The sequence below is a fragment of the Barbus barbus genome (genome assembly GCF_936440315.1).
Source record: "Barbus barbus genome assembly, chromosome: 10".
NCBI lineage: Eukaryota > Metazoa > Chordata > Actinopteri > Cypriniformes > Cyprinidae > Barbus > Barbus barbus.
In genome coordinates, this window is record NC_136738.1 from 19,542,649 (window position 1) to 19,831,006 (window position 288,358).

Genomic DNA, 288,358 nt, shown 5'->3' on the forward strand with positions numbered 1-288,358 from the left:
TTAGTATCATGAGGCTTAGTATCATTGATCTCTAATTGTTCAAACTGTTATTTAAATTTAGTGGTCAAACTATCCACAAGTGTATTGAGCATTAGTACATTTAAGAATTTTCATTATGTTTAAGTACAATAAATAACAATAAATAGCAACAACATATAATGAGAGAAGGTCTACCGTTTAAAACTACTGAAATATAATTGCCATCAGTAAGGTTCCTAAGGAATTTAAGATTTATTCTCATAAAACAGTTACAAATCCTGAGAAACATTCACTATGCCAAAGAGGCATGGTGATGTTCAAGGCAAGAAGTAGTATGAGTCCAAGTGCTGGATGTAATGTGCTTTGAATTTAAAACCCAGGACTAGAAAGCAAATAAACTATGTCAGATGTGAATAAACGGGTAATCACAAAAACAAAAACATAAACACCATTATTAATCGTGATTGATGTCATTTTAATTTACTGTTTTTTAATTATTTCATTTTCACATATGCACAAATCAAGAGAACATCATGATTTGCTTCCAGATTTAGTCACAGCAAACAGAGCAAATGTGTGAATGAAAAGAGACTGGCTGTTTTACACTTTCACGTATTACATGTTTGCTAGTGTTATGCATCAGCTCTTGCCTGTAATGTAGAGCAAGTGTGCATGGTTGCCAGGTTGGGCAGAAAATGTATCAATTTAAGACAAAAACTTGTTAGAGGATAAATAACCAGCAAATAATTATCACAGACAGCTATGTGGATTACAAACAAGAACTAACTATTACTAAACAACTACTACTCCTAAAAAAAAAAAAACATCTATGAATGATTAAAGGGCACCTATTATGCCCCTTCTTACAAGATGCAGTATTGGTCTTGGGTGTCCCCAAAATGTGTCTATGAAGCCCAAAATACCCAACAGATCATTTATTATAACAGCTGGAAAATTTCATTTTTGGGGTGTGTCTAAAAAAGAGCTGTTCTAGAGCATATTCCCTGCTCGTCTCCAGAAGAGGGCGTTGCATAAACGCCTCTCTGCATTTTATATCTACAGCAATAAATAGCCGGTAGATGCAACATAACCGAGAGCAAAAGAGCAGGTGTTTAGCCGTACATATGGGAAGCTAAATGCACTGAAAGTTGGACGAAACAGCACGATGTTACAGAGCTCGTGCCGCACTGACCTGTCATCGGCGCGGATCAATGGACCAAGGCCACGCAACTGCCCTACCGAACAAATATTGCGCTACAAACGGTGCCAACTAATCTTACAACTAATTTTGTACGCACACAAATATGGTTTAAATATGGCTAAACACTACAACAACATGACATTCATTAAAGGAGTCTGGAGTGATACGCGTATTTAGGTAGATTTTGAGGCGCATTACCTTGAAAAAATGAAAGTAATCCACAGCATCCTGAACAGCCCAGATGTTGGGAGAAAATGAAGACTCTTATGTTCAGTCTTACATCCAAACACATAGCATCGGGATTGCTTGCAAGACATTGTTGCTCGACCGTGGAGAAAATGGAGGACAGAGTACAACCGCTCAGGGCGGAAATTATAGCAATGCAGGGCTGTCAATCAACCCCAGTGGCCTGGTCCTATGCAATGTGATGTCTCACTGCATGAGAATCAAAATGGCAGGCCTACTGAGACTGACTTGGTTTAAAGGGGATTAAAAAATGAGGAGTGGGTGGATTTTTATCATTTTAGGGTGATTGTGTTCACACACTGCCAACACACATTTATGTTCAAACACCATATAAAAGTGGATTTTGCATAATAGGTGCCCTTTAATATGTAATTTGCAAAAGACACAAGAATATATAACAAGAACTTAAAATGTATACAATGACTACAAGAGCAAATCCAAAAGGCAAATAAAAAGGTTTCCAATGAAATAACAGTTGGATTGAAATGGCTCAATCATGGTCCAAGTCTTGTGTAGTACTACATCAACTGAAGGTGGGCAATCAGAAGATAGATGCCCATAAGCATCATTCTGAAAATAGTACCGTTAAATACAAACAAACAAACAAAACAAAAAAAAATGAAAGAAAAATCTAAAACAAGTAAATAAATGGACATTCTTTCCTAATGTTCCACATTCAAGTTCTTTCATTTAGCAAATAGAAACTTAAGAAATTCTAGATTTCTGAAAGCGTGATGACGGAAATCTACATACTAGGCTTTAAATATAATGGCCTCTGTTCTAACTTGCACAGTCAGGAATTGACTAACAATAGAGGCTGTGTAGTCTTTAGTCTTGGACTAGTATAAAGGTAGGGGTGACAGCAGTCAGTCAACAAGCAGAATCAGCTTCAGCTTCTCCCTTGTTGAACCACTGAGGATCAGCCAGCGCAACCATGAAGGTAAACCTCATTCCAGTACCCATTCCATACAGCTTGACTTAACTTACTTTAATGTGGTATTTCTTTACTTAAAACAACTGAGAAATTTACTTTGAATTTTCAGGTCACCTTTTATGAGGACAGGAACTTCCAGGGTCGCTCTTATGACTGTATGAGCGACTGTGCCGATTTCTCCTCCCACATGAGCCGCTGTCACTCTTGCAGAGTGGAGAGTGGATGCTGGATGATGTATGATCATCCCAACTACATGGGAAATCAGTATTTCTTCAGGAGGGGAGAGTATGCTGATTACATGTCTATGTTTGGAATGAACAACTGCATCAGGTCCTGCCGTATGATCCCTATGGTAAGCTCCATGAACCTGCTGACATATTTACTAACTAACGATAGACAAAGGTCATGCATTTATTTTAACCATTTACTTAGAAATTCTTCAGCTTGAAAAGAAACACAGATACTTTCAGAATGATGATCTGTGAGAGACAGACCTAGATTGCTGCTGAATGGTTACATGTGATAATTATTCTTTCCTAATTAATTTATACATAATTGATTCTTCCACTACAGCACAGGGGATCCTACAGAATGAGGATCTACGAGAGGGAGAACTTCATGGGTCAGATGCACGAGATGATGGATGATTGTGACAACATCATGGACCGTTACCGCATGTCTCACTGCCAGTCCTGCCATGTGATGGACGGCCACTGGCTCTTCTATGAGCAGCCCAACTACAGAGGCAGGATGTGGTACTCTAGGCCTGGAGAGTACAGGAGCTTCAGCAATATGGGTGGCATGAGATTCATGAGCATGAGGCGCATCATGGACTCCTGGTACTAGTGGTCAAATCTTCCAATAAAATAATTCCTCTAACATAAAACTGTGTCTAAATTATCATTATTGCTAATATTTTAACAGTATTGTAGAAGTGCGGTACTAATTATTCAAAACACTGGTAATACCACTGTATTTAATAAACTGTAGTATCATCAATATGATATAACCAGGGGCGTGTCTACGTGGTGGCCAGGGGTGGCACCGGCCCCCCCTGAAATTTGTCTGGCCACCCCAGGTGCCCCCCCTACCAGATGTCTTGCGATAGGCTTGTTTTAGTTAATTTCTAACTGCATCTGGCGTATCTTGGCATGTGTAGGCAGCTGCCTAGTGCCGCTTTCTTCTCTTCTTTATTAATTTTAGGCATTTTAGCGTGATCAAAATGACAGATGTCGAGAGCGCATAATGTTACGCGATCATGTAATGCGCGAGCACGAATCTCTCCACTCGCAAGCGGATTTCCTTCACTCGCACAAAACTGGACGTGTGCTTTTAAATCTACATTGTTCTTTTATGAATTGGCTCGGGTCTCACTCAGATATTGTGTGTATGCTCAAACGTTATCCTCGCATCACTGAAGACCAGAAAAGCTTTTTTTTCTAATTCAAGTGAAGAGTAGGCTTTTCTCACTAAATGGAAGCAAGCTGAATATAGTTAGCCTTCTCTAGTTATTAATTTTATTAATACTTATTTTAGTTAATTGCTTAAATTGTAAATATGCATTTATTCAATTATTTTATGTAGTATATTTGTATTTTGTTGTTTTTGTATATAGTTATAGAAGCATATCAACCAGGTTCCAGAAATAATCACTAAGGCTGCTTCTGAAATAAGTGGGGGTGCTCTCTTAATGCACATTTTCACATATTTAGTCCCTTCTATTCTATTGAAAACGTTTACCGATATAGCTGATGGAAATGTGATTTATAAGTAAAATTTATTAAAAAGTATGTCAACACCATCTTTTTCCATTTAACTTTAATGCAAATATTCTATATCAATACTTCCAATGTCACTAATTTTATTTGTCAAAAAAAGGGGTTTTAATGCGCTTTTATAAATGTGGTGTCACTTGACAGAAATAGACTATGGGCAGAGTCTTTGTGTGAGAGTGTTTGTGGTGCTGCTCACGATAAAGCATAGTTTCGCTGTAATTCAGTTAGTGTTGGAAATGAATAATTAGTAAATAGTACAGAGTGATGAACTAGTTATAAGTTATTATGATTGTTTCAATGTTTGTAATTTTTTTGTTGTTAACCTTCACAATATGTTCGAGCATCTACGCTTCCCATGAGCAGCGGATTTACTGGAAGGTTGTATCTGGGAAGATCCAGAGATTAACTGATTCCCTTCTGGACAGCGACTTTGGCTGGGCCATATGAGGTATTGTTTCAAACTCAAGTGAAAAGGAAACCACATGAATGCCCATTAGTGTAGCAGAAGACAATCAGATCACAAAGCAGTTACACGCGTTTTAGGAAATTCAATCTCTCTGCATTGTCCATGAGAAAACACCTAGTGTAGAAGAAGCTGAAGCACTAGAGATCTTTGAACAGACAGTGAGCTTTTGGCGCTTTTCCACTGCATGGTACAGCACGGTACGGTTCAGTACAGCTCACTTTTGGGGGGTTTTCCACTGGGTACAGTACCTGGTACCTTGTACTTTTTTTAGTACCACATCAGCCGAGGTTCCAAGTGAGCCGTAACTTTACCAAAACATGAGTGTAAACTCTGCTGATCACTGATTGGCCAGAGAAAATCATCACTGCCTGCGTCACTGAACTTACGGCACGAGACACAACAGACCCGCTAGATTTAAATCGGCACAGCCAGCGTAGGATCGAACACAACTGTTTTGGGGTCATTCCTGGGATTTGGTAACATTTCAACTTGGAATATACATGTTTTTCAACTACACGTGATTCAAATTCTAAATACCCCACATTATTAGGCACATATCAAACCTCCAAAAAATCATATTTTCCCACCTCAGGCATTAAAGACTTTTTATTATTTTCAGTTTTTTCAGTTCAGACACCTTTTTTCTCAACCCCGTAACAGACAAAATGGGATTGGTTTAAAAAGGATTTTACACAGAAATTGTTATAAAACAAACATGTACATACTACTCATGTGTCCCTGATAACAATTTAATGATAAAAAATGTCAAATCTAATATAATTTTCACATTTTTATAGGACTGAAGCTAAAAATACACAAATTGTGTGTCTACGGTCTCTTTATTTTTCTAAAAAATATTTTTAATTTAGAATTTTAACTAAAACCGCAGTTTTATTATTTTAGCCCTTATCATGTAAGATAGTAATCAGCAAGAAATACTTTTGTTCTTAATTGTCTTCCCTATATTTGTATAAAAATATTAATGTGACAAATTCTGACGGGGTTGAAGACATTTGAAGACATCTGTAACACATTTGAAGAGATACATTGCCTTAAATTTAAATTTTTGGTTTTGTTTCTCTCTCATATTGTCCCCTTGTTTCTGAGTCAACATATCTGCATGCCCAACATTGTTTTTCTGCTGAAACTCTGGGTGCAATTTCTGATGTATGATGCTTGTCAACATTTAAGTGAACATATTACATCAAAAATTATATTTAAAACATAAATATTGTTGTTGTTGTCAAGTTGTCGATTTGTCATGATTTGGAGTATACATATATTTACTGAAATCATGACTATTTTATCTTACTAAATTTTATTTACTAAATTTAACTTTATTTTATTTTACTAATTTTCCTTAAAATTATTAACAAATGAAGCAAATAACTCAACCCTGTCACAAGTTTACAACCCCGTAACAAAGAGAAATACATATATTTGTGACGGTTGAGTGTGACGGGGTTGTGATTTTTCACTCAAAATGGCCACTGCTGCTCATGTAGTTTAGGAGAGTAGAGCATATATGGCAGCAATAAAATAAGTACATTGTATATACTTATGGATTCAAATAAAATGTTGAAAAAGTAATCATTTTTCATCTTAATTTTATGTGACGGGGTTGAGTTGTTAAGCTTGACAGTACCCTCCTTGACTATAACATACCTCAAAAAATATGAATAAAAAGTATTAAAGAGACCTGAATGATGTCATTTCTGGTAAATGATGTCACATATGGGTGGAGTCTAAATTATTATGGGCGTAGAATGGTTAGTGTGACGGGGTTGAGTTCAGACTGATGGACATAACTTTAAAGTCTATTTTTATCAAATATTTTGAATTTTTTGGAAAAAAAAATTTAGAAGAAAGGAACACAAATAAATGCTTACATTGTTGCCAAAAATCACAGACACTATGCACATTTTGTTAATAATTTTCTAAGTATAAACTCAGTGAAGTGCCTCAGGGACATGACAAAATGCTTGGTTTAAGATAGATATAACACATTATTTTATGCTAAAAATATATATATTTTTATTCATTATAATGGGCACAAAGTTTTGTGAAAAGCTTCTAACAATTCATTTCGGTGAACCACCACTTTAGAAACTTTCAGGGACTGAAATATTACCGAATCCCAGGAATGACCCTTTGAATGAGGGCACCATTTTTAAACAACCAAAATATGGCTGTTTCGTTGTCTGTTGAGGAAGTACAGACAATCCTCTCATTGATAGCCGAGGAGCGGATCCAGTGAGAGCTTGATGGAGCGATGTGGAATTAAAAAGTTTTTCAGGAGTCACTGCAGTAGAGGCGGCGCAACTATAACAACACGTGAATAATAAAGCCGAGTCGTACCGCGCAGTGGAAAAGCGCCGTAATTAATTAATCTAGGGCCGTCGCCGATCTTTGACAGCTAAGGGGTTTAGTGACTGTAACCCTAACCCTAACCCTGTTTGTATGCTCACAAAAATGCCTCATGAGATAAACACAACCATAAAACAAAATAAATAACATTTTACTAAACACTAAAGACTTCACAGGCAAGATGTGATTTACTTCAGGGGCTCGTTCTTCGTACGTTGCTTAAAACATCCGAGATCAAATGAGACATCCGAGATGATTTCATCGTGCTAATCATGATCCGGCTAATTGGGTTCTTCGAACACACCTGTTGTTGATGATTAGTATCGCTGGATTGAGTTATCTGAGATAACTGCGCGTTCATGCGCTGGTTTAAAAGGGGATATGTATCGATAGTAGAAACACTGATCAGCAACGCTGTTATTGGTTGCCCACAATGGCCAAAGAGCGCGCCCACTTTTTCTCTGCGGCAGAACAAGAACTCTTGATGGAGGGCTATGGGGAGTTCCAAAATTTAATAAAAACGACAGGGAACACCTCAAAGGCTGCAAAAGCCAGGAGAGAGGGCTGGCAAAAAGTTGCAGACAAATTAAATGCGTAAGTAGTGATTGTGTTAGAGGTTTTCAATCAGTTATGACAGTGTACATTAAACAATTTCATCTTTAATCTTTCATATTAGAGCCTCCACAGGACCCACTATAAATTGGAAACAAGTAAAGGTGAAATACAAGAATATTCTACAAAATGGTAATAATTAACTACATATGTTGTTCTTAGTCTTTTTTGTTTTTGTTTTAAACGACTGTGAAATGATGTGCTTGTTTATATCAGCAACTAGGAAAAAGGCAGAGCAAAAAAAAACAGGCGGTGGTCCTGCACCCCCACGTCACACTCAAGAGCTGGCCCTTGAGTTAAATGTGAACCGACCCAATGTTCAGGGCATCCCTGGGAGCAGCTCTTCCTTAGACCCACAGCCAGGAAGCAGTAGCAGCAGCACCTTCATTACTGGTAAAGAGGTTTTTAATTCACTTTGTATAGGCTACTGTAAAATAATTGGTAGCTACCTTGCATTTGGTGTAATCCAAATGTCAGCTACACCCTTCAACTGGTAAATCTTGAGTAGTGTTGAATTGCATTGGCATGAAAGGAAGGCAGTTAAACCTACTTTGAGTAAATGGGGGGGGGGGGGACTAAAAAGTTTCTATGTTTCTTTTCCTGTGTACCTCATTGTAATGAATTTTTATTTCTTTCTCTATTTCTGTGCAGTTTTACATAACACACCCACACTTTTACCTGTTCCCATGCAAGTGGTGGCTGAAGCATGTGCAGTAAGTGGACTTGTCGTTTTTTTTTTTGTTTGTTTTTCTCAATAGTGAAATCAATATCAATAGTGGAGACACCGTATCACTTTGTCATACCATTTATTTTCATTGCACAGGACAGTGAAGAGACCCTCTCGGATGAGTGTCCTTTGGAGGAAGTACCTGTAAGTGCATGACTACACATAAAAATGCACTATATAATATACCCTATAAACTTATCAACTAATGTCCTTTATATTTTTGACCGCAATATGAGTTGCAGGAGTCTGCACAGAGGCAGACTGTGCAGACTTTTTTTACTTTCAGTTTTTTTTTTTTTTTTTTGTATGGGTTGAGTCTAATTTATTTTCTCTGCAAATGGCACAGGGTGACATCCGTTCCCTCTATAAACGTAGCCTACAGCAAAAGGTTGAATATTTGCATTTAAAAAAACAAAAACTGAGGGGAGAAATGGAGTTCCAAGAGCTAATGAAGAAGAAAATTGCTCTAGAAATAGAGTTGCTGCAAAAGGAACTTCAGAGTAAGTACTAAAACATTTCACATTTCAGAGCACTACTGTTGACCTTGCATAACAATATCTCTTTGCAGGCAAAAGATGACCCTAATTTGTTTTGTTTTTTTTTCTCAAAGAACAACTAATAAAAACCATTGAATCCATATTTGCCTTGTCTTTTTTTTTATTTGTCTAAATTTTTATTAAATTATTCTCAAAAATGGTGTTCCACAATCCTGTCCCGTGCAGCTCTGCCACTAGGTTGATCCAAGTGCACTGGCTGGAGGTCATCAGGCTGCACTTCCACCACAGGGGTCCTCTCCTTTCTAATGGTGGCAATGTTGTGTAATACAGCACATGCGACAATGTTGCATGCCCTGTCAGGTGCAACCCTCAGACTTTTCAGACACTGAAATCTTCCCTTTAGTTGCCCAAAGGTCATTTCAATGGGTGCCCTTGTCCTGGCTAGAGCTGCATTGTAACTGGTTTGTGGTCCAGGGTTGGGGTCAGGGAATGGAGTCATAAAATACTGCCTACAGGCATAGCCCCTGTCTCCAACCAGGATCCCATCGTAATCACCTGTACAATGGTAAAATGCAGTTCTGTTAGGCCCACAATAAGTGTGTGTGTAATACAGTGAGCATGACATTAATATCCTTACCACGTTCAAATAATGTGCATAACTGTGACTCTCTGAAAATTCTTGAGTCATGCACAGATCCTGGCCATTTGGCTTCCACATTTGTGATATGACACAGAGTCACACACCATCTAAGACATTGTAGTCAATCAACTGTATACTTATGGAATACATTGTATATATTACCAATATAAAATATTAAGAATTGTGATACTTAACTCACCTGCACATTTATACTGTGAACCCCCTTTCGGTTCACAAAATCCCCTTCATTGGGGCCTGGTGGGGCCTTGATATGAATGTGTGTGCAGTCTATGGCACCAATCACATTAGGGAAGCCTGGGGGACAATCGATTTATATTTACTAGTGTGGTCATATTCATACGATCTTCATTAACAAGTAGAATGTACCTGCAATTGCGAAATAGCTCTGTTTTACAACTTGGGGTCTTAAGTGGCTTGGAAAGACTACAAAAACACATAAAAACTGCTTTAGCGCCAGGTAAACTTTACGAATGACACGACAGACAGCACTTTTGGCCAAGTTCTCCGCATCCCCAATAGTGTAACTTACAGGAAAGTGCCACTCGCAAAGAATCTCAACGCGATGCACACAGTTTGTGTTGTGGTTAAAGCCCGACTCCGACGAGTAGCTGCTAGAACTTTTAATATGAGGTTCTAACAAGTTTATGATGTAAATGACACCCTCACGTGAAAAACGATATCTTTCAAAAAGTACACTATCGCCCTGTGCTAATGGATCCTGTATGTGTCGCAAAATGCGATTAATTCTAAAAGCTCTGCGAATTATCCTCGCACCTTCCGCAACAGGTTGCTCTCGTAAAAACGGGCAAGACATGGTTGCGACAGACTTCCCTATCTCCTCCGCTTATAAAGCCGCGATCTAATCCTGTTTACATGAAATAAGCCTGCTCCCGAGCAGGTTTAAGCTTGCGCACCTGTTGCTATGACAGCAAGTCCAGGATGAGCGTCGAAGAACCAAACGATCCAAGATCATGCCAAATCGTCAACAATCAAATCCAGCTAACTGAGTTAGCGACGTACGAAGAACGAGCCCCAGATCTGGAAACTGCAGCATTTTCAGTGATACGAGAATGAGTGTCATGAGACTTGAGGTATGTCATGACTTGAAGCATGAGGCATGTCATAAATACCTGTTTGTAAATGGATCTGAATAAATCTGATAAATCAAGAACAAATAAAATTTGAACTCAACAGCTTACAATATAAATTCAGCAGTTGCATCTTTTTCACTAACAGCCAAAAATAATTTACCAAAATTACACTGACACTTGTACTAAGCTCGCAAGTACAGTTGGGTCCATATATACAGTGGGGGAAAAAAATATTTGATCCCCTGCTGATTTTGTACAGTTGCCCACTGACAAAGAAATGATCAGTCTATAATTTTAATTGTAGGTTTATTTGAACAGTGAGAGACAGACTAACAACAAACAAATAAAAAAATAAAAAAAAAGTTATAATTTGATTAATGCCATTTGCATTTGGAAGCTCTTGTTGTGAACCCACATCATGCGGTCAACGGATCTCTACATACAAGTGAAGCAGACAATTGTTAGGCTTCAAAAACAAAAGAAATCCATCAGAGAGATAGCAGGAACATTCGGAGTAGCCAAATCAACAATTTGGTACATTCTGAGAAAAAAGAACGCACTAGTGAGCTCAGCAACATAAAAAGGCCTGGACGTCCCCGGAGGACAAGAGTGGTGGATGATCGGAGAATCCTCTTCATGGTAAAGAAAAACCCTTTCACAACATCCAACAAAGTGAAGAACACTCTCCAGGGGGTAGACATGTCACCGACAAAGTCTACAATCAAGAGATGACTTCACAAGTGCAAATACAGAGGCTTCACCACAAGGTGCAAACAAGGCCAGATTAGGCTTTGCCAAAAAACTTCTAAACAAGCCAGACCACTTCTGGAGAAGCATTCTTTGGACAGCTGAAATTAAGATCAACCTGTACCAGAATGATGGGAAGGAAAAAGTATGGAGAAGCCTTGGAACAGCTCATGATCCAAAGCATGGCTTCCAGTGGCACTGGGTTACTGGTGTTTATTGATGACGTGACAGAAGACAGAAGCAGCTGGAAGAATTCTGAAGTGTATGACCCAAAACGCACAGCAAAAGCAACCCAGGAGTTTTTGAAGGTAAAAAAGTGGAATATTCTGCAATGGCCAAGTAAATCTTCTGATCTCAACCCGATTGAGCATGCATTTCACTTGCTGAAGTCAAAACTAAAGGCAGAAAGATCCACAAACAAACAACAACTCAAATCAGCAGCAGTAAAGGTCTGGCAAAGCATCACAAAAGAGGAAACCCAGTCTTTAGTGATGCCCATTAGTTCCAGACTTAAGGCAGTCATTGCCTGCAAAGGATTCTCAACAAAATATCAAAAATAAGCATTTCAATTTCATCTTAATTGTTTCATTTTAATTTTATTCTAGTGGCATACAGAGCTAAAATTATGAAAATTGTGTCAGTGTCAAAATATATATGGACCTTACTGTAGGTACTTGTATATTATCTGTCAATCACCTGTCAAATGCAGAAATGTAAATGTAGCACAAACTATAGGACAGAAATGTGAGAACAGATGAGAATGAGCTATAATGCCCTGATTTCTAATCTGGTTCAAAGCCAGTATCCCATCCTCTGAGCAGTCTCACTCTAAAACCCTTAAGGCAAAAAACCCTTTAGGTCAAAGCAGGCATGTGGATTAAGAAGTGCAATTATAGTACATAATTGCACTTCTTATAGGCTTGTTATAGTACAATTTAAAGACTTTGCAGAGAACAAAACTTTTTTTTTTTTTTTTTTTTGAAAACAGAGTTCAGTTCTTGGTGTATTTCCCTAGTGGACTGTTGATAACAGGGAAATTAGTATTTGTTCATTGTATCACATAAACTGATTAAAGGTGCAATCAGTAAGTTATGTTTGACTTTATACTGACACCTACAGGCCAAACATGGCAGAAAATAGAAATGTCAGACAATATTTTTATCTGTTAGTCCATCCATTCTTAAATATTAAGTGTGACTGACACAAAAGGGTGAGACATTTGCACAAAATGTCACACCTACCAACATTACTGAAAAAAAAGACAGTGATCTTAATCTTAAAGTAAAAATATTTGTCTAGTGGCTATATTTCTGAAACATTATCAAATGTGTTCATCAAATAATCAAATTATTATTATTTTTGGTTTAGTTTGCTCCTTCATAGTGATATCAACCAAATTTATTTACTTTATTTTGTGGTTTTCAAAAATCAATATCAACTTTAAAGTAAACCATCTTAAAAAAAATAATAGACCCTATTTCTCTCATCCACATGGCACAGTCCCAAAACCTGAATTAATACATTAAATACCAGTAGTCTAAACTTGTATAAACTCATACAGTGCTGAAGTCTTATGGGGTTATGAAGCAATAATAAAAAAAAAAAACTCTGGTTAAATGCTGCAAAATCCCTTGGATTTTCTACTGATGCATGAAGTTTATTAACTGCTTCCAATTCACACTAGAAGTTTATCTTCTTTTTCTTCACATTTTTCCCTTCGTTTCATGCCTCACACAAAATGATCAATAGTAGGCCTATTTGCTTCAATCTCAACAATTTTCTTGCATTTGCAATGAGCTCTTTCCCTAATTTTTTTTTACATTGTCTCCTAGTTACATGAACTCAACAAGGAAGCCCCCATCAGGTCCATTAACAAAAAAGCCTTTTGGTTTTGTTAAAAAAAACTACAGAGCGCATCTTAAATTTAGGGACTGGTTGAACTGTACTTTATTTTAGTACCACCTTTTTCTAAAAAAAAAAACCATGTGCAATCTACATTTTAAAAGTAAGAATCATTGATACGCCTCATGCTCATGAATCTCATGCCACCCATATTGCTGAAGCTCCTGTACTCTCCAGGCCTGAAGTACCACATCCTGCCTCTGTACTGGGGCTGCTCATAGAAGAGCCAGTGGCCGTCCATCACATGACAGGACTGGCAGTGAGACATGCGGTAACGATCCATGATGTTGTCACAATCATCCATCATCTCATACATCTGGCCCATGAAGTTCTCCCTCTCGTAGATCCTCATTCTGAAGGGTCCCCTGTGCTACAAAGGTATAATTAGACATTTACAGTTCATGCTAAATTGTTATAATAGCATTTAGTGAGCGGCTATATGGGAAGAAAAGCTGTTTATTCTCTTACCATAGGGATCATTCGGCAAGATCTGATACAGTCATTCATGCCAAACATAGACATGTAGTCAGCATAGTCACCCTCCTAAAGAAATACTGATTTCCCATGTAGTTTGGACGGTCATACATCATCCAGCATCCACTCTCTATTCTGCAAGAGTGACAACGGCTCATGTAGGAGGAGAAATCAGCACTGTCGCCCATGCACTCATAAGAGCGACCCTGGAAGTTCCTGTCCTCGTAAAAGATTATCTATTTTGGAACACAAAAGACGTAATAAGACACTTGTGTGCTTTTAAAAGGAGTCAATCAGCATCTTAAAGATGTACTATTGTTTTTATTTTTAAGTATCAGTGGTACTTACTCTGCCCATGATGGTAGTGACTGTCCTTTTGGAGAACTTTCGTACTGATATGATGACACTCTGTTCATGTTAACCCTTACATTTATACCTGGCCAAACCTAAAGAATATGTGCCTCCCATTGTGAAAACTCCTGACAAAGCAGCATGGTATAGAGACCCATGGAAAGCTGAAGAGCTTTTGTAATATGTCAATATTATTGAGTCTCTAGTTTCCAGGTTTATCAGTATTCCACGTCTTAAATAGACAATAGAGTGGTTTGCATCTTGGTGTTTCTTTTGTGTTTATAAAACAAATGACCAATTGACTAATTATCAGTCCAAAATTATGTAAGGAGTTCCTCCTCTTCCAATCCATATATCCATTTGGCATTTTTATTAACTAAAAAATAACTGTTTTCATCTCACCAGAGCAGCTAGATCAAATTGACAAGATTACTGGCATATTCAGGTTATGGAAAAAAAGAGGCTGTCATTTCCCCTGACATATGAGTCTGAGAAAGGAAGTTTGTTAGTATGCCTAAAAGTATGTATTTTCCTTAATCTTTGTTTTTGAGGTGTATCGCCATCTCAAACATGTGCATACAGGTTTTGGAATATATAAAATATACAAGGATCTCATCCGGATACAAGGAATTTACTGCCAGTATGAGGCGTCCCACACACACACAAAAAATAAAATAAAAATTAATGAACAAGCATTTTTAAAAATATAATGTACTGTAGCCACTTGTGATCTCCTTACTATATACCTTAGCAGTTTTTTCACTTAAAATTACACATATTGGGAAAAGGGAAATCAGTGATTTTTAATGAGAGCTGTGTTCATGATATGTTCAGAGTCCAGATATATCAAATGTCTGTGCTGTGTCATTGTTTTTGAAATGTTGAGGTATTAGAACAATCTCCAAACAGAAGAATTTTGATAATTCATATAATTATTAATACATTTTTTCTAGTATTAATAGTTTATTTTATCACTTAAAGCATTATTTAGGGATAAAAAAGCTAACCACACAACAGGTTTAAGCAATCAATAGTAATGCAGTACCTATTATCATATTATCTGTTTTAACAGATAAATTTTGAACAACATTGTGTTTTACAAAAAGAAAGACTTTTAAAAAGGCATATTTCAAAATGTCTGAAAACATTATTGTGGAAAGCCTAAACGACCTGTAGGATATGTCAAAATGGACCACAATGAATGCACTGTGAATGCTTCCATACTAATCTGCTGAGTCAGGAGGTTGTTCTCAATCTCAATAGCAAGCAGACAGTTTTATTCAATTCGCCCGGGTATAAAAGTAAGGGTGAGACCTGGCAGGAGGATAGAGCAGTGAAAACGGAAGAGTGTCGAATAATTCAAAAAATGACTTCAGCAGGCATGAGCATGTGCAAGGTAAGTAATGGCATAAAATAATGACAAAACATCCCTTTCTCTCACTCTAGTAGAATGCAACATTTATTGAAGTGCATACCAAATATTGCTAGTAACCTCATGTTAAACCTCCTCAGGCCGTCTTCTACGAGGACAGGAACTTCCAGGGTCGCTCTTATGAGTGCACGAGTGACTGTGCTGACATGTCTCCCTACTTGAGTCGCTGCCACTCTTGCAGAGTGGAAAGTGGCTGCTTCATGATGTACGACCGTCCCAACTACATGGGAAATCAGTATTTCTTTAGGAGGGGAGAATATGCTGATTACATGTCTATGTTTGGCATGAGTGACTGCATCAGATCTTGCCGTATGATCCCTATGGTAAGAGAATAATACACTGTGTTGACTTGCCACAGAGTTGGTTGCTAAATGCTCTTACAACAATTTAGCACAATTTTTTAATTTCTGTTTACATATTTGCAGCACAGAGGATCCTTCAGAATGAGGATCTATGAAAGGGAGAACTTCATGGGTCAGATGTACGAGATGATGGATGACTGTGACAACATCATGGATCGTTACCACATGTCTCACTGCCAGTCCTGTCATGTGATGGACGGCCACTGGCTCATGTATGAGCAGCCCCACTACAGAGGCAGGATGTGGTACTTCAGGCCTGGAGAGTACAGGAGCTTCAGAGATATGGGTGGCATGAGATTCATGAGCACAAGGCGTATCAATGATTCCTTCTATTAAAAAGTAAATTGTATTAATGTGAGAAAATTTGTGTTACTTCACAATAAAATACTTCTGAACAACTCTCTTAAAACACCTTTGTCTGTTTTTTTTTAATCATACTTGAGTGAAATACGAATCATGGTCTATGTGTATTTGACTAAGTTGGAGACTGCATCACTTTGTGGTAAAAAAAATAAAAATAAAACAATTATAAGATTGCTAAAAACTTTAGAAATCTTACAACTTCATTCAATCTAGTTTCAATCTAATCTAATCTTCACTCATGTGAATATACTCATATATAATTGTCACAGATCAACCAGGCTCTCACTCCAGCCAATCACAGCGAGCACCATCACCAGAGTTCTAATGAGCACACCTGCACTCCATCATCACCTTATCAAGTCACCCCATATAACCACACACCTCACAACAGTCAAACGTTCGGTCTCGTTCATGCGAAGTGGACTCCTGAATGTTATCTCAAAGACCTACCTGTTACTTACCTGCCTGTGAACTTACCTCTTGTGTTTCCTTCGAGTGTTGTGTCCATCCATCCATGTCCTGGATCCCCGTCTGTCTTCTCTGGAGCTTCATGACGCATCGAGGTGTGTGGTTCCCGAACATCCACGAGCTCCTGTCAACAAACAACCCGGTTCAGTAAGATTCCAATCTCATCGTCCATCTACTCGGCATTAGATACTCACCGTCACGTTCTCCTGCCTTTGCTCTCCAGCCAAATAAACTTTACCTGTTTTGTATATCTCACGTGTGAGTCTGCTTCTGTAACAGAAGACCGGACCAACACCGTAGGCTGAGATGAGCAACCCGGATCCGTTTCAGGAGCTCGTGGATCACCTCCGACGAGTTCTTGTCCCAGCATCACCGTCAGCACCTCCGTTCACCCCAGTCACCGGAACCACGGCTTCTTCTCCGCCAATGATCCACAGTCCCATGGCCAGACCAGCGCCCTTCTGTGGTGTGGTGGGGGAGTGCAACGGGTTCCTTCTACAATACTCACTCAATATCGACATGCAACCGCATCTGTACCCGACTGAGAAATCTAAAATCGCCTTTATAGTATCACTTCTCACAGGCAAAGCTTTGCAGGGGGCGGAATCGATTTTCTCCCAATCAGGACCTGTAACGCAATCCTATCAGAGTTTCATCGCCCACTTTCGAGAAGTGTTCGGGCGTGTAATTGGGGATCCATCCATTGGCAAGCAACTCTATTATCTCCGCCAGGGTACCAACTCAATACATGAATATACCCTGCAGTTTAGGACCCTGGCGGCAGCTAGTGGTTGGAACGAGAGAGCCCTTCTCACCACTTTTCGTCAAGGTCTAGAGCCCAGATTGCGGTTGCATCTTGCTAACCTGGATGACTCCTGTGGATTAGAGAAATTAATTCAACAATCCATCCATGTTTCCACCCGCATGCAATCCCTCCAGAACCCTACCAAGAACCCATGCAAACTGATCGTACTCACCTTACTTATCGTGGGCGGCAGAGGCGACTGCAAGCAGGGCTTTGCCTACACTGTGGAAAGGAGGGGCATGTTAGATCAACTTGCCCCGTTCGTCCACCGCAGCTCTTGGTGAGTGCCATTCAACCTATCTCTCAGAATATGAAGCCACTCACTGCTGAAGTAATGCTTACTGCCTCTGATGTGTCTATTCCAGTACAAGCCCTACTCGACTCCGGCTCCACCGGTAACTGTATCTCCGGAAACCTCTGCCGCCAACTCAAACTCCAAACCATCGCTAACCAAACTACCTCCTCATCGGCCATGGGACTGTGCGATCGATATTTTGCCAGGTGAGCCAGTGCCCAAGGGTAAGATTTACCCGCTCTCACTTCCCGAGCAGAAGGCCATGGAGGAGTATATCGACGAGGCTTTAAAGCAAGGTTACATCTGTCCATCTACCTCCCCTGCTTCAAGTTTTTTCTTCGTGGCCAAGAAGGACAGAGGCTTGCGGCCTTGCATAGACTAACAGGCTTTAAACAAGATCACTGTGAAATTCCGATATCCCCTTCCTCTCGTCCCAGCAGCTCTGGAACATCTTCGTGGTGCCACCATCTTCACGAAGCTAGACCTCCACAGCGCGTACAACCTCATCCGGATACACGAGGGGGATGAGTGGAAGACAGCCTTCGTTACACTAACCGGCCACTACGAATATCTGGTAATGCCGTATGGCCTTGTCAATGCCCCCTATGCACGAGGTGCTCCGGGAGTATCTCCACAGGTTTGTCCTTGTCTACATAGATGATATCCTCATCTACTCCCGGAGCCTGGCTGAACATCGCCACCACGTTGCGGAGGTCTTACAGCAACTCAGGAAGTTCCATTTATTCCTCGAGGCTGAGAAATGCTCATTCACCAACCTTCCGTGCACTTCCTGGGTTACATAATCGACAGTGGTGGCATCCGAATGGACGAGGGGAAGGTGGAGGCCATCCGAACCTGGCCGGAACCCTCCACTATTAAAGAGCTTCAGAGATTTCTAGGCTTTGCCAATTTTTATAGAAGATTCATCCAGGATTACAGCACCATTACCAGTCCCCTCACCAACCTGCTCAGGAAAAGGCCCAAGTCTCTGTCTTGGACTCCAGCTGCCACGGAGGCCTTCGAGAGGCTAAAGGAAACCTTTACCCACGCTCCTATCCTCATGCACCCAGATCACCAGAAGCCCTTCATTGTGGAGGTGGACGCCTCTACTTCTGGTGTAGGAGCCGTACTATCGCAGCAGCAGGGGACCCCGACCAAGCTCCATCCATGTGCCTTCTTCTCCAAGAAGTTCAGCCCGGCGGAGAAGAATTATGACATCGGCAATCGGGAGCTCCTGGCAATCAAGCTCGCCCTTGAGGAATGGAGGCATTGGCTAGAAGGTGCTCAACACCCATTCACAGTACTAACAGACCACAAGGATCTGCAATACCTGAAAGAGGCCAAACGACTCAACCCTCGCCAAGCACGTTGGGCCCTTTTCTTTACCCGTTTCAATTTCACAATTTCCTACTGTCCTGGATCCCGTAATGTCAAAGCTGACGCCCTGTCCCGCATTCACGCTTCTGACGAAATCAACGAAATACCTGACACGATCTTCCCAGAAAAGATCTTCACCTGCCCCATCCAGTGGAACCCTGAACCAACCACACCAGCCAATGTCTCCACCGCCACTCCGCCGGGCTGCCCTCCTGGTAAACAGCATGTTCCCAGACTCCAACGCACTTCCATAATCCGTTCAATTCATGATTCTCTGGGCACTGGCCACCCAGGGACCAGCAGTACCCTCTCGCTATTGAAAGATCGATACTGGTGGCCCAGCATGGCCAGGGACGTGAGAAGGTTCGTCCAGGGATGCGCGGAGTGTGCCATGTCCAAAAGCCCACGCCATCTACCAGCAGGCATACTCCTCCCGCTGCCCGTTCCCAATCGTCCATGGTCACATCTGGGAGTGGATTTCGTCACCGACCTACCAGCATCAGACGGAAATACCTGCATCCTTGTAGTTGTGGATCGATTCTCCAAGTCTTGTCGACTGATTCCCCTGAAGGGTCTACCCACCGCCATGGTAACTGCGGAACTCCTCTTCAATCATGTATTCAGACATTTTGGTATTCCCGAAGACATTGTGTCAGATAGCGGTCCACAGTTTATCTCTAGAGTCTGGAAAGGATTTTTTAAACTCCTAGATGTGACCGTGAGTCTGTCGTCCGGCTATCATCCCAAGACCAACGGGCAGACGGAGAGGAAGATCCAGGAGATCGGCCGCTTCCTGCGAACCTTCTGCCACAGTCATCAGGACTCCTGGAACCAGTTTATTGGCTGGGCTGAGTACGCCCAGAACTCGCTGCGACAAGCTGCTACTGGACTCACTCCCTTCCAGTGCGTGCTCGGTTACCAGCCACCACTATTCCCTTGGTCAGGGGAACCCTCGGAAGTGCTGGCGGTGGACTACTGGTTCCGGGAGAGCGAGAGGGTCTGGGACGATGCTCACCATCAGCTCCAGCGAGCAGTACGCAGGCGCAAGATGACAGCAGACCTTCGTAGGTCCGAAGTCCCGCGATACCAACCGGGACAGAAGGTCTGGCTGTCAACGAGGGACATCAAGCTGCGCCTGCCCTGCAAGAAGCTGAGTCCCAGATATGTTGGTCCCTTCACCATAGTCAAGCAAATCAACCCAGTCACCTTTCAGTTGCAGCTTCCCCCACATTATCGAATAAATTCTACCTTTCACGTATCACTCCTGAAGCTTTACCATTCTCCTGTTTCTCCCTCTCCCGTTAATCCTGGAAGATGGAGCGATTTACAAGGTGAAGGAGATCTTGGACTCCCGGCGCCGTTGTGGCCGCTTGGAGTACCTGGTAGACTGGGAAGATTATGGGCCAGAGGAGAGATCATGGGTCCCCAAAGATGACATCTTGGACCCAGCTTTACTGGAGGAGTTCCATACCACCCATCCTGACCGTCCAGCTCCCAGAGGAAGGGGTAGGCCACCACGACGTCGGGGCTTTCGGCCCTCTGGAGCGGGCCATGGAGAGGGGGGAATGTCACAGATCGACCAGGCTCTCACTCCAGCCAATCACAGCGAGCACCATCACCAGAGTTCTAATGAGCACACCTGCACTCCATCATCACCTCATCAAGTCACCACATATAACCACACACCTCACAACAGTCAAACGTCCGGTCTCGTTCATGCGAAGTGGACTCCTGAATGTTATCTCAAAGACCTACCTGTTACTTACCTGCCTGTGAACTTACCTCTTGTGTTTCCTTCAAGTGTTGTGTCCATCCGTGTCCTGGATCCCCGTCTGTCTTCTCTGGAGCTTCACGACGAAGCATCGAGGTGTGTGGTTCCCGAACATCCACGAGCTCCTGTCAACAAACAACCCAGTTCAGTAAGATTCCAATCTCATCGTCCATCTACTCGGCATCAGATACTCACAGTCACGTTCACCTGCCTTTGCTCTCCAGCCAAATAAACATTACCTGTTTTATACATCTCACGTGTGAGTCTGCTTCTGTAACAATATACTGTATATATATATATAAACATTATCCACCCCACACTCACACATACATACATACATACATGCATATATATATATATATATATATATGTGTGGGGTGAATAATATATATTTTTTTTTTTACAGAACAATTAAAAGGAAAATTTTATGTTTTATCCCGCCAAGATCTATCAAACAGTATCTGCTGAATGCTGTTGATTACCACAGAAAAACATTGATTTGTGCCAGATTTCATGTCGTACACATGCAGACCTGGGCTTTGTTTCTGTGGAACAAGCTGTGACGTATCCAACGTGTCTTGCACTGCAACAGGGCTAGTAGGGTCATGAACTTGGGCATGGTAAATGGCACAAAAAATTACAATGCAGACCCATGGCCTGCAACTGTAAGATCCAGACTATGGGCTTATAGGCCCATACAAGATAATCAGTAATTGTAGCTGGAGCAGCAATCTCAGCAGTGTAGTAGAAGGTTCTGAAGATGGAGCAGAAAATGTAACAGTAGTGGTTGTGACTATAACAAGTCGTAAGGCATGGGCTGTCGAAACAAGAAAGGTACAATAGGGACGATATAAAAAAATCAAACACTAGATAGACAAAGACGTGCACACAAGCTGGAACAGTTGCAAATCCAGGAGTATGAACCGAAACAGCCAACAGGAACAACCAAGTACTCAAAACGAGTCCTTTATTTTCATCATTGTATAGGCAAATAAAAACAAGTCCAAAAAAAAAACTGAGGAAATTAATATGAGGTACATATTGAAGAAAAAAAAATCAATAAAATAATAATATGACTCGTGACATCACCAGTAATTTTTTTCAGTCAGATCCATTTATGCTGGATCTGACTGAAATATGAATTCAGCCAGAAGACAAGAATACCCTATGCTCTCTTCACTTTCTCCCAAATCTCTCAAAAGGTTGGGAAAACTAGTTCATTTCATTTCAGAGTATCTCTGACATAGCATGGCTTGTGGGTTTCTCCTGGTTAGCTGCAGTGAGAATTTACCAACATTAGTCCAAGGAGGGACAAACCACAAACCAACAGCAGGGTGTTGGGCACCTAATCAACGCATGAGAGCAACGAAGACTATCTCGTCTGGTCCAAACCAATAGAAGGTCTACTGCGGCACAAGTCACACTAAATTTGAATGGAAATTTTTGGGAGAATTGTGTCACAAACACACAGTACATCAGATTTTGCTTATGGTGCTGCATAGCCGCAGACCAGAGTCCTCATGATAACCCCTGTCCACCGTTGAAAGCACCTACAATTGGCACACAATCATCAAAACTGTACATGCTGATCTGTTACAGCAATGGCACAAAGGTGTGTTACTGTTCAAGTCTCAGTTCAAGTTTAGATCAGTGTGCTCAATAACGTATTTTTTACCTTCACTGTGTATATTTTAATTATACTGCACTGTAAATAAAATACAAATAATAAAACCCCCCATTATTTTACTCTCCTCACATTCTTTCTTTCCTGCCTCAGAGTCACATTATACATTCACTGATGGCGTATAAGGGGAGGCCCTTTGTCTCTCAGGTGTGAATCACTAAATATCTGTGGCCACTGTCACTCCCTCACATACAGCGTTCCGAACACAAATCATGTATTACAAAAATTGTTTTCTGTAAATGAGTGAACAGGATGATTTTCACATCATTTTGTAGCAAAAACTTTAGTCTACCACATCCAGTTCTCAAGTCTTGTGAACAAATGTTCTTTATGTGTTTTATGGCCTTATTTCAAAGACAAGGTCAAAGTTTATTTATAAAGCACTTTTAAAAACAACAAGTGCTTACCAAAGTGCTGTACAAGCACACTCAATTTAAAACAATAGACACCTAAAAACAAACATAAGACCAACACAATCATAAAAACCTTCTCCCATTTGTGTTAAAAGCCAAAGAGTATAGATGAGTTTTGAGATTTGATTTAAAACAAAAAGTGTTTGGGCCTGCCTAACATATAGAGGCAAATTATTCCAGAGTTTTGGGGCCGCCACTGCAAAAGCATGGTCCCCCCCGGTTTTCAACCTTGTTCGATGACAAACCAAAAGTAAATGCTCAGCACACCTAAGTACCCTTGGTGGAGTATGTAACTGTATTAAATCAGAAAGATATCTTGGTGCTAGTCATTTAGCGATTTAAACACTAAGATCAAAATCTTAAAATCAATTCTAAAATGAACAGGAAGCCAGTGAAGAGATGCCAGAATTGGTGAAATATGTTCTTGCTTGCGTGTTCCTGTTAACAAACGAGCAGAAGAATTCTGTACCATCTGCAAACGTAAAGGGCATTACAGTAATCCAGGCGAGTCGAGATAAAAATATGTATAACCCTTTCAAAGTCATTAAAAGACAGAAAAGATTTGACTTTGGATAACTGCCTCAACTGGAAAAAAAACTATTACTGAATTAATCTGCTTATCCAGTTTAAAGTCACTGTCCATAATAACAGACAGATTTTTTTTTACATTGGGCAATCTTATTTCCTTATTTCCGTGACTTAAATATTTTAGTTTTTGATCACTGGTTTGACATGTTCACCGACAGCCGATTAATGGTAGTTGCGATCAAATTTTACCTCCAACGAAATTCTGGCAGTGTCAGAAGATTTGGCACACAGTCCTGCAGTGTGATGTTTCCTGAGACGAATGTCAAACTGTCTTTTTCAGGACAAGCCATGATCAGAATTAATGCTACAGATTTATTCTAACCTTTTTTTTTATTCTAGGCCCTTGATACGCCTTTGGATGCAGCTAGCTTAGCGAAGCATGCAGAAAGCAATGATCATGTAAAAGCCCATGCAGCAGGGCGACTGGGTGACAGTGAGGCAGCATAGTCAGGGGACAAAACACAATTTTTCCGTTCCGATTAAACCATTAAACAGGTTCTCTCCACTCAGTGACGCACCCACTGAGAAACCTGATGAAAGTGAGTGAAAGTGAAGTTACATGTGGCCAAGTATGGTGTTCCATACTCTGAATTTGTGATCTGCATTTAACCCATCCAAGTGCACATGCAGTAGTGAACACACACCCAGAGCAGTGGGCAGCCAATGCTGCGGTGCCCGGGGAGCAGTTGCGGGTTCGGTACCTTGCTCAAGGGTCTCACCTCTCACCTGACTGCCCATAGTTATTGGTGCTCTAGTTATTGTGCTCTAGTTATTGGCGATTATATTGTACGGAACGTGAAAATACAGACACCAGCCACCATAGTTCCATGTTTACTGGGAGCCAGAGTGCCTGATATCTTGGCAAATTTAAAAGTGCTGGTTAATGCTAAATGAAAATTCAGTAAGATTGTTATTCACATCGGCACTAATGATGCTCGATGTCCAGTCAGAAATCACTAAAAATAACAAAGAGGTGTGTGAACTTGCAAGTACGATGTCAGACACTGTAATATGCTGTGGTGCCCACAGAATAACATAGGTTTCATAGACAATTGGACAAGTTTTTGGGGCAGACCTGACCCGTTGAAAAGAGATGTTCTTCATCCCTCTGGGGGTGGTGCCACTCTTCTCTCTAGAAATATGGCACATAGTCTTAGAGTTTGTACTTGAGTAATGGGGCCCAGGTCAGAAAGTAGACAGACTGGCTAAACCATCTACTAGCCGCCTAGTGTCACAGAATTTAGTAAATTCTCAGCACATAGAGACTCTTTCACCTAGATATCACACTCTAGAGACTGTGCCTGTTCCCTGAAACAGAAGTGTAAAGTATTTGAGTAAATGTAATTAATTACGGTACTTGAGAATATTTTCAGATACTTTGTAATTTTACTGAGTATCAAAGATATCAGCAACTTTTACTTTCTGTTTCACTACATTTTTTAATGAGTAACTGTACTCTTTACTCCACTACATTTGTAATGAGTGTTGCAATTACACATTATATTTTGCATGGCACCTAGCTTTTTCTGCAGCAGTTTATTTCTTCTACAAAAGACGTGATATCACCAACTACATGGCACTGAAAGTACTGTATCTTGTGCGTTATGCCCTTACTCACCCAAACTTGATAACAAGGCTACTTTACGTATACAAGCTCCTTAGCAAGTACTTTTGAATTACAGGTGTTTTATATATGAGATGAGGACATAACCCCATAGATGAGGGCATGTGTCCATGGTCATAGTGGCTGGGCCGAAGGCCAAGGCCAAGGCCACGGAGTCAGAGCCGTCATGGCTCCCCGAGTCTCCTGATCCACCAGGGCTCCCTGAGAAGAGACGTTTTTGTTTGATGGATATTGTTTTTGTGTGTGTGTGTGTGTGTGGTTCTTTTTTATTTATTTATTTTGCAATTTTGAGGTGATCAGATTTATTTTGGTTTTAGAAAACAAACTTGATTGCTCTCCACACAAATCAAGTATTTCTTGTTTTTTTTACAAGCTTTCTGTGCCTTCTATTGGACTTTTGTTTTACTTCCTGTCTACCTTGGTGTTTGTATTCAGTTTGTAGTAAATTTGTTCATTGATTCCCCTTGATTGGTCTCCCCATGTGAGTCTTGTTATCTTGTTAAGCTTGTTAGCCCCCTGTGTATATACAGTCCTAGTGTTTCTTTAGTTCCTTGTGAGTTGGTGAATGTAATGGTTGTCTGGTTGCCAATCATTCTGTTCATTGTTCCCTTTGGTTTTTTTGGGTTATTGCATGGTCTAGTTTTTCCATTAAATACCTGCACACAGATCCTTTCCAATGCCTGTTTTCTAGTAATGGTGAAGTGAAGCATTCTGAACCAGTGAAGCTTTCAACACAATTGTATCAGGAAAAAGATTCATTACTCGAAGCTTTTCAACACGGTTTATATTGTGGCCATCTAGTGGTCATAAAAATGAATAGACCGTGTTACAGCTGCTGGTTTCACATCACATTTTATTTTATTGCATATAAATAATGGTCATTGTCAACGTCACTCATTTGTGTCAGTGTACTGGTACTAAAATAAGTAAAATAAATGAAAGAAATTCATAAATGAAATCTGCTAATGCATTATAATGTAACATAATGTAAAGGAAATGGTGCTAAGGTTCGCTTCGTTTGAATCGAATAATGCAGCAAAATGACTCAAGCTCCAATACAGTGCTTTAATGTGATGTTTTTTCGATACAAGCTTTGGAGCTTCTGTGTTAAACAAAATATCACTACTACTGTTTTCCCCGACTTCTCCACAATGTACAGTTTTTCACAGGCATGTCTCTTTGACTATTGCTTCTTTTAGCCTATATTTAGCGTAAGTAAAGTACTCAAGTTGTTTTGGAATTGGTGACTTGTAACATGTAGTGGAGTAATTTTCACTGTAATGTGTCTCTACTTTTACTCAAGTATGGTTTTCAGGTACTCTTTACACCTCTGCCCCAAACTAGCAAATACAAAAAATATCCATGTTGATAATGAAAAAGATGCATTGGGATCTGCATTTATAGACATTCTGAATTCTACTGAGGTTAGACAACACGTGTCATGACCTACTCATTGTCGAAATAATCCTCTAGATTTAATACTGTCACATGGAATTGATGCTAATGGCGTTGAAAATCTGCAGCAGAGCAATAATATATCAGATCATTATCTAGTCTTGTGTATGCTCCACATAGCTAAAGCTGCAAATTCAGATCCTTGTTACAAATATGGTAAAACCATCACTTCTAACACAAAATACTGCTTTGTATTTCGTATTGCATAGAGGGAAATAGTGTTGTCACGGTACCAAAATTTCAGTATTCGGTAACAATACCAGTGAAAATCCATGGTCCTCTGTACCAATTTCGGTACCAAAGCAAAACTGTTACGGGGTCAACGAGACGTGAGAAGTGCGGATCCATTTGCAAGGCTTTATTAGCAAACATGGTCGTAATACAGGCAGGGTCAATGGGAGCAAACCGGTATGGCATAGGTAAGACACAAGAGCAATCCTAGAGCAAGAGTGGGTCGACGATCGGCAAACAGTATCCAAACAGGGCAAGGCAGAGAGAATAATCCAGGAACACGGGCAGGAGTCAAAACACAGGAAATCAAACAAGATATACAGGAACGCTTTGTAAGGTAGCTAGGCTAGACAATACTCGGCAGTGACACAGAGAAAGTGCAAGGCTTATAAAGTGTGTGTGATTGGGTGATAGTTCTCAGCTGTGAGTGTGATAGTGTAATCAGCTGTGTGTGTGTGTCGTCAGTGCAAAGGATGGTGGGAAATGGAGTCCCATGTGCTGTGTAGTGTGAAAGTCCATGTGGTGAGCGGGTGACCTCTGGTGGTGAACAAATGGAATTGCACGGACCAGATTCGTGACAAAAACACAAAAACATGTTAATTGAACATCATTATTTTCAGGTTTTTCTACAAGTAATAAAAGGTTGTGGAGCGCGTGAAGGAGAGATGTGAGGGCACTGTTTAAGGTCTCCATAATTCATGCGTATAGTAATTTAATGTGTATATATATTTTAAAGCACTGAATCGCTAGAAATCTCGATTAATTTGATTCTTATCATTTTAAATCAATTACTGGCCAAAATCAACGACTCAAAAATCCATGTTTCAAGCTCGATGCATATGCATTGCCAGTGTTTTTTAAAAGATGCATCAAGAAAACGAGTGCATCGTTACACCCTTAGCCCCAAAGCATAATGTTTCCACCTCTGCGCTTGACTGTAGGGTTGGTGTTCTTTAAGTTATAGTCAGCATTTCTCTCCGTCCAAACACGGTGAGATGGGTTGATACCAAAAAGCTCAATTCTGGTCTCATCTGACCACATAATATTCTTCCAAGCCCTCTCTGAATTATACAGATGGTCACTGGCAAACTTCAGACAGGCCTGTACATGTGCCTTCTTGGGTTTCTCCATATATTACATCCAGAGGGTTATACTACAAAAAGTTCAACAGTGCTTGCAAAAAGGCATTCTCTGCTCTGCCATGTTATGTCTCCCTCAACTCTTCCACTAACTGCTGTCAGCCTTTTTTTTAAAAACAAGATAATCATCAACAATCAATTCCCAGAACCACAAATTATCAATTGTTCTACTTTAAAAAAGCTAAAAATTCTATTGACAGAGTTTAAACATTTAATTGAGAGCTCTTAACAGCAATGTCAGAATATGGTAACACTTTAGAATACTGATCCTTTGTTAATGAATAACTACACAGGAACAAGTCACTAATGCACTATTAACATTGTAGTAACTACTATTACCTAACAAGAAACTCTGATTATTGGTTTAGTAAGTAATAGCGTTGAAACTGGTTGTTCACTATTAGCTAATCAATAACTATTATTTTTTTTTATATATCCTGGAGAACTACTAAGAACTACTGTATACAGGTTCATAATTAATGTGAATTATGCATAATGTATAATTAATTCTAAAATGAACATCATGGTAACCCACTAGTAATGACTCAAGAATTAACAAATTCTTCTAAAGGAACTACTAACTACTTGGATCAGTATTCTAAAGTGAAAAGCATCATAACTCCCTAATATTGACTTTTAAGCTTTTGAGATATATGTAAGGTTTTGGATAGTAGTAGTGATTCAAGTGTTACTACATACTTCTGAAGAAACTACTAATTATTTGGATCAGTATTCTAAAGTGAAGCTCATTGTAACCCACTAGTAATGATTTAAGTGTTACCAAATATAGCAAAATTAATTACTAACCAGGGCCTTACAAAAACCTTAAAAGACAAGCAAATAAAATAAAAAATCCTATTAAAGTTGACGTTAAAAAGAAACATAATAAAATTCTAGGTTTGTTAAATTCCTATACAGGCACAGGTTACAAAAGCGTATTTAGTTTAACCTGTATTTTGGCTGTTTAGTGTGGTCTTGCCACTGGAATTGCTTTACAAGCAGAAATTTCTAATATTCTCCACCACAAGGCTTGAAATAATAACCCTTTCAGGTCTGTAGTAGCAAACTGTACAACTCACTACACCATGCAGCTGACTAAGGCCTTTTTAAACAATAGGAATACAAATTCTTTCAGAGTCCATATAGTATAAATAAGGCAGCAGGCTGTCATTACAGTAGCAAATTTAGAATAACCACAACCGCAACCATGCACGGAAAGGTAAGTCAAGATCAAAGAAAACAAATTCTCAACATCTTAAGTTCATTTCAAATCATTTTTGCTTTTCTGATAATTGATTGCTTTTCTTCTCTAACTGACATAGAACAAAACCCTGCAATCTCAATACAACAAATTGTTTTTGAAGTGTTGATACAATAAATTTATTCAATGCTGAACATTTTATGTTTGTCCCAGGTCATCTTTTACGAGGACAAGAACTTCCAGGGTCGCTCTTATGAGTGCATGAGCGACTGTGGTGACTTCTCCTCCTACATGAGCCGTTGTCACTCTTGCAGAGTGGAGAGTGGATGCTGGATGATGTATGATCGTCCCAACTACATGGGAAATCAGTATTTCTTTAGGAAGGGTGACTATGCCGATTACATGTCAATGTTTGGAATGAATGACTGCATCAGGTCCTGCCGTATGATCCCCATGGTAAGTTCCACTAACATTTTATTAACATAAATTAACTTCATTTTATTTATTTTTAATCCAAATTCAGAATAGATACTATAAACTACCAAAACCAAATCACCCAATGACAACTTCTACACTACAGCACAGGGGATCCTACAAAATGAGGATCTATGAGAGGGAGAACTTCATGGGCCAGATGTATGAGCTGACTGATGATTGTGACAACGTCATGGACCGTTACCGCATGTCTCACTGCCAGTCCTGCCATGTGATGGATGGCCACTGGCTCATGTATGAGCAGCCCCAGTACAGAGGCAGGATGTGGTACTTTAGGCCTGGAGAGTACAGGAGCTTCAGCAATATGGGTGGCATGAGATTTATGAGCATGAGGCGTATCATGGACTCCTGGTACTAGAGTTCTAAAGGGTCAATAAAACCATTTCTCTACTACAACACTAAACAATTGTTTTGAACATTCTTTAATGCAAGTATTTGATTCATATGAATGAATAATCCACATAAAAATATCCTATGAAATAAACTCGCAAATACTGTAAAATACGAAAAGATATATAAAAGAACAAAATGTTATTCAAGTTACAGTATGAGTACAACAAAGCTATGCATAATAGTAAAGTTCAGTTGAATGATATTATTGTAACATTTGTGTGAGTAAATTAGATCAGTTCTGACACGACTTGTGAAATATAAAATCTATGTTCTTGTGGAATTCCAAAAATGCTTGCGTGATACGCAAGAACAAACCTCATTTACCATGTTAAAGGCTCGAAATGAACTTTTTTACTTTATAGCACTCGTGTTTCTAACTTCAAAAACTTAGGAGTGCCAGCAAAAATTTAGGAGCACCCTCTGAAAATTAAGGAGCATCACAACTGCCAACTGAGCAGAATGGCCAACAACATCCTGACGATTAAAAGCTTCAGCAATTGAACCTGATCCTGAATTCTTTGTCACACACATGTCCTGGCATTTCTTATTAGTGATGCACCGTTCTTGATTTTTCATGGCCGATTCCAATTGACTTATCGGTAAGCCCCGTCCCTCTTACTGTTGTTCCCTTGGACAAACAAAGTTGCTCACTGTCTTACAATGACAGCTGTCAGTGTGATGTTTTTACACAATTTTGAACATAGAAGGGCCACCATTCAAGTGGGAATTAAATATGTAATCGAGGGATGTATAAAAGATTTTAACATAAATACAGTGGGTGACTTGAAGTGAGGGTTTACAGATCACAATGTAAGCAGGAGAAGTCTAATATTATGGTCAGTCGTCACAATCGCGGATGACAAAATGCAGGATCAACACTGTTCATGTATCGCAGGGTATGATTAAATTGACATTTAACCAGTTTAATATGGAGAGACACTAAAATGTAGACCTTCGTTTATGTGTTTTTGACCTACACTGTACAACAGTTCGCTACTTTGGTTTGTAATAGCATGGACTCACTAACTTTACCGTTAGTTAGTTTTAGCCAGAGATACCTTGCTGAAGCACAAGATGACATTAATGTTCTGCTTGAGCAGGTGAAAATGGTAACTTAATGAATTCTGACAACCAGAAAATTAACGTTTTTGTCTTTATTGGGATTGGGGTTGAATGCTTAGGGACATTTTGCTCTGTTTTGTTTGGGTTCAGGAAATGTAATGAAATAAATTCTATAGCCCATCCTCTCTGGATACCTGGAATCAGGGTTACAAGTACCACAGGAACATTGTTTTTCCTTGGTTTCTCACCAAGACATGGTCACCTGGCTTAAGAGCAGAACTCCATGTCTGTCGATTGTAATTTTTCTGCCCTCTCCTTGCACTTTTCTTTAGATTTTGCATTGCAATAGCATAAGCTTCTTGCATGACATTCCTCCACTTTTCTGCATATCCAGTTGGTGACTGGTTCCCTTTGTCACCTCTCTGCGGAAACATCAGATCCGCAGGTAGTGTTGGCTCACAACCAAAGAGAAGGAAAAACTGAGAAAATCCTGTAGCTTCGTGCACAGTGGAGTTATATGCATGTACCACCTTATTCAAGTGCTCCTTCTATCGTGACTTCTGAGACTCCCCCAGAGTGCGCAACATACCCAGCAGCATTCTGTTGAAGCTCCCTGCAGGGTTAGCTTGCGGGTGGTATGGGGAGGTGCGTGAATGGTGAATACCACAGTAGTCTTGGAGCTTGTGGAAGAGAGTATTTTCAAACTCCTTCCCTTGGTCATGATGGACCTTAGATAGGAAAAGCACGTAATAAAGTCATCGAAGAGCTTTCTGCCTGCAGTTTTTCCAGATTTGTCTTTTGTCGCATACGCCTGTGCATATTTTGTAAAATCATCCACGACTACCAGTATGTACTCCTCACCTCTCTTACACTTGTCCACGTGTAAGTAGTCAATTGAGATCGTTTCGAATGGTGCAGAGGTCTCAATGCTCTGTAAAGGTGTCCGGGTTATCCTGTTAGGCTTTTTCCTCTTTATACAGTGACACACCTGAGTAACGTAGTGTTCCATTTATTGTCTCATCTTAGGCCAGAAGAAGCGTTCCCTAGTAAGAGCCACCATTCTTTCTGTGCCTAAGTGTCCCATTTCCTCATGTAAGTACTTGTAGACAAGGTGCTTCAGGGATTCAGGAACAACTAACTGGTTTCTTGTAATCGTCTCTCTTCTGAGGACGCCTTCTCTATCGATGTGCAGACAGGGCCACTCCCTGAGAAGCTGTCTGACGGCTCCACCCTCTGTAAATTTGTCCTTATGTTTCAAGTGTACATGAGATCTTTTCAGCGCCAGGACTCTACTAATGGCTAAGTCTGCACTTTTAGCAACTCTGATGTCTTCTGATGCAAGTGGCTGAATTGGTTCTGAGATGTTACACTCCTCTGGCAAGGCATCTACATCACAGGTGACGGCAGAGATCCGGTTAACCTCTCCTTCTTGATTTCTCTCCAGAGCTTTCCCAATACATTCCATAGCCTCCTGTTGGCATTCCTATGTGCATTCTCACATGATCTCGTCAATGGGCTTCAATCTTCGTAACAACAAATCCGCATCTCTGTTTGCTGTTCCCGGTCTGTATTTAAGTGTGAATCTATAATCAAATCTGACACTCAGTGATGTACGGTTGCATTAAGCTTCACTGACTTGGTGACATATGTCAGAGGATTATTATCACTATAAACAGTAAAGTGAGGAGCGTGGAACAGATAATTGCGAAAGCGCTCTGTTACGGCCCATTTTAATGAAAGGAATTCCAATTTACCTGAGTATAGCTTATAGTTGCGTTCCGCTGTGGTCAATGTCCGTGAACCATATGCTATCACTCTCAGAACACCTTTCTGACACTGGTACAGAGCTGCACCAAGGCCCTCTTCTGACGTATCTACATGGAGAATAAATGGTTTCTCCAGGTCTGGGTACGCCATCACTGGTGGGTTTGTCAGCTGATCCACAATTCTGTGTAATATCTCTTGATGGGTCACTGTCCACTGGATGGGGTGGGACGGTGGAAGCTGAACAGACTTTTGGCCAATCCACTTTTTCTTCTGGTATATAAGCTCTGTATTAGCTGAGGAACCCCATCAGCTTTTTAACCCCTCGCACAGTGGTTGGTACCTCATGCTTCAGCTGTTGGACTGCTTCCACCTCTTTGGGATTCATTTTGTATCCCTCTGCGGAGATTACCCGACCGACATAGCAGACTTCACCTTTAACCTGTTAACCCGCTCCAGGACGCCAGTGTACCGAACGCTCTTTGTTTGCACGAGTCATTGTTTACAATAGATTAAATGAAACAGGACAAAATTAATCTTGACAAACTACATATATCATTCTGAAGGTCTAAGCCTCAAGCATCGACGACAGATTGCTGTTTTTCGATGGAAAGCTTATAAGGAATGTATTTGCTACATTTGTGTAAGCAGTACACATCAAAACATGCAGAATAAAAAAGCAGTACGTACCATTATCATTGTAATAACGAGTCACAAACGCGTCCACTGCTGAAATCCCGGTTTAGTTAGAGAGGTAAGGGTCCCCAGAACAACATCCCATAGAGCACTTCTAGTCCAACGAAACAATATTGTTGTAATATGGATGGATATTCCTTTGTTTACATTTAATTTCTTCGGGAGAGTTATTGTTTGTGTCCGTTATCGAATAAATTACGCTCAAAAATAGCATCTTGGTGTTAAAATAGCAACACGGTGTTGTAGCATACAGTGTTACAAACAGAATGAGACCATCCATGTGAAAAAAAAAGTCACAGATATGCAGAATATTGTTTATTTGCATTTGGCGCTCTCTCGTGACAGCGCGTGAAGCACCTGTCATCTGACGGGGGCGGAACTTAGCGATCGCCTTTTTGCACAAATAACTCTTTTTCTTTTTTTTTCTTCAACATTTTTCATATATGTGTATGTGTTTTGTGGGGAATGTGGCTGTATCTGCATGATTATCATCTGTACGGACACACATCAGCGTGTGATTACTGACTATATGACAGCTATCAGTGTGCTGTCAATGAGCAGCTATTATTGATTATATGGCCCATCTGTTTGATTATCATCTGTATGAACGCACATCAGCGTGTGATTACTGACTGCAATCAGTGTGAATGTCTGGCAATATCAATTTATGCCTGGCAATCAGAGCATATACTTGAGTATGTACTAAGCTACATACAAAGCAATTTTTTTCTTTTTTATTACTCAAATAATTATTTTTGTATTTTTTAGTGCTCAAATAAATCACTTATATGGTGTCTAAAATTCTGTCTATTATTTTATAATTGAAAAACTATGCAGGAGTATTTATAATGACTAGAGTTTATAAAGTAGTTTGTAGAATTCTGCAATACATATGGTGGTTGTTTTTCCTCAAACAGGGGGGGTGGGGGACTAGAAATATTCTCATAAAAATGATTGCAGGAATCTAATTTGTCATGATATCTTCTTCAAATTTGAAATATAAACTCATGAGACACGTGACTTTCAGCCCATTACTTTTCTGGATTGCTCCAGGACTTATTTAATGTATTTGTATATGAAATTTAAAAAAACATTCAGTGTGGAAAAACATTTTTCAACGCACATCAGTGTCTATAACTTTTTATCTTTTTGAGTGTTATCAACTCTGGATGATGGATACCAAAGATACCTAAATTGTGTGTGTAGCACACTGTTGTCAGGAACTGTTACCATTTTAATTTAGGTAGGTCATTTTCACCTGTGAGGCCCAAAATGGGGGGTGCTGGCAAACAGGTTAAAGAAATCACATTTATTTGGCCTTAGTTTTATACCACACTCCCGTTGCCTTTGAAGGACTTGCCTCACATTCTGGACATGCTGCTCAAAACTGGGACTAAACACTAAGACATCATCCAAATATGGGACACAGATTTCATCTCATAGGTCTCCCAGGAATCCCTCCATGTAACATTGAAAAGATGCTGGGGCATTGGTGAGCCCAAATGGGATCCTCACCCATTCATACAGTCCACAGGGTGTGAATGCGGTGCAGGGTCTGCTTTTCTTGCTCATGAAGCCCTGGTGATAAGCCTTCCCCTGATCCAGTCTACGCACAGATGAAGGCTCCCATCTCTCTTCTTGACGCATACAACAGGTGAGGAATATGAAGAACAGGACTTCTGGATCCAACCAAAGTTGAGTAGGTCCTGAATGTGTGTCTTCACTTCTTTGTAAAGATGCCTAGGGATTGCATTGTATGTTCTCTGTACAGGTACATTGTCCTTTAACTGTATGCCCATCTCCAAATCTCTAATGCATCCTGCATCCTAATCATCCTTTGCAAATACATCACATTCCTCTATGAGCATTTGCTGTACCTGTTCTCACTGGCCATCTGGCAAATGGCTCAGTGACAGTGACCTCTACTTTACCCTCATCTTCTGCAGGTATATAGATTGACTGTTCTCTGAACACTAGGCCTGTTGGCCAGGGTGCTTCATGGTTTGGTTCCATCACTACCTGTGATGCACCTAGCATCCTCTTATTCATCCAACTGTACTGCACTGCCATCACTATATTCTTGGGAATGGTCACTGGCTGCCTGCCTACCCTGACTGGGTGGGGTTGGTCCTCAGGCTTTTGTTTCTTTAAGAGAGATAGAACAGCCCTTGCAGTTTTGCGCCCTACCTCCATTGCTGAACACAGACTCTTTACCATGTAATCCGAGAGTGTGCAGTCTCCCGAGGATTCATTTGTCAGCGCTAATTCTTCAACCACATTGAAGCCGATTATAGGCCGATCAATGTCACTGCTTGAAACCAGGATCGGAACCAGCACGGGTTTGTCACTCATTCCAGCTACCGCATTCTTGGACAAGGTGAATTCAATCTCCATCCACCCTTCATATGACATATCGGTTCCATTTGCAGCTGAAAGTTCCAACGCTCCTTTCTCAAGCAACTCCTTCACTGGTCACACTTTAATGTCTGGCAGGTACTTCTCCTTCCAGTTCGTTCCCACTATTGATACCTGCAAACCAGTGTCCCACAGTATTGTAGTGTCTACTCCTCCCAAAGAGGCTCTAACTAGACACAGTTTTCCTACCAGCTTGGCTGTCTGTTGCTGCTTGCCAGTGAGTGGAGTATTTAAGCTGAACAGATGCTCTTTGTCTATGTCTTCTCTGTGCTGGAACTGGATATCAATTTTATTTATGCAGACGAAGACATTTTCCTTCCGACAACCCGAGGCCCAATGTTCGGTGCTACCGCAATTATAACAGTGATCACACCATCCCTCAGCATTAGATAACTGACCCGTCTGACACCGTTTGCTGTTTGGGGTCTTTGGCTGTGGCTTATACTTCCTGTTTGGCTGTTCACTCATTCTCACTGGTTGAAGCCTGGGCGTTTGTTGAAGGCTTGCTATTTGGGTGGTGAGATTCTGAATGGCCTCCTATATAGTGTTATTGCCCTGGTCGACCTTTTCCATCAGTGTGTTTCGTTTATTCTGTTCACTGTGTTTGTTCTTCCCATCTGGTTTGTGCGCTTGGAGCTCTTTATCTACATCTTCCTTTTCTTCACTAATCGCAGCAACTCTAATCATTTTTGCTTTTGATGTAGATAACAATTTATTCTTTCTTTCTGTCTCTAGGTTGTATGCCATCGTCACTTTCTCCAAAAGGATCTCATCCTTTACTTCAGGATCTTGTAAGTATGGCTTCTCATCCGCATGGATAGTGTCATCATGGAGACCAGTGTGTACTGTTTGGAGAAACTGATTTTGAATTAGCTCTGCACTGTACTTCAATCCAGACTTAACTCTTTCTGACGCAAAGGCAATTTCTTGTCTCAGGTCCATAACTCGCACCACAAACTGAATGGGTGTTTCTTTCGGCTCTTGGACAAGGAGTGGTACAACTCAGTAGCATTTTTCTCAATGTAATGAGTCCGTATAATCTGTCTGAGGGCTGGTAGTGTTAGATCAACCCTGCATGTTACTGGGGCTATGGCTTGAATTACAGCGTCCACTACTTCTCCTTCATCATATCCTCTTTTCAACGCCCTCTGAATTTGTCTTTCCAAACTAGTGTATGCCAATTTATCTCTTTGATTTGGTTCTCCAATTTGTCCTATTATTTTAAAATCTCTTCTGTACAGTGGATGGACAAAGTTTGCACTCTGATTCGCAACAGATGCAGCTTCCATTGCATTTGCGACAGATACATTCTCCCTTTGTTCATTTAAGTTACTGGGTGTCATACCGATTTCATCCACATGGCCCTATTTGTGGAAGCGGGGGTTCAACATCATCATTTTTCTTTTTTAGTTCATCAATGTTATCATTTATTTGCAGTAACAAAGACAGGCCTTCATCCTCTTGTGAAGTGACATCTTCTCCTTCTAAAAACGGAAGAATACGCCTCCTCAGCTTACATGGTAAGTCTCTCTCATTCTTATCCACAGTTATGGCTCGTTTCCACTGAGCAGTACGGGTCAGTACAGTACGGTACGGTACGATTCGGGATGGAACACCCCGATCCTGCTTGCGTTTACACTGCCAACAGGACCCTTACTTGATAGGCGTTGTGTATGCCGGAAAGTAGCGATCGACAATAAAATAAACACAACTCTGCCGCTTTTTTGTTAAATGTCAGTTTTAATGAACAATAATAGCCATTATGAAAGTATATCTACAAAGTACAAGAGGCTTATATAAGAGGAAATAAAGACAAAAGCAAACAATTCAGTCAAACGTATGCTACAAAGTCAGCGCTGTACTACGGTAAAGTTCTAAATAAATATATAAAATTAAACATAACTTTTGTACTAAGCCAAAACGATATGACCAGGAACAAATAATAGATTCATGAGACCAGAAATGCCTGCTAAATATACCCAAAACGAATTGTAACTCATGTTTAATCACTAGAAACATCAGAGCCAGCGGCAAATGTCGGAGGGACTAGCCGTGCATAAGGCTGCTCTATGCGGATTCATGAGCACTGAGCACCAGGTGATCGCGCGGAGCTCCGAAATCGGCATAGTAAATTTTCCAAATAGGCGCTATCTTTATAAATAAACCGCAGATTTGATTTTGGTACCAAACACTTAAAACTACATTTCATGACACGATAACAGTAATATTTTGAAAATTACGCAGGTTTTGGGGCAATGACCTTTCACAAGTCCACAAGAACAGACAAGAACGTATATTGAGAAATATGTCCTGCTTCCTCACGATAAAAACGCAAAACCGGGTGGAAACACCAAGTTTATGTTGCACTCCTGGACAGACAAGGCTCCGTCTTCTGTTTTTTTCACAACTTTATTCGTCCCAGTTCGTAGGTGGAGTTTATTTTTACACGCGAGTATTTCACTACACACAAGCAACCGTTTACGTTCGCTCTTCTTCTTTTACTCTAGGTCGTTCGCTGATGACATCACTCCTCTGCTCACCCCTGACCTCTCGGCAGCACAATCAGTCAACATAATAGTATAGAATAAAATCAGAATGTAATTTTAATATATTCCCCTTATAGAACTCAAATCCACATCTGGTTCAAAAATGTTAATCATAACATATCTCTATAGCGTGCAACAGATGCATTCATATAAACCCCCACACCCAAATCAATATTTAAGATTTTCTTCTAATATTTCGCTCATCGTGAGCAGTGATCTTGCTCAGCCTGCTGCAACGTTTCCTCCGTCCATTTTGGACGTTAACAGTCTCTGGCCTCTGTAGAGATTGGAAAAAAAATAAAAAAAAAACTAAAAAACATTTGGAGCAAAAACCGGCCGGTTCCGAAGTAGCTCCCTGTCACATGACAACAGAGTGCAGTGTTAGTGAAAGGGAGTGACTGACATTTCATATTAACCAAAACAATCTAAAATCTGCATGAAAGTTAAGAATGTAAAGATAAAGTTTAATTGGTTATGTAATGTTGGATAGAATGCTCTTGTATCAGCTCACAGCAAGTACATACTGTGCAGTAATGAGCAAATGTTTTGTACAGAACTTAAAATAGGTCGCAACACAACAATTATTTGCACTTGCATAAATGCTCCCAAATATATTTTTGAGGTCACACAGGTTAAATTTCAGGAGTATATGTGACCAAAATGGTCACAATTTTGAGTCCTGCATTTTTTATATGGCCTATATGCGCTGATCAGCGTTTATGTGTAAATAAAAGTCTGCATCAAATCTGTTCATCATATAGGCCTAAAGCAATTGTGTCTCTTCAGAAGAAGAGACTGCCCAATTTACATGGATTTCTTTTATGAACGCTTTATGAACTTCTGAAGTGTAAATGTTTTGGTGAAATTGACTTTCAATGAAGAAACAGCAATTTTAGGTTTTGCTAAAAAATATCTTTATTTGTGTTTCAAAGATAACCTAGAGTCTTATGTGTTTGTAATGACATTTTTGGGTGAACTAACTCTTTAAGTTCTGTTTGTCCAGAGTTTCAGGCCCTATTTTTCTCCTTATTCATAGCACCTCATTCCATGCCACAATCATAAAGTTACTGTTGAAAGTAATGGCATCAAGGCCACCTTTTAATTTTTCCATACAGCACCACAAATGCTATGTTTTAAAATAAAGACAATTCTCACATTTCAGTCATCTACAAAAAAGAATGATCTTCCTTAACACAAATGGCACAATTATCAGACACCTCAGTACAATGCATGTAGTCTCACGTAGCCATAACTTCAGATTCATGGCAGAAGGTCTGGAATATATGTCCGCTTTCATTGGCCAAGGCCCGCCCATGAGGCCGTTTGACAGACATGTCATACAACCAATCATAGTTCGTTTCGTTTAGCGTCAACTCTCGGGGCTCGCCACAATAACAAACCGGTGTGTGAAACTCTCGGATGTAGTTTAAAGATTCTATGGCGCGAACTTTAAATATTTGACATACTTTTGAAAATCCAGCAAATTTATTTGACCCTGATAAGCATTCATCGTCACAGTTGTAAACATGACGGCTTTCTTCTTTCGTGAGGCGGTTTGGTGCCACGGCATCTTTGTTTCCCGGCGGACCGAAAATAAACGCAACACTCGCGTCCCCCAGAAATCCGGTTTAATTCAACCAGTCAGATTACGATTTAGGCTGTATCCGAAATCGCCCCCTATACCCTCATTCACTATTCCTAGTCCACTCATATAGTTCACTTGAAGGAGTGAATGAAAACGAGTGAGTGAATTCGGACACTATGTGCACCGGAAGGACTGCCGCTTTTGCATAGTTTGCTTCCTGTTAAATAATAATTTGGTACAGGCAGCTCCAATAGTAAGATTGAAGGATTTATCTAGAACTCTGTCACGGAAATTATGTATAAACCCTAATAATGTTTTGTACCTGTGTTGTATTACGCCGTGGACGAGCGCTTCTAAAATTAATGGATGGATGGTTCAGCTGTGGGCGCCATCTTCTGGTGAGACGTGGGAATTCACTAGGCGCGCGACTCTCTCAGTGCATTCTGGGGATTCTCTAGCCGTTGAGTGTACATCGCTTGTACACTCGTTTTTGCGGTGCATTGTGGGATTGAATGAGTGCACTCGACAACATCCACTATGGTTTCGAACACCACTTAAAATGCCTGTCCCCTCAAATAGTGCACTATTTGAGGGTATAGGGGGCGATTTCGGATACAGCCTAAGACATTCCTGAAGTGTTTCCAGAAAAGTGTGCCATATGCATCAGACGTTTAGCCAACGTTCCGTGGGCGTGACATCTGAGGCTGAGACTACAATGCATGTAGCCACATGACCTACATAGACCTACTGTCAACAAAGAAATCTAATGCATAGTGTTTTATGGCATAATACGAATAAAACGTATCCAAAACAACGTGACTATCTTTTCTCTTTTAATTTAAATCTAGATTTATTCACATTGGCCCTTGAAAACCTCTACTTTAACACACTGACTGAGAAAATGTGCAGGAGAAGAGTTTAGGTTTTAGGATTTGACAATAAGGGGTGGGATGTGAAGGCCAGCCTGTCTGGTCTGATCAGACAGAAGAGCTACTGTAGCTCGAACTGCTGAAAAATTTGATAGATCCAGGCCATGAGAGAAAGGTGCCAGAACAATCTTGTGTAGCAGCAGACTGGTCACATTGCCCATGATAAACCCTGTCCACTGTCGAAAGCACCTACAATGGGAATGTGCGCACCAAAATTAGACCATGGAGCAATGGAAGAAGTTTGTCTGGTCTGATAAATCATGTATTCTTTTACATGAGGTGGGTAACCAGGTGAGTTGTTTACCTTGCAGGACAGATCTGCTGCTAATGTCTTGGTGGCAGGATACATCCAGGAGTTCTAGTTTAGTCTATGCCTCAACACATCAGAGGAATGGGTGGCATGACATTTATGAGCACGAGGCATATTACAGATATTTGGTACTAGTGTTGTACTGTATTTGATATTTCAATTAAAGAAATCATAACTCCATTTAGTTTCAGTATCAATATGTCTGTTACATCATCTAAAATCGCCTAAAACATGCACAAATCTGGAGATATCAATGCCATAACAATGCAAGTAGTCTGCCCTTGAAGAGCATATAAAATTTCATATTAACACTTCAGAATCATTTGATATTTTCCTGCACAACATTAAAAACACAATTCAAACATTCATGAACACAGGCGGTTAATAAGCAGCACTGTTATCATTCACAAGACAGCAAAAAAAATTATTTGGTCAGCTGCCAAATGATACAAATTCCTATTGTTGTTCAGCAGCTGACCACTCTTTCAATAAAGCAAAAAGCTGACATCTGAAGTTAATTGATGTCACTGACAATGTCTCTTTTCCAAAAGTATATAAAAGGATTGCAGTAGTCCTCTCTCAGTGTAGGACAACACTGATAAAACACAATGGGAAAGGTGAGGCTTTTGTCTAATCTTTGTCTGATTTAATATTTTAACATTTAACAAACAATGTCATCTGCACAACTTCTGGAAGGGGAGGGGGTTATTTGTGTGTGAATGCATAACGCAAAGAAATTAAACAACAAAAAACTCTCTTACAGATCATCTTCTATGAAGACAAGAATTTTCTGGGCCACTCCTATGAGTGCACTAGTGACTGTGCTGACCTGCACTCTCATTCCAGTCGCTGTAACTCTATTCAGGTTGAAAGTGGAAACTGGATGGTATACGAGCGGCCACACTTTATGGGTTACCAGTACTTTCTGCACCAAGGCGAATATGCTGACTACCAACGGTGGATGGGTTTCAATGATTGTGTCAGGTCCTGTCGAATGATACCCCAAGTGAGCCTTCCCCTTTTACTTAAAATTCCAAATCATACAGTATGCATGGTCTACACGTCTTATAGCATTACAGCTTCCTGCAATGTTTAATTAAATGTGTTTTCAACCCATAGCACCAGGGATCCTACAAAATGATGATCTATGAACATCCAGACTTTGGTGGTCAGATAATGGAGTTCACTGATGACTGTCCATCACTGTATGAACGATTCCATTTTAATGATATCCATTCTTGCAATGTTCAAGATGGATACTGGATCTTCTACGAGCACCCTAATTACAGAGGCAGACAATACCTCCTAAGACCTGGTGAATACAGGAGGTACAGCGACTGGGTTGCCATGAGCTCAAGAGTTGGTTCTATCAGACGTATTACCTTCTAAAACTGAAAGGCAAGAAATAGATCTGGAATGAAAGAAAGTATGCAATGAACCATATTCTGACACTACTTTTGGAAAATAAATGGAAATATTTATTTGTCTAATTAACTCCTGCTGCATTTCAGTCAGCAGTCAGTTTTTGCACTTTCTTTTTCAGCTGAAGCGCACACACTAAAAAACACCACCTGGTTATTGGACGAAGTTATCTTTCATGTCTAATACTGCCAAAAACCATAAAATTATGTTTTGTAATTTGCTTTTGTAAAAGTAATGAAGCAAATTACAAACCATAAGACAAATACAATAGATACAGGTTAAATATTAAATAAACTAGTTTTTCTAATTCAGTAGGTTTAACATGTATATATGTATTTAACATCTTTTGTTGTTCGATTAACATTAATGACACAGACAGGTATTTAATTAGGCTGCTGTCACTTTAAGACCGAATGAATGTAATATACTTATGTGGTGAGTGGGACGGAAGGCTCGCTGCCGTGCTCCTGGGTCGAGGAGGGGGGCTGCCGTCCGAGAGGGAGCGGAGGAGTCGGCGCCATTCGCCGAGTGGCCGTAGCCTGCTGCCATCCGCCATGATGGGGAGGAGCAGGGAATGGGGGACTCGCTGCCGGCTGCCCTCGACCGGAGGAGCCATCGCCGTCCGCCAGGAGGCGGAGCGTCGAGCCGTCCACCAAAGAGGTCCAGTACCATCGCATGGCACCGCGAGTGAGAGCCTCTCAGCTGGTGTGTTATTAAATCGTTAAATGTAACAAAGTTCGTAGATTCGGGAAGAAGGAGGCGGGAACCGGCAAACATTTAAAGATTTAATAATCAAAATAAACAAACGTAAAAGTACAGCGGCAGCCCCTCACGGACGACTGCCGCACACAAAACACAAAATAATATCCAGGCCTGGTCCTCTCTCGTCTTCCACTGTCGTCACTCCTCCTTTTATCCTTCCGGAGCTCCTCCGTGGGACTCGAGACCGGTGAGTGTCGCAGGTGTCGCTCATTATCATTAACTCCACCGGCCTCGCTCCGTTCCCACGGCTCTCGGCCCCGCCCCACTCACCACAACTTACATATCTGTTTTACATGTAGGTCTTAAAGGGACAGGGCACTAAACATGCTGTTGCTTGTCATTAAAGGGATAGTTCACCCAAAATTAAATGTGTTATTATTTACTCACTCACATGTTGTCCCAAACCTGTATTAATTTCTTTCTGCTGAATACAAAAGAGGATATTTTAAAGAATGTGGGTAGCCAAAAAGTAGCTGGTCCACATTGACTTTGATAGTAGAAAGAAAATTCCTAGGGACCAGCAACTGTTTGGTTACCCACATTCTTCAAATTAACATGTATGTTCAACAGAAAAAAATAAACTCATTCAGGTTTAAAAAACAACTTCAGAGTGAGTAAATGAATTAATTTTGGGGTGAACTATCACTTTAATGGTAATAAAAGAAGAACTGAAAAACCAACTCGCAAAATACCAACAAAAACCCACAACCAAAAAACAATCATGATAAAATCATCAATCGTGATATTCCTGAAAAAAATAAAATAATATGATATTTTGCCATATCGTCCACCCCAAGTCAGAATGTACTTTCACTCTGCCTAAAGTTTGTCATGAAACGGCGTATAATTTTTGTTTACACAAAATAATAAATGTGAACTTTACATCGGGGTATCTGGGTGTGTTGACTAGTTAAAACAGCCTGTTCTCATTTCTCATTCATGATCAAATAAATTTTACAAACCAAATTGCTGTGTTATTAACAGCGATCTCTACAGCAACACATCCAAAGCAACTAGAAAGCTGAATGGGCTAAGGTGTCTTTCAGCAACGTGCGGTCATGGGGGCTTTTCAAGAAGGCTCCTTGATCGCACGCGTTTCGATGAGATCCGCAATCCTAACCACTTAAACTGACTTTCATAACATTGTTGCGTAGAAAATTTTGAAAGTTAACTCAATTTGATATTACAGTGATTCGCCAAAAACAACAATGGGTGGCTCAGAAACGAGGAAAACTGGAAAGACCGAACAGACTGTACATTCTAACATGGCTAGTAAAACTAGCAGCATTTCGCAGGCGACCGAAATTTCTTCGAAATCTCTTCTAGCAACTTAATTACAGAATTTACAAGACCCTTTCAAACTAGATAAGGATCCAGAAGAATTTATGCTGGCGGAGGAAGAATTTCCGTGTCTCCCTGAAACCTGGTGGTGATGGCGCAGTGGATAAGACACATGCCTTTGGTGTGAGAGACCCAGGTTCGAATCCACTGTGAGACACCAATGTGTCCCTGAGCAAGACACTTAACCCCCTAGTTGCTCCAGAGGCGTGCGACCTCTGACATATATATAGCAATTGTAAGTCGCTTTGGATAAAAGCGTCAGCTAAATGAATAAATGTAAATGTAAACCCCCTGTAAATCGCCAGCCCCCAAGCAGAATGCAGAATTGTGGATAAAGATACGATGATCATACTCTCGCAGATCTCGGAACTTTCTTGGCTGGTGCAGAGCAGATCGGACGCGCTGGAGAAGTTGGTGGAAAGAAACTCACAGGTAATGAATGAAATGAAAGAAGTAGTCAGTGTTAACTCAAAACGAATCAACGCTTTAAAAGAAACGATTGAGTTTATCTGTGCCATTCCCACAGATGGAATTTAAGAATTCAGGGGCTTCAAAAGAAAAATGGAGAAGATGTTCGTCACTAGGTAATCAAAACATGCCAGTGCCTCTTTGCTGCAACAAAGATAAATTGCCTGACGTTGTGGGTGTTGCACACTGACTTGGTCGTAACAAACCTGGAAGCAGCACTCTTAGAGGAATTATATTTCAGTTCACATCACGATTTTTCAGGGATGCTGTCTGGCATGCTGCCAAAGATGCAGACTTTCTGAAGAGCAACCACCTGAGGATCACTGAGGATTAGTCTCCTGCCGACAGTGGAAAAAGGCTGAAATTATACCGCTTTCGAAAAACCAGGCAAGGAAAACAAGAAAGCGTTCTTCGTCGGTGGCCGTGCTTTTGTAGATGGCGTTGAGATTTCTCCACCCACTTAAAATCAGAGGGAGGCCCTGTAGTTAAGGTGATTGGTACTGGAAGAAAATAAATGCTTACAGCCTCTTTTAGAGCAAAGACTCTCCTCATTTTTTTAAAGACTTGAATGAGACTGAGTCTCCAGTTCTAATGTTAATGATTTGTAATTTTATAAAAGAGGCAATACAAAAAAAAATCTATATTTTTCTATAATTTGCTATAACTTTTTATAGAAATCGTCTCAGGTTAAGTATGTAACCATGGTTCCCTGAAGGGAACGAGACGCTGCGTCGAAAACGCATATGGGAACGCCTTCAGCGTGACCAGGCTCTGAATATGATGTGTAATCAGTCAAACAAGGGCGAGGCGTCACGGGCGGGGTGACGTCACGACCAGGAAGCATATAAGCACGTGCGGCGGAGCCGGCTTCAGCTTCAAGTCATGAAGCAAGCGCTGGCAGGGATGCCGGAAGTGTGGCAACGCGACGCAGCGTCTCGTTCCCTTCAGGGAACCATGGTTACATACGTAACCTGAGACGTTCCCTTCCAGGAACTTCGAGCTGCGTCGAAAACGCATATGGGAACGAGATACCAACGCCGCCAGACTGACAAGTCCCTGCCTGGTGTCAGGACGAAAGGACAGAGGAGCCGGGAGTGGATGTCGAGGTCATAGAACCTAACGAAAGTCAGGGGCGTGGACCACCCAGCTGCGTTGCAGATGTCCTGCATGGAACACCTGCCCAGAAGGCCTTGGAGGCCGCCACACCTCGGGTTGAGTGCGCTCTGACTCCCACCGGCGGGGGGAGCTCAGAGGCCTCGTATGCCAAAGCCATGGCACCCACAATCCACCTACTAAGAGGAGGGCTTCGTAGCAGGAAGACCCCTCTTAGGCGGACCATAGCACACGGGCAGCTGGTCCGCTTTCTCCACAGGGAGGACCTGTGGATGTATGCGTCTAGTGCTCGCACTGGACACATACGGTTGTGCTTCTCCTGGTCTGGCTCCCCGAAGGGAGGAGGACAGAAGGCCTGCAGTACGACCGGCTGTGGAACGACCGATGGGACCTTCGGAACATACCCCACGCGGGGGTAGAGGAATACTTTCGCCGAACCGGGCGCAAAGTGAATAGAGGCCGTAGTCAGGGCCTGAAGGTCACTCACCCTCCTCAGAGAGGTGATAGCCAATAAGAAAACGGTCTTGATAGTGAGGAGTCTCTCAGTTATCTCCTGAATGGGCTCGAAAGGTGCATTGCACAGAGCCTCCAGAACCACAGCCAGATCCCACGTAGGGACGAGATCGTACCGGAGGCCTCAGCCTCAGCGCACCGCGGAGGAAACGTGTAACCAGGGGGTGTCTACCCACTGACTGGCCACCGGTAAGGGCGTGGTATGACGAAATAGCTGCCACGTAGACCTTAACAGTGTAATGGGTTACCCCTGCGGAGAAACGGGCCTGCAGGAACTCCAGTACTGCACCAACGGGGCAGTTGACTGGGTCGAGCTGGCGGTCCCCGCACCAAGAAGTGAAGAGCCTCCACTTCAAGGCGTACAGTTTCCTCGTAGAGGGAGCTCTGGATTGGAGGATGGTCTCGACAACCTCGGTTGACAGACCGGAAGCTATGATCTGTGCCCCCTCAGGGGTCACACCAACAGCTTCCATCACTCCGGGCGAGGGTGCACCTCGGTGCCCCCGGCCTGTGAGAGGAGGTCCCTCCTGACGGGCACTTCCCACGGAGTGCCGTCGAGGAGAGATATCAGGTCCGAGAACCATACTCGGCCCGGCCAGAACGGTGCTACTAACAGTAGACTGACCTCGTCCCGGCGCACTCTCGCCAGAACTCCAGGGAGCAGAGCGATCGGGGGGAAGGCGTACAGACGGAGCCTCGGCCACGTCTGTACCATAGCGTCCAGTCCCAGAGGAGCTGGAGGGGTCAGCGAGAACCAGAGAGGTCATTGTGCTGACTCTTGAGTCGCAAAGAGGTCCACCTGGGCCTGGCCGAAAATACCCCAAATCTGCTTCACCACCTCGGGGTGAAGCCTCCATTCCCCAGGCCTCAGCCCCTGCCTTGACAGGATGTCTGCTCCCACATTGAGATGCCCAGGTATGTGCATAGCTCTCAGAGATAAGAGCTTGCCCTGGGACCACACAAGGATCTGGTGTGCCAGCTTGTACAAGGGGCGCGACCGCAGACCTCCTTGGTGGTTGATGTAAGAGACCACTGCCGTGCTGTCGGTGCGCACCAGCACGTGGTGATCTCTCAGGTCTGGGAGGAAGTGCTTGAGTGCACGGAACACCGCTAACATCTCTAGCCGATTGATATGCCACGTCAGGTGGCAACCTCTCCACAGACCGCGGGCAGGGTGGCCACTCATGACCGCACCCCAACCGGTGAGGGAAGCGTCCATCGCTAGCGAGACGCGGCGACAAGGAGCTCCCAACACCGGGCCCTGGGACAAGAACCAAGGATTCCTCCACATGTCGAAGGCACGGACACAACGGCATGACACTTTGACAGCGCGGAGTGAGTTTCCCCTCAGGGAGACCCCCTTGGTCTTGAGCCACCACTGTAGGGGTCTCATGTACAGCAGGCCAGAAGGTATCACGCTGGACGCAGCTGCCATGAGCCCCAGCAGTCTCTGAAACTGCTTGACAGTGAGTGACTGGCCTTCTCGCACTCTCCTGACTGTAGTAAGGATCGACTCAATCCGAGCAGGGGACAATCGTGCCTGCATCGTGGTCGAATCCCACACCACGCCTAGATAAGTGATTCTCAGAACAGGAGAAAGCACACTTTTCTTGGCGTTCAGTCTCAACCCCAGTTCTTTCATGTGGGCGAGAACGACATCTCGATGCCGAACCGCCAACCGCTCTGATTGAGCGAGGATCAACCAATCGTCGATATAATTGAGTATGCGGATGCCCTGAAGCCGCAACGGGGCCAGTGCCGCATCCACACACTTGGTGAAAGTGCGGGGTGAAAGTGCTAGGCCGAAGGGAAGAACCCGATATTGGTACGCTTTGCCCCCAAAGGCGAACCTCAGGAACTTCCTGTGAGAAGGAAGGATGGAAACATGGAAATATGCGTCTTCGAGATCTATCGTGACAAACCAGTCCTCGGACCTGATTTGAGTCACGACCTGCTTGATAGTAGGCATCCTGAACTTCAGCTTTCTGACTGAGCGGTTCAGTAGACGCAGATCCAGTATGGGCCTCAGCCCTCCATCCTTCTTCGGAACAATGAAGTACCGGCTGTAGAAACCGGACTGGGTCTCGTGAGGAGGAACCAACTCGATGGCTTCCTTCCTCAGCAGAGTACCAACTTCCTGTTCTAAAACCAGAGCCTGCCCGGGGCGGACCGCAGTCATAACAACCCCGCAGAACGGCGGGGGTGGCCCGCCGAACTGAATACGATAGCCTCTCGCTACGGTCTGCAGGACCCAAGGAGACACATTCGGCAGCCGCTGCCAGGCTGTCAAATGCTCTACTAAGGGAATCAGTCTCTCGAGACTGACCTCTGGTGCAGCCAGACCGCTGTCTCGAAGCGGCGCACCGGAAGGAGGCACGTGGCCTAGCTGCTGGGGCGAGTTTCTCGGCTCCGCGCTGCCGGGCGGACAAACCTGAGAAATATACTCGCTGGGACCGGCTGTGCCCTGGAACAGCGGCAGGGTCAGCAGACAAGTCCCTGGAGGGCACCGAGGGGAGACGGTCACCGTGTGCCCCGGTGTAAGACGCTCCACCCCAGTAGGGGTCGTCCTCCGTAGTCCTGGGGCTCACGCGTCAGGACCTCTGAACGAACCAGACCCTGCAAGGCAGGACCCAAAGAGACACATTCGGCAGCTCGCTGCCCAATGATCTTCTAAGGGAATCAGTCTCTCGAGACTGACCTCTGGGTTCAGAGAAGCGGCCAGACTGCTGTCTCGATGCGGCGCACTGGAATGAGACGCGTAATCTGGCGGCTGAGGCGAGTTTCTCGGCTCCGCACTGCCGGGCGGACAAACCTGAGAAATATGCTCTCTGGGACCGGCTGTGCCCTGGAACAGCGGCAGGGTCAGCAGACAAGTCCCTGGAGGGCACCGAGGGGAGACGGTCACCGTGTGCCCCGGTGTAAGACGCTCCACCCCAGTAGGGGTCGTCCTCCGTAGTCCTGGGGCTCACGCGTCAGGACCTCTGAACGAACCAGACCCTGCAAGGCAGGACCCAAAGAGACACATTCGGCAGCTCGCTGCCCAATGATCTTCTAAGGGAATCAGTCTCTCGAGACTGACCTCTGGGTTCAGAGAAGCGGCCAGACTGCTGTCTCGATGCGGCGCACTGGAATGAGACGCGTAATCTGGCGGCTGAGGCGAGTTTCTCGGCTCCGCACTGCCGGGCGGACAAACCTGAGAAATATGCTCGCTGGGACCGGCTGTGCCCTGGAACAGCGGCAGGGTCAGCAGACAAGTCCCTGGAGGGCACCGAGGTGAAGTGGTCACCGAGTGCCACGGTGCAAGCCACTCCACCCCAGTAGGGGTCGCCCTCCGCGGTCCTGTGTAGAAGTAGCTCTCTGGGGCGAGAGAGGCGGCGAAACCTCGTCAACGCTCGTCACATCAACCTCCTCGGAGGACGCAGCGTCAAGCCCTCGTCTCGGGGGAAGAGACCGCTTCCGAACCGAGAGACGGGGCGCCAGATCAGGCGCGGGAGGAGATAGGGACATGCCCGTCTGACTCTCGCCAGCCAGATCAGCCTTTTTCTCTTTTTTTTTCTCTCTGCAAGCCCCGCGAGCGCAGCCGCCGCTCTGCCTTTTTTTCTCTCTGATTTAAAGGCAGAAGCGGGACCGGCTTTATTCATTTTATGCTTGTGCAAACACTGCAGCTTACAAAGCTCATAGTTATATCATATTGGGGTGACAGAGGCGGCGAAACCTCGTGAACGCTCGGGCACCGCGTGGGGAGCTCGCGAAGGCTCCCTTCTCGAAGAGAGCCCTCCGGGTGCGGAGACCGATTTTGCGTGCTCCGCACCCAGGCAGACCACACAAAAATCGTGTGTGTCCTCGCTCGTGATATAGCGAGGGCAAGGATGCACACACGACTCAAAACGTGGTCTGAAAGCTTCACCCCTGAGCTTGCCCTTGGCTTTGGCATGATACTGAATGCTTTCCACTTAAAACTAGGACAAACAACAGTAAATAAGACTGACACACACAGAGAGCTTCGCTGAATGACAAAAAGCTGAAGCCGGCTCCGCCGCACATGCTTATATGCTTCCTGGTCGTGACGTCACCCCGCCCGTGACGCCTCGCCCTTGTTTGACTGATTACACATCATATTCAGAGCCTGGTCACGCTGAAGGCGTTCCCATATGCGTTTTCGACGCAGCTCGAAGTTCCTGGAAGGGAACTTCTGGTTTTATAGAACTCTTTGTGTTTTCTATAGGTTTTTGTTTTATGTCTTTGTCTATTGTTTCTCTTAATTGTAGAGGGTTACGTAACGTTAAAAGGAAAGCCATTTTTTGGACTTGAAGCATTTTAATATTGATTTTTGTTTCTTACAAGACTGCCATTCTGATTTTCAAGATGTAAATTTGTGGAGGTCGCGATGGGGCCTAGATTTATGTTATTTCACAGCACTACTCATTCTGGTGGGGTTTGTTTCTTGAAAAATCAATTTAAAGGTAAAATTTTAAGGTCTGGACATTTCATTGTACTTGCCCTTGAAATTTTAAATTCCACCTGCATTATTGTTAATGTTTATGGTTTCAACTTACAAAGAGAAAATAAGGCCTTTTTTGACCGATTAGGTGATTAGGTGACTGGTATGTTAGCCATATTTCCTAACTCTTATCTGATCCTTGGAGGGGATTTCAATGTCATCCTGGACAATAGGTTAGATGGCCTCCTCAGGCTGGAAGTCCTAATTATGTAATTATGTTTTTGGATAAATTTTTTCGATGCATGGAGAAAATCTAATTGATTATTGGCTTACATCTATGGATTTAGGTAATGCAGTTACTGATATAATACCATCACCATTCTTGGTCCACAAGGCTACTGTATTTCTGCAATGAGTCCGGGCCCTGCATTTCTTCCTCTCACCACCAGAGCTCGCCATCGCCCATCCTCCCAGACTCCTTTACCTTAACTCCACACACCTGTGCACCTACTCACACACACACAGAGCTGTTGCCTATCCTGATGGCTATTTATACTGCTTCCCCATACCTCTCTGGGCTGTATTATTAGTTGTTTTTTTTTTTGGATTGATGCAGGCAAGTTTCCTTAATTGTGTCATATCCCACAATTTTTATTTCAAATTTCCACTTTATTATCTAAAAGAGTAGAAGAATTTGAATAAGCAGAACTCACTGAACAGAAACTTAAACTAGAGGAAATTTACAAACAAAAGGCTGAAGGAGATTTTATAAGGTCTCGAAGAAAATGGCTTGAAGAGGGTGAAAACTGCTCTGCTAATTTTTTAGACTTGAGAGGCAACAAGCTAAAAATAATCAGATTGATAAACTGAGGATTAATGGTAATATTGTGGAAAACCCTAAAATTATTGCAGATTTTTGTTCTGATTTTATAGTAATTTGTATGCTTCTAATCAACAATCTATCTCTGAGGTTTTTGAGTCCTTACATAATATGAAGCAGATTAGTAATGGAGAGTTCAATATATGTGAAACCCCTCTTAGTTTACAAGAAATTACTGATGCCATTAACTCTTTGAAAAATAATAAGTCTCTAGGAACGGACGGATTAACTAAAGCATTTAACAAAATTTTAGCTCCGTTTTTGTTTGAAGTTTTTACAGAGAGTAGACAGAGCCTTACTTCCTCCAACTTTGTGTCAAGGCCTTATAACCTTAATTTCAAAACCTAATAAATACCCCTTGTTAATTACAGTTGGCGGCCAGTTACATTGTTAAATAACTATTATAAAATTATTGCTTTGGTTTTATCAAAAAGATTAAAATGTGGGTGACACTTTACAATAAGGTTCATTAGTAAACAACATTAGTAAACATGAATAAAAAATACTTCTACAGCATTTATTAATCTTAGTTAATGTTAATTTCAGCATTTACTAAAGCATTATTAAAATCACAAGTTGATTAACATGACTAAACAATGAACAATTGTATTTTCATTAACTAACATTAACAAAGATTAATTAATAGTGTGATAAATGCATTGTATAATGCATATCTAATGTTAACAAATGACACCTTATTGTAAAATGTTACCAAAATGCGTTTTTAATCATTTAATTTCTGAATGCCAATCTGGCTTTCTACAAAAAATACACATTTTTAATAGTATGTATCTGGTTTTAGATATTGTAGATTATTCTGACTTTCTCCCTAATGATAATTTTATTCTCTTCTTAGACTATTATAAAGCCTTTGGTTCTCTAAAACATAAATTTTTGGTACATACTCTTTGCAAGGTGCAAACTTGCAAACTTCTAAATTTGCATATCAGAGAAAGCTCTTTAAAAGGAATAACTGTTAATTAAACTGAAATGGTAATAAGTCAGTTGGCTGACAACACCGTTTTGTTTTTGAAGGATGCCTCTTAGGTTGCTGTAGCATTAGAGACTCTTAAACCCTTTTCTAAAGCCTCAGGTCTTAGCCTTCATATTAATAAATATGAGCTACTTCCAGTTGGTAATTGTTCAGAATCCTTAATTTGAAATATTCCTGTAAGAGAGAGTGTTATCTATTTGGGAGTAAAAAATAATCAAAGATGATAAAATTAGAAGCCCCTCCAATTTTTTTAAGATTATTAAAAAGAATCATAAGGTGTTGAATCACTGTTACAAAGAGATTTATCACTCAAAGGCAGAGTTCTGCTAACTAAAGCAGAAGGCATTTCACATCATATGCTGCTCAATAGATCTCTGTTAACAAACACACATGTAAACTAATTGACGGCATGTTGACAACATTTCTGTGGAAAAACAAAATTCATTATATTAAGAAATCAGTAATACTGAATTTGTATGATCTTCCATTCATTCATTCGTTTTTTAATTTAATATTAAAAATAGAAAAATAAGAAAACGGTGCCTTTTTTCGTTTTTCAATTTAAAAAACAAAAAAAAACAAGAATTATGCTTGATTTTCCGTTTTTATATTCAGGGCTATAAAATGAATAAACAGCTTGAATTTCTTATCTCTGCATGTGGGCGGAAATAAAACGCCCCTTTCCGATGATTGGTCAACCAAACATTAAACCGTGCCGTCATTAATTCCTGCTGCTACAGTTGTATGCATTCTTAATGCTAGTTATGTATGTAACTGTGGTTCTGTGAATTCCGGATGACCGCCAGAGGCGATGCTTAAGCATTAGTGGATTATCGCAGCGCCAGCTCGATAGGTCGAGATAATATACCAAAAAAGTTACGTGGTGACGTAGGTTGAGCCTCGAGTATAATAGACACACTAGCTCAGCCTTCGCTCTCGATATGCCTTTCTCGCATATTCCGAGTGACAAATAACTCGGCGGTCATCCGGAATTCACAGAACCACAGTTACATACGTAACTAGCATTTTGTTTCATTCCTCCTGACTGCCAGAGGTGGTGCTTAAGCACTAGTGGACTAGACTCCTGCCAACATAGTCATGAGGAATGACACTCACTTGACAAAAGTTCAAGGTCACATATCCCTTCAGGGCTCGCACCGGACACAGAGGGTGATCCTCTACATGGTCTGACTGTGGAGCTGACTGAAAAGCCGCTACACTGATTGACTGATTTATAAACTGCGGAAGCAGAACCTTAGGTAGAAAAGAAGGATTTGGTCTGAGCACAACACCAGAATCATCCGGTAGCCAACGCATACATAAATCACTGACGGCCAATGTATGTAACTCACTTACACGCTTAGCAGATGCAATTGACATCAAAAAAGCAGTCTTTAAAGATATCCATTTTAGGTCAGCTGTCTACAAAGGCTCAAATGGTGGCAGACAAACAAAATCAAGAACAAGTTTCAAATCCCATCCAGGAAAATGGGGAGATTATGAGAACCAAGAGAAGAACCCTTAACCTGAATATGATGCGCAGAAATGGCCTCAACATATACTTTCAGTGTGGAGGCTGCTTTGCCTGAATCCAAAAGGTGCTGTAAAAGACTAAGAACTCCAGGAACTTCACAGCGTACAGGATCTAACCCACGCTCCTTGCACCACGACAAAAAAATCCTCCAACGAGCTGCATAGAGCTGACGTGTGGATGCAGCTCTAGCACTAATTATGGTATGAACAACAGCGGGCTCACAATCTGCTAAGAGACAGTCGGCCTCAGAGGCCAAACCCAAAGCTGCAAACGGGCCAGATCCGGATGCCATACCACGCCGTTCATCTGTGACAACAGATCCTTCCGAAACGGAAGCTGTCATGGCCTGCCCATCAACAGAGACTAAAGCATGGGGAACCAAAGCCTGGCTGGCCATCGAGGTGCTACCAGCAATACTCTGTGGTTGCACAGAGATATCCTGTGTAATGTGTCCCACAGAAGCGGAAGAGGAGGAAAGGCATAAAGCAGGCTGTTTGGCCACTCGTGAGACAGAGCATCCTGCCCCAACGGGCTGGATGTCTCTGTTCTTGCAAACCACAAGCGACAGTGAGTGTTTGCCTCTGTCGCAAAAAGATCCACTTCTGCTTTGCCAAACTGTTCCCATATCCTCTGCACCACAACCTGGTGAAGCCTCCATTCCCCTGGGTGCGGAAGATCCCTCGATAGAGCATCTGCTATCTAATTTCTCGATCCCAGGAGGTGAACTGCCCTCAACGATGCTAGTCGAGGAAGAGACCATGTGAGTATCTTGTGGGTAAAATGCAGAGACTTGAGGGAGTTTGTTCATTTTGATGGTTCAGGTGAAAAACTGTCGAGGTGTTGTCGGACCAGATGAGGACATGACGGCCTGACAGAACTGGCAAGAAATGCTGCAGGGCTAGGAAAACCGCACGCAATTCCAGTAGATTGATGTGGTCCCTGGACCGAGCTGGAGACCACTGGCCACAAACGCCCCTGTGATTCTATGATGCCCCCCACCTGAAGAGGGAAGCATCGGTCATGACAACCTCTCGCCGAGAAGGAATGAACACCTGACATCAAAAACTCCTGCCGGTTCCACGGTATCAATGCCTGGATACAACTCCGCAAGACAACGATCAGCCGTTGAAGATGTCTTACAGGGCTCAACCATAAACTGTTGTTTCCACTGCTGCAGAGGCCTGTGGTGAAGTAAGCCACACTCAAGCATGTGAGAGGGTGGCTGACATTACACGGGAGTCCATTCTCATTCCAATGCAAGTTATTGTTTGCCCTGGATTCAGACAACTCTTTGCCTCGTTGAGTGCAAGACCAAACTTCTGCACATGCTCCAAAAGCATCCTGGTGTCGCGGGCAGCTTGTTGTTTTGTGGTTGAACACAGCAGCCAGTCGTCTAGGTAAGGCAGGATTTGCATCCCTCTGGACAACAGCGGATGTAGAGCTGCATTCATGCACCTTGTGAAAACTCGGCAGGACCCTGAATTGGTAGTTCTGGTTCTTGAAGCTGAATCGAAGAAACTTCCTGTGGTGAGGAGCAATCATAACATGAAAGTAAGCATCTTTCAAATCGATGCTTGTGAACTAGTCTTCCCTGTTTACTGACCGAAGAACGTCGGCTGCACTTAACATCCGAGAGGGAAGAGTTTTCATGAAAATGTTTAGATGCCTCAAGTCTAGAACTGGACAAAAACCGCCATCCTTCTTTGAAACGTGGAAGTAAGTTGAATAAAAACCGTTCCTTTGAAAGTGGGGATGAACTCTTTCTATGGCTCCCTTCTCTAGCAGCGAACAAATTTCTTGAGAGAGAGCTTCTGAATGAACTGGATCCCTTATAATTGCAGGGACAATCCTTAAAATTTTTGGGGGCCGGTGTGGACTTGGGGTCCAACTCGGCAAGACGGAGCCGTTTCTCTGACATGGGTAAAAGGCTACAGTGCAGACATGGGTCCGTGAGAGCCTCTCTCAAATGCTGTATTCCCAAGCAGGATGGACAAACATCGTGGCCATCATCAGGTAGAAGAGTATTAGGGCACAGCTTACACGTTATTGGGAATCCGGTTGCAATAGAACCCTGAGCCATGGCCACTGCAATAACAGGGCAAAACACTTGACAACTGGCCGTCGGATTGCACCGAGGAGCTCAACGTATTGGAAAACTGCTTGGAAAATAGCAGGGAATAATCGATCTATCAGCATTGAAAAAACACTAGCCACCGGATAGACCCGAGAAGCCCTTGGTGTTTGACAAAATCCTTATTAGAGATAAGGTTAGCGGGGAACCGCCAACGAATAAGGGTGGCGAAACATAGCCTCCGGATAGCACTGAGAAGCACAAGGCGTTTCACAGAATCCGTCTATAAAGTGAGAAAAGCGGGGGACCATCACTGTACCAAAAAGGAAAAAAACACTAGCCACCGGATAGCACCAAGCGGCACAAAGTGTTTCAATATTTTATGTAAGAGAACAGAAAAATTCTAAAAACTCAGCGGGGAACTGTCAGTAATTGATCGGTAACACTAGCCACAGGATAGAACCGAGAAGCACCAAGTGTTATCGATACATCAACAATATATCCAATAAGCAATAAAAACTCACCAATTCAGTCGACAATCCGATCCAAAAAACTCCTAAAAGTGCGATCCTAAAATATAACAATGAATAAAAAAAAAAAAAACTACAAATAGAATAATAGACCATATACCCCTGCTAAAAAAAACAACAAAAAAACAAACAATAGAAGCCCAGTAGAAACCATCACAGAAATTCCAGTGGTTTCCATTAAAATACCATTATAAACCATTAGCTTTTTCCAGTTAAAGCATTACAAAATTCCTTTTTGTAGTATGTTTTGGGAAGTCGTGGCCTAATGGTTAGAGAGTCGGACTCGTAATCGAAAGGTTGCGGGTTCGAGTCCCCGGCCGGCAGGAATTGTAGGTGGGGGGAGTGAATGTCCAGCGCTCTCTCCACCCTCAATACCACGACTGAGGTGCCCTTGAGCAAGGCACCGAACCCCCAATTGCTCCCCGGGCGCTGCAGCATGGCTGCCCACTGCTCCGGGTGTGTGTTCACGGTGTGTGTGTGTGTGTGTGTGTGTGCATTTGTTCACTACTCACTGCTGTGTGTGTGCACTTGGATGGGTTAAACGCAGAGCACCAATTTCGAGTATGGGTCACCATACTTGACAATACGTCACGACTTTTGGGCATTTTTCCAATAGGATTTAACATCCCACCAATAGAATCCATCACATACCAGTAGACACCATTATAGTTTCCATTAAAAGCAATACAATTCCCATTATAACCATTAAATCCATTACATTTTCTATTGTGCTTCTATTGTTTTGTTTTTTTTCAGCAGGGACTACACTGATATACAATAATGTCATATCTTTACAGATCTATCATTTCAACTTCATCCCTTGTCCAAAACTCAGCTCAATAAAACAGGCAATATGCCAAAGATGTAGGCTAGGGGGTAGCTGTAAGTGCAGATGTGAATAAATTAATATTAAGCTATGATAAAATAATAACATAACTTTTTTAATAAATTATTTCTCGCGCAGTTCATGTTCATCTGAAACAAATTCTCATTTGTTTTGGTCCTGTCAATATACCCAGCATTTTTGGAATAATGTGGAGATTTTCATTGCTGATAATATTTAAAAAATATTTTCATTATCTTTTAAACATGTGATTTTGAGTTATTATATTAAGGATCGCTCTTTAATGGATGTTGGTTTTATTATAAATTTTATTTTATTTTTATGTAAATTTCACATTCATAAATGCAAGTTTACAAAGGGCATACCTCTTTTTATAGTGCTTGAAAAAGAGATTAAAATGTATATAGATGTGATGTCAAAATCTAAAAATAGTAAAGTAATTAAAATAATTAATATATGCTCCTCCTCTAACATTTTCACATAAAAATTTATTAGAGCATCTGCTATCTAAATTTATATTTAATGGTGTTTACCTGAAAAGTCCAGTAGTGGCAGAATTGTGAACTGTGTTAATTTAATGGAGCAGTACATTAACACTGAACAGACAAGTCCATCACAAAAAAAATAAAATAAAGATAGATTTGATTTTCTTTCTGTACATTAAAAACTCCATTCATTCTATATGTTAACAACATAATCATTCACAAATCCTGAACATGCGCACTACAAACTATTTCTAAATTTAATGTGATTTTATAAGAGATTACACATAAAATCACACACCAATTATGGTGTTTAACTATTCACCAATTATGAATAGTCATGTTCCTCTTCACCTATCCTTTGACTGTTTTTTTGCTGGATTTTTGCTGATTGATTCCTTCAAAAATCACAAGAAAATGTTTTTCAAATTGACCCTTTTGTCTCATTATTTTTATTTACTGAAATATAAAGTGTTGAAAATACAGAGCTGTAACAATACATAGTACCACAATATATCATAGTTTAAAAAAAAATGATAATTAGTATTGTGGATATGCAAAAATGGATCTTGAACGATCATGCTTTTTCCTGTCTTTGAGCAACAAAATGTTTGAACATCAGAGCGAGTAGCCTAGTCAACATAGGCCTAATGCATCATAGGTTCAGAGTTGATTTCTGCTGTGAAACCTTATTTTGCAATTTTAATGAACGATTTTTGTTCAGTTATACTATATATATATATATACTTTTACAATTATACTTTTCTCTGCGTTCTCCTCTTCCAGTTTGCTACCTAAAGTAGTTGTCTAAACCTGGCATTGTATCTTACGAATGTTGTTGACTTTGACTAACTGCTTTTGTAAGTCACTTTGGATATAATCGACTGCTATATGCATAAATAATAGATTATCTTACCTAGCATTGAGAAAACCCCCTTTTCTGCAAATAGTTTCCTTTTAATGCATGATCAGTATCATCAAATTCAAGCAGGAATCAGTTTCATCTCTGAAGGAAAAAGCACACAGACCCAAATTGAATTATTTAAAAAAAAATAGCCAATAAAGCAATCGACACCACAGTTAGTTCTCAAAATAAAGTTTTATTTCCTCCTACATTCTAGCAGTTTAACACATATCAGTGATACGCCTCATGCTCATGAATCTCATGTTACTGTATCCCATATCTCTGAAGCTCCTGTACTCTCCAGGTCTGAAGTAGGCCATCCTGCCTCTGTATTGGGGCTGCTCATAGAAGAGCCAGTGGCCGTCCATCACATGGCAGGACTGGCAGTCAGACATACGGAAACGGTCCATGATGTTTTCACAGTCATCCATCAACTCATACATCTGTCCTCCGAAGTTGTCCCTCTCGTAGATCCTCATTCTGTAGGCTCCCCTGTACTGTAAAACAAGGAAAGATTCAATAGAATGTTTTCATTATTTAGAGGATTCTCATCAATGCATGCATGATATAGTATTGTTTTTTTTTTGGGGGGGGGGGGGGGGGGGGGGGGGTGAAGTGCATTACTAAATCTACACAACACTATAAAGAAAGTGAGAGCCATACTGAAGGAATCATGCGGCAGGATCTGATAGTGTCGAACATCATGCCCATGCTCATCATGCGCTGTATGTCATGGTACTCGCCCCTCCTCAGGAAGAACTGATTTCCCATGAAGCCGTTGCGCTCATAGACCATGAAACAACCACTCTCCACCCTGATTGAACCAACGCGGCTCAGGTAAGAGGAGATATCAGAGCAGTCGCTCATGCAGTCATAGCTGCGCCCCTGGAAGTTCCTGTCCTCGTAGAAGATGATCTGTTGATGGGATGAAAAATTCAGCTGATTTTAAATAATGTAATTGCCTTTTGGATCAGAACTGCATCATGTTCATCTTTAGTCATTAAAACAGTTAAGCAAATAAAAACTGGATGCAATATAAACCTAAAACGTTCAATGAATTATGAAGCATACTTATTTCAAACATTATTACCTTGCCCATTATTTATCTCAGAGCTTCAGCTCACTGTACTGGCTGTAGTTTGATGGCCTTTGGTGGTGGTTTTTATACAAAAACTAGGGGCCCGCATTTTGTTGTTATTCAAATGCCAAAAGCTGATGATCAAGCAGTATGACTTCTGCTGAAGTGGTCCAGTAAACTGAAACAATTGTTTTTATCCATACATCTCTGGCAGCTGTTTGTGCATTGTCTTTTACAGTATAGGCCAAACTATAGTCAAATACAGAGCGAATGTTCTTTCAATTTCACAAGTGACATAAATGTTCTTCATGCAAAGTATGTCTCATATGAACGGATAACATTCAGTGCATGTGACTCTAACTAGAGACATAACAGGTATGTTACCAAATCACAAATTAATTTTCAGACATTTAACTGACAACATTTTAGTGTCTTTGCATTTGCAGCTTTTTGTAATTATACGTGCTATTTATCATTAAATGTGCTAAACATTTTATTTATTGTCACATATTTAAATGTTGCGCTGGAAAATTCTGTTTTCCATTTCCTCCACACTTACATGGACATTACAAGTCGGATTGCTACTGGAGGGAGTAATTCAATTTACCTGGTACTTAAGTATTAAATTAAGCAAGCAAAATTGTGTTTTTGTCCTATTAAATTAATCAAAATAATAAATATTATTGAACATCTGAAAAACAGTATTTAGCATTTAAGGTTTGATATGTTTGAAATGGTATTATCCATTATTTACCTCTAATATTCAGCATTGTGTTTCTTTTACCTAAGCAAGGCTGCAAGCATTTGAGATATCATTTAAAATATAATCTCATCTTGTCATTTTCATGCTTCATCTGTTTAATCTCACCAACCTGTTATCTATTTCTGCTCTTCCTTTATGAATTATTTAAGCAGTGGCTTTAGATCAGGTGAGATTTAATAAGTAGTTAATGGAAAAATCCAGGTTTTCCTGTTTAATTTCTGTGTTGCTATACACTATATATTGACATAAATGTGTTGTTATTATTGCTTTTTGTCAAGATTTGTGTAAAAATGTCTAAAATGTAAAATAAATAGAGAAGGTGAAAAAAAGCCAATTCACTCTATTATAAGAGACTGATTTAGTGCTGAGAATTCAGTAAAACCGGAGTGCTTTATTATTACAAATATCATTTTATTTTTATGTTTGTTTTTTATGTCCAGGCACAAGAAGTGAAAAATCAAAATGTTTATAAACAGTTATGCTTATAAACAGGAAATGAACAGTTCATATAAATAAGTGCAAGCAGAATGGCTAATAATCAGTGACTCGTCTGAAGGAGCCCACAATGGCACATGTAGCACACCAGTCTCGGTATCTCCTGTATTCCCCAGGTTTCAGGAAGTACTGCCTCCCTCTGTAGTTGGGATATTCATAGAAGATCCAGTAGCCATTCATCACATTACAGGAGTACACATGTCGATGGTGGAAACGATCAGACACACAGGGGCAGTCGTCTGTGAATTCCATCATGTGACCTCCGTAGTCAGCCTTCTCATAGATCCTCAGTCTGTATGGTCCCCTGTACTGTTGACGTCAAGACGCAAATGAATGATTCAGTACACTGGTGTCAAAGAAACTGTAATATAAGTATCTCCACAAAAGCAGCACATTCAGTGAAACTCACCATTGGAATCTGGTGACAGGACCGAATAGAGCTACTGAAGCCCATCCATCTCTGGTAGTCAGAATACTCGCCACGTTTCATGAAATACTGGTGGCCCATAAAATTTGGACGTTCATAGATCATGAAACAGCCACTCTCTACTCTGATGGAATTGCAGCGACTGAAGTAAGTGTGCAGGTCTGTGCAGTCGTTACTGCACTCATAACTACGGCCTTGAAAATGTTTGTCCTCGTAAAAAACAATCTAAAAGAGCCAACAAAATCAACACTTTGCTTAATGCATAGATTAGGAGAATAATCCATCTGCGTCAAAGCTTAGCATACACAGGGGAGGTGCAATTCAATGTAAATGTCATGAAATTGGTGCCAAAAATCCTACCTTGCCCATGGTCTCCGTTGGAGAGATTCCATATGCTTCCCAAGCTTTTTATACTGCCTCTTGACAAGCAAAGTATTGTTATTCAAATGAATACAGGAATATGTCAGGGTACTGGCACATGTTTACCTTTTTGTTAGAGCACAATATTGAGTTGAAAAATATGGATTTTACTTGAAAAAGGATATATAATTACATGTTTGGTGTTTTCTCTTGCATGGTCCAGGGAAAGGACTGGTAGGACACCCACACATTCACAGCACAATGCACACTGAACAATATGGAACATCCCTTTTGCATTAAAGAAGTGGTTCAACAGAGGGAGCAGTTACTGAGATTCAATTCTCAACAGCATTGTCAACTGCACTGACATACTGAATTTTCCAATAAATTCTTACATATGAAAAAAAATGGTGCAGGAGAAATTACAAAGAAACCTTTAAAGATTCAGTTAACTCAGCTGTGTTTTAGGGATGTTACGTGAACATTGTCTCTGATATTCAATTGTCAAATGTTTATGTACTTCATGCTCTAGAAAAAACATAGATATTTGTTTGTAAAACTTCTAGTTTGTTTCAGTCCTTAGTCAGGCTTGTGCAGTATTAGCCACAAGCTAAAGGCCCAGATACAATTTTTTATATTTTGTGGCATGTAAAAGGTGCAAAAAAATGTTTCTGTAACATTATGGACATTCATTATTTATATGCTTTTTGTAAATGTTGTGCGCATGTAGATATAAATAGCCTTATTTAAAATGGCAAAAATGCTACAGTAAAATTATTTAAATGGAAAATGATGAAGGTAAATACAACCATCTTTTATAAGCCTCTTACTGTAGATACACCTTAAAAAGCAAGCAAGCAATATATCATTTAATGTTTTTGTGATATCATAAAGCACAATTTGACTATGTGTGCAAACAGTGTTCATCAGTTACACAAAATGGCGTGCATTTTTTTTTAAATCATAAAAAATATAGTATATCAGGAAAAAAAAGCCATACATGAATAGCCATCTATCAAGTTACATTAGCAAAAACCTGTATTAAAAACAACAGCCATGACAAATGATCAGAAATAAACCTGTATCCATCCAATTTATACCACAACTTATTACTTACTTTAACTAAAAATCCAAATGACCTAATTAGGATCGGTTTTGTCTTCTTATTCAGTCGTCTTCTCATTATAAAGCTGCACGTCCATCACTGACCATGTGTTTGGGAGCTACAACTTAGCATTTTCACTTTTTCTTGTAATTTGGTATTTGATTGCCACTTTGTCCCACTAAACCATGCATCTGGATAAAAACTTCCTCTAATTTCTCTGAGGTCAATGCGCCTTTAAATAGCAGGGCTGCTTTTGTTTTTTTGACAGTCATGGTAGTGATAGATTTAACTCCAATGAGGACAGTTAATCCAGATTGAGCCCTGCATTGTTCAGCCAAAAGCATAAACAGTGTGAGAGACAGTTTGCTCTCAGTTTTACTTTACCAAATTTTCAATGAATTTTTTCCAGTCTGGTAACCAGATTTGTGATAGAAAATGTCACTAATAGGTAAATTTAATGTGGAATAAATAGTTATAGATTAACCACTTGACTTTTTCAGTTACTAATTTCACATGGAAACACTAGAACAGAAATAATAAGCAGACAAGCAAAAGTTTCAATCAAGAGATTTTATTTAGTGCATATGTTGTCGCACAATTCATGTAGTCTAGTTGAAAGAGGTTATTCTCCTGAGGGACCCGATTCTTGGGGCCGTTCCTCCCCAGTCGCTGTACTTCCTGTATTCACCTGGTCCAAGGTAGTACGTTCGCCCTCTGTAGTTGGGCTGCTCATATAGAAGCCAGTGACCGTCCATCACATGACAGGAGTGGATGTCAGATGTATGGAAGCGGTCCATGATGTTAGGACAGTCTTCCGTGAGTTCTATCATCTGACCTCCCATATCAGCCCGATCATATAGCCTCATTCGGTAGTTACCAGTATACTACAAGAAAACATGGATTTGGGATATATTTAATCAACACATTTATTATTTCAAAGAATATCAAAAGTGTGTTTCTGCAGTCTAAAGCATCCTATTTCTTTGATCTGCTGAACTAGTGCATGTCTGTTTTTAACAATGTTTATTTGCTAATTCCCATAAATCACTTACCATGGGGATCATCCGACATGATCTGATACAGTTACTGAAGCCAATCATATGCTGACAGTCAGAATACTCGCCCTTCCGCAGGAAGTACTGCTGCCCCATATAATTTGGGTGCTCATACACCATGAAGCACCCACTCTCTACCCTGATGGAGTTGCATTGGGTAAAATAGGGGTGCAGGTCTGCACAGTCACTGCTACACTCATGATGGCAGCCCTGAAAGTTCCTGTCCTCGTAGAAGATGATCTGTTAAAGATCAAAGGTATGATAAATCTATTATACAATATATGAAATAATGTTAACTTGCAGCTGTAAAGTGGCTTCATGATATAGAGTTGAAAACCATTGTAAGTCTATTAGTCTAAGACAGTGAGAGATGCCATCTTACCTTTCCGATAGTCATGTTGGCATCTGGCAGGGCTACTGCTCGACACTGGCATCCAGTTTATCACTGTCTTTTATAAAACCTAGAAGCTGCTCTGTGATTGCACAGCATAAAGTATTGTCATTCAAATAAATCTAGCCTAGGGAGAAAGTAGGGCTTGAATTGTGGGGGTGGGGGGGGGGGGGGGGGGTGCAATGAAACAATCTGATTATGTTTGGCTTGGCCCTGGTGCAGTTTTTCCATATTCATCAAAATGCCCCATCCCGCTCTGCTTGCAGAAGCTTCAGTCTGACTGCAATCAGCACAATGAATCAATGCAAAAGCAACAGGTCTTATACTGAATCAGTTGAGTAATGGATGGTTTGTTTAAATCTGGATAAAGCTGCAATGTATGATTCATCTTATATAATGACCAAACTGAAAAACCAATAAACTAACATGAAATAAAAAAAAGAAAACATTGCACTCATTTATAAGCAGTAGTATTTAATTAGTCTGCTATAAGTAGAAACACAGTTATGAATAACACACTGTCAAATATTATGTAAAACATTATATGAGTCAAAAATAAGCAAATTTATAGATTTCAAATGTATAAACATTTATTTCTGAGGTAACATATAAGAGCGTTTGAAGCATAAAGGCTGCATACTGTAAGTTCTTATTCAACATGATTCCCTGTGTTGCTTAACATGGCAGACCTATGTTAAGTAATAGAAGCAAATCATTTTAAGTTTGGTGTGTGTGTGTTTACAACAGTGTATATTACATTAAAAATAAACAAATATTAAAAAACTGCTGAGCAGCCTGCATGAATGTTAATTCTAATTATCGATGATTCGTTTGATGGAACCCACACAGGCACTCAAGCCTCCCCATTCAGTGAATCTTGTGTATTCTCCAGGTCTTATAAGGTACATCCTGCCTTTGTAGTTGGACTGTTCAAAGAAGAGCCAGTTTCCACCAATCACCTTGCAGGAGAATATGTGGTTCGTCTGGAACATGTCCATGACATTTGGACAGTCCTCCACTAGAGCCATCATTTGACCTCCATACTCCATTCTCTCAAACAGTTTCACCTCATGAGAAGATCCATGTGTCTGGTAGAGGGAAGAACAAAACATGTGTAAAGCAACTATTATTTTAATCAAATTTTTCACTCATTCCTGACATATAAAAGAATGATTAGAACGTTAGCATTACTTCCAATGTAGCTCACTCAAGCATATAGCATAATCACCATGGGAATTTCACGGCAGGAGCAGACGCAGTCATTTTTGCCCAACCAGCTTTGAAAGTCTGGGTACTCTCCTTTACGGATCAAAAATTGCTGGCCTTTGTAATGTGGCTGTTCATAGATCATGAAGTATCCACTCTCCACCATGATGGAGTTACAGCAGCCAAGATAGCAGAGCATATCTGCACAATCACCACTGCATTCATACTGATGACCCTTAAAATTCTTGTTTTCATAGAAAATGATCTGTTAAAAAAAAGAGAGAGAAGACAGTCCATATGCACAGTTTACAGGAAAACCAGTGTAAATATCTTGAATATAAGGTAAACAATATTTTTGTATGACTTTTCTCACTTTCCTTACAGTATTTCTTTACCTTCCCCATTTTGACTGGAGTTGTGCCATGTGAGTGTGACGCTCTATGGTATATATACACACGAAGTGCTGACACTGTATGTGTCATTCATATTATAATTACATACACAGAAAATGCTTTTTTGCCATTTGGTTTTAAAAAGTTTTGTTATAATTCTTTTGTTAAAAATATGGTCAGTACTGCCATTTTGTGAATGAATGCAGAAAAAAGGCTATGATCACATAATGAACAGATGAAACAGAAAATAATTCATATCAATACCCAATATCAATAATAAATTGTTTGTAAGTTTCATGTAAAACTTGTCATGTGATATTAACTTAAATAAATAAATGTACAGTAGCCAGTTGTGTGGAAATTATTACAAAATATGAATATGAAATTATTAATACAAAATATTTATATAAATTATGAATATGTTAAATAGTGTATGCATCTAAATGTATGCATGTATTTATTAATTATGTTCATGTTATTGATTATTTAATTGAATTCATTTTTATGGTACTATTTCTTTTGGATACATTATATTACATTTTTTACTTTATGCTCATTATGTGCTTATATAGTGGTTGGTCAGTAAAAATGTGATAAATTCTGGTATTATTGATAAATATATATATATTCTGTATATACTTTACACTCTTAAATATGTTTGATTACTCTTTTTTTCTCTTCAGGGTTTACCTGAAGCAAACTTTGTCTAAGTCACACCCCATATTTACATGGTTATAACAGTCCTACTTTTTAATGTTTATCTATATAAACATTGTATTAAACATAAGCCATATTTTTATTATTAAGCAAGTTTTCGACACTTCATCTGTTTGTCATTTGTTATTTACCATGAGTGAGCATTAATATACAGCACAAGCAGATAGATAGAACACTCGAAACCTGTCTCATGGAGGAAAACATCTCTATAGTTTTATTCAGTTCTCCAAACAGTGTCGAGCAGTCTGGCAGCCTATAGTAAGAGTCGTCATCAGGCAGTGACTCCTCCAGGTAGAGGGTGCAAGAACAAAACTCAAGATACTTTAGCACAGACACCATTTTATTTAGTGTGCGAAAAAGGGCATACAGCAGACATTTCACAAGGACTCCATTCATTAGAGATCCATGATTCGCCTGATGGAGCCCATCCTCGAACTCATGCCGCCCCAGTCACTGTACTTCCTGTACTCGCCGGGCCTCAGGTAGAAATGCCTACCTGTGTAGATGGGCTGCTCATAAACAAGCCAATGACCATCCATCACATGGCAGGAATGGAAGTCGGACATGTTGAAACGGTCCATGATGTTGGGACAATCGTCCTCAAGCTCCATCATTTTGCCACCCATGTCCTGGCGCTCATAGAGCCTCATTCTGAAGGACCCACGATGCTAATGGGTAAAGAACAGGAATTAAGGCTAAGTGCTTAATTTTAAATAGATTAAAACAAGAAGATTTATACTTTAGATAACAAATAGCTTCAGCCTTTACCATTGGGATCATACGACAGGATCTAACGCAATCGTTCATTCCTATCGTATGCATATAATCAGGGTACTCGCCCCTTCTCAGAAAGTACTGGCGTCCCATGAAATTGGTTCGGTCGTAGACCATGAAGCAACCGCTTTCCACTCTGATGGAGTGACAGCGATTGAAGTAGGAATGCAGGTCAGCGCAGTCACTCATGCACTCATGAGAACGGCCCCCAAAGTTCCTATCCTCGTAAAAGACAATCTAGAGGAAACATTTTACATAAGCAGCACAATAATAATTCATATATGGCTAATACATTATTATAATTTGTACAGACCTTTCCCATGTTTGTGTAGGCTTTGAACTTTTTCCTGTGTAGGTGCCAAATGCTGCTGGAACTATAAATATATATCCATGAAAATAATGGTACTACTGTTCATGTTGTCATTTAAATCACAGTGTACTCATGTCAGCAGAAACTGTACAGGAATATTGCAAACATGGACAGTTTTACCCCAAACAATCACTTTGATTGCCTCTGTAACATTAGTTTTTCCAGCAAATGCTGCTGTGTTGAAAGCTGCTGGAAAGGTCTGGGGAAACAATATAACAATAGTGTTATGTGTCTGCATTTATTTTAACATTACAAATCACAAGTCTGTTTGTATATGTTTAAATAAGGGCATTTAATTTAAACTGAAAGGTTTTGTTTTTGAAATTGTGAAATGCCTTTAGTAGAGCCGATATGGATGTTTATGAATAAATCTATTCAAGAAATATTTGTATGTACAGTTTTGTCAAAGAGTCCCATTGCCATTATCTATCTCACTCACAAGTGTATTGTAGCAATTATTTGAACTCTTTATCCAGTGTAAGATGGCTACCTATTCAAAATAAGGCCTATAAAACACATCAATGCTTTGCCAGTGACTGAACATGTTACCAGAATGAAAAGTTCTACATGACTGCCATTAGAAAAGTTGAGTTTGTAGGGATCAAAACCTTTGTTACAATCTACCACAATCAGTGGTGGCTTCCTACTGTCCATATAATTTCTTTGACTTCTAAAACATGCTATAAATTGATATTGATATGATATGCAATAGCTACAGTGTATTTTTAAATCATTTACACTGGCAAATATAAGGGAATACTAATCCTTTAGGATTTAAAGCTTCTTCCCGCAGATGCCATATACAGCCCGAAATCTATAGGCCTATATGTTTGATCATGGACAGCTATAGCAATCAACACATCTCCAGCATCAATACATACACTGCCAAGCATTTGGCTTTGTGATATTTTATTGATAAGTCAATGCCAGAAAAGACACAATCATTTTCATAATGTGAACTCTAAAAATCAGTGATTCTGCGGAAGGAGCCAATGGTGGCACACATGGCACCCCAGTCACTGAACTTGCGATACTCGCCAGGAGGCATGAAATACTGACGGCCTCGGTAACTGGGGTGCTCGTAGAAGGTCCAGTAGCCCTCCATGACATTGCAAGAGTGAACGCTGCGGCACTGGAAACTTTTATGAATGGACTCGCAATCGTCACTGAATTCCATCATCTGACCTTGGAAATCTGGCCGATCGTAGATCCGGATGCGGTAGGATCCATCACTTTTCTGCAAAACATTTCAAAATATTTTTTTAAATAAAGGTTTAAATGGCTTAGAGTTTGAATGTCTGCAATGAAAATGTGTACAACAACACAAAATGCAACAGATTTACACATCATGGATACTAAGAACTAGAGTTTTCTATGGCAAAATAGTGAACAACAAAGAAGGAATAATAAAATAAATAAAAAATGTAGATGTGGAAATAGAAGTCACAACAAATATTATGGAATAATTAACATGCATTTTACTCACATAGGAAAATGTACGGCATGAGCGAATGGTGTCATTGTAGCCCATCCAGCGCTGGTATTCAGGATATTCACCTCTGGTTAGCACATACTGGAAACCAGAGTAATTGGGTCTTTCATACAGGACCCAGCAGCCACTCGCCACTCTGACAGAGTTGCATCGACTGAAATGAGGGTGCATGTCTGGGCAGTCTGTGTCGCACTCATAGGAGCGACCTTGGAAGTTTCTCTCCTCATAAAAGATAATCTGAAATCAAGAGATGTGACAGATTACAGCAAATTAAACAGACAACTGTAACAGGTCTATTGTTCTGTTTCTCGTCACAGTAGCATTAAGTCTAATTAGCATTTCAGCAATAGCAACTGTTCAATCAAATGCTTATCTAACTTTCCTTAAGAAATGCAAAAATAAAGAGGTTATCATTTTTGACAGTCGCATTTACCTTACTCATTTTGATGTCAGCCTCTGGAAACAGTCCTAAACATGAGAAACAGTCAAACAAACTAGGGCACAAGGTCTGCTTTATAAACCACCATCAACATGGTGGATCAAACTTCATTTGTCCCTTCAATGACTGGGATTTGGCACTCTGATTGTGGTGCCAACCTCTTAATCCTATCCATAGATTTAAAAGCCCTGATTCATCGAATCAAAATTACTAGCTGGCAAATTACTGACCTCAGCTGCCCTCCTCTGTTTTGATCCAGACACTAATGAGACGCTTTATGTGATGGAATTATTGCTTATGACATGGAATGCATCAGCACATCCAAAAATGTCTGTAACACACCACAAGTTGCAGAGTTCAGAAAGTAATAGTTCAAAGTAAAGTAACCAATTTTATTGATTACTGTAAAGTTAACTTCGAATCTTCATTCACATGTAAAATGAATATGCATGGGCAAACTTGTTCACACCGTCTATTCCTAAAATAACACTACGTATGGACACTTTGGACAAATAAAAAGAAAGTGGATAAAAGTATTATTGGTATTTCTACAATAACCTTGTCAACTGATTTAGTCGTGACGTATTGTCAAGTATGGTGACCCATACTCGAAATTGGTGCTCTGCGTTTAACCCATCCAAGTGCACACACACACAGCAGTGAGTAGTGAACAAATGCACACACACACACACACCGTGAACACACACCCGGAGCAGTGGGCAGCCATGCTGCAGCGCCCGGGGAGCAATTGGGGGTTCGGTGCCTTGCTCAAGGGCACCTCAGTCGTGGTATTGAGGGTGGAGAGAGCGCTGGACATTCACTCCCCCCACCTACAATCCCTGCCGGCCGGGGACTTGAACAACCTTTCGATTACGAGTCCGACTCTCTAACCATTAGGCCACGACTTCCCAATTAAATTCAGGGGAGAGCGTGAACGCAGTCCCCCACTACCATAAATTATGCAGTCGAGATTCCCACATTTGGGGAATTCGCAGGGGTCAGCACAACCGGAGTGCTGACCCCTGCCAAGCCTCGCCCTGGGTGAACCGCCTTCTTGATCATGGTGTCTCCCCTGCCAGGTAAGTATGATCTGCTGTCTTTGTTATTAGCCTACCTGGTTGTGAACAAAGTCTCAAGAAATAACTAATATTTTAATAAGGACAAATGAGGAAACACCTGAAATAATGTTACATGTGTTTAATAAAATGAATATTTGCTTGTTGTACAGCTGCTGTTTTCAGTCCTGCAGAGATTCTTGCGAGCCTTCATAGTGAGCAGTTTCATCTTTTAAGGAGTCCTCACTATCCTGTATTCGACACAAAATATAGGTGCAACAATTCCAGTACACAATCTGAGCACATGATGCCATTAATGTTTTTTTTTTTTTTTCAGTACATTATATTACTGTGTGTATGGGGTAAAATGTGAGGAACAGCTGACCGACACTCACACTAAATGAGGAGCTAGAAGAGGACTCCAGTTTCTCCATTACTGGAGAGACCTCCTGTTTATTGTGTTCCTTGATCCAGCGTTTCAGTACCTGGGCTGGTGAAGAGAGTAAAATAATACTTTAATAAGATTAAAAAAAACTTTTTAATGCTGTATTAAATAATACTGTATTATATTAATGGATTTGATTGTTATGATGGCACATACTGTGTTTTCTTGAGTGGTCTACTGCTTTGAATGAACTGAGCATAGCAAATGGATGATAAGAGAGGGAGAATGGGTGAACAATGTTGCCCTGTTGAGAAATTTCAGAAATCACAAAACATATACTTTTTTTTTCTTTTTACCATTTTACTAAAGTTAGATTGCTTCAATTCAATTATTAAAAAAAAAAAAAAATATATATATATATATATATATATATATATATATATATATAAAGTAATTTTCAGAAATTTGCTGAGGCTCCCAAATGGGTCCTTCTTGGTTGAGAACCATTGCATAATGTAAAGTGCCAGAGTAAACAACAATTTAAAGGCTTCCTATTTTCAGACCGGGTGTATATTATTCCCATTCACATCCATTGTGACATTTGTTCACTCGGGTGACATACATAATATATACTGTAATATACCTTAGCATGATTATGAGGGTAAGATGCCGCTGGTTTGCAATTGTACAGAGACAGAATGTCTTCTATAGGTAAGTTGTTCTGAAAATGAGAGAACGATGATACGGCTTGTGGACAAAAACACAAATGTTGTTGAAACTGGTTACTTATCCTTACCAGAAGCATTCCAGCAAAGGAAGAAAGGATCATTGCTTCTCTTTCCAGGTGATTAGGGTACTGGCTAATGTATCTTAAACTGCCAATTCCTCTACAAACAATATATCATTGCCAAATGTGAGGCAAAACATAAAAATTAATCTTTTGAACAAATACAAATACCAGTTATATAAATTACTCACATGTAGTCAGTCTCAGCTGCATTCTTCCCATTATTTTTATTGAGCCACCACAAAGCCACACTTATAGCCAAGTCATAATGGGCCTATAATATGCAAATGTGTTTAGAACAAGTCCTAAGCTTGTTGAATCTTGTTTTTCCATTTTTTTATTATAATGAAAGAAACAAGAACAATAGAAATTAATATCTACTCTCTCAATAAGACAAACCTATCCTTTGAAATTAAACTTTCTCTTTAATATCGATCACTTACCAAATCATCAATCATTGTAGAAGTGCTTTTTCCCTTTGGATCAAAACCAGTTTCTCTGAGTCGCTGTCCAATGTATTCATCACTAAAAAAGTTTTTTAAAAGCTTTGTTCTGAAAGTGTGTTCTTACAAATGAACAATTTATGATAACTTTATCCTGATACAGTACAGTTAATTTATTTTATGTTACTTACAGTAAAGTTTTAACATCTCTCTTCACTCGCTTGACCTCCATTTTTCAGACACTTGAAATACTTAATCCTAAACGTCTTTATTTCAATATTTAGTCAGGAACGATAGCAGAAATCCCATTAAAATTAAAACAGCAACATTACAAGTTAAAAGAAAAAAGAAAGGCACCACGAGTATAACTTTACCTAGTAGTTAATCCTCTGCCAGGGGCAACACTAAACACAGGAAGCAAACTTCAAACTATCTTTTGGCTTCCTACAAACAGGAAAAGTGAGATGAACATTTGACATTGAAGTGTTAGGTTACTAAAGGCATCTGATGAGATTAACATTTGGAAGAAATAACAAGCTGGGATGCTCTAAAAAAAATTGATTAAATAAAAAACAGTTTGTGACTATAAGCCCATAACATTTGAATTCAATGCATTTTCTTAAAACAAATTGATCTTCTCAACAAATTGAAAGTAATAATTTTCTTGAAAACACACCGAAAGAAAGAAAAAGAAAAAAAGATAATTGAAACTTACCTAAAACTCAGATACCAACACTTCCTGACAGCACAATAAGATAACTATATATCAGAAGTTTTAGTCTGCTCTCATACAATATAAACTGGTTAAACAGACACTCCTACTCTGTCTCAGAATTGTAGTCGTCTCAGGTGAACAGTCCTCTGAATTATTCATTCAGTCCTTCAATCACTTTAACACTGTTGGCCAGTGCCTGGTTACATAACACACAGACTCAACTTTCCTTCATATATCTTGATAGGAAACAGCTGACTTCCATATATCCAGTATGAATGTCACAGAGGGATGGAAAGCAGAATCAAGTTAACAATAAAAGAGAATAGAGCAGCCTAATAGAGCAGGTTCTCTTTATTAACCAATAAAATAAAATCTAAAATTTAAACAATATTCCCTATATATATACACACAAGAATGAAACTGAGCTGAGATCTGAAGGCAGGGTAACAGCTGTGATTAAAAACAATTACTTTAAAATCTAAAAATATTTGCATTACATTAAAAGACAAAATAAAATGCAAAACCAAAGGAAAGTCTGAAATCAATAAATGGGAAAATCACTCCTAAACTCGTTTCTTCTTCTTTTTGTCTTTGAACACTGGAGAGTTTAAGAATTTTGTATCAGAGTATTTGTCGCCACGCCTCATCTTGCTGTTGGAAAAACAACAAAAACAAATCAATCAATTCAAAATTATGCAAAAAAATTTTTTATCTCTATTAAGACAGAAATACATTATATTTTATTGCATTACATTAGATTGTGATAGATCACTCAAGTGTAACTCACCAGTTGAGGGCTGGTTCTTTGTAGGAGACTGGTGCTGCTCTTCTTCGAGTTCTCCCGCAATCAGAATTATGCCCTGTATTTGTTAGACTCTTCATAACCCTGTCGCCTTCTGTTCGCAGAATGAAAATAAATATATAAGATACAAACAAATACAAGACATATGTGAAATGCAAAAAAGGGACAAATAAAAATTAAATAGTCTCAAAGTCATTTGTATTAAAAGCGTACTAATATGTATTATTGTTTCTCCTTAAAAACACACACATTGGCAAAGCATTTAGACTTATTCATAAGGTTTACCTGGAGCTTGGTGCCTGAAGTCTGAGTCCTGGTCCTGGTAAATGTTCATAGTTTGACAGTGGGTCTCTGGTTGAGGGCTGTGGGCAGAGCTTTCATCTAAGAGTGCTTCAGTGTAAACATCAAGGATCTCCCAGGGAGGCCTCTCTTCTGTGAATTGAAGGTCTTTTGTGTGTCCACTAAAACCATCTGAAGTCACATTGTATTTTTCCATGACAAACATACTTCTGTTCATAACAGGTGAAACATTATCCGTTTCATTAGTAAAAGGATCATGTTCAGAAATGTCGCTGGAAGCCCCACTGTCAGTCTTTTCCTTAAGGGGTGATTCATGGCAAGATGAAACAACATATGTTTTCCTGCTTCTGCCCTCAAGAGCTTGGTTGGTTTGATCCAGATTTATGCTAAGAGAGTCCACGTTGATATGGTCAGTCTGATCTAGCTCGTCAACAGAGGAAGGGGAACTTATTTTAAGGGTTTCAGCATTATGTCCATCCCTGAGATCCTCCTTTGAGGCAGAGCAATGAGATATTACTGGTAGCTGTAAAGTATTAGACAAAGACCTGCATCCTGATGCATTGTCAAGACCAGTCTCATCTTGCCTTTTACTCAACACAGTTTCATCCACACTCACAGCACAACTGTTTTGTTTCTTTGTTAATGCTTTGCGTTTTTCTCTTGGTGCAGCATTCTTCTTTTTTATTTTATCTGCCCCCTCTTTTCTGTGTTTTTTGGCTTTGCCAGCCATTGATGACATAAATTCATAGGGTTCCTGTACAAGGCTGGCATTCACATCTTGTGAACATTCTGAATGATAGGTGTTTTCTGTCAATATCTCATGAAAATCATGTTCTGGCTCCTTGTGCTGTTGTGCAACATTATCTGAATCAATACTGAGAGGTGTCGTTTGGGCTTCTGATATTACGTCCTGTAAACCTTCCGATCTGTTGGGATCTTCTAATATATTGGTTTCATTCAAAAATGAATTCCTACTGATGAATGATTGACTTGCCTGTATCACAAATGTTCCTCTGTTTTTCTGTGTCTTGCACTTTTCAGACTGAGGAAGTGGGTTTGCTGGAGTTTTGTTTTTATGTTTTAGAACTGCGGTCTCACCAACATGGACATCCGTACAAGCAGCCTCTGGGCATAAAGTACTAGCAGACTGAACATTTTCATGCAAGACTTTGGTCTTCCTGCTCTTCTGAGGTCTTAGCTCATCTTGATCTACAATTGTTCTTCTGGTTTCCTGGGTAGCATGGGACTCTTTAGCTTTGCTTTTAGCAGCTTTATTTGAAATATTTCCATGTGAAGGAATTGCCTTGCTTCTTTCAGAATTCTGAAGCTCAGGATCACTAAAACAATCAATAAAAATGTCATTAGGAGGATCTTGGGAGATCAGGTATGTTTTTCTTGGATCTTTCAGTTTACATGTGCGTCTGCTACTTTTATTACGAGAGGTGACGTGAGTCTTCCTGCGTGCAGTTATTGGCTCCATTTGCTGCCCATTCTCCACCTCACTCTGAACAGTGGGAGGGCACTGCTGTGTGGCAGCGGTCACCTCTTTTGGCACAGCTGATGTATATTCTAATCTACTAAATTCAATTGGTGGGTCTTCCTTTGCAGGTATAACCTCACTACGTTTTTCTGATAGACACAAATCCTTTTTCTGGTGTTCTTCTGTAACTCTAGAGGTTCTTTTGGCATTTGTTTCAACTGTTACTATTTCAGAAGCACTGTCACTAACGGTCATCTCCATTTCAGAGTCATATATGGTATTTTGCTGTGCTGGACCATCTCTCTCTTGGCTGGGATCATCACCGGCTGAATTCACTGGTTCAGACTGAACATTGTCCTGCTGTGGACAAAAAGGTCTGTCTTGCAAACTCTCAACCTCTCCCATTTCAATGATCTGGTCTGGAAAATAAATCACAAATTTAAATAACATCAAAACATTTTGTTAGCAGTAATGTACAAAGAACTTAATATTAGCTTAATTTGTATGAGTTGACATAACAGTGCCAATCATTCTAACTTAACTAAATCTGACTGACATTCTTAAAGGGATAGTTCAACCAAAAATAAAAATTGTCATTAATTACTCACCCTTATTTCGTTCAAAACCCATAAGAACTTTGTTCATCTTTCTAACCCTAAAGACAGCAACGCACGTTCAAGGCACAGAAAGTAGTAAGGACATCGTTAAAATAGTCCATGTGACATCAGTGGTTCAACCATAATGTTATGAAGCTACGAGAGGGCTGTGCAAATAATTAAATGCGATTATCATGCGCATCTCGTCAGTAAAATTGGTTCTGTGATTAGTGTAAATCTCCATCACGAACTTTCAGATGGAGCAGCATTTACTACACAGAGCCACAGTTCACTGACAAGCTACGCAATATCGCGATCATTATTGCAGACGATTCATCGCTGATAATGAACGTGATATTGCGTAGCTTGTCAGTGAGCTACGGCTCTGTGTAGTAAATGCTGCTCCATCTGAAAGTTTGTGATGGAGATTTACTACTAATCACAGAACCAGCTTTACTGACGAGATGCGCATTATCATCGCGTTCGATTATTTGCACAGCTCTACTTCGAGATTACTTTTTGGGCGCCAAGAAAACAAAAATAATGACTTTATTCAACAATTTCAAAGTCAGAAAGCTTGGTTCTGAACATGAACGAAGGTTATGGGTTTAGAACAACAAGGGAGAGTAATTAATGACAGAATTTTCCCTTTTTGGGTGAACTATCCCTTGTGTACAATGAGCAGCCTACAAATTGTTTTCATACCTTCACTGGTGTTGTGTTCCAAGTCCATACTGTCTGGATCCTTTAAAATAACAATTAGTTTTAATATGAATTCTAATAAAAATAGTTATTAATAATATTGTGTCCATCAAACAAATAGCAATATGTGGGCAGTTGTGACCTAATGGTTGGAGAGTTGGACTCGTAACCCAAAGGTTGCGAATTCGAGTCTCAGGTCCAGCAGGAATTGTAGGTGGGGGGAGTGAATGTACAGCGCTCTCTTCCACCTTCAATACCATGACTGAGGTGCCCTTGAGCAAGGCACCGAACCCCCAACTGCTACCCGGGCATAGCAGCATAAATGGCTGCCCACTGCTCCGGGTGTGTGTTCACGGTGTGTGTGTGTTCACTGCTGTGTGTGTGCATTTAGGATGGGTTAAATGAAGAGCACAAATTCTGAGTATGGGTAACCATACTTGGCCACATGTCACGTCACTTTCACTGTCACTTTTGTGAACAATCACCAAAGCTTGGCTGAAGTCCTGATAATTATTATTATGAATATTCTAACTACTACCAACAACAACAATACAAATAGCCATATAATTTAATTATTAGACAAACACATTGACCACTTACCTCATCATTACTAAAAATGTCAACTGCCTTTGTCATCCAGTTTAGGGAAGAGTCATAAAACTCTCGTATAACTCCAAACTAGATGGCAAAAAAAAAAAAAAAAACTGTTAGCTACATATACTGGTATGAAATATAATGTATGTTAGTACAGCACAAGCTCAACGTGTTCAATAAATCTAGAGTGACTCTTGACTTATGTCTGTACAAGTGTACAGTATATATATATATATATATATATATATATATATATATATATATATATATATATATATATATATATATATATATATATATATATATATATATATATAAGGGTCAGGAATCCAAGACTGAAATTCACATGACGAGCCTAACTTCACAAGTTTTTAAATAAAAAATTCGTGAGTGAATATTCAAATGCCATATTACTGGATTTCACGCCCACAGACTCACCAGTTGTTTGCTTTTATGTCGCTGATGAGCAAGATCAAAATGAGTTTTCTGCGCATCTTTCCTCAGTCGCACCACCTCTGCCTCCAGCTCTCTGCTCTTCTGCTTCTGAGCAACAAGAGCCAGAGCCAAAGCCTTGTTGTTGCTTTTCAAAGAAATCTTGAAGAATGATGAGGTATCTAAGAGATAATAAAGTCCAGTTATTGTCATTGATCAACTCCTAACAATCACAAGCTGCTACATCAGTAACGTTAATGCAGACAACTGAATCCGTTTAGCATTTCTTACTGTGTATTTTGGTCTTTATCTTTGCTGCGTACACTGTTGCCGTCTGTTTGCCCATTCTTATGTTTTCCTTCTTCTCTTTAGACGCCATTATCAGCGTATTATCACTGGGAGCTGTAATAAAGACATGATTGATAATACCACGGCGGAATAAAACCGTTAACAATAATGACTCTATATTCCGACTACTCACCATTAATAAACGAAGACGACAAATTCGACTCTTGGTGATGTTTATCTTTATACTTGTTAAAATGCATTTCTACTCAAATGACAAATAATGAGCGTACAAATGAAATCGGTTTACACTTATTTAAAACTAAACATTTCCGCGGAATCTTGAAATTCTTCTTCTCTTGCTGTTAATATCGTTTGTAGAATGAACCGTTTAAGTATCGCCACCTACTGGACTACATCTGTAACGTGACGAGCTTTAGCATGAGAGCCTCGACAGACCTGGAAAATGTCTTGAAATTAATTACATAACATAAGCAAGTAACGTTATCAAGAGTAATAAGAAACAAATAAAGGATAACATAATTACATAACACAAATAGGGAAGATTATGTGTATTTCAGAATAAAAGCTTAAACACAAAATCGACCTTAATAGAAACATGATGTGTATTTAAACGTGGTAAGAGCATCAAAGACCTTCATGATACAAAACAACACCACATCGTGCCTAATTCAAGATAACGCTTCCCTGACAATATAAATTAAGAGGTGACTTTTATTTTGGAATTTGAGCCTGTAATTCCGGTGTGACATGAGTTCACACACCCGCGCGCACATATTCCACTGAACTTCCTCCTCAGCTCAGCTGTCAAAGCGTCTGCACACCATTGCTCGAGGTAGCAATATCATCTTTTTTATTTAGGATATCAGACAGGGCTTAATCTGAGATGGAGGGCCAGCGCTGGTTACCACTGGAAGCCAACCCAGAGGTATGAATTTATCACTATCATGATTTTTTTGGTCGTTAATTAAATTTTATATCGTTCATTGGTTCACTTTTTTCATAGGCAGCTTTTAGCTGGAACGGTAAGCTGCAACTCATGTCTTTGACATCATATTTTATATGATACTGTTTTGTGTTCTGTGTCTGCTTTTCAGGTTATGAACCAAGTGAGTAGAGGTCTCGACTATCTGGGTGTGTCTAGGATTCAAAACTTGTGCCAAATGAATGAATCAGGTTTATTAAAGCACGTCTGTGTTTAAGCTAATTGCATCAGCTTTGATTTATTATGTTTATCAGCAATACTGCGCTTGATATCTTGTTTTTAATTTTATAGTATTGGAAGTAACGCAAGATGTATTTATGTTTCACATTAGTTTATTAATGATAGATTTAAATAGAAACGCTTCTGGAATGCATAGGCCCTTGTGTGTCTCTCACCATACACTTCTAACCTCTTTACTCGTCTTATTATATAATTTGTTTTTAATATGTATGTGTTGTGTTATACCTTTTGTTAAGTTTTTACGCCAGCTTGGCTTGGTACCCACCTGGCAGTTTGGGGATGTGTACGGTTTGGAAGCTGAAGTTCTCAGTTTGGTGCCAAGGCCTGCGTGTGCTGTACTTTTGCTCTTCCCTATAACAGAGAAGGTATGACTGCAGTTTGCACCCATAATGACTCCATGCTAGCAAATAAGCTCTGTATTTGTGACCCTGGACCACAAAACCAGTCATAAGGGTCAATGTTTTTATTAAATTGAGATTTAAACATCACCTGCTGCAACTGGATACAGTTGTTGCTGGCATCAACTAAGCTTGCAAATTATACTAAATCATAGTTGTATAGATTACAACTTTCTCTATTTGACGTGATCTGGTAATTGCCCTTTAATATGTATTTTAAAGGGGTGTATTATTTTACTATTTGGTCTAAATAACATGGAGCAGGAAAGACTAATAAAATGGAACAGAATCATGAGTTGCTCTCTTCACCAAGACCCAAAATAAAATGAAATGACTGAATTTGCAGCACCAACATTTCTAATAATATTTATGATTATTTGAGCATTTTGTTCAGTTGGTTTGAAGTGATTATCTACCAATAATCTTTGTTTATATCGTTATTGGTGTTAGTGACAATTGGAGTTCAAAAACTTGTGAATGTTTTTTTGTTTTTTAATGACGGAGGTTAGGTTTCAGCATGACACAGGATGTGACAAATTGTATTAGTTATTAATGCAAACCTGTGGCCAGTTGCATAAACTTAGCCTCTATGTTAAGACTAGGGGTACTTAGTTGTGTTTTATTTTATAATTAAATTAGACTAATTCTTTGTTTTATGTAACCAACTTAAAAAAAAAAAAAAAAAGTATTAATTCTTAATTCCATTAAGTCAGATAAATAAAGCATATTTGTCATTCTTGCAAATTATTATTATTATTATTATTATTTTACAATTCATGATCTGTGCTGTAGATTGCATTTTAGTAATATTCTTTTCTTCAATGTAGTATGAAACCTTTAGACAGGAGGAGGAGGCAAAAATTAAGGCACAAGGACAAGAGGTGTCCTCAGATGTGTACTTCATGAAACAAACCATCGGCAATGCTTGTGGTACAATAGGGCTGATTCATGCTGTGGCAAACAATCAAAGGCATCTGGAGTTTGGTAAGTATCAGTGTTGATCTTTTATTATTATTATTTTTTTTTTTGGAGTGATTTCCCGTTTTGAAAAATATTAGTTATTTCATTTGTATACAGTTCACAGTGTACTTGTTTGTGGTATGTTCATGACATTCTTCTTTACAGAGCCCAATTCACCGCTTAAGGCATTTTTACTGCAGTCTGCAAAGATGAGCCCGGAAGAAAAGGCAGCTTTCCTTGAAAAAGATGAGGTGATAAAATGTTTTTGTAGCAATTGAATGGCCTCTGAAAGAATTAACAGAACTAAACTTTTATTCATGGTGCTGATATTTTTATGATTTCAGAGTATCCGAGTAACACATGAGTCAAGTGCTCAGGAAGGACAAACAGAGGTTGGTATTTGCTAAATACAGAGTAGTTGCTAACACAGCATTCAAAACAGTACCAAGTATTTATATTTATATTTGCACACATTTTGAAGTTTCATCCCACTGATGAACTTTCCATGTAGTGTTGTTTTGTTGAAGTAGCAGAATTTTGAGTATTGGACCATGTTGAAAATATTGGACTGTTAGTTCTTTATTCAAAGTTTCTTAAAAAACAAAACAAAAACAAATAGATTCAAAGAGGCCCAGGTAATTTTTTTTTTTTTTAAATAATTAATTCTGGAACTATAAATTAACAACAGATTTCCCCTATCTGGTTTGTCTGATGCAGATTTAGAATGACTTTAAACATAAATGCATTATTTATCCATGCACATTATTTAAATACATGTTCTCTTGTAGTCTTTAATCAAAAGCAAAACCTTCTCGCCTTCGCAATGACATCTCTGATGATGTGTGAATGGACAATGTTACTTACATGAGGTTGCAGAAAAATACAATGGTCCAATTAAAATCATCAATTAAAACAAAAAGTCTTGCCCTACTTTTTCCCTCAATCAACTGTGTAATCTGCAACTGCAGATTTAGAATTAAATTAGCTTTGGAGTTAACTTTAGAATTAAAATAAGAATTATTGCTGCAATCACATCTACACAGTAAAACCTTTAAGACCTTTCCAATCTGGTTTCACTTCTTTCCACAGGACTGAGATGCTCTTAATTCTTAATGACCTTCTTTTCTCTTGGCTCTGAGAACTTTAATATTCTCATTGTGTTGGATCTCAGTTCTGCTTTTTTTATTGCTGTTCCAGTGACATAGAAAAATTCTAACATGCTAACTTTACTTTGGTCACCCTTATAGGCTCCAAGTTTAGATGAAAAGGTGGATTTGCATTTTATTGCCTTTGTAAATGTTGAAGGACATTTATATGAACTGGGTAGGTCAATTTAATCTTACATGAATTTTGTCATTGTTTTAGTTGCTTGTTAGTTCTACACACAAAATTTGATGTACAGTATCAACACCTATACATAATTATGTGCCACATTGTGAAGGGAGATATTACTGGTGTTCATATTTTGTTCATGTGTTTCAGATGGACGCAAACCTTTTCCAATTGTTCATGGGAAAACCACAGACGACACATTTCTTGAGGTGGGATTTTTCACAGTCTTGGGCTATAGATGTACTGTATAGATTATCTCTCGCAAAGGATGTATATTTAAAATTTTTGTTTGTAGATATTAGCTACGTTTACATAGACACCTTTTACATGGACGTCACTTCTTTACTTTGTTTTAAAGAGCAGAGTTTGAATTTATCTGTGTCCTAATAAGGAGACAAGGAGCACATGAAGCCTTTTGCCGTGCTGCATATATTTATCAAGCAGATTTATCAAACAAATTCCCATTGCCAAACTAGCCATCTGTGGATGAGAGTATGAAGTGAGGACTGATGGGACATTGTTCTGCTCCACTTCACAGACAATAAGTGGAAGGAGAATTTTAGAATAACATGACAGTCATTTATGACACTTCATTCTACAAAAACGACTCTTTCCATGCATCATACGGGATTACACCATTTTTCTGTCATTGCACATGTACTTTCTAGTTTCGGTTTTATATCCAATCAAGTGTTCACATGTCTATACTGCCCCTTTCAGTCCTATCGAAATATCATTGTGATTGAGGTGTTTACATGAAAGCATTTCAGTCAGATTGAGCCATAAATCTGATTATTTAATTGCATATAAACGTAGCTATTGTTGTGGATTGGGGGTCGGGTTTTATACATTTTGCTCTATTTTTGCCTGATCTACAGGATTCTGCAGAGGTCTGTAAGAAGTTCATGGCACGTGATCCCCAGGAGCTCCGTTTCACTGTGGTGGCTCTTTCCAAAGCATAAATGTTCTTGTTGTTTTACCTAAGAGAAGAACTGCCAATCATTCAGAAGTGCTGAATACTTTAAACCTTTATAGGTTCAATTTTGACTTTGAATAAAAAAAGTTTGTTAAAGGTTTTGACCATAACTGACAAAGCAAATGATAAGCAAATTAGCTAATAATAAAAAGTGTATGTGCATACCACTTTATAAGGCTCGTTTATTGGTCCAATGGAGGTTTCCAATAAAACGAGGAAGGTCTCTCTGCGTATTGCTTGTCTTTCCTTTTCGCAACACAACAAGATTAAATGCAATATATTTCTTTCACATATAATAACTCGTTGTTTCATCTGACTCCATAAATGAAAGGTTTTAATGATATCTGTGCATCATTAAAGTGAACGAATGTTTGATTGTTCTGTTAAGCTCTGATTATACTTTACCCGCTTAGATCAGGAAACTATATCGCTTCGAGTTCCTCACCAGGTCTCCGGCACAATTTTGTCAGTTCCAATGAATTAGTATTCCCACGTGCAGAATCAAAGATATGTAATACTTAGCCTCCTTGGCTGCCCCTCAGGAACTTAATTCAATCGTTTACTTTAGTAGAGTCTTCCTTTTTGACCACCATTTAAGAACATTAGTCGATCAACTTTACCTTTCTTCAAAATGGCTTTGTCTGGCCAAGCTCGTGGCTTTTCCCACGTAAACTTATCTAAAGTAACATTAAATTAGAACAGAGGTCATCGACGCATTCAGATCTAGGCTGATCAAACAGCATCTGCTGATTCTAGGCAGAAACTTACTCGTCTCCTCATCCAAGCACACGTGAATTTAGGTATTGGGTATTAGTCGTCACTAATCCCTGACGCAAACTTGTGGAAATATACGAATCCGACAATCTACTTGGGAAAACAAATCTCAGAGTCGGTCAGAATACAATCAAACGTTTACAATTTATTGATCAGGTAATGAAGCAATAATTCAAAATCCAATTCATAAGGATAAAATCATCAGTTGAACATGTCATAACAACAATTCAGAAATAGAGGAATTTGTAGAAATTATTACCTGTCAACAAAAACTACACACAGCATTTGTGTGGGAAGTCAGCTTACAGACTCCGCGAACGTTTTTGCACCTTTTCCTTATATACCCAGCTAATTCAATATTCTTACCAAAAGGTGGCGTTTGTCATTATAATTACAATTTGGTTCCCTGTTGAGGGATTCACGCTGTGAGATCAGAATTTGTACTTGAATGGGTTCTTGTTTTACATGCAGGAGGTATCTGAATGGGGGATCTGGGGAGGGAAACACCTTTTCAAGAGACACATCACTTTTCTCATATTTTATAACTTCTTTTAGCTTTTCATTATGGTTGGGAGAATGAGACCATTTTACCAGGCGCACAGAGACACTTTAAATGATATCAAACACGTATAGTTACTTCTTGTGCATACATAGCATTGCATAGGTTTTCAGTGTATTTTAGGTGAGGAGGAGGAGGGGGTGAAGGGGAGATAGTGTGTGAAGTGTGAGTTGCACTGTGGGCTGCATCTCCGAAGTTCCTTTTACATATGCAGGAGATAGTTCAAGTGTTAATTTTCAGGAGAGCCTTTTGTTTCATCGATGGGTTGATCAGACATATTGGCACCAGCCTTACAGTGCACATAAAAAATGTATCTGAATGTTTACAACTCTGATTGAAATAATGTTTGTTCATTTCTCCAAAATTATAAAAACTGTTTTCTTGATGTTGAAATTAATTCATCTAATGGTGGCGCTTTTTCTGCCAGGAAAGATCCATTTAAAATAAAAGTTCTGATGAATACTGTATGTAGACTTTTTGATTTTGAAACAAAAATGCTCTTTTAACAGGAGTGTGTCAGTGTGCCAATGTGTCATTGCGTATGGTGTCCTACTTCTAAATAGTTTTCTCAAGAATACAGCAAAAATTCAGATGAAACTAAAACTATAAAGAACAAATGTTTTCATCATTATGAGTGACAAGAGTTCATTCCATGAATACTCAAGCTATGATTAATGTGCATCTTTTGTTTACATTACTATTTTTTTCCTTCAAAACAGCAATGTTCTCTAAAAATAAATTAAATTTGTAAACCAAAATAATTCAGATTTATATGATTTTAAGATATTGAGTGTAGTATGTATGTGTGTGTCTACACACACACACACACACACACAGACAGAGAGAGAGAGTCATGGCCAAAAATATCGGAACCCTTGGTAAATATAACCAAAGAAGGCTGTGAAAATTAACCTGCATTGTTAATCCTTTTGCTCTTTTATTTAAAAAATTCACAAAAATCTAACCTTTCATTGGATAATAAGAATTTAAAATGGGGGTAAATATCATTATGAAATAAATATTTTTCTCTAATACACATTGGCTACAATTAACGGCACCCTTTTATTCAATACTTTTTGCAACCTCCATTGCAGTTTAACAGCTCTAAATTTTCTCCTATAATGCCTGATGAGGTTAGAGAACACCTGACAAGAGATCAGAGACCATTTCTTCATCCAGAATCACTCCAGACCCTTTAGATTCACAGCTCCGTGAAGGTGCTTCTTCTCTTCAGTTCACTTCACTCATTTTCTACAGGGTTCAGGTCAGAGGACTGTGATGGCCATAGCAGAAGCTTGGTTTTGTGCCCAGTGACCCATTTTTTTGTGTTGTTTTTGAGGTTTGTGTTTGGATTATTGTACAGTTGGAAGATCCAAACATGGCCCATTATAAGATTTCTAACAGAGTCAGTCACTTGTTGATTTTTTATCTGTTGGTATTTAATAGAATCAGTGATGCCATGTGTCTAAACAAGATGTCCAGGACCTCCAATAAAAATGTAGGTCCACAACATCAAAAATACAGCAGTATATTTTATTGTACACATGGTGTACTTTTTATCCCTGTGTTCACCAAACCTGTCTTGAGTGTTTGCTGCTAAAAAGCTAATTTCTTTAGTTTCATCTAACCATAGAAGCCAGTCCCATTTGAAGTTCCAGTCGTGTCTGATAACTGAATAACCTGGATTTTGTTTTTGGGTGAGATAGGAGAATTTTTCTTGAAACCCTCCCAAACAGCATGTGGTGATGTAGGTGCTGTTTGACTATTTTTTTTTAAGGTTTTCTGACCCCAAGACTCAACTATTTTCTGCAATTCTCCAGCTGTGGTCCTTGGAGAGTCTTTAGCCACTCAAACTCTCCTCCTCACCATGCATTATTTAGGACGATATAGACACACGTCCTCTTCCAGGCAGTTTCGTAACATTTTATGTTGATTGGAAATTCTTAATTATTGCCCTGATGGTGGAAATGGGAATTTTTCACTGCCCTAGGTCTTTTCTTCAAGCCACTTCGCTAATTTGTGAAGCTCAATTATCTTTTGCTGCACATCAGAAATATATTTTTTGGTTTTTCTCATTGTGATGGAAGATTAAGGGAATTTGGACTTTGTTTTCCCTCCTATTTATATTTTTGTGAAACAGGAAGCCATGGCTGGATATTTTCATGTTCATGATCACCCTGGAGTGCTCAAAATTGTAAATATGAATGGGAAAATACTTCAGAGATATTTTACTCATAAGAATTTCTAGGGGTGCCAATAATTGTGTCCAACGTGTATTTGAGAAAAAACATTTCTTCTATAATGATATTTGCCCCAATTTTAAATTCTTATTATCCAATGATATATATATATATATATGATAAATATATATATATTTTTTGTACACTGTATTACTTGGAGTATGCCTCTTGAATACTTGATTCTGATTGGTCAGTTGCTGCATTCAGTGGAATGAATAATGACTGTTGTCCAGGGAAAATCAGAAAAGTGTTGCTATACGATTATCTTTCTTTCTTTCCTTCTTTATTTCTTTTTTTAGTGAATTTGATAAATAACCTTATCATAAGTAGATAATGTACGGTCAGCTGGCTATTATTGCAAAATAAATGCTGATAGTTTGATTGGGTCAGTGAGGGTTTCAATTAAGTGTTCCTGGACACTGCAGTCTCACTGTATTCTCACATAAATAATTTAGTTAAAATAATTTTGTCCTATAGATTTACAACAGTAGTTGCTTGCACACTCGAAAAAAATAAATAATAAATGAAGGGAAGTATTTAAATTGGATAGTGATTAAAAACATTAAATCAAAACCCGTCTTGTATTTAGTTTTAAATTTAAAAGTCGTGAATCTATGCTTAAAAGCAACTTTACCATTTGACCAGCATCAATACTTGTAAACACGTAACGTTATTCAAGCTAACTAAATCTACAGACGCGTTTTTTCCCCAAACGCGATTTTGTGCCCTCGGCACCTAATGTAATCTGACAGTAGTTTTAGGTGTGTATCTTGACGCACTAGGGGGCGTATAAAGTACACTTCACAACTCTAAAGTTTCTCAGGAGTGAGCTAAAGAACGAGGAGATTTCAGTTTTACCCTGCGTCGTTTACGGCTTTTATAAGACCGTTGTTCATTGACGTTGTGACACGGTGAACGGTTGTGATGCTGGTAATCTAATACGAGAAGCGTTTACCTGGTGACTTCACTTTTTAAGAAAACAGGTAGGCTATAGTCTTAAAAATATTGAAGCGACGCAGCAGAACAGAACGCTTGCGCGTCTTGCTCCTGTTTGTGCAGCTAGACGCCTGTTTACTTACAGACTCAACAAGAAGCCACTCGAGGCCGGTGATGGAGTGGCGACCGCAGTCTTCAGTGAGTTATGAGGCTGCTTACTCAGAAGCACAGAGATGGATTGAGGTAAGAACTTTCACACCTGCTCTCATTTAGATAAAGATAGTTCAGGGAAATGACACTTGATACTGACAAATTATGAGGTAACCAAAATGAAAAAGTACTGATTATATTCATTAACTCGTGCTGAATAGGCTATACCCCCAGACCTGTTGAATTCGTGTTTATAAAACCGGGCAAAAAAAAAATAAAAAAAATAGAACATTTCGTGTTGCATGTTAGCCTACAAAATTGTAAAAAGTATTATTAAAAGTATGTTTTGACAATTATCATTAGTGCTCATATTTTTAATGCAGCCTCGCTTTTGCTTTTCAGCTTTGTCATTTACTTTTGCTAAACGCTGGTAGTTTTTTGTGTGTTTGCAGTAAAGATCATTAAATGTGTATTTATGTGGATATTTATTTGACCTAAATAAAGTTTGCATTTAGTGTAACATTTCTAGTACCCTGTCACACTTTATCATTATCAAAACGGGATGCTCTTTTTTTTTTTTTCTTTCTTTTTTTTTTGGTTATTTCTTCGAACACTGTTAATAATAATTATCTTTATTATTTATTTATTTATTTATTTTTAGTTAGATTAATATTTATTATTACCTTCTTGTCCACAATCAACAAACACATTTTTGTCATGGTTACAGTAAAATAACATGGCAAAGCTTGCAAAACATTGGGATAGTTCACCCAAAAATGTAAATAATGATTTTATACTCCCTTCGTGTCACTTCAAACCTAAATAACTTGCACTCTACTGCGGGACACAAACAAGATATACTGTAAAATGTTGGTAACCAAACAGTTTTGGTTCCCATTGACTTTTGTTGCATTATTTCGTCCATACAGTTGAAGTCAGTGGGACCCAAAACTGTTTAGTTACCAACATTCTGTCAAAATATCTTCTTTTTTGTTCCACAGAAGAAAGAAAGTCTGGAATGATGGAAAGTAAATGATGGCAGAATTTAATTTTTGAGTGGACCATCCCTTTAAAGCACTGATCTATTTTCTTTTTCCATCAAGCTCACTGTGGCAAAACGAGTAGTCCTGCAAATATTTTCACACGCTTTAGTCAGTTTTATCCACTAAACCCTCTGGAACGCACTTAGTCTAAGGGAGAAATGATTAGGACTTTCCTATCCCTGTGAATTCCCTTCTCTGCGGGTGACGGCAGGGCCAAAGCACTGGCTGTAACTGAACAAATATTGTTCTTAATTCATGAGGGGTGAATCTGAATGCTTTCAGTGTGACATCAGTCTCTCACACATGCACACTGGTGCATTGTCACAGGCGGCGGACCTTGGCAGGGCAGTTTGACCCCAAGCCGACTGCTCCCCTGCAAAGGAAGGTGATGTACCACTTAGCGTCCGATCTGAATGACTAACAGGTTGTCAGGGTGCACTGAGCAGTGCTGGAGTCTGAATGTTAGAGTGTGTGGGGTGTTATAGTCAGCTGAATGATCTGGAGTTTGTCACATGTGCTCATTCTTGCACCAGGCACCCAGTCTGTGGGCAGAGACATTCCTGTTTTTCCTCCTGGCTAGTTCTCAGCTTGTTAAAGTCAAACCCAAAATTAGCCACCCTTTTGAAGTTGCTTGGTATATCTAAGAGTAGTAAATTGTCAACTGGGGCTAAGTCATTCTTGCTGTGAAATAATATTAAATACTTAAAAAGCAGTACATTTGTGACCCTGGACCACAAAACCAGTCTTGTGTTTTTTTTTCAAAATTGAGATTTATATATTATCTGGAATCTGAGGGTGAAAGAAAATCTAAATATTGAGAAAATATTGAAAAAAAAGTCCTAAGCAATGCATATTACTAATCAAAAATTAAGTTTCGATATATTTACAGTAGAAAATTTACAAAATATCTTCATGGAACATGATCTTAACTTAATGTCCTAATGATTAAAAAATCATAAAGAAAAATCAATAATTTTGACCCACACAATGTATTTTTGGCTATTGCTACAAATATACCCCAGCGACTTAAGACTGGTTTTGTGGTCCAGGGTCACATTTATTAAACATTTGTAAGTGAAATATTTAATCTCATTGATCATTGAATGGTTATTAATGTTGAGGTAATTGTGTGTCATCTAATTTTAAGTTGTACAGATTTTTGAGAAGTTTTTGAAAAAAGATTTGAATAAAGACATCTATCAGTTATCCTGGTTGTTCTTTTTTGCCTAAAATGACCCAAGAGCATTTTCAATATTTCTTCATGTTCAACAAACCCTACTTGGTCAAAGGGATTAAAGCACTTTGGCACAATTAACGATGTGCAGCATTCCGTGTGTCCAAACAGCTTGGAATGCCTCACTGCTCCTTCATGAATGAACAATAGCTGTGTGCAAAAGTGCAGCTAAATAACAATGTCTTACATCATCGAAACCTGCTATTTAAATCAGTCTGATCACAATGTGAGGTTAGAGAACGAGGGTTTTTGTTTGGGGGGGAGAGTTGGTGGTAGAATGAGGATATGTGGATGTGAAATGGTGTCATTTCTAGCTGTTTAGAATCTTAAATGTGTGGGGTTTTTTTCAAAAAAGGCTGCCTTTTTGTGATCAAAATACAGTAAGAACAATAATATAATGAAACATTGTTAAAAAAATTATAATATATTCTAATTCAAATATATTTAATGATGGTAAAGCTACATTTTCAGTGTCAAATGATCTGTCATAAACCATTGCAATTTACTGAATTAGTGCTCAGGAAACATTTCTTATTATTATCAATGTTTAAAACGGTTGTACTGGTTTTTGCATGATTATTTATGTGTAACCATGATATTTAATGCATTATTGCTAAATAAATAATACTTATTTTAAATAAATACATTTTTTGTTTTACAATTATATATTCTTTTATATTTATTAGTACTAAAAATGTATCTCCCACCCCGTAAATTATTGTGGATTGCAGCAATTCTATTTATTTATTTGTTTGTTTATGTGTTTGTTTGTTTGTTATTTGTTTATTGGTTTTCTAAGTGATTTGTTCAAGCTCTCAAATTGTTCAATCTTCACCTGCTACAGAGATCTGTTTAAAAACAAAAAGCCGTCATGGACATTACAATGACAGGAACAGCAGGGGTCAGGATTTCATCTGTCACTGAACTCTGATGTTTACTACGCCATGCTGTGTGAATGTGCTCCATGTCTCTTCATACTCCATATCTGTGAGGGTTTGTAATGGTTACATAAATCTACATGAAGGGTACAGGATCTTTAATATTATTTGATATTATGTATTTTAATACATAATGGACATTTTTTGGCTGTATTAGAAGAACTTATTAGTTCTCTCGATTTTGAAAGATTTAGGTCAGTGTTTACAGGGGATACAAAATTCCCGTTGAGATAATCTACCTTAATTTGCAGTGTAACTCGATCTAGTACGAGGATCATAGTATTTGTCTACACATTATTTTTATCCTTGTTTTGTTCAGCAGACATAGAAAGTGTCCTTTGAATTTCTGCTTCTAAAAGAGAACAATTGCGGTTCAAATCTCTCAGTCAATACTGATCTCAACATAACCAGTGTCCTTTTACATGTAATGCTCTCCACACCCTCTGAAAACATGCCATGTTCCTGAGCGACAGCCAAGTAAAAGCAGCTTAAGAGTGTGCTATTCAAAACAACAGACTTCATGTTATTAATAAGTGGTTACGCTTTATTGACCTCTCATGGTTTCTCTATGGCCTGATTTTTTTTTAGCTGAGGTTTTCTTAAATGTGATGTTTTCTAGACCAGTAGCAAATTATAAAACATACTTGCTAGCTAAATGAGCAACTCTGTTTTTACTGGCGTTCAGACATGGAAATTGAAAACATTTGTATTCGGAAAAAGGGCTTTACTCGTAGATTATGTTATATGAGGTGTGGAGCAACAGGGCTCACATTGTAACGGTATAGTCTGAGGGTATAAACACAACATAAATGCTTCCCTGTGTGTGAGCAAAAACAATGGTCTGCCTGCCCTCTGTGTCCTCCAGGAGTAGCTTAAGATCATTGGAAAGGCATGAAACTGTGTGTAGAACTGTGACATTCCTCCAGATGCTCTCGTTCTCTGTGGTTTGGCCGCTGGGCTCCAGCCCTGATTACTGAATAACCCACGATTCTCCAAAAGAGGCTGTGTTGTTGTACTGGTGTGCTAGTCTCTTGGACTTGGAGCTTGGAAGAACAACTTTCCTCTCCTTTTCCTGGACATAACCTTCCCACTTACTGGTTCTTAGTGCTTCCTGTGTTTGTCCTCGTCTCGCAGGCAGTCACTAAGAAGAAGTTTGTGAGCAGTAATTTCCGGAGTTCTCTGGAGAATGGACTTCTGTTGTGTGAGTAAGTAAAGCTGTTTTTACTTATCTCATTTTTACTATGGTTTTCTTGCTTAATGCATGAAAAGATTTCTGCTACACCTTTTATAAATGCTTTTAATAATAACTATTGCATAACTCTTTCATGCACACTAAAATAATATAGTGTAATCAGTCTTAAATGGACAGTTAACCCAAAAATGCAAATTCTGTTATCATTTTCTCATCCTCATGTTCTTCCAAACCTGTATAATTTCCTTCTTCTGTGGAACAAAAAAAAGGGTATTTTGAGGAATGTTTCGAAATGTTTTTGTCCATGCAAGTCAATGGGGTTCAAAAGTTTTGAGCTCCAAAAATTGCATAAATGTAACAAAAGTAATCTATGCAACCCTAGTGTCATTGATCAAAAAGATACCTTTGTATGATGTACAGAGCAAAAATTAAGTGGTTTTTCAATATCGAATCAAATCAAAACATTGATCAACTCATGGATATGCATGACTAAGTGCATATCCATAGTGACTAAGTCTAATATGGCGATACATCAATAATGTTCTGGTAATTTTTTCGACCCCATTGACTATCATTGTATAAACAAAAACAGTTAAAACATTCTTCAAAATATCTTCTTTTGTGTTTTGTAGAAGAAAACAATCAGGGATTTGTACATTAATTTATGAATTTGGGCTTTTAAACTATTCAACCCAGGCAGGTGAAGGTGAAATCTGGCAACATTTTATTTTGTTGGTTGTTGTAGATTTCAGAAATTCAGAAATGAAATGTTTGCAGAGCCACTAAAAGTTTAACGCTGTATTGCTTTTGAAAATAATGAACACCAAACCCAATCCGAGTTATCGAGCAAGTTTACTATGTCAGAAAAGCTATGATGTAAATGTCAAAGTGAATTTGTTTGCAAATTATGCACTATGTTTGAAGCCATAATATAGTGTTGTACAAGGAACTGAATTAAAATGGATAATCTGCCCCCTGTAATCATAATTTGTGTGAAAAGGTTTTTTTTTTTTTTTTTTGATTTACAAAAGTATAGGTAGAGCCACATTTTTCCATTGAGATTATTGTATGTTGGACCTTTCCTTTAAACTACTTTTTCATTTGCAATTAGCATCTAAGCTGTGTGTCATTTAATGTGCATTATGCCATACAGCTATTTTTAAAACACATAATTTGTACCCGGCTGCCACAGTCACACTCAGTTCCATCCCAGGAAGCATTAGTAAGCCCAGCAGAGGAAAACAACACGGATGGCAGAGCATTTAAAAGGACAGCTGGGAAGAGGTGATCCATAGTGCCAGCTACTCTAGCAGGGTTCAGAAACCTGAGCAGGGCAGAGTGCAGACACAGGGATTGGCGGCACTCAGGCCTCTTCTACAGCAGCTCTGTTGTGCTGTTTATGAAGAGAGAGCGTTGGGTCGGTGGACTGGGTGTGACATGCTGCAAGCTCAGGGATTTCAGTGCATTTCTGAACCTGACTGGATGGTTCTGGGGCAGTGCGTGGGCCGGTCTGACATGCTGGTGACATGTCAAGTGACTCAGCAGACTAATTACCACAGCCCAATGCAGAATCTCACCGTCCTGCTGCTGCACTCTCAGGCTGCTTTCTTTCAGTCTCTACTAAGCTATTAGCTTTGCCATTTCCACATGAGTGGACAAAGGCACACATTACCTGAGGATACCGTCACTCTGGATCTCACGTCTAAACAAAGACTCCTGTGAAACTACCGCTGGGGTCGGCATCGCAAAGTCTCGACTTGAACTTAAAGAGTTCATAGATGTGTGAACAAGTTTTTCAGTGATTGAGCAGGATACACATTTTTACACTTTTTAAGATCACAAACAGGGAAGATAATTCCAGCACTACATATTGTTTATAAAAAATAGCAGCTCTGTCATTTCTTTAAAGAGTTCACCTAAAAATATAAATTCTGTCATTTACTCACCATCATGTAATTCCAAACCTGTATGACTTACTTCTGTGGTTAAAGAAAAAAGGTCAATTATTTTACATCACTAAATGAGAGAAGATACACTCTTTGAGACAATTCATTAAAATGATATGTCTCTCCCGTTATTACACATAACCAAACCAACCCGAAATCAAGTTTCTCACATATTATGTTTCATGCTCATCACTCATTGTTTGCTATCAGCTACACACCTTTTTCAGTGTTTAATGTTTATTTCTCCAAGTTTTTAACACAAAACTAGACTTAGCCTACTTAGAGGCTATTGACTGATGTCTGTTTCCACAGAGAGTTGTTTGTATTTTCTTCAGGGCATTAGATGACTTTGTAAACTGAAGCCAGATGGTCAGAATTAAAGGAAGCCGTAAACTGGCAACCGACACACGATATAATTGTTTTCAATTTTGCTCTGTTTTTCTAGTCTGATCAACAAGATCAGACCTGGCGTCGTCAAGAAGCTAAACAGATTATCCACACCTATTGCTGGCCTGGTAAGTTGTTTTGTTTTTTAATCATTAATATTATTATTTGTATGCATATATTATTTGAGCTGTTGTATTTCACCTTGGCTAGGAACTTTAACTCTTACAAAGAAATTTGAATGATTTGCCAAACAGTTTACATGTACAGGACATGGGTGTTAAGTGTGAATTGCACAGGGTCGATCATTTACTTATACTTGGTATTTAATAGGAATAATTTGCCTCCAAACAATAAGCATTGTATTTTTTTTCCATCAAGAACAATCCATATGTAGAAAAGAGTAGATCATCCAACTCTCATGACAACTTGTAAAAAAAAAACCCTAAAAAACACATAAATCTTTTTGTAGGACTTTTTCATTCAAGAGCATAGACAAGTTGGATATGGGCCTGAATTAAGCTGTTTTGGTCTAATGCAAAACATGCTCATTTATTTTCCATTGCCCATTAAAACTCTTCAGCCAGGTAAGCTTAGATAAGCATCTGCATGTCCAACAGCATCACAGCGGTATTTCTATAAAATGCTTCCAACCCCAAAACCTACCAAGCACAGCCTAAACTCACAATTGAGGGCTTACATGGCAAGGGCTAAGCAAAGGCATGCAAAGAAAAACACATAGTTTGGAGTATATTTTAGTTTTGCTAAATACTGCTGAGCCTTTAAAGTTTGTCCGTAAGAGAGCTGTTTCTGACCTCCCAGCAAACCGTAAGATGCAAAAGAACACAATGCTCTTATCCAGCTATGTTTATGACTGATGAAAGATATTTTTCCACAGAATGAAAGGCTCATTCAAGGCTCTGAAATCTTACCAGCACCATTATCGTTCCTTCTGGCTGCTTTGCTTTTTGTTCGACACAGTTTCATTCTAATACAGAGGATTTATATTTGATTTGTATTTTGTTAAATCAAGGCTCATTAGTGCAAGAGAGGAAATCTCTGGTTTTGTGGACTGTGTAGCGACTCTGGCTTTGGATTGCTACTCAGGGTTTGGCTTCGGCTGATCTCTGGATCACTTTCCCATAGTTCCATCAAACCCGGAGCCGTGGTTTACCCTTGTGTTTCCCTGGATAGCTGATCCTCCTTTTAACAATTTGAAGAGCGGAAGCCTACACTTGTGTGGCACGCTGGTCAGCCACATTAGAAAAGTCATTCTGGCAGGGCTTTGGCCTGAGGTTTAGCAGAGAGATGTCTCCTTAGAGCGTAGCCCTTCATAAACCCCCCATAACTGATCTGGATGGATATATTTGCAACGAGTCTCACCACTGTGAAAGGAGAATTGGCAGAACTGATTATTTGAATAGAATTTTCCACAGTCCACCAGGCTTGTTAGCTCTTAAAAGTGGGCTTTTAAGCATTTATATTTTATTATTTACTTTTATTAAACCCATAATGTGAAAGTGTTCAATTTTTAATGAACTGGCACATTATTCCCTGTTCACTATAATAGTTTACTGAAAACAACATGTTTCATATGAGAACTTAAAGGGGTCATATGATGTTGCTAAAAAGAACATTATTTTATGTATTTGGTGTAATGCAATGTGTTTACACGGTTCGAGGTTCAAAAAACACATTATTTTCCTCATACTGTACATTATTGTTGCTCCTCTATGCCCCGCCTTTCTGAAATGCGTCGATTTTTACAAAGCTCATCGTTCTGAGAAGCGAGGTTTGCTCTGATTGGCCAGCTATCCAGTGCATTGTGATTGGCCGAATACCTCAAGTGTGTGACGGAAATGTTACGCCCCTTACCATGTTGTGATCCCGTGTCCCGGCGCGACAAGACTAAAACAATAAAACCCACTATAAACAAGGCATTTGTTGCATTCAGTGAGGACATAATTACTGATTATAATGACTCATACAGTCTTTTGCACCGCGCCGTGCCGTGTAAACATAACACCATGTCTGCATTTGTGATCGTAGAAACTCCAAACAAGCAATACTCTACACTGCTCAAAACTCGCGTTTGAATAGTCAGTAGCAAATTCTTTAAATATCGAAATCTACTTCCAGGTTGTGAGTCAGAAGCACCAGACTGTCCTTGCGACGTTGGAATTTCGCCACTTTATAGTGTTCACAGCCATTCAAAGTGTTCACATAGTCTACTCTCTCCCAGGATCTGGAAACAGTCCTCCGTAAAATGCGCTGCACATACTCGAATATTTGTCTTGTACTGTTCTGGAACAGTGTTGTAAATATAACTTAACCACTGATTTCTAGTTGTTTACTCATTTGGAAGGCCAAGCAAAGTACTCTCGCTTTCACAACGAAACACACAGCATCTCCACGACATTGTGCCGGCGGCAGCAACAATACTACAGCGAGAATAAAAGTTACACCTACTTTCACTACGTATATGTTTGGATGGTGTTATGCAAATCGTCCCACACTGTGATGTAGACATGTGGGGGCGTGTTTGAATGAGCCGTTTTAGGAAGGCGTGGTAGAGTCTAAACTTTTATAAAGAATGTCTCTTTGGTTTTGAGACTTTAATCTTTGCAACTTTACAGATCTTATGCACAAACAGCTTGTAACACTCCAAAGACAAAGGAAAACATGAAATCCCATCATATGACCCCTTTAATCTACCTGTATGCTGACACACTCTTCACACAAATGTACTTTAACCTTAGATTGCAAACATATCACCAGTGATGCCTGTGCAATACATTGCTGCATAAAATATGAATGTATGGTATACAACAGCTCCAAATTCCTAAATCATAATCAATCAACCAACCAGCAGTCGCTAATCAGTGTTTGACAGGCGGCTTGATAGTTTGGTCAGAGGACTGTAATCACTAAATGAGAGTTTCTGACAGGTTTATGTGCACTGACTGTAAAGATAAAGATTTTTTCTGCATCATTATGTCTGCATGATTTCGTTCTTGAGATGAATTCTGATATGCTAACTAATGAATGTTAAAACTTGCTTAAGTGAATTAAAGGAATTTTTACTATGCAGTTGGTTTGACCCAAAGCTATGCAGTTTTCAGATGCTATTTCTTTGCTAACTTATTTGTCCCATTCATTTTTAATTTTTGCTCATTTATCTACAGTAGTTAGTAATCTGTTTTTGCCAAATTCCTTTTTACTAAAACATTTACATAAGCATTTACATATTCTATTTATTATAATTAGTAATGCTCTATATATTGTACAGTATGCCAACTGTAATGCTATGTACAGTATGCTAATTGTAGTAACCTTGGTTCGGCGCCTTTTTCAAGGACACAAAAGTTATAGATCCTGTGTCACAAATAGCTGGGACTGAACATGTAACTTTTGTGTTGTGTGAAACCTAAAACTAAACTTAATACATCTGAAGTATTCTGCTGTGGCAAGGTGATATTGTTATAGGTAGAGGTTTCTGACAAACTCCAGCCAGTGATTGTGTCATTGTCCTGAAGCTATCTGTGCAAAATTATTAACGCCTATGGTTGGTCTTTACATGACCTGTTAAAGAATTGTAGGTCATTTTAAATTCCATGTAAAGGTCTGTTTGTTCCACCTGCTCCAAGACAGCATTTAGCATTCAGGTAAACAGGTGACTAGCGGAATTTTTTCATATCTTAGCTATTTTGCATAAGTCTATAGGTTAAAGGTTAAGGACACTGATCAAGCTATTGGAGTGTGAGAATTGTTCTAGGAACAGAACGCTAAGAGACATCTTGTTGATGTCAATTTTCTATGAACTGCATTTCAGACACGCATTTGTCACTTTTAAACACAGATGAAACATACTTCAACAGATACTTTGACCCTCACACAGGGTCAGGGTGAGACCTTTGACTCTGGATTTAACAGTTTAAGCAAGGAGGTGATTCAGAAGTGCAGCTCCTCATTGCCATCTGCTAATAAGCATGTTTGCGGTTTAAATATAGACCAGAGCACCATGTGATTATTTTAGAGCAAGCTGGAAAGCAGGAAAGGGTGGGCTGCACGCTCTGAACAGCTCATCCAGATGGTTGTTCGAATCTAATTGAAATGATGTCAAAACACAACATCAGTGCCGTGATAGTCTGCATTCATCAACATACCGGATGTGTATGTGAATCCACACACACAATCTCTAGTTTCCTTTATATTTAAGCATTTCCCTTCCCACCCACCAAGCGATTTTAACACTTGCTCGGGGGAAATAGTTTGTCGTTTCAGTCACCTGTGTTTCATGGCAACCCGGTCTCCAAAATAATCCACCGCCCTGAAGATTCCTCAGATATTCTGCTGAGAGATTTGAGTGGCGGTTTCTGGGTGTGAAAAGGGAGAGTATGCTTGAGTTTATATGTTTGTGCACATGTAGGTATGTGTCTGGGTTAGTCTAGAGCGAGTGAAACGGGAGAGCGTGTGTGTGTGTGTGTGTTTGTGTGACTGCCATGCATGTGCGGGGGAGGGGACTAGTGGTGTTGACACTCTCTGTCATGTTTTTGCACCGCCCCGAGGCCAAACTCCTGTTCTCACAGGTACTGTCACAGGTCAATCAGTGACGTCCCTGCCTTCATTCTTTGCTCTTGTGGTGTCACTTTTTATTTGCCACCTGCCCTCTTTCGTCTCCTCCCACTGCTTCAGCTCACTGGACTGAACTTTGGATGCAATGATTTCTGAACTGCGTGTGCCAAAGAGTTCGCATATGACTTCTGTCTAACCCACAAGGTGGACACACATTCTCTGTCGACAGGACAACATCAGCCTCTTCTTAAAAGCCTGTGCAAAGCTTGGACTAAAAGAGGCCCAGCTTTTCCACCCAGGAGACCTTCAAGACTTATCCACACGTGTGACTGTCAAGTAAGTTTTGTTTTTTTCAACTTACAATGTTCGGTAATATGCTCGACCCTTCTCCAGTGTGAAAATAGCAGTGGTTTAGCTGCGACAGAATGTGTCCAACCACTGTTTATGGCTCACTGGATGGTGATTTTGGAAGATCTTATTGTCCTCTGGACTCATATCCACATATTTTTGTAAAACAGGCTTGAATTACCAAGCCAGTTATTTAAATTCATTATATGAGACTCAATGCGAATGGCTATTTTTAATACATTTATGGGACGTGTTGTGGTTGTTGACATAATAGCTTTGTAACATGTATCATACAATCGTTCCCAGCTTGTTTTGTTTGTGAAAATGAATTGAATATTAAATGAAAGTCATGAATTAGATATGCCCTTTTGTCAAGTGAAAAATGAAAGTTTTTGAAAGAAGAGCCAATAAATGAAGCAGAGCAGAGGTGAGTTGCATTGAAACTATAATCTGATCTTAAAACAGCAGAATCACCCTCATCAGTGAAGCATAAACTCTCACTATCGTTGAATCAGAAGCTGACAGTTGGCTTGCGTTTGTGTAAAACCGAGATGAAGAGAGATTAAGGACTTTTTGCATGTGTGCTGTGGGTGAATTTGCCACTCGCAGGTGTTTATGTCATGTGTAAGCTGTAATCATGCTATATTGTTGTAGATTCAGTGTTTTGAGTCAGCCTATACCTGTGACCAGGGTGGAAAAACATGGCATGCTGATCAACCTGTTCATATTCTCACAGTTGTGTCTTCTATGGTTACATCGTGAGATCTGTCAGTCCAGCTCTGACATGTTCATCACCGCAATAGCACTCTGATATTTGCAAACAAAACCACTAAGTAGTAGGTTATTATATTTTACAAGTCACTTAAATGAACTAGAACATTTGTGATTCAGGTTCAAAACAAGGGTTCGCAAATGTAATAATTCTGTCATCATTTATATACACTCATGTTATTCCAATCCTGACTTTGTCTTCCATTGAAGAAAAAAGGAGACATTTTGAATAATGTGCCGGTTGCAGTTCAAATTAATGGGAACTTTCAAGCTTTAAAAAAAAGGAAGTAAAGGACCAAAAAATGATATTAAAAGTAGTTTGCTTGACTTGTGCGCTATTTTCATGATTCATTCCAATATTTTAAATTATTTATATTAATTATGCAAATTACACCAGTGTGTTTTATAAGAATTTTAAAAAATGCCAACATCCCTTTTTTTTAGTACCAATGTGATTTGAAAAAAAAACTTTATATACATTTCCTATTTTAATTTAAATTTTGTTGTTTTTTGTGATTTTCATTAGTTTTGTGTGTGTGTGTGTGTGCGTGTGTGTGTGTGTGTGTGTGTGTGTGTGTCTTATACTGCATGCAGTTACAATGAATGCGATATTTTCCAAGCCTTCCAAATAGCTGTGACTAACAGATCAGTCATTCACTGATAATCTTCTTCATCAGTGGTTTGTTAACCAGATCATTGAATCAATGAGTTGAACTTGAAAACTGGATAAATTCAGTTTGTAAATGAATCATCGAGATGCTTTTATGACCTGATTGATCCGTTTCACCAAAAAGATTAATTCTTGAATTGGGAAACACTACTGCTCCTGTAAGCTCTTACGAATTCTCATGAACCTGGCAAGGAACATGTCAAATGTCAAGTTTTTCAGTGAATAACGACATAAGTTTGGTCCGTTCCTCACATAAACGCTTCATATGACCTCAGAAGATTTCGAAAGAATTACACCACACAAGTCACAGTCAGAACCGTATTAATCATAACTTTATAGTGCTTTTTTGTCATTTTGGAGTTTAGCAGCTTCAGTTCTCCTTCACTTAAATTAGCGTAAAAAAGAGTTCTAACAATAATCTTCAAAAATTCAAGTTATGTTTTTCAAGGAAGAAAAACAACATGAAAATGATCATTTTTGGTGAACTAATCAGTGGATTGTCTGCAATTGATTTTCATATTGGTCCTGTGTTTTCTCATAGTTGATCCTTTTGTGAACCGGTTCATTTGCCTAAGGTGTGTTCAGCTCTGGCTTCAACTAGTCCAGCACAAATTATTGGTGCGTTTGGACAATTGTGACCTATCAAAACTGTATCACATCACATCCAAATTAGTAATGGTTCAAATATGTAAAGTCAGCCTGCCCGTATTGATAAGACTGCTTTGAATATGGCGAGGGAGGGTTGGAAGTTTCTGCCTGTCGTGTCATTGTTGCCTCAGCTGAAGTGACAGTGCCATCAGATGCTAAGATTAAACAAAGCGAGCCTCGCTGCATGACGGTTACCATGCCACACCCTCACTGCCATGCCAACCGTACAGAGGCTCTGATTAAACAGGACTCATCCAATCCCTATAGGCTATAATTATAATCACTTACTCCACTTGTATATGTCTGAGGATGTGTGCTTGTTGGTGTGTATGAGGGTTTATCTGCGTCCACTGACAGGCATTTGTCGGAAGGGTTCCAGGGGTCCTAATTTTAGAATTGAAAGGTCACTTTTTGACACTAGACGAAGTGCAGCAGTGATATGATTCTTGACTGTCTGTTACTTTTTATAGTTTGTTTTCTCCTTCATTCTACTGGTGTAACTACATCTTCAGGAACATGTTTGTGTTTACTTAATAAACCGTTTTGGCTTGTGTTCTCTGTTGTGGGTTTGTGTAGGCCGTGCAATTTGCATATACTAACTGTAAGCTGGTCAAGAATTAGACTCGACCCGCTCTGCACTGCAGTCCAGCAGTGATATTTAAACTTTTTTTTTTTCCCCGACCCTTGCCAAATCATTCGAGCAAATGCCATGCATTTTTTGTGTTCTGAAGCGATACATTGTTTGTGCCACTTTCTGCTTCAATGCTCTTTCACCAACTGCTAATAGCAGTATAATTTGTACGCTACATTAAAGTTCTCTGATCTCTCACACTGATCTGAGGTTTATAGCCCTTGTGGTGTTTGACGTCGAATGTTCACAGTCACACAGAAGGCAACGTGAGGAGATATTGCAGCTTATTGCCAACAGGCTTGAGATAAGCAGGTCCTGCATTCATCATTACTCATCGGCCCATGAAAAGCAAGTGTCTCAGAGAGGGAAACAACTCTGGGTCATCTGTCCCTCAGGCAGCCTCCTCCAGCACGACAGCTGCTCATTTCATGGCGTGTTTATATCTGCTAATAAACACGATCAATATTTACTGACATACTACCTAATACAACTTATTTACTTATATATACTACCAATCAAATGTTCGGGGTTAGTTTTATGTATATAAAAGTATTTATTAATAATATGATTTATTTTAATGTTTGTTTTTTAATGCTGTGGTTATGTTAACAAAAAGTTCATTATTCATTTGAATATTCTAGATTATTTATATTAATTCTGCAAATTACGCCAGTAACCAGAGTGTTTTATAAGTAGGCTATTAGGTGTTGTTTTAAATGCCGACATCCCAAATTCAATTTAGTACCAATGTAATTTGAATGGAGTTTTTTATATTTATATGTTTTCAAGTCCAACATAAGACAGATTTGTAAAATTCATTTTTTATTAGTGCTGTGTAAATGTAGGATGTATTGAACATACAGGCATGAAGCTTCTTTGAAAATAGGTATTCTAGTGGTGGTTCAGAAGGTTTCATTACTTGTCACTGTAGTTGTGTGAACTTTGTCTCTGCGTTTTATTATTGTCTCATCCAGTGACTGTATTGCTGTGTTACTAGTGATTGCATAAAGTTAATGATAAAGAATTATATCTCTTCCTGCTTTCCAGTAGCTTATAGAGTTGTGCATTTTAGTGATTTAGAGTGTTGATAAAACCTCACTTTTTGCCTTCAAACGGTGCTAATAATTATGGACAATCATCAGTTATCGATTTCAAGAGGAGTCGTATTGTACATAGCTTCAAACAAGACAGCCAAATTAACCATAAAAGAAATGTGATCACAAATGCTCTGGCTTCATGTCATGCTGTATCTGTTTCAGAGGTTTTAAAGCAGTAATGTAGTGTGGCATTAACAATAGTGTTTTTATTATCTGCCGATATCATCATCTCATGCCCCAGCGCCGAACTGATTCCCAGATAAACCTGACTTCTCTTCTCTTTTTTTTTTTTTTGCTCCTGTATTTGCATTCATATGTCTGTGAGCATACGTGTGTGTGTGTGTGCGTGTGCGTGTGTCTGTCATTGTGTCTAGGGGTGGGGAAGGACGCATACAACTGAAATACCATCATAATAGATTGATAACAGATATAAGTAGTGTAAAAAATAAATAAAATAAAAATAAAAATAAATAAAGACAAATGATAATAATAATAGTAACAATAAAGACAACAAATGTTATTATACGGCATCTGGTAGCAGGTTTATGAGGTTCACTTCTATTCCATTTCAATGTTACTGGAGCATGGTCGCTAATGACAATTGGATGAATCTTTGATTCGGAAATGTTTGATATGATAAAATTACTGGTGAGAAAGAAATCAATGCGGGAATATGAGTGATGGACTGGTGAGAAAAACGAGTATTCTTTAGCGTTTGGGTGTTGTAATTGCCAGCCATCGCCAAGACCAAAATCACTCATGAACTGTTTTATGGTTTCTGCAGATTGCCAAATGTGTTTATTTCTTAAACTAGATCTATCTAGTGCTGGGTTGAGAACTGTATTAAAATCACCTGATATTATGACTGGACAATTAGAAAGATTTGAAATAGAGGAAAAGAAGTTTTGAAAAAAGATGGGTCGTCTGTGTTTGGGCCGTATAGATTACCAATTGTAACTGGGCTATTATCGATTGAAATATTTATAATAATAAAACGTCCCTCGGGGTCTATAACAGTGGTATTATGAATAAATGAGATTTTTTTACTTATTAAAATGCAAACTCCTCTTTGTTTTGAATTATATTGAGCTGAGAATAAATGACTGTACTTTGATTTAATTTTATCTTGATCTGCGTCTGATAGATGTGTTTCTTGCAAAAGGCATATGTCCGCTTGTAGTTTATTTCAATGGTTCAAGACTTTGACCTTCTTTGCATGAGAACCAATTACACAAACATTCCAGGTTAGAAAATTGATAGAAGACATGTTATGGAAAGGAAATTAATATTACTGTATGAATGTATGAGTGCCGTGCATGTATAGGTGTGAGTGTATATATTTATGGAGTTATGACTGTATGTACATGTGTGTGCATAACATGTTAATGTTGTTGGCAGACGAACAAAACTGAAGAAACACAAATGACAGTGTGTATGAAGCAAAACAACAGCAGCAACAACAGCAATACAAGGAACATTAAATACTGACATAGTGTGAAACAATGATATTATGTTGGGAGGGGGGGCGCAAGACCAAGGTGCAACATGAAAGCTAATTTCATGACTTAAAATGTGGTAAAGAGAGAGGGGGGGGGGGGGGGGGGCAAGGTAAGGGTGATCTATTTTTAAATTCATGAACAACAGTTACTTATATCGGAATTGAGAGTGAAGAGTTCAGAAGAGCCAGGGGGTAATGTCTTTATCACGGTATAAATGTCCATTTACTCTTCTCTTAGTACATGCAGATGTTTTGTTTGAGGTTGGTTGCTGGTTATTTTTAGCTATGTTTAAGTGAAAAAATACTATAAAATGGAAATGTTGAATGTTATATTCCTTTTTACTAGATCTAAATAGGGTCAGCATATTTTTTTAAGTAAAAAAATAATATTTATATTCAGCTAGACTGAAAATGCTCTTCTTTTTCAACTTCAATTCATCAAAACAAACCTGGAAAAAATATTTCCAAAATGTTAAGCAGCACAACTGTTGTCAACATTGATAATAAGAAATTAGAAAAAAAATACTTTTTTATCAGATAAATGCAGCCTTGGTGGGCATAGAGGACTTTAAAACATTCAAAAAGTCTTACTAACCCCAAAGTTTTGAATGATGGTTTAACTCCAATTAGACCAGTAAATAAGTACTGTTGGTGCACTGTTGCATGTTGAAAGAACCACTCTGGGTTCACAGTGTTGTCAACTGCAATATAAGATTTTCATTATAAGAGTTGTGGGAGAATGAATAGGTTATTTTATCAATGGTGTGTGGCACTGGATGGCATCGGTGGTGTCTGTGACATAAACACTGGTACATTGTGAATTACTCAATTGTCCACACTGACAAACAAGAGATGCGTTTGTTCGACACGCTCATCAGGCTAGTGAAAATTATATCTTTACAATGTTTACTTTTGGGTTATAGCTGGTGATTCGGATAAGGATATATCAAGTCTTTTGGGAGGCATTAAATCAATCACAGCTGATGCCTCCATTGAAATGTTTATGTTGTATCATAGGGCTGTGAGTGAAGACTTTATAAAAAGTAAAGACAACGAAAGAGTGATACAATGATACATGACTCATTATTAGCATTTGTTCATAAAACCAGGAACATTCTTTACCCGCTGAATGTTACTGAACTGGGCTGTGAGCTCTTAATATCCCAGCTATGCACACACACCCTCTAGTATTAGGCTTTGTAAATAAGGGGTGTTGATGTGTCATGAACCTGCCCGACCATTGTCACTGCGTCATTTTATTGCATTACCTAAAAGGGACTGGCAGGTCTTTACTGCATTTTTATGGCCATGAATCATTTCGATATTGAAGACTTGAAAATTCCAGAAATATGTCTTGGATATTGTGTAACTGAGAGCTGGACTTTGTCCCTGTGTAAGTATTTTAGATTATGCGTAGGCAATATTCTATCTCTATTGTAGACTAGCCTGCTTTTTCACTGCACGATATCTGCATGAGCCTCTGTGGTTTGGATATTGTTTAAAGTGAAACAGCATAGTATCATTTAGAAACTTCTATTGTGTTCTACTTTGACATGACACAATAATCACACAGACAGAAATGGTTTGGCTTCTAGAGAGAAACACCTCCTAAATGTCAATGTGACTTTCCCACGGGCTACAGCACTTGTTTATGACACTGACTGTATCTTCAGGCCCTAAAACTACCAGAAAAGAAAAAAAAAACAGCTTTTGGGAATGTAGCTTTGATTCTGAATTCATTACACAAATATTACAGAATGCAGCAGGTTGATGTTTTCTTTTGTGAGAATGTAACAGTGCAAACATTATATTCTCACAAACAGTCATTGTTGCAAACAACATTTTTTTTTTTCTTTTGTCTTGGGAACGATTAAGCAATTTGACGCAGTCTTGTACTTGTTTAGATGCATTAGTTCAAAGCATTTAAAGTCTGTTGTGTGAATAGAGACCCCATTGAAAAGCATTTGTCCCTGATTATGTCTGACAGTATTTTGAGTAGAAGAATGAGCTGTTGCAATTGGAATGTTCCAGCCACAGTTCTCTTACTAAAGGATGCCAGTGCCACTACTTTTATTTTTTAACATAACAAACTTAAAGGGGTCGTTCACCCCAAAAAGTCCATATTTGAAAGTGACTTTTTAATAACTATACTGGCCACTCTTTTCAAAACAATGAATTAGAACAGATGCTGTCAAGCTCTATAATAATAAAAAAGTTTTAGGAAAAGTGGTCCATGTGCTATCTTGCAATGCCAAAGCCACATATTATTGATTTTTTGTGAAGAAGAAGCCAAAATGTAAGTGTTGCTGACTACTTTTATGATGCATTTTATGGGTTTATGGTGTGTTTGCATTCTTTTTAATGTTTGAAAAGTTCAGTCATTGTAATTGCAAGGAAAAGAGGACCAGTAGAACATTTTTCCAAAAAATCTTCATCAGAATAAAGTCTTATGGGTTCATGACAGCTTAAGAGTGAATAGATGATGACAGAATTTTCTTTTTTTTCTTTCTCCGTTATCAGATTGGATCAGAAATGCTGATTTAGCTTTCCCTTTCAAGATCAGTGCCTTCTCCGTTAGATAATATCTTTTGATCTTTTTTTTCCCCACATAGGATTTGCTGATAAATAAATACCTCATATTCATATGAGTGAACAGCTGATCACATGAAACCAAAATACACCCTTGAGGTTCTATCTTTTCTCACCCAACAAAGAGTCTGTTGGCTTTTTCAGGGCTCATAAATGATCATTAGGTAACAAGCGTTTAAGGCAGAATATTCTTGACTTTTTTTTTTCCAGCAGCTTTGTAAATGTGGACTTTGTTCCAATGTCAAGTTTCCTCTTACGTCTTTTATTGGAGCAATAAATTGTTGCTATCGGGAGCAGTGAACGCCTTCATTCAGCAAGTTGAACATGTCATACAGGTTCACCAGCTTGAAAAACACACAGGTCGCTGACTAGCATAATCGCTCTCCAACCTCTCATCTGTTGAACACTGTAGCTTGTGTCATAAATCTTGCATCATGGCTGTCACAGCTAAAATGTATTGTATTGACTTTGAGAGCGTATTGTTACTGTAAGTATGTGCTCTGTTGTGTCAGGATGGTATGCACCTACAGTGCAGGTCCTCCCAGTGTCACTGTATTGTATTTTTTATATCTCTAGGGAAATGGGTGTAATTTTATGTTATTTCATGTTAATGCATAGGCTAAAAGTTGCAGGGAAAACCAAGTCAAAGTTTAACTAGTAAGACTGGGACCTCCAATTCAGAGAGCAAATGGCTGAAGTATTATATAATCTCCTTGGTCAAAACAATAGGGAAGAAAATACCTCAGTTACACACACAGCAACAGGATGTCAAGGATCTTAGTTTCAAAATTCCATTGATGTTTTACATAGAGGAATTTGGTATTTTTTTATTGTGATCCTATTTGGTCTTTATGGGACAGTGCTCATAAATAACCTGTGAAGGACAAGAAGGTGACATAAAAGTAGAACATACACAGTACATGTACTGTGTCTTATCGTTGTTTATGTACTTGTCGCATTTCTGACATAAGATATATACTGTCAATTTAGAATGGAGCTAGTTTTAGTAGGGTTATTTAGCTGTTGTTCATCGGGTTGTTTGAGTGCGTATCCTTTTGTATAGAGCTACCAGGAGCTGGCCTGATGGGATTGTGCTTTCACCTTCTAGCTCATTCACCAGGGCACACAGAGACCCAAAACATGCCCACTGTTTTTTATTGTCTTTTTCCCAGGCTGTGAGTGATTAACCAAACACCTCTTCTCCTCTACAGGCACCAGGAGAGCAGCAGGAGGCTCAAAAATGTAAGTGAGTTATTTGGATTGCTCATGTTTATCTCCTAATTGGTTCATTTGGAATATGCTGTGAGTTTTAGGAGTCTGGCTTCATTCGTGCAGTGTCAAATAAAATGCTCACTTTGCAGCTTCCATATTGCGGTTTGTGGTTGTCTATTTATCTCTTAAAGTAGCTCAGTGGCAGTATATAATGGTAACATTTCAAGAGGCTTTATCTAAAACTCAAGTACTCTGCTCAAGACACCTCTCTTGCGAACAAATGCAGTGGCCCAAAGGGGGTTTAAACCACCTTAAATGAAGTGGGAATGTCTGAACAAAATACGCAGGCCATAATATACAGTCATGGCCAAAAATCTCGGCACCCTTGGTAAATATGATCAAAGAAGGCTGTGAAAATTAATCTGCATTGTTAATCCTTTTGATCTTTTATTTAAAAAATCACAAAAATCTAACCTTTCATTGGATAATAAGAATTTAAAATGGAGGAAATATCATTATGAAATAAATGTTTTTCTCAAATACACATTGGCCACAATTAACGGCACTTAAAAAGTGTCCTAAAATCAGTGGCTTTTAATCTTGCAATGTGATTTAACATGTTGACATCTCAGCATGTAGCCAGGGATGAAGTAGCTTTGGATTTTATCACTGAATCATGTCTTTGTTGCGATGTGTTCTAATACAGTTGTGTTGATTTGTTTCCAAGGTTCTGATCACCATATACTGGTTGGGCAGAAAGGCACATGCTGATCCTTTTTATAATGGACCTTACCTAAAACTAAAGTCTTTCGAGGGATTACTTGGCAAAGCACTATATAAGGTAAGATATGTATTGACATTATGTAGTATTTGACTGTAGTATTTACTTTTAGATGTTAAATTGTAGGGCTTGAATACCGTGGATTCTTCTAGACTAGCTGACCATGTAAATCTCAATTTATATCCATTCTGGTATTTAAAATGTCTTGCTAAGAATGCAGCAGACTGGTCTCATGGTTTAACTAAATATTAAGGAACAGTGAGCCAATAGCAATTAATTGCTTTTATATTGACTTTTGCATATGGGAAAAAAAAATTGAATTTGAATTGCTATTTGAATTTAAATTGAATTTTACCATGCTTATTATATTATTATAGATTTGCCATCAAAATCATTTTGTCATTAAACCTGCCATTTAAATTTAAAACGCTGCATATTTCATTTATTGTAGTCAGAAATAGCCATTCGAATCTTTTTGTTAATACACATCAATATCAGAATAGAGTTTAAACACTTCTATGTACATGATCAGTTTCAATGGCATGACTTGCAATGGAAAAGACAACAGATTCTCATGAGCAAAACTGTTTTTATGCACTGATCGAGGCTGTATGCTGTGTTTGTGTTTTTCCCTTGTGCATGCTGTGTGTTAGTCCCTCATACTCACACCCTTGTGCTCGACAGACACTAGAGGATTGCACATCACTGCAGGGCAGCGTGCGAAACAGCTCTTGTAGAGATAGCTGGCACTCAGAGAAAGAAGAGCTCTTCCCACTACGAGCCGGACACAGGAGAGAAGATTCTCTAGACAGCCTCAACTCACTGGGCTCCAGAACTTACAGCACATCCTCAGACGCTACACTCAAAGGAAGCAGCGAGGGTAAGACTCTTCAGTCTCTTAAGTCTCTCTTGTGTTCTAACTTGACTTTGAGGCAGTCAGAGATGAGTAGTTGTATGAAAGTGAAGTTTGGTCTCTCATTTTGACTTTTTGGACCACAAAAAAAACAAAAAAACACTCAAGCAGAGCAAGTGAAATAAGCTGTGAAGTGCCACACAAAATAAAAACTTTACTTGAGCTGCAGTGTAGTTTATTTATTAACTCAAAACAAATGCTTGGTGCCCTCTAGTGGTATATGAGTGATACCATTTAAGGCTTTTGTCATGAGCTATATTTTGCTGACTGTGACAGTCAGGAGATACTGTTTTGAAGGAAAGTGCAAACTTCCATCCTCTCATACTCTTCTGCATGGTTGCGTTTCAGTGGTATTAGCAGCTTTCTACTCCATCACGGTCTCAGGGGCTCAATTGCAGCTCATGAGGAAGGTGCTGATGTAATTGATGTAATTAGCAGCTGATATAATTAGTGTTCTGGGCTTTCTACACGTTCACTACAGTGAGACATTTTTTTCTTTTTCCCCAGTGACCTGTCAATGAGTCAGTTGCTTCCCACTGCCATGTTTACTACATTGAAGTATGTGCACGAGTGCGCTACAAAAAAAAGAAAAGAAAAAAAAGGTTGTCTTGTTGTCTATATTTGGACAATGAAGAAATTTTCGGAGAATTCTACCATTTAAAAGTTAGAGATTTTTTTAAAGAAGTCTCTAAGACTTAGCAAGGCTGTGTTTATTTAATCAAAAATACAGTATTTTTTAAATGTAACTTCTTTCTGTAATGGCAAAGATATATTTTCAGCAGCCATTGCTCCAGTCTTCTCCAGTCATTGCTCAAGGACCTTTAGAAACCATTCTAATATTATCACGGTTGAAAATGATTAAGCCCACACTTTTGAATGGTAGTGTTTTATAATTATATGAATTACTGTAAAGCTTTTTTTTTAAATCCTATTGGCAAATAGTTTTTTTTAGTTTAGTTTAGTTCTTGCTTTAAGATAAATATAATCAAATTTGGTGAGACTTCTGTGTAAAATAGATGCTTATGAATAACATTAATTTTTACACTGTGTTTTGTCTGAATCAAATTTTGTCTACACAAGGATAGTAAAAAGTGAATTCATCTACATTGTGTGGACTATCCAACAGTCCCCAGAAAAACAACTTCATAAATACACTAAATGAAAATCTGAAAATTCAAAAACGTTATTCCATTACATTCTGTAACTGTTAGGGTTTATGGTTATGGGTTATAAAACATCATTAACTCAGTATAAAAACAATAAATGTCGATGGAATGTCCCCACCGGGATAGAAAAACAATCATGGGTGCATGTGTGTGTGTTTATAGCTCACACTCCTGGCTCTCTGTGATGTTTCTCCAGGTTGTGGCAGTGACCCTGAAGCAGATCTGAGCTTCATGATGTCAGAAACTAAAGAATACCGCCGTTCACTGGTCATAGAACCTAAGACCACCACTCATTACAATCAGTTTCTGCCATCAAAGGACAAGCAGTCAGGCTATGTTCCAGCACCATTACGCAAGAAACGTGCAGAGCGAAATGATGAAGACAGAAGAAGCTGGGCTAGCCCTATGTACACAGAATCTGATGGCACTTTTACAAGGTAATGCAAGTCTACATTATACAGATCATCGGGGGGTTTCAATGGACGGCATATATTCACCTACTTTGGTGAAAGGTGACCAATGATATATGATGTTATCCAGATCATGCTTGCAGAACATGTTTTCTGTAAGTTTGTTCTTTCTCTAAGGAGGCAACATAGAAAATCCACAAGTTTCTATCTTAGACAGCAATGAAATTAAAATGATTGCAAAAACTTTCTTTAGTCTCCAGCTTCTCAGATTTTTGTGCAGAGAAAAAAATATTAATTTTAAATCCTCTTGAATTTTAAAAGAACTCAACAATGTGTCACAGTGTGCTCTGAAATCTGCAATCAAAAGATTTGAATGTGAACTATTGGTCATTCACTTTTTCTAGATTCATTATCATTACATTCCTCCATTGTTGGTTTGTCTTTGCCGGTGCTTATTTTTCCCACTATATCTTGGCATTGTGCTTTTGTGACCATCACTGGCGGTCCGTCCCAGTCATGAGAGGGCAGGTTCAGACCCTTCATCTATCGCCGGGTTGAAATCCCAGACCGCTGTTCACCCGTCTTTGGCCTATCCGTATGAGAGCAGTGATTCGGATGCAGACCGACCGGATCCCGACATGGTTCTAGATGACCTCGCTAGTCGTAGATTTCACAGCCCCTCCCCTGTCGCTCCGGCCAACTTTGCCTTACCCATGAGCCACCTGGAGGCAACTGCTGTCCCGTGTACTACCAGGTCACAGGTGGCTGTCAGTAATGTGTCCCGACAGACACTGACCCATCTCAGGTTAGAACTGGCATCATGACATGCATCTGTTTGCCATTTTAACAGTGCTAACTGTGGGATTTATTCATTGCTGTGATGTCTTTATTTCGCTTGATTTTCAGCCTATAGTGTGGACTTTTTGAAACATTTTGTTTTCAGTGTTTGCTTTTTATTTGGTTTGCTGTGCTTGTTAATCGTGGATAGTTTGATGTGCATTGATCATTGGCAGTATGTAACAAAAATGGCTGTCTTTTGAGCAGCAGTCAGTCACAGCCTCTTCAGAGGACTTACAGGAGACCTGTATCGGCTGGTGTCTGCGTTTATGATGACTCTGAAGAAGAGGATGACGAGTTTGGCTATGCCGATCCTCTTCAAGATGATCTTTATGCCCGTAAAGTAGGCCTGACGCCTCAACCGTCTGTAACAGTGCCTTTTGATAAATTTCTGCCCAAGTTCTGGACACCTGAGGAGGATGCACACGTGAAGAAGATCAAACTGGGCTCCCAGCGCCGGCCTTGGTACAGGAAGATCCAAGGTTTCAGGTCTGTCCAGTACAGGCAAAAAAAAGAGAGAGAAAAAAAACTGTAAATAACTAAAATGAATAAAAATTTTAAAACTCCAGGAATACTTAATTTTTTGACATATGCATGATATGTCAAATGAGAAGAGAAGGGAATCATTAATGATTCTGTTTCTTAACAGAGATTCAGATTCTCTGGTCCATAATGTTTTGTTGACAATATTTCATAATTTTGAGGAAGAGAGAACTGAAAATATTCCATTCTTACTGCATTCATTCCAATAAGAGGCTGTTGTAGATTTCAACAGAACAATAAAATCAAAATAAATCACCTCTCCATATTTATTAAAATTGGCAACTGTTCATCAAAATCTTTCAAAAATTAAAATGAAATTTAAAAAATATATATTTTTTATGAAATCTAAATAAGAACCTGCTCTCAATTCCTAGCCCTCTCGATCAGTCCATTAAGTGTTCAGATATTAATTTCTAATACACTGTAAAGACATGTCTGGCAATACACTGACTCTAAAAAAGTACAGTATTTGGCCACTTAGGTCACACTTAAATTTGTAGATTGCATAGATAAAAACAATACATTACAAAATTATGTGGAATCTGCAAACAAATGGTGCTAGACCTGTTATAAAATCAACCAACGATTAAGTGTCCAAATTTTGTATCAGTTTTTGTCTTGATTTTGAGCAGTACATCAGTTTTGCTTATACTTTCATATATTTTTAAGTGTGGCTTAAATGTCCAAATACTTTTGGTGCACTGTAAACCCTGAGGTTTCTTTTTGGCTTATTTACTTTATCACTAAGGCTTCTGTTACCTCTCTGTCTTCTCTGTGGTGATGGTTGCTAACCTTTCTCCCGTCTTTCTCTGTGCTCTTTTACCTCACATTTTCCAGCCACAAGAAGTCAGGTTCATCCCCTGAAGAATCAGACGGTGACGTCAACCCCTGGCTCTCTGTACCTACTTTCTCTCGCACTCAGTCTGAACCCCCTCCCTCTCACTCCCATGCACCTGAAGGCCTCGCTCAGTCCAGCCTCACTTCCACACTCAGGTCCTTATCACAGCCCTTTATGCATTAGGACTGGACATCTACTCACTTCCCCCAATCAGCTTCTCCTCATGTTCTAATAAATGTATGAACTAGTGCTTACTAGCATGTAGTGTTTTTTATTCAAAATCATCATCATGAATGTTAGTGATCTCAGCAAACAGATCTGGTCACCCAAAAAGATGAATCTTTATGCTGCTCTTTTCCAACAACATTGTTCATAGCAATGAAAGTGCTTCATGCAACTCATTACAAGTGAAGCCCTTGATTTGTGTGAGAAGAGGACAAAGCTATCCAATAAGGCCCTCCATTAAGCTATTCCTTCAAAAACAATTGAGACTATATAATATAATGAGTCAGTGAGTTGAATTTGAGAACCAGATCAGTGAATGTGTCAATTTTCTTTGAGTCTTTTCAGTGTATACAGCTGATTCAGTTTAGAAATCTGACTGATCAATTGCTTTACATGCACAATGATGATATGGTTACAGCAGCTCTTGAATGATTTGCCACAGCTGACTTGAAGGGGAAGATTATCAGTGAATAATGACTTAAATTGATGTCTTTTCCTTACAAAAAGCTATAATATGGTTTCAGAAGATGTGAAATATTATGAATGCATTGTATGGACCACATTTATAGCTCTATTTTGGTGCATTTATAGAGCATCAAAGCCTGTTCGTACCCAAAACGATAACTATGTATAATAAATATATTAGCACTGACACCAACACATAACAAGATTCTGTTTATTATAAGTGTAGTTGCACTGTAGTTATGTCATCTGCCACTTTAAATGCTCAAACACTCAGATTTAGATTTTGATTGGCACTCAATGTTTTTATCATTCATCAACTGGAAAAAAAAAATTGTTCTGAATGTGATTCCAGTAATATTGTTCCTCTTTGTTGTTATCATTATAGTTGTGGTGTGGACTACTTCGCTATTCTCAAGAAATTAGAGCAGTTATCATTTAAACTTAACTTATTAAAGTTATCAATTGTAGTGATTATGCTTTGTGTGAGCAGAGCCTTAACAGTCATGGTCGCTGTTGAACTGTTGTGTGGCCTGCGTCAAGATTTTTAAAAATACTTACTGTTCTTGTATTTAACTTTTAGTAAATATAACTTCTTAGTATTTTGTGGCAGAGTGCTCACACTGCTGCTTTTCCAAAAATCCAGAGCAAATAGAGATCGCATAATCCTCCTGCATGCACTGCTCTTGCTTACTGATTCTTACACTTGCATTCTCCTACTGTCCCCTTGCATGTTCTGAATCCTTTCTTTGCTCTTTCTCCTTTTATTCACCACAGTTCTCAAACACAACCTCTCACGGTTGCTCAGCAGACTGCTGTGCTGCATAATTTAAAGCCCCCTGATTTTTGGCCCAGACCGGATCCCGCCTCTGGCCCCAGACTCATAAAATGTGAAAAGCGTCCCCTCCTTGGGCGTGAACACCCTAACGACCCATACAACGTTTCTGCCGACATCCTGCCTGATTTGGAAAATGACGATATGTTCACACGTCGTACAAATACCTTCCACTCGAGTGATGACCTGGCTAAGTTGAAGTATGGTAATTTACTGGTGCCTCGCCGCAGATCGGAGGCCGACATCATGGTGGTAATTCAGCCCCGCCGTGAGGGTGAACCAGTTTACCCTGACATTGAAAAAGATGATGTGGTTTTTCGAAGGGCTCAACAGCAAATCATTCATCGCCCTCTGTCTGGGGCCCCTGATAACTACCACCCTGTTCCTATTCCAGAGGCTTGGGCTTTGCCACCAAAACTGCAGGCCAAGCTGATGTGTGACCCAGTTGAACCCAGACAGTACAAACCCAATCCAGAGATTAAACAGGGAGCAGAACAGCACCTGAAGGCAGATGATATGCTACTTAGGAAGCTAAGAGCTTTAAATACCCAAGGAAAGATGGAAAGAGAAGCTCCTGGTGTTTCTTTCTCTTGCAGTGAGGAAGATATGCAGAAATGGCAAGCCATCAGAGAGGCCAGCCGTGTGCGATACCGGAAGAGGCTGATGGTGGAGAGGTTAGGGTTCTGAGCCTGCAGAATTGCCTGTGTGCGCTTGTCATCATGATCTCAGCTGCAGTGTTACGTACTTTTCCCATTTTGGTGTTAACTATGATCTGATACTGGCAATAACAGATGTTTGTGAGTTTAATATGGGTGTGACTTTGATTGCATGAGACCTACCACTTGATGAATAATTGTAACAGGTAGATATTTGGATTTTCTCTTGAATTATGTTGGGACTGGCTTCAATATTTGAACTTCTTTTTGGTTTGTGCAATTTGTGCATGAAGTCTTGATGTCAAAATGGTTCTCGGCATTCAAATATGATCCATGCTGTGTTTTACCCACCCTATTTTTAACATAAGAGCGGGTACAGTCATTTTTAATTTGAATGTGCAATGGTGTCAGTCCATTCCAGTAATTTTAACTGAACAAAAACAATACTTTATACTCCTTGATGTTGCAAACTGGTTTTTGTTATCATTATAATTTTAATTTATTGGTGTAATCATAAATACACTGGTTTGTAGTACAAATAATTTTGTAGTTTTATGCAGTTTATTATTATTCTAGTTATTTACCTATAGCAACTAAATCTGGAAGGTGGATTAATGGTTTATTTATTTGGGTTTAAACTTTGTTTACTGGAACACCAAAGAAAGTGTTTTTTGCCATACAGACAGACCTTTTTTGTCTTTGCAGAGACTGATCAATTGCCTGTAAATTGCATTTTGTTTGTGTTTAATAAAAAGACTGATTCTGGTGATGATTGCATCTAAGAAAGTGATACATCATGTACAGAATCCATTGCTGTGGCTTTCATTTAAGTAAAAGGCTCCAAACAGGCTTTATAAGGTGCTAGTGTATCCAGCTATGCTGTGGTGGAATTTTAAAACCTGAGCAATGTCTATAAATAATCTAGTCAGACACATTCACTCTTTACGAGGTAGCTTACAATGCACTTTAGCTCCAAATTCCCCACACCCTTGTGATCCTGGGAAAGCTGGAACTTACACTTATGTGACCATGGAAACACACCTACCACTTGAACCCTATGTACAACATTTCATTTGATCAGAGTCCATGTAATGTTAGGGTATTATAAAGAGCAACTGCACTGGGATTGGCGGGGAATTCTACAAGTTTCCAATGATGTCATTCCACCTTAAACTGTACCTAAACCAAGATACAACTGACACTTAATATTGTTTGCACATTTTAAATGTCAGGCAGCTGGGTCTGTAATCAGAGAATTAAACTAATGTTGAAGCATGACTGTGTGTTATGTTAAAAAAAACACTTATTATGCACTTGATTATAGCTGGAGTGGTGTGACTAAGCTCTTGGCTACCGTTTAAAAGTTTGAGATCAGTGAAAATGTTTTTGAAGAAATTAATACTTTTATTCAGCAAGGTTGCATTAAATTGATCAAAAGTGACAGTGAAGACATTTAAAATGTTATCATTGTGAAAATTCAGCTTTCTCATCAGTCAATATATTAATATTGAATCAGTTTTATTTTAAATTGCATAAAATTTTACACTTTTGCTCTTTTTATTGTATTTTGATCAAATAAATGCAGACTTGGTGAGCATACAACACATTATTGGTCTTTATTGGTCAGTCAATAAAAACCGTCAGTCATCACACCAATATATGACTATGTTGTTGTTGTGGTTCTCTTTGGTTCCCTAGACTGCTCCAGAAAAGCTCTGGTAGTGAAGGGTGAGTTGTGGCCTTGTGCAGGCACAGCACGTGTGTGTGTGTGTGTGTGTGTATGTGGTCACGGATGCTGTGTAGGCCTTTGTTTCCTCTGTTCTCCCCTACATTAAGCACTAACGCTCACAATGTACTCACAATGCTTTGATCCCAATGGGCTGTTGCCTAAAAATTTTCAGCAGTGTAGACTACAGACACACACACTGCTGGATAATTTAATTCAAATCTGTGTCAAACATATTGTTCTGGGAATATCCAAAAGTACAAGGTATTTCTGTAATGCAGAAGTATTGTGCTCTCACAGGTAAGACACACGAGTGAAAGTGATTGAATAGGTCACTCATGAAATACTAACACACAACATTTTTGACAACTCATTAGTTTGTCTATTAAGACAACTAATTGTGGCTTGAAGAATATTTGGAATGTGCCTGCTGTTTTACTAACCCTTCAGTATTTTATCTTGTAAATTTCTGTTATGTATAATTGTTTGATGAGAGCATGTAACACTTTTACTCATATCAAAAAGCCGAATGACTACAATCCACTAAATTGTTTTTCCATCCTAATGCATGGCTTTTTTTCCTGACTGCTAATGTTTTTGGAAAAACATGTTTTCAGGAGCAAATCAGTGAGCGACATCACCGACACTGAGATGAACCTCAGCAACATATCGATGGAGTTGCGAATTGAAGAGATGCAGAAGATGCGTGCTCGGTTGAAGGAGAATGAGGATAAGTGGCAAGATGTGAGTATCGGATCACAAGGTTTTGTTACTGATCATGTTTATAGCTGCAGCTGTTTAGCCTGTGGTTCAATGAAAGTTGAGAAAAGTAAGATTTCCTCACCTCAACTTCAAGCCACACAATCACATCAATAATAAGTAACTGTAGTCTGTAACTGTTCAGTGGTACTTTGAAGTGTGGATGTGGTTGGACTGAGCTTCAATACAGCAATTAGGTCATATACAGCCCCTAATTCACACGGGAAAAGAGTCGGGTGGAGCCAAACAGGCAAAATAGGGCACCGGCAAAATCTAGTCCTCCCTCACTTCACAATCTGTCCTCGTGTCTCTCCACCCTTCCCCTGAACTGTCCCTCCTACTGCTTATGAATAAGCACCTGTGCTCCAGTTATGGAGGCTGAGCGTCTTTCTCCTCGTCCCTGCAGGATCTTACAAGGTGGAAGAATAAGCGCAAGAGTGTGAATTCTGACATTGTGAAGAAGAAAGAGGAGAGAGAGCAGATTGAGCAGATCACTTTAGGCGGCATCAGGAAATCAAAGACCTTAAAGGAAATGCAGGATGAGAGGTGAACATACATTAAATCAAGTACTTGTGTGAAGCTTAAACCGTACAAAACTGTATATTTTGTTTTTAATTTAATGTTTTATTTTTTAATATTTCATGAATTGAATTTAATATTTTATTTTACTAATGATGAAATGTTGCGGTCTATGTTTTGTGGTCATTGTGTTGTCTGCTGCTGGTGCGGAGAGTGCAGACTGTTCTACTTTCTCTGATCCATCGTCTGCTCAGTGTAAAAGTGTAATCTAATCGCGGTTCTTGTCCTGCCTCTCTCACTCCCGCCCCTTTTCAGAGAGAGCCGACAGCAAAGCAACTACAGGGACAGCTTTAACTCCGTCTCTGATGATGTCTTCGAAGAATCTGCACCACGAAGCAGAACTCTGCCAGCACGTAGCTACACCATTGACACCCCTTACGCTCCCAAGGACAAACCTTCAATACCCTCCATACCATCTCTGAGAGAAAAGGAACCTGTCTCTGGCACTCTGGCATCAGATCAGACAGATTTTCATACCAGACGTGATCGCTCCAGCCCATATATCCCACTGAAAATGTATAACAACATTGAGGAGAGCCAGACAACAACCCGAAGCCTTCTAGACGATCCAGTTCCTGAGTGGTCCAGCAGCAACACCAGCCTGATCAAGCCCACCAGCGTCAGTAAAAGCAGCAGCGTTCTCAACAGCTCGGAGTTGATTAGCAACACTAAGCCAGTCGAGAACTCCAGCGGTCCCATTAGCTCTTTGTATAAACCCAATTCAATGGATACAAAGCAGTCTGGACTGGCTCAAGTTTCTGCCTCCCTCCCCAGGAGCTACCAGAGATCAGATAGCGCAAGACTCACCTCTGTAGTCACGCCCAGGCCATTCGGCACACAGTCCAATCGAATCGCCTCCCTTCCCAGACCGTTCACGGTGAGTGGTCATCAAGACATCAAGATCTGTTTGAATTGGCTTTTATTTAGTGAATAAACTTCTGTGAGAACTTTATGCTACTTGCCATAGTTGTGACCAATTTACAATGAAATAATGATGCAATTACATCTCATAAGATTTAAAAAATTATGCAAGTAGAGTAAAACCATTAAGTGGAAGTCAGATTTGTGCAACAATCTGGTTCTGGAAGTAAAAATTCATTCATTTTCTCCATAGATTTTTAGCGATAACTTTTAAAAACAGACCAACTGTGAGTAACAAGGTTGTTTTTTAATGGTATATGCTTTTGTTGTTGGCTAGCATTATTGTAAGTTTTAAATAACTGTGCTTAACAGCGGAATTCCTGGTGACAAACTACATTACCCATTTATCTGCAAAAAAATGTTGCACCTAAAGTACTCTTTAGTGTCCACTTGCTCCTATAAAGCACCGAGAATGACTTAATCGAGTCAATTTCTGAATGCTATCAAACTACTAAAGCTGTTAAGTTGCAGTTTTATACCTTTGCCTGTTTGTCTGATTTTCGAAAGCTTTTTTGCTTCAAATCAAAGTTTTTTTTTATTCACATCATATAATAAATTAAAACCACATCAGGCAAAACCACATCAGGGCCTAGATTGGCACTGTAGCACTCCATTCCTCTGTTTGAGACATTTAAACCAAACTAGTCTCATGTTTAAAATGATGATTCATGATCTATTCTACATTATTAACTATAACAGCAAGGAATGAATACACCTCAAATAGAGTTCAGATTGATTGTGAAAATACTTATATGGTATTAAAAACCTTTTAGGTGGACGACTCTCTTAAGCGCACAAATGGAGAGACAGATAGCCTCAAGAAAACTACAGTTTCTAACCGATATGCTCAGTATGTGAAAGAGGATGAAGATATTTCCCAGGAAAGTCCTGTGCAAAGCAGTGATGAAGAGGAGAAAACCCCATCTCCTATCCCTCCAGTTAAGAGGGTGTCCCCCCTGCCCAAATCTCCATCCCCGCTCATCCCTTCTAATGAGGTACAGCAAGACTCAACTCACAAATCTCACCTACACACTTGCAACTATATTCAGTTTTCTAAAGCTGAAGTAAATTCTATTCACAGTGACAGATACACAAACACTTTATATTCCTTAAATCTTGACTTAATCCAGATCTTTTAAGCATTTTAAAGCTACACTTTGGGGTCTTGGTTGCCCTTTGTGACCATTTGGATGTAAATGTTGTCCCATCCAAATTTTATGGTAATAAATCTCAATGGCACACTCCGGAAAACCAAATCACTTTATTTTCTGTGTAGAACTGACCTATCTGTGTCTTCCAGGTGGACTACAGTGAGATGAGGATCAGCCTGAACCAGAAACCCAACAGCAGCCGGGACTTTGGCTTCCAGAGCAACTGGGACTCCACGGGGGTCCGTGTCAAATATGTAGTTCCAGGTAAAAGAAACATATAAAATCCTTAGATCTCATGTGCTGCACAGTGAATTAATGAAGCATAAAGTACAGGCTCTACTTGCAGCTTCAGAGAGCATCTGCTACAGTATATAGGGCAGATTTTTTTTTTGTAGGTTGATTCTGATGAGCCTCTACTTGCCCAACACAGCAATGAAACAAAATCAACAAACTTTACATGAATGTATTGTTTGAGATGCTAAATTTGATCTAAATCACAGTTAGAGGTTCATTTGGCATTTGGCACTGTTATTATTTTTAGTTAAGAAAATTGTATGTTTGATTATGTGTGTGGGATGTGTGTGAGAAGGCAGCCCAGCGGAGCTCGGTCAAGTGAAGGTTGGAGATGAGATCCTTACAGTGAACGGCCACAGAGTGGCAGACATGAGCTATACTGAGTGGAAGAACAGTATGGAGGAGGCCTTGCAGCAGGGTAGTCTGCTTGCAGACATCCGCAGACATGGCAAGAATAGTAAGTCTACACCACCTCTTTGCAGCACTCTCAGACTTCACCTGAGTAAATGACCACAAGAGGCCTGGAAAAAGCTTCCGAAGTTAACCAAAAACAGCAGAAATAACATTACCAGACACTTTGCTACTCATATAGCACACTAAGTTCCTCTGTTCTAGGTTGACCCTGTAGTTAAAGATAGAATATACAGTAGTAGTAATGTGCACATATTGTATCAAATTATGTTTGTCAGTTGTGTGTTTGGTTGCTGGTTTTCTTTGTTCACTTTATTCTTTTAAAGGAAAAGTTCACTCAAAAGATAAAACAAAATTAAACACTGTCATTATTATATATTTTTTACATTATATACATTATTATATATTATGTCACACATATTTCCACCTGTTTTTTTTTCAGTGCAGAAAAAATGCGTATATATTATATTTTACACTGATATAGTGGACTGTCAAGCTGCAAAAAAAGGGCAAAACATTGTGTGCACAAAAATCAGATTTTATTTTATTTGTGGAGCACATCTTTTATTTATGTGCTCCACTGAACGAACTAACACCTATTAACTATAATAGTTTTTGGGTGATCTATTCCTTTATTGTCTACTTTTCCCTGGCCTGGTGTCTACAGTATGTGTGGTATGCCTTTAGTTCTTCCTAAGCAGTGTGCATTATTTCTCATTATCTTGGTTTCTAAAATTTGTGGTTCTTGATAACATCAGAGATTTACTAGCAGGCTTATGGTTTGTGACTGAAGCCAGATCAGAGGGCATCTGTAAGCTTGTTTGTAAACCTGTTGTGTGTGGAGCTCATTCTGACTGCATGGCAGGGGAAGGTGGTCTGTCTTTCATCCCCACTATTTAGAATATAGTATTATGTCTATAGTAGTACATCTGTTTTCATTCTGTGTTTTTGAAATAAATGATTTTGTTGACATGCCACAATCAGACTGGGGCAGAGACCTACCTTCCCTTCCATTTAAAAGCCATAAGACTGTCAATCTGACCAGTCTGGATCCTCTAGGTCCCTCTGAGCCATACCTCAGCACCAACCTGGATTTCACATCCCAACAAACCAAGGATATGGTCGTGAAAACTGTGAATGTCAGCTCACAATCTGGAAATGTAAGCAGACTATTATTAATCTAATAATATAATACTTAATACTAAGTAATAATATAATACTTAATTTGGATTTAGTTTAATGCTTCTTTATTATACTAAACAGATGACCTCTTATTTTTTTCACAGAATTATGGTTTGAATGGGACAAATGGTGGTTTCCATGAGGATTCAGAGACTTTGAATAATAAAGGTAAATTACTTTTTTCAGTTAATTGCTTGGGAAAATTCTGTGAAGCTTTTTTGTAGTTTGTTTCTATGCTTGTTTTATTAAATGCATGTTGTGCAGAAAAGTTGTGAAATAAATGATTCTTGTTCAGAGATTGTTTCATAGCTTGACAAGAATGCTTGTTTTTGATTAACTTAAACTAGCCAAAAGTAAAAAGTAGATAGCCAAGCACTGTGCACATACTATGTTTATACATTTCTTGAATAAAATAATAAATGGCTAAATCTAGTTCCCCAGGGCACCTAGAACTTTTTCCTTTGCACAGATTCAACTTCTTCTAACATTTTTATCTCCCATGTAGAATCCATTACTTTGAAAAACTTAAAAAGGAGATCAGAGTTTTTTGAACAAGGTAACAGAACAGCATCAGTCAAGTGCTGGTGCATTCAGGCTTTGTGTTTCGGGGGCTGTTGGTAAACCGCTAAGTCTTCATCCTGCCATCCTCCTCCTCCTCCCTCTAGTAGAAGCCCCTCATAACCTCTGTGCTCTTCCCTCTGCAGGGCTCACAGTCAGTTCTCTGGTCTACCTCTGTGGTAAAGAGGGGTTGAGTGTGCAGTGTCCAATTCCATTTCGAGCTCTGACATGCTGTCTACAGGAGTCTGAGTACTTTAAAAAGTAGAGGAAAATTCATGAGCAAATAGTGCAAAATAGTGCAGTAGTTCACCTAAAAATCACAATTCTGTTATTATTTACTCACTATCATATTCTTCCAAAGCCACCTATGACAAAAGGAGAACATCTAAAGACTGATTTCAATGTAATTACAATTAATGTGACCTGAAGTTATCAGGCTTCAAAATTGACACAAAAAGCTCCATAAAACAGTATAAAAATGGTCCAATTTCAAGCCTTCTGAAGTGTAGTTTCCTGAAGTGAGTACTATAATACTAAAATAGTACTGGTTCTGTTTGAAATGACATAAGAATGAGTAAATTATGAAACAAATTCAAATTTGTTACATTGCCAATGATTGTTGTTGCTTACATCGCCTCAGATCATGAAACCTTACTGAAAAATTATGACCTTTGGTTGCCTTTTCACGATCAGTGCAAACAAACCATTTTCTCTCATGTTTTCATGCTCTTGAAGACCTCTTAAAGACAGCATGTCAGGAACCATACCAACATACAAAGCACTCCAAATAAAAAATAGGAAACTGCATCAGAGGGATAGACAGTCCATATCTTGCTGATACCTGCCGCATTAATATAATATCAGAGAATTTCCCCATAGGCATAAATGAAAGAATTCAGGATGAGACAGATATGAATATGAGGCTGTACTACCTTCTCACACTCAAGTCAGCCTTGCTGTATATCCCTGATTATAGGAGCAGCTCAGGGAAAGAAATCAGTAATCAGTGTGGAGTGTGTTGGTATTGTGTTGTGAATGTAAATAGTGCATGCTGTGCTGGACATGGATGTGGGGTTTGGTTTTTACTAATAACCAGTGCTTCTGCATGTGACATTGCATTTGAAGACTGGCCAAATGTGTTTATGCATTATTCATTTGGTTTGGTTATTGAAGACTTTGCATGTATTTGTTTATTCAAGCCATTGCATGTGGTTCTAATTTAACATTTATTTATGGAGCTGTTGGGTTATGGGTTTCTTATTTGAACAGATATTCTATGAGATATTTGGGATGGAATGCTGTCCATGTGTTCCCTTCATGCTATCAAGAAAGGTTTCATTAAAAATATAGGCTACAATGTATTTATTGAGAAGTATCTAATTGTCGCTGGTTTTTACAGGTGGATCGAATACAGCAATATCAAATGTAAGTTGTTTCATATGTTTTATTTGAACCAAACCACTGTTGTTGGCATGCATATGATCTGATTAATTAAGTGAATTATGTAGTTTAAGCCATAATACTGCTTGGTGTTTTGAGGCTTGGTTTTTTTTTTATCTTTGACAAGACAATGTGATCATGCAAGGTCTTGGAAATGATCTGTGTGATATTTTATTTGGCCAGTGGTTGGCTCCAATAATTAAAAGCATTTTCTGCATCTGTAGCTGCCCGTTCCCTCCATCACTACATCCAGTACACGCTGGTCCTGGGACCCCGAAGAAGAGCGCAAACGACAGGAGAAATGGCAGAAAGAGCAAGAGCGTTTGCTGCAGGTAAATATTACAGTATGCATTTGGCATTTGCATTTGGCTCATGCATTTGGCTTTGAAAACTTGTCAACTAAATATAATTTTGTTATGGATTAAACATAATTATGCTGAGTAAAATAGATTTATACTATTTAAATGAAATGTTGTGAGTTTATTTTTTTCTTGAGATTGTAGAAATTAGTTCAACTCGGATACATTTTGTTCTGCTAATTAAGGTATACAAACAAGTTTATTGTTGTTTCTTGAATACAAAACTAGACATGCGCCATATAAACCTTTTAATTTTACAAAAACACAATGTTATTCTGTTTGTGTGTGTATGTTTATTGCATATCCAGAGCATTTGTATTTGGATCGTGAAGATTGGTGACGAACCAATTCATTGTTTGTTAATAAATGCCAAAAGCACAGTGCAATTATGCATTTTGTCATTTGAAGCATTGTTTAGCTACAATCAATGGTCTTTTCTTTTTGTTTTCATTCCCTCTCTCCTGTTTTCCCCTTGCTTGGCTTGCTGAAGGAAAAGTACAAAAAGGACCAAGAAAAACTCGATGAGGAGTGGAGAAAGGCACAGCAAGATCTTGAGAAGGAGAACTTCAAAAAACATGAGGAGGTATATGTAATATTTTATTTATTTATCATAACCATTGTCAATACCAAGTCAGTATTTTACGAATGCCTCAGCAATAATTATATCATATGAGAATTCAGCAAAATAACCGATTTAACACAATTTACTCTTTTCAAAAGTTCATATAAGCCATTTTTCTGATGATTTTGCCGCAGACTATTATTTTATATGGTATACATCTGGAAGTTAGTGCAAGGGGTATGTCAAACACCAAATAAATCCTTTGATTGCTGTTGAACAGGCGATGCAGCGTTTAGAGGAAGAAAGGAGAAGAAGAGAGGAACAAGAGCACCTTGAGGAAAAGAAGAAAAAGAGAGAAGAAGATGAGAGGAAAAGAAGAGAAGAGGAGTGGCTGCGTTTAGAGGAAGAGAGGAGAAAACGAGAAGAACAAGAGCGCCTTGTGGAAGAGAAGAAGAAGAAGAGAGAAGAAGAGGAGAAGAAAAAAAGAGAACAGGAGAGGCTGCGTTTAGAGGAAGAGAGGAGGAAGAGGGAGGAACAAGAGCGCCTTGAGGAACTGAGGAGGAAGAGAGAAGAAGAAGATCGCCTCCTTCAGGAAAAAGAGAGGAATAGAAGAGAGGAGGAGAGGAGGCGACTGGAAGAGCAGAAGAGATATCAGGAGCAAGAGTGAGTAGTCATTACCTGGGTTCTCTTACTTTAATTTATGTCCCATCGCTCATCATCTGTGTCATACTGATATGAATGTATAATTTTCTCAAGCATGCATGTCAGTTTTGTTTACTTCCAGAACAATAACACGAAGGAATGGCACTGAATATCATGCTTGACAAATACTGCTTAAAATACCAAAGTAACCTGACTAAACTAACATTGTCTGTATTAGGGCTGGGCAGCATGACAGTATACATTTGCAATACCTTCTATGCGTCGGCTGATATGTATGTATCAGTGAGCAGAGCTGCTTTGCATTGTTAAATGAATGGAAACAATGGATGTCATGCTAAAGAAAATGAATTTGCAGTTATTTGTAGCTGAAGTAAGGTCAGAGGTGTATGTATATTGTCTATTTTACAGCGCCTTCAAATGTGGCTCATTCAGTCAGAATTTAGAGTTGGTTATATAACCAAATAAGATAAAATACCTGTCATTTATAGAATATTTAATGGTTCAGTGACTTACCAAAAAGCAATACCACATGGTTATTTAATAGTATCATCGAAAAGTGCACTTAGTAATAATTTTTTATTAAGTCTCTTTAGCTCACCAAGGCTGCATTTATTTGTTAAAAAATACAGTAAATAAGTAATTTTGTGAAATATTATTACAATTTAAAATAACAGTTTTCTAATGCTAATATATTTTAAAATGTAATTTATTCTTGTCATGTCAAAGCTGAAGTCCAGTCTTCAGTGTCACATTATTGTTCAGAAATCATTCTAATATACTGATTTGGTGCTCAAGATACATTTTGTATTATTATCAATGTTGAAAACATTTTTTCGGGATTATCAGATGAATAGAAAGTTCAAAAGAACAGCATTTTTAAATATAATTAATAAGATTATATTAGTGTGTCAATGTAGAATTAGTTTAGTAATTTATTATATTAACATATCATTAATTGTTAGTGTAAAATAAATTGTTCATAATTTTTACAGCAAAAATAAATATATGTTGTTACATGACGATACTGCGATACAAAATACTCAATGTCATGATTTAAGATTATGGTCATACTTCCCAGCTCTAGTCTGTTTTGTTTTTTACACATACATTATTAACCAGACTAATTTGTCTTCTATTAATGTTGTTCAATCATGACTATGTGAACATCTGCTTGTCTGTGCTGATTCTGCTGTTTGGCCACAGTAAGGTGGACTCCTTTGGCTATACCAATGTTTACCCTCAATTATCCTACTCACACAGGTAATAGGACTCTGCTGTTTGCACTCCCATTTGTATTTAATAAAGTTGTAGATGAATGCAGTGCTTTTAGGCTATGCATCCATATAGGATTTATACATTGATAAGAACTTTCATCTGTATGTTTATCAGACTGAGTAATCTTTTTTCTTCCAATTTGGTTTGCAGATCCATTTCCAAATCAACTCCAGTACTTGATGAGGTTGCAAAACCAGATATTAAAGGTCAGTGCAGCTTATAGCTTTTCTCTAAACCTTTATGTGTATGTATTGTTCTTTTGACCAATAAGGAGCCGCTGAGACAGCACTATGTAAAGGATCGTGTCAGATTCCTCAAAAGCGTGTTGTCAGTGGGCCACACATGGTAAGGGCTGGAGTTAGATGGGTGCTGTAGAGTCTGCGGCTCTCTGCAGGTGTTTATGGCAGACACAGGGGTTTGGCAGGATGGCTGCTGGAAGAGGAACTGAAGCGAAAGAAAAACTCTCAGATCCAGAGAGAGCAGGCAGCGAGTGAGCTAGAGCTTGAGAGGAGGAGCATCCTCAATTCCATGAAATACAGAGATCCAGAGAGAGGTGTGCGCGGCTTGACCCACGCCAATCAATCAGCCCGACCAATCATCTCGGCCTGATTTATGCAAATTTGACAGGATGCAATGTCAGCAAAATCAGTTGTAATCGAGCCTGTGTCCACGTGATCAGTGTGCATTTGATTTAAAAACTGTAATAGAAAAACAGTGGGGTCCAAAAGTCTGAGACCACTAGTGAAAATGCTTCTATTTTCAAATTTTTTAAGTTAATATTTTTTACTTACAATCATCTAATAAGCATTACACTACCGTTAAAAACGGTAAAACATTTTTTTAATTAATTATTTTATGCATCAAGGATGAATGAAATTGATCTAGACTGACCATAAAGACGTTTACATTGTTACAGAAATATTCTGTGATGCTGTTCTTTTGAACTTTTTGTTCATTAAAGAATCCTGAAAAAAATGGGTTCATGGGTTCCACAAAAATATTAAGCAGGACAGTTGTTTTCAACATCGATAATAATGATGAAAAATGTTTGTTTGTTTATTTATTTATTTTGAGCACCAAATTTCCATATTACGTTCAAGAACATCTGATCATTTGTGCTTGTTTATTTCCCGGTTTACATTATATTTTGAATCCCAGATATCCACTGTGGTCTCAAACATTCAGCCCCCACTATATATAATCGGATGAAGAATATCTTAAATCAGTTGCTTTTGCTCTTAATGTCTACCAAGTCTATTTACAACTTGTCACTTTGTTATTAATGGTGATTTGTTTCTGTTGTTGGCTCGAGCAGCGAACAGTGGTCTGGGTGAGTTCAGTAGAGACTATAAGAAAGAGCCCCATTCTCAGTCTGAGGTGGAGAGGCAGCAGATCCTTCATGAAATGAGAAAGAAGACTTCCTTGAACACAGACAACAGCTGGATTCGCCAGCAGAGCGCTGCCAGTGTTACCGCCAAAGAACCGATGGATCTGACCATCAGGAGGTCAGTACTGGACAGCAGTATTTTTCTTTGTAACAAAATTATCAAATAAAATAAGCAATGAGGAAACTGCGACTGATGTGAGCTTCAAGCATAAAGACTGACATGGCCACTTTGCTTGCAGAGGCGAGTCTCTTGACAACCTTGATATGCCTCGTTCCTCTTGGAGATCATCTTGGAGCACATCTAACAGCACCTCGTCCATACCAGACTACAGCCGGCCTCATTCGTCGCTCTCTGGCTCCTCGTACCAGAGTGGACGTCCAGGGTCTGCAACTCTGCAGTCATCTCAGTCCATGAGCTCCCTCAGGCAGTCCTGGTCCCCATCCGCAGCTACACCAGAGATAGAGCCTCAAGCTCCACCACGGAATAGGTATTCCTCACTAAAAGGAAATTTTCATTGTTCTCCAAACACAGTGGTTCTCAACTGGCAGATTGATAATAGCAGCATAATAAAATGAGACAAATTCTGGATAGCAAAACAAAAAGCTTCACCTTCCATATTCCAGTACTGCTTCTCTTGTTTTAAGGATATGTAGATGTTTTAATGGAAAACAAGTAAAAAAAAAAAGAAGAAAAAAGAAGTCAGTTTTGGAGGGAATTGGCCTAGTGCTTGTTCTATGTAATTGGCTAATAAATAAATACACTAAAGTTGCTGTCACATATACAATTGTTTTGTGTATTTTCATGGTCAAAATGAAGTAATTTCAATAGGAATCTGTGCAACCTGGAATTTAGCTTGAGGTTGAAAGTTTTTCAAATACAGATTTTGCATCAGATTCAAGATTCAAGTTGGTCACACAAATTGCATTATCCAACAGAAAGCTGCTTGTTTCAAAATGACGTGTGAGCTGTGCTACCCTATTGTCAATGAAGAGTGGACCTTTTTTGCTTGTAAGAATTTCACAGAAATTTTGCTGATGTGACTGCACCATAATACATTTTTGTTGAAAACCATTCGAGAACCGCTGATCTAAACCATACCACTCAACCATTTCCATGTCTCTCCCATATTGTTGTTGTCTTCAAAATGTGTTTTCACCCCACATGAGCCATGGGCTGTGTGCAAGTCTGTGTTGCTGGGCTTCAGATGATGTTTTCTGTAATCTAGGTCAGTGAGTGGCAGGAAAATATGTTCGTTCTGTAATACACCACTGGGCAAAGGAGCAGCCATGATCATCGAGTCCCTGGGGCTCTGTTATCATTTGAGTTGTTTCAAGGTGAGCGTTCAGCTACTCGGAGGTCAGGTCCAGCCTGGCTTCATCAGTGACTAACCTGACTAATGTGCTCTGCCTGCTTTTATGATTATTCTAATCAGTTGTTCTGTGCACGTAGAAACTCGATCAAAATGTCAACCCAGAGAATCAAAATGCCAATTCTAGCTGCTTTATAGATAACGGCACTGACAGCACTACCCTGTGACTTATATTTCTTTCCTAAAAGACTGTAATTTATTTCTCTCAAATGAGCGTAAACCATCAAGAACAAACCATGTGCATTCTAAAGGCTGGACTACAAAAATCTGTTTCTGCCAAAACTGAAATATTTGTTATCTTGCTTCTATAACATTGTTGTACTATGAAGATTTTGATTACATCTGTGCCAAAAATCCCATCACATAACAGAAACACGTCTTATTCACCAATCGCACATAGTCTAATTTTACTAGTTATATGTTGGTTTAGCACTGTGCCGTTTTTAGCATAAACACACATCATGTATATAGATATAGAATTATAGACTGAACATTATTCATTAGTTGCTTGGTCCAGACTCCAGTAAACATTGCAATATTATAGAGTTGTAATTAAGACATGCTTGTGTACATTTTGCAAGTATAATTCATCAAATGTGACCCTGGACCACAAAACCAGTCATAAGGATCATTTTTTTGCAATTGATATTTATACATTAATGGAATGTATGGTTTGTTAGGATAGGACAATATATGGCCGAGATACAACTATTCGAAAATCTGGAATCTGAGGGTGCAAAAAAAATAGAAATATTGAGAAAATACACAATTATCAAGTTTTTAGATATTTACAGTAGGAAATTTACTAAATCTCTTCATGGAACATGATCTTTACTAAATATCCTAATGATTTTTGGCATAAAAGAGAAATTCATAATTTTGACCCATACAATGCATTTTTGGCTATTGCTACAAATATTTCCATGCTACTTTATGACTGATTTTGTGGTCCAGGGTCACAAATGATGATTAAATAATGGAGAATAGTGTTAAAATGGGACATATATCTAAAAATGTTCTGTAATCAAGCACACTTTATATATTTTAACATGCAGTTTATGTGTCTGGATCACAGTGATGGAGTCCCAGTTAAGTGCTCCAAATTCTTCCATAGCACTCAAAACTGGGAGTGTGAACCATGCATAATGCGTGTAGCACATTTGTATAGTGAATCGAGTGCTAAAATAGCACAAGTATTTGTAAATAAATGATGCTATCAGTAGCCGTAATTCAGTCTTATTGAATTTCCTCCTGAATTTATTCCAATGCCTTTACCTTCAGCGCAGCTGTATGTGACTCATCTAGAGCTTAATCATTCCTCGCACATCCTCGTCATTCTCCAAATGCCAATCATTTGTATTTCTCATCCTCTCATTCACATTGCATTGTCCTCCTGCTTATTGTGTTGCCGGGATATTTCTGGTCCTTTCAGCTGGTGTTATACTTAAATTTCATATCCTCTTATTAACCTCAAGCTAGGATTCTCTCTCTCTCACTCTTATATGGAGGTGTGTGTGCGATACGGCATTACATGGAGGATTCCGTCTTTCTAACAATGTGTTCTTTCATCTTTTGTTTGCAGTGCTTTAACTGCAGGTCTGATATGGGAGGCTCAGAAGCAGGAGCAGAAGTCAGAATACGAAACCAACAGCTCTATTGTAACTCCTGCTATGTGCGACTCAAAAGTAGGCCACACTTCTCTGAAATATATGCGGCTCAGTTTCATAGTTCACCAAGTGATTTCTGATGTTCTTTATGATGATTTTTCTCTCGTTTCAGCTGGGCAACCCACAGCCATGTGATCTTGCAGTACTGCAGCAGATAGAGGAGGAACCAATCACAGACAAGGAACTGTAAACACTAAGAGCGTGTTGGAGATGTGATGAACATTGGGTGATTTAGCCAGCCTTGATTATTCAATGAACTTCTATTCTTCTTTTTCACTTATGAGAGGGTGAGATTCCTAAGGTTATGTTTATTTGAAAGTATTAGTAGTTGTTTGTACAAAAGGGATGTGCATGTACCTGAATATGAACTATGCATTTGAAAAGATTATTCATACACTGTCTTTTTCATCATCACTGATTGAATCTTCTGATGACTTCTGGCTAGTTAACTGATATCTGTATGTTCATGAAAGTGTTTATAGTAATTAATAGAAATATGCTATTTTATTGTCATTGCTTATTTAGGTTTCTCCTGCAGTCTTTTCTATATAAGGGTTTGCTGAGTAAACTATCCCGTTATTCCACTTCATCTGTATGCCTTTTTTGTGTTGATGGGAAAAGATGATTAAGGATAAATCCATTAAGACTTTATTTAAAAGTGGCATGGTTAGTAAGCAGCACTCATGAGTTATATACTGTTTAATTGGTAGCATCTATTTTATGCATCTGAGCAATTTCATTGCATGGGAAAAAGATGAATCTAGATCAAAAGTAGCGTACTCGGTAATAATTGTAAATAAAATTTCCAAACTATAATTCCTGAGTGTGATTTATTTGACTAAGCTCTCATTAATTGGATTTTATTTGTCCAATTGAAACTAGTCTGAATCCACCATTACGTTCTCCAAGTGGCATTGGTTCGACAGTCACAGGGGATTTTCATCCAATACCTTTTTCAATGGTTCATGTGTTTTTTATCATATTCTAGTAGCCTACTACAATGCATTTCCCAAGATACTTATCAATGAGTGTGTATTTTTGTTGCAGTTGCCTAATGACATTACATCTGAACACTGCAAACACCTGTTGGGAATTCACTGCTAGTCTTGTAAAAGTGAATCTGATGTATCAGGGCCTCAGGAGCATTACAATAATATTATTGTTCATAATATAAGAGGACAGAAAAAGAGGAGCCCAGCAATTCCTGCAGTTTGTTCTAATGGAGGGCACCAGCTGATTCTCATGTAGTACTGCCCTTATGAATATTAACCATGGTTTTACTATAAATAAAACCAAAAACCATGGTAACCACAAATTAACCATGGTCTTGCTACAGTAATGGTATTATGGTATTTGTGTGGTAAAACTTATACAAATGGTAATCAATGCGCTTAAAAAAAAAAAAAACCTTTTACTTGCCTATAAAACCATGGTTAATGCCAGATAACTAGCAAGTAAATCAATATAACATTGTATTTTAAAAGCTGCAAGCCCTAAGTTTCTCTCTGTCTCCCCATGTGTATTTTGCTGTCTTTTCCTACCATGTAGAGAACTTCTGGCTACAATGGCACTTATCATTTTGACAGTTTGATCACCTGGAGGTAAACGGTGAGTGGAAATTTTTCCAGGTATGGAATATCTAGGTAGAGTTTCGCTCCAGCAGATTCCCACTCAGATTTGTATTTTTAAGCTTTATCCACAATTGATAACCTAATGTATCATCCACAAAGTGTGCACATCTTGTTGTTTATGTGTTAGCTTACTTGGCTGCTTATGTAATAACCTACTTATTATTTTTATTAAATTGTTTGTTTCTAATTGAAGCGCAGTCGGCTCAAGGGGGCGCTGTTGGCCTAGGTGAACAGTTAATTGACCTGTGGAACATGCAAAAAGAGATCTTTGAAATTCTGTTAAAGAGGTGCTACAGATGTCCAATCTCATTGTCTGAGTGTCTTTAGTTTGGTGGGTAGAGGGACAGAGGATTTCCTCCTCCACCTGCTCTCTGGACTGATGCTAATTTTAGTCCGCATTATTGATGTCAGCCACATCTAGTTGCCATGGTTTTAGTTTCTCACTGAACATCACCTGCAAGGCACTGCACTTCTCTAATCTGACAGATAACACTACAAATTGACACATAAAATTTCATTCATACCACTCGAAAGACATTCTTATCTAAAAATTCAAATACTATTTTGGAAGGGTATTTTATTTTATTGTAAATTTGCTTTTTATTTGTATTTATAAAGTAATTTCCCCTGTAGTGTTATTTTAATATTGTTTAGTATTCAGTTAACAATACCAACACTGGTTTGATTCCAGGATAGTCACTGAAGTTGTTTGCCTGCAGATCTACAGTTTTTAGTCACATTACAGTTCAGGTAAAAGAACAGAAGCAAAAGGGCATATTTGTACTATGGATATGCTTACATTATACCATTAAAAGTACTGGTCTGGTATAGCATTTAAGACGAATGGTACAGTGCCATGAGAAGGTTTTTTCCCCTTTCCTGTTTTTTTTTTTTAAATTTAATATTTGTCACTTAAAAGATTCAGATCATCAAACAAATATTACACAAAGATAATGCAAGTAAATACAAAATGCAGTTTTTAAATTATGATTTAATTTATTAAGGGAAAAAAGCTGTCTAAACCTACCTGGCCCTACGTGAAAAATTAATTGCCCCCTCCTGTTAAATCATGAAAGAACTGTGATTAACCACATTATTTTAGAAAGCTAAGGTAAATTTCACTAGCCAAACCTAAGCTTGATTACAACCAGACCTTTTGAATTAAAAAATCACTTAAATAGAACCTGTCTGACAAAGTAAAGCATGCCTAAAGCAGCAACACATCATGCCGCGATCTAAAGAAATTCAAGAACAGATGAGAAACAAAATAGTTGTATCAGTCTGGAAAAGGTTATAAAGCCATTTCTAAGGCTTTGGGACTCCAGCAAACCACAGTCAGAGCTATTATCCACAAATGGAGAAAACTTGGAACAGTGGTGAACCTTCCCAGGAGTGGCTGGCCTACCAAAATTACTCCAAGAGCACAATGACAACTCATCCAGGAGGTCATAAAAGAACCCAGAACAACATCTAAAGAACTGCAGGCCTCACTTGCCTCAATTAAGGTCAGTGTTCATGATTCAACAAGACTGGGCAAAAACGGCATCCATGGGAGAGTTCCATGGCAAAAGCCACTGCTGACCAAAAAGAACACTCCTCTCACATTTGCCAAAAAATATCTCGATTATCCCCAAGATTTTTGGGCAAATATTCTGTGGACTGATGAGACAAAAGTTGAACTTTTTGGAAGGTGTGTGTCCCGTTACATCTGGCGTAAAACCAACACAACTTTTAATTCAAAGAACATCATACCATCAGTCAAACATGGTGGTGGTAGTGTGATGGTCTGGGGCTGCTTTGCAGCTTCAGGACTTGGATGACTTGTCATAATTGATGGAACCAGGAATTCTGCACTCTATCAGAAAATCCTGAAGGAGAATGTCTGGCCAGCTCAAGCACACTTGGCTTATGCAGCAGGACAATGATCCCAAACACACCAGCAAGTCCACCTCTGAATGGCTCAAAAATAACAAAATTAAAGTTTTAGAGTGGCCAAGTCAAAGTCTGGACTTAAATCTGATTGAGATGCCGTTGCATGACCTTAAACAGTTCATTTATGCTTGAAAATCCTCCAATTTGGCTGAATTAAAACAATCTTCTGCAAAGAAGAGTGGGCCAAAATTCCTCCACCGCGATGTGAAAGACTCATTGCCAGTTATCGCAAAAGTTTGATTGCAGTTGTTGCTGCCAAGGGTGGCACAAACAGTTATTAGATTTAGGGGCAATTACTTTTTCACGTAGGGCCAGGCAGGTTTGGACAGCTTTTTTCCCTTAATAAATAAAATAATTACTTCAAAACCTCATTTTGTATTTACTCTGGTTATCTTTGTGTAATATTTAAATTTGTTTGATGATCTGACAAATATGTGTGAAGTGTGACAAATATGCAAAACAATTTAAATAAAAATAAAAAACACACCACTGTACACTAGCCCAGCAAACTAGTATATAATTAAGTTATAAAGAGGTGTCAGGGAAGTCGTGGCCTAATGGTTAGAGAGTCGGACTCGTAATCCAAAGGTTGCGGGTTCTAGTCTCCGGCCAGCAGGAATTGTAGGTGGGGGGAGTGAATATCCAGCGCTCTCTCCACCCTCAATACCACGACTGAGGTGCCCTTGAGCAAGGCACCGAACCCCCAACTGCTCCCCGGGCGCTGCAGCATAAAATGGCTGCCCACTGCTCCGGGTGTGTGTTCACGGTGTGTGTGTGTGTTCACTGCTGTGTGTGTGCACGTTGGATGGGTTAAATGCAGAGCACGAATTCCGAGTATGGGTCACCATACTTGGCTGAATTTCACTTCACTTTGGAGATCTTAACATCTTCTAGAACATGGTGTCAAACGTGTATGCTATCTCATCATTGCTCTTTTCAAGTTTAATGTGTTTTTGGATTACTACTTTTACTACTCTTCTTATCAGTGCCGTTTTCTTAACAAGCTGTTCTTGTGCCATGATAAGCAGAATTTTCTTCTGGCGCTTTGAAAGAGGATTATTCTAGGACCTTTTGATGAAGTGAAAGAAAATCGAGTTAGATCCTGATGTGTCCCGGACCGTAGCTCTAGGCAATACTTTGGATCGATTAAAGAAAAAGAATGTTCCCGCTTTGTCCCGGTGCTGTGGAAACAAATGTGCACTTGCTTTTTATGCAGCTCACATTTAATTTCACAACACCCTGAATTTCCTGAAGCACTTCAGTTAATGCAGAGATCCGTTTGGATGTTATAGTGATCCTTTTTTGGTAAATTGCACAGCCAGTTAAGTTTTCTCCCCCTTTTCTAGTGTTTTCTAGTGGCTTTGTTATTATCAGCCTTTCTGTACAGGAGGCTCCTGTTGTTTCGTGGAGGTGGGTAATATGGTTATTGACTAAAGTGGCCATTAAAACAGCACTTAGTAACCTGGCAGTGACATGCTGTGCAGCCCTCAATCACAGTTTTCAGATGCCGTATCATTTCTCCGCACTTTAGAGCCAAACACACACATGAGAAGTGAGTGGATACCTGACTGAAGTGGATGAGGGAAGGATTCTTTCAGGTGTGAGAATCAAAGGGATTTTTTTTAAGAGGGGCAGAGCACCCACTTCTCGCAGTCAAATGGAGATTTGGTGTGGGGGTAGAAAGTGATTCATTTTTTATGTCAAGACTTAAGCCGAGTGCGATCACTGCAGGCACTGATTTCTAATTTCCCTTGATGGCATACTTCAAAGATCCAATCTATACTTGTCTTCTATCTTACTGTACCGCTCTGTCTAATGCTTGGCCTCCAATGAAATGTGCTGGCCCTTCATTTTCAGTGACATGGAAAATGTTTCACTGCTCATGAATGCTAAGGCGGCCACAGCTGGAGGATGCAGATATGCTTGAAGTTATTATGCCAAGAGGATGTTTTCTCGCCTGCTGTGAATTCAGCTGCCATTTGTGCTGAGCTGGGCATGGAGGTGAATATTAAGTCACAAGTTAATCTTCTGTTTTCATGCTAAATTATTTTGATGATCTCAGGAGATTAAGTATGGTGTGAAGTTTTAATGTGAGTTGCAAAATTAGTGCCACTAGCAGTTTTTGGTTTAGATATCATCACACTTTTCAAATCCTAAAAGGGCACATTAGCACTTGATTAATCCAATTATGTTGTTAGTCATAGATTTATACTTTAAGTATCAATTCTTTTTTGGTGCAGTAGCCGTATATCTGTGATTGGTGATTTCTGGACTCCACACATCACAGCTGAATTTATGAAAAAGCACATCCACATATTTCAGTGTCACCACATGCAATTTTCATCCATCATTACTTGGAATTAATGAGAGCTCTTCAAAGGCTGAGCACATTTTAAATTGTTTTTCTACATGCACTGGACCAGACTGCTGTTTGAAATGCATATAACACTGACGTTGAGTGACCTTCTTTTAAAATATAGTAATACTTGGAAAGCCTTTAGTCACACAATATTTTAACAAAAATGACTTGCAGCAATTTTGTGGATTAAGTAATACTATAAAAAAGTTAGTTTGGATTTGATTGGGGAAGTGGTGATCCAGAAGATGTGAGTGGTGCAGAGTTGTGACTAAAGTGGGTAGTGTGTGTTTATGTTTTGTATTTTTTAATAAATGGGAGCATTGGTGTGTTCTCCCACTCTTAGAATGGAATTTCTCTTCAGAATTATTAACATTGTAACATTATTAACACTGGCCATTAAAAATGTTTTCTTTAATGAAGTTGAAACTGAGTTTACTAGCATATAATGTTGATTAATGACTTAAAAGCTTGCAGACATATATTGAAAGACATTTATGAAATCTGAAAAAAATATGGGAAGAGCAAAATCTGTAGATTTTTACTTCAGGAACTCAAATGTTCTCTTTTGGTATGTATCATTTTGACTTCCGTTTGTAAAAAAAAACAAAAAAAAACAATTGCAGTCACTTACAATGAAATCACCACTGTTCCATGTTTAGGTATGTTTTGAAGCATGGCAGATGGTTTGAGCTGGTTTAAGTTGGTACTTAGTTGGTCATAAGCTGGTTTAAACTGGTTCTGAGCTGGTCCTAAGCAGGAGATAGTTGCTCAGCACCAACTAAAGACCAGCTTAAACCAGCTCAAACCAGCTACCATGCTTCAAAACATACCTAACCAGCATATGCTGTTTTTGTTGTTGTTGTTGTTGTTGTTGTTGTTTTTTTCAGCAGGGTTCCAGAGTGTTTATAAAAGAAAACAATGTACATCTTGTGTTTTTATATTAGGCCCATGTGAATTTCTTCTTAAAAAAAAAAAAGTTTCTCTGTAGATTTCTGAATCATCCTTTTGTAGGTGAATGCATTTAAGCTATGCATCATGACATAATTCATGTGGGTGGCATTTGCTCTATGTACACAGTACTTGGTAGATAGTTCCATCATGTTCCTTTCTCATATGGTTGTGTGTGTCATGGGAGAGTTACCAGGTGCAAACGGTTATGACGTTAGTTGAAGGTTTACTCAGATAAGGTTTCTAAGTGATTCTATCACATTAGTGCTAATGCTAACATGTGCTGTATAATGTACACATTATAATGCTGTATAATGTCAGATGTTGACAACCATAATTTTAACCAGGCAAATCAAACAAAGAATATGCTCTGATTATTTCTTAATCATTTAGAATTAAACTAATCAAAATGCAGTTTAGCACCATAGAGGAGCAGTAGTCTGTGACTTTAGCTAGACAGATGTTAACAGCTTTGTGAGAAGGGCAATGAAGTGGTGCATGACCTCGAGTCAGATGTTTTTGGCATTGTGCCTGAATGACATCTAGTAGGGAGCAGGGAAGAGCAAGGACAAATGTAAGCCTTATCCATAAATTAACAAACTGGAGCAGTACTACAACATGGGCCGAGTGACAAAGGCATACATTTACAGATGGGTTGAGTAACACAAGGCCAAACCTGCATTTTTATTACTAGAATGAACTATTAGAGCCTCTGACCTTCATAAAATGGCAAACATAAAGTTGAGAGTTTTTGGTTTTCAGTTTAGAAGATTGTGTAGATCAAGTGAGATCAAGACTGTAGATCAAGTCTTATGTGTGGGAGATTATTCAGTTATGTCAGTACAGCTCCACATCTATTATCAAATTCGCTGATGATACTGTGGTTCTGGGCCTCATCTCCAACAACGATGAGACCGCATACTTGGATGAGGTAGAGAGACTCACATCATGGTGCCAGGACAACTGTCTCTCTGAATGTGAGCAAAACTAAAGAGCTGATCATGGGCTTTAGGAAGAGACAGCAGCAGCCCTACACTCCTCTTATGATCAGTGGGACCCCTGTGGAGAGGGTGAGTAGCTTCAAGTACCTCTGTGTAAACATCTCCGAGAACCTGACTTGGACTACACACATCCAAACACAGGTTAAGAAAGCCAGGCAAAGACTGTACCATCTGCGACAGCTGAGGAAATTCAGGGTCTCACCAGCAGTCCTGAAAACTTTCTATTCAGGGACCATAGAAAGTGTACTGATTCAGTGCATCTCAGTGTGGTATGGAAACAGCTCCAATCAGGACTGCAAAGCACTACAGAGAGTTGTGCGCTTAGCTGAGCGCATCTCAGGGTCTGCTCTCCCCTTTCTGCAGGACATCTACCTCAAACGCTGCAAAAGTAGAGCTGTCAAAATCATCAAGGACTCTAATCACCCTGGTAACCGACTATTCACTTTGCTTCCATCTGATAAGCGCTTCCGTAGCATGATGGCAAAAACTGAGAGACTTAGGAGGAGCTTCTTCCCCCAGGCCATCAGGCTCCTAAACTCTAACGCTGTGTCATAACATCACTTGACTCCATGTAAATATCACCATATCGATAAGCTTCAGAATTTTTTCTACCTCATATTGCTGCTATTTACATACCCTGGACAACTTTTTGCACATTCCTCTTATTATTATCTAAGTCAACAACATACTGACCTGCACATTTATATTTATATTTATATTTTTTATCTTTATTTTATTTTATTTTATTCTACTTTTCTTTTTCTTAATATTTGTATACTTTAAAATTGCACTGTCCTTGGAGCGGACCTGACCTACATTTCACTGCTGGTTATACTCTGTATAATTGTGTATGTGACAAATTAAAATCTTGAATCTTGAATCTTGAATATTAAAGCAATACATAACATCGCCATAATATTAGTTTAGTGTTTGAACAACGTCCCAAAACTGCTGCTTTGTGTTTATGTGATGGATTGGGCAACTTCTCTCACACAGACACAGACCTACTGGTGTAACTGAATTACTTTGTGTTTGAGAAACTCAGTACATATATTGTTAAGTTTATTTTTATCCAAGCTTTAAGTAGTGACCTCAGATCTTCTAAAGATGGCAGTACATTGATAAAGTGTTCTCTGGGGTTGTGACGCAGCTGTTGTCATAGAAACAAATGCCTGGGCTTAGAATGGAGGTGAGCCAAGGTATTATTTGTAACTGGATTAAAAGACAGAGGCTTCCCTTGGTCCGTAAACATTGTGAATTACAGAAACAATTAAAGCCTGTGATCATAACTTAAAGTGTGGTTTGAGGCTGTATTATTCTTCTTTGCAGTGTTTTACATGTTTTTTTTTTCAACTTTTGAGAACAAACTCATGTTCTTATATACCTCTGATTTGAACAGGGAATCCATGAATAGTGATTTGCTGAATGGATTGAATTGTATGAATTTTACATAGCTTCCTTGTATTTGAACATTGCGGCAGCTGCAAGCTGGCAAGACAGGCAACAGAGCGGCACAAATCCTCCTCCTCAGGTGGTTCATCCTTATTCACTGCTGTGAATATGTCAAGCTACTTTTAATCACCTGAATGCTGCATACCATTTGTGCTACAAGAACCATGTCTGAAATAGTGCTTATAATAATGTTCCCTTCCTTAAGATGTTAACTGTGATGTGGTTTCGGGTTCCTTTATGAGATAAAACTGCTTTTATTTCTTTGCAAGCACTTGAAAAGTTGAAGAAACGCAAATTAGTTTTTCAGTGTTAGTCAGAACTGCCCATGTGTTTTACTTTACATTTATATAGGCCCACTGTACTATATGCTTAACATTTATCAGGCTAATATCTACTGACGTTCCCTATGAAACGCCCTCAGCCAGGTGGGGTAAAACGTTATTCTGTTCTGAACATCAAAAACTTTGTTTTTCCATCAAATGTATTCAAGTTGGTTGAATCAAAATATTTGGACTTTATATATAAAATTACCTCAAATTAGCATCAGGTAGCTAGTTAGCTAGCCAGTTAGCATGAGCTAACAATTTTTTTCAAATAGACTTATAATTTTGTAATCCATAATTATTGATTATATTATTATTATTTTTTTTTTTTAAGCTTAAACTGCATGAATTTGCTGTAAATGTTTAAAACAATTTGCTTTGTTTTGACAAATTTAATTTTTGTTAAAAATCTAATAACATGAAAACTCTGGACATTTTTCATTCTTGACTTATAATTTATGTCAGTGTCACTAAAACTATGATAACATTTCTGAACCCATTTAAACTTTGTTTTACATACATTTTTTTTTTACACAGTCCTTAAAGGGAGCATTTTCCTCCACTCTACCCCCACTTGTTTTCCCCCACTCTACCCCACTCTAAACTTTAATAACACCATTTTAATGTAGCATTACTTATATTCGGAGTCTTCGGACTTTAGAAATTCAGTGAATCTGAAGTTAAGTAAGTTCATTTCAAAATTACTATTATTTTGACATATACATTTACGTGACCTAAAACATAAGTCGAGCTCAATGGGCAAAAGGTTAAATGTCAGCAATTACCTGTGTCCCTTCACCTTATTTGTTTCTTATTGAATGATCTGGTTTCTTCTCACAGCAGTACTGATTCCTGTCTGATCACTGTCCAGTCCAGCTTTTTCATATCCCTTTTCCTCCGCCATGTTACTCATGCCATACAGAAAATGCACTTGTAATTGTTCTGCTTTTTAAAAAGAATTGTTATCCAGTCAATGTGTTCATGAATGTGTCATTTTGTCTTGGCGGAGCTTCTGTTCTAATCTGTGGACAGTCTTTGTCTGAAGCCTACCCAATATCATATCATTATATGAAGCATTTTGAGCAATTATGACAAATAACCCTGTAATCCAAGAGTTTTTTCACCATTTGCAGATCTATGATGGTGATAAATTGCCAGCAGCAGAAGTTTTGTACAACATTTTTAAAACCAGACAGTTGTGCCTTCTAGAAAACAGAAATACAGCAACTGTGTGAAAGTTACACACATGGTCAGAATTGTTGGTACCCTTAGTAAATATGATCAAAGAAGGCTGTGGAAATAAATCTGCATTGTTAATCCTTTTGATCTATTATTTAAAAAATTCAACAATTTCAAAAATTAAAAAATCTAACCTTTCAATGGAGAAAAATAATTTAAAATGGGGGAAATATCATTATGAAATAAATGTTTTTCTCTAATACACATTAACGGAACCCTTTTATTCAATACTTTTTGAAACCTTTATTTGCCAAAATAGTATAGCAGTTTTCTCCTATAATGCCTGATAATGCGTGTATCCTATAATGTGTGTATATAGTAATAAGATGTGCAACCTTAGTATAATGACAATGCATCTTGGAGTTTGCAATCTTTTATGGAGATGTACTGAGATATATTGACAACATTTCTGAGTGGCTTGCTGGCAGAGGTGGGTAGTAACGAGTTACATTTACTTCGTTACATTTACTTGAGTAAATTTTTTGAGTAACTAATACTTTTAGAGTATATTTAAAATTGGGTACTTTTACTCTTACTCAAGTACATTTTTAGTGAAAAAACGGTACTTTTACTTAGTTACTGTGGGTGACGCTCCTCTCGTTACTTTATCTTAATGCAATACGTAATAATAAAGACAAAAATGCTTCAATTTATTCCAAACGCCGCGCCGTCTACCTTTCTCTGGGCAACGAGCGATGTCCGTTCGCGAATGATTCATTCTTTTGAGTCAATTCTGTTCGAAGGCTCGATCAAACCAGTTGGCAAACTGAATCGGTTTGCGAATCAGTTTGAATGATTCGTTCAGTTCCCTGCCGCACGCGCTGAGTCTCTGAAGCGGTTCTCACTCAGATAACAGAGAGTTTAAGAACATCAAGAGCGTTGAAGACGTGGCTTTGGATCTACAGTCAGTTGAAAGCAAATCTGCAAAGGCTATGGTTTGCTAGCTATGAAGATCTTCATTAGATGAACACCGCGTGTGCTGTCGGTTCCACAGGTAGGTATAGCTTCGTTTACAGTACACGAACCACTATGACATTACCAGTTTGTTGTAAATGTACCTTACATTAAATACAATCTAGAATTAATTCATTAAATAAGTTACTAAGCTTTGCTTATAAAAACTTTTTATAAGTTGTTTTTTTTTTTTTTTTGCTTATACACAATTAATATTGATATTTTCACAATATTTACGCTTGCAGAAATAAAAGCTACATTTGTTTACATTTTGCGGAACCGACGGAAGAAGATCCGTCATATGCATTTATTTCGTTATGTTCAGATGTTCTGTAGCGGTCATTTGAGGAGATTTCTCTCTTCTCCACTTCAGAGGTTATATACATACAAAATACATAATTAATAATTAATGAATATACTTAATTAATAACAGAATTAATATACTTTAAAATATAATTTAATTCAGTGATACAAATCTGAATTTTTATCAGCTGTTACTCCAGTTTTCAGAGTCATATGATCTTTCAGAAATCATTCTAATATATTGATTTATTATCAGTGTTGTTGAAAAAAAACAGCATATGCTAGTTTGGTATGTTTTGAAGCTGTGATGCTGGTTTATGCTGGTCTTTTGCTGGTTTATGCTGGTCCTTAGCTGGTCATGTGCTGGTCTTAAGCTGGTCAGTCAGACCATTTTAGGACCAGCTTAAACCAGCATCCCATGCTTCAAAACATACCTATACCAGCATATGCTGTTTTTTTCAACTGGGTTTTGCTGCTTTTTTTGGAACCTGTGACATTTTGTTCACAATTCTTTTATGAATAGAAAGCTGAAAAGAACAGCATTGATAATAAATCAAGATATTGGAATGATTTCTGAAGGATTATGTCACACTGAAGACTGGCTTAAAGGCTGATAAAAATTCATTTGCATCACTGAAATAAATTACATTAAAAAAACATCTTTTGAACGGCAGTTGTGTGTGTGTGTGTATATATATATATATAAATTTTATCTAAATATCTATACATCTAAATAAAAATAGACTATATTCAGTATATGATCCAAAGTAACTAGTAACTAACTACTTGAGTAGTTTTTTTATCCGATACTTTTTTACTCTTACTCAAGTAACTATTCAGACTATTACTTTTACTTTTACTTGAGTAAATATTTCTACAATAATCTGCAATGCACAATTCTCCTTGTGTCAGTCAGCGCACGCACTGACCAAAACCCCAGCGTTTCAGCATGACTCATCTGAACGCTTGCATGACTGGCCATTGAGTTCATAAAATCAAGAGAATCTTGTGTGATTAGTTATAATGCAAAATGCTGTAAAAACTCATAAAAATAAATATGATGCACTATTTGCAGATCTAAATTTAATGCCACACTTTTAATTTCATACGCCCCGCATATTTTTAAGTCATAGGTTTACATAGTATTAAGTATTAAGAATCAGTTTAAAGAATTAAGAATCAAGAATCAAGTAAGTACTCTATTTTTGGTGTAATTTCAGTTAGGCTATTATTTAGTTTTGTGGTCTGTATGTAAAAATCTATTAGCCTATATAAAAATAGCTTATTTTAAAATAGCTGTAGGCCTACTAAAAATAACAAAATACATTAAATAAAAAAATTAAAATAATTAACATTTTGCAGATCTTGTAATGGTGACTTCAACTATACATACATTTAATGTTCCTTTGAAATTACATTTGGTGCAATAAACAATCCTGAAGAATTTTCTTGCAAGACACATTAGAGAAAGCATTGAAATATTATTTAAATGTTGCCTATTTTACTTAAAACTAATACAATTTAATTAATAATCAAAGTGAATCATTATGAATTTGTCAAAAATTGCTTTTGAATTAAACCAAACAGGTATAATTCATGAAGTGAATAAAGTCTGACCAACCAGGCCCGTAGCCAGCTATGAGGCCACCGAGGTCCGGACCTCGGTAAATGTCTCGTGTTCAAAAATAAAATTTGTTCTCTGAATGACTCATTTGCTGTCAAACTCCTCATATAAAAAAGGATTGTTTTTGAGAGAGTTGTGAGTGAGGACGCAGGCACAGCCTCCGTGTTGCCAGATCCAGCTATCATAAGGGATTTTAGACTTGCCCTTTCCACTTAATTTGACACTTTAGAAAGTTAATAAAGTAGAAAGTTTAGGGTGAGAAATATCTTTTTGATTTGAAATAATTTCAGTTTATTTTTATTTATTTTTTACAAGTATATTAAATAATTAAATGAAATATGCAAACATTAACACCATGAAGAAGTCTATGAAAGGTCATTCAGTATAGTAGTTAAATGTTCACAAATCATGCTATAAACATTCATAAGAGCACTAGACAAAGTTATCAGCTACATAGCAATGGTTATTAATAAAAGCTATAACAGTTAAACATTGATGCATGAATAATATACAACTGATAAAATTATCCAACTCCAAACTATAGTACAGTAGGCCTATTAACAAATTTTGATGCATATAGGGTATTATTTAAAAACGATCATCCCTCCAAAGCAGAGAAAACATCTTCCACAAACATCTACATGTCTGTCTCTTTTAAAGTGTTTATAGTGTAGTTGTCACGGGCTGATGAGGCACAACTGCAGGCAGACGACGGTGATACAAACAAAAGGTATTTTAATCAGAATATCAAAAGGTAGACAATAAATCAAGCTTACATAGACGAGAACGGACTAATACACAGGGAGAACTGAAGACTTATAAAGGATGGACCAAACATAGGAGACTAATGAGATAATTGCAAACACAGGTGAACTGAATGACTAATTAAACTGAATGGGGAAAACTAGGTCACAGGGGAAAACAGAAAACCAGACATGTTACAGTTCGCCCCCTCCCGGCAAGGCGTGACCCCACGCCGTCATATAATAACTGAGGAGGGAGGGTGGGGGCTCTGGAGGAGGATGTGGAGCAGGAGGGTGGCAGAAAAAAAACAAAAAAAACAAGAGAGAGTCCAAAAAAGAAGTCCATGGGGGAGTGGAGGGTGGGAGGAGCCAAGGGGAAGCCAGGAGCAGGAGAAGTCCAATGAAGATCCAGAGACCAGCCAGGAAGAGGCCCCAGGGCGGAGTCGAGGGAGGGAGGAGCCAGGGTGGAGAAGGCCTTGACGACACCCTGGGGACGACTGACGGAGATGGAGCCGATGGAAGGGGAGCCCAGGATGGAACCGAGCAGATGGAGAGCCAGGGTGACATTAAGGATCCGGAGGGCCAAGGCGGAGTCCGAGGCTCAGGCGACTGAGGTGGAGGCGGGGAACCGGAATGCCGCGTCGGAGCCGGAGTGACGGAGGATGAAGGTGACGCTGACGGGAAGGAGGAGCCTGACAGCGCCGAAGGGGAGGAGTGACTAGGTGTAGCCGCAGGAATGGAGCCCCAAGGCGGCGGATGGTCGACGACTGACCAAGGCGGAGCCGGAGGGACGAGGGAGCCCGGTGGAGCAGGTGGGAGGACGGGCCCCGGTGGAGGTGATGGAGCTATGAGCCAAGGTGGAGCCGATGGTTCGGAGGGCCGAGATGGAGTCCGGGGTTCGGAGGCTGGAGGTGGAGACAGGGAATCCTCACACCTTGGCAGAGCTGGCAGGTGAAAGTCCCGAGGCGATGGCTCAGGGCGCCCAGCTGGCGCAGACTGAGGGTGAGCTGAGGGGCTGACAGGCACCAGCGGGACTAGGGTAAAGGAACTGACTGGCTTGAGAGGAGGCGGGAGAGGGAGGCTGGGAGGGAACACAAGAGGATTCGAGCTGGACGGAACCAGCGGAGGCACAGGAGATTCAGGGCTGGACGGAACCAGCGGAGGCACAGGAGATTCAGGGCTGGACGGAACCAGCGGAGGCACAGGAGATTCAGGGCTGGACGGAACCAGCGGAGACACAGGAGATACAGGGCTGGGTAATGCCTCCCCAAACCAGTCAATAAGATCCCACATGAAGATGTCCTTAAGTTCTTCGGAATAATTGCCAGTGGCCAGTTGCAGCTCACCCTCATCTTGGGCGGGGCTTCCCTCCAAGCCCTCGATCTCCACTAGGATTCCCTCGGGGACGGACGATGTTGCCGGCTCACGCACTTGGTCAGACCACTCCTGGGGCTCAGGCTCCGGGGTGACGATAGGCTCGATCACGGGTCTCGGATCTGGCTCACGTGTCACGGCAGGCACAGGCTCTCCATCTGGAGTGGGCGCCGGCGAAATCTCCGTGCAGTAGGAGAAAGGCTGGCTGGTCACTGGTTTGGGAGTGAGGCTGGAGAAGTCCTCATCAGCGGGGCAGACGGAGAAGAATAGTTCATTGTTCTCCAGCACCCACTCCACACATGCGGCAAAGTTGTTCCGAGGACCGCTCCCGGGGAGGCGTGCCTTAGACCGCTCGCTAAGGCTGGCGATGTAAAATACACAAAGCGAGCGGTCAGGATAGTGCGTTAGGCACGCCAATTCCACAAAATCCCTGGTGTAATCTTCTAGGGAGCGGTCCCTCTGCTCCAGGCATAGCAGGGCAATGTTGGGATTATCCATGGGAAAGGGGGAGGAAAAAATAGGGGAACAAAAAATGCCGCAAAAAAAACTGTATTGGTCCGTTCTTCTGTCACGGGCTGATGAGGCACAACTGCAGGCAGACGACGGTGATACAAACAAAAGGTATTTTAATCAGAATATCAAAAGGTAGACAATAAATCAAGCTTACACAGACGAGAACGGACTAATACACAGGGAGAACTGAAGACTTATAAAGGATGGACCAAACATAGGAGACTAATGAGATAATTGCAAACACAGGTGAACTGAATGACTAATTAAACTGAATGGGGAAAACTAGGTCACAGGGGAAAACAGAAAACCAGACATGTTACAGTAGTATATAATGAGTTGTATTTGTATTTGTTTGTTATTAGGCCTATAGCACAATTCTTTAACACAACCCCCCCCCCCCCCCCCCCCACCCCCACACACACACACACACCACCAGCACCACTGTAAAATAATGCTGCCCCACCAAGTTTTCGAAATGCCCCCCCAGTCACACAATCCTACAACCGGGCCTGCTTTGTACAGCTTAGCTTGTTTGTTTTGGAAGATTACTCATTACTTCTCCATCTCCAAAATGTCAGTGTATAGTCAGACTGCCAAGCTATTAAGCTTTTCTTTTGTCTCTTAAGTGATATTACATTGTGCTCATACACACTGTTTAGATTGACATCTTTTTAACTGCTGTGTGGACTGGAGGTACAAATGAAGTAAGGATTGTTTAAATCTTGTAAAAAAAAAAAATATTTGAGAGTTTATTTGTAATGAACTTGTCAGACACAGCAGGTTAGTGAAAGAACAAAGGTGTTTAATAGTGAATCGGGAATCGGAAGAACTGAGGGGTTGGTATTCTTGAGATGAGTAGAAGTCAATGGAGTTACAGGAGACCCGTGAGCCGGGATAAACTCAGTCACTGTGTCTTTGACAGGGATGATGACAGCGGGAACCTCCAGCGTGCAGGGGAGTGCTCTGTGTGCCGTGATACGTGTCCAGTGAGTGGTAACCACAACAGTGTCCGTCGTCGAGCGTCTGGATCTGCGGATGGGGAAGATGAAGAGGAGCAGAACAAGAGGTAAGTTTCAACAGGTAAGTATCGTCAGGTAGTATACTCAGCTATGAGTCTTGAGAGCGTCGGTCCTTGTATGTTACAACAAGATCGGACACTGTTGTGATTGAGGAGAGTGCTTTTAAGTGTGTGGTGATTGTTCGCTGATGAGGTGCAGGTGCGGGTGATTAGAACTCTGGTGACGTGGATCGTGGCAATTGGTTGAGAGGAAAGCCTGGTCGTTCTCTGACAGTACCCCCCTCTCCACGGCCCGCTCCTGAGGGCCGACCCCGGCGTCGTGGTGGTCTACCTCGTCCTCGAGGAGCAGGGCGATCAGGATGGTTGGAATGAAATTCACTTAATAGATCCGGGTCAAGTATATCATCCCTGGGAACCCAAGCGCGTTCCTCTGGGCCGTACCCCTCCCAGTCGACTAGATATTCGAGTTGACCACCCCGACGCCGGGAATCCAAAATCTCCTGGACTTTATAGATAGCACCGTCGTCAATGATGAGAGGGAGAGGGGGTTCCTCGACCGGACCAGGCTCTGGGGAGACAGAAGGAAAATACGGCTTGAGGAGTGAGACGTGGAATGTGGGGTGGATCTTGTAGTGTGCAGGTAGTTGTAGTTTGAAGGTTACCGGATTGACCTGTTCCAGAATGGTAAAGGGGCCAACGAATCTGGGACTAAGCTTGCGGCAAGGCAGGCGCAGCCTGACGTCCCGTGTGGAGAGCCAAACCTTTTGTCCTGGATGATAATCAGGTGGGGTCGAGCGACGAGCATCGGCGGAGATCTTTTGCCTGCGCACTGCCTGCTGAAGATGGTGATGAGCCGAGTCCCAGACTCCCTCGCTCTCCCGGAACCAGTGATCTACCGAGGGTACGTCAGATGGTTCTCCTGACCATGGGAATAGGGGAGGCTGGTAACCGAGTACGCACTGGAAGGGAGTGAGACCAGTGGTGCCTTGCCGAAGGGAGTTTTGAGCGTACTCGGCCCAGCCTAGGAACTGGCTCCAGGAGTTCTGGCGGCCGTGACAGAAGGTTCTCAGGAATCTCCCTATTTCCTGGATTTTGCGTTCAGTCTGCCCGTTGGATTGAGGATGGTATCCAGAGGTCAAACTGACGGTCACACCTAGGAGAGAGAAGAATGCTTTCCATACCCGTGATATGAACTGTGGTCCTCTGTCGGAGACGATGTCCTCCGGGATTCCAAAGTAGCGGAAGACGTGGTTGAAGAGTAACTCGGCAGTTTGTATAGCGGTGGGTAGTCCAGGGAGAGGAAGGAGTCTACAGAATTTGGAGAAGCGATCAATGATGACGAAAATGCAGGTATTCTTATCTGAGAGTGGTAAATCAGTAATGAAGTCTACTCCTAGGTGTGACCATGGACGATTGGGAATGGGTAGTGGTACCAGTTTGCCAGCAGGGAGATGACGTGAGCTCTTGGATATCGCGCAGTCGGGACAGCCCTGAACGAACCTCCTCACATCCCTTGCCATGTTTGGCCACCAGAAGCGATCGCTTAGCAGCGAGAGAGTAGCGTTGGCCCCTGGGTGGCCTGTACCAATGGATGTATGCGAGGAGTGGATGAGAGGCGTGCGTTGAGTCCGGGGTACATACTGGCGATTCGGGGGACAGCCCGGCGGATTGGCCGGAGGAGGATCGGAGACAACTGGAGGAGAGGTCCATACAATGGGGCTGGCAATAATGTTGGTAGGGAGGATCCCCTCGGGCTCATCGGAGACCTCTTCTTGAGAGTGAACCCGGGACAGGGCATCAGCCTTGATGTTACGAGGACCTGGACGGTATGAAATTTTGAAATCAAATCTAGTGAAGAACAGCGCCCACCGCGCTTGACGAGGATTGAGCCTCTTGGCGTCTCGTAAGTACTCTAGATTTTTGTGATCTGTTAAGACTAGGAAGGGGTGGTTGGCTCCCTCCAACCAGTGTCTCCATTCTTCTAACGCTAGCTTGATAGCTAGCAACTCACGGTTTCCGATGTCGTAGTTCCTCTCCGCCGGGCTGAGTTTTTTAGAAAAGAAGGCACATGGATGGAGTTTCGGAGGGGTCCCCTGCTGCTGTGAGAGAACCGCACCCACTCCGGTAGTAGAGGCATCCACCTCTACGGTGAAGGGTAAATTGGGTTCGGGATGGACTAGGAGTGGTGCGGTCGTAAAGGCTTCCTTAAGGCGGTTGAAGGCGTCGGTCGCATCTTGGCCCCAATGGAGAGATTTCTTTCCTCCCTTCAGGAGGTCAGTGAGGGGACTGGTTATGGTGCTGTAGTTACTAATAAAGCGACGATAAAAGTTAGAAAATCCTAAAAATCTCTGTAGTTCCTTGATGGTAGTGGGTTGGGGCCAAGAGGTGATGGCTTCCACCTTCCCCTTGTCCATGCGAATGCCACCATGACTGATGATGTACCCCAGGAAATGAACGGTTGTTTGATGGAATTGACATTTTTCGGCTTTCAGATATAACTGGAACTTTCGTAATTGCTGGAGGACCTCCGCAACGTGTTGGCGATGTTCGGCCAGGCTCCGGGAGTAGATTAAGATGTCATCAATGTAGACCAACACAAACCGGGGAAGGAACTCCCGGAGCACCTCATGCATGAACCCCTGGAAAACGGAAGGGGCGTTGACGAGGCCATAGGGCATGACCCGATATTCGTAGTGGCCAGTAGGGGTCACAAAAGCGGTTTTCCATTCATCCCCTTCCCTGATGCGAATGAGGTTATACGCGCTGCGGAGGTCCAGTTTGGTGAAGATGGTGGCACCGCGGAGTTGTTCCAAGGCTGCTGGGACAAGAGGAAGGGGATAGCGAAATTTGACAGTTATCTGGTTGAGCTTACGGTAATCGATACACGGACGTAGACCTCCATCCTTCTTTGCCACAAAGAAAAAGCTGGAAGCAGCAGGGGACGTGGACGGTACAATATAGCCTTGATGGAGGGCTTCCTCGATGTACTCCTCCATGGCCTTCTGTTCAGGTAGTGAGAGGGGATAGATCTTTCCTCGTGGTACAGGCTCACCCGGAACCAGGTCAATTGCACAGTCCCATGGCCGATGCGGTGGAAGTCTGGCAGCTCGCTGGGGGCAGAAAACGTCACTGTAAGAAGAATACTCAGAAGGGATATCCACGGATCTTTGATCCACAGGACTCTCGATAGTGGTGGCATGTAGGGGAAGTGAAACGGTTGCCCAATGAGTAGGTCGAGGTAAGTACGGGAAACATTGAGGGAAACAGGACGAACCCCACTTTAGCACCTCGCCAGACTTCCAGGATAATATTGGATTGTGTTTCACCAGCCAGGGCAGACCCAAGATGACATCAACAGTTGCCTCTTCCAGTACCAACAGGTGAATGAATTCTTGATGGAGTTGCCCTACGCGAAGCTGCAACGGTCCAACACAATTCTCAACAAGATTGGGAGTGAGTGGCATACCGGTTATGGACTGGATCTGGTAAGTGGTCTTTGTCGCGGCGATCGGGAGGTCGAGCCTTCGACAGAGATCGCCGGAGATGAAGTTCCCGGCCGAGCCGGAGTCGAGGAGGATGGTAACTGGGAGTGGAGTAGAGTCTATTATCAGATGTGCATTGGAAGTTAAAGGGTTCATCTTGGGAAAGGTAGGTTGGATGCCACTCACCGCAAGTCGAGTAGGACGTTGTGGGCATGATGAGATTCGGTGGATTGGGTCACCACAGTACAGACACAGGTTGTTAGCGATTCTTCTTTGTCGTTCTGAGGGGGACAAGCGAAACATGTCTGTCTGCATGGGTTCCGGTGAGGGTCTGGCCTCTGGCTGGGAAGTTGGAGGAGTAGCAATGGCAGATGGTGAGGGAGTATCAGAAAGACATGCCTTCATACGGTTCGAGCAGCGGATGGCGAGCTGTATAAACTTCTCGAGCCCATAAGTATCATCATAAGCAGCGAGATGTAACTTCAACCGGGGGTTTAAGCCTTGTCGGAAGGCAGTAAGTAGTGCAGGCTCATTCCAACCGCTCGTGGCTGCCAGGGTGCGGAACTTCAGAGCGTGTTGATGGATAGTCGATGAGCCTTGACGTAACTTAAATAATTGTTCGCCTACCGATGAGTCCCCCGGTGAGCTGCTAAATACTTCTTTGAAGTGGGCGAGAAATTGGACATAGGAATGTGTTGCGGGACCGGCTTGGCTCAGGATCGACTCGGCCCAACTGAGGGCTGGTCCCCGGAGCGAGGTGACCACAAAGGCAATTTTTGCTTGATCGGAGGTGAACATCTGAGGATGCAGATCAATAGTTAGTGAGCATTGTAACAAAAAGCCATTGCACTCCTCGGGATCACCTGAGAACGGCGCTGGTCGGGCCATGGGACTGGCGAACATGATCGGTGAAGAAGAGCTGAATGCGGAAGTGGCTGGAGAAGGTACTGGAGCTGGTGCGGGAGGAGAGGTGGAATGAGTGAGGATCCTCTTGAGTGTGTCGACAAGTTCCTGGAAGGGATCAGCTGTACTCATGATGTTGCTGTCCGGGTCCGATCTTCTGTAATGAACTTGTCAGACACAGCAGGTTAGTGAAAGAACAAAGGTGTTTAATAGTGAATCGGGAATCGGAAGAACTGAGGGGTTGGTATTCTTGAGATGAGTAGAAGTCAATGGAGTTACAGGAGACCCGTGAGCCGGGATAAACTCAGTCACTGTGTCTTTGACAGGGATGATGACAGCGGGAACCTCCAGCGTGCAGGGGAGTGCTCTGTGTGCCGTGATACGTGTCCAGTGAGTGGTAACCACAACAGTGTCCGTCGTCGAGCGTCTGGATCTGCGGATGGGGAAGATGAAGAGGAGCAGAACAAGAGGTAAGTTTCAACAGGTAAGTATCGTCAGGTAGTATACTCAGCTATGAGTCTTGAGAGCGTCGGTCCTTGTATGTTACAACAAGATCGGACACTGTTGTGATTGAGGAGAGTGCTTTTAAGTGTGTGGTGATTGTTCGCTGATGAGGTGCAGGTGCGGGTGATTAGAACTCTGGTGACGTGGATCGTGGCAATTGGTTGAGAGGAAAGCCTGGTCGTTCTCTGACATTATTGCAGTTGTTCTTTTTTTCTTTTTTTTAAGTTAGCCTCATTACTAACTGTAGCTCAATAGACACAATGTTCAAAGGTTTGGGGTCACTGAGATTTATTTATTTGTTTGTTTATTCATTTATTTGTTTATTTATATATCTACTTTTTGAAAGATGCATTAAATGGGTATGACTTTTGCATTGTTACATTGCTATTTTTATTATAATAATGAGTTTATTATAATGATTTTTGAAAGATCATGTGGCACTGCAGACTGCAGTAATGGCTGCTGAAAATTCAGCTTTGCCATCTCAGGAATAAATGGCATTTAAATGTAAACAGAATAGAAATATTTTACAATATCGCTGTTTTTTCTGTATGTTTTGAATTGATCAAATATTGCAAATGCAGCCTTGGTGAGACTTCTTTAAAAAACATTAAAAATCTTACCAGCCCCAAACTTTATAACGGTAGTTTAAAATATACATGTATAATTCATACTGTATAATTCTGCTTCTCTAATTTTAAACTCAAGTCAAACAGCATTTTGAATTTGAAATATTAAGGCTGGGTATTGAATAAGGTGCATGTCACTGAGGCAGGCCTGTTCAGCCTCCCTGAAACCTCTTCACCTTTAATAAAATCAACGGCTTACATTAATCAATATTAAAAGACTTAATATTCCTTAGAACGCAATCTACATGCACCCATTCATCTTTATAGGATCTGTATGTGAGACCGGTATGCATGAGCCTCTCTTAGTGACTGAAAGGCCCACACCAATAATAGCATTTATTTAGTTGCATCCTTTTCTGATGATGAAAGTAGAGGCAGGTAAACATTTGAGGGATGAATCAGACAGCTGCAGTGGAAGAGTATTTTGATTACACAGTGCTTGATGAATTTCATGGATATTGTTTGTTGTCATAAAAATCAACTTGCATTTGCTTTACTCTGAATACAGTTCCATACTGATTTATGAGGGTGTTTTCTCTAAATCCTAAATCACACCACTGCAGATGCCAGGTTAATTACTTTTTGTATCTTGTATTGTTGTATAGAATCCATTAAAATTACACCTGAGTACCTGTTATAGAATATCAAACAAGGAAAGGAAAGACATAAAAAAGCCATGCCAAATCTGAAACAATTCCAACATTAAATTGAGCAAATATCCACAGTTGTGAAAGCTTAATTGACTTGTATTATATATATTTTGTCATATTTGCTGGTCTCAAAATTTTGGATGGCAGATTTCAAATTATGCACCTCTGAGGGGTCCATCACCAGCCAAGCAACTGCCATTGGGATAAATGGGAGTACTGACGGATGGCTTTAGAATTATAGACCTCCTTGGCTATCACTGGTGTGAGTGACAGATGTTGCTGTTTGTTATCAATATCAATCTCCCATGATGCATTTCCAATGAGGAGGATAGGTCATCAGCATGTAATCCTCAATTAAATGGCTGCCAACTGATTCCACAGCTGTACAGGTTGCACCTTATTGACAATACCACCCCCTGCCAAGTCCGGTGGCCAAACCAGATCAATAGACTTGCCTGAGCTGGTCCAGGAAAACTGCACTTGTGCTGCCATTTACAGACCCCAGCATGGCGAGACCCCTGCTGCTAAAGTGAGATAAGCAGATGAGATGGAGGATGATGGGGCACTTGTCAGGCCTATCCTGTGGAAGTGTGTCTTGTGAGTGTGTTCAATGATTAAAGCAGACCTCCTTATGTGAAACTTACAGAAGAAATTATTTCTGTCCTCACCTTCTCAAAGATGTTAAACTGAGCTTCTCTTTGAGTTCAAGTGGACAATTAACACTCTGACACACATCTGTTATCTTGTTTTAAATTCTCTTTCTCATAGAGTAAGATCACAAACAAAGGATAAATAACACATGATGTGGAATATATTGTTACGTTTTACAAATATATTAAGAGAAATCATTACTGTTAAAAGAGAAAACTTCAAAACTGTAATTTAAAATATTTTTTTTAAATGTTACTTCCCGTTCTTGAATCAGACTTGAATCAAACTGCGTTCTTAGAGTTTCTATATAAGAGTCTAATGCTGTTTATGTCACTCCACTTGTCCATGTTCAGTCATTTCAGACATAGTCTGTGCATGATTAGTGACGGATTAAGTGATTCTTTCTGCAGGTTACATTGTTATGCAAGAAGGCAATGACAAATGACTTGGCGGACTTTATGAGTCATTGAATTGTTTACTCAATCAGTTAGTTTAAAAACACATTTCTATCATGACAACTCTCTGAAGATTTTAGCATGGTAATGCTAACAATGTTAATGTATTTGTCTTGGTGGAAGTGCTGCTGAAGTGTTGTTGCTGTTAGTTATTGCTGTTGTTGTAGATTATGGCTGCTGCTGCTGCAAAGCAAGTACAAGAACTTGCTACTGCAAATACATATGCGATACAATGTTGTGAGTATTTAAGACATACTGCTGCTGTCGGCTCCAATAGCCTCATGGTTAGTGCTTGGTTAGCGGCATACTACAATAGCATATATAATAACCTGTAGCAGATCTATGCAGGTGGAGCTGGGGAACGTGGAGGGTTTCAAAAAAAATTAAAGCGCGCTGCGAAATGCTCTAGTGAATGCTAACCAGCCATTTAAATGTAAAGCAGTAAGCTCACTGGCTGCTTATGTATCATGAATCAGTCATCTTGTGCCAAGTAGTTTAACGCTGTGAATATCATCAGTTTGCATTAACAACCACTCAGTCATCATCCTGGACCATTTTACATAAAATGTCTGAAATCATTTGTGACCCGTGCTGGCAAAATGAGTCTGAATGTTCATGGGCTAATTTTGAGCTACAGACAAAAAAGTGAAAAATTTTGATTTTGGTTGAATTTCAGGTTTTCACAAAAATTAGTCCATTAAGCCATCGTCTAGAGATCTCAATGCTCCAAATAGTAATTAAACATCTAAAATGATCTTTATTTGTACATTTTCTGAGAGGAGTACCTTTTTCTCTGCTCGCTTCTTGCACTGCCGCTGTCATATCGCACACATAATGGTGCTTCCGCCAGTGCGTGATCCCTAAACACATACTGCATACAGTGTTCACGCAAACATAATCTATTATGTCTTAAGTGAACGTTTGGGGAACTATTGCTCACTGTGACTCATTTTGCCAGCACAGGTCACATTTATTGATTTGAAAGGCTTGTTTTCTGTGTACAGTGTCTAAAATGTAAGTTACTATATATTATCTATTGATACAGGATTCTACACACTAAAAAATGGTGCTATATAGCACCATATCTTTAACAACTAATACTGTAATATTAAGTTGTATTAACTTGCTAAAGCAATTCACATGAAGATGAATAGCATTTTTGCAAGAAATTATAAGATAAATCAATGTTATCATAATGTTAATTAATTTGGATAATTCACTGGCTGTTACAGAATCATAACACCACATTTTCTTGCTTGAGCACATTTTATTTGACCACGAGATCACTGTGTTCTTTTCTGTCAAATAGAATCACCAAGAGTAATACTACTTAAAGAAGGAAGGATTATACTCCTCAACACAACAGGAACCGGTAATTGTCTTTATTCCAAATTCAATTGACTCTTACACTCAGACAAATGAGCATTCGTTTAAAACCACAGGAGAAGCAAACATCAATGAACATGCTAAAGAAAATGACATCTTGTCTGTATATAAATAAACAATAGCTTTATCTCTAAGTGAGCTGCTGAAATGGGAGACACTGAGGTGATGGATAACAGCAATACTTGACACTCTCACAGCCCTGCTAAAACCAGCACACACACACATGTAAATCCACATGCACATCTACAAACAAACACACATATGTATGAAACGAAGGATGAAATCGTTTAATTAATTACTCAAATTTGAAGAGTTCGTTCTAAAGAGACAGTTTACACATTGGTTGAGCTTTTTCTGTTGTTGAGTCAGAAATGGCTTGTCTTTGTTCCTGAAGATCTTCCAAAAATCCAGTTATTTCCTGATCAACACCATTTGAAATGCACTGGACTGTAGAACAATGAAGGTTTGCAGCATGAAAGGGATGTGCAAAGTGTGAAAGGTGGTTCAAAGCATATCCAAGGATATAGTTTTGAAGAACATTAGAATGGAAATACATATTGGAAATGCATTCTCGTGTTGTAATCTGCGAATTAAGAAACTATCTGCTATATTAATATTTATGCTGCATTTTAGCTAAGATGAAAGAAATAAGTAATGCAGAAATATGCACTGCATTTCATCAAACACGAAAATGCAGGGAGGATTCACAGAGGGTGAACTTGTCCATGTTTCCTATAAATAAAATGCAATGTTTAATTGCCTTTATTCAGTTTCGATCACCTGACATTAAAGCTGCACTTTTACTCTTTCCATTGCCTTTCTGAAAACCACAGAGAGCTGTTACTATGATTAATAACAGAAAATGCAATCCTTCTCATTTGGTAGACACAATTCGGCTATATAAAACAAATCCTTTCCCTCCTGGAAACAGTACATTGACTACTTCTTGATGAAGATAAACAGATTTGTGGGTAAAGTGATTACAGGGTTGTTTGATGCTGTGCTTGAGCTGTTTCCTTTTCCACTTAGTTGCTTATTGGCCTTTTAAGATCTGTATTGATCACTGTGATCCATGTATTTCTTAACCAATGGCTAATATTTGTAGAAGTATATGAGTAACAGTGAATACTTTAAATTAGTTTTGCAAAAATAAATGAAGATAGACTGAAACAAGGCACTGCAGGTGAATAGAGTAAACATTATCTAATAGATATTACTTCCCACTGTTGATTATTCACAGCAATTTTTACTAATCTCTGCATTAACTTCTTCCATATAATGAAGAGTGTTTTGAATACTCACCGTGGTACTGCAAGAAATCACTTTACTTGTTATTTCATTTATTTATTTATTTTTTTGAAGGATGTAGCACCAAAGATTGCAGCACTCTTGCTGTTTTACCATATTTTATCAAATTAAATAGGGACTTGGAAGTGATTTGTATTTCTGGAGCAAGCCAACCAGGAAATCACAGTCCAGGTCACTGCTGTGAAATATTTCACGCTTCAAAGACAGATTGTGCTAGCATAAAACAGCTGAACAAATTTTTATTTTTTTATTTTTTTTATGGAAGCAATCTCTTCAGATATGAAGCTGAAGCTGTGCCCTCTTAATAACATGAGAAGGTTGAAGCAGACATCTGGTGTTAGTATAATAATGAACAGATGTGTGGTTTTCACCAAGATCACATTGCCTGTGTGACTGCACATATTATAGTGCTTATTATCCAATGAGTAACCGAATAATATGAAAACATTCACTACTGTTCAAAAGTTTGGGGAACTTATTTTTTATGATTTTGAAGTCTCTTATGCTCTCCAATGCTGCATTTATTTGATCATTAAAAAGTTAATTAAAAAATAAAAATATTGTTCATTATTTTCTATTTAATATATTAATATGTAATGTATTACTGTGATAGCAAAGCTGAATTTTCAGCATCAATTCTCCAGTCTTCAGTGTCACATGATCCTTTAGCAATCAATTTTCTTAATTAAAATTAATTTCTTAAAAAAAAAGAATCTGTCCCCAATTTTTTTTTTTTATAATAATAATTTATGTATCTATTTGAGAGAGTGCAACTTATATGTAATTCATGTGCAAGTGCAAAGAATGAAAATAGTATAAGGGAATATTAAGTACCTATATAGCTTTTTTAGTGTCTATAGTTATTTCAAATAAAAATGATTTCTAACACACAAGATTTTCCCTTAAGACATGCTTAACCAACTTGTTTATGAAGACGTACCATCTGTTGTGTGTTTTGTGCTGTACGTATGTTAAATATTTGGCCATATTGACTCTTGCACCGTGGATAGACTAGTCAGATGTTCTTTCCATCAGGAGCAGAACACACTGCAACAATACTGTCCAAAGACACAAGAGAATATGAACATAACCATATGTTTATGCAAAGCACAGACACACTGAGTCATATTGTTCATGCAGACCTTCATATGTCAAAAATATTCATTGGATTAGGCAGGGCTTGTGGCCAACAGACTCCTATTAATGTATCAGGCCAAACAGCCTCTAAGTGTTTTGCATAACACCTGTGTGAAGTGTTTATTGTGTGGAGTTGATTAAAGATGAGAGTAGGGTCATGCCAGCCCAGTGGTTTTTAGAAGAAGCTGTGGACGTGGAAGTAAAGCTGTTCACTACAAAAGTGGCGTTGAATTTAAATGTTCTTCCATAAAATAGCCTACATTTTAGTTCGCTACTAAACTAGTTTGCAAGGAGAGCCTTAGCAGTCAAATTCTTTTTAAAGGTCGTTGTCTCATATTGGTTGGGATGATCATTTCTTAAGTATAGTCAGCTTTTTAGGTGAATGTATGATATAAACCATCAGTTTTGTAATAATCCATGTTTAATTTGCTCATTATGTTTTTCCTGTGATTTAATTTCTTTTGAGCTCACTTTAATGAGAAAATAATGCAGTTGCGTTAGATATCATCACTGCGTAATTGCAAAGGCTTTTATCATCACAGATTTATCGTGACCCACTCACATTTAAACACAGTCCTAGTATGACATATCTGTGTCATGTTATTTCATTTCTATTTTATTGAATTATGTAAAATGATTAATAATTTAAGACAACATAATGTGGCTCGTTGTTTAACCATTGTAAAATGTCATGTAAAGGACACATTCATTTGCGTCTAGATGTACATATAGAAATACAGCAAGAAAAGTAAATGTTTTGTGTGCCAGACTGAGTTTCTAGAAAGTATTTAAGAAAGCAAGTGAGCATTATTTTGAAATTACTAGAGACTACAGTCTCTGGTGTAAATAAGTGAAAGCAACTGTGAGACCGACGTCTATTCTAAAAGCAGGAAACATTTATGTTTAATTGTTGGACTTCGTCTGCATGCTAATGAAATATTAATGTTTATTTATATAATACATACAGTTTTTCATGCCATGAGCTAATTACTTTATACCATTTGTGAAAGAATATTTTTAGAAATTGATTGTGATATTTGCTTTATAAGAAACTTTATTTAGTTTTCCTATCACAAAATCTTTTATTTATATACCAGTATTATACACAGTCAGTTAGTTTACTTTTTTCTCTCTCTTGTAAACATTTGTAGAATCGTTCATGTGACAAAACAAGCTTTCCCATTTTTAAAAACATTTTAGACCTGTATAATTTCTGCTCAGTGAAAAGATTCTGTCATTCTGTCAAGACTACAATAAATCCTATAATTGAAATCTTTTGTGTTGGATCTTTTCAGATGGTGCACAGCCACATTGTAGTGACATCACTGAAAAGAAATGGTGTGAAATACCATCCCTCTGCATGCAATTTCTACATGCCGTTTAAAACGTGAATCCCTCTCAATCTGTAAATCAGTCACAGCTGAATAATGTAAAAGTATATTAACTGCTAATTATGACATACATTGATTCTGAGATTATTTTCATAAGATTACTGAATAACTTCTTGTAATGTTCACTAAATAAGTGCTGCTTTCTTCAGTTCATTTAAAGGGGTCATCGGTTGCGACAAGCACTTTTACAAAGTAGTTTGAACTGAAATGTGTGTTGGCAGTGTGTGTACACAATCACCCTATAATGATAAAAATCCACCCAGTGTTTTATTTTTTTTATCTCGTTAAATCATTTCCCCTTTCTCATATCAAGCCATTCTCAGATGCCTGTCTGTGTGACTTCACACAGACCCAGGCCCCTCCCACGATTGTTGATTGACACTAGTGTTTTACCTTAGACCCGCCCTGAGTGAGTTGTCATCTGTCTTTCAGCGCTGGAGCAGGAGTAGACAAGAATGGCTCCTAAGCGATTGAGGTGTTCGTTTGTTGGATGTAATAATGAACATAGCAGTCGCTATTTACTCCTGACATCTGAGCCGCTGAAGATGCAGTGGATTACGTTTGTGACAGGTACAAGAAAATTAGTGAAAAAAGTAAACACACACAAAGTGAGATGTCGAGAGATATCATGGAAAATGAAGAGACTGAAAAGGAAAAGGAAAGTGGTTTCAGAATTTTTTGTTAGTGTATGGGATGGCCTGGATGAGTGTGAGATTTCCTTGCCTGAAATTTTGTCCCAGTCCTGCCCTGTTCTACATGGTGGTTGTTCAGTCATGATACATTCATTAGCTAACAATATTAAATGTAACATTAAATGTAAGTTATTTTGTATTAATGTGTCAATATGATGTGAGGTCCAGTTACCAGCATGACACTAAAACAGGTTGTAGTAATGGGTACTTTTTACTTAAGTACATGTCAGAGCCCAAACTTCTTTACTTTAACTTGAGTAAACAAGTGTAGTCAGTACTTCTACTTTTAGTCTTCCCTCCCAGGGTAATGAGACTATAATAAATCACTCCACATTTGCTGCCGCTAAATTGATCTGGATTTTAAAAAATGGTTGCAAATTATACACTATAATTGTATAGGGGCTTAAATTAATTCCCTTAAGAATAAAAAAAATATAGTATACATCATGCAAGCAAGTATACTGCAAGCAAATAGTGATAGATTAAAAATGCAGAGTGCATGTAGATTTGCTGTCTGCATGAAGAATGATATGAGTCTAGGTTTTTAAACGTATAAAATCTCAGGCAGTGATGCCACTGCACTTTCACAGGTAAAATGTAAATGACTCATAGGTAGACTGTTAACACCAGCTCAGGAAATGTTGAACATACTCTCAAATTAAATTCAGGTTCCTGAGTGGCAAGTGATAGTAACCTCATTAGCCTCTTAATGTACACATATAAATTGGACAACAGATTACGAATGCAACTAAGATTGAGCATGTGCGCAATGGTCGATACAGTATTAAGGACATTGCATAAATGCTGTATGTTTTGGTCACAAGGAATATTATACATTAATGTTAAGAGTGTAAAAACTAATTCATTTTCAAAGATATGAAATTTGCACTTCACTTAACACTCTCCTTGAGAAACAACTGAGCTGTGGAATGAGTGCATAGACCATTAATAAATTTCCCAGCTGAGAGTACTGGTTATTTTTAGCTAAGAATTTAATTTGAATAATCACTTTTTTTTTGGTCTGAAGTCAGTCTTCTGGTATGTTTTGTTATGCAATGCTTTGATCTGATTTTCTCAGAAAAGACAGGTTTTCTAGGAGAAAGCTAGAACAGCATGGGGGTAGAGGTCTCTGCACTTTCAAAGATATTCAGAAATGGTTATCTGTCTGCTGCAATGCATGAGTCTGATTCTGAGTTGATGCATAACAAGTGAATACAACATCTGCTTTTTCTCTTGATATTTCAGCTATCAACCTCATCTGAAGCTTCCCCAGAATTTCAGGTTTTTATATAACTTTATTTACCTGTCTACTATCTTTGACACAGTGAAACACCATATTCTCCATAAGTTCAAGTCTTACCTCACAAGCAATTCTTAAAGGTTCCCCTGAGAGGGAGTGTTCAAATCACATCAACCAATGGCATGCCTCGTGGTTCAGTTCTTGGTCCCCTTCTCTTTACATAAATGACCTCACTTGGCCCAATCATGAAGACACATGGCTTCTACTATTCCTCCAATGCAGACAATACACAACTGTACCTGTTGTTTTAAATTTAAAAAACGGCTGTTATTCTGCTTGATATTGCAAACTGGTATTTATTAAACTTATTTTCAGAACTATAAATACACTGGTTTGTAGTGCAAACAGTTTATCCATTTCATATACTTTGTTATTCTTCTAGTTATTTACCTAAAGTGGCTAATTAATCAGAAGTTTTTCACATTAACAGAAAATAGCCTACTTCTACATGACTGTCAAACCCGCAATTTTCAAATACTTACGCCCATTATTATGTAATGAACAGAAATTTGAATCAATATATTGTTGAATGCAAATGCAATTGAGGACCTTCACTGCGTGTAAACAGAAAGACCCGTTTTGTAACCCTAAACTTGCAGCTGGATCTTTTCATTATTTACACTCGAAATGATAATGCCACCTATATTTGTGCACAGCTGCGCCATCTGCATTTCAACAACATTTGTGTCACAAAAAAACGGAAAGGGAACTATTGTACATTGGTACAATTATTGTATTCATTAGTACTGGCAATGATCCATGAGCAGGCCACTGAAATAATCTGGCTGACCCCCAGACCCCTTGAGAGCACAGTTAATAATACTGCATCCATCCAAAAAGCAATCTTGAGGACCGATTTGTTAATCCCAGTTATTTCCTTGTAATTCATGTTCTCCCTCAATCTCTGTCATTGGTTGATGGTTTAGATAAAAGTTATGCTAGAAATGTTTCATGTTGTTAAAACAATTTGATAATTTATCCTATTTAAATTCAAACATGCATTTTCCCAGTGAACCAATTTAAATTTATATGCCACAAAAAAAAAAAAAAGAAAAAAAAAAGAATGCACTTCAAGCATGAGGGCGCATTTGCACGAAACAGAAGAGTAAATCTGGGTTGTTCAGCAGCTGTTACATGTTTAGCCCTCCAGCATTTAGGGCTGCACAATACACGCTGGAAACAAATAAAATTGATTCTGACGCTGAAAGATTATGACAGATTACAATTTATTGAATGATCAGATTTTAAACAGACAACAGATATAAGATGCTTACAAAGCTGGAATAAAGGAGATAACTTTCTTGTAATACAGAGATATAAACAGTAAACCTAAGACAAAAAAAAAATGCCCCCCCCCCCCCCCCCCCAAACATATGTGCAAAATTCAGTACAATACAGTTGTATACTATAAAAAGGTAAGCCGCACTTTAAAAAGTTTAATAATGTTACATTTAAATTATTTTATAATGTTGTAATATCTTTGTAATCTATTACAAAGTTGTCATTTCTTTCGATTTTGAGTTCTAAGAGGTTCCACTCGATTTTTTTAATCTGTAATGAAATTCAAAGTGGTCAAAAAAGTGCAATGAATCACTGCAGGTAACTTTGGCACCACTTTAATTTTACTAAAGAAATTAAGGCAGCAATTAAACTTTTCAGTTTTAGTGGCGTATTCACAGTGAAAAGATGAAACTGAACTTGAAGGGAAAATGTTATTGAGATCTACCAGTCTGATGAGCACAAAGGAAGCTGAATGTCAGACTTTTCCTCAAAGTCGAATCGTCCGTTAAATCATTGACCCGGGAAGAAAAATATTTAAAATTCATGCAAGTACAAAACATGTGGGACTTTTTACAAATATTCGCCCCCCCAATCTGAATATGTAAACAAAACGAAGCTATGAAGGGAAGTGCAATGATAGCTAGTTAATCTGCGTTTGTTAATTCTAGCAAAACATGTAAACAGCCAATATCCACACAACTAGAAATTTATGAATGAGAGTAACTCCTATACACCTCTCCAGCACGGATGAAACTTCACTCTTGTAGTGGAATGCCTATACACACTTAAATGCGACACATTTTGGCTCATTCTCGACAGAAAACATACTCTGTGTAGCTTGTCCAGATTTTGTCCTCGTTTGGGTCATTGCTGGAGTAAGCGCACGTGCCAGTGGAGCTGCACGCGACCATATGGAAGCCAAACTCTGAGAGTTTGTCGAACGCCTGCTCGAGAAAATTATACTTCAGATAATAGCGCGATGTGTACCTCTCCGGAGGTCGGTCCGGGTCTCTGCTCTCGTTCAAAGTGTCTCCGAAAACCTCCTTAGCCAGAGAGGTCTTCCCGCACACCGTGATCCTCGCGACTCGCCTGAATTTGGCGTCTGTCTGTATGTCTCTTCCGATTGTGTATGAGCCCCGGTAACCGACTGTGATGTAGCCTGACTTTTTGGACTCGAGGGAGGGAGAGAGAGCGATGCTGGCGACGGACATTGTGCGCGAGGCGTCGGGTCCCACCAGCGGAGGCACGCTCGGTTCCTCCGAGTCGCTCTGGCAGATCTCATCGGTGATGGAGTTGTCTTTACTCATTTTGGGACTCAAGAGCTTGGACAGGTCCCGCAGCTGAAAAAACTCAGCCTCCCGCTGTAATCTGCTCTTCTCTGGAAAATAGTCAGGCAAAACAAGATTTAGATCCCGTAGGTAGTCTAAAATGTAGCGGAAAAGAAAGCCGTCCCTGTCCAGAAAGAAGCGACCTTTGCTGTCCCGTGCCAGCTCTGTCGGTGTTTTCTTACTAAACATGTTCCACAGAAGAGAATCCGGTACGGCTATTAAAGTCGTGTGCCGTGTCACATACACTTGTCCTCCCACATTGAGTTCAATAATGTCAGAAAACGGAGACGCGGAATCCGCTCCGTTTGATATCCCACACTCGGGATCTGCCAAAGCCATCACTTCTCTTCAGCTGATATATATGCCAGTTATTCGCGACTGTGTGCAACGGGCTTCCTAAAGACTCAAGATAAGGGCAGATATTTGTTTAAATAGGTTGTGGGAGGGGAGGGGAGACGGCTGATGTTAACGCTTTATTGGCAAAATTGGACCAACTGGTGTCGTGCCTCCTGCTGCCAGTGCCTCTTAGATGCTATGCTCTGCCTCTTATATGATATTTCTTGAAAACCCATAATGTTTAAGGATATAAATTACACTTAAATGTAGATAACAAATGGGAAAATGCAAAGACATATGGCTAAACGAGTCTTTTAACCACACTCTGAGGTATTGAGTAAAAATTGTCTTGGAAATTACAGTATTGACATTTTCTCCCATGCGCTCCATATGACAAAGGAGAAGAGCGACATCTAGTGGTCTAAAGTTAGAATAAAAGTTGGCTTTAGTCTTCTCCGCAAGCACAGCTAAACAAAATGAACAGATATATAACTTAGTCAGGTTTTTGTCTAGTATTTTGACTCAGAAAGACATTCGATAATCTGAACAATCAATATGTTAAACAACAGTAGAACAAATAATTGAATAAAGCTACAAGCAAACTATAGAAAAAGAAACAATCTCTTACAATCCATGAATACAACATCCCTCCAGGAATAAAAAAATATATACTGTAGGCTTGATACAAGCTAACCTCTAGACTAGAAGTTACGTTGTCAGACAAAACAGGCTTGGGCTGGAGCTAAACGCTCTGCTTGCATCTGTACACCAGAAGGGGCTACATTTACACCTACATTTCACTGCTGGTTATACTCTGTATAATTGTGTATGTGACAAATAAAACTCTTGAATCTTGAAATCTAAGACAGGAACTGAAGACTCCACCACTATATAACATAGTGTAGTGTTATATTGTAAAATGAGAGTAAATCTTACTCTGATTAATTCTATAGTTATAAATAATATAAAACATAGTTCTATACAGTGTTTTTCACTCCTGGAGAACCAGCTGCACATTTATCACCTTTACTTGTCACCCATTTCAGTTCATAGATGTTGAGCTGCATAATGATTCCTGCATGATAAAAAATATTAATGGGAAATTAGCATTTATTGAAGCAGAATGATATTAAAGCATCAGGAAAACTGACTTTAAACTTTAAACTGTTCTATAAAACACCTGTAAAACAATAAATCCAACACTTCATATTTTGAAAACTGTCATTTAAATATTGATGTCATTAACCACAGGAAAGCCTAATAATTTAATAGTCTGTGAAAATACATTAAACAATATTATAGCCTATCTTTATTTCAATTTGCAAGGGTCATGCTCATGTGACATTATGAGGAACCAGTAACTGACAGAAGACAGTCTCTGACAATTGTGAAAGAAATTCCAGATTTCACAAATGCTGGAGATACACACTTTTAGTGTGCATACAAGTTCATGAAATAGGATGTCATATCATAATATCATGTGAATTGATAATGGACCTGTTTTCAATTTCATTTCATGAAAGCACTCTGATTCCATTAAATGATTTTCATTTTGTGTTAAATAATAATTTTTAAAATATTTTTCTAATGATTGGACAATGATGTAATAAATGTTAATGTTTGAATGTGTAAGTCAATTTTTTTCAATAATAATTATTCTAATAATAATTGTTATTATTTATTTGTTGGTCTTATGTTTTATGCTTATTTTTGTATTACTAATTTATTTAGTTGAAATATATTGTAAAATGTAAACATACAGTATGATTGAAAATTAGCCATGTTCTTGTGCAAAATGTGAACTGTGATTTAATGCCATGAGGTTTTTGCAAATTGTGAAACAATGCACTTCACGCTTTCATGGTTAAGTAACCTTGGAAAGTCGGTGCTTGGCAAGCCAGTTTTGCTTGTAGCAATATAGTATATAAGGCGAACGTTACCACACTGATCTCACAGTAGGATTCAGACCTCACACAATGATCAGAAAGGTACTTCGAATTATTTATTTCTTGTAGTATTTCTTTGAGGTTAAAACAATGTAATTCAGCCAGCTATTCCTTACACATATATTTCTTCTTTTGCTACATTTAAAATTCAAGTGCATCCAACATGTGTTTGTGCTATTGATATACTATGCAAAATATTATAATTAAATAGTCATTATTATTTTGTCAGGGAGTTACTGAGAGTTTTGGGGCAGCAGTGTCCCATCTGAGCACATCTCATCTGACAGATGAAGTGATAAGGAGGAGTAAGCGAATGATACTGGACACGCTGGGAGTGGGATTGCTTGGAACCAGCACCCCAGTTTTCAACACAGTACTTCAGTGCAGCCAAGTAAGGATAGTGTTCACATTGTGGAATATTATCCAGTTGTCCTTCTTTTATATCTCTTATGTTTTATGCACATTTCTTTGATCATTTATAAATTAGAGGCAGCAAGCACTGGAAAACAGCAAGGTCTGGGGCAGACCAGGATTATCTCTTCCACCTTACTATGCTGCCTTTGTTAATGGAGTTGCGGTAGGTCATTTGAAATAATCACATTCAGATACTCTGGTAAATACATATAGCCTACCGTACTTCTGACAAAAACAATCATTTACTTATTTATTTTTTTAAAGCAAGAATGGATTCTCTCAGACTGATAATGGGATGTGTTCCTGTTATATATTAGGTTCACTCTATGGACTTTGATGACACCTGGCATCCAGCCACTCATCCCTCTGGTGCTGTGTTGCCGGCTCTCCTGGCACTGGCTGAAACTTTGCCTGTTAAACCCTCTGGCCTGGAGCTGTTGCTGGCTTTCAATGTAGGCATAGAGGTTCAGGGGAGACTCCTGAGGTTTTCTAAAGAGGCACACAACATTCCCAAAAGGTAACAGTGTTTTCTAAATTTATTCAGTATTTGAATGAAGGAAAAAAAAAGAAAAAAACTGGCCCTAATTTTAAAGCTAATCGTGATTTTTGACTTTCAAATGGACAAGTATGCATTTTCAATTTTAGTAACTGGTGATGAAAGTGAAACTTTCTGATGTGTGTTTGGAATATCAAAGTAATAAGAAGTATAGCATTAATTTACGTCTGTGATGGTAAATCTGAATTTTCAGCATTACTCCAGTCTTCAGTGTCACATGATCCTTCAGAAATCATTCTAATATGCTGATTTTTTGCTCAGTAAACATTTATAATCAATGTTAAAAATGTGACACTTTTTTGTATTCTTTCATGAATATAAATTTAATAAGAACAGTGTTTATTTCAAACAGAAATCTTTTGTAATAATGTAAAAGTCTTTAATATCACTTTTGATAAATGTAATGCATCCTTAAAAGGAAAAAGTATATATTTATTTAAAAAAATTGTACTAACTACTAATCAGTTAAGTATATTTCATGAAATATTTTAATGGCTGTATTCATAAAATGTGAGCAACTCTACTGGAAGTTGATTTTTATGCCAAACAATACGACTGTCCTCACCTTTTCCGTTTAATAAATAAAGATGATTTTATATATTAAATATATTTATTTTTAATTCATGTGTCCCTCTCAGATTCCACCCACCTGCAGTTGTTGGGATTATGGGCAGCGCGGCTGCTACGGCTAAACTTTTGGGTCTCCCAGCGGCCCAGAGCATAGCAGCTCTAGCAATAGCCTGCTCATCTGCTGGAGCGCCCATGGCAAACGCTGCGACTCAAACCAAACCTCTCCACATGGGCAATGCTTCCCGGGGGGGTCTGGAGGCCTCCCAACTCGCTCTCCTCGGCCTGGAGGGTAACACACACATTCTGGATCTGGAATCAGGCTTCGGGGCCTTCTATCCAGATTATGTCCCTCACCCACTGGCTGAGGTCATCCCTACTTCTCATTACAGCTGGGTGTTAGAAGACCAGAACATTGCACAGAAGCGCTTTCCTGCCCATCTCGGGATGCACTGGGTGGCGGATGCAGCAATAGAAGCAAGGGCAAAAATTTTTGACAAATACCCAAATGCAGATCTCAGTCAAATCAAGAAGATCATTCTCAGAGTGCCCTCATCCAGATATGTAGACTGCCCTCTTCCAGTTAGCGAGCACCAGGCCAGACACTCATTCCAGTTCAACTGCTGTACCGCACTGCTGGATGGAGAGGTCACTGTCGACTCCTTCAGCAAAAGCCAGATGAACAGGAGTGCCCTAAAGGAGATGCTTCTGAAAGTACGCGTGGAAAATCCACAAGACAATCACTCGAGCTTTGAAAAAATGTATTGCGAAATTGCAGTGGAGACAACTCAGGGGGAAACGTTCACTGCACACTGCAACACTTTTTATGGTCACTGGAGGAAACCACTCAGTCATGAGGATCTGGTGAGGAAGTTCAGGGCTAATGCTTCGACTGTGCTGACCGCTGATGTTGTGGAGGGTATTATTTACACTGTAGACCGTCTGGACACAAATCAAGACTGTTCAATGCTTTGGTCATACATGCACTTTAATAAGCATATGATGCACAGAGATGAACGCTACTACTCAGCTTTGGCCTGAATTATTGTGTAAGGGCATCATTTAAGCTAATAGAAAGTATCGTATTGTCATATTGAAACCTCCTTATATTCTCACTTTGGTGGATTTGTACCACATGTAGTTCTGAAATATTTCCTAGCAACTTTTGGTGAATATGATAAATGTGTAAATTCTGATGAGGTAAAAGCATGAAAACCACCGTGGTGTTGTGACTTAAATCTTGCATTTTATATTACAACCAAATTATTTACTCACCAAAACCAACTTTCATTTGGTGATTAGCAAGTATTCATTTTGGACCTTGTCAATATATTTGAGAAGCATTTTGAGTGTATTCTGGCTGACCTACAGTATTTACACAATGTCAGATTTTTTTTTCAAATACACAGCATTAAGTAATGTTGTTCTTTCATCAGATGTAGTTTTTCCCAGAAAGTGAAGAGTAACTTAACTAATTTTTCAAACTGAAAGTGGACAGAGAATGCAGTTTTGTCTATGTTCACATTTCTGAAAGGTTTCACATCATTTTTTTCTTTTGTTTTTACATCACTATGTTTTCTGTTCTGTATCTGTTTTTTTCTATTCCATGTTGAAATTATTAGATAAACAACAAATGTAAAGTCATTTACATTACCAGTCTGCATTTATCTAATCAAAAATTTAGTAAACAGTAATATTGTGAAATATTATTACACTTTAAAATAACTGGTTTCTATTTTAATATACTTTAAAATGTAATGTATTCCTGTAATGAGAGTTTTTGAAAATAATTTTCAGCAGTCATTACTCCAGTCTTCAGTGTTACACGATCCTTCTGAATTCATTCTAATACGCTGATTTGATGCTCCAGATCAATGTCATGCTGAATAAAAGTACTTCTGAATAAAAGCTTTTAAGTTTATACTACGTATGACCTTTATGGTGTATTTCTAGAAAACAGGCACAAATTAAAGTTATGTAACGTCTGAGCTCCTGACTGACCTTCAGACTTAAAAAAAAAAATAGGCATTACTAGGTAGATGTTCAGATGTCATCACAAAGGATTTCTCCAGTCAATAAATAATTAAATAAGGATGGACTGATTATTCCATCTGTAACAAAGTCTAAAAGACAAATATGTTACTTGTTTATTCAGACGCTAGAATTGTTATATACAAACATTAGAAAGACAGGGCCAACTCAATCATTTTGCAGGAATTCAGGCAAGTTTCAGAACCTCCTGTACCATCTCTCCAATTCCATCAAATATTTCATGTAGTGGTGCATTGCACATGAAAGCGCAGGTGGTGACGATCTTATTTTTCTCATCGACATGAGCCTCATTCACATGTTTGCAGATGTGCTTGCAGCCAAGCTGAGAAATAGCTTCCGCAGTGTCTGGAACACCTGGATACCTGAAAGCCAAAGATTCAGACAGTATGCCTCAGTGCTGTCTTTTAATATTAATATCATAATTTTTGTGAACAATACGGAAACAAAGATAATTGTGTATAAAACACATGACTGTGTATAAACAGAGCTCTGCTCTTTCTTTTCTGTGGGTTAAAATCAGTTTATGTGCCGTTCCATCGTGTTCTGCTGAACAAGGACAAATCATTCCAATGATAATAGCATTCAGATGTTTGATAAGTTGATAAGATATTCTTAATGTTTCTGAAAAAAGTCTCTTATGCTCACCAAAGATGCATTTATTTGATCAAATATCTATAGCCTATGATAATTTCAATATAATAATAGTAAATTGATAAATACAACTTTTATAACTTGAAATAAAATAAACGTTAACTTACTTTACATTTTATTTTAATTGAAAGTTATTTTATTTCCATTTAATTTAACTTGATTTACTAAAATAACTAAAACAAAAATTAATACAACTATATAGACATATTTTAAAAATCTAATGAAATGTTTAAAATGTCACAATTACTAAAACTTTATTAAAATGAATACTATAAAATAAAAATAGATATTATATTAATGCCTTTACCATCACTTTCAATCAACTTAATGCATCCTTGCTGAATAAAAGTATTAATTTCTTTAAAAAAAATCTATCTGACCCCAAACTTTTTGTATGCAAATTGACAACCGAACACATGCAGCACTAAGCACAAGTTTCTATATGTTTGCAGAGTTTGTTCTGTACACAACTTTTATATTTTCTAAAAGTCACAATTTACCTATCATCCTTATCGTGGCCAACAGTTACTTCACAGCCAGGGAAAACCTTAGCAGCCAGCACAGGTGAGATGCAGCACAAGCCAATGGGCTTCTTCTCAGCATGGAAGGCCTCCAGGACTGTTTTAACCTGCTCATTGACGGAGCAATCTTTACCCTGGACAGCCCAGCTACACAGGTTCTTGGCTGCTCCAAAGCCACCTGCAAAATAATGTTAAAATAATACTAACCGAAATGCTGAGCTGAACAGTAAATGGACATTCTTCCAGAAGTAGTGTGCTAACCAGGGAAGATGATGGCATCCAGATCCTTTGCGTTGAGCTCGGAGAGGTCCTGGATATCACCCCGGGCAAGTCTGGCGCTCTCCACAAGCACATTTCTCTTTTCCTCTGTTGGAGAGCCTTTCAAGTGATCTACAACATGCATCTGATCAATGTTGGGTGCAAATATCTTCACCTATGGGAAGGTTAGAAAATAACAATGTTAATTAATGTTACTTTACAAGGCAGGCTGAAAAGGATTTTAAACCAGCTAAACAAAGGTTACAAATATGTACAATATTTAATAGTTTAGCTGCACCGCTTCTTTGTCATGAGTGAAAACCGTGCAGTGTGTTACAATCTATTCATAAGGTTGTGCTATGTCCATGTTTAAATAAATTATCTGATATAAATAGAATCAACTTGGATGGATCAGCTGTGTGTTGCATTGGTAGGCAGTGGAGAATGATAATCGGAGGTTCATATGTAAACTTACAGTAGCTTGCTGACGGCTCAAATGAACGAGAACTGCAGACGCCTCGTGGATTTCACTTCCATCAAAGACACCACAGCCTGCCAACACTACAGCTACGCGCTTTCCCATTCTCTAAACGAAACGAAGTCACAAACTCAACGAAGATCGTAATGAACTTCAAAGGTTACGAACTTCTGCGTTTGGTCAATGAGTGTGGCACCACAGCGCCTCCAACAACTGAGGAAGAGAGAGCAGTGATATTCAATATTTAAATGAATCGTTCTATCGTGTCGGATCTTTTTAGTGAATCTGTTGAACAGTCTGAACGATTCGTTCTGAGTAAACAACACTGACCTGAAATGAGAATCGTCTCTTTTGAACATTTAGAACTTCTTGTTTTGTTACTTTTATTGGAACATTTTAGAGCATGTAAAATCGATGTAGCAGAATCGCCAAATACTTTTTAACCGGTTCTTTGCAAATAAACCGTTCTAAGGCTCCGCATCGAGGAACTTTTATTTTGAAATGACTCTTTTAACCCTTTAAGACCGGCTGTGTCGTCGCCGACACACTAAACCAAGCTGTATTCATGTTACCGTAACTCTTCAACCGTTTGCACCATCACAATAATTCAAATTGCTCCTGACAGAAAACTACATGCGCTTTTCGGCAATATATTGCTTATTACGGTAATTTCTTGCGCTCCGTCGACAAATGACGGCTGATTTCCGGGAGAGCGGGGAGGGAGAATTTGAATGGAGCGATAGGGAGCGCGGAGTTTTGGATTGCATAAAATAATAAACGAAACAAACAAAAACATGGTGAAGGAGGAGTAAACAGCATAAGAGTCGATTGGGATGATTTTTGATGAGACTTTGGGAGCAGTCTGAGTGAGACTTTTTCACATGTAGTGTGTGCATCGCTATAATGAGTCCGTGCATGTAAATGTATGGGTGTATGCATGTGCACGCATTTACATGCATGTATAAATGTATGCGTGTATGAACAAAAAAGCCTCCTGAATGAAAACTGTGCAACCCAGTGTCCCAAAACTACTTGTATATATGTAATATAGTTGAATTTTGAAGTAAGAAGTGTTGGATTATTTCGATCACGATTTTTCTCTTTTTTATAAATAAAAAACAGAAAATATTTTACTGTTGTTTTTTATTTTTGTCTATTTAAATTCTGTTTACAAACTCAACACACGACATTAATGGTCAAAAACTGTACTTTTTTGAAAGCCGTCTGTTTTCTGAAAAAAATGACACCTTGCACTTGAAAATAGCACATTCTGTTAGAATTTTACAGTCAAATAAACAAAATATGTAAAAATGACCTATTTTACCCTTAGGTTTTAAAGGGTTAACAAAGAGTTGTTTCCGTTTCCAGTCAATATATTTGACATACACATGCACTGATGCAGTAGTTTGTTGTTATGGTACGTTTATCGGAATAACATGGGTATTTGAGTAAATAACATAAAATTCATTGAAGCAGTTGTGGTCACTATATAGTCCACTTATTGAGTGCTGTACTGGGCATGAATAATTGTAGCTAATAACCTTCCTAAGTAGCGTTCAAGTCAACGGCAGTCAGTGTGTAATCATGGCAGGACTGTATCGAGCTCTTCTAACATCTGCCTCCAGTGTCACAAAGGTGAGATTCTTTCATATTTCATCATCAGCCTCGATGGATAAATCGGGATAATTGATTTGATGACTATGACGAAAAAAGTGTTTAATAAATCGTTTAAACTGTTATTACAGAATCTGACTCAAGCCACATCATGTCGCACCAAATTCACTAAGAGTCGCATCCCTCCACAGGTATGTGACGGTTCAAATGTACTTGCATCGTTTTATTCGTTTCAGTTTATTGAACGAGATGACATCTCACCATATTTCCGTCCTTCAGGTATTTGAGGAACGAGCAAAAGAACATGACAAGTATGGAGGTGATCCAGAACACCCACATAAACTGCATATAGTGACACGAGTTAAAAGCACAATGAGACGACCCTACTGGGAAAAGAAGGTTGTGAAGAGTTTGGGGCTTATGAAGGTGGGATGTGACAATATTCTAATAAGAAATGATCAAATTTAAGTGAACTAATATTTAATACATCATGTTCTTTATCACCAGGCACATGAACCCCGTATCCACAAGAACACCCCATCAGTGAACAATCTACTGAAAATCATTAAGCATCTAGTTATGTAAGCTGGACTTGCACATTTAAATCAGTTTAACATGATTGCTGACCATTAGAATACATTTATTAAAATAATATCTTTATCTGCAGGATTGAGCCTCTCAAGCTCCCCTACGGATTGCCTGCTGAGGAGGACATGGCTAACACATATCTGAATAGCAAAGGCGAGCTGGTGGTGAAACGCCTCCTGAAACCACTTGAGCAGAAAGCCATTGAGTCATAGAATTTTTGTGGCCTACCATTTGTGCAGTGTTTTTGTTGTTTAATAAAGATTTGAATACCACTCTTCTTTACTGTAGCTCAAACAGTAGAGCATTCCCAGGGAAAGCAAGAACTTGATCAAATGTAAATGTGTACTTAGAATTAAATGTAAGTTGCTCTGGATAATAGCCAATTACATGAATGTAAAATGTAAATTACTAGATCTTTTGTCTTCTACAAAATTGTGCTTTTTAAACATCAGTCACTCAGGTGATGTAATATTTAAATCACTAATATGTTCAGTGAGACACAAAGAAATTATTCATTAACATGAACAAACCCAGCATATTATATAATTTTTTAATAAGTCATGTACTGCTATAAAAGCAAAAAAAGCACATCCTTCACATCAATGGGAGAAAGAGGTGGCGATTCTTAGTGGAATACAGAAGTTTGCTTCCTTGGCACTTGTTCGATGCTCACTGATCTGAGCATCAGTCCATCAGAGGCTAAAATAATGAGTTTGTGTTTGCACCATTGTTTAAATGCTTCTGATTCTTCCATCTAACAAAAGCTCAATCTTCCTTAGATAAAAAATCAGTGCTAAAGAGAGAGAACCTTCAGAATTATGCTCCATAGAAAAGTTTCACTTCTGTACATTAAAAATGAAAGAGATATGAAATGAAGTATAAATACCCTATCAGATGGTATTCAGTCATCTTAAAATAGGCAAACGTAAGACAAAGGTGAGAGAAAAGAATTTATATAAAGACTGAAAAAAATAAACAAAAAAAGTGACCACAAAGTGGTGTTACAAGACTTAGGACTGTTATGTAGGAAGCCCTGAGAAAGACAGAGCTTGATGTTTTAGTCCTCTAATCCTCATCAGATTCAGAGTCCGAGTCATAACCTTTGCCTCTGATGGTCTTTTTCTCCACCTTGGTGAACTTTGACCCTGACTTCTGTCCAATAGTTGGTGGCTCCAAAAGATTCCCACTAGAAGAAGTAAAGATAGAAATGTCAAAGTAGTTTCAATAAAAGTAAAAACAAAGAAATTAATACTTTTATTATTTAAAGTACACAATAAATTGTCCAGAAGTTACAGTAAAGATATTTACATTATAAAAAATAAAAAAATGCTATTATGTTGACATTTCTATTCATTAAAGTATCCTGAAAAAAATCATGGTTTCAACATTGATAATAATAATAAATGTATCTTGAGCACCAAATCAGCGTATTAATGATTCTGAAGGATCATGTGACTGAATATTGAAGTAATGGCTGCTGAAAATTCACCTTTGCCATCACAGGAATAAATTATATTTTAAAACGGATCATGAAATAGAGAATCAAATATTTTGATATTTACACCTATACTCTAGAATAATGTTTTTATAGTAGGTTCCTCTAGAACAAAAACATAACTCAAAACTAACTCCCTAGTTTAAAATACAAATACTTCTTTTAATCCTTGCACAGAAATTGGGAGAACCGTGACGTCATGATTCTTGAACACGTCTCTTAACAAGCGCCATCATTGTATGTTAATCCGAGGAGGTGTGTTCAGATCAATGCATGTCTGTCCATGGATCCGTCAAACTCAGACATTGTTACATCGAAAATGCCATGCCCTGTGCTTACACTCTGGTGCCCCTGCATGGTGGCCTGACCCTGTAACACCTCAGTGTGTTTAACTATCGAATATTATATATCTTACCTGTAGTTGATGATATCTGAGCAGCCCAGTCTCCACTCCAGCATTTCAGTAGGGAATTCATCGGTGTTACCCAGATCGGTGAAGCCCACAACATAATCCTTAGTCTTCCCGTCCTTCACCAGAGCCAGTGTGGGAATGGCCTTGACCCTCAGCCTCTCAGTTAGGAATGGAGCCTTCTCAACGTTTAGTTTGATGAACTTTGTTTCCAGATGTTTCTTTGCCAAAACAGCTAGATGCTTGTCCAAAATTTTGCATCTTTGGGAAATAAATTAAACACTGAAATATCTGTTTGCACATTTGATTTATAATCCAAAGTACAAGGATAATATAATATAAAAAAGTCCTCAAATACCTGAAGGTAGAGTCTCTGTAGAAATGGCAGACCACACTTTTGCTTTCTTTCACCTCAGCAAAGAAATCCTTCTCACTTGGGATTTCTCTGTATTCACCATGTCCTTTAGATATCCACTCCTGAGGACAGACACATACAACAGATCACAAAGTTTAATCACACTAGTAAGGGAATCTGATCTATTTCAGTGCACTGTAATAAACCCCTCATGTAGATTACTCATTTTGAATAAACATTGTGATGCTACATTTTAAACGAGATCAAAATTTAGACCAATATTTCTTTAAGAACATTCATCATAATTAGAGGTCGACCGATATATCGGACCGATATTTGTCATTTTTTAATATATCGGCATCGGCCGATATCCGTGTTTAGTAGCGCCAATTTAAAGTCAGGCACGTCCGCGTGCAGCCCCGTGTTATTGGTGTGGTGGAACGTGCTGCTGCCACATGTGAAGGACCCAAAGCCAAAACTTTTGGAAGATTCAACAACAGTCCTAGGAGATAAAGGTAAGGCTTAAATTCTGATATTTCAAAGTTCTATAGCCATATATTTACTATATATTACTAGTAAACTATGAATTGTTGCTTCATTTAGTGAAAAAAAAAGGAATAGCATAGAACCATGATGATCAGGCTTTTCGTACACGAATTGTACCACGTCTTCTATGATCGCCTTGTGGAGGACCAGGACCGAGCCTGGCTCTTCTCACTCATAAACAATATTGTGAAGGAGCACTTCAAGGAAAACTTTAGACACAGTCTTTGAACATCTTAAGGATGGTAAAAAACCTATTGGTGAGGAGAATATGCAGAATTTGTTGTTTGGAGATTATATGACCCCTGACGTGGATGAAAGTGAGGCTGTATGCAGAGGTTCCCTCCATGGAGCGCTTTAGTGAGGTGGTAGAAGCCTATCTGGAGGAGTACAACCAAACCCACAAGAACCGCGTGAACTTGGTCATATTCCGTTATGTCTTGGAGCACCTGTCCAGGATCAGCCGTGTGTTAAAACAGCCTGAGGGAAATGATTTGTTGGTTGGAGTTGGAGGCAGTGGCCGTCAATCCATCACCAGGCTTGCCACTTTTATGGCTAATATGACTTTGTTCCAGCCTGAGATCTCCAAAAGCTATGGCATGAATGAATGGAGAGATGATCTGAAGGTATGGGTGTAATTGTCTGCTAAATGACTAAAAGTAAAGAGTGTAAAGACCATCGACTCCACCGGGCTGGGACACCGGCAAAGGATTTAAGTATCGCTTTTTATTTTTATTTATATGTTTACTATTGAAATGTTGTTGTATGCATGTCAATTTTATTTAATTTCTGTATTTTCTTAAATGTGTGTGTAGATAGTATTTACAGAGTTTTAACTTTTAGTTTGTTACTTTTTCTTATTTGTAAGTCGCTTTGGATAAAAGCGTCTGCTAAATGACTAAAAGTAAGTAAAAGTAAAGTAAAGAACCGTCGGGAACTGGCATAATGCAACAGCTGGTTGAAGGTTCGCTTACTTGCAGTTAACTTTAAGGACTGTAGTCGAAAACTATCAGCAGCTTGCTTGCTAACATATTAGCCCCAATGTTATAAGTTATGTTTTATTTTTCCTGTATCGGAGTCGGAGAATATCACTCTGTGTGTGGGGTGGAGAAGGCGGCAGCTCTCACAAACACTGCAGCGTGATTGAGGGCTACGTTACTCCGCCCCGCTCACAGACAGCACCGTGCTCGGAGACACAGAGCTGTCCTGGAGCAGCCCAGAACGGTGTATGACATTTGTTCGGAAGCATGGTTTGATGCAGACAATAGCCGGGTTTCCATCCAACTTATTTGCATTAATGAAAATTCAGCTCAAGAATATGCGTGTGTTTCCATCAACTGTGTAATGCGAATAAAAATGGGAATCAGCCTAATAAAGTGACGTGTTCCGACCAATGACTATATATATATATATATATATATATATATATATATATATATATATATATATATATATATATACACGTTGCACAGTTATTGTCCTCATTCAACCTGTCCAACGTTAACCGTCAAGAATGTCAGAAATCACTAAGGGTTTAGCACTGTCCTTGCATACAAGGCATACATTTGATGTCTGGGCATCGAGGTTATGAGTTTCTGGAGTTCTAGTGTTGGAATTTGGTCCCATTCTTGCCTGATATAGGTTTCCAGCTGCTGAAGAGTTTGTGGTCATCTTTGACGTATTTTTCATTTAATGATGCGCCAAATGTTCTCTAGAGGTGAAAGATCTGGACTGCAGGCAGGCCAATTCAGCACCCAGACTATTCTGCTATGAAGCCATGCTGTTGTAATAGCTGCAGTATGTGATTTTGCATTGTCTTGCTGAAATAGACGTCATCTGAAGGGGAGCATATGTTGCTCTAAAACCTTTATATACCTTTCAGCATTCATAGTGCCTTCCAAAACATGCAAGCTGCCCATACCGTATGCACTTATGCACCCCCATACCATCAGAGATGCTGGCTTTTGAACTGAACACTGATGACATGCTGGAAGGTCTCCCTCCTCTTTAGCCCGGAGGACACGCCGTCCATGATTTCCAACAAAAATGTCATATTTGGACTCATCTGACCATAGAACACTTTTCCACTTTGAAATGGTCCAGCGCTTCTGGACCATGTTCACATATGGCTTCCTCTTTGCATGATAGAGTTTTAGTTGGCATCTGCAGATGGCACGGCGGATTGTGTTTACCGACAGTTGTTTCTGGAAGTATTCCTGGGCCCATCTAGTAATGTCAATGACAGAATCATGCCGATGAGTGATGCAGTGTTGTCTGAGGGCCCAAAGACCACAGGCATCCAACAAAGGTCTTCGGCCTTAATCTTTTGATGATGTTATGCACTGTAGATGATGAGATTTGCAATGCTTTTGCAATTTGACGTTGAGGAACGTTGTTTTTAAAGTATTACACAATCTTTTTACGCACTCTTTCACAGATTGGAGAGCCTCTGCTCATTTTTACTTCTGAGAGACTCTGCCTCTCCAAGACATCCCTTTTATAGCTAATCATGTTACAGACCAGATGTCAATTAACTTAATTAGTTGCAATATATTCTCCCAGCTGAATCTTTTTCGTTTCTTTCTTTTTCAGTCCTTTGTTGCCCCCGTGCCAACTTTGTTGAGACCTGTTGCAGGCATCAAATTTGAAATGAGCTCATTTAGTGGATAAATGTGTAAAACTTCTCCATTTAAACATTTTTTTATGTTCTCTATGTTCTATTGTGAATAAAATATTGGCTCATGTGATTTGAAAGTCTTAGTTTTCACTTTATTCAAATGTAAAAAACATCCCAACATTTTCAGAATTCGGGTTGTAATCCTGTGATATCTGTCTGTTAGCGAAAGGACAATCGCGCTTGAGCTTTAGTACAAGGCAGCTGTGCCTAGTGTATGTCAAATTATTTTTTTTTATTATTAACATTATAGTTATCTTTGTCTTGGGGTACACACACACAGAAAGCTGCTTATTACTCATTTATCCATGTTTCTTTATCGCTCTGACGTGTCAATAGCTCCTGCCCACTAGAAGCTCCACAGATATATTTGCATACCGCAACGATATATAAACAATATAGAAAAAGTTCAATTGATTTACAGTTTATATCATCGCTGACATTTATATTGTCATATCACCATAGCAAGTAATAATGATTAAAGTTTTTAGCTGATAAAACCAAAATCTAAATCTAAAGGTATGCTTTTTTTTCCCCACAAAAGCAAGATCACATTGTTTTAATGTTAAAGTCATGCCCATAGTAGTGCAATAATCATTTCAAGCATTTTGTATGGTTTATATACAGCAAAACAGCATGTATTTAGCTGAAAATCCAGAATCATCAACAAGCTAACTGTAAAGTTATCACTGTGAATGATGATATAGTTGTCAACAACTGGGATGCTACATTTTATTCTAAATGAAAAAGTATTTTATGTATTTTGAAAATACAAAATACTAAGATTAAATGTATTTAAATACACAATACATTAGATTTTTTTCAAAGGTATTTAAATACAAAATAGTATTTTGTATTTCAAATACGTATTTTAAATATATGTATTTCAAATACTGCCCATCCCTGATCCGTACGGATTAACTGATACATTTATGAAAGTTTATCATTTGCACAGGTTTCGGGACTCGCGCTCCGTTTTCTGTGCTCAGCCACTGCTGCACACACTGAAGCGCGCACACGCAGAGAGAGGCACGATTCAGATACCGTGTTTCAGACAACGCCTCAACGGATGGATACATACACACAAAGTTATGTTAAAATACCCATTTTGGCAAGTATTCTGGTAAATACAGTCAGTTATGTCTTAAGATAACGTATACAGCAGAGAAAGAAACCGGATGTGTGTCAGTATTTGGTCCGTGCATTTAGTCTTAAAGAGACAGCAGCCTATAATACCTGCTTCTGTCTGCTAATCATCTGTATTTTACTTATGCAGTAAGCATTATTGTGTTGTTTTACACTTAATTTTTTACATTTCTGCACCTGAATACTACTGTTACTGTCTTTATTTATAATTTTGTGTTGTAGGCTGTTCATCAATGCTTGTAATTTGTGTAATTGTTCTTGTTTTATTACTGACTTTAATAGTTAAGCTAGTAGTTTACACAACTTTTTTTGCTGACCCGAAAAATTATCCGATCCATGACTCTTTAAATTAAGATTCGAGAGATGGTTCAAGTCAGTGTCCAATAAATGATGTTAAGTTTAGAAATGTTGTGCATCCACTTATTATTAGTGTGACATTTTAGCATGCAAATGAAGGGGGGAAAACTTCAAGATATCTGCCCTAAAAATCGTAAGCACATATCGGCTGACCCTGACCTGACCTCGACATCGGTTATAGAAAAACCCATATCGGTCGATCTCTAATCATAATACTCACCTGCTTCTGTTTCTGAGCTTTCTTAAGGGCCTCAAGCCTTCTCTCCTTCAGTCGCTCCAGATCATCTTCATCCATGCGCTCCAACTTCCCCAGTTCGGCATCCAGCTGCTCTTCCACCATCCGTGCCGACTGCAGCACCTGCTGCTCCAGAGCCTTCGCAACGACATCCATGGACTGACTGGCCATTTCCTATCACTTTCTGACTGACTCTTAGAAATACAGCACAATTTTGGTTGCAATTAAATACTGACAAGAAGTGTAACATCCCATTTAAAAAGAGTAAACAGTGAACTTAATAATTACTCAAATTTTTTTAAAAAATATTTTTTTTATACTAGGCTAACTTTACATTGTTAAATAACATTTTATAACATGTCTAACAACAACATGGCTTTGTGCCTAAGTTACAGTAAAAAAAAAAAAATTAGTATCATGCTGTCTGTTAAAATCAACAATAACCTACTTGGAAAACAGTTCTGAATAACTGCATAATATTTAACGAGGCAAATGCTTTTATGTAATGAAAGGTGTGGCACACAATAATCAATAGGGCTTTTATGGGCATTCTGTTTATTCACAACAATAGAGATACTGTTAGTGGGCCAGCGCCTGACCAGAGCCGCATAAAGACAAACACGACAACTTGGTTTACTTTCTCCAGTTCCTATGTCTGTGCTTCATCGACAGTTGATGATTTCAACAGGCTGTAAGCTTTTGTAAATAAGGATTGCTGAGTTTAAAATTGATATGAGGGCTTTGTGTCAAATCGTGCTAGTGCTAGCGTCTTGCTTTGGCTTCCAAGCACCGTGGTAACGGCAGCTTCGATCGCAAATAAAGACTAATAATTACCGATTGCCTGGTTAATCGGAAAGAACACTCTCCAGAAAGCAACGACAAACTAGAAATAATTTAACTGACATTATGTTCAAAACGTATTACTATTTTTTATGTATGTAAGGGAAGAGCACTTACCGAAGCGGTATGATTTCTAGAAGGCGGCACACTGACGCAGGTTTCACGTAAAGGCGTCGACTGATCACGTCACGCAATCGCAGCGCTTTCGACGCATTTTAGAAACAATATAAATCGATTTAAAAAAAAAAATATTGTTCTGTCATACAGTTCTGTACAAATGTAAAAAGCAGCCACCTTGTTTATTTCAAAATGGTACGTCATTTGTTTTCTATATTGTTACTGGGCTTACTTACGAACATAGTCATACTAATGATACAGTTATAATAATTATTGTTACTGTAACTGTAGTATTTTGCTACATTACTCAAAGGCAGCTCGTTCTAGAAGTAACTTTACATTTAAACAATGCGCTTTTTTTTTTATTTACGTTAGATCAGTATACTGTTTTTGTATTTTTCTATATATAAAATGTGACAAATTTAATAATTAGTTATCTTTGAAGTGGATTCTGGCTATTTTGTACCTCAGTTTTGTGTTGTACATCACCACAAACTATATCTTTTCTCAGTTATTAAATAGTCTTCTACGGCCGCCCATATTTAATCAGAGATAAATGCCTTTTGTCTTCATCTTTATCCATTTTAGCTATCTTCTTTAATTAGATGAGCAAAAGATGTTTTTGTAACATTATCATTGTTGGTGACATTGTTTATAGATCAATTTTAGCCTGATTCACAAATTATAAATACACACATACAGACAATTCAAAAACAAGACAGTATGACTTATCCAAATTTATTTGCAAATTTAGAAAACGTACAAATTTTGTCACAGCTTCAGGTCTTCAGGCACGGGTCATTCTGTCATAACAGATTTTTGACCAAATATGAATTTTTAGGCCTTTCTCTCTGTAATGTCATGATAATATGCAATAACAGATGTCTGTCTCTTGAGCAGCTTCTTAAAACCAAGTACAAATATTGAGGACTTAAGTACATGCTGTTAATACACAAAGCCAAACCTACATTGAACAAGACTTGAGAGGAAAACGTTGCACTGAAGAAACCACCTTGACCCATCATGCAGTTCACATCCACCTGATTGAAAAACCCTTCCTTTCCTCTAGCACCACATCCACAAATTTAGAATAAAAGACTGAGAAGCATGACAGGACATTTGAAACTCAATTTAGTAAAATTAACCTAGCCAATGTTTTAATCTTTTTCTTCATAAATATTTCTCTCTCTCTTAGCTCTTTTACATATGCAGACAAACATACAATAAGAAACAATCACTAAGGAGTAATATTCACACGAGGTCTGGGCTGATGTCACAGTGACTGAGGTTAGGACGGTCCTCCTATGTGATCTTCAGAGTGCTACCATAGGTTTGCTGTACCACTACCTGCACATTGTCAAGGATGAAGTCAAAGGCCATGCTCCATACTGACTCTGAGGACTGCTGCATAAGTCTGAAACAATGAAATAGTTTAATTAGGGAAGGCCCAAACAACCTACACTACTGTTCAAAGGTTTAGGGTCAGTAAGACTTTGAAATGTTTTTGATAGAAGCATCTTATGTTCACCAAAGCTGCATTTCTATTTGCCCAAAATACAGGAAAAATAGTAATATTATAAAATAACTGTTTAATTACAATAACTGTTTTAAATTTTAATATCTTTTAAAATGTAATTTATGTCACATGATCCTTTAGAAATCATTGTAATATGCTGATTTGGTGCTTAAGAAACATTGATAAGAATAAAGTTGAAAACATTGACATTTTAATTTTTTTTTTTTTTTGATGAATATTCAAAGTTTAAAAGAACAACATTTACTTGAAATAGAAACATAGTAATACAATAGTAACAGACACACACACACATCTTGCTCTTCAAACTTTTAAACGGTAGTGTAGTGTATTATTACTACTGTTGAGATTTATAATGTACTTGTGTTTGTTGTAGGAATTAAGCCAGGAAGAATTCAGAGCTATACCTCTTCATGTATTTGATGACAAGGTAGAGTTTCTCCAGGTCTTTATCTTCCACGAGTTCTGTGCAGTACTTCACCACCTGGAGAATGTCCTCTTCCATTGGTTCTGTGAATATGCAGCACCACACAAATAAACCAACTGCACAATGCAAATATATACAGGTATGTAAAAAAGTCTTGTTTTGTCGTACCTGAGATGGTGGTGACCCATTCACGAAGCAGAGTTCTGATGTCACTGAATTCATAAGCTCCAGCTAGGGTTGGGACTGGGCGGGGATTAAATTTGGACAGCGTCTCTGGGACATCTGTGCTCGAAGAGGACGGGCACTGTACATTTTCTCTCTACCAATGAAAAACGCAGATAAATACATCTCAGATAAATATTTTTCCCCCCAAAATTGTCAACATTTTGAACACAGATGTATTTAAAGTGTATCAGGTGGCTGAAGAAATTATAGATAAACAGAAGAATACAGGCTTACTTTGAGGCCTGGCTGTTTGAGTGGCAGAGGAAGCATTTTGGAGGGGCTGGATTTGGCAGGGCTGTTTCCAGGAAATAGTTTTTTTAGTGGACTTGGACCCTTTTTGGCAGGACTAGCATTCCTCTTTTTGTAGCGGCGCTTCAATTTCCCCACTGCAGGCTGCTTTAGTTGGAGAAATGTGTTTTTTTGTTCGACTAAAAAAAAAAAAAGCTAGGTTAAAGACATTGTGTATGGTGTGTGGTAGTGGTCGATTACTTAATTCTAGTGGACACATCAACGTTAAATCGGTAAAATGAAAAGTGTCATGTTATTTTATGGCAAATGTCAATAACTGGCAAATATTATACATCTATCCTACTTCGTTAATAAAAACTAAATTTAGGCATCAAATTACAATGTGCAGTATCATTTCAGAAAGATGAAATCAGTTATAGAAAAAAATGAGCTCTTGGTTAAGTCTGGAAAAACTTAGTTTACTGCACTCTGCAAAGTAATAGAAACAGAGTGACACGCATCATAATCTGAAAACCACGCCCACCGGCAATCCAACCCTCTCCATTGACTTTGTATTGCGGGAAGCTGTCTCCTTGTCATTTCTGACTTAAAACCAAAAATTTTGAACAACATCTAAAAGCTTCTGTGTGACAAGGTGAACAGTAAACAAGCTAAAAAACCCAGAACTACGTCTTTATAAGCTGTTGACCCAAAAAACAATCGTTTAGCAACACAAAAGTGGAGCGCAACGTCATATTACTCAGAACTACAGCCACTGGAGGGAAACGTAATCGGCGACAGGAAACATTCATTAGGTCAAAGGATTATTTCACCAACCTGTGTGAACTTGAGAGGAGGAGATATATGAAGAACCTCAGTTTTATTGGTCTATGTCAGTGCCCCTTTCCCTTACCTTCCTTTTGTTTGAGAAATGATCCAACTGAATGGCCCAACGTGAAATACTCTGACATCTACAAATATTTGTGTCCTTAAATGCTCGTTTTTGGGGGCAGACAGCGTATAAAAATGTAGTTCTGGGTTTTTTAGCTTGTTTACTGTACACCTTGTCACACAGAAGCTTTTAGATATTGTTCTGTTTTTTGTTGCAAGTCAGAAATGACAAGGAGGCAGCTTCGCGCAATACAAAGTCAATGGAGAGCGTTGGATTGTCCCCCGGTGTGGGCGTGGCCTAAATGTGCTCTGTCTCTATCCACCTTTTTCTTGCCGCAAAAATGGCTATTTGTAAATTCTGTGGGCCTAACTTCCGGACTCATCTGCGTCGAGCTATTTTTAGCTGTACAAAACAGTTTGTTTTGCTGCTTGATATTGAAAATTGGTGCGTCATATTATTTTAATGTATTACCTTAATTATGATCACACTGGTTTGTAGTGTAAACAGTTTTACCGTTTATTGCGCGTTGTTATTCTACTCGTTATTTACCTATAGCGGCTAATGAACCGGAAGTCTCACCCATAGGCTTACTTCCGTTTTGAAGAAAAAGGTATAGAAATATTATGGAAGTCAATGGGGACCATCAGCTGTTTGATTACCAACATTCTTCAAAATATCTTCTTTTATGTTCAACATAAGAAAGAAACTCACACAGGTTTGAAACGACATGAGGGCGAGTAACGTTAAATTATAATTTTCATTTTGGGTGAACTATCCTTTAAAGGAAAAACACTTTTCAAGAGATACAATAAATGTGTATATACATGGTGCAGATATCTTGCACACCCCTACTCATTTTTACTCACCAGCGCTGCTTTGAACTTGAACATGGGCTTGAGCGTTTCCCTTGTTTCTATAAGCAGAGCACAGCTCTTCCTGAAGCTCTCTAGGAAGAGCTGCAAACACATCTGGGTCAACCTGTTAAAATTTCAGGTTAGGATATCCAAAATACTAGTTTCTGATGGTCATTGTAACACCAGTTCACCATGTTTCCCCCTGTGGTTGGGATATAAATAGCACGTACCTGGGAGAAGTCAGGGAGCTCTAGTATAATGCCCGTTGTGCATGGTTGACCTGGCTGGTTTGGGAACTGCAGTATAAGGGTGCCAAGCGATGGACCAGGAGGTGGAGAAGAGGAGGTTCGAGGCGGGGTTCTGAGATGAGACGAGGTGCTGGGCTGCTCTTCTCTGTGTCTCCAGGACTGCTCTACCTGTTTCCTTATGTCTACAGGTAAAGCCTCTAAAACAGACTGGTCCACCTGAATCAAGCGGGAAAACAGGCGCTTACAATTCATTTGACGTTACCATTCAGAAGATTGAGGTCACCAAAATTTTATTTTTTGAAAGAAGCTGCATTTATTTAAAAAAAACAAAAAAAAAACAGCAATACTGTGAAATATTTTTACTATTTAAAAAGTACAATAATAATATTATCCATTTTCATACATTTTAAAATTTAATTATTCCTGTGATGACAAAGCTGAATTTTCAGCAGCCATTACTCTAGTCTTCAATGTCACTTGATCCTTAAAATCATTCTAATATGCTGAGTAGGGCTAGGCCAGGGGTGCCCAACCCTGTTCCTGGCAAACGACTGTCCTGCAAAGTTTAGCTCCAACTCTAATCAAACACACCTGCCTTTAATTTTCATGCGATCCTGAAGACCTTAATTAGTTGCTTCAGGTGTGTTTGATTAGAGTTGGAGCTAAACTTTGGAGCTGAACACTTCTGGGCGGGGCGGGGCGCACCATATATATTATTATTTGTATATTTTCGCCCGTTTTTCTCTTTTGCCCAAAAATAGAAAATGCCATCCCTAATCAGGATTCTTTGATATATAAAGTTCAAAAGAAGAGCATTAGAAATATTTTGTAACAAAATATACTGGCTGTCACTTTTGATCAATCTAATGCATCTTTTTTTGAATAAAAGTATTTCTTATACAAAGATGACCTTGCTGTCTGGATATTAGGCATAGTCTGTGTACTTTTTGTTTCTGAGGTGCATTCAAGCGTGGAGAATCTAACCTGAGAGGGAGATGGCACCTCAATGCTGACGTTTAGGCATGTCCTGACATGGTTGGGGGGGTGTGGATGGTGAAGTCCTCCTTTACTTGTTCCAGGCATTGGATCCAAGCTGGTGGAAGGTGGTGATGATGGAGGGGTAACTCTCTCCTGATTGGAGGAGAAAGCTCTGGATGAAGAAGGGCTGATTAAACCATCTAAAAATACAAACAACAGGGAAGGCATGTTAAGAGTTAAGATACCAACATAAATCCTACACGTCCTACAAATCCAGGGTTCTTCAAACCTGGACCTGCTGCAGGGCTGCTGTCCTGCAGAGTTTAGCTCCAACCTTAAGTGAGAAAATCAAGGTATTCAGAGTAACGGGTAGGTGTGTTTGAACAGGGTTAGAGCTAAAACTCTGCAGGACAGTCCAGGGCTGGATTTGAAGAACTCTGTCCTAATCACACTGCTCCAACCTTGTGCTAGACGGTCTTTCTTGGGGCTGTGGGCAGGCTGTTTGGCCAGCAGCAGGTCTTTGATCGAGCGACCACGAGAGGGCCCTTGTCCTGATGGGTCTGCATGTGATCCCTCCAACTGCTGCACCTGCAGTCCCACTCCCCTCATGTCCTTTACATCCAATTTCATGGCATGAAACAGCTTAATGGTTTCTGTGGCAATCAGCTGACCACTGTCTGTGGGCTGAGCGAGTAAAACAGACCTGCAATGTGACAGTAATGTGAATGTCAAATGAATCTCAAAAATAGTTTGGTTATTAGTCAATATTAAAGATTTAAATTAACCTGAATCGGTTGATATTACATGTTTAATTGTGCATGCTCATTTTTGCTTTCTTCTGCTTTTCAAATTTGTATTACCTTTGCTGTCATGTAACTTAAAGTTCATATTGAAAAACACTAATGATTTTATTTTTTTCAGCAAAAGTAAAAAAAACAAAATTGTTAAAATATATTTTTTTCAGACTGTACTTTACAATGTTGTGATGCCTTAATTCACACAGAATTTAAAATAAGTGATTTTAGTGGGGTTTTTTTAGACAAAATTGTATAGTATTTTAGTTGTGAACACAACATTAAATTAATTACCTTCAGCTTATCGGTATTAGCCAGAATTTTAAATGGAAACTCAGCCTGTTTTCTAAATGCAAGTTATTGAACTTATTGTGAACGATTCTTCCATCCATGTTTAATTTTTCCATAATTCTTAATCAAAAAGGCATAACTTGAATCTCTAGTCATTAGTCTGCTTAAACACCACAGCTTTCTTCCAAACCAACTGTAAGCTTGCATTCTTGCATTCTGCCTCAATCCAATCAACAACCAACAAATTGAACCAACATTTTTTTTTATATATCAGTTTCACTCAGATGTACGTCACAATAGAAATGATCTGTAGTGCATTTAATAGAGAACATTGTTAATTTATCCTGGTGTAAGTCACCTGGCAAAGTTGTCACATATCCCATGGCCACCATATTTGGCTGGCTCTACTGGAGCCCCTGGTTTCCGCACCATGATCTTCAGTGTAATCCGGCGACCTCTAAGCCCCGCCCCCTCCAACCTCTTCTGCACCTCCATAGATAGGTTTGTAAGGAAAGACTCCGCCTCTTTAACCTAGCAAAGTATTTGTGGTGATAGGAAACTTATGAGAGAGGTCAACAGACTGAGGACAATGACAGATACAGGATGATTTGCAATGATTGCTGCAAGTTGTATACTTCAAAACCTGTGTGAACCGAATGTTGTAGTTCATCTCTGCAGACACAGACTTCCTCTCCTTCTCACTGCGCACAGGCCTGTCATCCAGTCCTCTGCAAAAGCGGAAAAGTGTCTGTCCTGTCCTTGGCCCAAACTCCCTCTGCAGTCGGGAAATGGACAACTGCTGCAGGTCATCACAGGTACTCACTCCCAGGGAGGTCAGCTTGGAGCTCATTGAGCGACCCACACCTTCACATAAGAACACAGAAGCACCGGTCCAAACATACACAAATACAGCAATAAATTCCACCGTAAAACTGCATTCAGATTAAAATACCCTACCATTCAAATGTTTGAGGACAGAAAGATTTTTATTTTTTTGAAAGAAATTAATACTATTATTCAGTAAGGATTAATTAAATTGATTAAATGTGACAGTACAGACATTTATAGTGTTACAAATTTATTTCAAAATAAATGTTGTTCTTCTGAACTTTCTATTCTTCCAAGAATCCTGAAAACTAGCCAGTTTCCACAAAAATATTAAGAATTGAAAAACTTTTTTAATATAAAATAAATGCCTTGTTGATATGAAGATATGACTTTCAAAAACATTAATAAAAAAAAAAAAACTACCTAAACATTTGAATGGTATTGAATGTAGGATGCTCTGTTCTCACCAGGCAAACTGGAGACAGGCTGATCCCTGATAAAATCATCCACTTCCTCTGATCTGAGGAAGTACTGCCCATTTGGTTTTGCCTTACGGGTTGCCATACGAGCAAGAAGGATGTTGGAACCTATTAAGAAGCATAAGGGAAGTTACAAAAGCTTACAGAAATGAAGGAATACTAGTAACTTCATTACAACCCTCCCCAAAAAAGAACATTGTCATTAAACTTTTTCTTTCTAAGATGTTGTTCCAAACCTTTATGACTTTTGTAGACGGTGAATTTTTAAAGAATATCCTGGCCACTCTTTTCAAGTTAGAAGTAAGTAAATGAGGACTGGAACTCTCGAGCTCCAAAAAAAGTTAAAGCATTGCAAGTTTACTGAAGCGATACTATAGCTTAGTGTGAGTAACAAACTAAAGTTGTTTCGCTGTACCTGACTTTGGCATGTTCACAAGAGTTCATGAGAAAAGCACATTGTATGGCTTTATTAGACTTACAGAATATAGCTCATGAGTTTTATGCTATATTTATAGCACTTTTGCTTCATTTCAATATTCCTATTCATTGCAATTGCAGGGAAATGAGAGGGAGCAGCACATTCTTAAAAGTTCCATGGAAGAAAGTAAGTCATAAAGGTTTGGAACAAAATGCGGGTCAGTAAATAAATTCACTTACCCATTCCAACTGAGGCAGTGCAACCAGTCTTTTCCTTTATGTCTTCACGGATGGCTCGAGCCAAATCATCAGGTGTAACTCCCAGCTCAACCAGAAGATTTGTGGCATCTACCAGTGCCTCGTCACAACTTAGTGCCTCAATGTTATGAGTGTAACTATAAAACAAGCAACCATGAAGCAAAATAAATTTTGCCTTTGTCTGCTGGTGTTAGGAATAATGTAGCAATCCAAAAAAAGTTTCAACAAACATTATATCTGGTACCTGGCCAGGGTCTCATACATGGACAGTGCCACCTCTTTATATGCCTGGAAGTCATATGGGACAGACTGCAGATCAGGACAGAGCTGCTTAGCCCGGCCAAAGAACATACCGTTTCGCACACCAGCCTGCCTGTAAGAGATAAAAACAGAGTAACAGGTACTACTGGAAGTCATACTATATTAAAGACAGTACATGTTAGAAAAAATGTTTGTGGTCTCTATTAGTCTGTTAGCTTTGAATCCATCTATATCCGTGGTTCTCAACCAGGGGGCCTCAAAATTAGACAAAATAAGCACTAAAATAAGCTTTAGAAAAAACTAAAAATTATGGACTTAGAGACTGAAAATATACTGTATGAGGAAGCCTAAATTACAAGTGTGACTTGGAGAAAACCTGGAGAATTTAAAATATTCCAAAACCATTAACTTATTTTTAAAGAATACAATATTTTCTCGTTATACAAAACTCCAAAATATTTTATCGGGTAGACATTCTAAAGTATTTAAAAAATTCTTATACAGTAAAACATTTACTACCATCTAAATTAAGAAGTGTTATATTGCACAAGAAAGGAGCCTGACATGTTTACAATGAATACCTGGCCTCGTAACTGCAAGATGCAATCTCTGCCATAGACAGGGCAGCCAGGTCCAGATCCACTCCATTACTGGGAACTTCATCACATTGTGGAGATGGGGTCATCTCAAGATCAACATCTGTCTTCTCTAAAGCAGAAAGAACAATGGTCACCTAAATTCAAACTTCAAAAATATACAATAAATTAATTCTAGACTTCAATCAAAATTTAACCAACATCTTTCTTCTACAACCTGAGCTTACTTTTCCTGTACTGTTTCTGTTTCCTCTGGTAGTACTGAAACTCAAGCTGAGGATTTGCACCAGGTCGCTGTGCAACACGGCCTGGACCACGGTTACTAGTCACTGCAACCGGTTTCCCTGGAGTGCAGATTGACCATCAGTAAAGCTCAGTTTATCAAAGTCAACAAGCTGCAACAAGAAACGTCAGCACTTCCATCCAATGCACTGAAACATACCTATGAGATCTGTTCTGTGTCTGATCCCTACGGACACAAAGAAGCAGTCCATATCCACATGAAGAATACAGGACTGACGCACCTGAGGAGCAGCCATTAAGGAACCTGAGGCAAAGAGAAAGAAACTTGTTTTCTGGGGGGGGGTGATGCTGCATCACAAAGACACATGCTTCTCTACAACATAAAGATATGCACAAACATAAACCACAAAGGGAAGATACCTGAACTGCAATTAGCTTTGAGCTTCTTCAGTTTCTCTTTTCCCGAGAAAACCGCTCCTCCTGCAGCTCGCCTCCTGCTCTGAAGGGCATTGACATACTCTGAGAACTCATTCCGCCACATAGAAATATGATGCAGCCTTGAGTGAGAAAAGAACTCTGATATGATTCCAGCTTCTGCTCCTTGGCCCGTTCTTCCTGACTGATTACTAGAGTCTGCAAGATTGGAGGAGTTAGGGGTCATGTGATAGCTCCCATTTAGTCGAACTCTTGTGTGATCGTGCAAATTCGCCTTCTGAGCTGAAGTTCCTGGATTAGATGTTAGTTTTGGATGGAGGTCCTTTTGCATATTGTGAAGACCAGGCTGCATTGCAGGACTGGCAGTGGATATTAAAGCTCTCTGATGGGAATTTGATTTTGACCCAGCAAAAGAGCAGCTGGGCTCCTCTCTATCCCTGCTTTGAGTCTGTGGGAGGTGAGACTGATGGGACCCTGCGTCTACAACATGTGGAGAATGTTCTGCAAAAGAGTCCTGAGGCTTTAAGGCACCATTCACAGGGTGTACATAACCATTAGTTAACAAAGTGTCTTGTGAGCCTCTTGGCAAAAGGGCATAGGCGTTATCATCATCTCCATCATGAATCCCATTAACTCTAGTCCTCTCTGCATCCTCCTCAAAGATTATGCTACGGGAACCATTTCTGCCAGACAAAAGTAGAGAAGACAAAAAAGATACATACTTAAATAGTTCCCCAAATGTTTTTATTTAAAGGATTAGTTCAGTTCCAGAATAATGTCATCCAAGATGTTCATGTCTTCAGTCGAAAAGAAATTGAGGATTTTGAGGAACACAATCCAGGATTTCCAGATGAGCATTTATGGTTAAACAGCATATAAATTTATTAATTTTTTTTTTTTTTTAAGAAAATGGCTGTTCATTTCACTAGATAAGACCTTATTCCTCGGCTGGGATTGTGTAGAGCCCTTTGAAACTGCACTGAAACTGCAATCTGGACCTTCAACCCATTAGCCGTAATTGAAGTCCAATATATGGAGAAAAATCCTGGAATGTTTTCCTCAAAAATCTTACTTTCTTTTCGACTGAAGACATGAACATCTTGGATGACATGGGGTGAGTAAATTATAATGACATTTTTATTCTGGAACTGAACTTATCCTTTAAGTACACAGAAGGGGTGTAAAAACTTGGCGTCGGAGCAATCTTATCTGACCAGCAGGCCAATACAATAAATTGAAAAGTTATTTACCTGTTATAGCAGATAACTGACAAATGGCTGATAAAATGTTTCTCTAAATGAAAGAAATAAATTACATTAAACTTGACAGTGTTATTTAATTATTAGTGTTTTTATAGATTACATGACAATGTAAAAATTGTGTGAATGAATGCAATTTAATATCCAATCTTGGTCAATCTATATACAAAAATTATCAATATGATCAATTAACAAAAAAATTTAAAAATCAATTTGTTGTGTTGCATGTTATATCTTGGATCTTAAAGCAGCAGAATCTTTTCTTTCTTTCAAATACATACAGCATTTGACGTTCCAATGGATTCCTGTTTATAAAGCATACTCACAGTCTGACATCTAGCTGGTGACTGGTTCGCTCAGTGAAGTTGGCTGTGTGGTTAGCGTGAGTGGATTTGAGAACTTCTTTAGAGAGGGTTTGAGTATGGCTGGGCTGAGGCTTGATGCTGTCTGACTGGGGGTGGTTTGGACTGGGTTTGGATGGGTCATTGGTGGACAACAAATCCTGCTTTCCTTGTGCACAAACACTGGTAAAGTTCAAGCTTTTTTGCTTTGCATAGAGCTGATATTGGATGTATGAAAGTTGGCGGCCTGCCTTTATACTGCACAAAAGCAAAAAAAAAAATTAGTATGCATATAATATTGTGCTTCTATAACCTGCAAAGTGCACACAAACACACACCTGTCTGTGATCCACTCTGGCCGCACTACTTTCTCTCCCTTGAGCTCTTGTATTTTGCTGTTGGGCAGGTTGGTGGCAATGATATGTGTGGTTTTGGAGCGAGTGTAATAGAGATGAAACTGCCCACCATGCAGCATCATCAGCCTGCGCAGCTCATCCGCACTGGGATCTACATACAAAAAAAATAATAATAATAATACACAATTCAAGATAGCATGGCACTCATCAACCTGACCCATTCAGCTATGGTGCTCAAATGGTAAACACAGGCTCGAATCCAGCCAGCAACATTTCTTTAGAATCATTCAACTTCATTTTTTTGGTCACTTTATTTTAAGGTCCAATTCTTGCTATTGATAAACAATTAACTACGACTTTTGCCTCAACAAACTATTAATTTGCTGCTTAGGGATGTAGAATATTGTCATATAGAATATGTGCTTTATAAGTAATAATAAACAGCCAATATGTTATTAATAGGCATGCTAATAAGCAACTAGTTAATAATGAGAATTGGTCCCTATACTAAAGTGTTTCCCATTTTTCCAATAAATTTTTGCTCATTCTTGTCTATAAAAACATAAACAATAATACTGTTATTATTGAGTATTATTAAAGGAATAGTTCAGCCAAAAATGAAAATTCTGTCATTAATTACTCACCCTAATGTCGTTCCAAACCCGCAAGACCTTCGTTCATCTTCGGAACACAAATTAAGATATTTTTGATAAAATCCAAGAGCTTTCTGAACTGCATAGACAGCAACGCAACTGACATGTTCCCAGACCCAGAAATGTAGTAAGGACATTGCTAAAATAGTCCATATGACATCTATGACAGTGGTTGAACTGTAATTTCATGAAGCTACGAGACTACTTTTTGTGCACAACGAAAACAAAATCACTTTATTCAACAATTCTTCTCCTCAAAATCACATGTTCCGCCATTATTGAGAGTACCACAACGAGCATGCATTGTTTACATGCAGGCAGAATACATGATTTGGAAGAGAAGAATTGCTGAATAAAGTCATTATTTTTGTTTTCTTTGCACACCAAAAGTTTTCTCGCAGCTTCGTAAAATTACGGTTGAACCATTGATGTCACATGGGCTGCTTTACCAATGTCCTTACTACTTTTCTGGGAACATTTCAGTTACATTGCTCTCTATGGAGGGTCAGAGAGCTCTCAGATTTCAACAAAAATATCTTGATTTGTGTTACGAAGATGAACAAAGGTCTTACAGGTTTAGAACGACATGAAGGGGAGTACTAAATGACATCATTTTCCTTTTTGGGCGAACTATTGTTTTAATATTTATTAACGAAAAATGTAATTAATAAAAATACAACAACAATAATGTTAATGATAATAATAATATCTCTATAAAAATGTAAAATACTGATCCTATTAAATATTAGTATTAACATTTATAATACAACACAAATAAAAAAAAAAAAATGTAATAATGATGGTAATATGATGCTGCTGCTGCTGCTCCAGATGCATTATGCAGTAAAACTGATCTCAATTCAGAAGAAAGTTTGTTTTCTTGTTCACATTTGTTATCACAGCACACGTGGGTGGTGAGGATGCTGGAGGAGATCTGACCTGTGTATCCATTGACGTAGATAGCCACACCGCTGAAGATACAGGAGGACGTTCCATCTTTCTGTTTCTCTCTCGGGGCGTCCTTCTGAAATTGCTCCTCAAGCTTACAGATTTTTGCAGCCATGTAACCGCCCTGAGAAATATTCAACAAACAAACCTGTGATGTCAATTTGATTTATAATCCTAATTTAAAAAATCCCATTCAAATCAACACAACCTCATAAAATCAAGCAATAAGGCAAAGCAGAGAGCACACACAGACCATTCAGACACTTATACAGTAAAAACAATTCTAACCCCTGTAAAAATGAACTGACTGCAATATAGACATACACAAAGAAAAACGTGCAGCGTCTGGCTGACAAGCGTTTGACATTCAATGAGACTGGAGGTGCAAGTCTGCCCTGCTGGCACGGCGACTCTGTCTCCATGGCAACGGATGGAACTCTGGGATTCAGGAGTTGAGCCTGAACCAATAAACAGACTTACACACACACAAAAATACTCCACAACACTCACTCGCTCCACCTGTACTGACAGAAAATTCCCCTGAACTTAATACAACCTGAGATAGGAAAACACACAAGGCCTGAAGGCAACTACTGTGCTATGTTTAATTAAATAAAAAAAATTCTGCACAAAATAATTGTCATACTGTACATACACTGGCTTCACTTTCACATCTGAATTTTGCCAGCAAATTACGAAATTATTAACTGAAAATCAACAAATTCCACAAGCTTCACCCTTTTGGTTCTCAGATTTGGTGGCAACACATTATGGTTGTCATATTATAGGGAAATATCGTGAAACGTTATCAGTGAAGACCGAAGCTCTTGGAGTTGTTTATGCTAGTGTGGTTTTGTTAATGCCTGAGGAACACGAGGACATTGAAGCCTATCAAATCTCTCGTCCTGCTCGGACTGTGGCAGCAGAGCAGAGGTGCTGGTCACTAGTGAGGAAAATTGAGATTACTCACTGGTGTAATACAAATGAAAACCTGCCTAGACTTTAGCATCAACACACACATACACACACCAGCTCTCACATGAATGAGAATGTTCGAATGGTAGTCAATGGTTATGAGGGAATTTAATGACAAGTTAAAATTACAGCAAAAATAATACATTTACAATGCTTAGAGGGGCAGCCTGGAAAGACAACACAGCACAAAAGAGGACGACTCAACTGTGAAAAAACAGCTGCTGAGGCTTCCTGTTTTCAATAATAAACATTTCATAATAAAGAACAACAGATTCTTACCCGTCCTCCCCACCCATCATCTTCACTGGCTTTCTTTCTCCATCCATCTCGACTCATACTGAGGGACCTGAAAGTCAAAATGAGTCAAAAACTAAAAGCATCAACGACAGAAAATTAACATAAAAATGAGGACAAAATATGCACATCTGTTCTCTTCATCACTTACATGAATTTACAGACTCGGGGAAAGGGAGCGAGTTACTGTACATAAAAGTGCTACTGCTTTAATTAGCAGGCAGATGACTCCTTTAATACAGAAAATGCAACTGAAATGCTGAACCCTTAGCAGAGAATAAATCTAATCCACCCTTAGCAGAGAATAAATCTAATCCATTTCATTTATATAGTAATTTTCACAATACACATTGTTTCAAAGCAGCTTTACAGAAAATCATGATGTTAAATGTTTATAATATCTTCAAGCTTCACAGCTGCATGTAGTATATTACAGCCGGGCGATAATAAAGTTGACATTTTTTGACAATATAAACAATTAAGTAGTTGAATTTTGCAAAGTCGGAGATAAGTGCAATCCTCAATTACACCTCTTATCAAACACCAAACTTAAAGAATTGTGTGCATTTGGCACTTTTATCCAAATCAACACTGAATGCACTGCATTCAACCAAATTCTTAAGTCTTTGTAGAATGCATACACCTCACCTTTGAAAAACAGAGTTCAAAGGTGAATGGAAAGCACATGATCAGCATTTTCTCCAAGTACTGCACACCTTAACAGAGCACAGGTCATCTGTTTCGGTCTCGTATTTTCATTCTTGACAAATGAATATGCAAGACCTCCATTTCACTGTCTTCTTGATCATTTTGCCTCTGTAGTACAGATCAGACCAAACAGCACATCCCAAAAGTAAAAGGGAAGTCATTCTCATCTCTGTAGCATGTCATGAACATAGCAAGGCAGAATAAACATTATTAGGGATGAATCCTGCTTACTCCCTCCATCATACAAGAATCACATACACAATCTCATTCTCCACAGGAAGCGGTATCGAGCGCATCTTCATGCATAGGGTGCAAAACAACGCTTCTAATCGGCCTTGTCCAAATACGCTCCTCTTCTCCACTCAAATGAAACATCAAAGTGTCTGTCTCAGTCTTTCTTGCTCAATTTATTTTTTTCCCAACACAAACACTAGGCTCTACATGAGCAGTTACTTTATCATCAGACAGCCTGCTCACACCAGTGTTATTTATTGACACATGCTGGAGTATTTCTCCTTATGTTACATATTTAATAGGCATGTTATGATATATGACACATTTGAACCCGCTACTGGGTGATCCTAAATTACACTACAAATATACAACAGATACCTGCTTAATTAGGCCATGCAATGCACTTTTGCAATAGGCAGTTGACTGTTTTACTGTCAATAAAAACAACAATATATATATATAAAAAAAATTTAATCATAAAGATTATTACTTTTACAGCTGAAAATGTACCAAACCAACTTCTGTGGTCTCACAGCCTGTTGTTTAGATGGCCAGCCAGCTGGTCTCACTGCTTGACTAACTGAAAAGTGTCCAAAACTCCTCTAAAACCAGCAACTAAGAATGGCAAACTGGTTTAAGTCGTTTTTTTTTTTTTTTTTTTATCAGGGATGACTGAGGGAAGCTTTGAAAGAGTTGACAAATGGAAAGATCCACGTTTACTGAATTGTCAATAAGCAACAATATTATTGTGTGTGTGTGTGTATATATATATATATATATATATATATATATATATATACACACACAATCATACAATAATATTTGTTTCTTGTTGGTTTTATATATATCAGAAGAAAAAAAAAAGACACTTCCTAATACGAATTACAACGAGTATTGGGTTTATTTCGCTTTACTTTAACACATCGGCCATGTGAATGACCGCTGAACTGTCTCGGCCAGAAGAAAATACTGTGCTGCAAATTTGGGATCTCTAAATTCGATGCAGACGATAAGTTAGTGGGGCAGCTGATAGAGACACTAACAAGGCAAGTGACATTTCGTGCATAATAAACTGGATTCCCGTCAACCTTTAGAACAATGTTGCAGAAGTGCAGCACACATCAGATCGATCAGTTCAACACAGAACAGCACAACTGTAGCGTCACTCTGATGCGCGCTTTCTTTTTAAAACGAAACCTCTGAAAAAGTGTTGCTCACCAATTATCCCCCTTCTTTACAGATGTATTTTGTTCAAACCAAAGCGCCTTTGTTTCCGCTCTTGGGTTGCATCCACCCCTTTTTCGTCAGATTTGAAAGATTACTAACAGAGACTTGGTGCATGCTGGGCTCTGTCCAGATCACCATGCTCCTGCGACTGCACGATTCTCCCCTTTTACCATTCACTCGTATCTCTCCATTGCTAGCTGCTTGCTCACTGTCGCCTCTGCCAGATTTTCAGCTTGTTTTCCGCGTAAGTCCCCTCCTCCTCCTCTCAACCGGGGTCACACAGTGACAGCGCTAGCCCTGTCTGTATCTCACAGCACCCTCAAGCGGTCTGTTACTGACTCTACACTTGACGCAGCGCGCAGAGTTTAGATTTTGAATTTTAATCACGTTGCGCTGACGTCACTCCCAAATGTTCCAATGGTGAAGCTTGGCTCATGTATATTAATTACGTCGTGACGTTTCGCCGGGTAACTTTCCAATGGCGAGGCCTGCCTCATGAATATTAAGAAGCGAGCCTTCGCCTTAATAGGATTCGTGATTTACAAATTCGCTGCGGATTGTGTTGAATTTAACATATCATTGTGATCGAGCTCAATGGCAGTCTTTCATGGAGGATGTGAGGTAGTCGTTTTTAACACCCCAAAGGAAAACCATACCTGAGAAAACGTTTTTGTTGATGCTAGTCTGGCACATACTGCTCGGTGTCCCCATGTAACCTATGGCGCAGAGACAGACAGACTTCCTCATAAAACAACTATTTATAGCCCTAGGAATGTATTCTAGTCTTTATGGCAGAAAATATTACAATAGAGGTTACATTACCATGTTTTGTCGCTAATTATTCATTTTTATTTTTTACTGCGTACCTGCCTATCCCAATAAACAGCTGGTTAGATAGACTCAAGCATAATAGTACAGTATGCAGTACTACTCTAACGTTATCACTACCATATAAATGGCAGAATATGTTAAAGTGAGAGGTACAGAACAGTGAAATATCAAAAAGTGATTCTACTTATTCACGAGTCGGCAACTGATTTCAGAGGAGTACAGTTTGTTTTATTGTGTAGCTAGCAGCTGTAACAGTTGTTGTAACCTTGGATACATATAACAGTGGGAACTGACTGATGCTTATAAATGATCGACTGTTGAAACAATTATATGGAAGCACATTTCTGCCTCATAAATATCATAAATATAGAATAAATTAGATAATTGTGAGATTATGATATTAATATTAACAATAAGTAGATATTAATAACATTATTATTTTATTATTAATAAAGATTATAATAAATATAAAATCATAACTATAACAAAGTTTAATTTTGTCAAAATAATGATTTTTACCTAATCATTTGACATTTTATATTATAATTTATCTCATTGTCAACCTTTTGTCATAATTTTGACTTTTTTGTCCTAATGATGACTTTTGTCATGATTTTGACTCATCTCATAATTTAATTTATCTCATAATTTTGACTTGTTTTGTAATAATTTCAACCAATTTATGTAATAGTTTTATGTAATACCAATTTAATTGATATAATACCAATTTACATATTTATGACGTTTATGTTATAATTTTGTCTTTTTTATGTAATAACCAACTTTTTATCTCATAATTTTTATTTTAAATGTCATATGATTCACTTATTTTCTTTTGTGCCAGATATGGGCTTGTTTATAAATTCTGCTCAATAATCAAATTTCAACTGAAGCTAGAGCTACTGAAGTTTGTGTAAACCAGGCTTTTGTAAATTATTGTTTATGACATTTTTCCACTGTCTAACTGTAATGTCCTACTCAATTTTGGATGTTTTTTTTAATGTGTCTCACCCATTTCTCTACTAAGGAACTGATGAGACATCCAGAATGTGCAGCATTTTGAGGGTACTCCAGGATCAGGAGCCACTGTGCTATACCATGGTAATTAATCATAGTTAGTCACGTCACTTCATTACCTCTTTAAACACAGTTTGTCATCATTGTACATTTTTCACATTTTCCCCTTAGATGCTAAACAACAACTGAAATAATGTGAATGTTTCTGGAACTGTACAGCTCATGTGAATATTTAATGAGGTAAGTACTGAGTTTTTGATTCGTTTTCTATTGCTAAACAACTCTCTTACTGTAACATTCTGGCACAGCGTCGTCATTCCTTTGTCACTGCAGTTCACAAAAGCAGTGCTAGCCCTGTTCTGAACCACAGCTTTCATAACCCAGGGTTAAAGGTGCTACCAACTCACAGTTGCTTTACTAAGGGCTAAAATTCTCTTTAACCCAGGGTTTAAGATGATGATAAACCGGAATTAATGATAGTGTGAACAGCCTTATAGTGCAATCATTTTGTCATCCTGTAACTACTTTAATGAAGAAGCTCACACTTCATTATATATATATATTTTTTATATATATATTTTTTAAGTATATGATTTAAGCTCACCAAAATGAATATAGGTTCTATATTACATTTTGGTCTTATTTTTATTATGACCCAGTTTTGACAAGCACATATTAACTCTCCCAGAGTTATCTATACTCAACAAGTCACCTTTGAAATCTTCTTGTCATATTTGACAGCGCTTACCAATGAAAACTGGGAGAGCTCTTAACTGAAACAATAATTTTTTGTAACTTAAATCTGGTGTTCCAGTTATCAGCTGAAGTACAGTATTAAAATAGAAGTGATTCAGACAGAGTTCCAATAGATGGCAGTATTGTTCTATAACTGACTTCTTATGCAGGCAATACTGTCCAGTCCTTAACAGAAAGAGAGTGTTGTGATAGAGTATTAAGATCAGAAGTACACTTTGTATTTATATTTTTACTTAATAAAATATATGCAGTATATGCATGTAAGCAAAAAATTAAAAATAAAGAACTGATCATCAGAATATTTGAATTTTTAATACATTAAAGTACCAAAAATACAAATCCCAACATCCCAAGATAATTGTCGTCTATTTGTCATTTGTTTTTTTTATGAAGATTTTAATAATACTAGATTTGAATTAGAATTTCCAGCCTTCTAGCGTTTCATCAGTACTGAGGCCCACCATCAAAAATTGTTTTGATATTCTGATCATTTTTATACTCTTTATTCGTACAGTTATGGATATAAATTGTCTTTACCAATAGTTTATTGCATGCGCAATAAAGAGCTGCTTTATCACTAACGAAGGCATTTCCGAGTACTGTTAATATTTCTAAGCGAGAAACCACTGCAGAAACTCTGTACATGAATAAGCTGTTTGAAAGAACCATCCTAAATCGTGAACAATTTCAGACCTTTTTGCAAACCCGTTTGACCGATTGGATCAAAAGAGTGATTCATTAACATTCTGGCATCATGGATTCACGTCACGACTGCTGTAATATTATCAGGGAAAATGATTGTCAGGTCTGTAATATTTTACTGAGAGTCTAACAACGCTGCTAAACTGAAGGATAGTTTCACTGGCTGTAGGTATATGAATGAGAGGACAAAAAAGCAATACATAAGCGCTTTTTAGAATAGATTCACCCTTAAGAGAGGAGAAAGCCAAGAAATGGATTTCATGTGCAGGATTGACTGGCAATGCTAAGCAGGATTTACCCCCAAGCTCAGGATAAGGAGGAAATACAGAGATGGAAAGAGAATAAAAAATAGGGATGGCTGCCAAGAGTTTAAACTCTTTCTGCATTGGTCTAAAACTGGGGTCATTGAAAGTGAGGAAACGAAAGTGATGCTTGCTGACCCAAACACTCGGATCCTGTTGCTGTTCATACACACACACACATGCAAAAAACACATGCCTTATTGGGGCTTGCGAGCAAATGGGAGCCACTTTTGTGCCTTTGTTTTTTCAGGAGAGAAAAAGTACATTACTGTAGAAAACCAGATTTAAATGCAGACTGGGACTAATAGGAAAATAATTTAACTTGTAAAGCAAGTGAATGCAGATAAGATAATCAATCTGAGCTGAGATGACCATGGAGACAATTTAGAGGTGCTGCTTTGTTGTGAGTCTGGCTCTGCAGGACATACACTCACATATATTGTTATTTACCATTAGGGTGAATTAAAGTAATTAATCGCCATGTGGACTGAAAGGCTTGACTATGGGGTGCTTATTTTGTATGTCTATCAGATAATAATAATGATCTTGGTATTGAGTTTAGTTAATGGAGTGTGTGTGCTGAGTTATTCGGCTGTGAAAGAGCTCCATTAGCTCGAAGATTGCTCCGTTATTTATTTGCTAAAATTGTTTTGATGAATCACAGTTTCGTTCTTTTATTCTTTTGTCCTGTTTCCCTCGCTCATTATTGACTTTAGGTGTGTTTTTACGGATCAGTTCATGATTTTCTTACAGGGTCTAGAATGTCATTACTTCCTCTGCAGAGACTTTCTGCTTTTAGACTTCAAACCGTGTGTGCTGATAAAACTTTTTCAAATTTTGCAATCAATTGTTTTACGCTTTTTAAATGTATTATGATTCAAAATCCTGTTTATTGGATTTTGAAGAACAAACATCCAAAGGCTTATTAGCACATGTGGTGCAGCTTGATTACATCATGGATCCAGGTGTCTTTGTTTCCTGCAAACTGTTTATCGACGATGGCTGTCGCCTATAATGAAATGATAATAAGTGCCCTGACAGTGGATGGTTGAAATGCCCTAAACTTGCAGCTGTGGGTTTCTGATCGTTCCCATTATGGCTCAGATCGTGACCCCCCTCTTATGAACATAAGCCATAGTTTTGGGTGAATGGAGAACTTTAACATTATTAACCTTTGTGTTGATTAAGCAAATTGTGCAGAAATTCCATCAGGTGAGAGTGAGTCTCTGCTTTTCATGATTTATCGTTAAATGTAATGACACTGAAAAGATAGGTTTCATAAACTCTTAGAAAAAAAACCATGTATAATTTAAAGTATATGTTGTTATAATTAATTTGTTATTATTTTTATTATATTGTCATTTTATTTAATGCAATTATCATTGAGTTATTAAATTAGTATTTTCTGTTATTGATTTATTATTTACAATTGTAAAATCATAAACCAGAATCATGCGAGAAACGCTTGTGAAGTGTGAATTGTGTGAATTGTACAAAATGGGTAAAGACATGACAAAGGCAGACAACCATCTATGTAAAAGAGAAACTTAAATGAAAATATAGTAAAAGAGCAGTGAGAAGCACACAGAGGCAAATGCAGTGAGGGGGTGTTTGGGGGCCCTTGCCAGGGTTTGCCCTCTTGTCACTCTCTCAGCGTCTAATGGGAGTGATTGATTTTTCCGCCTGCTCTTATCGAGGGGAGCAGCCAGCATCAATAACAACGTGGAATTAGACACATAGGATCTCACAGCTGAAAAGAGAGGAACCGGAGGATCGGGAACAGCAGAACTGATTTGGAAGGGGAGATGGAGGGTGTCTGTTTATGTGCGTCTGTGCTGAGCCTAAGTGTGTGATTAGATAAAAGATTTCTTATTTGACTTTAAAGGTGCAGGCGAGCCTGATGTCATCCTTTATGCTGCCAAATTCTACCCTTCTTTATCTTAAACTCATCGTCATTTTAAAGCATAACAGCAGAGCCAGGAAAAGAGCTGAGGGAAACTCTTTAAGAGTGCAGCCATGAACTTGAGTGCGTCGTATTCATATCTGTGTAATAATAATCTGTGATTGGTGTAGGCTCTGTTCTCAGCACAAGAGGCGGTGAGAAAAGCGGAAATTACCATGTTTCAGAAACGTGGCCGAACGTGTGGAAAAGGAGTGCAGTAATTGAATACTTTCACCAGACAGATTTCCCATTTTCCAATTTCCTGCCGGGCACGTTAGTAATTTTGCCATCTCATCTGTTATTCCAGAGAGCCTTGGATCCAGAGGCTTAATGCAATTCTTGGGAGGTAATTGGAAGGTACAGGTGCAGGGGGTTCATTTGCATTCACGCTTCCTGCATATCTACAGCACTGCGACCACTAATTCAACATACAGCATGATTCCTGTATGTATGTGCAATGCAACATATCACATCACTGAGTTTGGCATTTAGCGAGAGGAACTCCTCCACACAGGATCACGTCACAATTATTGTTTATTATTGCTCTGCTCTCTCGTCCTCACACACAAGTATCAACAAAATGCGATTTTCCACCGTCCAGTTGAATGGTTACTGTTGACACAGTTGCTGTTTCTTTTTCCACAGTGGTGCGGAATCAGGATTAGAATGTACAAATCCGTCAGCGATGACATGTTCATTGGTACACAAACATTGGTGTGAGAGTTTCAGGCATTGTTCCTCTTCACGTCATCTGTAAGTGTAATATATTGATCAAATATTAGCTAGACTAGTTACCTCGCCGCACCTGATTTACCTTAGCAACTGACAAGTGAATAATTGTGAGTTGGCATATCACTAAAGCTCCACCTGCACAGTTTCCCTGTTCCGAGTATAGTTAATATGAAACAGTTTGCAATAGTAATGAACCATTTTCTAATGGAAATACAACTTGTATTGTTACTCCAAACTGATGGTCACGATGGTGGAAAAATGTTTTTATTAGACTCAGTAACCAAGCATTAATCTGAAAATGAGCAATGCAGTGCACAAAGGAGAGCAAACCAACTGAAGTCACATATTGAACTCAACTAAAGCTATTTGACTCTGGAAGAACTGTCACTTTAAAAGCTGAACATAGTTTTTCTCACCATCTTCTCTGGACGCTTAGTTGTAGAAGCACAAATTGCTTTCTCAGACAAATGTATTTAAATAAATAAATAATGACAAACCAGTTTCCCAAACATGTACAGGGTGTTAAAAAGTTCTGCTCTAAACTGGGATGCTCAAAACAGAACAATTTACACTCTTCAGATGGCAACTTACAAATGTCTAACACTATTAAAAATAAAGGTCCCACAAGGAAATTTCATAGTGATGCCATAGAATAGAGGTCTTGAACCCTGCTCCTGGGGACCCACTCTCCTGGAAAGTTTATATCCAACTGGCTTCAGCACACCTGCCTGCAATTTTCAAGCAGTCTTGAGGAGCTTGATTGGTGTGTTTGATTTGGGCTGTAGCTAATGCTGTCTTCACGTGCTATCGGAATTATCGTAAATATGAGTTTCCTAGTCAGAAATTGGACGTGAACGGTCTCTAAAGTCGTATTTACTACTGGGAAATTCTGAAATAATTTTGATACCCGAGTTTCCGAGTTGCGTGGGTCATAAACTTTAAACATGGTGGAGGGACAACCATTGCTGCTGTCAGTGCTGTTCTCACAACAACTACATCCCTTTGTCTTGTCGCTATGTAGTGTATTTATAGGCTAGATATGAATGATCATTCGAAGAATATTGTATGTTTTATAAGCAGTGAAATAAGCATGTATTTGACTGAAACTCCAGAATTGTCAGCAAACTGCATGAGAGTTTCCATGGATGTTAAAGGTTCTTCACAGAACCACAGATGCCAAGAAATAACGTAGGTGCATACACATTTCCATACAGTATGTATGCATATAAAAAAAAAAAAAACACTTCACCTTTAATGGATTATACAAATACCTATAAATTTGCACAGACATTTGCCCTAAAATAAGATTGGGACCAATTTTCCTGTTAAAACAAACCCCACCAGAGTATATTTGAGCCCTTTCTGTAAACCTTTGGAGAAAACTTTGCAAACAGTTGTCATTCCTCTGCACAAATTATAAATTGGCACGGTTGGCAACCCTGAATCTTTCTCCTTACGGTTTCCTACACAGCAGTGTACATCTTTTCATCCTCACTTCTGGCACTGAAAAATGAATGATGTTAATAATATAATTGATAAATAGACAGAAGAGTAGAAAATACTCAGCTCTGCTCACTGACCTTGCTTGTCTTTCTTCATTATTTAATTTTTATTAGTGGACCCTTTGTTCCATGCAAAGGCCATTTTATCCCAACCTGGGCCATTAGATAAAGGTGAGTACTGAATCCAACCTCCCCATCCTCCCAAAACAAAAGACAGACTCTCATTGCCTGGCCAAGGCCTAATCATAGCTCTTGAAAGAGTAAAGCATTTCTTTTTGCTTGTAAGTCTCAAAGCCACACACACACACACACACACACACACACACTTGTCAGCCTCCCTGTCTCTCCAGCTGTCCTCCATGCAGGCAAATGCGTAGCCATTGATCGGACTACCTTGGACCGTATGTTCAGTATCCACTCATTGATCATAAGGTTCAGGTCTTTGGTCTGATAGGGCTCTTGAATGAATGAAATACACATATGCTTCTGTTCAGCCTCAGTATTAACCACCCAATTATTCTACAGAATGAACAGAGGTCTGTATTATTCCAGCTTCTATAGAGCTGTTAAAAAACTGTACTTAAAAGCTCAACAAATACAGCTATTAAAGAAAAAGCCTTGTTAACATGCATTCCCTAAAGGCTTACATAGAGGGGATTCAAGGACCTCTACTAAAACAAAATATTATAACATATTAAAATCAAGGGATTGATAAAGTGCAAAGCCAGATATGACTACTTTACTAGTGTTAAAAAATGAGTGTGCTGCCAATTTGTGCTGCCAATTTTTCATTACAAATTATTTTGGCATAATTATTTGAGTAAAAAGATAAATTGAAATATATCAACATGAATTACAGAACATAGTATCACCCTTTTGCTTTAATGACAGCATCACTCAAATGCCATGAACTCATAAAGACTTTTATATTTTACATTTACAAAATTTCTATTTCAAATAAATGCTGTTCTTTTGACATTTCTGTTTATGAAATGTATCACCATTTCCACAAAAATAGCAAAAGCAACACAGCTGTTATAGATATTGATAATAAACATAAATCTTTCATCAGATCAGATCTATATGACAACATCAGCATATTAGAATGATTTCTGAAGGATCATGTAACACTGAAGACTGGAGCAAATGCTGTTGGAAATTCAAAATTGCCATCACAGGAATAAATGACATTTTAAAATATATTCAAAAACAGTTATTTTAATATTTCTCAATATTAGTTCTTACTGTATTGACAAATAAATGCAGCCTTGGCGAGCACAGAAGACTACTTTCAAACACATTCAAAAATCCTAGCAGCTCCAAACCTTTAAACACTCAGAAAGAACTGTACAAAAGCTGTTATTGGAGCGGTAACTTTTCAAAAGGTACACCTTTGTACCTAAAGCGTCCATATTGTTACTTTAAAGCTTACACACCATTACCTGAAGGGTACAAAAGTGTACCTTTTGAAAAGGTACCGCCCCAGTGACAGCTTTTATACCTTTCTTTCTGAGAGCGAATGGTAGTGTACATTTATTCAACATTTGATGTAAAATTTAATATATAAATGTGAACTTTGAGCATGATATATTTTTTTTCTTAAATATTTTGTTCTAAAAATGTATCAAAATGCTAAAATAGCATAAGACTTTCAGACATCTGTATATGTTAAATCAAATATTTTTCTCAAGTGCACCACAAAGGTAGTTTTGTCAACCTTATTTTCAAACTGAATATAGACAGACATTTTGTTGTATTTGTTTATATGCTCATCCACTTATTTGTTTGTTTTTTCATTGTCATAATGACCTTAGATTATTTTTACCCAGTAATACCCATGAATAAGCAGCACCTATCGCATGATGCAGCTGATTGGCTGAGAACATGCATGAAGGCCATCAAATGCAGGCATCTAGATATGCCCTAGTAAACATACAGGGTGCAAAGTAAGTAACAATTTAGCACAAATCTTGAACCCTGCATGTTGTCGTGAGCCTTTTCGTTCCCAAAATCCAAGATACCCCACTGTTAGGAGCCCCTGGAAGGCAACTGTAGTGGAACACACACCCCTCCACTTTCCCTAAAGTGCACACACACACACACATCGCACCCGCCCACCCATCCATACACCCAGACAAAGACCATCTTTGTTCACCCCGCTGTGCTCCGTGTCTTTTGAGATGGGCAGAAACTGCTCGTTAAAATCCGTGACATCTATTGGGGAGATCGACCCCCTATTGCTCACGGTTTACAACTCTCCCCCACCTCGTCCAACGCCTCCCCCCCAGCCCTGGCAGAAAAGAGGAGCACAGCCTTCCTCATAAGAAAAGCAGCCAAGAATTCCAGCGACAGCCGATGACTTCTTGAATGAGAGAGCTTTATTAGCAGTCAGATTCGGAACAGACCTCCCTCGTGCAAGTTGACAGTCCCAGCAGCCTCAGTGTCAGCACTGGAGACGCTCTCATCGCTGAAGTCCATCAGAGCCGAGACTGAGAACACCAGCTCAGCTCCATTCCCAGGCTGCTCCGCTCATTCAATCAATACATCAATCTCTCAGTTAAACACCAAATGAACGCCGTCAACAGAGGGTGACAATTAATGCAGCACCTCGTTAGGTATCGGGCCACACTGTAATCAAGATCAGCGAGAAAGGTTTTTAAACCAGCATCTTTTTGCAGCCTTGAAATCAATTAACTCCACCATTGGCTTCTAATGAGAAAAACAAAGATATTTTTTTACATTGATTTCATCCCCTCAAATGAGTTTGTGCAAGACCTCAAAGCATTTTCTGAGAGAACCATTCTTGTGTCACCAAAAAGCATTTAATTACAATTTCTAAAGCCATGAAATTGTGTCCCTTTTATAATGTCAGCATATATATTTTCTTATGATTGGACAAACAGCAAGCTTGACACAATGTGTTTGGCCAGTTGTCATCTTTTACTCGTTTACTCTTTACAATGACAATCAAAGGGGTCCGAAGTTGTTTTGGACCCACCTGACTTTCATTGTGAGGACAAAAACAGTTTTCAAGGTATCTTTTTTGTGTTTTACAGCAGAAAGATAATATGAGGATGAGTAAATGATGACAGGATGATTTACTTTTTGGTGAACTATCGGAAACCACTAGTGGACAGCAGGTCATGAAGACTAGGTGACATTAAGAAAGACTGTGCAACTAATGTTCTCTCCAGTCGTTCAAACGATGGCAAAACATTATGCTTCCCTGAGGTGACAAGTGCTTCAAGCCCTGAACAAATGGTTAAAACCAAGAAAAGAGGAAGCCTGTCTGTAGCAGGAAGGACAGTCGCCAAGGGGAGAGAGGTGAGACGAGTGTCAACGTCACTAGGACATTCATGTCCCGTACATGGATAAACCGCATCCATCCTGCTGGCTCCACTCTCCATAAACCTGAGGTCACCTGATCCGAGATGAAAGTGTGTTTGAGGACTCTGATGAGCACGAGGAAGGAAAGCACTTCCAGGCCAGTGTGATGGACAGCTAGTGATTAGGAGGAGCAAGAGGTTAAGTTACAAACTGCCCACACCCACAAAAGTACTGCAAGACGACACACTCTCATTTACAAGGGTGTAACTGCAGAACCGTACCCTCCCTGTGTCACACGTGCTGACGGACACAGACATACTCACACAGAGTCTTGTAGAGAGGACAATCTTGCATATCTTTTGACTTCAGTTCCTCGTGAATTAACAGTAGAGTACAGCAGTAGGGTTCCTGAAAGCATAAATACCATTTATTTTGTCCTTAAGGAAATGCTTTTTTAGTAATTTTTTTAGTTCTGAGGTAAAGTGAGGATAAATGTGTCTGTAGAAGTGATTCTGTCATTAATGACTCACTCTCCTGTCTTTCCAAACCCATAAGACTTCGGAACACAAATTAAGATATTTTTGCTGAAATCCGAGAGCTTTCTGACCCTGCATAGACAGCAATTCAACTGAAATGATCAAGGCCCAGAAAGGTAGTAAGGGCATAGTTAAAATAGTCCATATGACATCAGTGGTTCAACTGTAGTTTTATAAAGCTACAAGAATACTTTTTGATTATAAGAATACCCAAATATAAGACGACCCCCCTTTTTCCAGATGTACCTTTTGGAAAAAGGCTTTTTTAAAAGCAAAACTTGTGTTTTACTGAAAGAAAAAACAACAACCCTTTTTCTTAAATTATTTTCATATTGCATATTTTTCCTATTTTTATTTTTATTTTGAAAGTATGGTAAATACTGGTAAAAATGTACCAACAATCACATTTAAAAACATACACTTTTTGATATACCATAAAAATAACTGGTAGCCCATCTGAATTATATAATATTTAGGCTATCCATCTCATAGTAGCTTACCAAAATTTTATTAACAATAGAAGTGAAATCTTATTGTACTCTTCAAATCTGGGTACTGTCTTAGATTTTAAAATCACTTACAGAGGAAGTTTGGTCCCATCAGGCTAGCATGACAGTCAGGACATGTGCCGCTGTAAACTTTTCCTTTTCTTTTGTTTTCACTCGCGATCTTTACAGCACACATTACATTACTTCATGGCACACTCATTTTACACGTATTTGGTGCCACCAATTGTTGTGGGTGTATTATTGACATGTTAAAGTCTAGACCCTGAATATAAGACGAGCGCGTTTTTTCAGATGCATTTCCAAGAAAAAAACATTGTCTTATATTCGGGTCAATATAGTATTACCAACTTTACATGGCCGCTCAATCTAATGTTAACCTAGAAAAATGTGTGCTATTGAAGTGTCTGTGCAGAGTGTGGAAGCTGAACAGTAGCGCTCACTGCAAGTACAGATGAAGGTTCATGTGCGCTCACTTGCTCTTAAAATACTCCCTCATTTTTGCTCATACAGATAAGAGTAATCAATTTTTCGAATCTGTAAAGACTCTGCGTTTATAGCAACAAAACATTGCGCTTTTGTAAAATAATGAAAACAAACAGGATGCACTTTCTGCCATCTCGGTCTCTGTGAACTTGAGCACGAAACTCCCAGTATCGAGAGTGAAATGTCTGCTTTCAAATGGAAAACAAATATTCTGAGATTATGTAATTCATATGAAACATGCATACATGCGCATCACCACTGCGGACATGACGAGTCAGTGTCGCCGACTTCATCTCTTAAATCGAAAACAAAAAAACACTAGTTTATCAATTTATTATTAAAATGAATTTTAATGCAGTTTCCTTACTGTTTTTTTTTTTCTGACACATTCACAATCATTAATTCTGCTGGTGTGCTGTGGCAAGATTTATGTGTGTGCTTGAGCACTGTTAGGCTATGTAGGCAATTAAATGGTCACTGTTATGATTTAAATGGTTTATTAATAAACGTGCGATTAGTCGACTAATTCTTACAATGAACAACTACTAGTCGACCAGAAAAATCTTTAGTTGAGGGCAGCCCTAGTATTTTCTGAACGTTGCATAAAGAATTACACAATCCAACATTCTAAAGTGGAATCCATCAATCAGAAGCAAAAAGTTGCTGTTAAATGGGAAACAGGAAATTTATTACAAAAGTACAGTGAACAGTTATTTTTGATCAGTTAAATGCAGCCTTTGGAGCATAAGAGACTTTTTTTCAAAAACATTGAAAAATAGTGTATATTTGTACATATTTTAATATTTTGCAATAAATGTTAAATACATTGTATTTTAGGCTATAATCAATTACTTACAGTCCCTAGTTTTATATTGTACTGTTGTTGCAGATTCAATTACATAATTTGCAATGCTTCATTGGTTGAGTAGTTCATTCCATCATAACAGACATTAAAAGACAGTCGTGTACCTTGATCTGCTTCGCTTCTCAATACAATCACACATCAATGCAGGAATAAGATAATTAGGTAATTTCTGTATTGGGACATGAGCCTAAAAGGTATAGGCCGACTCTGTGTGTGTCTACATGCCTATAATTATGATGTCTAAGATCTGGACCCTTTAGACACAGCTGTCACAGTGAAACTATCATCACTGACACCTGCTGTGTCCACATAGCGTGATGATGAGAGGTTGACATTTCTTTACAGACCAAGAAGCTGGTCTGCTCAGGTATGATCAGCAAATACCAACAGCACACACTTTGTGTGTGTGTGTGTGTGTGTGTGTTTTGTTTTTTTGGCTCAGTGAGCATTCACCTGTGGTGGTGAAAAACAAACAGAGGGAGATTATTTTGCACTGTTTATATAATTTGGCTGCTGTCTCACTTGCTACTGGTTTGTCAGTACAAATTTGTCACTGGTTGTCTCATGGGGAAGTTGGGTTACAGTAAGTTTTTGAGTCAAATGTTTTGAGTTCTGTAACAGTGGCTTTGTTTTAGTAAATTGACACTAGGATATATTAAGGAAACTTGAAATTCCAGAAAGGTTGAACTACCGTATATTCTCAGAATAAGGGTATTTTGGTCATTGGGGTAAAACAGTACTGTCTCATTGTCTTCATGGTACTATGGACTAAATAATATCTTCAAAATATCTTAGCAGACACTTAAGAAAACCTTACAAAACAGCCACAAAATCAATCAAAGAGCCAACAATATTTGTAATATATAATGTCAGGTTTATTAGGAAGGAAGATTAAAAAAAGAGGATAAAGATTTGCAGATTTGCTTTTTTGGGGGGGAATATATATATATATATATATATATATATATATATATATATACACACACACACACACATACATTTAGTTGAGTTTATTAAGTTCAGTTGAGTTTATTACTGGCGCTTATTACTGGCAATAATGTGATTACATGCCCCATTATTGTGAAAAAAAAAAAAAAAGCGAGAAAGGCGTCTGGTACGCAGACAGGTGCATGAGAATTTACGTTGGGGCACACAACAGGAGAGTGGTGGCTCGGTTTTCCAGATGGTTCCTCTGGAGGCACATTATCTCCTCCATCACAGCAGGCTGAACCTGAGACTGTTGAAGTGTGTATGGGGGGCTGTAAATACTGTGGGCAGTTCAGTGCCACAATGATGCTCCCAACCCTGCAGCTTGTAAGTGATCCTTACCTGGCCTGTCCCAGCTGTGGGGTAGGCTTTCCACCCCCCTCCGCCAGCCTAGTCATGGGATAGGTCTGCTGCCTTTATCCCCACAGTTTCTCAATCCCACCACAGGATAAACTTACTGCTAAATGACAGGGATGGCCCGCTCCCCGGGTAGTTGCACCACCGGAATACCTGGACAGGAAAAACATGTGACATACTTGACTCGTGCACTTCTAGATGTGTGGGCATAGGAAAGAGAAAAACAAACACAATTTGATTAATCACACATTCGAACATCAGAAGTCGAGCACGTTGAAGTACGTGTAATTCTTTTCAACACCCTTATAAATGAATAACTAGCATGCACAGGCCCCTTCCCTTTTTGATTTGCAGCCTTATCTGTTTCCCTGGAGTTCACTAATTACACAGCGTCTATGGTTTCAGCGGGCATGTTTGATATGAGTTTATCTGGGCTGTCCGTCAGGCAATTAAGGTCAGCGTTCAGCACTCTCTCAATAGCACAGTCACGGCCTCAGCAAGCAGGGAACGGATCAGACCAGCTCAGATCAGGTGAGGTCTCTGGTACTAGGTTTCCACTCCTGCCGTCCCACCATGACAACACACAATGGCTGTGATCAGCGTTGTTCCTACATGACTGTTCACCCTGAGCGACCCGTCCTAATGGGCTATTAATGCCCATGTGGCCTTGGATAGATCAGCGAGTATGTTTACATGTACGGTTATAATCAAGCTAAGGCCAGTTTTTGCATAGTTGAGTTGCAGTCGTCTTCTGTCTGTCCAAGTATGACAAAATGCATGATCAAGTATTTGGTATTTAAAATAAATAAGATGAGGTCTAATTGTAGTCCAACAGACGCATACGTGCTGGAGGAAGCTACAATTTGCAATTATCTACATTACATTTATCATTGTTCTGCAAATTCTCACAGACGAAAACTATTCAGTTTGATAGGAATTTATGCGACCAGGTATTTCGTGTGAGGCAGGCAAATGCACCCATACAGATTTTGCAAAGGGTTCAAGTTTGCGATTCACAAAAGAACTGATCAACAGAAAGTCTTTGACTTAACATATTGTTACACTATTAACAGTAGAGAATTTTGCCAGCATTTTTCAACAAAATTTAATTAATATGATGTGTCTTTAGTTAGAAAAAAAAAAGATTGCTTTATTCCTACTGAAATGAATTTAAAGTGCACGTAAACACACTTGTGTTAACCATTCAAATTGACTGAATTATCTCCAATTTAATAATAAAAATGGCTTTTTCCTTTTTTTCTGTAAGGAAAGCAAAACTACATTGAGACCCTTACAGTACAATGGAAGTGAATGGGGCAATCTCTAAATGTTAAATTACTTCCTGTTTCAGCTGTATAGGCTCAAGACATTGAAATCATATTAACACGCATTTTGCTTACTAACCTGTTATTTGTAAAGGTGTTTTCAAATGTACAACTTAACATGAAAATAGCACCATAAAATGATTCACTCGTATCACATGCTCAGTTTTATTTTTATTTTTTTAAGAAAACTAGAAAAGACAAAATAATTTTTTATGTCACTTAAAGTCCCTAAAGCATTCAGATGGGAGTAGTTTGAGTCAGTACATTTTATTACTGTTTTCGATTTAATAAACTAAGGAAGAGCAAGATGCAGTCTGTTCCATTCAGCTTGAGTTCATCTCAGGTGAGGCTCTTGAACAACTATTGGCTGAACAGTTGGATAATACTATGCGATTGTGTGGTCAGACAGTAATAAATTACACGAGTAAGGCATTCGCACCGCAGTGGTGTGGATTGCCTGAACAGTTTCACTGCGCTGGGAGTGGTCACATTTAATACACTGTGTGTGTGTGTGTGTGTGTGTGTGTGTGTGTGTGTGTGTGTGCATGTTTATGTGGTTTATGAGGGCACAAAAATTTGTATAATGACATGGGTATGACAGAGGTATTACAATATGAAGGTGGTTTATGAGGACACTGCCTATGTCCCCGTAATTCAAAAGGCTTAAAAAACATACTAAATGGTGTTTTTTTGAAAATCTAAAACTGCACAGTCTCCTGTGAGGGCTAAGTTTAGGTGTAGGGTTGGTGTAGGGCAATAGCACACACAGTTTGTTCAATATAAAAACCATTACGCCTATGGAGAGTCCCCATAAACCACAAAAACCAACATGTATGTGTGTGTGTGTGTGTGTGTGTGTGTCTGAGGCTTCGTGTGATCTGTGACATGCTGTGTTGAACACAAGATTAACTAGGTGTCACTGTGATAGCCAGGCATCGTGAAGCGCACAGGAGTCCTCTTTCAAAACAAGACTCTTCTTCCTCTACTCTCCTTCCCTCTCACTACAGTCCTTCTGTATTCCTGAGATACATTTGCATAAGAAATAAGATCTGATGAGTCATGTAGACTGTATTGATGAAATCCCACTATCCCACCAAATCTATTTATTGTAAAACCAACCAGGAGTTTCATAGGAAATTTACATGTAAAAATTACAATGCCTGGCCTATTTTGGGCACTATAATATTTGTATTGAAATTCTCTTAAAATGCTTTTTTATTTGATGGAACAAATTTTCTATAAATTGTTTCTATAAAAATGTACTATGTTGCCTTAAATATATACATTAAAAACTTTACAGCTATATTTTATTTGCCTCCACATGCAGTGTGAGCACCTGTGGTGGCTGTTTTCCAAGATGCCAGAGGCACAGCATTCAGCAATGAGAAATAAACTTAAATCAGCATGAAAACTTCATGGCTAGTGTGTCAGATTAAATTGCAAGAGGGTTTTTTTTGCACATATGCCTACATGCCATACAGAGCAGCCTTAACTCAGCTGTGTAAAGATGTCTTGTGTTGACTGTGGGGTGATTCAGAGAAGAAACAACAGGTCTGACACAGGCCAACGCTATCTCACGACCAATTCATACGTATTTTACAAGGTGGCTAATTCGTACGAATTTGTACAATCTCACTGGTACGATTTTGTACTATTTGTCTAGACCCCAGTGACGGGTAGGTTTAGGGTTGGGGTTAGGGGTAGGTCATTCATACGAATTCATAAAAATTGGGGAACGAATTCATACGAATCGGGGAACGCATTTTGATTTTAGGTTTTAAGACAACTTTGGTGAAAGGCTATGATCCACTTCAAATGTTGATTACTGTACATATGATTTAGCAAAAATCGTACAAGTGAAGTCGTACGAATTCATACAAATTAGCCACCTCGTAAAACATGTATGAATTGCCATGCCAACTTTGAGTGTCACAGCGCTATTAGTAGCGAGCACTCTGATAAATAATATTACACGGCTCACTGGAATACTTGATTCTGATTGGTCAATTGCACTATCCAGCAATCAAACATTGATTAATATTCACCATCGCCTATGGTAATCAGGCACTACTTTCATGTTTTGCGTATCACACCGCAGACTCCCACTCTCATTTCACAACCAGAACTGGAGCCATATTGCATCTCAGTTATCGATTATAGTAAAAATGACCTCAGAGGACTTCAGTGTTAATCTTATTTTAATATTGTTGCAGTGTTTGCCTTGTTGCTATGCTGATTGTCTTGTACGTTGTAATGGATTTTTTTTCTTAGCGGAGAGAAGTAGTTTCAAGTCAAATCAATATTTCATATATTTATTTGGTGAGCAGCCACATCATACACTGGATAAGTGTACACTGTTGCAGTTCATCCTGCAAAATAAACCCATTCAAAGTGATACAAGATATGGGAAAAAAAGAAAGACTTACTTTGGTCCATACTTTCTGCCACTTTGGAATTAGTGAGGAACAAATGAGGAGCGGAACCAGGATGTTCGAAAACAATAGCTTCCTCCCCCACCTGGAATTCAGGGAAATTAGAGTGAACCACAGCCAGTAAAAACAGCAACCTGAAGGGTAGGAGTAAAAAAGACGAATATGTAGGGGGTGTTTTGAAAGGAAAGCTAATATTCAGAAACAACAGGCAATGAAGGCAATATCTCATCATGGCCTAAGAGCACATGGTGGGACTCTTAAATGAGTCTTGATTGTACTGAGCAATTTGGAACTCAGCAGAGCACTCAATTAAGGTGAGCGATTAACAGCAGATCTGACTTGTTCTGCTCCCTGTGATGTCACCGTTCTTGGAGTGTGGCAGCCATAGCAGGTGTCTGATTTGACCAAAGCACTGGCCAGCAGCTTTAATAAAGTCCAAGACTCAACCTATCAGCACTGCAGTACACTCCATTTTATGCCATTTTCTCCGCATGAGGCTTTCCTTTCTCCTGTTTTGCTTTTAAATGTAGTCCTATGAGAACCCATTCTTCAAACCAACATGCCTCCCGAATTTTGCGGTAATTTTGCGGTAGACATTTCTATGTTACGCTGAATGGTACAATAATCTGACTTCAGTTTGAGGGGAGCTTTTCAGAAACACAAAATGTGCCATGATTTGGTCTCCAGTGGTCATTTTTGAGAAGAATAAACTCTGCTCTTAAAGTTTAGTCAAAGTGCACTAAGGTTACCTTTCATTAGTCTAGTTAAGTTTGCCGTGCATTTTTAGCCGGTGTAGTTAAAATCCAACCTAAACCAGATATAGCGTTTCTCTCGCATAAGCTCTGTGACAGCATAGCGCTCGGTTCTCCTTTTGTGCGAGCAGCTCTAAAACCGTGTGTGTAATTGCGAGTGTGTGCCGTTCGCCGAGAGTCGACCAGCGTGCACTGTACCTCCTTCAAACGTCTTCCCAGTCAATGGAAAAACAAAGGTCAGGACTCTGGAAATGTCACTCAGTCCCTGGCTTGGCACTTAGAGGTCCAAGGGAACCCGGAGGGGGGGCTTGGCCTGGCTGCAGGTTCCGGGGGGACAGAATAATGTGTCACACGGCTGCCGCTGCTTCCTCTTCCCCTGGTGGTTGGGGGCAGGCAGAGAGGCACGGTGGGGGCTCATTGTTACACTGCCTTTTCCATCAGCTGTCAGGAGAGCAGGGGGCCCGGCTAAATGGGCACTCTAAAATACTGCACGCCGGGGAGTTGGCCCTCTCAAAAATATACAGTATACCTAGCGAGCCGAAAGGATGGATTTAAAGTTTTCGTATTTAATCACAAAAATGACATTTATACATTATGCGTAATAGGCGCCCTCATTTTCACTTCTATCATATGTGCTTGTTTGTCAGCACTTGTATTAGGGCGTAGGAATGCGTACTGTGCCGTTACAAAGAACACTTGAGCAAACAAGATTAATACCGAGAACAGCATTTCAAAGTCCCAGGAATTTATGCTGTGGTTTCCTAACATCCATAAAATTATATTGGATTACACTCTTAAAAATAAGGGTTCTTTATTAGCGTTGATGGTTCCATGAAGACCCTCTGAAGGGTTAGTTCACCCAAAAATTACAATTTTGTCATTAATTACTCACTCTCATGTTGATTCCAAACCTGTAAGACCTTCTTTCATCTTCAGAATACAAATTCAGATATTTTTGATGAAATCCGAGAGCTCTCTAACCCTCCATAGACAGCAAGGGTGCTACCAGGCCCAGAAAGGTAGTAAGGACATCGTTAAAATAGTCTACTACAGACAAACTACAGACAATAACTACAGACAAAGGGTGAAAATACAGACTGTACTTCCATACAATAAAGAGTGGAAACCAATGAGAGAAACAGAGCAGGGAGCGAGAGAGGGAGAGCGAGAAGGAAGCTGATCAGATGATTATTTCAGCGGAGCAGGATAAGTGGTTGAAACGGAGCCGTGTTTCTCGCTGCGCTGCGGGTGATCAAGGTGAAGAAGGAGAAAAGGGCCGGCCACGCCCCCGAGCACACCTGAGATTGCGTTACCTGCCGTCTCTCAAGCGTCATACTGGGAGCGTGGAAACCCGAGCGCAGCCACGAGAAGAAATCTGGCCGTCAGTCAAGTGCTTTTGTTTGCAGTTCTACGAACAGGCCGGCTCTGGTTTCTCTGCTCCAGAAACAAGGAACCTAACCAGAGGAACAGCAGAAGACCATCTGAATACAGCTACAAATTTCCCAGACTAAATAATTTGTCACAACAGTCCCGTCTCTGGGAACTTGAATACATTGGTTAAAAAAAGTCACTATTTATTTCACCTGTATCAAGGTCAGTGCCAACTTACTTTATAACAGTTTCTGATTTGGCTGACTTCAATTATATTTGCACATTTTTAAAACATTTTTGAAGGTTGTAGAAAAGATATCACAGTGTCCTGGCAAATATCTCAATTCAAGTTAGCTTGCTTTTATAAACACTATGGGTTCATCTTCATCCACATCTCAGGTTGAGGACACAATGTCATGGACACAATAATGCCAGGCATGCTTCATGGTCATATTGAATTCAGAGAGACTTCAAATTATTAAAATACTTAATCTTCCGCACACATTCCTGAGGGAGGAAAAGTACTTCTGATGCTAAGATCATTTCTTACATGTGAAGATGTGAAAAGAATATACTTAATATAAGTCATTCAGATGTGATTGTATTTTATTCGCTTATATTCTTTATATTTCTTGTCTCGGAACGTCACCTGTTGTGAGAACATAAATAAATATTTTTCCAGTTCTGGAGCTATGGTGTGTTGATTTTTTGGTTTGCTTATATTCTGTCAAAAATACCGAGTGATTTATCAAGTACTTGAGACAAAACTCAATGATCTAAATGATTTGGGAAAGACACTTTAGATGCATCAGCATGCATCTTTTGATTTGGGCTTTTCCATATTGCCCATCTCTAATTACAGCCATTAGAAAACAGCTGGACATTACAGGACAGAATGAAGGAGTAAATGATGAGAGAAAAACAAGGCACTGAGCGAGAGGTGGAGGGAATTAGGTAGAAGAGAGCAACGGAAATTAAGTATCTGATGTAATAGGACACTGTAAGTAGGCAAGTGAAAGCCTCCTCCTTTCCTCCTTCAGGGATAATTGTTGTTTAGATATACTTTTACCCGCGTCTCACTCTCAGGTCGTGTTTATACAACTTGTTATTGTGGTTTCTCTTTGCCTTTTCTCCCTCTTTTCCCTCTCCCTCTTCCTCCTCTTCTTTGTACTTTCTTGCTAGGGGAAAATCTGCGAGGCTTGCTCGCCGGTGCCAGCAACAGTTAATCCTTTTCCAAAGCACCTTAACTATTCTGGGAATTCTGCAGATGCTAAATAAAACAACGGGAACAACCATGCACTTAACACCAGCTCACGCTGGCAAGAGTGCCTCTGTCTTCAGATGCTCCGTTTTTTCATAAGTAGTTCAAAACAATCTGCTGTTGTGTGATAACTCTGTGTTTCTCTTGAGTGAGCTGGTAGCAGGGCCGCGCTGGGTTCAGCAGCACTGCCTCTAATCCCATTATGGCCGTTCACCTCAGATTACATAAAATAAATCAGGAAATATGCAAGGAGGAAATAAGACATTTCTCTGCATTAGTTGACCAAAAGTGTCAAGCATTGATGACCGTCACATTACGAATCAGCTTTTTGTTTGTGTTTGTGTGTTTTACATTGTAAGGCAGTAACAAATTCTGTGTCATGTAAAAATATATACACTACCAGCTCACTCAAGATCTCTCTATATATTTATAATTTTTGTTGAACTTTCTGTTAATCAAAGAATCCTGAAAAATGTCTACTCAAATATTAAACAGAACAACTGTTTTCAACATTGATAATAATACGAAATGTTTCTTGAACACTATATCAACATATGTGACCCTGGACCACAAAGCCAGTCAGAAGTTGCATGTGTATATTTGTAACAATTGCCAACAATACATTGTATGAGTTAAAATTAAAGATTTTTCTTTTATGCCAAAACTCCTTATGATATCAAGTAAAAATCATGTTCCATGAAGATATTCTGTAAATTTCCTACTGTAAATATATCAAAACTTTTTTGATTAGTAATATGCATTGCTAAGGACTTAATTTGGACAACTTTAAATGTGTTTTTCTCAATATTTAGATTTTTTTGCACCCTCAGATTACAGATTTTCAAATAGTTCAATAGTTGTCCAATCCTAACAAACCATTCATCAATTCAAAGCTTATTTATTCATCTTTCAGATGATGTATAAATATCACTTTATGAAAATTGACCCTTATGACTGGTTTTGTGGTCCAGGGTCACATATTAAAATTGATTTATAGGATTCTGAACAATCATGTGACACTGAGTAATGACTGAAATTTTTGCCATCACAGGAATAAATTACTTTAAAAAGTGTGTGTGTGAGTGTATGTGCACTCTAAAAAATGCTGGGTTAAATACAACCCAGCACTGGGTAAAATATGGATGAACCCAGCGATTGGGTTGTTTTTACCCAGCAGATTTAACCCAACTGTTGGTTGAAAACAACCCAGCATGTGTTTTGTCCAATATTTACCCAGCACTGGGTTATATTTTTTAGAGTGTATGTATTAATAATATAGATAGATAGACAGACAGACACACACACACACACACACACACACACACACATACATACCAGTTATCAGTTAACATATCAGTTATGACAGCGAAAAAATCCCTGAATTTAAAACATGCATTAAAACTGTTTCATAAGGTGACAATCATCAATGCTGGACTCTTTTGGTTGTTTGTTTACTGAAGCTTCCTACAAAAAAGATGTTAACTAAACAATTCTTTAAAAAAATACATATATTTAATTATCTTTGTTGCTAGTACTGCTGTTGCTGGTAACATGGATAAATCAATAGCCCTCAAAAATGAATGAGTTTACAAATGTTGTACAGATAATAATATGAGGGATTTTAATGTGATCAAATGCGGCATAACAGCCTCTCCCCTTTATATCAATCGAAATTTCAAATTTTTCTACACCAATGATAATCTTTTTCTTTGCTTTGAAAGGACATGGAACTTTTTCGTGCCCTGAAATGCAACCATCAATCAGTCGTGTTGTTTTGAGATCAATATGATTTAGTGGGCTCTCACTCATGTAGACTGGGTTGGAAAAAGAGACGGTGGGAACAGGTGTAGTTTCAATACAGCGCTCATTATCCTTGAGTGATGACCTTCAGTGGCATACTGTACTCCTCTGTAATCATCCTTCACTCTCCATCTCTTTCTCTAAATGCTAACTGGAGCCTTTCAAAGCAGCCAGTGAAAGGCAAAATTGGCCTATTGAAGAAGTTTATTAGAAATTGATCTACTCTTTTCGTCTCACACAGGAGCCAGAAGACTTCGAAAACTTGTGCGGACATGACACGATCACAGTGCGGTCGCATTCACAATCACAGATGTCCTTTATTTGAGGAGTCACCTTTAGAATGGTGGGTCAGAGTAGCGAGACGTGAAAAGTCATATAACGTGTATGCAGTTAATTATGTTAATGTATGAACTGATTGATTTTCGTAGCAGGTTGTCTGGCAAATTGAGGTTTATTTTTATGTGCTTTGGCATTTATGTCCTGTTATGGAGCTGTACGGTTTTGAGAGATAAATTAACGTTAATCTAACCATATGCTCAAGGTTATCTCATGAAGTGGTCTGTTAAAGTTTTACCTGTGGCATAGAACACTCTATTTGGCTCTGATCATTAAACTTCGGGGAGCAAGAAAGAGGTGCGGGAAAAAGAGACAGATAAAAGAATCAATGATTTCATTTATGCCTGCAGGGGGGAAAAAGTGAGGTGCGAAATTCAGGTCTGCCTTTTCACACAGGAAAGGAAACTTTTCCATTCATATGTGTTGGTAGAGAGTTTGTTTCCTTTATTTTCTTGAAAACCATATTATTATTTTTTCCCCCAGGAATCTTTGATTAACGGAATGTTTAAAAAAGCATTTATTTGTAATATAATTTTTTGTAACATTTTTAGTGTTTTTACTGTCAATTTTGATCGATTTAATACACCCATCTGAAATGTTCATTTTATTTTTAAACAGCACAGCTGTTTTTCCACATTGCTAATAATACATTTTTCTTGAGCACCAAATCAGCCGGATGATTTCTGAAGGATCATGTGACACTGAGGACTGGAGTGAAAATACAGCTTTACCATCACAGCAATAAACTACGTTTTAAAATATAGTAGCATAGAAAACCATTATTTTACAAATAAATTAATAAAAAATGTTGAGTGCTACAGCCATGACATCAAAACTCAAGGCTAATTCACCACTGGTTTCCTCTAGATTTCTATTGGTATAGGCTTTTCAATTCATGAGTAAAATAAAGCCTGTGGTAAACATAACTAGACGATACTTGAGGTTTTGATCTACAACATTAATTACACACACCCATGCCAAAAACATGAATTTTGAAGAATTTATGATTATTTTGAAAAATATTATGTTTCTAATAAGTAACTATATAAAAACAGTGTGTGCAGTTTATGTTTTAGAGCAAAATGTCAAAGTATTGTCATATTATGTTAACCACAGACTTGATTTTACTCATGAACTGAAAAACTCCATTGGGGAAATCTCAAGGGAACCACTGGTGAATTTCACCAAATTTACACCAAAGCACTTCTGAAGCGGCATTTAGGTGTACAAAGAAAACAAAACAACAACTTTATTCAACAATTCGTCTCCTCTGATTCAGCGTTGCGCCATTTTGGAGAATATCCGCTGAACGCAAGCAGCGCACGCTCTTGTGTGTCAGCTGCATACCGGATGCGCTGTTTTCATTCAAATCAAAGCGTAAACATACATAGAAGACGTATCCTTGTGGGGCGGCTGACACACAAGAGCGTGCGCTGCTTGCGTTCAACGGATATTCTCCAAAATGGTGCTACGCTGAATCAGAGGAGACAAATTGTTGAATAAAGTTGTTGTTTTGTTTTCTTTGCGCAGAAAAAGTGTTCTTGTCACTTCATTCATTTCAGATTGAACCACTGATGGCAGATGGACTATTCTGATGATGCTTTTTATACTTTTATGGACCTTGACAGTGCAATTTACTATGCAGTCATTGGGACAGTCACAAGTCTCCCGGTTTTCATCTAAAATATCTTAAATTGTGTTCCAAAGATGCATTTATGGGTTTGGAAGGACATGGGGGTAAGTGATTAATGACAAAATTTAAATTTTGGGGTGGAGTAACCCTTCAATGCTGCTCAGATGTTGTATAAAATATGTTGTATAAAAACATTTATAAAGCAATTACAACTGTGATGCTTGGGGCTGAGGTGGGTCACGGCAGGCATAATTTAGTCTGGCTTTTATATGGCATTGCGTCTTTACACTGAATTTGGAGCAGGCATAGAGCCTTAACATGCCTGTGTAAAGATGCCTTTAGTCTTGCAGGTTTTGATGTCATGGCTGCACTTCTCAATATTACTGTTTTTACTGTGTTTTTGATCAAATAAATGCCGCTTTGGTGAGCATTTTTTCACAAACATAAAAAAAACACCTAATCTATAGATTTTTGAACTTCAGTGTAATTAGATCAAAAGGTGAGAAACTGTTTGTTTCTCCCTGAACGCAATTTCAAAGGGCATCAAATGTGTCATTATGTAAGACCATTGTTACAAATGGATCCTCTTTAGCTGCGATTTTGGTTATCACTGAAAGCTATATTTCAGTGACCCTTGTAAAAAAGATCCTGTGTCCATCACATTGATATTGTAATCTAATCCATCTAAATGGCTGAGTCTGTTGATCACTCACTGTAAGGGGTGTCAAAGGTCAACTGCAGTAAGCGCTATCAGTGACATCCAGAGGAAACTGAGTCGCTGTTTCTTATGGTCACCCCCTGACCCCTCATTAACCTAATCTCCTCTACTTAAAATAATCACCAAACTGTGTGTGAGAGTGTGTGTTTGCCGTGTTTTTGATTGAGAGAGACAAAATGCCTATGGATTTTTGTTTGCATCTGTGTATTGAGTACACTAAAAGATTTCTCGCCTAACAGTGTAAAAGGATTGGCTTTTTGGCAGAGGTCTCAGGTATTGGCTCTGCGCCTCAAGAGAGGAATAACAGCTTTTCGTCAGCCCTGCAGAGAAATACTGCCACATTAGAAACAGAGCCGTTTAAAACAGCTCCGCTGTTCAGCGTATTAAGTCCATCAGCCATAAAGTCATCATTGTGTTTAAGGTTACTCTTCACAGAAACTGCTTTACTCTTTTTTTTCAGCTAACACATTAGAGGTGCAGGGCCATAGTAATATGCATACTCACAAGAAGCTGACTGAAACAGAGACCAGCATGTGCATGAATCACTGCAGTAATAGCTCATTTTACGCAGCTCACACTTTCGCTGGGAGTTTGGCCTCAATGCATGAGAATACTGGCTGAATGTACTGAAGATGAATTACTTTTTATTATTACTAGCAAGTAATTAAAAAGAGTGCATGCAGGGAAAGATAAAAGTCATCCACTGGACAGTCTACGGGAGTTAGTCAGTCAGAAAACAGTGTGAACGCACCAGCTGTTAAACTTTCTATTTATTACAGCCAGATGATTCAAATCCAAATTATCCTGTGTTAATGCCAATATAATATGATCACTCCAGATATGTTTAAATCCTGTTCTGACTGATTTTTTAAACGCAGGAGATCTTGAGACAGAAATGTAATGTTTTATATTATCATACAAATGATAAATATTGTATAAAAACAAACACACACCTATAGACATTTAATTTAGCGTCCAAATATGGTAATGGCCTACCAAATATGTAAATCCAGAAATTCACACATTTGAAATACATTTTTTCATAAAATACAATATTTAAAAATTGTATGTTGTCAGAGTGTAAGCATGTGTGTCTAATTCTGTATTTTTACCTAAGCAGAATTATGAATATTTCTGGTGTCACCTTTGCCCTTTGAATGGGGAAGGACCAAGTCTAAGCTTTTCACATTCAGCCTGATGTAATAGCAAATGTAGCACTGTAATGAACAGTACTTTTTGTTAACTGATTATCACATTAACAATTCACATGACTTTATTACATTACTGGCTTTGGTGAATGTATAATGAGAGGATCATAACATGGCATGACCATATTGTTACACACCTATCAAATATATTATGTATATAATATATATATATATATATCAATATATTATATTAGGTGGTGATGGCGCAGTGGATAAGACACATGCCTTTGGTGTGAGAGACCCGGGTTCGAATCCACTGTGAGACACCAATGTGTCCCTGAGCAAGACACTTAACCCCTAGTTGCTCCAGAGGCGTGCGACCTCTGACATATATAGCAATTGTAAGTCGCTTTGGATAAAAGCATCAGCTAAATGAATAAATGTAAATGTAAATTATACACATGTGTGTGTGTGTGTGTGTGTGTGTGTGTGTGTGTGTGATTCAATAAACGCACACATTCACACAATAAAAGGTGGCTGGTCATTCTGATTGACCTGAAGGTTGAACTCAATCTAAATGCATTTTTAAGTATTTGAGGAAAGTAACCACTAGGGCTAAAAAAACCTTTGCATATGAACACAAGGAGTCCATCTATATGTAAGTGCTGAAACAATTAGAGGGAAAGCTGCTTATTATTCACAAAATGAGTGCAACCTTACTCACACCAGGGGCTTGTCGCTGCAGGCCAGAATTGAGCGCAATACACTGCAAAACAAAAAAAGAAATGTATTTTGGTAAGAGCTTTGAATAGAAAAGATATCTGTGTGTTTAGTTTACGATAACTTGAGTACATGTGCCTGAGTCGTGCTGCGGGGGATCTCATTAAAGCTCGTTGTAGAGCCCCAGTCTTGATCTGAGCCAGACAGGCCATGTGTTCAGTAGAAGGTGCACTGAAGCTAGTACAGACACACATAAGCTTTTTCAGTGTTAGAAGAAGAACAAAAAAAATTATGCACCAAATTTCGGCGTATTCTGCCAGGAACCTATGCATGCATAAAAGTGAGTCTCTGTAATGCATGTAAGAAGACACTAGAAAGAATAGACTAGTGTGAAAGAAGGAGGGACGGGGAAATAGACGGGGGGCGGCAGCAAAGAAGCAGTTATACAGCAGACAAAAGAGGACACAGAAGCGGGAAGTAAGTTGCTGAGCTAGAGCACCCAGTGCAGTGAAAACGTGGCAAAAAGCCCCATCCCATTACAATGTCATTTCAGCCCAGCACAGTCTTTAAGTAATAACACTCAGTGGGGTGTGTCATTATCAGCCCTAACCCCGCTGCCCCCAATCCGTCACGCAGTCCTCAGCGCAGGTACTTCAACTGTCACCGACTGTCCACGCGGACTCCATCCACTTCTACAGCTTTCGCCCGCTCTGCTGTACACGCTTCCATATCCTTGCCTGTCTTTATTAAAAAAAGGGCCCCATACGGCCAAGAGCAACAAAATCAATGACCAATCCATAAACATCAACTTCTTTTATTGTTGTTTCTTTCTGTCTCTCTCTCCCTCTTTCAGATGTAAAAGCAGCACAATCAGACAGAGTCAAAGTTTATCCCATCACAAAATACAGAAGCACAGTGGGACTCCAGCAGCGGTAAAACACAAACAATTTTCAGGCCTATTTTCTGACCCCTGCTGAGAGGAAGGGCACCTTGTGAGATGGGTCAAACTAGATGCGAGAAAAAAGTAATTTACAGTTAAAGTTGTCATTCTTTTTGTATATTTGCCACAAGTTGTTTTCTAGGCGCATATTTGATCTCAGACTGAGAAATGGGAGAAAACAAAAACAAAGACTGATCAGTACCAAGTAACTAGGCTTGTAAAATGGCGCAGTAAATAGATTTTTCAAATAACTAAAATCTTTGTCTGCATAAACGAAATCAAGTCTGCCTTTGTGCTAAAATACCTAGGCTATTATTCACCAAGTCATATGCTTATTACTTTATGTCCAAATTTTCATTCGCTATGACAGGCAGGACTAACATATTCATATTCTTTATTGGATTTGTCCAAAAACCTGAGGCACTAACTTTGACGATCAATTTTAAATTCAAAGAACTCACACGAGAGAGGCGAGGCTGATCGATGTATAAAGAGGCGGAAAGAAAGAGAAAACGCATTACTATTTAGTAGGCTACTAATAAACTTATTAAGATTTTTCGCTTGTGCTATAGCCCAAAGAGAACGTATGTGGGCGTGTGTTTGAGTCGAGTTCATTTCAGGACCTGGACAGCTCCTCAAAAACTTTCAGAGCGCGTCTCATTTATCTCTTCAGCTGTAGCCTAACTATGATCGAAACTGTCAACTTTTATAGGAAAATCGCGAGTATTTCAAATTGCCTTCCTGTTCGCACAGACTTCAGCTTACAGTAGAGTTGTGTTGGAAGTGAAGGAAGAGTGTATTGGGAGAGAACAGTAGCATTGCAGCTGCGCTGAGCTGTGAAATTCGCCGAACAATTGGGATCACTGTTCGTCTTCCTCTCGCCTTTCCCCTCAATTAGCATAGTCCGTTGTGGTTGATTGACTACCATAGCCAGGCCGGGTAAGTGCTTTTGTCCTCTAATCACATGAGGACCGCAGGGGTGACAGGACACAGGTGAGGCCAAGACTGGAATAGATTTATAGCATATTTATAAGGCTAAGCATGGGAACTGAAACATGCCTAAATCTCAGAGACCTTTGCCATTTGTATAATTCAGGAATCAAAGGCAGCATAGTCTTGATCTATAGACTGCCACAATATGGTTACTTCCGAGTCCCAAAACCCACGCAAAACGACTTAACGGGACAATCCGTGGAACGGGAGAAACTGATTGTGAATGGGTGTTTGCGCCCCGCTGATCTCAATTAGCCCTTGTTGACTCTGCGGAGGATTAAATTAGCCGCATAAAGTAAGACTGACCCCTCACTCAAACTGAGGAAATATTGGCAGAACACATAGACTCTCCATATCTGCACGGTATTTTGATCTTACATTCCAAATATTTCACAAGTAATTATTTTACTTTAAATTTTAAGTTTAATTGTGGACAGTGGTTTTAACCTAATTAACTTAAAATGAGGGGGGGGGGGCGTCTTTTTTTTTACTAACTAGTTAACAACCCCACACGTTAATAGCTAAAACTTCAACATTTCTATACTTCATTTCTATACTACTCTCTCCATTCAGTCCTATGCAAAAGCATGCTGGAAGCTGAAAATTATATGATTAATATAATTAAATAATTTGATGTAAAGTGAACAAGCATAGCCTATAGACTAAAAGAGAAATGACATGGGCCTAATTTTATTCAGAAAGCAAACGCATTAAAAAGTGTCATATCGCCCACAAGTGAGCTACCACTGGGCTTAACGGAGCAAAAACTACGAGTTATTAAACTTGTGAGAGGCAACAGGAAGCAGTGGTAATAATGTAGGCAGATGCGTCGCCGCGCCCTGATTATTATTCCCGCCTGTCGCTTTGCTGTAATGAGCGCAAGGCCGACTGTTGGCGCGCTGATTACCGGTCCTTGGGGATCCTGTGTTTTTCCTGAGTAATTGATAGTTAGACTCCGCTCTAATTAAATACGCTGTCTGCTTCATTGATGTAGATTTTTCGCACCAGAGAAATGAATTGAGCACGGTGAGGGAGAGCAAGACTTTACGGTTTATGAATCGTCGTTAACCCCGAACCCCATTTTACGCGAGACGCTGCATTCAGAATGCATATGGCAAATATGAACACAGAAATGCGTTTCCGATGCTAAGGGTAGCTAAAGGCATCTAAAGGCATTTCAGTTCACTGTCCTGAGGAGACTGGGCATCGTTTTAATAGGCCTTCGGAAAGTTTCTCCTCCCTTCCCTTTTCGCTCACAAGGGAGAGGACATTTAAGGTGTTCTTTTCCCACCAAATCCCTGGCCGCATCGCGGGACGCTTTGCTTTTTGTGTGGTCTCCCGGCTTGTCTTGCTCTGTCACTATAACTCTGAAGGGTTGCCCCGGTTTCCCGCACACCTGCGTGGCTGCCCGGTCCCTTCAGGAATTCGCTGGGGCTTGTAATCAGCTTTATGGAGCCATTGAGTGCACGGCTCAGTGAAACTTCCCAACCTCACAGCGCGCTGGACCGCTGAATGGGAGTCACAGCGTGGGGCGCCTCTCCAAGCAGCGGGCCTGCCAAATTCCAGCAGAGTCTCTCACAATCATCCTTACACAGACCTCTCTGCCGAACACGAGGGCGAGAGAAAGAGAGAGAGAGAGAGAGAGAGAGAGAGAGAGAGAGAGAGAGAGAAAACAGACAGTTAAGGTACGGAAGGCTAGTTTATTTAACAAGAAGTTTGCTTCATAAGCGCCTTGAAAATTCATATATAGCCTTGCATCGGTCAGCTAGCATTTTTTCTTAGATAAAGCAGTCTAGACTTTCTGAACAGCGCTCGTTTTATAATGGTAATTGGATTCTCAGTGATTCACAACAACACGAGAAAATCTGTGAAAAGCAATCCAATGGGTGCATCACTAAATAAGTCCACTGAATTAGCTACTGTTTGCGCTTCCGAGCAATAATGACGCAATTCAGACAAAAATCGTACTGAAACTTATGGGGCTGATTTACATGCGACAATACCCAGGCCCCTGGTCTGTGTCTGGCGCGGTTAAAAGAGACTGTTGGTCACGGTGGAGAACAAATAATTTATAATTAGCTGAAAGACAGCAACATTTTGGTAAATAAAAGTTCGAACAAAGTTGCTTTTTCGTGGCGTTCTGCATACATGCTTAAATTACTGCTCCGGAATCGCAGGCTGCAGAAATTACGGCGCAGCACCTCGCCTCTTGGAAGGGCGCAGGATTAAGAGGCAGCAAGATTGTTAAACATGTCAACGTGTAATTTCACGATAAGGCCCTCGCGAGGAATTTATTGGCCCAGTTGCTATTTCTATTCCTCCCTAATCTCGTTCAGCACATTCGTTCCGTGCAATCTGTCTCCGTAATCTTCTGTGACAGAGCAGCGACCAATAGCAGTGTACCGGGTTTTTTGGAGAAGGGAGAAAATATGCAGAGGCGTGATAAAGTGATGCTAATTATCCCCATTTAGGACAGTGAGTGCAAGAGATCGGGAGTTTTCATACGAGCCAGCAGTGTTGATGGCTTCCCAGCACAGAATATATCGGTGGCTACAAGATAAGGGTATCGCACGTTGAGACGATTTATTGGTTCGAGTCCACGACACCCCTCCCACCTCGCACTCTATCCCATCCTATTCACCCATCCCACCCCGTGTGCCTTCCCCTCTTTTGGCGGAGTAGTAAATTATTTTGGTTAAATTTACCAGAACGCTTCTCTTTAACCTGGCAAGTGCCGTGACTTGGTTCTCCGCCTCTGTATTTTCGGTGCTAATCCGTGTAGTTTTTCATCTGCAGATAAATACAAATGGCTTCTGAGTGGACCTTCTCATGTAATGTTAATAGTGGAGGGGAAAGGAAAGTGTGGGTTCAGAATTATGGACAGTTTAATTTAAGATCATGGAGAAAAAAAAACATAAAAAAATTATAACTACATTATAAAGAACAACTCGTACAGTCGTCTGTAAAAAAAATAATAATTTAAGGTCATGTTGCACTAAGATCGTTCGGTTTGTGATGTACCCTATATTACAGTTATAACACTCCTTATCTTGTTCTGCTTCATATTTATTTCAAGTGTGTGAAGTGGCACTTGCAGACTTGAAGGCCTCACACGCGCATCCCAAAGAGAAAAGGGGCGTCTGATGCCCTTGTGTGTTGCGGCTTTGCACTTCTGACACTTGTTGCTAAACTAGCCCCAGGGAGACAGCAGGTAATTGTAATAACTTTTGACTCTCTGTCCCAGAGGTCAGCGTCTCTGCTGGCTGATACCGGTAACTGTCTCTGCCTCAGATCACATTGTGTTCAACCACAGAGGTCTTAACGATTGAAGGAAATCAAGAATAAATAACGAACTAGTAAATAACACGAAATGAACACGGTTACACTTTTCATATAATCAGAGACTATACAGACAGTGTTAATGCAGTACTACAGAAATATGTAGTTTTGATTAACCGGTGGCCCTATACTCAAACATATTTTATGGGAATACGAAATATAACTTTAAAAGAGATCATGGGCTCTTCATAATACGTATATAATAGAAACGTATATAATATACGTATATAATAGATATATAATAGAAACATCTCGAGTAAAAAAAAATTAAAATAAAAAATAGTTACATAGATTGTTTTTAAACGCATGTATACTGTTTAACAAAGCCTAGGTGAATTACTTCTCTAAATTATTTTTTACACAACAAAATCTAACCATACACAACTGATTCATTACTAGCCAAATTATGGCTCTTATGGTTACAAATAAGGTTTGCTATAGAAGTAAAAAAAAAAAAAAAAAAAAAAAAGGTAAACAAAACGTGAACTAAATTGTACATATTTTTGATAGACAAAATAGCACAGTTAATCCAATTTCATTGCACGAAAAGGTGAAGCAAGTTGTCAAGCCCTTGCCTAAATTATACACATATAATGATAGTTTGTTTTCATGCTTCAAGTACTCCGAATTATACACCTTAGCAATCAAAGTTTACAATGGAAGAAGCAATGATGAACTGAGTACAGAGCTACATCCTAATTATTTAAGTAAACAAACAATTCAAATGATGGATAAACATAAATCTAAAGTCTCGTATCCTTAGTAACAAAACACTGAAATTGTGCAAGAAGTTTAACAATATTCAGGTACGTTATCCTATTTTATTAATGCAATACAATAATAACTAATAGTATTCTCTAGTTTTTTAAACTCTCTTTATGCATTTTGAATTATTATTTATATATTATTAATTTACCTATGCAGACGGCTGATTATAAAAGGCAATTGCGCTTGAACTAATGACAAAAATGTCACATACATCTTGAAGCACATTTTTAAAACAACATTAAAGGTCTACAGACCTGTATAATTGTCCCTATATTATAGGCTACATGTCTTGTAAAAAAAGAATTCACGTTCCTGACGTGTCAGATCAAGTGTGACCTGTTTCGAAATACGTTTTCCCTGTTTTGATGCTTTCAAAGATCTCATTAGCAGCACGTTGAAGCTTGTCAAATACACATACAAAAAAGTAAAGGTCTTAAAGCAATATAAAGCATTAGTAATATCTTCCGACTGATATTTTGTCTTCAGTCAACGAAGAGAAAGTGTCCACTAGATAGTGTGGTAAATCAAACACATGTCTGATGAATTAGGTAACAAAACTAACACCAATTTAGAGCAGAGTAACTTTTTCTCCAATTTTATTTAGACCATGAATCAACGCAAGGTTAAGATTTGAACTGGCAGGAATGCATGTCATAAATTATGTACAGCAGCAGTGACGTGCCAGTCTTTTGAAATATTAAAACTTATTCACAATTTACAAGAAATATTACAACATAAATCTGGTACATTAATCCACGTGTACAAACGTTTTGGTAAATGTAATAAGCAGGAAACTCTTTATGGGCTCTCAAAAACATTTCATTGAGTTATTCACGCTAGACTTTTGTTATTATCAACTCAAAGGTCAATTTGCACAGAAACTTAAATATTTAAAGAATAACAGTATGAAGCATATTTCTTGGCGTAGCCAGAAACGCTGTCAGAATGTTTTTTTAAAGACGTCATATTTAAGCAATGTTTCACTGAAAGTGATACATTTGATAAGATCTCAGGTTCTCTCCGAACTGCAATCGAAACAATATTTACCTTTAATTTACAAGAACATCATAAAACATTCTGTACAAAAGTAGTTCAATGACAATCTAAAAAAAGAGGTAAATATTTTTGGTGGAGTGTTTCTGAATGCGCGTTACCCATCACTTTCCATCAGCTCTTTCAAATATGCGTCAGTGGGACAGTTCCGTTTACTCCGGCAGTTGTGCTCTGATAGTGCTGCGGTAAGGCATGCAGTCTGCTCTGCACAGACGGATCCCCGGACTCGCCGGTCGGTAAATACATGCTAATCATCTCTCTCAAGTCTCCGGAGCAGGGGCCTCGGGAGTGTGTGGTGACCGGAGGGCTTATATTGGGTTCGGACTTGACGAGCGAGCTCAGCGTACCGATGGCGGCAGAAGAAGCGACGCTGGAGTTTTGATGCTGCGTGTATGATATCCCACCGTAGCCGGATGGAGAAGCGCTCATGTAACTCTGGGAGTTCGAGATGGGGCTGTACTGGAGAGCAGTCATATCGTAGCGGTGCATGGGCTGAGGGTTGTGCGGGTGATGGTGATGAGCGTGGTGATGGTGAGACCCGCTGCCTGGGTGCTGGCTGTAGGCGAGCTGCGCCTCCTGCATCATCGCAGCCGCTGCCGCCGCGGCGGCCACCTGGCCCGAGTACGTGCCGTTCGCCCAGCCGTTCATGTGCGCGTAGCCAGCGCCGGCCGAGCCTCCGTGACCCCCGGGACTCTCCAACCTCTGGCCGACCCCTGCAGGACTCATCCCGACCCCGCCACCCGCGCCGCCGAGCAAGCCGCCAGCCAACGAGTACTTGTCCTTTTTAAGCAGGGTCTTGGTTTTGCGCCTCGGTCTGTATTTGTAATCCGGATGCTCCTTCATGTGCATGGCGCGCAACCGCTTCGCCTCATCAATAAAGGGCCGCTTTTCAGCCTCTGACATCACCTTCCACTCAGCACCGAGTCTTTTGCTAATTTCAGAGTTGTGCATTTTGGGGTTCTCCTGAGCCATTTTTCGCCGCTGGCCTCGGGACCAGACCATAAAAGCGTTCATGGGTCTCTTTACACGGTCTTGGTTGGCTTTGCTCCCCGAGTTTGGACCCGTTTGCCCCGGATTCGTGTTGGTTTGGGGTCCCGGGGAATGAAGGTCCGTTTCCATCATCATGCTATACATTCAAGTGGCTTAGAAGTTCTCAGCTAGCAGAGAAAAAGCATGAACTTTCGGCGCTCTGTAGTCCGCGCTTGAAGCAGGTGACTGACGAGCCCGTGGAGCTCCGGAGAAATGTGGAATTTAGCTTATTCCCAAGCGTTCGCTGTTAGTCTCGGGGTCTCTTTTTGCTCCTGTAGCCTGTTTAGTGTCGTGTCCGACTGCTGTTTCACATCCACTTTAATTGAACGTGCATTTGAGTTACTTTTCCTAGTGGAGTTGAAGAGTTAGTTAAAGCGGCGGCCATATGATGCGTTTTGACAGCGATTAAAATGAGCGAGCGGCCAATGGCGTTGCAGTGAGGAGCGATTTGCATGGAGTTCGGTCGAGTGACGTCGACAAAGAGGAAAGAACTAGTAGGCGGGGTGCGCGGAGGGTCAACACCGCCCCCTCTAAAGTAGAGTAAATACTGAGGTAGCAGTTTGAGCCTCTTCAATGGTTGCAATAAATGAACAAGAGGACAAATGATAGATTTTATCCATTTAGATGACATTACAAGATACGATCTAATTCTTTATAATATCTGTAATAGCTCCAATGCCCCACTCGTGACGTCTTGCCAAATATTTGTGTGTAGGCTGTAGGGTAGCCAACTACTTGTCAGCTATGTTGATACCGTTCTCTGCATGCTGAATGTCTGGGAGTAAGGAAAAAAATCAGTCGAAATGAATTTTTCATAAGTGCACGTTGTAAAATAGGATGTCAAAAAAAGTCAATAGGATAAAACGACCGTCATTTCACCTCGCATTCAATTATACATCTTTTTGGTAAACATAATCAACACACACAATTCCCACTAAGAACTTTATAATGTGAAAGAATATGAAAACCACTATATTTTAAGAGGTAAACAACATGATTTAAAACAGAGGTTCCTAAATCGAAGACACTGCCGTCTGGTGGTGCACTGCTAAGATTTTGAAGCGTGTAAATAAGATGACTGTAAATTGGCATATATAGGAAACTCTGAAACTCTAAAGTTATCTCGAAATAAAAAGGCAACATAGAAACTGAAAGAAAACCAGACTGTAATTTTTATTTAACTAGAGCAAAGATGTGATACAATCGCATGACCGACCCAAAAATTGTTCGTGAAACACGAGTCAAAACTATTATTTTGCTATTAAGTTTGATTTTAAGTTGCATAAGATAAAAAACTTGAATATATATTCTGTAGGAACGCTGTCGTATTTTTGAATATGTGACAAGAACGATAGGCTACTATAGCCTATCAAATAATCAAAAACATGTTTTGACAAAAGATAAGGGCTTTTCAATTTCTCACGTAACAACAGTCTAGATAGCCTATGGTTTTTCATTTACTCAGTCATGGTGTCTAGCCACTGATTTTATCTTGATAAAATAATTATTTTCTGTGTTATGTATTTTAATAAAAAAAAAAACATTAATATTTTGAGAAATGCAATCATTTTATTAAAAGTAGCTTACTCAACATGGCACATTAATAAATATGAAAGGTTTAACATTGTTTATTTAGCCTATGCGTTTTGTTTCAAATATGCCCACACCACAGCAAACTCCACTATTATTACCCATAATTATATACTACTTATTTTAGTAGCCTAGATAGTATATTATATTATTTGACTGTTTAAAAATGTGCCATATAAGCTAACCTTAAAATGTAAATTTAAATTTATTTCAAAATGTTGTCATGATCATTCAAAATGTTTTGTTGGTTTTATGGTGAAGATTATGCAGATTTAATAACAATAATTTTATGTTATTTAATACATTTAATTGTCCTTCGGATTAGAGCGCTAAACCACATTGTGACCCTCCTGGAACAACGTACCTTGTCAGTTCTCATTTTGCTCCAGTGTCGCGCTCTTCACAGAGTCTTTGTTTTGCGCGCGCTGGGGGCAATAGGGCATTGTTAGCGCACGTGCACATACGACTAGTCAAAAATTACAGAGATGTCCGTCTTATTTGAAAAAGAACGAAACAAACCTAAAAGTAAAAATGAAGTGACAGCTTAACAGTTGTCACAGGTGTTTGCGATCGTCCAGCTCACGAAACATTATTTAGGGGATGGGGGATGGAACAAGGGGACGGGAATATAACCTGCTCTATGTAATTCATGATCCCAAAATATCAATAAGCGAAATAGGAATTGAGTATTAAAAATATCCAATTTAATAAAACAATAATTTTAATATTTGCAGTTCAGGTCTTCTTCAGTGTGTGTGTGTAACTGTTCATTAACAGGAAAGTGTTTCACTAAAATTACAGCGTGCTAAACTTGTTTGTTGCTGTAGCCTTGTTTAACCTATTTTGATTGTTTAAACCCTTTGTGTGGCTTTTCTTGTCTTGACGAGGGCTGTGGTAATACGTTGGCTTATAGACGCTTGAAAATGATATCCTGTTAAACAAACGATTGTGACAATCTGTTGATCAAAACTCCAACTAAAAGTTATTTTCGTCACACGACCTAAGTTTTTATTTATTTTTACAGGGAACAAAAACTGAGACAATACGTTTAATCGGCATTATAGGCTACATATGAACAGACACTGGAGCACACATTTTAATAGGCCTATAGATATTTAATTAATTTAATTAAAATTCAAACTTCTAAACTTTATTTAAAGATGATTTATATAAAAATACAAATTTACGGAGCAGTGAGCTAGTTTGCCCTTGCAGGTTGTCTTTTGAAGATGCAAATGTAAAACGAAAAAGAAAAAAGCTTATCGGTCCAAACTGGCTGACTTCCATCAAGAATTGTTCGAGCTAATGCTGTAAACACGAACGCGTGTTAAAGTGTTTAGATAATTATTTGTAAGTGTTCCGGTAAAATGCGACTTTGCCGAAACTGGACCGACTAAAATACATCTGCGGACCGTCGTTGGGAAAAAAATTAAAAAATGAAATAAAATCGCGTTAATGTCTCTTATCCGAGTTGGGCTACAGTTACAGACATCATGAGATCAAGCTCTGTAAAACTGATAACAGGCTTTATGGCGCAGTTAACGCACCGAACTTCTATCCCGCTAATACTGAGACATCAATGAATCACGTTTCGAGACGAGAACATTAATTTATAATTTGTTAAAATATCCAAAAGTAAGACTTTCCCCAGAAGAGAATGCATATCCATCTAAATCTTGTTTTTAAAGCTATATAAACTTACGTTGCACTGTCCTTCATCTGCAGTGATGTAAAATCGTCCTTACCGGTTCTATCGCTGTCTTAACCCAGCCAAAAGCCACTCGCCAGACCGCCATCCTTGCTAAAATCTACACTTAGTGTGCCAAGGCCAGCCATACCCAGCTCCCAGTCCCACCACTCACTACACACTGAGGAGAGAGACAAGAAAATGAAATTTATTATAGACTCTAAAGACAATTTCAAGTTATTGTTTCTCCCGGCGAAAGGGTTCCTTCTTACATAATAAAGCCCCTTTTGTGTGACGCGGAACAATACAAAACAAGTATTCTAATAAATAGCCACTTTTTTGTTCCCTCTCGAGGATGAATGGAATTGAGCATTTGGGTTTGAAAGCAGCTGCTCGCGCATTCAGGAGAAGGGGGCGGAGTCCTGGCGCGAGGCGTCTCTCCTCCTTGGAAACGAACTTTTGGAACGGACCCGGCGGCAGCATCACCGAAAAACGCTCTGGAGCCTTCACTCCGACATCAGCACAAAAGTCTGCCCCCATCGCCCCTGCTGCATTACGCTCAATAACTTTAATTAACCCGGTCATTCTCACTCTCCCTAAACATGCAATTCGTCAGGATTGAAGGATATTCGTAAAAGAGAGCACTTTAGCTACTTACCGCTGACATGGAAAAAAAGCAGACTATATACTGTAGACTATAATGCATAAATACATTTTACAGCGTTTTTACAAACATTTTATTTTGCCACATTCAAGTCTGCTGTGCATACAGTCTTGTCCTGAAAAGTTTGTTGTCTTCATGATCCCTGTCTCCAAACTTTTTCAGGCCCCTTTGGTGAACACAGACACAAAGCAGGGGCACCCTGTCACAGCCTGGCCTAACATGTATTTTGTGCTATATTAGTGTATTTAAAAGACTAGTGATATTTACATAGTGCAGCCATTAAAATATGTGTACATTTTTATTTGACATAACCTTTACATACTGATTGAAGTTAACTTAATATCATATTTTTTTTATTAATGTATATTTTCATTATTTTATAAAATAATTTAATAATTCAATCAAACAATATCTAGCAGACAGCCCACATTTTTGTACTTAAACTAGAATAATGCATAATAAAATTACAAAAATAAAAAATAAAAATATTCCAGTTAACACTTGTTATAACTACAGGCACAACTTTGTCAAAATAGTGTATATATTCCGTAACTGTAAGATATAAGCCACAAACATGTTTCTAACAGCCTTCTGATGCCATTCAAGGGTTCTGGGCAGCGGCAGCAGCAGCAGCTTGCCACCACATGGTTCTGACAGGCTTTCATAGAGTGGAAAGCTGTTGATTTGTAGTTTACATGAACTCAGAGACACATCATTGCCATCTGATGGCACACTTTTACATTGCCTCCGGTCTAGTGCTGACCTGTCCTCTCTTAATACTCTGGGCATCTTTTCAGTTTCCCTCCGGCCATCAAAATTCACAACTTTTCAAAGCCACGGCGATGCTCATTCAAGTAGAATAAAGTACTGGGAATCAGTAAGGCTAACACACAACACATGTGCGTGCTGCATGTGCAAGATAACATTTAAACCGCTATTCCACAAACCAATTTAACCTGACTGCAAATACCATCTCACTACTCCAAAAACATGAAGCATGAAAAGTCCTTCCATCAGCAGCAAATATCCAATACCGTTTTTTTCCAAGCAGGTTCTCCCTTGGCCTCAAGTTAAATGCTGTAATGACCACTTTAAGGAAATACTCTAGACCGTCTAGACTTTATCAAATGCCTCATGATACCAAATGAAAAGAAAGCCTGTCACTTGTGAATACCTAAAGGCAAGCACTGCGGGAGAGTCAAACCATCACGCTCAGACACTGAGTCAGTTCGCAAGTCACTTTGATTCTGCACACTCAATCGAATTCATTTCTCTCTCCCTCATACATATTAAACACGGGACGAACTTCAACATGTTGATAGGAACTACACATATTTACACAGATTTAACCCAACAACAAAAGGCAATGAATATACTGAATAGCATTACGCTCTAGCATATAATGAACAGTGTTATAAAAAGTAATTACATGGCAACAGGCATGGTTTATCCATGTCTAACTGCCCTCAATTTTATGCCGAAATGTTCGTTGGAGCTCGGCGGCGGAGGAAAGCACTATCCAGCACCATAGTGTGTGCAGTGTCTTCACCGAATCATTAGCCCCAAACAGAGACTTGTTGAGCTCCATCACTGCACAGTTCATTAATCTCTCACCATGGCTTTTCTGGCTGCCAGTGGTTAAACACCCCTCTCTGAGTATAGCTCTCCTGCACCAGGATACCGCTGTGTTAATTTCCTCTCTCTATTAGCACAGCTCGGTTAATCAGGTTTCCTCTCCCCAGTGGTGGCATGAGCGGGAGAGCGGCGAGGAGGTGTCAAGCCTGTCTGTGTTGCTTACGGCAGCAATCTGTCTCCCAACTTCAGGATAATGGAGGACTCATATGCAGCTGATTCTGCCTCTACTATTGTGTCCAATCTGTTGCATTAAACACTTGGCACACGTAATAACAAATAATCCAGCCTTTTTCCCCTCTGCCACAGCTCTTCCCAGGCTCTCTCGCTCTCCTGTGTAAACAAACACAGTAAACCTTCACTAGCAGGCCTCATTAGTATTTGTCGATATCGCTCTGCTGGGTGGAATTATTTGCTTGTTTTAGGCAATTACGCTCTCATTATGAGGATTAGTTTGAGTGAAGTCACGTATGTTTGCCGATCATTTAGTTTAATTGAATGGTAACTCAATTCATCAAGTTTTATCAGTGTTAAATTAACTCCCAAGGCAAACTCGATCTGCTTGAATTATTTTACAAGGTTATGCTGAAGCCATTAGTTTACTGGAAAAAAAGTAGTAGGAAATAAAATTAAAAAATGAAATGATTTTAATCACAGAAAATATCTGAACTTGTAGTCAACATGTCAAAAAGATTCAGGAAAGCAGCTCATGGTAAAAATGAAATTATGTTTGATGGCATAACTTCCTCGGTCTGTTTACAGATTCATATGGTGGAAAAGCACCCTGTTGATTTATGCATCATTAGCATAAATGCAAAATATACTGAAAGGCGGAACACATTTCGGCATAACCCTTTGTACTGAGATGAAACAGCAGTCACAACATGGCTTTGAAGGCTCCTCATATCTCTGTCCAGAGCTGTCTGCTGCCTCGTATGTTTTAAGACACAAAAAAAGGAGAGAGAGATGAGGCCATGAGACCAAAAGGGAAGAAAAATTGTGGGGTCAAATCTAAAAGCGTGTGGGGGCTTTTAAGTCCAAAGAGGTCCTCCTTTCCTCTCCAAGCCTGCCATCAAATACATCAACTTCACCAGCCTTGGTTGTGCTAACTTACCAAATCTCTCAAATTAAAGATAAAATGTGGCGGAGAGAATTTGGATGTCCCAAATGAAAAAAAAAAAAAAGAAAGAAAGAAGAGACATTTCTCTAAAAACAGTTTGGACACTTGGTAAGGAATGTTTCAGTATTAATTTTCAGCAAATGGTCAGTGCACATGTTTACTAAGCCTTACATATTCTTTATTCTGAAAAAATAAATAAAATACATAATGAAAATATACAAACAATATTTTATTATAATGTATATGCCTTATTATTATTATTACTGCTGCTGCTAATGCTACTACTTACATTTCACTGCTGGATATACTCTGTATAATTGTGTATGTGACGAATGAAAAATCTTGAATCTTGAATCTATTATTGTTGTTTTTATAAAATGCAAAACTTTGTATCAAGTTTGACAGTTTGGACATTTGGCCCATTTTCAGTATTACAACTTGTAAATGCATCACAGCAAATGGTCAGTGTAAAGGTTTATTAAATCTTCCATATTCTTATTCTAAAGAAATCAAATATAAGAATGTAAAGAATAATAATTTTTAAATCATTTATGATGATTATATTTGGTTATGGGTATTGCTATTATTGTTGATATAATGTACAAAATTATATATTTCTGAATGAGTCAAGTTGCAACAATGTCTAATTTAAATTTTAAAATAAATATAATACAAAATATAATAATAATAATAAAATATATTAATTATGAATTGTATTATTATTATTATTATTATTATGAGATCCAAAACCTTCTAAATGACTCAAACTGCAACAATGTGTAATTTACTGCGAAACGTTTATACTTATGGTTTATACTTATACAGGACATTCTAGGAATATCTGCAAAGAAAAGTTAACTTGACTAAGCTTAAAATAATGCTGCAGCTCTACTCACTGGACATGTTAAGGTATTGCTGAAGATAATTTCATTAAAAGACACAGGATGTTCACTCAGAAACCAATCATCCATTATGCAAGAAAATCTATCCATCACACAGAGAGCGTATATACCCATTATCCAGACATCGATGGGGTGTTTTTCTTATTTTCATTTTTTACCCATCAATTACGGCAAGATTTTAAGCATTGTTCCACTCCTCAATTAGCCGCAACACCTTTTCCTTTGATTGATCCATAATGAATGTAATGGTTTTAACAGACCACAGACAGATCACTTAGAGGAGCTCTGCTAATGGCAGTGGCAGCTCCAGGGCTGGAGTGATGTCAGTTTCTCCAAGCCCCAGTTAATTAGACACTGTGTCGCTCATTACCCAGGTAATAAGCCCTAACGCTAATGGGTATCAGGCAAGACCCCCAAACACTAGAGAAAGGCAGAGAGAGGCGGGAGAGAGGACGGCAAAGAAGATGAGGGGGATGTTAACAGGGAAAGGGGTGAGACAGAGAGAAAGAGAGAGAGAGAGTGTGAGAGACAAGAAAATGTAAGCAAAGAGAAATTGTCAGAGAAATTTCATGATGGAGAAAAGAGTGCAAGATGAACGGATCTTACGGCGCTAATGCATTTCAATGCTATGTCTTTTAATATAGCACAGTTCTATTGGTCAAGAGTAAACATGTCATTTTCAGTACGAGCTAAAGGCACAATGGTTGCTATGCGGTGGATGGAGGGCTGTTGGAGAGGGGGGATTGTTGGTTGGGGGAGGAAGGAAAAGAAGGAAAAGAAGGGGCTGGCATTAGAGAGACGGAGCGATGGTTTCCTTGTTAACCACTTTCCCACTTAGGCCTTGTTAGCACCAGAGCTCTCAGCTGTACCTATTATTGGTGACGGATGCTATGCTTGACTTTCTGAGAATTACACAGACGCTCCCCGGTCTGCCGGATAAAGCCACTGCAGCCTTCGCTGCTCTGAAGAAACAGCATGAGAGTCGTGATGATGTGATGCTCCACATCATTAAGAACTTGGACATAACTGTACTCCAGTTTGGAGGCAGCAAACTTTTCAGTATATGAAATCCTTACGCTGTATAATATTAAATACAGTTCATACTGAGGTCAAACCATTTCTTTCTTTAGAAGAAAAACTCCACCTTCATATCTTAAAACAACAGTTCACCCAAACATGATTGACTCACCCGTATGTCGTCCCACACCTGTGTGATGTTCTTTCTTCTGTGGAACACAAGAACAAATAGTTGTTAAACAAACAGTTTTGGTCACTTTAATTGCATAGACAAAAATGTTTCAACTTTGGAGCAGACATGAAGGTGAGTAAATGAAGACAGAATTTCAATTCCTTTTAACTTGTTTTAACTATGTGGTCGCTTTTTAAAACTGTCAAACGTTTTGCCAAAATTGTATTTTGCTTGTCTAATTATTGTTAGGGTCAGGGAATTTCTGCAAACTCTCCCAAGGCTCTCTTTAAAGTGCTTTGAAATCTATGTGTGGTACTAAGGTGAGTAATTTGAATTTCATTTTATTGGTCCTAGTTGGTGAAAGTAATTTTGTTTCAGCTAATTGTATTTGCTCTTAATGCCAAATTCCACAGCATTCAGGCTCTGCAACAAAAGAATGTGAGTCCATCAAGTCTTTGAGCCATCATTCTTAGCCATCAGACAAATGTCATCACTTTTAGGTGACATTTTTAATGCGTTATGCAGCTATTTTGTAACGGAACACAAAAGGTTGGTGTTATGAAACATGCCACTGGAAATGAGATCATCACACAGAGTTGTATCATCAGCCACAAGTGCATTTGTAGCCTTTGAAAGTGTGATCAGAGCTGCCCTATGTAAGTACTGAAATAAAGTTCATTTTCGAGTAGGGAGGGGGCATAATCCCCCATCTCATCTCCTCATGGGGTCATGGCTAACACCTCTCCTAATAACCTTAATCTTATTATACACACAGGCAGAAAAAGTTATCCTTCAATATGAGGATTTTCAGCATGAGACTAATGCGGCTTACAATACATTCATTACTGCGCCCAGCTAAATGAAAATTAAGAGTGAGATAGCCTCACCAAACTCATGCATTAAATAATATTAAATATGAATTATTTGCTATGTCAGTGACTTCGCCAATCACCCTTCCTCTGCGTTTTGGCCTGCAGAAATAAAAGCAAAGCCTCTAATCGGTTGTGTGGTTCTCTAATGGGTTAAATGCGTGTGTCTCTAAGAGGTTAAAAGTCTGTGTACGATTGTTATGGTGGCGTTAAAACTTGCCCTAATTGGATTCAAAACAATTCACACACAAACAAAAAAATTGAACCTTTAACATTAATACTTCTATAAAAAATAAACATGAGGACATGATTTTGGGAAGTGTATTTAACAACAATTTTTAAACTTTTTCTTCATGAATTGTGAATATTAAACAGTTTTATTTGTAACAAAAAAAATTGCATTTGTAAAAAAAAAAAATAATAATAATAATTTAATGTTTCAAATAGAAGTGAGGAAAAGTAAATCTTCAATGTGCTTTCATGAAGCTTAAACAGTAGATAGTGTCAGCAACCGCAAGATCATGGGTTCGATTCCCAGCAAAATGAATATGCATGAACTGATAAAAGTGTACGCTTTCAATACAGTGTAAGCCTCTTTGGATAAAACCATCTGCCAGATGCATTGATGTGAATACCCTCTGTGCAGAAATATACAGGTCAAACAATAGCAATATGCTGTACCCATATTCCACAACACGAGCCGACACTCTTCAGGTATGTCCATGACCCTAAATGAGGAAAAAGTCACAAAATTTCAAAAGAAACATGATAGATTGATCAGTATTTACAAAACTCAAAAAACATAATTAACCCTAATTAATGGGTTAAATTAATTGAAATTCTAAAAATACTGTGGTTAGAAAAATGTCTAAACAAATATCTGATCCATTAACAACAGCAATAAAACCGTACACCCTTGGCACAACAGAGGTCTGTCAGAGATCACTTAATTAACAATCACAATCAAACTCTGAGCATCCGAACTGTGTCAGTGACTGGAATACGCTGGAATTGTATGTGTGTGTGTGAAATGGCTATTTAACATGCCCATGAGCTGAGCAGCGGGGTCTGAAGACTGTGTAATCTCATTTAACCCTCACTACACAACACTAATTAGAGCTGACACGCTAACAACACACACCGAAAAGCCTCTCAGCGAAAAAGTCAACACCAGCCAATGACCCAGCATGCTTCCCCTCACTCTGCCCCATGCCCCTGCTCTCCCCGGGGAGGAGGCGCAATTTTAGCCTAAGGAGAACAGGGAGCAGCCCGTCCCTTAGCAGGGGCCTCCCCAGAGCCAAATTAAAGCTCTTTGGTCCCTTTTTTCGTGAGAAAGGGTCAACGTGGTACCCCACCACTTTTTGAGTGTGTGAACGTGCGGTGGCGTGTGTGCGTAACAGTCGAGCGCCTCCTTCTCCCTCTCCTGGCTCCCACCATTTGAAATGAGGTCATCATTGTAAAGGAGGTCTGAGTGGATCAAAGCCCCCTACCTACACCTGCCCTTTTCTTCCCTCCTCGCTCTCTCTCTCTTTTCTCTCGCTTCTCATTTATGTTGTGAAGTTTCCTATTGACTAGTAGCTTCTAAGGAGCCCCCTGATGCCTCAAGATGCCGGGTCCTCTAAAAAGCCCCCACTAAATTTTGCTTACCGCTATTTTTTTTGCCAACTGGCTGAGGTTAAAATTGTGGGAGGGAGAAAAAAAGCCACCCACTAATTCACTTATATTCGATTACCCACTCTGGGTTTTTAAAATGCATTTTTTTTTAAATGAAGCAGGCATTGACAGAAGTGATGAGATGGGCCATGTCGCAGATAAGGCCTCTAATCAGCATATTTAACTTTGCCGTGCGTTTTAAAATTGTGAGGGTTTGGAACGACAGAAATGCACATCCAATATCAGCCCACACTGAGGGACAATAACCCACTATTTTGATGCAAATCAAGGAACCCATTAATGTTTAAATTTATTTCAGTCCCATCCAGTAAAAGAACACATTTATTTCCTGCAAACCCAGATAATTACTTTGCCACAAAATGCATATTCCATTAAGTCAGGTGAACATTGTTTGTTATATTTTGTTTTGTAGGGTTATGATAATGCAATTTAAGAGTGAATGACATTCAGACCATTACACATGACGAGAAAATAAATGTTAAAAAAAACAAACCATAAATCCTGGGTAAATGTAAATTTAAGTTCAGCTATAATATGAGTGCATAAAATACTTGCTTTCGTCCCTCAGTTCTTTAAGCCTCGTAATATTTCTACAGCTACAGTATAACGCCATGATAATCTTTTCTTTAGCTTGACGCTCGTGATAAAATTATGCTCTCATTACACTGTCCACTAAAAAAAAAATCCTGTATTATTACAGCATGCTACCACAAAGCAGCCAATCCTTTAGACGGCTTTCACAACCAATGCATATATAAGGACAATATTACACGAGGAAGAGTCTTCTAACTCTGAAAACAACCCACACAAAAATGGCTCCAACGTGAGGCTGAGGTTTATTTGAAAGAGAGATGGATAAAGAAGGACAGCTTTTATTTAAAGATCATATGCTATTAAAAAGGGGCAGTTGTATGAAGTGATGTCTCTCATTCATCAAACTGACTGAAACTGAATATGTTCAGCATAGAGTCGTCAACCAAAGATGAAACACACCGCATCATGTTGCCAGCTTAATCATAAAGACCAAAGGTCTTTTAATATTGCTAGGAATATATTCCAGATACACAGGTAGACAAACACACTGAAATCCCTAAAATCTATTTATGTATTAAAGGTTTTCCTGCACCACAGTGATTAGTAGTATGTGGGCAGTAGGAACTGTATTTAAAAGTATCTGAATTTTCTTCAATCATCCATTATATTTTACTTATTTATGCATTTGTCTAAAATTAAGTAAAATAAAAAATGATATAGCCAAATTATATAATGTAATCATTTAATGATGACACACATTCAGATCAGTGGCTATGTAATCAATGAATTATTGTCAAACATAAAAAAAAAAAAAAAGGTCAAAAGTCAGACTGGGTCTCAAAACTACGGAAGTTCTAAGCGGCCATGAATTATTATAATTTTTCTGTCTTGTTTTCTCGTGATCACGACTTAATTTTCTCGTGATCTCGACATAACGAAAGTTGTTTTGTCGTTATCACGACTTAATTTTCTCTGTGTATTCGGCATGAGAAAATGCTATAGAAGCAGCATCATCGCAGCATCATGGATAATCGTGTTCGCTTTTACTTTGATCAGGGACTCACTCAAACTGAAATAGCTCTGTCTGTCAGTGATTGACGACTTACACATAAGTGTTGGACAGTTGAGAAGGAGGCTGTCGGGTCTGCAACTTTATCGTCGAAGACAATATAGCGACCCTGATTTTCTCACGATAGCTACAATTACGTCGTGAGAAAACGGTTTTTACGTTGAGATCAACAACTTTCGTTATGTCGAGATAACGACAAAACAACTTTCGTTATGTCGAGATCACGAGAAAATTAAGTCGTGATAACGACAAAACAACTTTCGTTATGTCGAGATCACGAGAAAATTAAGTCGTGATAACGACAAAACAACTTTCGTTATGTCGAGATCACGAGAAAATTAAGTCGTGATAACGACAAAACAACTTTCGTTATGTCGAGATCACGAGAAAATTAAGTCGTGATAACGACAAAACAACTTTCGTTATGTCGAGATCACAAAAAAATTAAGTCGTGATCACGAGAAAACAAGACAGAAAAATTATAATAATTCATGGCCGCTTAGAACTTCCGTACTCTGTGCAGGAGAGAAATGGACTCACTTCGGTTACCTTTACAGGCTTTATTTGATTTGTCTGTTGCTGTATATACAGAAAAATTTAAGAGTCATTCATTGTTTGGTCAGCCACTGACCAAATACACTGCCATGCAAAACTTTGATCGTTCAGAAATCATTCTAATATGCTGAATTGGTGCTCAAGTAACATTTCTTATTATTGAAATATAAAAAAATAATATTAAAAAAATATTAATATTAAAAAAATGATTCTTTGATAAATGGAAAGTTCAAAAGAACAGCATTTATTTGAAATCAAAGTCTTATGTAACTTTATGAATGCCCTTACAGCCACTTTAGATTAAATAAATGTGTCCTTGCTGAATAAAAGAAGAAGAATGCCAATGCAAAGGAAAAACAATTACTGAACCCAAACTTTTGAAAGCTATTGTACAAGCAAACACACAAAGTCTCAGTCAGTCAGTTAACAAATAATGTAAATATTTAATTGTTTGTACCATTTATTGAGAGAGAATATACTGTGTAGACTGTGCATACATATATGTGTGTGTGTGTGTGCATTCATAATTTACAAAATAATACTGAATATAATTCTGTACTGCCTGTTATACAAAACTAATTAATGAATATTTCAAGTAGTATTTCTTCTCTCACTCCTGTCACGGTGCACACACGAGGAGGAACACGCAGACAAGGATATAACTTCAAATAATAGTCTTTACTGACGACATCAAGGCAGGGCAAGACAAGGCAAGGCTGACACAGACAGGAACACCGGGGAGTAACGAGTAGACCAGAAGAAATCAAACTCAGACAGGACTATAAATACACAGGTTAAGCATAGATAACGAGACGAACACTACTGGACAAGAATTAACTAATGATTACATTTAACAAGGACAGGAAATAAACCAAATATGGACACAAGAGGCAGGAACACATGACACGCACGACAGAGGACTGACAACTCCCTGCCTCTGGCTCTCCCACACATTCGCACACACACACACACACACACACACACACGCACACACAATTATTACAGCAACACAAAAGATTCAGGACTAGGTCATTTGACAACAAATGACAGCCAAGAGGATAGCCCAAAATAGTTTGGCTGCATCAGCAAAGTGCCATGCGCTCATATTGCCTATTCCCTTTCCACCTCCTGACACAATGGAGCGGGCAGAACCCTCCAGAGAGAGACAGAGCAATAGAGAGATGCAGAGTGAGTGAGAGAGACTGAACAAAAGCACACAGTCTGCTCTCCTCCACTCCAGAATACTAGCACAGCAAACACGTTCACTCCATCCACAACAACACTGAAGAATCACGGTGCTTCCCCCAGTCCTGCATACGGATTCTATATCATCCCGCAATTATGAAAGGAGAGAGCAGTTTAATTAGCTTCTCTGCCTCCACCTCTAACGAGGATTTAATTAACAAGGAGGTTGGCGTAATTAGCTGGAGATGGGCTCCTGATGCTCGCACAACACTTTTTTGTTGACACTGAACACTTAGCCTTCAAAACACTCCCTCTCATATACACACACATATGCATTAGACACAAGCTGTCGTTGCCTCTCTACAGTTCTGCCTTCATAGATACATTATTAAATGCCATATCTGTATCACCATCTATATTCATGAAACACAAACAATTATACATATTTTATGTATTAAATATAATTGTATTAATTATTAAATAATTAAACTTCTCACAATAACAAATATAAAAACCTTCAGTTTAATATTTCTGTCCTCACAGATGTTATGCTAGCAAATACACCTGTAGATTAACAGAAACATAAGAGGATGTATATATTTATATCATAAATATATACATCCTCTTTAATCCTGTGCATGTGCTTTCACTGACTTCACACACACACACACACACACAAACAGATACTATCACTCACAAACCCATGCATATACACACACACACACACACTGCCCCTGGTGACAGCGTAATGGATAGGATCTCTGTGGAGGCGACTGTCAAACCCGACCACCCTAATCAGAGCGTCAGAGAGGAAGATAAAGGAGAAAATAATGAGTGTCGGGTCGGGCTTTTCAAAGAGCAACAAAAGAGCCCAGGATCAGATAGACCAACACAATGTTGAGAGCAGGAGGGAGGAGAGGCGAGCAGGAGAGGAGAGGAGAAGAGAAGAGAGGAGAGGAGCAGAGAGGAAAGGAGAGGAGAGGAGAGACTTGTTCAAATCATCTCATTAAAAGTGAGCCTGTGTGACACTGAGTGATTTGAATCCATCTAATGCGATATCGAAGCCATAAGCAACTCAGGGGGGTGGTGATGGCGCAGTGGATAAGACACATGCCTTTGGTGTGAGAGACCCGGGTTCGAATCCACTGTGAGACACCAATGTGTCCCTGAGCAAGACACTTAACCCCTAGTTGCTCCAGAGGCGTGCGACCTCTGACATATATAGCAATTGTAAGTCGCTTTGGATAAAAGCGTCAGCTAAATGAAAAAAAAAAAAACTCACTTTGACTCTGTAGGACTGAGCGCGCTGGAGACTCACCTGCAGTGTTGTAAGTGTCAGGGAATGCTACACATGTGATTTGGACTTTAGAACAGTATTTTGCCTGCTGGGACAAGCACTTCAACAATGTCATCATTACTGTTATATTGCAGCAATTTATCTGTACTGTCCTGCTGCTTCTAGCTAGCAACTATTTACTGTAAACTCCCCAGCGGCCATAAGTTATAATGGATGGCTGCCTGCTGGCCTTAAAAAAAAAATGGACATCAAATACAGATGACTTGACTATGTTATTAGGGATGCATATCAGATATCAGAATTCGGTTTGATATGATAAGATAATAATTATTTTTATGCTATGGCCAATAAATGAGTTACAATAGATTGCTGATATTAAAGTTCAGTACTATTTTGTGTTAAAAAATTTTTTTATATTTCTACAAGTGTTGATTACATTTAACGGGGGTGTTAATAAATTATTAAATGAGTTATTAAATTACTAGTGTTTTTAAAGATTAATAGGTTAGCGTTAGTTGAAGGCAGAGGTAATGTAGAAATGAGCATGAAATATTACATTTCTAATATTGACCAATACCAATAAATGAAAACAAATACAGTAAATCAGAAAAACAAATAGAATATCGGATAATAACAAGATATACTGTGCATTGCAAAATATGATCATTTGCACAATAAGCATGAATGGATTACATAATATTGGTTTCGTCAGATAGTCCACCTGTATTCTGCTATCCCTACACATTCTCTGCTCTTTTACAGCCCTGTGGAGCCTAATTATCAGTCGCACGCTAATTATTGCTGCCTCATTTAGCTGAATAACAACAATCATTAGAAATACCCCAAACCGAGCAATAAACAACAGCAAGATCCACAAAATAACACCATCACTCTCAACTGTTGTGACAACCTGTGAGCAAGTGTTGAACCGGCACCCCAATGGCACTGTGGGAAAATCAGCACTGTGATATTGATTGCTCCAAAGATTAAATGATAGCAGATGGGCATCCAAAATATTAGAATGACCTCAATAATGATCAGTTGAGACTTATTAAAACCACCAGAAGTCGTAAGAAAGATCAGTTGATCCTGGATGGCTATAAATGGCACTATATATCCACCAAAGGATAGGATAGGATAGGATAGGATAGGATAGGATAGGAGATGAGATGAGATGAGATGAGATGAGATGAGATGAGATGAGATGAGATGAGATGAGTTTCTGGGAATAGCAACCTGTAAAATAATGCAAGCTGACTTAAACGTACATTATTTTTCAGGTGGGAGGTTGGTGGGAGTGACTGGATGAAATGAGTAAGTGGTGGCCAGCGGCCGTGTGAACTCCAGATGAACAGCAGAGCTGCACTGTAAGTCGAGCTGACGGAAAATAGCCCCTAATTAAAGACATGACAGCCAGCGCTATCATATTCAGCCACCTGCTTAATAATACACAAAAATTAAAGGGAATATATACCGCCCCTTCCCTTCTCCCATTCATATTTAATAACCTGATCACCTCCCCTGGGAGCTTCCGGCTCAGTGGAGAAGAGGGACTATTTGAGGGTAAGTTATGGCACACCTGCACAGGTAAAATTCATGCTGGTGCAGGATAAAGTTAATTTTATTGCATGTAATGTCTGATAAACTTTAAGGAGAATTTCGAGAGGAGAGAGGGGGAAGGAGAGAGCATGAAATTAGAAAGCCGCACACAAAAAGCAGGCAAACTCCTTGGCAATTTCTCCTCTGACAGAGATGGGTCATTATCTGATAGATTTCAGAGTCAGTTCCCACATTATTGTTCAGATAGACAGTAACCACCCTAGAACAGCCTGGGAATGGGATACTCAACACCACTTCTATCATCCATGAGAAAACGTTGAGAAACTCGGCACAGTAAATCAGCCTGAATCACAAATACAAACAGCCTTTCACTGCGAAATCGCACACAGGAGATCATTTTTGTCTGAGCTGGTACTGTATCAATACCGCTGGTCATTATTATGTATATCCATATTTAGGGATGCATAATATAGTGGCTTCATATCAGTTATCAGATTTTTTATCAGTTATCAGTTCAATATTTTTCTCAGCTCAATATTATATATTTGTGCTGCTCATTTAATTTAGATTAACTTTAAATGAGTGTTAATCTTTCAAAAAATATTAACTGAATAACACTTAAGCATAATCTTTAGCAAATCTCAAAACTTAATATCCATTGTTCATACTGTACATTCTAATGTGATGCCTACATTCACTTGTTGCATTTAAAACTGGATTTAAATTTGAATTTAAATTTGAATTTAAATTTTAAATTTAAATTTTTTGGACAAAATAGTGTACAATTTCAATATAGACAATTAATTGGTTATCATATCAGGGATGCATTCATATTGAAATTGTGCCCATCCATATTCATTTAGGCTGATGATACACAAGGCAACTTTTTGAGCAATTTTGCTTGGGCACTTTTCCAAATACAAATTTCTATACATCAGTCGTGGGCCCTGTGTCTCACTTGCTTGCCCACTGATGGCAATATTGCCCAAAGTTGCCCAGCAACATTGCTCAAAATGTTGCCCTGTGTATCATCAGACTAAGACTTTATTCGTCAGAGAAACAAGTGCGCAGCCATCTTTAGAATTTAGAACTTCCGGTATCTCTGTAGAATCACTATTGAAGAGTAATTAGCAGGTGAAGTGGATTTACTTATTGAGGAGTTAATGAAAGTTATCATGTGCATTGTAATGTTCAACGCAGATGTAATAACAAATGTTAGTAGTCCAGGAAGATTTTTAAATGAGCAGTTCATTCATAAATTAGTACTACCTTACCCTCACACTGTGGAAGTACAAACTCTAAGGCATAATGCTGAAAAGGGGCGGAGCTACATAAGGTCTATAGGATATGAGTATAGAATATTTCATTATACAGAAGTAATAAAGTATTTACGATATTTTTGGGTTCATTAAAAGTTACAGTATATTACTCAAGTTCAAGCAGACTGCATCAAATTCTTAAAGAACAAAGTTTAAACTGTTTGAAGATCAGCTATCTATGTATCTCTGATATTCCTCTAGCCAAAATTACTTCCTGTGGTGAGCAAAAATCTCACAAAAGTGCCTCTGGGAGAAGAAAAACAGACAAATCAATATAGCTGGCAGGGTCTTTAATTTGAAAAGGCATTTCTCTGGATCATACTGAGGAGAATCCGTCTCTCGGGATTTCTGTAATGCCGACATTCTCTTATGTTTGGGTTTAAGACATGTCATATTCTTTGTTAAAACACAGGATACATGTGCCACAAGACAAGGTTAAAAAACATGCATACATACACACACACAAAGATTTTGGGGAGGCTTGAGTCCACCCCCTCTCATCTTAAAAATCCACATAATCCCATCAAATCACATATTCACACCCCCACTACACTCTGAGAGGTGAAGAAACATTTGTTTTCCTCCTAATTCTGCCTTTGTCCTTTCATTCTCTTGTTTATCCAGAGACACGCAGTAGACGCAGCAGATTTGCGAATGCGTGGGCAACGGAGAAAACAGCTCTGATACCTGATCGGCCCAGCAGCAAAAAGGTGACACTTAATCCTGACGTCAGGCTGTTGACCCTTAGCAGTCACCTCACTAATTCAACATAAATAGTTAATGACGGCCTGCATACACACATCTTATGTAACCAAACTTGACAAATAAGTGGGGAGAAGCACTCAACAGCAAACTACTGGAAATGAGAGGCAATTTTTTCCACCATCGCTCTCATGTTTGACACCTGCAAGTCATCACAGTCCATCATGTCCATGCATTCACCAAAATCTCCACTTCTGGGGTGTTTTAACCACTGATACCACTAATATCAACTTATCAGACCGTTTTACTAATTCACCAGTTTGCCTGTGTTGCCAACTTGCAACGTTTAAATATTTAGTTGTATGCAAATTACTTGAAATGTAACCCAACTTTTAAATTAAAAATCTACAAATAATGAATAAATCTTTAAGCAAGTCTATAAAATAAAATAGCTTCTTAGTGGCAACACACGTTTATGTGCACTCCCTCACATTCAGATATATTTCCTGAAAAACTTTACTACTTAGACACAATGTAAAAATGTATAGTAACTCGGTCACACTTTATTTTAAGGTTCAATTCTCGCTATTAACAAAAAATTTACTTTTGCCTCAATAGACTCCTAATTTGTGTGCCAAAACTGCAACCATGAGATAAACTTAAATCCATGGCTATTCAACAGCTGTTTGCTAATTTGAAACCTGCTTATTGGATCAATGAAGACAGATGTCATAATATGACACTACACATTTCTTTCTGGAAAGCTTATGCCTTGACAAGCTAGGCTAAGTCTTGTCTTTCAAACTTTTAGTCCATAGAAACCATTCTATGGTTCCACAAAATGTTGTTTATAGTGGAAAAGGGTTTTCAGATTATTAAAATGTTATTCACGCTAAAAAAAACAGAAGTTTTTCTCACAGTAGTGAGAAGTTTCCTCGGTGTAAGACCTTATGGACGGCTGGTGCAACCCTATCCTGTTCATCATCGTGGCTAATATCTCACAGAGGGCAGTGACAGTCACGCTGTAGGGCAGACTGCAGGTTAAACCCCTGAACTTCTTTATGAGTGTGGTATTCCAGGCAATTGATTCTGGCCCGTGCTCTGATGACTAATTGATTGGTGTTAATCTGCAGCTAAATGAAATATTCAGTTGATTCAGGGAAAGGCAGACAGGGCTTGATGGGTCATGTGACCCTAGAGGTCATGTGATAGGGCTGCGTGAGAGAACTCATTAGCTGGCCTGATGAGCAGCGGGCTGTTGGCTCGTTAACCCTGCGCAGGATTGGTTTCACTTCCAAGCCGGCCTGGTCACAATCCCGAACGGCTGAGGGAACAATACGCTTTTTCTTTTTTTCTTGCTGAGCTGGGCTGCCCACAGCTATCCATGCAGTTACAGTTAAACTGCTCAAGCTCCCGAAAACAAATTATAATGTCCTTTTGTCTCCTCAGCTCCATATTATTATTACATGGCCACCGTCCATACCGTGACACTTGAACACATGCACGCAAACACCCGCCCACCCTTCCCCCCACCATTTCATCTGCGGAAATGGCCCTGTGCTCTGCAGCACACGTAAAAGTGCACTCCAGTCTTTCAAAAACACCTTCACTTTGCTCTCAGCGGCAAAGCCTTTGAACTGCTCCTTTCAAAAATGCTGCCCTTGTAGCCATGAATAATATTTGCCAGGTGTTAGAGAGAGTGAGTGAGTGAGAGACGGAGAGAGAGAGATGGAGAGAGAGCAAGGGAAGAGAGCTGTCTAAGGTCCTAGTGCTTGAGGTGGAGGGAGCAAGAGGCCTGCTTATTAGTTGTCGTTTATTGGTTCCTTGACACACACACACGCACACTCTATTACACAATCACACAAACATGCTCACAGGTACACACATAAACAAGATGAAAGATGAAAGCCCTGGCTTTTCCATATACCTTTAATTTAGAGTTTAAAAAGGGAGAGTGTAGGGAGCTGGTGAGTTACGGTACACGTATAAATATGGAAGAAGCCACATTAAGGATCTCTGCACACTTACACAATTACTTTACTCTTTAAAGAGATAATTACTAATAATTTTGCATTACCTATCTCCTTGCTTTTATTAAAATCCCAGCTGGCTCATGACAATAAATAATGTTGGCTATAGTCAATACCTTTATATGCACTTTAAAATAGAGATTTCAGTCAGACCAAAACAATCATTAGAAATAGATAATAGATAATTGAAATATATAACACAATTTATTTTTGTGGTTGCTCTCAAATACAGAGGTGACACATCACGTGTATTTAAAGCTTCAAATAATGAATGAATGAATGATTGAAATTAAATAAAATTCCTTATTTACTATTAGGTCTTAGAGAAAGTGATTTTCCATAATTTAGGAATCTTGGTGAGTCAATTTAACTCACAATAGTTTTTAGTTGTAGATTATTGCAATTGTAATAGTTGTAACAATGTCATTAATTTTTATAAAAATTAATGACAATTTTGCATGATATCCATAAAAATATGAGTTAAAAGAATCATATTTCTAATTTTTTGTCAATGAAAAGGTACTTGAGACCAGGGGTGTTGATAGACCATATTTAGCAAATCCTTAATGTGTCAATGGAGATTTCTGCAGACTGAAATAAGAATTATTTTCCCTGATAATATTTCATGTCATGCATTTCCATCAGCTTTTTAGAATATGAACTAGCGAGATCACAAATGAATCTTTTTTTTTTATCTAAACGGTCAAACTGGTTTGCAAAAAGGTTGGAAATTGTTTGCAATTCAGTTTGATTCATTCAGACAGTTCACTCGTGCACTGAATCGTTTACAGTAGTTTCTCACACTAAACAGAAACGGGATATGTTATAAGTCAGAAAACAAAAGGAGTGCTGGATGAGGTGGATATTTACCTACAATTTGTAATTTAACATTCGAAAATCAATTACAAAATAATCAGTTTTCACTGCTTTCTCAGGACTTGGTAGATGCTCATAATGAACAAAAGAGTAAACCGAAAAGGAAACAAAGAACATAAGCAAGAAAAGACAAAGATGGAGAGAACATGAGGTTGACATGAGCCCAACACCATCACCCCCCACTTTCACCTGTTTATTGTACGTCTGGGCCATATTGAAACCCACCTTTCCTCTCATAATTGCTCAAGGTGGCTCTCATGAGCTAAACACTAATTGAGAGCTCTGGCGGTTTGAATGTGAATTCTGAGAGCGATGTTTGAATGGCATCTGTCCTTGGGTTCAGCCTCATGAAGAGTGAGCGAAGGGCTGTGGAAGGCGTGTGCGTGTCCTCAGGTTGACGGTTTCAACCCACACACTCTCTCAGTCATGTGGCCTTGACTAAACTTCCATTATACGACGTCGTGACCCCATAATGAGTTCGGTGCCCTGGCCTTGAGTGGAATATGCACCATTGCACCATTGTGCATGGGAATATAGTATGCCACAGCTTCAGTCCGTTACCACAGGTCCCTCCAGAGTCCAAAGTGAGGAATTATGTTCTCACGATCTACTAAAATATATAGACATGTGCTTGGACAAGCGAGGCCCACGTCAGCTCGCGAACGCCAACGTATGGCGTACCTCTGTGTATTATCGATCTACTTTACAAGAAAATACATGAGCAGCTCTTTTGTCTTCTCAAGGCCTGAGGAGCAAACTTGCTTACAGCAAGCACACAGTCACGTAGCAGCATGAACTCTGCCAAACGTTAGAATGGAGACCCAGAGTTATTCTACAGGTCAGCGGTAGAGTGATAAACGCTGGGCGCGCACATCTCGCAGCCATTGTTACCTACACAATAAGACACTGTGCTGAGCTCTGTCATAGAGAAGCTTGAGGTAATTTAATCCATTGTGAATACCGATAATGACAATGTTTATTTCAGATGGAGACATCAGTATTGACTGTAATGCAGTACAAAATTGCCATGCACCACAGGCCACACCAAATAGAGCTGCCATCCAGCTATGCAGAAGAGCAGAGAGCATGCATTCACACACAATTGTGTGTTCGTCGACTATGGTCTATGTTATTTTTCCGGCTGACAACTGCTCTGCAGCGACATGAAAAGGTAACTACACTTTGCAGTCTATTAGTATATACTTACAAATGTAAACCAAATGAAACTTAAATTAAATGCAGTCTCAAAGTGGTTTTATATGTAAATTACTTTGGAGAGCGCAAGATGATGAGGCTTTCTTTCTCAAAACACACAGGAATTTTACTGCAGCCTCAGAAAGGAGGTCTGACATAATACACAATGGATTTAAATGAATAAAAGTGGTCATTTCTGATAGTGGCCACATAAATAGAGATGCATTTCTATTGCACTGAAATCAGCACTTGCACATCGCCCTGCTGATGGAGGTGAGCACTTGATCCTATGTAAATAGTACACACACATCCAAAATAACTTTGTAAAGAAGCCATACCAATAATGGAAATAAGAGCATGAGGGCTCTGAATAGGTCCTCAACGACCTTGATTTAAGACAAGAACACAATGTGACAAAAATGTGAGGTGTTTGAGGACATATTATTATTATTTTTTCTCCTATAACACTTATGCACACTCTCGTTCCTCCCCTGTTTCACTATCCCATTACCCACAACCCCCCCTCGTTCCTCTGAGAGATGCACCTGAATAGGAATAGCATGTTCTTTAGATTTGCATCTGCTGTTAGGCACTTGCTGCATCACGGGCTCTGAAAGCTCCCTGAATGGAAGCTCTTCAGCTAGCTGCACACCTTGTTCTGCAAGGCTAATTAAGGCCCAACAATTAGCCATGCAGGAATCAGGACCGTTGTTTCCTCGCTGACATTTGTAACTGATAAAGTCGAAGAGAAAGGCCGTGTCACACTAATGGGGATGAACAAATCGCTCTCATTTGAAATGCGACAACCGAAATCTTACTTCGCTTGCCGCTTTTTCAGACGGAGCTGAACTTTGGCCGTTAGCTCCCGGCCCCCTTGTGCTGACACCTAATAAGCATAAAATCAGATAAGACAGGGAGCATGAGGAAACAAGTGAGGGTGTCGAGCTAGAACACAACAGGACAGATGTCTTACTCAGCTGGTTCAAAGGGAAGCTAAAGAACACTGGGGCTGCTAATGTGATTTAGCTAGAATGCATTCAGGTTAAAGGTTACAGTGAGACTGCCGGGCAGCAGCAAAACAGATGACAACTGTGAAACTAACCATGACAGATGGGAATTAAAGTGACAGAGTGAACTCACACAGAACCATGTCAAGAGTCATTTCCTCTGGTCTTGCAAACACTTATCTCAATCTCTGACAGCAGTGGGGACTGACATATAAAAGAAAGGGTAACATTTGTTTTATTCTGTCCTTTAGATACTTAGATGTACACAAAACATTTGCAATCATTAATGGTTTTTATCATTCAGCTATCAAATGTATAGTCTTTAAAATGTAATCTTTGGATGATTTTGTCAGAAAAAAAGTAAAGATGAATGTGAAATCAAACTGACGATGCTTACCCTTAATCAAATTTAGTTTCCTCAAAGACAAGCCATTGTAGTCTTTTACCTATTATTTTCTTGTCAAATCCTGGCAACACAAGCACTTGATGAGAAACAAATTCAATACATATCAGCCTTTCAGACCAATTAGTCTATTTTTCTAAGACCAATCAGAAAGCCATCAGTCACAGGATGAAAACTTTACAACAAGGTCAAACAAACCACAAACTACGTCTAGGTTTAGAGCTTTGAATAAAAGCAAAAGCTGAGGTTTTTCTACCAAAGAAAACTGATTAAAAATACTAACAAATAGCCACATTTCAGATGTCAGGTTTCGGGAATGAATAATAATAATAGAAAAAAAATCAATTACCACCAAAAATGGAAAATCCAGTACTATGTCGAAAGGTCATGGGGAAAACGCATTTAAAACCTACACGCCTTTACATATTTTACAAAAATCAGGATTATACTGTTCCAGCAATGAATTATAGGGATATTTAACTCAATTATAGGGATATTTAACAAATTCAGATATTCAGAAAATAAATACTGAGAGTTGAAGGACAACAAAAGATTTTTGTCCCTCATTGACTGAAATGGTTTTTGCATTGCATGTTTGTTCTCTCTGTGTTCTGGGTTTTATCATCACGTTATTGCAGACTGCTTTTTTAAATATTAAATTTGTTTCAGATTTAACAAGCAAAATGAGGGTTAAAAGGAGGACAAGGAAGAATAATAATGAAGAGATTATGGATCAGAAAATAGATTTTAAGGATTTAAACAAACTAGGAATTTGAGAGAGAGAGAGAGAGAGAGAGAGAAAGAAAGAGAGAGAGAGAGAGAGAGAAAGAGAGGTTCTCTGAAAGGGTTAAACTCGAGTCTCCAGCTTTTATGCTATCATCCTTAGTTAAATTGAAGAAGAAATTAGCAGAGGAATTAGCAGAGCAATTACCACTTTAAATTGGACTAATTCCTCTGGTCTTGTCACAGCTGTATTCCAAAATATGTGTTTTTTTCCTTCCCCATCTAGCACACTGTTATTAATTTTTCTAATTTGAATCTTCGCCTTTTCACCAACTGACACCTGGGGCTGCTGATGGGGCGCCTCTGTCAGACCTCTTTCAAATTTGTACCCCTCCTTATTCCCTCTTTCATCCTCCCTCCCTCCCATGAACATACTCTATGTACCATATTCAATCCATTACACCATTTTCAGCCCTATATCTTTTCATCGTTTACATTTTCTAGCAGCTGTTCGACATCTACCTCTTTCTGCACAAACCACAAAACACATTAGAACACAAAATGGAAAAGGAAACTGTTCTGTGTTATGTTCTTCTTCTAGTGTTTCATTGACAGTATTTGAAGAAGTAAATATAAATGTTATCTATGTATTGCTGTGCTTTTTACTCCTCAAGAGCTTCTCATGCATCCAAATTGTGATTAACCTCAAGCGTACTTATTGACTGGTTGTCTACTGCCTTATTCCCCAGGTGCTGGCTCTGATACACTGCGTCTAGAGACCAGGTTTATAGGATTAGGTCTGACAGCTTATTCTGTCTGCTCACTGGATCTGGATACATTCACCTTTGCCTCTTGTTGTTTCGCCGTATGTAACCAAAACAATCAATTTGATTACAGGAGTCTTAGAGCGGATAGGACATCTGTCACCCCTACTGCTTAGATTTAAACCGGCACAGACAGTGATGTTTGATGCATTGAAACCCAGATCATTGATCCCCCCCCCCACGCAGGATTTAGGGTCGTAATTACCTCCTGATTGTAATAACATCCAGTCAATAGTCAATAATAGACTTTGCTCATCAATATCGCCACAAGGGTTAACTGTACTGTGCTCAGAGATAGCATGAAACTTAATTAACCCGATTCATCTGTACTCTCACCGCTTTCATCCTTTAAGGACATATCAGATTGACTGTCTGAAGCTACGCTCTGGAAAGTATTGGAAAATGTCATTTGTTGAGAGTGGGCGTTTGGTAATAACATTGCATGACAAGTTCCAGCACAAGTTTTGCGGTGTGAAGTTTAGTATCTTTCTAATGTTTCTGTGTCTAATATGACTCTGGTAACAGGCTGAGGGTGTATTGATATTCAATTAAAAAGGCTCAGAGGATGTAAAATATAATAATAAGGAGAAGGCGGGAAGTTATATGAATTGATCAATGAACTGGTCAATGTTTAAGAATAGGTTTTGTAAAGCTAATTATTTATATTGTGCTCAGACATGTAGAAGATGCTTTCAAAATAGAGTAAATACATTTACAGTAAGCAAATCTGCCAATGCTACACTCAGATAAATGAGATCCTCAACTATTGCTGACAATTATAAAATCCCGCTTTCAATGACCCTTCCCCAATCTCCACCTTTTAAAACAGCATGTTGCTGCCAAGGCTGTTGCATTAACACAAACCTCCTTCATTTTCCAAGGAGATCATTTACCTGTCTCCAAAACAATTTAGTTTTCAAACCAGAGATGTGATGTTGGGTTATGAATCTGCCTGAGACATTTGTGAAATTATAAGCATTTTCTGAAGAAACCTCTTGAGATTTATAATAACAAAATGTGCTTATTTAGTATTCAAATTCCACCCTCCAATATGCCTGGTGGGCTTCACCTTAGCTAGAGGCTACTGGATCTGAGTTTTACCTCAATCAAAATCACACATTTGTCCTCCCTGCTTTGTTGTCTTCAAACGAGGGTGAGGAAGTGCTATTAAATCAAATAAATAAACTGCCTAAATAAAAAGATAACCTAAACAGTCACCTGTTACTTCAAAATTGCTACCTTTAACATGTCTTTACTTCTAAATCTAAATCTACAGTAGCTATGGAACCCTGACCTTCCACATCACATTTTTACAGCTCGCCCAAATTGGTTTTAGATGTAGGCTCTGCTAATGCTTACAAAAATGGCATAATCGTCATTCGCTAACTCAGTATCAGTAAGCGTTACCCAAAAGTAGGGGCAGATTTGCTTGGCAGGAGAAATCAACTTCACATTGTTGAAAGAGCTGAAACATGCAGCTTTATATACCAATATACACTTCTTAGTTAATACTTTAGCTATGCACTCAATTATATTCAATTAATAACCTCTTTTGTGCTAAAATCATCACTGCAATGAAGATGCTTAGTTAACATTCCAGTTCATAGATAACTCTTCCATTAAACATGGCCTGGGCTGATCGGCTCAGTGAACCAGAAAAGACTTTTGGAGTTTCTAAAACTGCTAATTAATTTCACTGTTTGAACAAAGAGGTTGTGAGAGTACTATTACTCTATTGACTTAATATGGTTTTAATTAATGAATTTACTTCATGACAAATTTTTCCAAAACATTTATAATTAAGATGAATAATATTTTAAATAAACTGTGCATTCACACAAATTAATTACATGTGAAGCCATGCCATTGAATATATTCTCATGCGCTTTGTCAAGTATAATATAAAAGCCAGCGTTTTGGTGCTGCACTGATGGTTATTATATAAATCCGTAATGAACAGGCACACCAGATAAAAAAAAGGAATCAAATTAGTCTACAAAATTTCAGGGTAAGCACAAAGTTTTAAGGTTAAGGACATGTTTTTCTGTTCAAATAAATGTAAATATGTCAGGGTTCTGTCACTTCGGTCTAGTTTATTTGTGGTTTTGTGACAGAGCCCTGACACTCCCTTCTTGTCTTGTTTCCTGGCGTGATCTGTTTCATGTTGGAGCGTAGGGCTCGGATCCTGGCACTCTTGTCTTGTTCAGGCTCAGTTCTGGTTTCGTGTCGGGGTTCGAACACTCACGCTCCAGGTTTGTTCTTGCTGTGGGAGCGTGCGATTTCGAGTTCGATCGGGCCGTGCGCTCCTCTGTCCGTGTGTGTTTTGTTTGGCACGCGGTTCGGGTTCGGCCGTGTGCTTTTTCGTTGTGTTGTTGCACGCAGCTCGCTCTTTGGCTGCGTGCTTTCTCTTGTTTTGTCTTGTTCTGTGTTGCACGCAGCTTGTGTTTTTTTCACTGGCTGCGTGCTTTCATGTTTGTCATGTTTTGTGAACACGCAGCTTATGTGTCTCCTTATTAGCTGCGTGTTCATGTCCTGTTTTGCACATGGCTAGTGATATTGTTTTGCTGGCCATGTGCTTGTGTTTTTGTTTTGTGTGAGCACATGGCTTGTCTTGTTTGGTGAGCACTTGCCTTGCCTTGCCATGCCAGTCTGTTTTCCCCTACGGGGTAGTTTTTGTTTGTTGATTTTATTTTGTTATTAATAAAGCCCTATTTCCTCCTGCAAGTGAGTCCTCGCTCTCATCCCTTCACCCACACCTGACAAAATAAGCGTTGTTTCTAAAATCTTTAAAATTTCAAGATAAAGACGACGGAGAATTCATGGAATTCATTGGCAAAGCCTTGTACTGTCCTTACCCTTTAGTGATTCAATAGATGGGAGGCTCTTGTTCTACATTGCAAGCCAAACGTATTTCTATGTTGACAATTCTGCCGCTTGCATCTCATAAGAAAAAACTAAAAATGTTTGTACACTAAGAGGAATAAGATCGATGGAGGAGTCGATACACAATGAATTTAAATATGCGTATAGGATTTATTTATTTAGTGTTCATGCCGTTTCATTTAAAGAATGGAAAGCTGGTATTGTGGGAGGCTTCTGGGCTCTTTCAATTTCTAATTTCCTTCTGAATCTATCTAGATGTTTTGTACAGTTTTTCCCTCCATAACCGCACAATTAAGTATCTCGACCACATGCCTCCATAATCACTCTCTCTCTCCATCCATCCATCCCTCTTTCTCTCTCACTCACAGTTGATATAATAGAATCAAAAAATCATTAATCCAATAAGTAAGGAGGACATTGAGTTTGACCAATTTTCATTTTCCGAGATTCGTTTTCTTTTCTCTCTCTGGTTAAAAAAAATGCATTCCAGAGATTAATCTTTTCTTGTAATCTGCTCAAACAGCAGCTAACTTTCACTGAAGAGAAAAAAGACTTTCAAGCAACACTGATGTGAAAAACAGAGAAGAAAATATTGAAGAGAAACAGATCTCCACCAGAGGGGGGAACGATTAAAAACTGCCAAATTATTTTGATTTCAGCCCGAGAAGGCCTCCTTCAATAGGTCAAACTATGTGTGTTTGTTTGTTTGTGTGTGCATTTGAGTGGCCGAGGGCTCGTGTCAGTTGTAGTGTGTGAGAGAGAGAGGTGAGGTGGTGCGGAAGAGCGAGCCGAGAGTACTTACTGTCAAATGCAGGATGAGAGGGGCGTGAAACACAGCGCTGTCCCTTTAACCTTTGACCCCAGCTGAGACAGAGTTTGAAGTACAGGAAATGGGAATAACCTCTGACACACACAAATAAACGGACGCGCTAAAACAAACACAATGGAGATTTCATAAATAAGAGAGCGAGAGAACAGAGAGCTACAGCGCTCTGAGTGATGTAATCATCCTCAAAGCAAAATCCGCTCCACCTCAGGGAGCTTATCAATTACAGAGAGGCATCTCATATAGTGCACAAGTACTCACAGCTATGATCAAATAGACTATCACACAACAAAAGAAAATAAAGGATGGATTACTTTTCCCCGGCTTTTCCTAATTCCCTGTCAGCTTTCACTAAAGGTCCTGCAATGCTAATCTCACACGCTACAGAAGGAAAATGTCAGTTCTGTATCCGCTTTATCTGGAATTACACAGATATACTGGAAAAACTTCCCATCAGATAAGCGTCCATCTCCTCCATAGGGAAGAAGAAATCGCAGCTGCCTGCCTCTATATCTAAGAGGAAGATAGCGGCTTGACTGGACTACTGGCAATCAAAATGGTCCCCGACTCATTACAGCATATTACTGCGCCCTTTCTTTCCTTAACCCCTCTGCCTCTTTCTCTGCCTACCTTCGCTAATTCCAATTCCGTCTCTTGTCAGACCAGGGACTCCTGTCAGATAGCACAAACTTGCTGGACATATCATCAGATGTCTGTCCTGATTCAGGACGGGCTCATTCAGTACCCCACCAGAAATGATGATGGTGCAACAAACTCATACAAACGAAGCAAAACAGAGCTCTTGGGTTTGGAGATGGCACAAGGTTGTTCTTTTTCTTTTCTGGCCGGTTCTTCTCTTTATCATCATCACATCTTAATTTATAACCGAGTCGTCATTATCACGTCTGTCAGCCTTGTTTAACCTCTCCTGATCTCCCATGATTCCCTGCTGGCTGACAGACATGATTGCTTGCCTTCTGTCCGCCTGCTGATAGGAGCTGAGTGATTAGCCCGCCTTCTACAGCTAGACAATGATGCATTGGAGTCAGCAGTCTGGACTACATATTAATGAGAGGGGTTGTGAGACTTTGATAAGACTGGGCAATGATACACTTTGGGAAATTTGGGGGTGGCAGTGAGGAGGTGGAGGCAACGGGGATGGAGGAGAAGAGGGGTAACGGTATGATGCTTTCAGCGCCATTTAGCTATTACCTCCAGCAATAACTGCCATATATACTGCACAAATAAAATAAATAAAACATGTTTCGCAGTGCATATCACCTTGCACATCTGAAAAGCAGTAATTGACATTTAATACAATGTCAAATGCTCAAATCTCATTTCCAGTGGCTCCACTACAAAAGAATGATCAATTTTATTTTTTTCTTAACAAAGAGAAAATCTGCAACAAGCTATAATATCTACATAATATCTACATACACTTCTACTGCTTTCCAAAAGATCCTAACAATTTTGCTATTTTAATAAAAACTCATCTATGTCAGCAAGCAAGATAGCATTATTCTGCTGACAAAATTTTAAAATGAATCAATCTAAATCAGCAGAATTTTTAAATTAGAAAAGTGTACAAGGCATAAAAAATTAATTAATGCTGATAACTAGCAGTTCTGGACAAATTATAGAAATAATGGTGTAAACTAATATCTATAAAAAATGAAAGCAAAATGAAGAAAAAATGAGAGCAGTTACAGCAACTAAAATGCACACTTTCCCTTAGATATCCATATGGACTGAACCTGAAATCTTTACGTCAATCAAAAAGGTCCATAGACACAATTCTGCATGTCAGCTACCTACACAGAGTCCATTTTAATGCAGTCTCATGGAGTGTTTATCATCCCAAGCTATTTTATCTAAATAAATATTACATTACATATTATATTTACTCCACTATAACCAAGCAAGCTTTATACACAGTTATTTTTTTCAAAACAGTGAGGAATTCAAGTGAGCATTCTTGACAAAAGATTTTGCTCTCTCCAGAAAGCTCTATTAAGTCTGAGAGTAAAATAACAACAAGAGAGTGAAAATGTTTTCTGGCCACCCAGGCCTGCCTCCCATCTACCCTTTCAAAGCAACTAATGGCTACTTGATCCTAAATGCTCTGTTTGTACAACTCTGCCTCTGAATATGTGTATTCTGCAAGATGGATGAAGAGAGGGGGAGAGGAAAAAGACGAGAGAATGGCAGACGAAATGAGAAAGAGATATTCTCCAAACGATTCTGTCAAATGTCACATACGACGGGAGAGAGGGGAGGGCTGTGCCATTTGAACAAGAGGGGTCACTGGGTTTCTGGGGGGATATGGAGAGAAGTTCATATCACTCTTTACTATGGTCATGTGACTCCGGCCCTCTTTTCTGATTTTTAGACAGATGGCAACAAATTATCCTTCTCACGTAGCACAGAACAAAATGAGTGCAAACATTTTTAAAGCTCTCTGTACAGCATGTTTGTTATAGAGTAGCAACTTGCTTGTGTGTGTTTTTGATATAACTAAGGAGGGGACAAGAGGCCACCCCAACCCACACACACACACACACACAGAGGCCTAACAAGCCCCTCCATCCCTCCGCCTACCCATCAGCAGGGCTGCATGCCAATAATTTCTCCTTATATTTGAGTGGGCTCCAGTTAAACTCAGGCACTAATGGGGTTTTTTCCAGATAAGAAATTACCAGTGCTGGTCGCTCCTTTGTCTCTCCCTGGGAGCTCAACTGCCGTCGCTACGGAGAAAGGACTCGGTTACCAGAGAAACGGAGAGTGTGCTACCCGGGTCTCCATGGTAAAGAACAGAGCATTTTGTCACAGACCTCTTTTCAAACCCTGAACAGGCTTTAACAGTTTGGCCACAATCAGGACAAAATGTAGGCCTAGACCATTATTTGTTACAGGAGAACCTGCCATGCGCTTTCACTATTCATGGTCCCAGACTGCACATCATTGCAAAATCCACAGTACACAGTGATGTTTAACTAGATTAGACAATGACAATAAATCAATTTGCACAAATCTACATAAAAAAGAAAAAACACACTGTACCTCGCTGTCAAAAACAGATTAAAAGTACAATATATTTAATGCACTGCATTATAATCATTATATAACATTATTAGAGACGGCATTAGAAAAAAACTCCAAAGAGAAACATTTTGCAGACATACACATTCAAGGTAAATTTCCGTAATTAAATTATATAATTTGCTTGTTAAATTAATTATTTTATAATCAGTTGCATGATCTGAGTTTTTTTTTCAGTTACTACAGCATGTGACACAATGCTCAAACTACATTTTCTATAGTTTAAAAATGTTAAAATTGGCTAAGGAACGTTTGACGTGATATTTTAGCCAGGCCCTAAATAACACCTGTTTGCAAAAGTTGTTTGTCTTCTGCAAAACATTCAGCAAAGCTAATTGATTGTGATTTTCTTGTAATAGCTGTAGCCCTTTTTCAATAATGGCTTTACAAAGTGGATCTCGTTTCATAGACTGCCTGGCTATCTGTTCTCCAAAATGCACCCAATGAAGTTAAAAGCCAACGGCCTTCAAACAACCATTATGTTGATGCTAAATTACAAAAAAAAACGATTCGGCTTGAACCAAGCCACAGCAGCTAAAACTATTTTAGAAATAATCAATTAGACGATAAATTATAAGATTAATAGACAGAAATAATAATAATAATAATAAATAGCCTGATATTTTAAAGGGAACGCAAAGGGGTTTGGTTTTCTGGCGTTCAGTTTCTGTTTCCTCCGAAGTAACACGCACTTGCACTCACTCTCTATTTCTCACTTGAAAAGAGATGAGAGGTGAATGAATTGAGGTGGAGAGGCAGAAGAGGAAAGGGGGGAAACTGTGAGAGGCAGCAGCTATTCTCTGAGAGAAAACACGGGCGCCGGTAGCCTCCATTTCACTTCAATCACGGCGAGGGAAACAGGGAAATTACAGCGCACACAAAGACACTGGCGCCGTAATTTCAGGATAGACAAACCCTGCAATAAAATTACCCAAATTACCGGCGTGTACCGAAAGTGCTGCTCACCGCTAATCTTCCAGTGTCAGCAGCAGCAGCCGCTCCATCACGAGCGTCCCACTGCAAGCGCGAGCTCATCCGCGCGCCTGTCATTACCGCGAGCGCGCGATCACTTTTATCAGGTGCTCACTCATGAGAGCGTGCGACTACCTATGCACCTTTCATTTCTCTGAGATATTTAAATCATTAGCCCATTTCACACAAATTATGAGGTACAATTTAACAGATTTATGAGAGAGGAATAAATCAGGCATTAATAATAATAATAATAAACAAAAATGAAATGCTCAAACTCAGTATTGAATATAAAACACTTGTTCCCTTTGATCTGATTCAGAAATATTACAAATAATTATGGGAAAGCAAAACAATTTAAATATACTGAAGTGGACTTAAAATAAGGTTTAATTTTTTAATTACTATTTTCCTTATATGTATTGGAACTAGGCCTATAATACAATTTTTAAAATGTCAAAATCAACAGGGGGAAAAAAATAAAAATAGATACAATTACTGAAACACATGATTATCACCTTAAACGTTTATAAACCTGATTTTTAATTATATAATTATATGTTATATACTTTTTAAATTATGGGATGCTTTTCTTAATAATTAAAAAGTTTTATAAATAATACATGTTTATTAAACTCTTTGCATGCTCAGAATTAGTGTAATGCCAACTTCGAAATACCAAATCAAAGGAATTTTTCCCCTGAACTGCAGTAAAAATGCTAATATTCATTTAAATTCTTTTTTCATGTGCCATGTAGTGTTCTTCTCTTCATAATCGTCTCCCGTTGCTGCATCTAAGATATAGATCATCTGGAACAAAAGCAGATTTTCTGCTGTTCAGTTATTGGTAAGATGGCACCACAGCTGGCATGGGAATTCAAGCCCCAGGTCATGATTACTGTATAGATTTCAGCTCTAACCTAAAAACATCAGCCAAACTCACGCTCACTAAGCTGAAAACAGTAATGGAGCATCATATAAGAGTTTAATTGCATTAAACAATTAAAAGTTCTGCAACAGCCTGAAACTGTTATTGTATCCCCCATTTTTTAATTCCCTAAAATTTCCTTTATAGGACAGCAACAGTCTTTATTCATTTCTAAATAAAAATATGTATTTTTAAATGGTGGTACTCCAAAAAATATCATGGTAATCACCTAAAAAAATCAGTTTTCTCACTGTATAATTGTACTTTTCTCCATATTTAATGTAGTGCAGTGGAAGGTTAATCTGTTCAAGAACAAAGAGATGTTGTGAACAGCCAGAAAATATCTGTTCTTGACCTCTTTCTTGAACTGAACTCTGTTTCTGTTGTCTTTCATTCAAACAGCCCTCAACGCTGGAGGAAAGATGAGCTGTATTATCAAATGCTAAAAATAAACCTTTCTATACTTTTATTTGCAAAGTACCATTTAGTGGACTAGAATCTGAATCGATTCAAATCCGATTGGGTGGCTTTGAGTATTATGACCTGATTGCAGGACAAAAAAAAAAAATCCCTTTCAAGTAGAATCACTCCCATTTTTCACGATCCTTTGAATCTCGATGCACCACAACTCTGAAACAAAAAGCGACAAGATGAATACTTGCTAAGGATTTTTTTCAGCACATCCTCAGGAACGACACCAAAATAACAGAGCACTTTTGATAACTCCTCTGTTTGCAGACTTCCTGCTGTGAAGCAGGAAACGTTCCAGCTGCCCACAACCAAAGTGTATGTTGAAGTTTCACTGACAGACCGCACAAAGGCGGAAGCCACAGACACAGACGAGTTTCACCGTCTCCATCACCTCCCCAGCATCTTATCCTGCTGTTCTAGCGAATATCTTCCGGAGTCAGGCCGCCTTGATCTCTAAGCGGCTTTATGAGTGGACTTACCTCACTTTAAAACAAGTAGAATAATTTCATATAGTACTCATAGGATTGTGCTACACTCTTAAAAATAAAGGTTCCAAAAGTGGGGTTTCATAGAAGAACCATTTCTGGTTCTCAAAAGAACCTTTCAGTGAACAGTTCTTAATAGAACCTTAGTGTGAAGAACAGTTTACAATATAAAGAACATTTTGTGCAATAGAAAGGTTCCATTAATGTTCTTCATGAAACCATCAATGTCAATAAAAAACTTGTATTTTTAAGAGTGTGCTATGGATTGCCAGGGTTATTTGGTGAACTGAGTTCTGTATGAATGACCTTGGGAATGTTAAAGTGCACATTATCAGCTGTAACATTGCATGATATTCCTTGCAGTAACATCTCGCCCGTACTGTGGTCACGGTGGGAGAACTGCACAGTAACATAGTAATTTATAGTACGGTTAGTGTGTTGTGTGGTGTTAGCTGGGTGTGACAAAAAGGGTGAGTAATTGGATTGTGTGTGTGTGTACTGCTCATGCTCAAGGCCTTGCTGGCTGGCTGCAGACTGGATGCATTTGTTGGGGAAGATACGGAGGAGCTGCTCTAAGAGAGCTAATCACCAGAAAGGGGAGAGACCATGACACACACTGTGATTGACACACAATGGCCGTGGATTCTCTCGCTCTGCTCCACTCATCTCCTCTCGCTCTTTCTAAAGAAAAGAGAGAATGAAGAGACGGAGGGGGGGGGGGGGGGGGGGGGGGGGGGTTGTGGAGAAGAAGGGGGAGTGGGACGGATGGAGGGTGGTTGTAGGGAGGGAAAGGAGAAGTGAAATCAGTCCATCAAACCTGTAACTTAACCGGGGTAAAGAACGACCGGGGCCGGTGTAGGTAAACACAGCCTCATTTACAGGCACGTGCACACACAAACACAGAACGCACGCTCGTAAACACTGCAAAGGGCAGGATTTGAGAGGATTATTTCCCATCAGCTGTTTAAACAGGCCCTTACACCAGCCTACTGATGGGATTGTGCTCTGATACTGTGGTTGGCAGATAATGTTCACAGTCTGACACACATGCTGCCTGTCTGATACTGTAACAGAACAAAGCATGGCCGAAACAAACTGTGAAACCTTGCTAAATTTAGCAGCACTTTCTCAAAATATAGTTTGGAGGTAAGATGCCCCCACCGAATTACCACAGAAAGCCCTGAGTGGCATATTGTTACTAGTGTTATTATTTTTTTGTTTAATACTTATTGTAATTTTTCAGTAATTCCATGAATTATATGTACATTTCAGAGATTTTAGCTTTTCATTAAAACCAGCTAATTAAGTAAAGTCATTCAATTTGAATCCACAGTGTTGCTATTAAGACATATCTACAAATAAATATGGGCAATTAAATATGTAAATATTCATATGCTTGTATATAAGTCAAAGAATTAGTTTACCTTTCAGATGAATCTCTTTTACTTGTCTGTCATTATTTAGTTATTCAACCAAATTGTCAAAACAATTTTGAATAGAATAAATGATTTAGTATTTTACATTAATTATACTATAAAAAAATTATATTCTACTTTCTATAAAAGTTTACCTGGGGGGATCCTTGTCCCAGATAGGAGGACATCTTACCCCGGTAGTGGGTAATTTTATTATTATTAATTTAGCATTTTGTCCTATGACAACTAAATTAACAAATGATCCTATTTATGTCCCTATAAGAGACAGTTCAACCAAGATGAAAATACTGTCATTCACTACTCACCCTCATGTCGTTCCAAACGATGTTTGTTCATCTTTGTAACACAAATTAAGTTATTTTTGATGAATCCGAGAGCTTTCTGACCCTGCATAGACAGCAATGCATGGAAACGTTCAAAGCCCACAAATGTAGTAAGGACATCATTAAAATAGTCCATGTGACATCAGTGGTTTCTGGGCCTTGAATGAGTCAGTTGAGTTTCTGTCTATGCAGGGTCAGAAAGCTCTCGGATTTCAACAATAATGTTTTATTTTGTGTTCCAAAGATGAATGAAGGTGAGTAATTAATGGCAGAATTTACATTTTTGGGTGAACTATCCCTTTAATAACACACTGGCTGATGTATTATCATCCTGCACATTATGAACATATATCTAAATATGTTACAATTTAAAAGTAAATGCACATTGTTCTTAACAGAGGCATCTTCAGCCATTATACCCAACAAGATACATTGGATTTCTGAGTTTATTTGTGAGCTGTGAGCAGAACCTCTGCCTGTCAGGACTAATTTCTCACAGCTCCTCGAATATGACTGTTTTAAATCATATTAAAAGCATTTTGACCAAGCACTTCTTGCAAATGGACAGGACACCTCTCATCTGAGTGCAGTTTAGCTGCGTCTCCAACTCTATCATTTCTTCATCTGCAGAGTGCATGTGTTTGCATCAGGAGGATCACAGACACATGAGAAATGATTGGATAATGATATAGAAAGGGGGAAAAACGCCTCTAGATCTCTCTCATCCTCATGGCATTGTATAGAAGAGAGAGAGGTAAGAGTCAATCTGACGAAGATTATAGAGGACTTGAACAGGTGCCTGTTGTCGTGCCCTATTTCACTAATGTACTCTAATGTAGGTTCTAAAGTGACTGGGCTGAAAGGTGTCTCACCCCCTGTGATCCAAATTATGGAGCGCACTGATGAAGGCAAGAATCTAACAAAGCCCCCTGAGCTGCAGCAACACAGATATTTAGCCTAGCTGATATCAAGCTGACTTTAAGAAATTTTAAAAAGTGGACACACATGCTCACACTCAGTCTTAGAAGAAACACTTCTGTATTTCTATTGCACTTTTACTAGTTTTGTAACTAATGTAGACTTACAGATACAGTAAAAATAAGCTGCAAATACACATTTCTACCCAGCATCTTTACCTGCTGTGCATCTGAACATTTGCTGAAGACAGGCTGTCCAGACCGGGAATAATTCACCCTCAAATTAAAATTCTGTCTTCAGTTACTCACCCTCTTGTCATTTCAGGCCTGTATGACTTGCTGTCATCCACTGAAAATAAAAGGATGTTTAAACAAACGTTTTGTTAGACCATTTTCTGTGCACTTGTACCTGAGTTTTCAATATTTTTGGTCAGGTCAGGTCAAATAAATGTGCTTCACGATGCCATAGAAGAACCTTTTTGTCTAAATGGTTCCATAAAGAACCTTTAATATCTGAAGAACCTTTCTGTTTCACAAAAGGTTCTTTATGGTGAAAGAAGGTTCTTCAGATTATAAAACGGTAAGAAAGAGATGGTTCTTTAAAGAACCTTTGACTGAATGGTTCATTGTGGAACCAAAAATGGTTTTTCTATGGCATCACTTGAAGAACCTTTTGAAGCACCTTTATTTTTAAGAGTGTTGTTGGCATTGGTACTTAGTTTTTTGTTCTCTATGTTCCAACTTCTCTTGTTTCTTTGTGTTCTGTTCTTAGTTTCCAAGTTGTTCTGTATTGTTTTATATTTTCTTTTTTTTTAAATAATAAATAATAATCTGCGCTTGGATCAAGCTCTTACTTGTCTAAGTTAGTCCTTAACAAACATCATAAAATTGGACTATAACTACTGTGGCCCAGAAGTCCACAACAATGAAATCACCTCAATTCAAGTTTTCAATTCAAGTTTATTTGTATAGCGCTTTTAATGATACAAATCGTTGCAAAGCAGCTTTACAGGAAATTAAGTTTCTACAATATATTTAGTAATATATTTTCAAGTTGATGTACATATGGCAGAAATGTACGGTAAAAATCAGTTAATGTAATCAAACAGATGATGAACACTATTAACATCAATGATTATATGTTGCAATCAAACTTATAGCAACATTTGGTAGTTCTATGTGTTGTTTCAGGGTTGGCATCATCTGAGGCCCTCTGAGGGGTTGGCATCATCTCTTCTCAGGTGTTTGGTCATCTCAGATCTTTTAAGGGGTGGATCCAAACTGAAACTTGTATAACACAAAGCACAGGACTAATTTTGTTGTGTTGTGCTAATTTCATTGTGTTGTGACTTGTTTCCGTGGTGTTGTGGCTTGTTTCCATTGTGCTCTGCTAATTTCGTTGTGTTGTGACTTGTTTCCGTGGTGTTGTGGCTTGTTTCCATTGTGCTCTGCTAATTTCGTTGTGTTGAGGCTTGTTTCCGTAATGTGTTGTGCTAATTTTGTTGTGTTGAGGCTTGTGTCCATTGTGTTGTGCTAATTTCGTTGTGCTCTACTGGGTCACCGTATTATAACACTTGTGTACTATTTCAAGTATTTTCTAGTCATACCAATAGCTTGGTTCGACAAACAGACTGAAATTTATGTAGTTATTTACTCAAAATCTTTCAATGGGCTGTTAAGATCATTGACACAGTGAGTTGAACTAGAGAACAGAATCAAAAACGAATAATTAAAACTGGCTTTGCGAACTTAATCGTTTCACTGGTTAATTTGATGCAAAAGAACTATTCTTTCACAATTTGACTTTTTAACAACTTCACAATTTTATACTGTTTGTCACACAAATCACACAAAAAACCTTCGAATATAATGTGTCATTTGTATGATGTTTTTTTTTTTTTTTGTCTTGTTAGAACCTTGACAGCCCCAGTACTCATTCACTTCATTAAACTGAAAAGGGAGGCCAAATATTCTTCAAAAAACCCACCCTTTATGCTCCACTGAAAAAAAGGTCATAGAGGTTTGGAATGAACCTTGCACACATCTAGAGTTATACAGCCTGTAGACACTGACCAAATGACATATTATTCGAAGCGGCTTACACTGTATTTAAGTCATTTATACTTTCAATATGCATGTTGTCTGAATTGGGCCTTGATAGTATCATTGATCCACAGGAGCTCTAGTACAGGTGTTCCCAAATACACCATAAAGCTGCAGGCTACAGACACAAAAAGACAGAGCCCATCAGTATATAACGTGATAAAATAAAGTGCTCACGGATGACCTCTGATTGCTTGCGGGTTATTTTGCTTAGGGCTGTGAGTTGTGGGGTTGCAGAGCTCCCCCTGTTGATCAGTTCTTAAAGTACACCATTTTCATGAAATTTACTGACAAACATAACTTTGAAAGTGAAACATATTTTAGATATGCATGGCCAACACATTTAAGAAGCTAACAGTCTATGACAGGCTTCTATATTATCCAGAATCCTCACTTCATGCAAGGGAGCAAGTGAACATTCATGTCAGTAGCCTTCAGCCAGACAGAAATCCGTTTATAAAAACTTATTCTGGAGTAAATACAGATGTCAGTCTATTTTTTTTTGATACCCTGAGGTCTCTCTCTCTCTCTTTCTCCATCTTTCTGTCTGTCTTCGCTCACGCTCTCTCTTTTTTTCTCTGTGAGCTAATTAACCTGGTTGCTCTGTAGTAATGAGTTCTCTCTGGTGGCAGGCAGGCTCTGAAAGGGGAGGCGCAGGCTAGCGATCCTCTCTGGCCGTATCATCAGGACATTGTCAGGCCAAACAATTGGCTTATCTGCCTGCTTTTCGCCACCCCCCAATACCCCCCTTCCACCCTCCCGATTAACAGGGAGGAACTGGGGAGATGGACAAAAGGGCATGTCCTTGCACAGGCCCAATAAATGTCAGGGAAAAGGCCAGGGGAGCAGCCGTACCCTATATACATTAGGACCTAGAATAAAGCATGCAGGTCAGGATTAAGGTGGGCCAAGCGAGACAAAACATGCCTTTACACATACTTTAGCATCAAAGAATAGAGGTTAGGAACATGGCAATGGTTTTTGCATTGGTAGGACAACTTCACATTACATTAATACATTCAGCAGATAAAGCAACACATACTGCTTTCAAGTTATCCACCTTAATTTATAACAAGACCGGGCTTGGACATTTTTCAGTTGAATGTGCAGGGCTTCTGGTGTCATCCACTTCTAGTTGTTTCAGCTGTACAAAATCAGTCCGTTATGCTGCTTGATGTTGTCAAAGTTGTATTTGTTGTCATGTTATTGAAATTTGTTATTGTCATCATAAACACACTGGATTGTAGCACAAATAGATTTACAGTTTACTGCACTTCATTATTCTTCTAGTGTTTTACCTATGAGGCTAGTCTCACAAATTCACATTCAGAAAACAGTGTATTTCTGAAAATATTTGTGCATATGTCACATTCACTGCTTCAAAAATCTTCAAAGGATCTTCAAAAATGAGACCATGTTATTGAGATCTTGATACATATTCTCTATGTCACTGCGGAAATGTGGTTAAGATGTGTAATTAAGTGCTCTATAATTAATTTATGGTTACATATAGTAGAAACTGAGTATAAATGGAAAAATCACAGGATAATAGAAGTCAGTGTGGGAGTGTATGTGTTTCTGGATGTGGAAATTATGAATGAGAGAATGACATTAAAGAGAAACAGAAAAATAGCATGAAAAGCTTAAATTAGGAAATAATGCAACAGCAAAGGTAGAGAAAAACAACTGTGGTCCGCCTAAATTTAAATGAAAATCAGGCTAAAAAATAGCAATGTGTAATTCCTGAAATGTTCAGGATGCTCTGCACCTGTATGACCATCTTGAATCAATTTGTGAAGCAATATTTTCAATAAGAGCCTTGAAGCAACAAGTGTCCAGAGGCCTCTCGCTCCTTTTCTTCTGCTCCTGCATTTCTTAGTGAGGTAAGAATGGAGTAATGAGAGGAGGGGGAGGTCTAGAGATCCAGAGCTCACCTCATTTCCTCCATCTATTGCATGAGTGGCCACTTAGCACTGTGTACAAGGGTACCAAGCTTGGAGGAGGAGAAGGAACGGAGAACGAGAGAGAGAGAGAGTAAGTGAAGAAGAGTGGTGGAAATGAAGAAGACAGGAAGAGAAATCGAAGAGGTTGAGAGGATCGGTTTAAAATGCTCCAATCCCATCTTAAATTGAGGCAGATTTTCGGAAGGAAGTAGAGACAAGACTATGGGTTTGAGGTATTTTGATATGCTCGGTTTAATGCTGGGAAATAAATGTGTCTCTCTCAGGTGCAGCAGGCCACCCACAGAACAACAACCCAAACAAAGATGTCTCTGTTGGGGCCTCCTGCTCCCACAGAAGCTCTTGAGTGGCTGGAGGTCTGCAAGAAACCTGCAAGTCCCATTAATTCATCCATTCATACACACAAATCCATGCACAGACACACATATACACACATTACACAGCACTGCTAATTAATCCAGAGATTACCAAACCAATTACAACCACACTCCATCTAATTAGAAATTATTTAAAGCATTTTCCAATTAGGCTTTACACACTCATTTAAAAAGACCACCATGCATCAGGAACAGTTCACAGAGGGAAGAGTGTACACAAGTGTATGCTGTGAATGTCTTCCTCAACCCCAAATCTGCCAAATAAAGGGGAAAACACCACCTAAACCGGTGTCACACCCATGCAGCATCCTTAATGGGATAGTTCACTCAAAAATGAACATCATTCTGTGATCATTTACTCATCTTCACGTCATTCCAAACCTGTATGACTTTCTTTCTTCTGTGGGACACAAGAGAAATGTTTTGAAGAATGGTACAGCCTTTTTGTCTATACAATAAAAGTCAGTGTGGTCAAAACATTTCAAGCTACCAAAAGGACATTAAAGTAGCATATAAGGAATACAAAACTTGATTCACTCTCCAATCACCAATCAACTCATATATAATGAGTATTAATGTATAAAAATGCTGCAAAAAGAAATAAATAATGAAAAACTGTTAAAGTGCATTACCCGAATGTAACATATTATATTTTAAATAAATAACCCAGTTTCGACTAAACCGCTAAAGAATCTGACACCATGACAGGCATGTCAATATTCAAGACAATTCAAGACAAATTCTGTGTTTTTCTATCAAATAAATTCCTGTCATAAAACAATACTCTCCGCGTCTCCCTCCACCCACTACGGCTGTCTCCTCCACCTTTCCCTTTCTCTCTCCTACACACACACTCGCTTCTAACCACTCTCTCTCTTCACCTATTTGAGATTGAGTCTGTCTCTGAGGGATTGCTGTTCAGCGGTTGTCAGGCTAAATTGAAAAGATGATCCACAGAGCCATGGGGTAAACACAGGAGCCTTTTGATCTGAAGAGTCCACAGTTAAATAAATAGCGAAGTGAGTGCTCCGTGCCACACAGCCCCTCCGGGCTTCATTAGTCTCCAATTACAGGTTCATTCATCTGTGAAATGCAGAAATGCAACAGCTGTATAAACTGCTTATGGAGCAGCAATTTGCTTGCTATCCACAACACTGATGTTATCAGACCCTAATAAGGCACAGTATTTATCATTACATAATGTTAGAGGGCTTGTCTACAGCAATTCTGATAATTAACTCCAGGTCTGGCTGTATCTCTGCCCATGTTTTGGTGCTTCAGGATTCAGCCTGCAGATTTAGATTGCAAACATGTTGCACACAGCCACTGATTTATATAAAATGATCAATCAGCTGATCAACATATATATATATATATATATATATATATATATATTATTTTGTGCAAAATAAAAGAGGCTTTAAAAAACATGAAATGAAAAAAGAAATACAGGGACGAAAGCAAAGTATCTGTGAGGACATGTCGAATACGAGTGCAAAAAAGAGAAAGCATGAAGCGATGGGGGAAGGGACTGTACACGCATAACCGGCCTTCTTCCTTACTCTGACAACCATAAGTGGAATTCTGATTATTGTGCTCAAAAATATACACACACAAACACACACACACATAGTGCATCCCTTCGGACTGAGGCACAATGGCTGTGTGAAAGTCATCAGCCCCCTCCCCCCTTAAAGCGTCCCTCCACCTCCCCTCTGAAGTCTGTTTCATCATTTTAATTAATTTCTAATCAGGCGACAGTAAACTAATCAAGGTCTGCATAAAAACAGGGGCGGCTGTTTTTGACTGAGGAGCCACCGCAGAGTCTTGACTCTGGCTGCATACTGAGCACTGCAGCCGTATCATACGAGACACAGGACTGAGGATTTAACGGGTGCTGCGGGATCTCAAATTCCAGATTAGTAATTAAATCTGGCAAAAATGTAAATGCAAAATCTGCAATTTCGTAACAATTGCAGAATATACTAAACCTGAAATATAAAATCATGCAAAATCATTTAAATATGAATTAAAAACAATAGTGTTCTTTTACAAAAAAATAAATAAAAATAAATATATGCTCAAACAGAATTAAAAGCAACTGCAATTTGGCGATTAAGTATTTTTACTGAATAAATATGCTTTAAAAAAAATGTCACTTTCAGAACATTTGCTCCTGGAATTGCACATTGTATATTAGTTTTAAAATTGTGCACACTTTTCTTTCTTTCATATCCATATTTAAAGTTACAGAGACTGTTGTATGTATGTTTACAAACTGTTTAAGATGCTTCTGAACATTGTGTGTCATTCTTAGTGTTTGTCTATTGCTGTAACTTAAAGATCAACTCAAATTTTATGATCAACTTCTGTTAAAATCCAGGAAAATAAAAGGGTTTACATAGTTTTTCTTGCAACTGTATTTTTTTTTTTTTTTTTTTTTTTACTTCCTTAGCTTATTTTTATTTTAATATTATTATTATTATTATTAGCTTATTATTAACTTTTTGGTAACACTTTACAATAATGTGCCATTATTGTTGTATTAACTAACATTAAAGATAAGTACTTTTTTATGGCATTTATTCATCTTTGTCAACTTTAATTAATAAAAATACAACTATCTATTCTTAGTTCATGCTACATCGTGTCTATTAATTAATAATTGTAAAATGTAAAAATTAACATTTACTATTATTTCATTTTCGTTTATGTTCAGGAACTAATGTTAACAAATGGAACATCATTGTAAAGTATTTTTTATGAATTTATTTACTTATTTGTGATTCTAAATATTTTCTTTCTGGAGCTTGCACAAACAATGTGCCTGCAATCATGTATTATATTTATGCATTTGATAAATAAACTTTTAATATAATAGAAACGCTTCACTGACTTGACTCAACTTATTTCACTTTCACAACATTTGTTCACTATTAAAAATGTTATTATTTGTTGTACATAATGTGTTGGCTGAAGTCATAACATCCAAGGCTATACATTTTCTCCTGTCCTCTCGCTGATTTGGAAAATATTGAATGTTGAGACCAACTTTAAAAAAAGACCTGATTAAATGCCAGGAAAACGAACAACATGACAAGCGGAGAGGACCCACTTGCTAACAGCCAACCTGAGGGAGGGGGAGAGTGGATTAAACATGGAAATCTCTAATCTCTCTCAGGCCTGTAGGATTATTCTGCTCTCTCTCAGTGTGAGCGGACATATTTACCCATGGTGAGTATATTTAGACTCTAAATTCCCCTGCTGCCTCTTCTACCCACTGGCTGGCACTGGGAGAAGCAGGGGAAGGACGCCAAGCATGGGATAATAATACAGGGAGAGAGAGACGGAGAGAGGCATGGAGAGAGAGAGAGCCAGAGAGAGAGGAGAGCGTTCCCCCTCCAGCAGAAAGCAGAGGGAGAGGATTAGGCCTCTCATCTCCCGGTGCATCATCCACTCCCTCCACTGATGGTGTTTTGTGATATCCAGCAGCACAGAGGGATGATCCCATTACACGCCAATGAACAGTCCGACCAATACACAACCACAGCAACCACATTACACAATTACAGCACGCTACTCGCCAATACCCCGCCACTCTATGCCAATAAATACTGCTGGACTAACACATTATCCAATAAACAACCCCTCCGGTCAACAATTACAGCATGCTTATGAAGTATACACCAAAGGTCAAGTAATACCCTTACAGTACGAGGGGTCTTCTAGACACTAGTTCACAGAACAGCACTCAATCTATTTTGCAGAAAGAAAGCATCTCAGAAGACAATCATTCACCTATATGGGGTCAAACAGCCTTAAATATTTTTTAATTATATTAAATATATTTTCATGTCATTGCACTGCACTATTTGGCACTGAAATAGAGTGCTGTATCAATTGCATACAGTATTTTTGTAGGCCAACCTAGAAGTTTGCATCACCCTGGTTCCCTCATCAAAACCAGAATAGGATTTTTCCATTGGCTTTTGGAAGAAAATAAGCTCTGTAACTAATAAAAGTTCATGATTCTTACATGTTTTGTTCATCATGATAACCTCCGCAAATGTACAGGTTTGATGAATTTTGAAGCCTAAATACAGTCACCCCGAGCTAAACGAAGGCTATAAAAGAACTACACCATGATTTCAACGTCACAATAGGCTTATGATAACTTATTCAGTCTTTATTTAAAAACATTCTAAATGAAAGTGAAAATAGTTAGAGAAAATAGCTAGTGTTAGGAGTTAGATTAGTTTGCAATAGTACGATTATAAACACAGTGAGGCTGTAAAAGTGGACTATATAGTAGATAAGTTTATTTGTTCAGTGTGACTGTAGTCCCATTTAGCCACATGTTAGCAACTAAGTTTAGACCCACAAGTGAGGTATATTACTGATGTATTTTATGTCATGGAATAAAATGTGAAAATATATTGAGCTTTTGTTATCCACAGACCTTATTTCAGACATTTAACCAAAAAACCCTTTATCTGGGTTTTGGCCTATAAAAATATGTCATCCCTGCAGCACTCAACACATTCACTTAACATCTAAACCAGAAGCATCACACATTCAACAGTGGCATTCTTGGGTCTAAAGCTAATGAGCTCATTAGCTGAATTATTACTATTATTATTATTATTAATATTATTATTATTAGTGCATTATGAAATAAACCATTTAACCCTCACAAAATCACACAGACATGCCCTATTCTGAATTAGTTACAGCTGCAAACCATCATACAAATAATATAAACCAGTATGCTCATCATTAAAGGGACAAATTTAATTGTTTACAGCACTGTTGATGAAAAAGGAAGTTGTGTAAAGGAGGATGTGGGTTTCTAGAAGGACAGAGATTAATAAATGTGGGTGGAGAGGAGGAGGAGTCATTAAACCTCATTACCGCCGCACCTGTCTCCTCTAACAGGTGAAACTTTACCTCGTCTCCTCTACCTGTCTCAAATGGACCCTTGGGTGACTGTTGACCTTACACGTGAACTTGAAAAGCATCACATAACAGCTTTACATTCATCTTCTATAGATGAAAGGACAGTGGCTGGTAAGGGTGTCCGACTTTGATGTATGAGCCGGAATGACTGAATGACAGCTCCAACGGTCATTAGGGGACTAAAACTTGGGAAAAGCAAAGGACAGGTCATG

The 288,358-nt window shown here is 38.8% G+C and overlaps 21 protein-coding genes and 1 pseudogene across 34 annotated transcripts; 8 read left to right on the forward strand and 14 right to left on the reverse strand.

Moving 5' to 3' along the window:
* Nucleotides 1–2,469: 2,469 nt before the first annotated feature.
* On the forward strand, nucleotides 2,470–3,206 carry LOC306875683 (gamma-crystallin M2-like; the record flags this gene model as incomplete). The annotated part of the gene is made up of 2 exons (XM_079426362.1): nucleotides 2,470–2,712; nucleotides 2,934–3,206. The coding sequence occupies exons 1-2, from the start codon at nucleotides 2,518–2,520 to the stop codon at nucleotides 3,204–3,206; spliced, it is 468 nt and encodes a 155-aa protein (XP_079282488.1). The 5' UTR covers nucleotides 2,470–2,517.
* Nucleotides 3,207–13,302: 10,096 nt separating this feature from the next.
* Nucleotides 13,303–13,909, reverse strand: LOC306875690 (gamma-crystallin M2-like; annotated as a pseudogene). Its single transcript has 2 exons — nucleotides 13,674–13,909; nucleotides 13,303–13,575 (listed from the first exon to the last, which is right to left on the reverse strand). The product of its transcript is annotated as a gamma-crystallin M2-like (transcript).
* A 1,487-nt stretch (nucleotides 13,910–15,396) lies between these two features.
* LOC306875630 (gamma-crystallin M2-like) lies at nucleotides 15,397–16,160 on the forward strand (the record flags this gene model as incomplete). Its single annotated transcript, XM_079426315.1, has 3 exons — nucleotides 15,397–15,426; nucleotides 15,543–15,785; nucleotides 15,888–16,160. 3 exons carry the CDS (start codon nucleotides 15,397–15,399, stop codon nucleotides 16,158–16,160), a joined length of 546 nt encoding a protein of 181 aa, XP_079282441.1.
* Nucleotides 16,161–29,454: 13,294 nt separating this feature from the next.
* Nucleotides 29,455–30,091, forward strand: LOC306875689 (gamma-crystallin M2-like; the record flags this gene model as incomplete). Its single annotated transcript, XM_079426370.1, has 2 exons — nucleotides 29,455–29,694; nucleotides 29,819–30,091. The coding sequence occupies exons 1-2, from the start codon at nucleotides 29,500–29,502 to the stop codon at nucleotides 30,089–30,091; spliced, it is 468 nt and encodes a 155-aa protein (XP_079282496.1). The 5' UTR covers nucleotides 29,455–29,499.
* An 11,254-nt stretch (nucleotides 30,092–41,345) lies between these two features.
* crygmxl1 (crystallin, gamma MX, like 1) lies at nucleotides 41,346–42,822 on the forward strand (the record flags this gene model as incomplete). The annotated part of the gene is made up of 3 exons (XM_079426316.1): nucleotides 41,346–41,414; nucleotides 42,197–42,439; nucleotides 42,553–42,822. The coding sequence occupies 3 exons, from the start codon at nucleotides 41,346–41,348 to the stop codon at nucleotides 42,820–42,822; spliced, it is 582 nt and encodes a 193-aa protein (XP_079282442.1).
* Nucleotides 42,823–59,953: 17,131 nt separating this feature from the next.
* LOC306875678 (gamma-crystallin M1) lies at nucleotides 59,954–60,650 on the reverse strand (the record flags this gene model as incomplete). Its single annotated transcript, XM_079426357.1, has 2 exons — nucleotides 60,396–60,650; nucleotides 59,954–60,229 (listed from the first exon to the last, which is right to left on the reverse strand). The coding sequence occupies exons 1-2, from the start codon at nucleotides 60,597–60,599 to the stop codon at nucleotides 59,954–59,956; spliced, it is 480 nt and encodes a 159-aa protein (XP_079282483.1). The 5' UTR covers nucleotides 60,600–60,650.
* Nucleotides 60,651–62,104: 1,454 nt separating this feature from the next.
* LOC306875632 (gamma-crystallin M2) lies at nucleotides 62,105–62,864 on the reverse strand (the record flags this gene model as incomplete). The annotated part of the gene is made up of 3 exons (XM_079426317.1): nucleotides 62,105–62,377; nucleotides 62,478–62,720; nucleotides 62,856–62,864. 3 exons carry the CDS (start codon nucleotides 62,862–62,864, stop codon nucleotides 62,105–62,107), a joined length of 525 nt encoding a protein of 174 aa, XP_079282443.1.
* A 1,704-nt stretch (nucleotides 62,865–64,568) lies between these two features.
* Nucleotides 64,569–65,412, reverse strand: crygm6 (crystallin, gamma M6; the record flags this gene model as incomplete). The annotated part of the gene is made up of 3 exons (XM_079426355.1): nucleotides 64,569–64,844; nucleotides 65,013–65,255; nucleotides 65,398–65,412. The coding sequence occupies 3 exons, from the start codon at nucleotides 65,410–65,412 to the stop codon at nucleotides 64,569–64,571; spliced, it is 534 nt and encodes a 177-aa protein (XP_079282481.1).
* Nucleotides 65,413–66,218: 806 nt separating this feature from the next.
* Nucleotides 66,219–67,016, reverse strand: LOC306875633 (gamma-crystallin S-1-like; the record flags this gene model as incomplete). Its single annotated transcript, XM_079426318.1, has 3 exons — nucleotides 66,219–66,494; nucleotides 66,635–66,877; nucleotides 67,008–67,016. The coding sequence occupies 3 exons, from the start codon at nucleotides 67,014–67,016 to the stop codon at nucleotides 66,219–66,221; spliced, it is 528 nt and encodes a 175-aa protein (XP_079282444.1).
* Nucleotides 67,017–68,116: 1,100 nt separating this feature from the next.
* crygm7 (crystallin, gamma M7) lies at nucleotides 68,117–68,817 on the reverse strand (the record flags this gene model as incomplete). The annotated part of the gene is made up of 3 exons (XM_079426319.1): nucleotides 68,117–68,389; nucleotides 68,490–68,732; nucleotides 68,809–68,817. The coding sequence occupies 3 exons, from the start codon at nucleotides 68,815–68,817 to the stop codon at nucleotides 68,117–68,119; spliced, it is 525 nt and encodes a 174-aa protein (XP_079282445.1).
* A 1,009-nt stretch (nucleotides 68,818–69,826) lies between these two features.
* On the reverse strand, nucleotides 69,827–70,799 carry LOC306875635 (gamma-crystallin M2-like; the record flags this gene model as incomplete). The annotated part of the gene is made up of 3 exons (XM_079426320.1): nucleotides 69,827–70,102; nucleotides 70,352–70,594; nucleotides 70,791–70,799. 3 exons carry the CDS (start codon nucleotides 70,797–70,799, stop codon nucleotides 69,827–69,829), a joined length of 528 nt encoding a protein of 175 aa, XP_079282446.1.
* A 1,234-nt stretch (nucleotides 70,800–72,033) lies between these two features.
* On the reverse strand, nucleotides 72,034–73,698 carry LOC306875636 (uncharacterized protein C2orf80-like; the record flags this gene model as incomplete). The annotated part of the gene is made up of 8 exons (XM_079426321.1): nucleotides 72,034–72,102; nucleotides 72,247–72,341; nucleotides 72,453–72,540; nucleotides 72,880–72,957; nucleotides 73,033–73,123; nucleotides 73,215–73,297; nucleotides 73,467–73,548; nucleotides 73,658–73,698. 8 exons carry the CDS (start codon nucleotides 73,696–73,698, stop codon nucleotides 72,034–72,036), a joined length of 627 nt encoding a protein of 208 aa, XP_079282447.1.
* Nucleotides 73,620–79,755, reverse strand: sgo2 (shugoshin 2). The gene is made up of 8 exons (XM_079427000.1): nucleotides 79,569–79,755; nucleotides 79,379–79,489; nucleotides 79,094–79,269; nucleotides 78,662–78,739; nucleotides 78,065–78,104; nucleotides 75,269–77,182; nucleotides 74,969–75,077; nucleotides 73,620–74,832 (listed from the first exon to the last, which is right to left on the reverse strand). Exons 1-8 carry the CDS (start codon nucleotides 79,633–79,635, stop codon nucleotides 74,745–74,747), a joined length of 2,583 nt encoding a protein of 860 aa, XP_079283126.1. The 5' UTR covers nucleotides 79,636–79,755; the 3' UTR covers nucleotides 73,620–74,744.
* Nucleotides 79,756–80,177: 422 nt separating this feature from the next.
* uchl3 (ubiquitin carboxyl-terminal esterase L3 (ubiquitin thiolesterase)) lies at nucleotides 80,178–84,656 on the forward strand. 3 transcript variants are annotated; one of them, XM_079427824.1, is made up of 9 exons: nucleotides 80,178–80,321; nucleotides 80,491–80,569; nucleotides 80,855–80,983; nucleotides 81,844–82,000; nucleotides 82,142–82,227; nucleotides 82,321–82,368; nucleotides 83,224–83,299; nucleotides 83,459–83,517; nucleotides 84,187–84,656. In XM_079427824.1, the coding sequence occupies exons 2-9, from the start codon at nucleotides 80,561–80,563 to the stop codon at nucleotides 84,268–84,270; spliced, it is 648 nt and encodes a 215-aa protein (XP_079283950.1). In that variant the 5' UTR covers nucleotides 80,178–80,321; nucleotides 80,491–80,560; the 3' UTR covers nucleotides 84,271–84,656. The 3 variants fall into 3 exon arrangements, with proteins under 3 accessions (XP_079283950.1, XP_079283951.1, XP_079283949.1); XM_079427825.1 differs by having other exon boundaries at nucleotides 80,211–80,321; nucleotides 80,491–80,502; XM_079427823.1 differs by lacking the exons at nucleotides 80,178–80,321; nucleotides 80,491–80,569 and having other exon boundaries at nucleotides 80,643–80,983.
* A 4,004-nt stretch (nucleotides 84,657–88,660) lies between these two features.
* On the forward strand, nucleotides 88,661–135,082 carry lmo7a (LIM domain 7a). Of its 11 annotated transcripts, XM_079427091.1 has the most exons (33): nucleotides 88,950–89,036; nucleotides 93,293–93,363; nucleotides 95,742–95,811; nucleotides 100,485–100,591; nucleotides 109,719–109,749; nucleotides 110,447–110,560; nucleotides 111,185–111,380; nucleotides 112,776–113,016; nucleotides 113,504–113,794; nucleotides 114,034–114,315; nucleotides 115,207–115,362; nucleotides 116,672–117,403; nucleotides 119,084–119,113; nucleotides 119,729–119,855; nucleotides 120,277–120,416; nucleotides 120,705–121,326; nucleotides 122,144–122,365; nucleotides 122,671–122,785; nucleotides 123,111–123,272; nucleotides 124,211–124,386; nucleotides 124,513–124,576; nucleotides 124,914–124,964; nucleotides 126,366–126,391; nucleotides 126,631–126,738; nucleotides 127,256–127,348; nucleotides 127,608–127,990; nucleotides 129,194–129,250; nucleotides 129,416–129,471; nucleotides 130,581–130,770; nucleotides 130,892–131,140; nucleotides 131,879–131,987; nucleotides 133,605–133,707; nucleotides 133,802–135,082. In XM_079427091.1, exons 1-33 carry the CDS (start codon nucleotides 88,968–88,970, stop codon nucleotides 133,822–133,824), a joined length of 5,466 nt encoding a protein of 1,821 aa, XP_079283217.1. In that variant the 5' UTR covers nucleotides 88,950–88,967; the 3' UTR covers nucleotides 133,825–135,082. The 11 variants fall into 11 exon arrangements, with proteins under 11 accessions (XP_079283221.1, XP_079283225.1, XP_079283217.1 ...); XM_079427089.1 differs by lacking the exons at nucleotides 113,504–113,794; nucleotides 114,034–114,315; nucleotides 115,207–115,362; nucleotides 116,672–117,403 and adding an exon at nucleotides 129,660–129,818; XM_079427094.1 differs by lacking the exons at nucleotides 113,504–113,794; nucleotides 114,034–114,315; nucleotides 115,207–115,362; nucleotides 116,672–117,403 and adding an exon at nucleotides 129,660–129,818 and having other exon boundaries at nucleotides 124,286–124,386.
* Nucleotides 135,083–166,804: 31,722 nt separating this feature from the next.
* On the reverse strand, nucleotides 166,805–168,539 carry kctd12.1 (potassium channel tetramerisation domain containing 12.1; the record flags this gene model as incomplete). Its single annotated transcript, XM_079427229.1, has 1 exon — nucleotides 166,805–168,539. The coding sequence occupies one exon, from the start codon at nucleotides 168,537–168,539 to the stop codon at nucleotides 167,679–167,681; it is 861 nt and encodes a 286-aa protein (XP_079283355.1). The 3' UTR covers nucleotides 166,805–167,678.
* A 1,896-nt stretch (nucleotides 168,540–170,435) lies between these two features.
* Nucleotides 170,436–173,920, forward strand: acod1 (aconitate decarboxylase 1). The gene is made up of 5 exons (XM_079427104.1): nucleotides 170,436–170,524; nucleotides 170,712–170,873; nucleotides 170,970–171,059; nucleotides 171,214–171,413; nucleotides 172,091–173,920. Exons 1-5 carry the CDS (start codon nucleotides 170,513–170,515, stop codon nucleotides 173,058–173,060), a joined length of 1,434 nt encoding a protein of 477 aa, XP_079283230.1. The 5' UTR covers nucleotides 170,436–170,512; the 3' UTR covers nucleotides 173,061–173,920.
* LOC306876137 (glutamine amidotransferase-like class 1 domain-containing protein 3, mitochondrial) lies at nucleotides 173,599–176,461 on the reverse strand. The gene is made up of 5 exons (XM_079427105.1): nucleotides 176,310–176,461; nucleotides 175,977–176,192; nucleotides 175,505–175,676; nucleotides 175,223–175,421; nucleotides 173,599–174,433 (listed from the first exon to the last, which is right to left on the reverse strand). Exons 2-5 carry the CDS (start codon nucleotides 176,082–176,084, stop codon nucleotides 174,238–174,240), a joined length of 675 nt encoding a protein of 224 aa, XP_079283231.1. The 5' UTR covers nucleotides 176,085–176,192; nucleotides 176,310–176,461; the 3' UTR covers nucleotides 173,599–174,237.
* Nucleotides 176,462–177,336: 875 nt separating this feature from the next.
* On the forward strand, nucleotides 177,337–178,583 carry mrpl30 (mitochondrial ribosomal protein L30). The gene is made up of 5 exons (XM_079427107.1): nucleotides 177,337–177,614; nucleotides 177,725–177,784; nucleotides 177,873–178,019; nucleotides 178,101–178,174; nucleotides 178,261–178,583. The coding sequence occupies exons 1-5, from the start codon at nucleotides 177,564–177,566 to the stop codon at nucleotides 178,391–178,393; spliced, it is 465 nt and encodes a 154-aa protein (XP_079283233.1). The 5' UTR covers nucleotides 177,337–177,563; the 3' UTR covers nucleotides 178,394–178,583.
* Nucleotides 178,400–186,683, reverse strand: txndc9 (thioredoxin domain containing 9). Its single transcript, XM_079427106.1, has 5 exons — nucleotides 186,353–186,683; nucleotides 185,381–185,589; nucleotides 180,444–180,562; nucleotides 180,092–180,346; nucleotides 178,400–179,367 (listed from the first exon to the last, which is right to left on the reverse strand). The coding sequence occupies exons 2-5, from the start codon at nucleotides 185,564–185,566 to the stop codon at nucleotides 179,247–179,249; spliced, it is 681 nt and encodes a 226-aa protein (XP_079283232.1). The 5' UTR covers nucleotides 185,567–185,589; nucleotides 186,353–186,683; the 3' UTR covers nucleotides 178,400–179,246.
* A 377-nt stretch (nucleotides 186,684–187,060) lies between these two features.
* On the reverse strand, nucleotides 187,061–203,589 carry rev1 (REV1 DNA directed polymerase). The gene is made up of 22 exons (XM_079427609.1): nucleotides 203,327–203,589; nucleotides 201,152–201,218; nucleotides 199,889–200,021; nucleotides 198,279–198,447; nucleotides 197,926–198,198; nucleotides 196,326–197,023; nucleotides 196,105–196,209; nucleotides 195,890–196,006; nucleotides 195,648–195,774; nucleotides 195,050–195,178; nucleotides 194,788–194,942; nucleotides 194,119–194,238; nucleotides 193,467–193,687; nucleotides 193,182–193,354; nucleotides 192,200–192,441; nucleotides 191,745–191,938; nucleotides 190,743–190,976; nucleotides 190,525–190,636; nucleotides 188,773–188,966; nucleotides 188,482–188,632; nucleotides 188,294–188,396; nucleotides 187,061–187,766 (listed from the first exon to the last, which is right to left on the reverse strand). The coding sequence occupies exons 2-22, from the start codon at nucleotides 201,206–201,208 to the stop codon at nucleotides 187,655–187,657; spliced, it is 3,819 nt and encodes a 1,272-aa protein (XP_079283735.1). The 5' UTR covers nucleotides 201,209–201,218; nucleotides 203,327–203,589; the 3' UTR covers nucleotides 187,061–187,654.
* Nucleotides 203,590–238,895: 35,306 nt separating this feature from the next.
* On the reverse strand, nucleotides 238,896–239,906 carry LOC306875879 (transcription factor Sox-1a-like; the record flags this gene model as incomplete). Its single annotated transcript, XM_079426638.1, has 1 exon — nucleotides 238,896–239,906. The coding sequence occupies one exon, from the start codon at nucleotides 239,904–239,906 to the stop codon at nucleotides 238,896–238,898; it is 1,011 nt and encodes a 336-aa protein (XP_079282764.1).
* Between the last annotated feature and the right edge of the window lie 48,452 nt (nucleotides 239,907–288,358).

What these genes read in the sequence shown, in the direction of transcription:
- sgo2 (XM_079427000.1), bottom strand. Translation starts at nt 79,635, where the DNA reads ATGCATTTTAACAAGTATAAAGATAAACATCACCAAGAGTCGAATTTG. An exon ending in GTCGTCTTCGTTTATTAATG is followed by an intron (nt 79,490 to 79,568) that starts GTGAGTAGTCGG and finishes TCTTTATTACAG; the next exon opens with CTCCCAGTGATAATACGCTG. An exon ending in AAAGAACCAGCCCTCAACTG is followed by an intron (nt 74,833 to 74,968) that starts GTGAGTTACACT and finishes TTTTTCCAACAG; the next exon opens with CAAGATGAGGCGTGGCGACA.
- uchl3 (XM_079427823.1), top strand. Translation starts at nt 80,696, where the DNA reads ATGTTTCACATTAGTTTATTAATGATAGATTTAAATAGAAACGCTTCT. An exon ending in TCTTCCCTATAACAGAGAAG is followed by an intron (nt 80,984 to 81,843) that starts GTATGACTGCAG and finishes TCTTCAATGTAG; the next exon opens with TATGAAACCTTTAGACAGGA. An exon ending in AGGACATTTATATGAACTGG is followed by an intron (nt 83,300 to 83,458) that starts GTAGGTCAATTT and finishes CATGTGTTTCAG; the next exon opens with ATGGACGCAAACCTTTTCCA.
- lmo7a (XM_079427091.1), top strand. Translation starts at nt 88,968, where the DNA reads ATGGAGTGGCGACCGCAGTCTTCAGTGAGTTATGAGGCTGCTTACTCA. An exon ending in ACTCAAAGGAAGCAGCGAGG is followed by an intron (nt 111,381 to 112,775) that starts GTAAGACTCTTC and finishes ATGTTTCTCCAG; the next exon opens with GTTGTGGCAGTGACCCTGAA. An exon ending in TCAGCTCACAATCTGGAAAT is followed by an intron (nt 124,387 to 124,512) that starts GTAAGCAGACTA and finishes TTTTTTTCACAG; the next exon opens with AATTATGGTTTGAATGGGAC.
- acod1 (XM_079427104.1), top strand. An exon ending in CAGTACTTCAGTGCAGCCAA is followed by an intron (nt 170,874 to 170,969) that starts GTAAGGATAGTG and finishes TTTATAAATTAG; the next exon opens with AGGCAGCAAGCACTGGAAAA. An exon ending in GCACACAACATTCCCAAAAG is followed by an intron (nt 171,414 to 172,090) that starts GTAACAGTGTTT and finishes TGTCCCTCTCAG; the next exon opens with ATTCCACCCACCTGCAGTTG.
- LOC306876137 (XM_079427105.1), bottom strand. Translation starts at nt 176,084, where the DNA reads ATGGGAAAGCGCGTAGCTGTAGTGTTGGCAGGCTGTGGTGTCTTTGAT. An exon ending in TGAGCCGTCAGCAAGCTACT is followed by an intron (nt 175,677 to 175,976) that starts GTAAGTTTACAT and finishes ACCTTCCCATAG; the next exon opens with GTGAAGATATTTGCACCCAA. An exon ending in GGATGCCATCATCTTCCCTG is followed by an intron (nt 175,422 to 175,504) that starts GTTAGCACACTA and finishes ATTATTTTGCAG; the next exon opens with GTGGCTTTGGAGCAGCCAAG.
- mrpl30 (XM_079427107.1), top strand. Translation starts at nt 177,564, where the DNA reads ATGGCAGGACTGTATCGAGCTCTTCTAACATCTGCCTCCAGTGTCACA. An exon ending in AGAGTCGCATCCCTCCACAG is followed by an intron (nt 177,785 to 177,872) that starts GTATGTGACGGT and finishes TCCGTCCTTCAG; the next exon opens with GTATTTGAGGAACGAGCAAA. An exon ending in AGAGTTTGGGGCTTATGAAG is followed by an intron (nt 178,020 to 178,100) that starts GTGGGATGTGAC and finishes CTTTATCACCAG; the next exon opens with GCACATGAACCCCGTATCCA.
- txndc9 (XM_079427106.1), bottom strand. Translation starts at nt 185,566, where the DNA reads ATGGCCAGTCAGTCCATGGATGTCGTTGCGAAGGCTCTGGAGCAGCAG. An exon ending in TACAGAGACTCTACCTTCAG is followed by an intron (nt 180,347 to 180,443) that starts GTATTTGAGGAC and finishes TATTTCCCAAAG; the next exon opens with ATGCAAAATTTTGGACAAGC. An exon ending in TCAGATATCATCAACTACAG is followed by an intron (nt 179,368 to 180,091) that starts GTAAGATATATA and finishes TACTTCTTCTAG; the next exon opens with TGGGAATCTTTTGGAGCCAC.
- rev1 (XM_079427609.1), bottom strand. Translation starts at nt 201,208, where the DNA reads ATGAGTCGAGATGGATGGAGAAAGAAAGCCAGTGAAGATGATGGGTGG. An exon ending in ATGATGGGTGGGGAGGACGG is followed by an intron (nt 200,022 to 201,151) that starts GTAAGAATCTGT and finishes AATATTTCTCAG; the next exon opens with GGCGGTTACATGGCTGCAAA. An exon ending in TCAAACAGCCAGGCCTCAAA is followed by an intron (nt 188,633 to 188,772) that starts GTAAGCCTGTAT and finishes TTTCATTGGTAG; the next exon opens with AGAGAAAATGTACAGTGCCC.